General features: G+C 43.5%; 2 protein-coding genes, 1 long non-coding RNA gene, 1 other non-coding gene and 3 pseudogenes across 6 annotated transcripts in view; 2 read left to right on the top strand and 5 right to left on the bottom strand.

Moving 5' to 3' along the window:
* The first annotated feature begins 11,689 nt into the window (after positions 1 to 11,689).
* ARSB (arylsulfatase B) lies at positions 11,690 to 152,533 on the top strand. Its single transcript, XM_045848041.1, has 8 exons — positions 11,690 to 12,610; positions 32,176 to 32,362; positions 37,308 to 37,498; positions 45,849 to 46,056; positions 87,461 to 87,704; positions 100,028 to 100,098; positions 149,034 to 149,156; positions 149,928 to 152,533. The coding sequence occupies exons 1-8, from the start codon at positions 11,891 to 11,893 to the stop codon at positions 150,191 to 150,193; spliced, it is 2,010 nt and encodes a 669-aa protein (XP_045703997.1). The 5' UTR covers positions 11,690 to 11,890; the 3' UTR covers positions 150,194 to 152,533.
* On the bottom strand, positions 51,818 to 52,510 carry LOC123824893 (annotated as a pseudogene).
* Positions 84,013 to 109,856, bottom strand: LOC123824715. The gene is made up of 3 exons (XR_006786740.1): positions 109,773 to 109,856; positions 98,530 to 98,605; positions 84,013 to 84,537 (listed from the first exon to the last, which is right to left on the bottom strand). It is a non-coding gene; the product is annotated as an uncharacterized LOC123824715 (long non-coding RNA).
* On the bottom strand, positions 91,633 to 91,739 carry LOC123825072. Its single transcript, XR_006786838.1, has one exon. It is a non-coding gene; the product is annotated as a U6 spliceosomal RNA (small nuclear RNA).
* An 81,989-nt stretch (positions 152,534 to 234,522) lies between the features above and the next one.
* Positions 234,523 to 235,494, bottom strand: LOC123824860 (annotated as a pseudogene).
* A 17,693-nt stretch (positions 235,495 to 253,187) lies between these two features.
* LOC123824809 lies at positions 253,188 to 257,010 on the bottom strand (annotated as a pseudogene).
* Positions 257,011 to 257,142: 132 nt separating this feature from the next.
* LHFPL2 (LHFPL tetraspan subfamily member 2) overlaps positions 257,143 to 288,358 on the top strand; it is a 145,933-nt gene continuing 114,717 nt past the window's right edge. For 2 of the 3 annotated variants that reach the window (XR_006786737.1, XM_045847991.1), the window contains exons 1-2: positions 257,143 to 257,542; positions 269,672 to 269,752. The gene's annotated coding sequence lies outside the window, so the exon portion shown is untranslated. Of the gene's footprint in view, positions 257,605 to 269,671; positions 269,753 to 288,358 lie in introns of all 3 variants that reach the window. The other variant, XM_045847990.1, reaches the window with a different exon arrangement.

The following is a 288,358-nucleotide window of genomic DNA, read 5'->3' on the forward strand; positions in this document are numbered from 1 at the left end:
ATTTACTATCTCTGGATTCCTCTTCTGTAAAAGAGACTCTTCCAGGTTCTTTCTTTTCTCTTTCTCTTTTTCCCCCTGATGCTATAATAACAAGAAGCAATGTACAGCATTGAATTCATGTCATGCAGTTAATATAGCACTAAAACAGATGAATAAAAGAATAGAATGTTTAGATGAATATTAAACATGTAAATAAATCCTACCCACAGCATATTTAAAAAGTTTGTCCTGCTTTCCTTTAGAAGTTGCCCTCATTCCTTCTTTTGTATGTTAGGTGCTGTTAGGTCTTGTGGGTCACCCCAGCACCCCACTTCCACCTGGCCAGTGGTGCTGGCCTGCGTACCAGCTTTGGCATCAGCCAATCCAGAGGCTGACCAATGACCTACACACAACTTGGCTATGGAAAGATGACCCAAGTTCACCAGACTTTCTCCCATGGTAATTTGAACTGTGAACCATCAGAGAGTAAACTGACCAGTCCTGAAAGCTGGAAATGAAAGGGTGTGCAGAAAGAGAGGCCTCGATGAAGCCTTGGGGCACGGAGAGCTCCTGACAAGGAGAGCAGCCCTGAGGGGAGGGGAGCGAAAGACCATTTCTTGAAGCTCTCTACTCCTGATGGCCTTTCACCAGTTCTTGGGTGAGAGCTTTGCCTCAAAAGAGCCTATTAAAACCAGTAGCTTCTGGAAAGTGAACCATATACGGTAGGTACTCAGGCCTCAAAGGAATAAGCCCAGGATTAGGGTCAGCTGTGAACAGCCAACAACCAGCATGCCTGACGGTACCCTAGTGATACGCAGGAGCCAAGTCTACAGCTTAAAAAACGTTCTCAAGAATATGATGGTGAATGATGAACACTTTCTTCTAGAGCTTGGAAAGCTCCTTGGAACCGCAAAAGCACTCTCCAGTCAATACATCATCAAAACATCTGTGGGCGTTATGTCGCTAACGGTCACATCCTAACTAATCTGTCTTTATCCTTTTCTACCAATAGGAAAGGTGACAGAAAAAAGTTTTTAAAGGAAGCTGTGTGAGACGTTAATTAGCAGAAAGATTAGATTCTGAGGTTTTAGTAAGAGGACTTTGTGTATATTTGAATTGAACAAAAAGAAAAGTTGGCATTGTTGGGAAACAGCAGCCATGAAAGGAAGAAAGCTTCAGTTACACAAATAGCATCCTTTAGCCAAGGTCTCAAAAAATCAGAGGACCAAAAGTTAATTATACTCTCTTCTGATGAATCTTCATGTAAAAATAAAAATGATCATCCTGCTTTTATTTATCTCTTTGCCATTAGAGAATCTTTAGAATAGGCCAGTTGTTTATAGATGCCACATTATGGATTAGAAAAGGGAAACATTACTTAATTATATTTTACCCAAGTATGAGTGTGTAAGTATTAGCATGTCATGAAGCATAGAGGTGGCAAGGTGGTACAAAGGCTGCTGGTCTGAAAGCCAGATAACTTGCTTTTCCCAGCTCTGCCACCAACCAAGCACAAACTTCATACTCATGTACTAAAGCCTTTCCTGCACTTAAAATTCTATGAGTAGTTACTTTCCTTAGTGAAGTATTATTTGTCTGCACAAGTTCATTGAGTACTTGCTACAGGCCAGGCACTGGAAAAGCAATGAATAGACATGGTCCCTGCCTTTATGGAGTTTACAAAGTAGAGAAGTCAAACATTTAAAACAACAACAAGCAATGTATTTATTTAGAGAGGTGTCATACAAGCTAAGGGGAGAGAACATTTTGAGAAGGAGAGGCTGGTAAACAGTGTCAAAAGATAAAAGATGTCAAGGCTGACCAGTGCCCCTTGGGTTAAGCAGCAAGCATCACTGATATCATTGGCATGAACTATTTCAGATGCTAGTGGGGGCAAAGCCCGGTTGCACTGAAGAATGAGGAGGAAGGAAGTGAGGGGTTAAAGATAGGGCACATAGAGTGTCACCATCCAGGAGCAGCTTCCTAATTATGATAAGTTATAAAGGGTATCAGAAAGCATCTAGCTGCAAGTAAGAAAATACCCCATTAACAGCAGTTTATGCAAGTGTTTATTTTATTAAATCACATAGCAAGAACTCTAGAGGTAGTCTCAATGGCACCACTAAGTATCTCAGTTCCTTTTTTCCCACTCTGAAATCCTCCTCCCCTAAAACACTTCTTTAGTATAACTGTTTTGTTGTTGGCAATTGTTGATATTTTGTCATCTACCTATCTGTTTCAAATCAGCACATTTATGTTACTTACCTTCATACACATTGTACATATTCTACATGGAAATTAGTTTAAAGAACCACAGGAATATTGTGATAGTTTTGCATGGTAACAGATATTTACTAGACTTAGTGTAGTGATTACATTTTCAGGCATATAAATGTCAAATTATTATATTGTACACCTGAAACTAATAAAATATTGTATACAAACTATACTTAAAAAGAAATAACCCCTAATTATACCATAGGCCCATAATACTCATAGACTCAGCTACATGCATTCGATTTTAAGTGAGTTCTGCAGTGCTGGAATCATTCAAGTTTCTTCAGGCACATCTGGGTCTTCAAAATCCACGGAACCAGTTATCCTACATTTAAACAGTAGATTGGAAATAAACAAGGACAGCAGAGTGACTGTAGAAGTCAGTTTCAAAGAAGCAGAAGTTCAGTTTCTTCAATTCTGTCATTCTATGTGATCTCTTAGAAATTCCATTTATGTTTATTGTTTATAATACATTATGAGACAGAGAGCAAATTGGAGGTATAATATTGTGTTCAGTAAGTATAAATTTTAATTCATACATGAACCTTACTGATTTTGAATAATATCTTTAAAATTCAAATTTCTTTTTTAAATTGTTAATTGTGTTAAAACCAAAGGAAAAACTAAGGAAATAAAATGCTTCACATAGGCATCAGTGTATAATTTAGTAATTACCTAAGTTGTAACTTTGCAGTAACTTAGTGGACAAATTTTTTACATAAAATATTATTGTATCAAACTCAAAGGAACAGCATGCAGAAATTGTGGACAAGGCAATTAACTAGAAAAATCTAAGGAAATAGTCATTTGTTCAGAAAAAGCAATCAAATTTCAAAGAATGCCAGGAGACACAACAAAAGATGCTGGTCTTACACTGCGAGGAGAAACCAGCAGAGCAGTATTTGCACGCCTTAAGCTTTTTCACCAACAATTGGGCACTTGTTTTAAAGCAAGAGATTAAATGATGTCAACATTTGTTATTCACGCATTTTCTATGACCTTAGAAGATGAAAAAAAACTTCAGAAGTATTTAACATAGAGAACAGGAATATGATGAATTTTGTGATAAGAATATCTTAGAGGAAAATTTTTAACTAAGAGATATTTGAAACTTATTGTGATTGTGCCCAAAGGAACACAGACACAGAGAGCACCGCAGTTTCTGGAACTCGTGGTTGAAGGACATTTTTATGAGTCTCTGCCAAACTTAACATTATGTTTAAGTTTTTTTTTCTAATTATTTGTATATTTGTTGGTTATGTAAATTAAGAAGACTTGGAAATTAAAAGCTTCAAAAATGTTCTCTAATCAACTATGTACAAAGATAACTTTGCAGGTTAGAAGGGATTAGCAAGAATTACTCAAAGTCATGAAAAGCAGGGACCTATAGCCAAGGTTGCTCTGCCCAGCAAAGATATCGTTTAGAATCAAAGGGCAGATCAAGGGCTTCCCAGACGAGGAAAAACTGAAGTAGTTCATCATCACCAAACCCTGATTATATGAAATGTTAAAAGGACTTATTTAAGGAAAAGAAGATCAAAACTATGAAGAATAAAATGACAAAAAATACAAATCTATCAACAATTGAATCTGAAAAACAAACAAAGCAGACAAGAACAGAGACAGAATCATGGATACAGAGAGCATTTTGATGGTTTCCAGATGCGGGGGAATGGGTGAAGAGGTGAGGGGATTCAGAAGTACAAAAAGGTAGTTACAGAATATCCATGGGGATGTAAAGCACAATATAGGAAACGGAATAGCCAAAGAACTTATATGCATGGCCCATGGACATGAACAATGTCGGGGTGATTTGCTGAAAGAATGGGGCTTGCTGGGTGCAGGGCAGGTAAAAGGGGGAAAATCAGGACAACTATAATAGCATAATCAATAAAATATAATTTTTAAAAAACCTGGCTTCTTCACTCACATGTATGGCACCTCACCAAGGATGATGACGGTAACAGCTGGGACTGGCAGAGTTTCTCTCTCCATGGTGCCTTTCCATGTGACTAACTTTCCCGTGGACAAAGGAGGGAACTTAGCATGGAGAACGAGTAAGGGATGCCCTGAGGGGGCTACCAAGGTGATACTTGGACCATACACGGAGGAGCTGCCAGTGGAAGCTACAACCACAGAGGAGATACAACCATCATGCTAGAGATGCTACCTAGTGTCTCCCAGTGGCTAAACCTAACTGGAGCCAAATAGGTGAAGAAGCCTGGGACATATAGTTTGTAGGGTTTGGCCCCACCTGTGATACAGAGCAGAGCAGAGGAAGATCATGAAATGGATCACATAGCAATAGACAGTGAGTGTTGTACAACACCAGCGTAAGTTCAGCCCTGGCCAAAGGCATCTGGTCCAGAGATGCAAACGTGGCTACTAGGATGGAGGGAGGTCACAGGATGGGCTAATACACTTAGAAGAACTACTTACATTGTTACTCTTTAAAAACATACTGTATTATAATATGCAATGTAGTATTATTTAGGTTCAAAGAGGGAACTTGTAAATATTTAAAATGTTTTTATATGTGGATAGGCTATCTCTGGAAGAGTAACACTAGTATTTCTGGTAGGGGTTGAGACTTTTCACTGTATTAACATAAAAAAAATTATGTACATGTTTCACTTTTTACAATATACATATGGAAAAAATACACTAAAATTCCAAAAAATTTAAAAAAATAATAAAATAATAATAATCTGTCTTCTGGTAAAAATAAAATATCTTGTAGCTTCTTACCTTCTCAGTCATTCAGAATGACTTTTTTAATGCAGTGCTTACACTGGTTTGAGGTGTTTGATCAGGACTGAAGAGAGTTGGCTTAGAACTGCTCAAGAAATTGGTGCACGATGGAAAAAGTTCAGTACAGGAAACAGAAATGAAATTCAGTTGCTATAATAAATATTGTGTGAACACTAAGCCTTAGGCTGTGTTAAAAGTAGGAAAAGGAAAGAAAAAATGATACAAAATGCAATACCAACATCCTGTTTCTTCACCGGTTGACTTGGTGGGTACACATTGTGTTCACTTTTTGAGAGTCTATTGGCTGACGCACAAAAAAATGCTATGCTAAAATCTTTGTATATGAATGGTACTATTTGGCACCCTACTCGAACCTGTTGGCTTTAAGGAGGTAGAAGGTGATAAGCAATGGGCGGAATATGAGGGTCAAAGGAGCTTCAGTTTGAGTTGGCTAAAGCTGTTCTTTATAGAGAATATCCATCTCAGAAAGTTGGAGAATATTAGAGCTAAAAAAATCTTTCCCCTTTTTAAAATCTGACACTTTTCTCCTAAAATATACACATACACTAACACAAAACAAAACCAACACTACACTGAAGATGCTGCTTACAGAGAAGAACCTTCCTGTGTGCCTGGAGCCCTGATGACTGTTAATGCCGTGACAGTCATTAGCACTGGTAGTAGTTAGTGGATAGGACTTACTCATGTGACTACTGGCGACTAGAAGGAGGGTAAAGGAACCTTAAGAACACTTATCTGTAGGTCCAGTATATGGTCTCACAGGCCTTCAAGAAGGGCCTCTCCCACTGCCTCACTTAGATATGGTAGAAACAAATCCATGCCAGATCCAGTTTCCAAAATCTAAATGTATTGTGAAAATGATTTAATAGCTGACATCTAAAGTAACACAGTTTGGATATTCTTTCTGATGTTCAAGTCTCTCTCCTTCTGAAGTATTCAGGGTAGTAAATGGGGCAATGAGTAACTCTAACCACAATTTAGCACATTTAGTTAGTGAACTTCAGGTTTTCTCTCTAAGATCTCTTGTCATTCTTATCTCTACCCCAACGGTTAAACATTTAGAAATAAAGTGTTTAAAATGGCTTAGCCTTTTTGTGTAATATTTATCATATTCAAAGGCACTGAAACAAAAACAGAGAAGCCTTGAAACACAGGTATACTGACTTCTGAGCAAAATTTATAGCCAGTCAACACCAGGCCAAGAGCCAAGGACTTTGCAAACTGGAGAAACCAAAAGGCAAACGCATCCATGTGATTCTCTTAGTGCGTGGCCTTTGGGTTTTACAAACATGTTCACTGTGGGATATTCATTCTTGGCTCTCTGTTCTCACTTATAATGCATTTTACTTTATATTTAAATGCAAATTATATTGCTGATATTATTAATAAAATACTATTAAATAGATAATATATTTAGACTTTAAAATTTAGAAGGCATAAAGGATATATGGTGAAAAGTTAGTTTCTTTCCTATACCTGTCCTCAGTTAACCAGTCTACCTAGGGACAACCCATATTATCCTTTCTTCTGTATCCTCCTTAAGATGCTCTATAAATATTTAAGCATTTCTCTCAATACATGAATATAGATATACAAGTTCTGTCTGGAAAAAGTCCAGTCACTATTAATATAATGAGAATGGTTTACACAACATCGATGTAACCTGGCAGCCACAGAGAGTGGACTGGAAGCAGCCCAGGTTTGGTACCCTGTGACTTCTGGCTTTTCCTCAAACTAAAATCACCTTTGAAAGGGAAGAGATTTCAGACCATCGATGAGATTCAGGAAAATATAACCGGGCAGCTGATGGCAAGTCCCAGAAAGGATTTGCAGAGTGTTTTGAACAGTGGAAGAGATGCTGGAAGAACTGTGTGAGGTCCCAAGGTGCCTACTTTGAAGGGGACTGAGGCATCATTGTCCTACGTAAAATATTTCTTGTATCTTCTTCAATAAATGTCTCTACTTTTCATAGTACATGGCTGGATGCTTTCTGGACAGACTTTTGAATATGCACATGGATACGTATATTTTTAAGCAAATGAAAACATACCAAGCATAATGTCCTGTTCCCAACTTTTAAAATTTAATATCTCAGAGATTATTCCATATCATCCTTTTAATTGATTGCTTAATATCCCATAATTAATTTGACCAGGCCCTATTTGTATTTTTCTGATAAAAATAAGGCTAAAATGAGTATCTTGGTGTATATGGTATTTCTTGCATTGAGTATATCTGAATGATAAATTCATACAATTGGAATTGCTGGGTTAAACTGTATGTACATTTTGACATACATGCAAAATTGTTCTCCTTAAAGGCTGTGTCAAATTTCACTTCTGTGATTAATATATGAGACGGTTGGTTTCTTTACACCTTACCCAAAGCAGTGAGTTATAACCAGTATGTGTGGTATATTATTGAAATTTCAATTTGTATTTCTCCTTTTGAGTGAGATTGAATATCTATTCATGTATTTAATGACCACTTATATTTCATTTTCTGTAAACTATTATGTCCCTAAATTTTGCCCATTTGAGCATTAGATTGTTGGTTTTTTTCCCTACTGACTTTAGGAGCTCAGAGATTTTAACTATGGGTTAAACAGGGTTTGTGTGGGTTAGAATACAAACCAAGTAATTATGTATAAGATCCTTTCCATGTAAAAAAAATATATCCCAAGTTCCAAGCACAATTAATTTTTATATCTAATGGTGAATTGGAAGCTGACTTGATTTCAGTCCTATTTTTTGCATCTTCAAACTGATTGGAATGGTTTTCTCTGGTATGATTATGCACTGGGAAAACCCTAAAATAAAATCAGTGATTAAACTAACCTGAACAGTAAAATAATTCAGTACTTGGAGAAATATGAATTACCATGCAGAAATCAGTAGCCTTCATTTCCGCAAAAAATAACCTGTTAAAAGACAGAAGGATAGAAAAACCCCATTTCAATAGCAACAGCAAAGATAAAATACTCCCTGGCTGGCGTAGCTCAGTGGATTGAGCGCGGGCTGCGAACCAAAGTGTCGCAGGTTTGATTCCCAGTCAGGGTACATGCCTGGGTTGCAGGCTATGACCCCCAGCAACTGCACATTGATGTTTCTCTCTCTCTCTCTCTCTATCTCCCTCCCCTCCCTCTCTAAAAATGAATAAATAAAATATTTTAAAAAAAGATAAAATACTTAGGAATAAATTTAACAAGACACAAAACTGACATGAGCAAAATTTTAAAGCACTATTAAAAGATACAAAAGTAGACCTTAATAAATGAATGTTGACATTTGTTTCTATTTTATTTATTTAAAAAAGATTTTACTTATTTATTTTTAGAGAGAGGAGAAGGGAAGGAGAAAGAGAAACATCCATGTGTGGTTGCCTCTCATGCGTCCATCCCCCTTTGGGGAACTGGCTCACAACCCAGGCATGTGCCCTGACTGGGAATCAAACCAGTGATCCTTTGATTCACAGCCCATGATCAATCCACTGAGCTACACTAGCCAGGCAAGATCTGTTTTTAGATAGGACAATCTAGTATCATAAAGATTTCAGTTGTCCCTAAATTAATTTATAAATGTAATATAATTCCAAGAAAAATGCCAACTAACTTTTTTTTATGGGACTGAACATGTTGATATTAAATTTCATATAAAAAAATAAATATATAGGAAAAGCCAGGAAAACATTAAGGATGAAAAGCTATAAGGAGTCACCATCCTTATTTACCTTAAAACACCTGGTAAAGCCTGTAACTGGAACAGTATGTACTGGGGCATGAACCCACAGGTGGGGCAGTGGAACAGAGCAGAAAGCCCAGAAATAGACCCAAGTATATATGGAACTTAAGCATATGATAGAGGTGACATCTCATATCACTAGAGCAAAGATGGACTTCTTTATTCTCCTTGTGAGTGGTGCTGAGACAACTGCATAGTCATCAGGAAAGAGATAAAATTGGATCCATATCTCATATATGCACAGAAATAAGTGCCAATGGATGAGGGGTCTAAGTGTGCAAACTGAAACCATACAAGTACTAGAAGAAAACATCACTGAATTTAACTTTAACTTTGGTGTAAGGAAAGTCTATGACTCAAGTCCAGATGCCACATAAGAAAATATCGATAAATTTGACTATATAAAAAAATTAACTTTGGTATGTTGAAAAATACCGTAACAAAATATTTGGCAATTGACAAACTGGGAGGAAATATTTGTGAAATATATTACAGTTAGGTAATATCTCTAATATATAAAGATCTCTTAAAAGTTCAGGGGGAAATATACCAAAAGCTCAATAAAAAATGACAATTTACAAAAATGATGTAAGAATGGCCCACTGGCATATGAAAAGATGCTTCACTTTACTTATAATAACAGAAATTTAATAACAAAAACAAACTATCGAGATACAGCATTTCTCATATCAGTTGGCAAAAATGTAAAAATACGGTACTTTTTTAATAGCTGGATAGTGAAAATTTGTACAACCCCATACACCTACGGAAAGGGGGTAACAGAACTAAATGTACTATGAACTGCTTTTTCTTTCTGTAGGTATCAGTATGTGTGTGTGTGTGTGTGTGTCCCTATACATACATCTAGCTCCTATCTTTGGTGAGAGAGCCTAGAAGCAATGACAGCCCAGTAGCAATGAGCACACCTGGAGCACAAATCTTGGTTTCTACATGCCACACTCCACTAAAAGGAATCAGGGTTCCTTGGAAAAATGTCTGATTTCTCCGAGATAAACCTAGAATATTTTGTTGTACTAGAAAGTAAGTTACGTGCTCCAAGGTTAACAAGGACATGCAGAAAGGATAGAAGAGCCAGAATGAAGAGGCTCGCACTGCCCAAATTAGAGGAGATTTGAGCACTGAAATAATTATAGCAAAGTATTATAACTTACTGATTAAAACAAGAATCCATGAGTTCATAGTGATATTAATGAATAAATGGGGGAGAAGGGAAAGTTATTTATAGCACTATAAAAAGGCAACTAATAAATATATTAGGAATGACTGAATCACAAAACCACCATTTGGCAACCATCCTAATAATTTATTGAAGCAAGAAGCATCAGTGGATGCTAAAACTAATAGGCATAAGTTTTAGGAATAATAGAATATATACTTTTCTAAAAGTATCTCCTCAAAAAACACTTGTTCATGATGAGGGAAAAGTAGTAACTTTACAGTGGAGAAATGGCACCTGAGTGAAGTGTTCAAATCATAGAGCACATCAACATCACGTGCCTCTTAACATGTAGCATTGAAAAGATACAGCATCACTCTAGTGATATTTCTGCACAAACCATAACCTGAGTCTAATCATTAGGTAACATCAAACTCCAACTGAGAGAGTTTATAATTAGTTTGCCATGCATACTAGAGTGTTCCACAAATAGATGAAAAATAGAATTGACTTTTTTAAGTTAACTAATTTGCACACTTCCAGAGCACTGTTTGCATAAGCTTCTATTTGAAAATGAAGGACATGAGAAAGCTCACTGCAAGCAGAGCTAGTTTCAGAAGCAGTTGGTCAAGTTGTTCCTGTTGATTAGCAGCCATACTTTGGGCAATTTGATTTTTATCAGGAAGCGTAGGGAGGAACAGTTACAGGACAGAAGGACATGCAAGGGCCATGGTTAAAACTTCTCAGTTCGATGTGGTCTGTTAAAAGGTCTTCACATGAAATTTTCAAGTCCTAATATAATGAAAGTCAAACAGCTCTTTATTCTTTTTTAATTTAAAGTTGTATTTCAAAATGTTCCTGCTGAATTTCATTGATTTCACCAGAGATGAAAAGTGGTTGTAATATAATCTACTTCATGCAAAGAAAGAATTATATGCATGTAAGAGGAAAATATTCCATGTGTTGTTAAACGGTAATTTTCAAAAAAAGATAAAATCATGACCCATATACAGATATAAAAATGAATGTTATATTTAACTAATTAATGAGGAAACTGGTATAGTGTTAAACTAGTTCAAAGGATAATCCAAAGAACAGACTAGGAATATTAAATGTGCAAATAGAGGCAAAAACTTTTTCCATGGTGGTGGGGGCGAGGGTGGGGGTAGGTATCATTCCACTGGATAAAATTCATTTGCATAGGTATAAAACAAAGTTTCCGTTGCTATCAATTATCTACAACTTATAAAGTAAAATAACTCACATGGAATCAGATTTATTAAACCTCAAAGGATGCAGTGCCTAATTTTTTTTACCCTACAACTCTTATCATACATGGAGTAGGCAGAAAGTCGTGGGCGGCAATGGGAATACGCTGGTCAGAAGGCTTACTTCCCAATTCAATGATCATGTGGCTAAAGGAATTTTTCCTTCCATTTACAGATTATTTCAAGCAAATTAGATACTATAGTTCTTTGGTTCACCACTTGATTGTCAGGGAGCCAGCTCTGACAGGGCTCTCTTGTGGACAAGCTAAGGAGCTACTCCAGTGCCCACACAGCACCCCAAACAACTCCAGGGAAGTCTAAGTGAAACTGCACTTTTCAACAGGGCACCATGCAGTCGGAGTGTGTATTGGGTTCCCTGTTTGGGAAGTGGCTTCACAGGTGTACACTATTCATGAATAGGCTCTGAAACATCATTTAGACTTCTGCGTCTTCGTCCTCCCACCCTCACGAGGCTGGACTCGTGCTAGAAATGATTGTCCCACTACCTTTAAAACATCATAGCTCAGGATCTGGAGACAGAACTGAGTTTGGATTAGGCTCAACCAACTACCAACAAATTTGTTTATTCTGGGGAAAAAAAGGGGGGAGCATTCATTATAATTCCTAGCTGCCAGTGTTGTTGCGAGATTTACAGAGATGAGGGGTAAAAAAGAGAAATGAGGGCTGTGAAAACGCTTTGGAAACTTGAGAACAAATCTCCTCTGACAGAATGCCACACCACAAAATTCACAGCTGGAAAGGTACGAGACCTTTGCTCCTATGAAGCATCAATGTTGTTTCCACTGAGCCAGCGGACCGCGCTCGGACAGAGCAGCTGGAGCCGGCAGCAGCCGCCGCAAGAGCCCGGTCGCTGGCTCCTCCCCCGCCTCACCGGTTCGCGCAGGGGAAGAGCCGGCGGGGGCTGCGGTGCCGGCCTCTCCAGCCCGCGCCCGCTGGGGGTGAAGTCCCGGGGCGGGGCAGGCCCCGGCCGCCCAGTTCCTGATTCTATAAGCGGTGCCCCGGGCTGCTGGCGCCACAAGCGCGGGGGGCGTGCGCGGCGAAGGATGGGCCCGCGCGGCGCGCCGACCTTGCCCCGAGGCCCCGGCCCGCGGCAGCCGCTCCTGCCCGCCTTCCTCCGGCTGTGGCGGCGGCTGCTGCTGCTGCTACCGCTGCTGCCGCCGCCGGGCGCGAGCGCCGGAGCCGGAGCCGGCCGGCCGCCCCACCTCGTCTTCGTGCTGGCGGACGACCTGGGCTGGAACGACGTGGGCTTCCACGGCTCCCGCATCCGCACGCCGCGCCTGGACGCCCTGGCGGCCGGCGGGGTGCTCCTGCAAAACTACTACACGCAGCCGCTCTGCACGCCCTCGCGCAGCCAGCTGCTCACCGGCCGCTACCAGGTACGCGGCGCCCCCGGCGGCCGCCCGCGCCCCTCTCCACCTCCGGCCGCGCCGCTCCGGCCCGGCCCAGCTCGCGAGCCTCCTGGAAGTCGGTCGGGACGCCGGGGCGAACCGGGCTGAGGTCCCCGAACCAGGTGCGAGCGACGCGGCTTCTCGCTCCGGCGGCGCGGTCTCCGCGACTGCCTCTGCGCATGCCCGGCTCCCAGATGGCCCGCTACCCCCAGCGCCCCGCCCCTAGGGTGGTTTTTCTGTCTTTCGTTTTCTGAACCTCTGGGGTCTGGAGAGGATTCTGGGGAATGCTGGGTGCTAGGCCCTGCGAGCTGGCGGGCGGGAGCGTCGGAACGGACTCGGCGGGGCGGTCCTGGAGTGGGAGGATGGAGACGGGGCTGGCCGGGCGCCCAGGGCTGCTGCCGTGAGAGGCGGGGAGCCGCGAGACTTGGCGGGGGTGGGGGCGGGGGGGCGTAAAGTGAAGAGTGCCCTGGGCATACGGCTCTGGTCCCCTGTGAACCCAGCCCGTCGTGGCCTAGGACAGTCCGATCAAAGAGTAAAGTAATTTTTCCAAGTTTTTGCATCCCTGCAGTGAAACCTACACAGGTCGATTTTTCTTGGGCTGCTGACATTCCTTTCAGATTTAACCTGTATTCGACTCCTCTGAGCATCTTCATTGTCTCTGAAAGCTTCTCTTTAAAACTTCTTTGTGGTTAATAGAAAAAATATATACTTGTAAAGAGTGTGCATATGTGTGAAATAACTGGGAATATGGAGAACGTTTGCATAGGCTTTACTGCTTTTAAAGGTAATTCCCTAAAACAACCCGTGAGGTAGCAGTTATTTTTAATCCCCTTTTATAAATCAGAAAACAAACCTGTAGAGGTCGAATGATGTGTTAAGAATCACACAGCTAGAAGGCAGCGGAGCTAAGTTGATTCCTTTCCTGCACCCACTAGGCATCTCAGGCCTCTTATTCTTAATCTGAATTAGATAGACACTTTCATAAGATCCTGATGTGATTATGACTATATTAAATACAGTAAGTGGGAACCTTCTGAGATCACATGCATACCCTTAAATATGCATATGTACTGTCTATTTAACAAGCATATCTTATGCCCTGCTTGTGCGAGTCACGGAATATTCTTGAACCTCGCCCTCCCAAATCTGTGTTCCTGAAGCCTTTCAGATCAACCCTACCTCATGTCCTGAGCTCAAGAGAAGGGAGGTGTTCAGTTGTAATGAAGATTTCCACAGTGGTCTGAAGACTTCTAGAAACAGAAATGGGAGTTGTACAACAGTCTGAGAAATGGCTGTAGTCAAGTTTTGCAATGGAGATAAAGGATGGTTCCTTTCACCACTAGCCCTAAGTACTTGCTACATTCTAACTTCGGCTGCTCAGTATAATCAGGAATATACTTTGATGCAAATCTTACCCTGCACACTTTGTAGGACTAAAGGAGCATTCTAGTAAAGAAGAAGGGAAACGAGGAAAGGCGTCAGCCCACAACGTTCCGCATTTGCTCTGAAGCTAGGGAACTGAACTCAAATTGCAGAAGAATGGGAGGTGGGGAGGCATTCCTTTCTCTAACTTCCTCCCTTCAGACAGACTTGGCCAGGAAACCAAATACTGCACTTCAAAAACTTGCTCATGTAATTGGCTGCTTTTGTCCCTCAACATCCTCTCCTCCAGTCAGGAACATTTCTTCTTGGGGAAAAAAAACTCAAAACAAAACAAAAACTTGAATATTTAGAGCACCCTGTAGCTAAGAAGTGAAGACGGGGTAGAAGCTGGATGTTCCAAAACAGCTGAGAGATCACTCAGCGTAGCAGGCTAGACTCCCCACACATTTTGATAGACTTTTCTGTTTTATTCTGATAGAGTTCATGAGGCCCAGTTAGAAATTACCTTGGGTTAGAAGTATCCTCTTTTAAAGGAGTCATTATTTCTCAAAGAGTGAAGACGCCTCATTGCTCTCAGATAGTACATACTGTACTATCTGAGCACTTGGTACTAAGCACTTGGATACATTCTCACAGCAACCTGATGATGTAGGAATTGCTATTATCAGTACTGTTTGGTAACAGGGAAACTGAAGCTGGAAGAGGTTAAGAAACTTGCCCAAAATCACAGGGCAAGTAAGTGGTAGACCAGGATCTGAACTGGGCAGTGTGGCTGCACAACCACTATATCACATTGCCTACTCAGAATTATTAAATATATTAGCTGAGTGATCAATTATTTTTAGATATTTAGGTTGTTCCTCAACATCTCAATTTAAAAAATTATCCAATCACATTTCAGGTTAGGAATTGACTATGATAAATGTAAAATGGAAATATGGAAAAAAGGCTTTAATTCTGAAACAAAGCATGTGTTCTGTATAATTTTAGACAATAAAATGAAGAAATTTGTTTCTTTTAAAATTAGATATGTGAAAGAACTACATACTTAATAGCCTATCTGTGAATTTAGCAAGCATGCTTTAATATTTACAGACCCCCTTCTCATAACCATTTAACTTTAGAGTAGAAAAGAAAAGCATGAAATGATAAGCAAGCCTAGACTGACTGATGTAACTTTATATTTCCCAGAGGTACTGAGTTTAGTATTTTAGTTTATTTAAGCATTTAGTTCATCGGACCAGCTAATAATGATGAGATGCGGGTTTCATTCTTTGCCATGACAGTCTTCAGGCTCTGCCCTTGCTAGACAACACTTTCCACTTCTGGAAAGTATGGGAATTGTGCTGAACTCTGAGGCCCTGTAGCTCTAAATTTCTTTGACTCTGAGGCTCCTGTTTTTCCTTAAAGCAAATGTCTGGTTGGTAAATCAACATTATTATACTCACTAACCCCACCTACTGGTAGAAAGAGAGATTAACCTTGCCCAACACTGCCTTACAGGGTGCAAGAGCTGCTTGTTCTGCTGCTAAAAACTTGTTCAAACAAAAATGTGAGTTCAACCTTTTCTATTGAGATATACAATTGTTTAGAGTCCTCATATATGAACCTTTTAAAATATGCATGCTCTGCTGAAAGAAATGCATAGAGATTGGGAAAAAGGGGAAAGGGAGACTGACCAGCAGATGAGGTAAGAAAGTTACCCAGTTTCAGAACTAGAAAATTCAGGTCTCTGTACACTTAGGCTAGTGTCCTTCCCACAGCCCTATAAGGCTCATCCATTCATTATTTTTAAAACCTCTTTAAAATGTATATTTTATTTCTTTTTGGAATAGAAAATACATTCACACAATTAAAACTAAAAAGTTACAAAAGGGCCTACAGTGAAAATCTCTTTCCATATACACATATACACAATTTCTCTTCCTTAGGTATCCAGTTGCCCATCTTTTGCAGGCAAACAATGCTATCTGAATTATGTATGCAGTATTTTATTAAATACAAGAAAATAGGCACTCTTCACACTGCTTTGAACCTTGTTTTTTTTTAAAACTTTCACTTTGAAATAAGTCCATATTTTTATTTAAGAAGCATTCTCAAATTCCATGGCCATATAATAGTTTGTTAAATGGATATCATAATTTATTTAACCAGTCACATCATGATGGGCATCCGGGTTGTTTCCAGCCTTTCGATACATCAAAGAATGCTGAAGTCAATAAATATGTTACTTTGCACATGTTTGAATACATCTGTAGGATAAATTTTTTAAAAGAATTCTGGTCAATGCATTTGTAATTTTGATAAATGTAGCCAAATTTCAATTCAGTAGGTTGTATCATTCTACATTCCTACCAGCAATATCTGAAATTGCTTAATGTTCCATATTCTTTTTTAAAAATTATATTTCACATACCATAAAATTAACCATTTTAAGTGTATAATTCATTGTTTTTTTGTATATCCACAAAGTTGTGCAATCATCACCACTCCTACTTCTGGAACCTTTCCAGCAACCCGAAAAGGAACCCCATAACCTTTAGCAGTCAGTTCCTGCCCCATCTTCCCCTGGCCCCGGCAAATGCTAATCTGCTTTTCATCTTTATGGATTTGCCTCTTCTGGACACATATGGAATCATACAGTAGGTGTTCTTTCATCCGTACCATGGCATGTATCATTCATTCCCTTTTATGGCCAAATAATATTCCACTGTATGGATATACAAGCATGTTATTTTTCCATTCATCAGTTGATGGACATTGGAGTGTTCTACTTTTTTGGTGATTATGAATATGCTGCTGTGAACATCTGTGTACAAGTTTTGTATGAACATATCTATTTCTTTCAGTTTTCTTGGGTATATATCTAATAGTGGAATGCTAGATCATGTTGTAACCGGAAAAGACACCGGCGCTCAGGCTGCCTGTCACTATCAAATCCAATAAGCAATGACAGTGATTGAATCTTTTATAGGCGCTTTATTCAGATAGCCGGTGATCCGAGAAGATGGCGGGTTCATACCCTAACCAGCCATCTTCCCCTTTCTTTCCTGGTCAGATCTTTTATAAGGGGGTTGGGGGAGGACCAACAGGAGTCAGCGAATGCCTTGAAATTCAACAGTTGTCTCCAAGGGGGAGGGGTAGTCCCTGCTTCTTCCTGGTACAGATGTCCAGGCGGTAATCTCTAACCAGTACCCCAGGAGGTCAGCTGCTTTTTCTTAGGCACCAGGATGGGCCTTATCTGTAGTTTCTGAAACAAAAGCTTAACATACACATTACTTGCTAGATTTATGGCTATTTACCTTAAGCTAAAATTTTCCAAGTCTTAAGCCCCCTATCAATGTGGCAACTCTGTGTTTAACTTTTTGAGGAGCTTCCAAACTGTTTCCATAGCAGCTGCACCGTTTCACATTCCCACCAACAGTGTGTGTGGGTTTGCAATGTGTGTGGGTTTGTATCCTTGTCAACACTTACTGTCTTTTTTATGATAGCCTTCTAGTCAGCCCAGTGGGTGTGAAGTGGCATTTCATTGTGCTTTTGATTTGCATTTCCATGATGACTGATGACATTAACTATCTTTTTTATGTCTTATTGGTCATTTGTATGTTTCTTTGGAGAAATCCCCACTCATATCCTCTATGTCCTTTTTAATTGGGTTGCTGTCTTTTTATTGTTGAGTTGTAAGAGTTCCCTGTATATTCTGGATATTTGACCTTTCCCAGATATGTAATTTACAATTATTTTCTTCTGTGGGTTGTCTTTTTATTTTCAAGATGGTGTAGTTTTATATATTAAAGTTTTAAATTTTGATGTGTTTCAGCTTATTTACTTTGCTTTGGTTGTGCTTTTGGTGTCGTATCTAAAAAACACACTGTCCGATTCAAGATTGCCAAGACCTCTGTGTTTTCTCCTAAGAGTGTTGTAGTTTCAGCTCTTCCATGTAGGTCCTTGATCCATTTTTAAAATTTTTTGTATATTTTTTGAAGTGTTTTGGATGCACATGGATGTCCAGTTGTCCCAGCACTATTTGCTGAAATGACTTGTTTCCCCATTGAATGGTCTTTGTACCCTTGTCAAAAATCGGTTGACCATAGATATATGGGTTTATGTCTGTGTTCACAATTCTGTTCTGTTGTCTCTAGGATTGTCCTTATGTCAATACCATGCTGTCTTGATACTGTAGCTTTGTGATAGGTTTTAGAATCAGAAAGTGTGAATTTTCCAATTTTGTTCTTTTTCGAGATTGTTTTAGCTATTCTGTGCCTCTTATATTTCCATATCAATTTTAGGATCAAACTTGTTCATTTCTTGATGCGGATCCTGACTCGTAGGGTCCACGTCATTATGGATGAAATATAAGACAAATTCACACTGACTACCGAGTCCTGTGGAGGAAAAGGAAGGGCATGGCTAAGGGGAGCAAAAACCTTGGCCTTTTATTGTGTTACTGGGCACATTACAAGAAGGTCCTCATTAACTATGCACAGACTTGCTTTAGGTGGTTACCTTACACAGAAAATAAAGGAGAGGATGCTGGTGATCACATCACAGATGAGGGATATTTGCAAATGAAAAGGCAAAAGTAGTTGAACTGGTTACACTCATCCTTGGAAGGTTTAGCATGGTTTTTAGGAAGTTGCTTTGCATTAAATGTCCTCAATTTAGGGTGATGGAGTTTCAGCAAAAAGCAAGACTCTTAGCAGCCTAGGTACATTGCAGGCCTGATTCCCCACAAAAAAACCTATCCATGGGCATGGGTCCTGTGCATCTCCCAGTGGGAGCTGGGCCCATGCCATGCAGAGTGGCCTCTCACAATTTCTGATTTTGATAGGGATTGATCTATAAGCTCATTTGAGGAATATTATTACCTTAACAATATAAGCCTTCCTACCTGTGAATATGAGATGTCTTTCTATTTAGGCCTTTTACAATTTCTCTCAAAAATATTTTTTAGTTTTAAGCCTACAAGTCTTGCACTTTGGTTACACCTATTTCTAAGTTTTTGTTCTTTTTGATCTGTTGTAAATTGTTTTCTTAATTCTATTTTTGAATGTTCATTGTTAGTGTATAGAAATGCAACTGACATATATTGATCTATATTCTGCCTGGAACTTTGCAGAACTTATTAGTTCTAATAGTGCGTTTGTGTATTTATACATGCTCTGTATGATTTTCTCTATACAAGATCCTGTCATCTGCAAGTAGAAATAGTTTTACTTCTTCCTTACCAGTCTGAACATCTTTTATTTCATTTTCTTGCCTAATTGCTTTGAGTAGAATCTTCAGGACATTGTTGAATAGAAGTGGCAAGAGTGGACATCCTTTTCTTAGTTCTGAGTTTAGAGGGAAGGCTTTCCGTCTATCACCATTAAGTATAATGCATGCATTAATTCATTCTTTCGTTCACCAAACTTTTATCGAGCAACTATTTGTTCTGGGCATTGTGCTATATACTCTGGATCTCCTGGTGCTTATTGTCTGGTGGGGGTGAAGCTATGGGAAGAAGTTATCAACAGGGGGTATAATAAACAAAACCAATTAAAGTAAATTCAAATGACATGGCAACAAATATGGGGAAGAAAATAAAGCAGGTAAAGTAATAGTGACTCAGAAAGGTATTTCCAAGAAGGTGATATTGGCAGAGGCCTGAATGAACAGTTAACCATGGAAAGATCCTGGGAAACAGGGTTTGACAGTGTGGGAGGGATTTCCAAAGTGAAGGCTGTGAGGGTGGAGAGAGCTTCTCTGAGTGGCGGGAGGGCCACTGTGGCTGAGTGAGGGAGGGCATGAAAAGCAAGCTCAGAGAGGGAGACCCCTGTACCTAATACTGCCTGCTCATGGTAACATATTTAAACTTGCTTCAGTTTTCCTGATAATGTTACATTGAAGGCTACTATTTACTAAAGAATGTTTCTAATCTAACAGTGTTCCAAAGAAATATATTTTAAGGAGGGACCACAGTAAAGTGCCATGTGGCATTCTTCGTATGCATGTAATTCCAGTTAGAATTAAATTTTGATTGCTGGGGGAAGGGGGATATAAGAGGACTAAATGGTAATGGAAAAATACAATAAAAACTTATTTTAAAAAGAATTAAACTTTATATTTTTCCTTTTTAAAAAGGTAAGCTTATTTTTAAAATAATGAAATATATTCAAGTTTCAAATATAAAATATTTTAAGAGAGATATATGTTTTAAAAAAATCTTTTCACCCTCTTCCCTGGCCCTCCTTCCTATCTTCGGGTTTCTGTAGCCTGTTTTCTTGTATCCTTTGGATGCATGTTGTGCATATGATGAAATAGATTTTATATTTACTTTCCCCTTGTTTAAAGTCTCAAGATAAAAAATATTAGCTTAAACTCCTGAAGGGGGATAGGACACACTTAGAACAAGTAGCAAATAAGACCTAGAAATCGAGTGCACAGTATAGTGAATATAGTCAACACTATTGTGTTACAATCAACCTGCTTAGAGACTAGAACTTAATGATTCCAACTGCGAAAAAGAAAGGATCATTATGTAATATGCTAGAGGTGTTAATTATCACTGCATTGGCACTCATATAATGTTTAAATGTATCAAGTTAATATGTGATACATCTTAAGTTTACACAATGTTTTATGTCAAATACATTTCAACAAAATAACATATATAATAAAGATGTTTATAAAAGTGGCTAAGTAAATAATTTTTTAGCTTTTCTAATAGAATTTGTATACTTCTTTTAGTGTAAGTAGAAGACTTGAAAATACTAAATTTCCATATTCCTACAAATTAATTTTATTCAATACAAAATATACATTATACTTCCTTGCTGCTGGTACACAGTTAAGTGTGGGTGGTTGTTCTCAGGTCCGACTTCACTAGATGGCCCTGTTTGTTTGTCTGTGACCTAGAGGAGCCCTGCGTGTTGAACAACTAAGGGAATGAACGAGTGTGCCAAGTGCTTTAACCCCCGAGCACCTCCTGGAGGAGCTGGCTCTCTTAGCTGCATAGGGCTGACAAGTCATTTCTCATGCCCTTGTGTCCTTTGTGAGAAATGAAAAGATTAAAGGGTAACAAAAGTGGTAGGCCTTAGTGGAAACACTTCCTTCTGGGAAAAGAGCAAAGTAACTTTGGTCCTCACCTGGGAACACTCTTACCTTGGGAACTGAGGGGACCGTTCCACCAGAACTCTATGAACCTTGGCAGAGAATAGAAGCAATGAAAGATGACTCCAAGGTTTCATTCTTAAGGGACCCAAGCCACATTTCTCTTAATCTCATCGATAAACAGATAAGACACTTTCATAGCTTTTCACTCACCCCTGAAGCAGAACCTTGGACAGAAAATATAGGAAGGAGGCTGTGCATGAGCATTGTGGGTAATTTTTTACTTTTGCTTCAACTTTGCTTTAAGAATGTGAGCAGGTAGGACCCAGGGCTGCAAATAGAATAGGGCGCTGCCCACTGTGGCTTGGCAAGGAGACGTTCTGCTTGTGGATGCCGCATCTCCCTGCTTCCTCTCCTCATTGTCCTCCCTGTCTGGCCTGCCCATTCTTTATCACCCATCCACGTGCTTGCCTGTCAGTGGACTCCTGCCCCTGGTCCGCTCTCCCCTGGACTCTTAAGATTAGAAAAGAGTAAAAAGAGGAGTGAATTGCTGGAAGAAATGGGTGGAGTGCTTAGGGAAGGATGCATGTCATGAGTTGGGAATGTTCACAGGACCCCCGGCAGAGGCAGCCGAGGAGTGAGAGATAAGAGGAGCGTGAAGTCCTCTGAAGGGGAGCACACGTTAGTCTTTTTATTCTTAGCCTTCAACCCGGACTCTTTAGGAGTAGGAGCAAAGGGTGCGCTAGGTCCACAGAACAAGCAAGCTGGCTACTCACTGAAGCACACCCGGGTTCCAGAGCAGGGGCCTGTGAGGATGGCCTGCTCTGGTCGGTCTTCTGTCTTCCCGAAGACGAGTGTCCATCCTAAGCCTAGCCAGAGCCAAGAAGCATTCTCAGAAGGGAAGGGTCATCTGGAGACCTTCTTCTATTAAGTACTGAAGATATTTTAAAGACACAATTCCATATTTTACATATTTTACTTCCCAGGTAATTGGAAACGAAGAAGTAAATAAGTTTGGGGCTAAGTGGAATATGACCCATGGATTTAGTGTATATTTTTTGGTTGATTTTTTAAGTTTGTTATTTTAAGAATCACTCTGAGCATAAGCTGTCACTGTCTGTTAACTCTCTTTGTTTTTGCTTCCTTAATCATATCACTTTACTAAAAACTATTTTCCTCCCTTTTCATTTCGGGCTTGTGGCTGGATTCGTAGTTTAAACAGAGGAAGGCACTGCAATGGTTTCTCCCTTGTTTATTCTCTCCACAAACAACATCCCTTTGTGAGTTCAGTCAGAGATTTACACTCTTTGCTAATCAACACTGAAATAAATAGACCCTTAAAACTGTCAGTGACACCAGCCAGTTCCGCAGCCTGAGCTCTGGAAGACAAGGCCAGATGGCCAAGCCAGGCCCCTAGCACTCATAATGTGTGTTCTGTAGCTCTTGGCTTCCGAGCATGGCCAGCTGACTGCTTTTTAGAAGGCTTAAGGGGGGAGGGAGCAGATTCTCCACCATCCATTTGTTCTGTAGGGCATCTTCAGGAATAAACCTAAGTGGCACGAGTGGCACTTGACTGTGGTTAAAACCTATAGCATCCTGGCCAAGGCACAGGCTGGATGTTCTGGCTCCTGGCTGGCTCCCAGCATGTTCTGTGATTATGTTCCGGTCATGAAGCTTCCCTCTACGGTCTCTGATGTGAAAAGTGGAGGGACAGAGCTGCCCATCTTCCTGAATTTTCAAGCAGGAGGTGTTGCAGAAACACACAGGTGCAAGGAGGGCATGAGTTCAACTTGCACAGGTGAGGCTGACAGGTCAGAACTTTTGTTCTGTTCTACTGGATGTTACCTCTCAACACTGTGGAGGTGAGGGGAGAAATGGCATTCATTGCTGTGAGTGTAGCAGTGGTTCGCCTGGTCCCTGGGAGGGTTTATTGTAAGTTTAGCTGAAATACTGTGCTCTAAGCTTCCAAATGGGTAATTAATCAATGGACTGCCTGGACTTCTGAAAAAGGGATTATAAGAGGTTCTGACGTGGAAACTGCCCCATCTCCTTCCCTCCCCATCTAAGAAATCAGGTCCAGGAGATTGGTTCTTCTCCTCTAAGCTCATGAGACTACACTGTTAGTATCTTTTAGATCTGCAGAGGATATGATAACTCTCATGATCAAATGACTTTTTATGTGCAACAGAACCTGTAAACAAGGATTTCTCATTATTTATCTCACAGAAAGAACCAAGAGACCAGCCAGGTCCTTCACTGAATTTGCAGACCCCTTGCCTTTGCAGAGGGAATCCTTGATGGTCAAACAAAATTTTAGGAGATGCTGTTTTTTGAGAGAGGATTTGGTTTAATGAAGAAGAGACAGTTATCCACGTTGGAGAGAGAGAGTAACCTCTCTGGACTTACATGTATTTTCTCTGGGACCCTCTACATTTATACATACTCTCGTTGAAGATGCATGTTAGAATGGAACTGTTTAGATGCTGTCGCCTTTACAAGGGGAGGCTTATTTTTTTTCTTTTGATTGTCTGTCGGTGCCCTGTTGTCACCCTACCCCACGAAGCATCGTGTGGCTCATAATTCTGTGCTAAAGTGCTGGGTTGAAACCAGCTCAGCATTTGCCTGTTTACTGCTTCTCTGCACATTACAGCCTCCTTACCTCAAATAGTGTTTGAGCAGACCAAAAAACATGTTTTTTGGATGTCATCCAGAGTTTAGCTTCCACTCCCCAGTAATGCCATAAAAATGCTTTGTCAAATAAATTCTCAGGAACTGAAAAGAACAAATTCCCTGCCCCATATGATTGCAGATAATAGAAGCAGGCTTCAGCTGACCACCTGGCTTGGTGCCCATGGCCTTGGAAAACCAGATCGCACAGCATCCCTTGGTGGTGCTACAGAGCGGGCAGACTCAGTTCTCTGCCTGTGATGGATGAGCCTTCCGTCTGAGAAATTTGCACACAGCATTTATCTCCACCGGGTCTTTTGAATTCCATAAAACATTATCTTTCCTTATCCTGCTCTGTTGCCAATTGGTATATATTATAAAGTTTTTGAACCCAGGATTAATTTTCTATTGATAAACTTCTGGCGTTAACCATAGACAGACAGCATCCTTCTATGATTTGGGAGGTGGTGGGGTGTGTATGTTGAGAGAAATGCTTTCCTTTCCTGGCCTGGATATTGTAATAGCTTATCATTCACAATCCCGACAGGAAAGAGATGGCATATTCAAATTAAAATAATTTAGGGAGGTTTTATTTACACAGGGACTATATAAAAGGTGTGAATGTGTTAGGGAACCCGAGGGATAATGGAGCTGTTAGTACCCCTAGACCAGAAGGAAGGAAGGAAAGGGAACTCACCCGGACCTACAGGGAGGGAGAGTCATGTAGAGAGGGCCGCCTTCAGAATGGCCTGCATCAGAGACAGCCTGACAGCCTGAGGCGGCCACTCATCTCTCTCTTCCCTCCAATTTCCTGTCATCCCCAGTGCCTGGACCCAGTGCCAAGCCAGGGGGCAAAGGGGTCTTTTGATTTGGTCTCCACCGGTCAGATTCCCAGGGTGGAGAGGACGGAAGCAGAGGATGGATTTGGAGGCCAAATAGGAGGCATCTGGCACATTCCCCGAAGTGGGTGCCCAGTGACGTCTAGAAGAGGCATAAAGCCTCACTAGAAGACTTAAACTGGTTTTTATTTCTAAACAGCTTTTTGAGGTATGATTAACATACAATAAGCTACACATTTAAAGCATACAACAGGACAAAATTTGATACGTATATACCTGTGAAACTACCACCACAACTGAGATAGCAAACATATCCATCACTGTCAAAATAAACCCACTTTGCCTTAACATTTAAGATAATTCCACAGGTTCTTTCAGGAGGGTGTGGGAAGATATTGTGAAGTCAAGCAATAGCACCTCTAGTTTTGGAAAGACACCAGGAAAAATGAAGTTCATGACAATGTCAGAACTCATAAGAATTCTCATAGGAATGCTATTTAATAGTAACTTATGATAAATTAAAGGGAAAAAATACTGTGAGTTTGAAAGGTTTTTTTTTTTTTTTTTTGGCTGTCTCTATGTTGTATCTGTTTATTGCCATGTATCTGAAACAAAACAAGACAAAGATGTGTGCATGTGTCTGGTGGGAGTGGTCAGCACTGAATCTGAGAAGAGCAGAGATGCCAGCAGGCAGTAGTCCCAGCAGAACTCGAGATCCAGAGTTGTAGTATATGTATCTGAAGTTCATGTGCACCACGACACACTCCTGGGGCAGGCCAGGTCTCACATGCATGTCCTCTATGATGCCACCCCAGCTCCTTAGGAAAGCATGTTGAGATACAGGTGAGAGGGAGTGATATGTTGTTGATAACATTGCTTACAGTTTTTTACCATGGCAATTGCTGTGAGTTCAGTATGTGCTTGGTGATAGAACCAGGATGAGCTTTATGCTGGTTTGCTTTAATAAAAGCAAGCAAATCATTTGCAGTCACATTTAAAAAATTCTTTTATTGGTAATTGCTTGCTACTCACCTGACAGCTGATGGAGATGCCAGTGTCACAGGCCTGGTTGAAAACTGGCTCTGTCAACCTTCATTGTCCCCAGAGCCCCTCTGTTCTAGAGAAATCAGGAGTGCCCAGTGCTAGGGACAGCTGGCACCCAGTGCAGACAGAGCTGAACGTGAGACCTCAGCCCCACTTCATACAAAGAACATCTCTCTGACTAAGCCAGGGCAAGGGGAGGAGCTGTGAAGTTTTAGGGAAGGGAGAGGCTGGGCAGGCAAGGAGGGAAGCCCCTGGGGACCCCCCACTTTGTGCCCAGCAGGGGGGTCCAATGGTAGCCATCAGCACAGGAGCTGTGATAAGGGCCACACTGACTTCACTGGGCTTTGAACTTGTGAGGCAAGTTCAGGTCTCCAAGCCTTTGTATTTTTTTATTTCTTATGCCTGTATTGCCCTTGCCTGAGATTTTTGGAAGGCTGTCTCTCACTCTGTTCAGAATACTGCTCAAGTATCTCCTCCTCAGAGAGCTTTCTTTTGACATTCAATGTGAAGAATCGCTTCTGTCACGATCTCCCTCCCACTTTATCATCCTCGTGGCAGTGATCACTGTCAGATGTTGTAGTGTCAGTTCTCAGCCTTTCCAGTTTGAGGTTTTAGGGCCAATGCATGTGCTTAGAAATTATTGAGGACCCCAAAGAGCTTATAAGTTATTATACCTTTCAAAATTTACCATATCAAAAATTATGTGTTAACATAAATAACTTAAGAAAGATTATTTTCCAAAACAAAAGAATTACATGACAACAGTGACATTGTTGATATTTCTATACTTGTCTTCTATTCTTGGAAGACAGCTAGGTAGTCCCATCTGCTTCTGCGTTCAGGCTGTTACAATATATTGTTTGGTTAAAAGTTGATGAAGAATATCTGGCCTCACCAGATATGCTGTTGGAAAAAGGAGGGTTATTTTATAGCCTTTTTATATAATTTTGGATATTCTAATTTAATGTTATACCAAGATTCAACAAGTGATCATATCTTAAAGGCTAGTTGTTGCGTAGTCCTTGCACTACATACCTGGACATACCTGTGTGAGCCATTCCCAACCTGTGGGACGGAGGGTCGCTTTCTTTTTTAAGGAAAAGTTGGTCACTGTCTTTAGAAATTAATGGTTTACATAAAGTTGAATAAGAAATGCAAATAATCATTTTCATTATACTATTGAATAACCCTTTAAAAAGTCACCAAATCTTAGCCCTGGCGTAGTTCAGTGGATTGAGCATGGGCTATGAACCAAAGTGTCGCAGGTTCGATTCCCAGTCAGGGTACATGCCTGGGTTGCAGGCCATGACCCCCAGCAACTGCACATTGATGTTTCTCTCTCTCTCTATCTTCCTTCCTTCCCTCTCTCTCTAAAAAAAAAAAAAGATGTTCCTGCAATTAAAAAAAAGTCACCAAATCTTGAAAGATTATAGAAGCTCCTTTTTAAAAATATTAAATTTGTCTTTATTCCTTTTTAAAAAAATATGCATTACATTCAATATTATTTTGTATTGGTTTCAGGTGTACAGCATAGTGGTTAGACAATCACATAATTTACAAAGTGTTCCCCCCAAAATGTCCAGTAACCCCTGGTGCCATGCATAGTTATTGCAATATTGTTGCCTATACTGCCTGTGTTGTACTTCACATCCCTGGGACTGTTTTGTGACTGTTACTCCTTACTTCTGAATCCCTTCACCTGTCTTTCACCCTGTCTCCCAGCCCCTCTTCCCTGTTCTCAGTATCTGTGCGTCTGCTTCAGTTTTGTTTATTTTGTCCTTTAGATTCTGTATATAAGTGAGATCATATGGTATTTGTCTTTCTCTGACTTACTTCATTTAACGTCATACCCTCTAGGTCTATTCATGCTTTTGTAAGATTTCATTCTTTTTTGTGGTGGAGTAATGGTCCATTGTGTACATGTACCACCACTTTTTTACCCACTCGTCCATTGATGGGCACTTGGATTGCTTTCCTGTCTTGGCTGTTGTAAGTAGTGCTGCAGTGAAAATAGTGTTCTTTCAAATTAGTGTTTCTGGTTTCTTTGGACATAGAGTATACCAAAAAGTGAAATCGTTGGGTCATAAGGCAGTTTCATTTTTTATTTTTTTAAATATATTTTATTGATTATACTATTACAGTTGTCCCATTTTTCCCCTTTATTCCCCTCTACTCTGCACGCCCCCTCCTACCTACCTCCCCTCCTTAGTTCATGTCCGTGGGTGGTACATATAAGTTCTTTGGCTTCTACATTTCCTATACTATTCTTAACCTCCCCCTGTCTATTTTGTACCTACCATTTTTTCTTCTTATTCCCTGTACTTTTCCCCTGCTTCACCCCATTCCCCTTCCCCCTTGCCACTGATAACCCTCCATGTGATCTCCGTTTCTATGGTTCTGTTCCTGTTCTAGTTGTTTTCTTAGTTGTTTTTTGTTTTTTTAGGTTCGGTTGTTGATAGTTGTGAGTTTGTTGTCATTTTAATATTCATAGTTTTGATCTCCTTTCTTTTTAGATAAGTCCCTTTAACATTTCATATAATAAAGCCTTGATGATGATGAACTCCTTTAACTTGACCTTATCTAGGAAGCACTTTATCTGCCCTTCCATTCTAAACGATAGCTTTGCTGAATAGAGTCATCTTAGATGTCGGTCCTTGCCTTTCATGACTTGGAATACTTCTTTCCAGTCCCTTCTTGCCTGCAAGGTTTCTGTTGAGAAATCAGCTGACAGATTTCTGGGCACTCCTTTGTAGGTAACTGTCTCCTTTTCTCTTGCTGCTTTTAAGATTCTCTCCTTATCTTTAACCTTGGGTAATGTAATTATGATGTGCCTTGGTGTGTTCCTCCTTGGGTCCAACTTCTTTGGGACTCTCTGAGCTTCCTGGACTTCTTGGAAGTCTGTTTCCTTTGCCAGATTAGGGAAGTTTTCCTTCATTATTTTTTCAAATAAGTTTTCCATTTCTTGCTGTTCCTCTTCTCCTTCTGGCATCTCTATGATTTGGATATTGGAACATTTAAAGATGTCCTGGAGGTTCCTAAGCCTCTCCTCACTTTTCTGAATTCTTGTTTCTTCATTCTGTTCCTGAATGTTTATTTTTTTCCTTCTATTCCAAACTGTTGATGTGAGTCCCGGTTTCTTTCCCTTCACCTTTGGTTCCCTGTGCATTTTCCTTTAATTTACTTTTCATGGCCTTCATTCTTTCCTCTATTTTGCAACCATACTTACCCATTTCTGTGAGCATCCTGATTACCAGTGTTTTGAACTGTGCATCTGATAGGTTGGCTATCTCTTCATTGCTTAGTTGTATTTTTTCTGAAGTTTTATCTGTTCTTTTATTTGGGACTTTTTTTTTGTCTTGGGTGCCTGTTGCGTCATAAGGGGTGGGGCAACCCATGTTGCTGCGTTGTGGCGTTGTATGTGGGAGAGGGGTCTGAGAGGGAACAGTACTGCTTGCTCAGTTCTCTGCCAGCTTTCAGTCACTTCCCCTGCTACCCACAAACAAATTGGGCCCTTCTGGTGCTGATTCCCAGGTGGGTGGGCTTGTGTGCGTTTTAGGACTCTGTGGGTCTCTCCAACAAACTCCTGTGAGGCTGGAGTTTCTCCTGCTGCCTCAACCCCCACAGGTGTTTTCAGTCAGTGGTTTGAGGCTTTATTTCCCTGTGCTGGAACTCCGGGTTGCATGGTCTGTCTCACTCCCCACTTGTTCCTCCTGGTTTATCCACACACAAATGTGGGACCGCCAGGTCTGCCAGCTGCCACCTCACCTGGTCCTCCAGCTACCACCTTGCCGTGAGCCCTGTCCACCTTGGCTGCCCATCTCCGCTCCTCCTACCGGTCTGGATGAGTGTTTCTTCTTTAACTCCTTGGTTATTGGACTTCCATACAGTTTAATTTTCTGTCAGTTCTAGCCATATTTTCTTTTTAAGTTTGTTGTTGTCCTTCCTTTGGGTGTGCGAGAAGGCACAGTGTATCTACTTACACTTCCATCTTGGCTGGAAGTTTCCCCATTTTTAATTTTTTGAGAAATCTCTTTACTGTTTTCTGTAGTAGCTGCACCAGGCTGCATTCCCACGTACAGTGCACAGGGGTTCCCTTTCCTCCACATCCTCAATGCTTGTTGTTTGTTGATTTATTGATGGTAAGTGTGAGGTGATATCTCATTGTGGTTTTAATTTGCATTTCTTTGATGATTAGTGACACTGAGCATCTTTTCATATGTCTGTTGGTCATCTGTATGTCCTCTTTGGAGAAGTGTCTGTATAGGTCCTCAGCCCATTTTTAAATTGGATTGCTTGTTTTTTTTGGTGTTGAGGTGTATGAGTTTTTCATAAATTTTGGCTATTTGTCCCTTATCAGATGTGTCATTGGTGAAAATATTCTTCCCTTCAGTAGGTTGTCTTTTCATTTTGTTGATGGTTTCCTTTGCTGTGCAAAAACTTTTTCGTTTGGTGTAGTCCCATTTGTTTATTTTTTCTTTTGTTTGCCTTTCTCAAATATATTAGAAAAAATATTGCTAAGTGAGATGTCAGAGATTTTACTGCCTATGTTTTTTTCTAGGAGTTTTATGGTTTGAGTCTTACATTTGTCTTTAATCCATTTTGAGTTTATTTTTCTATGTGATGTAAGAAGTTGGTTTAGTTTCATTCTTTTGCATGTATCTGCCCCATTTTCCCAACACTATTTATTGAATAGACTGTCTTTACTCCCTTTGATATTCTTGCCTCATTTGTCAAACATTAATTGCTGTTGGTTTATTTCTAAACTCTGCATTCTGTTACATTGATCTGTGTCTCTTTTTATGCCAGAGCCACACTGTTTTGATTATTATAGCCTTGTAGTATAGTTTGAATTCAGGTAGTGTGATACCTCCAACTTTGTTCTTTTTTCTGAAGATTGGTGTGGCTATTTGGAGTCCTTTATGGTTCATTTAAATTTTGGATTGTTCTAGTTCTGTGAAATACACTTGGTGTTTTGGTTGGATTTGAGGTGAATGTATAGATTACTTTGGGTAGTATTGACATCTCAGTGATGTTAGTTCTTCCCATTCATGTGCACAGTACATGCTTTGATGTATTTGTATATTCTTCAATTTCTTTCTTCAGTGTTGTATAATTTTTTTAGTACAGGTGTTTTATCTCCTTGGTTAAATTTATTCCTAGGTGTTTTATTATTTTTATGCAACTGTAAAGGGGATTGTTTTTGTTAGTTTCCCTTTCTAATAGTTCATTATTGTTTTATTAAAGTGCAACCAATGTCTGAATATTTATTTTATATCCTGCTACTTTACTAAATTCATTAATCAGTTCCAGTAGTTCTCTCTCTATAGTATCATGTCATCTTCAAATAATGACAGTTTTATTTCCTCCATTTCAATTTGGATGCTTTTTTTCCCTTCTACTTGTTTGATTGCTGTGGGTACGAATTCCAGCACTATGTTGAATAAGAGAGGTGAAAATGGACATTCCTGTCTTGTTCCTGGTTTTCATGGAAACATTTAGTTTTTCCCTGTTGAGTATGATATTAGCTGTGGGTTTGTCATATATGATCTTTATCATGTTGAGGTATATTCTCTCTATTCCCACTTTGCTGAGAGGTTTTGTAAGTGGGGACTGAATTTTGTCAATGCTTTTACTGTATGTATTGATACAATTACATGATTTTTATCCTTCATCTTGCTTATGTGATGTATTATGTTAATTGATTTGCAGATATTGTAACAACATTGCATCCCAGGAATAAATCTCATTTGATTGTGGCATATGATTTTTTTAATGTATTGCTGAATTTGATTTGCTAGTATTTTGTTGAGGATTTTTGCATCTATGTTCATCAGGGATATTGGCCTTTAATTTTCTTTCTTTGTCATGTCCTTATCTGGTTTTGGAATTAGGATAACATTGGCTTCATAAAATGAGCTTGGGAGACTATTCTCCTCTTGAATTTCTTGGAATAGTTTGAGATAGGCATTAAGTGTTATGTGAATGTTTAGTACAATTCACCTGTGAAGCTATCTGGTCCCTGACTTTGTTCGTTGGAGTTTTTTGATTATTGCATTGATTTTATTGGTTGTAATTGGTCTGTTCAGATTTTCTGTTTCTTTTTGATTCGGCTTCAGAAGTTTATATGTTTCTGTAGAAGCTCCTTTTAATCAAACACTGACTTCTCACGTGCACAGAAATTGGAATAGTTTTTTCTTGATAGAGCCACACCTCTTATGATGACTACTGTTTTGCAGTAGGAGATGGAAACTTAATGGCTTCTAACATAACATCTTAGTAAATATTTCTCGACAATATCTGATGTTTGTTAGAGTGCTCTAATTCTTTTTTTCCCAAATCCTGTTTATGTCTATTAACTTAATTGAATAAGTGAGTAAAGTGCTTTCAAAAGTAGCCTTAAGCCAGTACAGGAATAGAGTTAAACGTTCCTGTACTACCCATATGTCCAGTAAGTTAGGCTGCTACTTTATCTGCTCATTGAATATGCTTCAACATCATAATTCATAATTTTATGTTTATCTTTTTAAGATCCGCACAGGTTTACAGCACCAGATAATCTGGGCCTGTCAGCCCAGCTGCGTTCCTCTGGATGAAAAACTGCTGCCCCAGCTCCTGAAAGAAGCAGGCTACACTACCCACATGGTCGGAAAATGGCACCTGGGAATGTACCGGAAAGAATGCCTTCCAACCCGCCGAGGATTCGATACCTACTTTGGTAATGGAAATGCACATGTTCCTTTAACAACTCAGACTGATGGCACCCGTCTCATAAAACACACCCAAGTGTCATCAGATGAAATACTATAACTGGAAACTTGAGCACAGAGCGAGTCAGTCAGCAGCACTGCGGGGCCACTGTCTGATGCCACCTCCATAAGCGTGCCTCGTGGTGGGCAGGACCCTGCGGAGGCAGTTACCTTTGCCAGGTGCTGCATGCCGCCGTGGAGCCTTTGGGGAACGTGTACCCTTACCTCTGAGACCATTGTGCTCTTACAGAGCCTTATTACCAAAAAGGGATAGAGAGAGATTTTTAAAAAAGAATTCCACTCAATACAAGAATATTTCCTTCACCAAGGTATGGAATATTTTTGTCTCTCCATGAGCTGTGCTCCAAAGTTTTGTTTTCTCTTTTCATAAAGATGATAGAGAGGACTCTTTTCTATTGGCATTCTTCTTCCCTTCTCTGATATCTATTTTTGAAATCACTAGATTGGGGAAGATAGACCTGAAAAATGAAGTGGGGGAGAAAGTACAAAAGGTAATATGAAGGCTAATAAAAATTATAAGTATTTTATGGGCTTGATAGCCCTATAGAAGCTAATGTGAAACGTGATGTTTGTTTTATTTTATATTTTTTCTGAACAGGTTTCATAACACAGAGGGCATGGGGCTCAGTCCTTCTTGGCTGCTGCCTTCCTCATGGCTGCAAGGTCATTCCTCAGCTCCTCTCCCTTCCTCTTGGCCTGGGTGTGTGTCCCCACCCTTTTCTTGATGAACTTCAGGGCCCTCTTGTCCCTAGAGACCTTGAGCAGCTCCATGGTGTGCCGTTCGTAGGGGACAAAGCCACACACCTCTCGGATCATCTCCCGCACGAACTTGGCATGATTGTGAGGCGCCCTCGGGGTGGCTGTGCCTCGGCTTGCTAACGTTCTGTGTCATTTTGTGGCCCTTGATGGGGCCCAGGCCCTGGGGTAGTGGAGAGCCACGGCTGCCGCTTCCCAGTGGTGGCCGCGGCGGGAGGGCCTAACGTCTGTTTTAAAACGTGCCTTCCTTACGCCTGTTATGAGCTGTGTCTTAAATAACAGCCTATTTGTTTTGACAATGGCTATATATCTTTGTCAAGTTCTTTTTCATATTGTACTTTCTATCTCACTATTTTGCTGCCTACCTCCCTTTTTATATCTTCATTTATTTTCAACTTGCCATATCCAAAAAGGAATACATACTCAACATAAAACATTTACAAATAAATACAATAAAAATGAAGATGACTAGAAAAAAGATGGAATAGTTGCTAGATACCAAATATAAAAACCCACTGCATGGTTGTAGGTGGGCTTCACATTCAACTCTGAGATTTGAGATTTTTTGTGTCCAAAACAAAAGAAAAAAAGGGTAAGTCTATAGGAGTCACATTCTTTATAAGATAAATGGAAACCAGATGTTCAGGAAGAGGAAAGCATTTTCTGGCTCTTAGACCTGAGAGAAATTCCTCCTTTGGGAGAAGGTAGGGTGGAGAGCATCCTGAATAAAATGATGGTTTTCTTGCAGATGTTCCTTGAGATATTTTCTTTTATTCAAGCTAGGGCCAGAGCACCAAAGTGGGTCTCAGTGAAAGTGATTCCATGGGGCCCAAACCATGCAGTCAGAGCACGTAGCTCTGTAGCACTCGTTGGATCCAGGGTTCAAGTTGAAATGTGAGGACATCAGACATGAGACCACGTGTGCCCTGCTCCATCCAGGTTCTCTGGCAGACTTCACTAGTCAATCATGGCTTTCTCTCTCTTTAAATTTTTTACTGATTTTAGAGAGAGAAGAAGAAAGAAAAAAGCATGGACTTGTTGTTCCACTTATTTATGCATTCATTGGTTGCTCCCCATGTGTCCCCTGACTGGGATTGAACCTATAACCTTGGTGTATTGGGACAACATTCTAACCAACTGAGATACCTGGCCAGGGCCTCTCTTGACGACCCTGGATATATCCTGAGTATCCTTACATAGCTACTAAAAATCAGGCTTGGATGTAAGACCTCTGTTATTTTGAAAATTTTAAAAGAAAAAACAGTTTGTACATCCTTTGAAAAATTTCAGTGAGGTCTTTGTTAAAATATAGGTTAGTACCTATAGTATGGAAGAGGAAAATCTATGGATATTTATTTGAAAATTTTGTATTAAAAGCCAAGTTATATGAGATCTGTCCAGAAAAATTCCAGCCATTGTTAATGTGACAAGAATGGTTTGCACGTCATCGATGTAACCTGGCAGCCAAGGAGAGTGGACTGGAATGCGCATGTGTGAACAATGGCGACTTCACTGTTCTAGTCAGTAGGGTGGCAGATGCTACTGTGTGAGCATGTGTACGGTGTCGTTGTCACATTCAAAATAAGCAAGTAGAGCAACAAATCTGCATCAGATTTTGCCTTAAGTATAAACATTCTTCCACCAACTATTCAGCTGATTCAGAAGGCCGAGCAGTGGGCAACTGGTGATGGGCAGCATCATCACAACAACACACTCACTCATGCAGCATGTCTCGTGCAGAGTTTTTTGGTGAGATATCAAATCAGCCAGGTGACTCGGCCCCCTACAGCCAAGATTGGCACCCTGTGACTTCTGGCTTTTTCCTTTGAAAGGGAAGAGATTTCAGACCATCAATGAGATTCACGAAAATATGACAGAGCAGCTTATGGCTATTGGGAGAACTGTGTGAGGTCCCAAGGTGCGTTCTTTGAAGGGGACTGAGACGTCATTGTCCTATGTACAGTGTTTCTTGGATTTTCTTCAATAAATATCTCTTATTTTTCATATCACATGGTTGGATACCTCCTGGACAGACCTGGTATATTTAAAAATTCAGTTGGACAGGAAATAGAAATGCTGTCCTTTCATCAATATTACAAAGCCTAGCCAGGGCTTAGATGAGCAGACAGATACCTGGCCTTCACACAGAGTGGAGACTTGCAGATGAGGAAGGTGTGATGATATGCAGCTGCTGTCACTGTCAGGTCTCAGATGCTCTGCTAAAAAGCAGGCAGGTGATTGTGCGGCTGCCTGCAGACCTCCGTGAATACACTACAATGATTAAATTGTACACTTTAAATGGGAGGTTTCTATGGTATGTGGATTATAGCTCAATAATGCTGTTAAATAGAGCAGCCAGAGATTTAGCTGTTCAAAAAGTATTTTCTCATTTTTCCGCAGTTTTCTGTAGGGTGCCCTTTTCTTTAGGTTCAGCACGTAACTTCACATTCGTGAATCACCGCTATCAGAAGAGTTCTGTGTGATTGTCATGTGGGTACTTGGTGTCAGTGTGGTCAAGTACGTGAATAAATAGTGCTGTTTAAGGAATCCTTCCATATATGATCTCTTTTTAGTATTTGTAGTTCATATCTCTTTCAATCAGGTATATCCTTTGCATATTTTCTCCTAAATGATAAAAAACAGTTTATGTATACAGATAACTCACCAGAAGTGAGTTTCTCAGGCTCTAATACCCAGTTTTAGTAAAATCCCCAAATAGAAGCCCTGTGTCATGACCCCTCGAAGTACCCGTATAAGAGCTGACATTATTTTTGTGGATACATTTCTTTCTCTAGTACATATTAGTTAGCAGACACATTGGATTTCCCTTTCTGTTATATATGTAGGAGAAAAATTGCCATTTAAAACGTTATCTTAAAACCAAGGTGTTCATTGGTCTTAAGAACTTTGAATTTAGTGAATCTTAGAAAAGGGAGAAATCAATTTAAAATGAATTGATTTATTGTGTAAACTGTGTAAGGCTTTTCATTGTGAGTACAGGACATTCAAACTGGGGGAAGGGCTGTGCCAGTTTTATCATCCTCATTTTAAGGTTAATAAGTAGTATTTGTCAGGAGATAGCTCCGAGTGCAGCACAGCTTATTTCTTTTTAATAGCTTTATCAAGGTGTAATTCACATGCCATACAATTCAACCAGTTAAAGTGGACAACTCAGTGATTTTTAATACAGTCACAGGGTTGTGCCGCCATCATCACAATTGTAGGGCATTTCCGTCACAGCCCAACAGAAACCCCATCCCCCTTAGCAGTCGCTCCCTCTTTTCCCCGCCAGCCCTAGGCAACCACTAACCTGCTTTTTGTCTCGAATAGATTTGCCTATTCTGATCGTTTCATATACATAGAATTATACAATATGCAGCACGACTTATTTTAATATTTTAGGAAAATATGAAACATTTGCAGAAACAACTATTTGTTGAGAAAACCCATCTCCTACCATGGTTAGGTCTGAACTGTGGGATAGGCAGTTAATGCCATTTAAATTTGGGGTGAAATTGAGATCACCATAGGTAGAAAAATCTAATCTTTGCAGTGCATGTTTTATTGTTTTGTTCTGTTATGCCTAGAAATTGTCTGTCTGGAAAGGTTTGCGTCTTTCACCAGTGGGTGTCAGCATCTGACTAAAGATGACTCCTCCTAGAGCCATTTCTGTAAATAACCTTGAAGCCAGTGTTCCAAGGTCAATGTAAACACGGTTTGATTCCTGCATTCATTTATGTGATCACCTCAGAATAAAAACTTGTAACAAATCACATTAACCACATGCCATTTTAGCTTTAAAAGATTAAGGTATTATCACTTTTACTAAATTTGAACCTGATTTTTAAAAAATGTATTTACTTGGAATCACCCACTTTGAGAGTTCCATGACAGAGCTTATGTGCTGAAGACTGGAGTGAGGAGTGCATTTGAATTTTTTTTTCCTTACAATAACACTTCAATGGCATCTGCCAGCAAATATAGAGACATTAAGAAATGGTGCTCTGATTAACCTTGTCATCTGATTAGCCTTGTCATGGGTAATCAATTGCATTAGGCAATTAAATGCTGAAACATGAGTTTGTTTAACAAGTTTTATGCCATGCTGACTACTCTCATCTCCCATTCTTGTTACAGGCTATCTCCTGGGCAGTGAAGATTACTATTCCCATGAGCGCTGCACATTTATCAACGCTCTGAATGTCACACGATGTGCTCTTGATTTTCGAGATGGCGAGGAAGTTGCAACAGGCTATGAAAATATATATTCAACAAACATTTTTACCCAAAGAGCTACAGACCTCATAGCTAACCATCCACCAGAGAAGGTGAGTCCTGCTTCTTTATTGATACCAACAGAGTGTGAAGAGAGCATCTCTTCAGATGAGCGTAGGAAGAGGCCACTGTCATCCAGGGGAAAATCCAGTACACTCTAGGGAGAGAGCTTTGGACATGGCGAACTGTGCAGTGATTGCTGCAGGGAGGGAGTGTAAGGGGACTAAGTGGAGATGGAAAAACACACAATATGGATTAAATAAAAAGCAATTTTAGAGTATACCAGAGTCAGCCCGGGAAGCTTGTTAAACAAGGAAATCCCTGGAGCCCACCTTGATCTCTTCCGTCTGAGGGAGATCCATACGTCAGCATTTCCAAGAAACTCCTCAAGGGCGATTCTGATTGAAGTGGTCCCTAGATTACACTTCGAGAAAAACTGTGTCTCTAGTGTTTTAGTACAAATATAGTTTTATTATTTGGTGTAATATGTGCATGTGCTGTAAGTAATTAGTAAATTGACATTTTTTAAATGATAGATTTAGTTACGGTTTTCTTACGGCAGACTTTCTGTCGAGAGCTCCATAAGCTTCAGGTGCAGGGCGAGCCCTCTGACTTGGTGCTCCTCCCTCACCTTCGAGGTAACGCTAGCTCTTCTGGACATTTTGCATCCCCTAATTTTAAAATCTGCTGGTCAGTTTCTACAAAAAATAATGCCTAGTTGGATTTAGCTTTCTGTACACCTGGGAAGAAAGGACGTCTTGGGGAGAACAGATGTCCTAAGAATGTTGAGACTTCCCGTCCGTAGATGGGGCATACCGATGAGCCTGTTTTTCACACTTACTGACCTGGAGTCGCTGTGTGTGTCATACGCTGCCATCTTTTGCCTCATCTCTAGGTGAAAATAGAAGAGTTTGAATGGCCTTTGACATTTTTTTTGTTAACCTAGAGTTAACCTCATGAGCTCCAGTTTAAGCAGAATTCTCTGAATTTAGCTTATAAATGCCTTTAAAATTGGGTCAGATATTTATGTTATCAGATACCAGGCTCAAAATATGGTTCCACTAAGAATGCGTTAGCATACCCATGAGGTTAGTCCTTCAACAGGACCTTGACCTAGCAAATTATGGAACGTGCTGGTTCTTCTCATTTCCTGCCCTTGGTCTCTGTGACAATTACTGAAGGTCCTCAGTGCAGATCCCAGTTTGGATTCCAGTTTATGTCCCAGGTAGATGTGGCACCTGGCTGCTGACTGCCTTTGTGACGTGGTTTCTTTGTGGCTGTCTTTCCTACCTCTACCTCTGACCAGCGCTGGGAGTTTTCCCTGGTATCCGTTCTCAGCTTTGCCCCAATTGTAGCTTTTCATCACTCTTACATACTGATGCCGTGGCTCTGCCCTGCCTGTTGCTGTGAAACATGGAGGAAATTGGACCATTCTCTCAAATATGTCAACATACACAGATTTTAAGTCTAGAGCTACACCAGTATTCATACAGTTGAAAAGGTAACTGCTAGGTAATGGGCTTAAATTTTCAGTTTCTTTCTGTATGCTTGGGATTTTGTGATACAGCTAAAAACCCAAAAGACAAGATAAGGTCTTAACGAACCTATGGTCCTTGTCTTGTCCTTTGAGGTAGGTACCACTTTACAGATAAACAAACTGGCTTAGTGAAGTTAAGTAGTAACTTGTTCAAGGTCGCAGAGCTATTGAGACTCAGAGTCAGATTTTAAACCCACGCTGTTTGACTCTGGAGCTCAGTGCACTCCCGACTCACAGTTCCTGGCCAAGACCAGAGGTCATTAGGCCCCAGGTACGAGTCATCCTGACAGTGTATGGGGTCATCTGGAAAGCCTGTTAGAGATACCAGTTCCAAAAGCTGTGATTTATCCATCTGGGGTGGGACATCGTCGTTGGTATTTAATTACCCCCCTGCCCCCACCTCCCACCAGCGAGTCTGATGCGCAGCCACTATTGACTCCCCGCAAACACGGATTGGAAGCAGAAGCCAACGGCCTTTTTTTACAGGTTCACAGTATAATCCTGTAACTGCAATATGCCTACAATAAAAATTAGTTCCCATTAAGGAACAATAGAGTATTCTCTCACAGTGCCCTAACATTAAGTGGATAAGAGGAAGCAGCTGGGGTGAAATAGTTCTTTGTGGGTGGTCTGCCTTAACTGGTATAGTGTGTGTGGAAAGCATAGGAACTGAGGAAGATTGTTGGCCCTGGAGCTCACAAGGCACCCAAACTAGGGTTACTAGTGTTTGGTGCTGCTGAGGTAACATGGAAATTGCCAGATGAGAGGGTGGCCATTTTCCTACAGTGTCTGAAATATTCTGAAGCAGTATCTAGCATTCCCAGCATCCTCAAAGTAAAGTTTCAATCATAGACATAATTGAATGAAATCGTCAATATAGCCAAGTAGTATCCCAGAAAGTTTGTTTAAAATAGCAGGTGCAGATGTTTACATTTTCAGTTCTCAGTAAAGCAATGTGTCACCCTAGTTCCAGAAGCTGCTCTTATCATTTTAAAGTTTTTCTTGGGGGGGAGGCCTTTTTTTAGATTGAATTTATTGGGGTGACTTGGTTAATAAAATTATACAGGTTTCAGATGTGTGTTTCTGTAACACATCATCTATATATTGTACTGTGTGTTCAGCCTCCCAAGTCAAGTCTCCCTCCATCACTGTTTATCCCCCGCTACCCTCTTCTCCCCCAACCCTGAATCTTACTCTGTGCTGATTTCTGAAGTGCTGTGTGTCTACACTGTAACATAGGCAACTTGTTCTAGGATGAAAATCATTAAAGAAATTCACACGAATCCACCTAAGTTAAGTTAATCCAGCTAAGTTAAAAGGTATCCCTATTTTAAAGAGCACTTGAAGGGGGGGGAAGCATATGGCGCTATTTTGCCACAGAAATGCAGTTGGTGCTACACTGGGGAGGGTCTGCTGATAACCAGTGCACATGTGTTGGGAAGCAGTGTCCTTTCTCTCTTTCTACAAGACAATTCCCTTAGTACTGACACTACAGTGTGAAAGTGACATATTCTTAAAATACCTTTTGGTAAAAATAGCGCCCCCCCCCCAACACTTTGCAGAATAAAAATAATTGTTTCCTCACACATCTGATCTACTAGAAGCTTCTTAAAGCAAATGCAAATGTCTTGTGGTAGAGCCTTACTTTCCCTGATACAATTTGGAAAGGAATGTCTTAATTTGGAAGTCAAAGATAGAGTAACAGTTTAAAAACATAGCATATGCTTTTTAAACTCATTCTTTAAGTTAGGAAAAGATACTAAAGAAATGAAAATAAGATTGTCTTCCTTACTGAGATTAATTCCTTAGCATGGTGAGGATATTTAGAGTACAATAATAGACATAAGGAAAGGAAATGAACCCCTAGCTTCTTATTAACATGCTAATAACTTTTAAGTAATAATGTCATACTTTTTATGTAATATTTAAACACTTGGTTATGGTTCGTATCTAGGATTCACCTATCTAGTCCTAAGAAACCTGGAAGGGTGCAGTCAGCAATAGTGTGAAGGGGGAAGCTGTAACTGGGTTGGTCAGGGCACGGTCCTGGGCCCAAGAAAGAGCAAGGGAGAGATCAGGGTGCAGCATAAACTTGGAGATCAGTGAAGATTGGGTTGGGTCCAGGACTTAAGTGTTTTGAGTCAGAATGTCAGTAAGGTCAGCATGTGCCCTCAGGTCTCCAAAGGCCAAGGCATGATGGGGTTAGACCTCAAGTCCATAGACAGTGAAGCAATAATAGACTCACCCCCAGGATGGTGGCTGCTTGATTTGGGCCAGCAGAGGCCCTGGCTGGCAGGTGAGGGCAAGTCCACTGGGAGGGCCTCAGGACTGTGGGTGGGGTCCTGGATGTGGTTGGAGACCCTTAGAGCCCTAGTTAATTGTTTTTCCATCGGGCCACCATATAGTACTAAGAACAGTACTCTATTAAAATTTTTTAAACTTAAAAACAGTATAGAAATGCCTCCCATTTAGCACTGTTGGGCAATGAGTTGTTTCATGAATAAAATTCACCTTGTGAATGCTGAAACTTTATTCTTACCACATTGAATAGAAATACTCTAAACTGTGTTGCATTGGTCCTGACCTCCTTAAATGGGCTGCTACACTATACATCATTCTGCCTCCTGGGGACCAAAGCTGTGCTGGGTCAGGTAAGGCTGTTTGCCCTACATGAAGTGAGCTTAGGTTACTGCTAATGAAACGGGAGGAAGAAGACTTGCTTTGTTCAAGGAATATGTTACTTAGCCACACTTGTAAGTTATTAGGGTATGGTTGTCAAGAGTGCGAAGCCTGTGATGACCTGAGACAGTCACGAGACAGGCTGGGCCGCGTCCGTAGAGGTGGTTTTCACTTCCTCTTCTCAGTTACGCTCCTTCTCAGCAGCCTGACCCTGGGAAGGTGGGCCGTTGTTGTAGTTCCATCATTTTAACCCCTCAAAAAGTGACAGCCTTGCCCTTAGCCACTAAGGAATAATGATTGGAAAGATTTTCAGGAAACTTTTTGCTCTGTTTAACGAAGTGATTAGGATAATTTCTATACTGAATGTGGATAAGGCCCTCTAGTGATGGTCCCAGAATCATCATGTGTTTCCCTGGCACAGCTGTAAGAACTCCTCCCGCCTCTCCCCGGCCATCGCCTCTAGGAGTCACTTGCCGGCTGGGACCAACCGGCCCTCTTCCCCTTTCTGTCCTTCACCCACCACGTGGGTTCCCGTGTTGCCAGTAATGGCTTGGATGAGTGCATCTTTTAAGCATTGAGGTTCCTTCCTCATTCCTCCACCCCTGCCCGCTGTAGGAAACCCAGACCAGAGGCACAAGCTCTCGTGTTGTAAGGGTCAGGCCGCTTACCTAAGTAAGGAAAGACGCTCAGATGGACCAGTGGGGAGACTAGAAAAATGGAGAGCTTTTGAGAGTGAGGTCTCTGATTCTCATACTCCAGCTGTTTGTTTCCAGATGGGGTATGGGATTGTCAGAAGTTCTGATTTTTCAAGAAAATTAAAACAAGACAAAACAAAACAGATTTTTTTTGTGATGAGTCGCGGGGACTCCCTTCACCAGGGTCTGGAGGACACAGGAGTTTCCGTGCAAGTCGTGGCTGGGGCAGGAAGTGAATGTGGAGGGGGAGCAGCGGCAGAGCTAACACAGTGTCAGGGCTTTTATTTTGGCCTGTGGGGTTGGAACTTGGAACGTTTTCCCCCAGAAATAATGTGCAGATGAAGCACAGGTTCTACATTATCATGGTTTTCATCCCATCACCTACTTCTTTAGTAAAATGGGTTTTAAAGAGATGACTTTGATATTCAACAGCTATTTCTATTTAACATTTTGATTTTGGGGAGGAAGTGTTTCTAACTGCCAAAGATCTGAACTACAAATAACCTTCTGGGTGCCTCTTTGAGTTCTATACATGAATGCTCCATACTCTATCCCAGCGATGTAGTATAGATAATTCCAAACAATTTATGAGCAATGGAGAATGGAATATGAGATCCCCATCCCCAGTCTTTCTTTTTCTCATCCATTTATAAGGTTTAAATGACTCAAATACTTTAACAGAATTATATATTTATTCTTGGATTGAACTAGTTGGCTTTTTGAGGCATTTCAGCTCATTACAGAATTCTGTAGAAGCATGAGGAAGACGGTGCCTTCAGAAAGGTTCATCAGAGGGAGAGGCGGACCTGGAACACCACTCACAGTAAATGCTGTGAATTGGCGGAGGTAGCACGGAACCAGTGTGGCACACTCCCTCATTTCCAGGGATTAAACTGGCCTTGCATTTGGTCCTAGATCAAAACTAACAAAGCATAGTATTCACTTGTGTTCTCATAAAAATACCAAAACTCTCTAACCCTCTCCTAAAAGGTGTGAATTTTTTTTCCAGATAAAGTGAAAAGTTTAAGCATCTGTTGGTACATATCCATACTATAGTAGTGGGGTTTTCCAATAGGAAATCGCTCTGCATTCAGTATGAACTCAGGCAAGTCATGTAACCTTTCTAAGCCTCAGTTACCTTGTCTGTAAAATGAATGTAACATAGAGTGGTTTTGAGTATCTAATGAAGTGGAATACATGAACTTTATAGTATCTAGCACATAGACATTTAATATACAGTTGTTATGGTTGATATTATAGTTACTTGTTTGGATCAGAGCCTTCTTGGCCATTTTAGAATTCAAGCTTTTATTTTTAATCTTTTATCTTGTGTCTTTTGTTACATTTTTAACATCTTTATTGAGGCATAATTTCCATACCAAAAAATTCAGCTATACTTAAATATACAATTCAACAATCACTCCAGAGTTATGCAACTTTCACAGCCTAAGTTGAAAACATTTTCATCACCACAAAAACAAACTTTGCACCCATTAGCAGTCACTCACTATTCTTTTCCCCAGCTCCCTGCAGCTCCAGGCAACCACTGACCTGTGTCTGTATCCAGTTATTGGCCTCTCTGGACATTTTATATAAATGGAGTCATACTGTATGTGGTCTTTTGTGACTGGCTTCTTTTACTTGCAGGAGGTTTTCAAGGTTCATCTCTATTGTACATATGTTAGTACTTCAGTCCTTATTTATAGCTGATACTATTTCTTCTATTGTTGTATATTACTGAAAACACACGATTTTGTTTACCTGTTATTAACTGGTGGGCATTTGGGTTGTTTCTACTTTTTGACTATAATGAATAATGTTGCTATGAACATTCATGTACACATTTTTGGGTGGACGTAAGTTTTCATTTTCCAGGAACTGAAACACTGGGCCATATGGTAACTGTATGTTAAACAATTTCAGGAACTGCCAAATTGTTTTGTAAACTGGCTGCACCATTTTATCTTTATTCTCAGCCACACTTGTTATTTTCCGGGTTTTGTATTCTAACCTCCTAGAAGGTGTGAAGTGGTATCTCAGAATGGTTTTGATTTGCGTTTCCTTAATGACTAGTGATGTTGAGCATCTTTTCGTGTGCTTTGGCCATTTGTACATCTTCTTTGGAAAAATGTGTAGTCAAATTCTTTTCCCATTTTGTAACTGAGCTAATTGTCCTTTATTATGGAGTCATAAGAGTTCTTTAAATGTTCTTGATACAAATCCCTTATCAGATATATGATTTACAAATATTTTAACCCATTTTGTGAGTTATCTTGATATTACTTTCGTTAACTGATAAATCTGGACCTCTGTATACTTAACACATTGTATGCGGGAAACATATTTATAGGTTTTACGTTGACTGGTAGTAGAGCGCGGGACAGTATTAATATGTTTTTTATAGACTAGCAGTAGAATGCGGGTAACCTATAAATACGTTTATTTTTATACTTTTTTATTGCTCTAAAGGGATGCTAACATGCAGATACACGAATTCCAAAGGACAAAATTTGGGTCTCTAACACATACACTGGTGAATTATGTATGTACTTCCGGGTATAATGGTAATCTATTCAACTGCGTAGAGTCATCCCTTCACACAGTTCTCTGCCTCGCCACGCATTCAGTGCGACTCTAGCAATCGGAAAGGGTGCACACTTCACAAAATCTTTGTAATTTTGATCAAAGTGACATTATTTCCAGAGACATGAGCCAATTTGATGATGAAAGTGATGAAGAATTGTGTGTTGATCATTTATCGGATCTTTCATGTGATAGTGATATTGAAGATCATTCAGAATTGGAAAGTGACAGTGAAAGCGACAGTGAAGATATCCCCCACCTATAAATTTTACTCGCAGAACTATATCTTCAAGTTCTGATGAAAGTGAAGACAAATGGTCCTCGACTGATGAACCTCAGTGCTTGAAGATTATCAATGGATATGCATAAACATGTGACTACGAAAATTATCAGTACCGGCCAAAAAAAAAATTGCTCAAAAGCAATGTTGGGTTTGCACAGCACACAAAAAACGAAGTGAAACAAGTTACATGTGTAAACATTGTGAGATTCACCTTCACAGGGGAAAGTGTTTTAATGATTATCACACAAAAAAACACTACTAAAACTTCATTCTTTCTTTTTTTACATTCTTGTTTTACATATTGCACTTTTTTCAAAATATTTTCAATAAATCAGAATTTTTACATATTTTATTACTTCTATTTCAATTTCCAGTAAGTTTTCCAGTATTTGTTTAAAATTTAAGAAAAATAATTCAGTATACATTTTATAGTAAATCACAAAAAGTTTTATTGAAAAAAATATGTAAAACTAAAGTTATTGTAATTTTACTGAACGTTGCCATTTGCGCAAAAAATTAGCAAAAGTGGCCCGAGCCACCTGTTAGCACGCAATAAAAACTACCCACAAACAATGTGTTAATGCTCCCATGCCCTCTTGACTGATTTGCACACACTCTCTTTCCAGCCTCTGTTTCTCTACCTCGCTCTGCAGTCTGTCCACGAGCCCCTCCAGGTGCCCGAGGAATACCTGAAACCGTATGACTTTATCCGAGATAAGAACAGGCATCATTATGCAGGGATGGTGTCCCTTATGGATGAAGCAGTGGGAAATGTCACCGCAGCCTTAAGAAGCCGTGGGCTCTGGAACAACACAGTGTTCATCTTCTCCACAGGTAAGTCTGTCAATAAGAAAATCATCTCTTGGCAAAGCTTAGGACATGGTGTTCGATAAGTGGAATGAAGACGGATTGGAGCACTTAGCAGTTCCTTATTAAAATAGATGCTAACTGCCGGAGTGGAGCCATGATCATAATGCAGAGAAGGATGTGTCTAAGGAAAAAGAATTATGGGTTTCCCCACCTTCCTTCAAATATTGGGATATTCTTGGAGCATGCTTGAAAACAAGTGCTTTCTGAGAAAGTACGAGTGGGCATCACTCGTACGCAGGGCAGCTGGGCAGTGAATCCTCGGACTGGCTTGTTTTCAGCCATGTGGACGGCCAGGCTCTGTCAATAGGACTGTTGCTGACTACGGGGCGGTGCAGGGGTCTCTGTATCAGTGCAGAGAGACAGATTGTAACATTGTGAAGACGGACAAGAAGTGGAGCCATTTAAATCTAGGCTGGTGTCTCCAAGTATGGATTTTTTAATATTAAAATTTTATGACAATCCAAGTTATCTATGTTGATTGTGGGGGAAAAAAGAAATTTTATGAAAATCATTTTTATTATGGCGATGTCATTCTGGCTTGTAATCTGTTATCTATGTGATCCCCACCCTGCTCCCCTCATTAGACACAGTTTTCTGTAATTGCCTGACAGTGTGCTTCCGGTGTAGATCTTGGTGCCTTCATTATGTTGAGTACTCAGAGAGCGCTTTCTGCCTGAAAACGCAGATCCTTTTTCATGGGGAATTTTCTTATACTATTTATATCAGAGTTGTGTGGCCCTCCATCCCACCTTTCTCCTAGCCTGCTTTTATAAATCACCTATTATGTGGATGTTGGATTAATCCTCTAGTTTTGTCGTTTTCTTACTCTCCCAATTTTTTAAAATTTTGCTTCTATTTGGGGAGTTTTCTTATTTTTGTTTTGTAACTATTCTATTGCATTCATTGCAAGTACAATTGTTTTTAATTATCAAATATTCTTTCTTGTTTTCCAGTAATCCTTTTTTTGTGAAGTTTTGTTTTCACTTAATGGCTGTAACAATGTATTTCTCCAAAGCCTGTGCTCTTAGTCATTGTGTGTGTGTGTGTGTGTGTGTGTGTGTGTGTACATACCTGTATTTTTAAGTTTGCTGTTACCCCCAACATTGTCTTTCTTCCTTCTAAGGTTATTTGTATCTCTGTTTTGGGCTGCCTTTCATGAAGGAGGCTTTCTCAGATTTCTAGTGTTGCTTGGCTAAAACCTGAAAATTTAACGGGGGACACCATGATGAGGTCGAGGTTTGTAATCTGGTGAGTTTTACCGGAAAGTGACTGTGTAAGGAGTGCAAAGTGGCATGTTTAGGGATTAATCTGGTTAGTCTACTCAGAGGGTTGTTTTGCTTTTAATCAGGCATGCTTATTGAATCTAGCATTTATTGTGTGCTTGCTACGAGCAGGACGTAGTTCTAAGAGCTTTGCATGAATTAGTTCAGTTAACCCTCCCAGTAGTGCTCCTGCAGGTGTGAGAACTGAAGCATAAAGAGGCCAAGTTAATCTGCCCAAGGTCACACAGCCAGGCAGAACCAGGCGTCACCCTTTCTGGCTCCATTGCAGTCTCCTGCCTCTGAGGTGATGCAAATGATGATCTGGGTGCTCTTAACAGACCTCACGGTAGAGCAGAACTCTCTCCACGGTGTGCTGCAGTGCTGAGCTATCCAGGAGTCTGGCAGGGCCAGCCAGGGGCCGCTCCGAGCGGCCTCGTGCGGCAGCTTCAGTGCTGTACATGCACTCCGATTTTCTAAATGCGCCCTGTTGTGAAAAGGGTTGCTAGAAGATAACATTTGTCTTTCCCCCCAACTTACTCTTCAGAGAAGAGGGAGACATCTTATACACAAGTCCTTACAGGATCTCTCATATCTGAGAGTCTTTCTCAATTGGCTTTATTTTGAACAGCCTGCTAAAGCACATTGATCAGTGTTGGTATTGAAAGCTTATGGAGATCACTCACTAAAAAATTCTTAAAAAAGATACCAAGAAATTTAATACTGATTTAGTAATTTTTCCTGGGAAGTGATCTCACAATCGTAAGAATTGGAAGTGATGAGTTTATGAAACAAGTCTGTGTCGTAGAGACAGCAGTGACACAATTTAGAGGTAACTGATTTTCTGGAACACAGGTATGCAGTGCGCAAGCGGATCACACATAGACGGAAAGGTGCTCCGACAGAAGCGAGGATGGCAGCTCTGGGACACTGTGAAAAGTCTCACAGTGGCCCCTGTGACAGCAGCTATTGATATAAAGTAGGCATGGGATGAGATGGAATAAAGTTTTCTTGTGATGTGTGAAAATGGGGGGAAAAGCTATGTTTTAGGATCTTTTATTATAGGATTTCAAATATGTACACATAACTATTTTAAATAGACATTTCACTATTTCATAAATATTTTTATTATATTTATTCAAGTCAGCAAAAGTAGTTTTGGGTGCTTTTTACTAGGAAAATGGGGATTACCTTATAATAAGGTTGTCTCATTCTGACACTATGATTTATTAATAGATATATTAATCTTGGACCATCTTTGCTTGTTGGGCTAAATCCAACTTGATCATATATATGCATTTTTATTATTCTGCTTAATTCAATTTGCTAGAGATTTATTTAGGATTTTGGTATTCATTCAGAAGTGAAAAGTAGGGTTGGTGGCTTTTTTTCTCTCTGTCCGGTTTTGTTGTCTTGGTTATGCTCACATAATAAAATAGTTTGGGCCCTGGCCAGTGTGTCTCAGGTGGTTGGAGCATTGTCCCATACACCAAAAGGTTGTGGGTTCAATTCCCACACATGCCTAGGTGGTGGGTTTGGTCCGTTGGGACCATAAAACAGGCTACCAGTCGACGTTTCTCTCTCACATTGATGTTCCTCTCCCTGTCTCTCCCTGTCTTCCCCTCTCCCTAAAATCAGTGAGCGTGTCCTTGGGTGAGGATAAAAAAAATAGTTTGGATGGTTTTTCCATTTTTTTCTATGCTCTGGAACAGTTTACAGATTGTTTGAAAGATCTTTCTGGTTAAGCTGGTCCCTGAAACCTTTTCTTGAGGCTTTTTTCTTTTAATTATCTCCATAGTTTAGATGTTTTGCTGAATTATATCTAGGTGTGGGTCTTTAAAATATTTTAAAATTAATTTTGCCTGAAATGTAGTGAGCCCTTTGATCTGCCTGCTGAGATTATTTTTCACTCCAGGAAGTTTGCCTTGTTCATATTTTAGTTTATTGCTTTTGTTCTGCCTGATTTATTTCTCAAAAATATCTTTAATTAGTAGGTTGAATCACTGACTCAGCATTTCTCTTGTCGTTTTCAGCCTTCTGTCCTTTTTCTCAGTCTTCTGGAGCTCCTCTGCATTACCAGTTAGACGTTTTTGCGATTTTAATTCTGCTCTTTGACATCTCCGATGTAGGTTATTACTGATTTTGCTTTCAGTTTCTTTGCAATCCTGTGTTTGCCTCAATCAGTTCTCTTTTCTTCTGAGGTTGTTAGTAATAAAAATGGCCACTGTCTAAGAAATACTCACTCCATGCCCAGGCCCGGTGCTCATGCTTTGCCTGTACTTTCTCTTTACTGGGCATGCCGTACGGGTTAAAGCTCAGTGTAACCTTGTGAAATGGGTTTCTTTATCCCCATTTTATCAATGAAGAAATCAAAATTAAAGAGGTTAAGTGATTTTCCTAAGGCCACTGCCATGGTCTGAATGTTTTTGGTCACCCCAGATTCACATGTTGGAATGCTGACATCCAATGTGAGGTGTTAGAAGGTGGGGCCTTTGGGAGGTGCTACGTCTGAGGGTGGAGCGCTCATGAATAAGGTATTTTTATCAGAGACCCCAGAGAGATGCCTGGCACTGCCACCCCCCTTCCACATGAAGACACAGCAAGAAGGCATTGACTATGAACCAGGAAGAGGTCCTCACTGAAGGGCAACCATGCTGGTCTTGATCTTGGACTTCCCACCCTCTAGAGCTATGAGAACTGTTCTGCTGTTTGTAAGCTAACCAGCCTGTGGTAGTTTGCTATATAGCAGCCCAAATGGACCGGGAGCACCACTCACGAACAGATGGAAGAGCCAGAATTCAAACCCAGATCTTGACGTCATACCCACTAATCCTAAGCAATCCTAAGTTTGCTTTTCATCTTCTTTCCCTTTTCCCATTGTCCTTTTTGTCTACTTTTGGCTTTATTCACTTCCATTCATAGAACTAATGTTTCCCGGAATAGAACTTTCCTACAATCTTTATTTCTATAATAAATCATTACCAGCTATATATGGTTACTCTAAATATAGCAGTGAAGGATCCGTCCACACAGTGTGCCTGGTCATCTCTTGGCCTGTGGTCACTGGTCCCTGGTTCATCCCTTCTCAGAGCTACAGTTCGAGGTCAGGTTGGGGCACACCACTCACTCAGTTCCCAATGGGCTGTGGGCACTGCGTCTCCCGTACTCTGCTGAACTGGATGACCTGCTTTTGGCTCTTTTGGCTCCGTGGCTCTCCGACACGCTAAAACAGCCCCAGCGTGCACTGCTGCCAGACTCGTCCTATTTCCATACCCTCGGCGCTCTGCTTCCAGGGTTACTTCCCCAGACACAGTGTGCCACCCTGTCAGACTTCTGTCGTCTGTGTTTTTTCTGGGAGTTGTGATCTCCACCCGCACGTAGGAAGTTGAAGAAGTGATGCTTCTCTGGTCATGTCAGAAATCAGCATGTCCCTGCCGGGCTGCCTCCCTGCCTCTGTTCACGTCGGGGGTGACTCTGTGTCAGGCAGGCGGGGAAGGCCAGCCCTTGTGTCCTAGCCCAGCTTCTCTAGCCTTACAGCACATGGACATTTCTCCAAGATTCTGGCATCGCAGGTTTGTCTGTCAGCCTTGGTTTCTCACCTTGAGGTGAGCTCTCATCTTCTTCTGTGTCTTTGTTATTTTTGCAGGGTGTTAGTTAAGAGAGGAGGCACTTAGTCACTGTTATTAAGATGCCATTTTAACCTGAGTTCCTGTCACCATGGCCGGTCTTTATGGTTGCTAAACTTCAGGAATCATTAAAGAACTCTGACCCTGAGTAAAATGAGCTCAAATTACAGCCAGCTCTTGAGCAACTAAATCATGAATTAAAACTAGGAACACTGATTCTAAAACCTTGAAAACAGAGATTGATCTCAAAGTCGTTATGCCGCTGTTACAGGCACACCTCGTTTCATTGTGCTGCGCTGATGTTACATTTTTTTACAAATGGAATGACAGATCCTCCACCAGCGAAAAGATAACGGCTCACTACCACGGTACTCACTTCGTGGCGGTGGTCTGAAACCGACCCTGCATGTCTCCCAGGTCTGCCTGGAATGGAGTATACATTTATATGAACTCTTATCAGAATAACCACCGTCCTTACATGTAGATGAGAGTTAGAGTTTGCCTGTAACGAGAAACTTAATTTGCAGTTCTTCCTCTGGAGACTCTTTCTGTGTTTGCCGACAATTTATTTGCCTGAAGGAGAATTTAATAATGTGCTGTAATGGTGTTATTAGCACCCAAGGAAACAGGAGCTGGGTCTGGCTGATCATAAAGCAGCAATTTATTTTTCCTAGTTTTCTCACTTCACGTAACACTGCTCTTCTTCGTAAGCATAAAAACACTGGATGCATCCAAACTAATAAACGCTGGATCTACCACTATAGAAAACCCTGAGACAAACTAGCTTCTCAGTATCATGCTTCTATTTAGTGGGAAGGAGAGGCAAAGTATTTTCTTTTCTTTTTTTTTTTGGCAGAATTTTAAGGTTTTATTAACACAAATACAATGTGCACACAATCTGTCTATTCATTTTCTTCACTGCGCAGCCTGGCGTTGGGACTGGTGGCTCTCATGGCCAGCGGGGCTGCTCCGTCCTCAGTGGCTTTGCGGTTCTTCGAGGAAACATTGTGAGCAATCCCAGCACAGTAGGGTTTGTTGCACATCAGCAGCACTTCAAGCTCCTTGACGCTGTGGACCAGGAACTTCCCAAAGCCAGTGGACAGCATGCGCTTTGTTTTCTTGTTGCTCCCGTACCAGTGCTGGGCATCAAGGTCTGCCCCTTGAATCTTCTGCGCACCCTATTGTCAGTGCCTCCGGGTTTCTGCAGTTCCGCTTAATTTTGTCATAACAGTCAGACTCATGCCGAATGAACTTCTTGGTCCTCTTTTTTACAATCTTGGGTTTCATGAGGGGTCTGAGGGCTGCCCTGGTGCCGAGTAAGAGATGCCTACCTCCATAGGCAGCGCTGAGGAAGAGAGAGGAAGCACAAAGCATTTTCTTTAGGTACAAATGTTTGGGGAAGCTGAGTTTCAAAAAGTCTCCTTTTTTGATGAGGGAGTGCCATGAGGCTTCTCCTTCCTTGTCATCATCGCTGAGGCACATAAGGGGGTTTATCTCAGGATGCCACCTGGGGACCACCCGCACATGCCACATGCTCACTTTGTGGCAGTGGGTCTGAGACCAAACCTGCAGTGTCTCCAAGGTCTGCCTGTAATATGGAGTATACATTTATATGAACTCTTACTAGAATAACCACTGTTCTTACATTTAGATGAGAGTTAGAGTTTGACTGTAATGAGAAACTTAATTTGCAGTTCTTCCTCTGGAGACTCTTTCTGTGTTTGTTGACAATCTAAATGTATAGATGCCCTTTCTGAGGTGATGGATGCACAACATTGTGAATGAGCTGAATGTCACTGAACTGCACACTTTAAAATCAGTAATTTTGTGTTAGTAAGTGTCTCGGCTCTGTCACAGACATCCTGAATCAGAAATGCTGGGGTCGGAGCTCAGGAATCTCAGTCAAAAGAATCCAGGTGATTCTTTTGTACACAGAAATTTGAGAACCTGTGATCTAAGGTGACTTATTTAAACCTAGGGAATATACCTCACAAGGAATGTATGTATATATGTTTTATATAGAAATAATTATTTAAACAGTTTGTGTGTATATATATATATATATATATATTATACATATATAGGATTACACACACACAGCCCCATATATAATATATATTTGCCAGAAACTAACTAGGATTGAAGTTCAGTCTCTCCTAGGTAGTTTTCTCTTTCTAGGTAAGTGCATCCGTTTCTAGAATCAGACTCTAAAAAAGCAAGTAAGAAAAATTCCAGTTTATACTGTGCTTTCTATGCTTTTACTGTATATAAATTACAACCTCAATAGAGTAATGTCGCTCTGCCTCTTTTCAGGTAGGGAAATGTGTGATTATTACTCCTGTTAACAAAGATTGTTTGTCTTGTTGTGAACATAATACTCTGTTCTAACACAAAGGTTGCCCTTCTCATTTCCTCTCTGATAGGATATGATCAGAGTTCAAATCCCAGCTTTCCTGCCCATTAGTTATGTAGATTCTAGCCTCAGTTTCCTTATATATTAGATACAGGTTGACCAATCTTTCATTCATTCACAGTCTTTCACTGCAGAGAGGAGGATAAATAAGACATAGTCCCAGCCCTTAGAAAGCTCATAGTCTAGTGAAGCAGACAAGCAAATGCTTTATTACGAGGTAGTGGAAGAGTGTTTGGACACAGGCCAGGGTGCTGGTGTACATAGCAGGAGCACCTACCAGAGCCCGAGGGTTTGGGGAGCCTTTCTGAGAGTTAATGGCTGGGAATAAGATGGTCAGATAAATGGTGCGAAGGTGGGGAGGGGATTGGACAGCATTCTCTGCTGTGAGAGACGATGGTGAACAAGGGCAGAGCCGGTCATGTGGGCAGGTCATGTGGGAAGTTCAGCAGGGCTGGAGCCCAGAGTGAAAGGTGGGGAATGGCGAGTTGTGAGGCTGGAGCACCTGACCTAAGAGCTGGCTCAGAAGAGAAGGAATCGGAAGGTCCTCTGAAGGCAGCAAGGAAGTCCTGAAAGGTTTTAAGTAGGATCAGATTTTCACTCTAGGATTGTTGTGGAGGGTGATTGGAGGCAGGCTGACTTTTTAGGAGGCGAGGGTGGGAAAGAGGGGTAGGAGGGGCTGAATAAAGGTGGAGAGAAAACTGAGGGAGACAAAAGGACAGATTTAGGAAATGCATAGGAGAGCAAGGACCAGTTGATCTCCAGGAGTTTCTCTTAGTAGGAGAGTTGACGGTGGTGTAACTCTGTGCTTTCAGAACTTCCATCAGTGGTGGTAATAGCCTTTGGCAGAACCCTTCCCTCTGTTGGCAGTAGAGTGGGTACGTGTGTAGAGAGCTGGAAAGGGTGCATAGCTCACGGCCACAGTGCCCATAGAGTCCGCAGAACAGGAGGTCTGCGGTGCATTTAGACAGGTGCAGGGGTCCCCCACAGTGCTGGGAAATGTGCAGAAATGGTTTTGGTTGTAACAGGGTCTTGTGGGTGAAACCATTTTGAGGACAGGCACCTGCAATGCTCAGGCCAGCCATGCACAATGGAGACATGTCCTGCCCCAGAGGGTCAGCTGTCCACCATCAAGGATCACTGACTGAACCCTGTTCAATAGCACATTTTTGCTGAAACCAATAGAGGCATTTATTACAGAGCCTAAACTTTTACTATCGATTATCTGAGCTCTCACGGAATTATATGCAGAGTACTATCTTAAACAGCAATACAGAATCTTAACTAATTCCTCTAAATCTTATGTCCCTTTCTCCCTTATATATAGAATTCCCTTAAAAACTGGTCCTGGGGAACTTCTTGGTTTTAAATGTATGCATGCAATTGGCAGACTTATTAAAATATTATAGAAATTTGGTGCCAAAAGCAAAGTAACCTGACTGCTGGCAAACCAGTCTCACTAGGTTCTTCAAACACTTACATGAATTTCTACAAAGACAGGGAAGACCTGTTAAGGCAATGAATCATATAATGTGTCCACCGTCTTTCTCTTTGCAATTGTGCCTTCGTTTAACATATCGACCGTGGAGGGAAATGACAACATGTAGCTCAAAACTATGAGATGTTTTTTCCTAGTCACGAGTCAATCCAGTTCTCCCCTTTAATGTTTCTATGTCAATGTCCATGCTGATAGCATGTTGGATCACTTTAAAATTGTATTAGTAGTAGGTGGTAATGCATTACAGGTTTGTTGATTCTTTCATTGAAAAATAATAATCAGTACATTTTAAAGGTCCCCAGAACGGTCTTGCATTTGTATTCTATTCATCTAACCATTGAATCCAAAATCCCAATCTAAGGCAAATATCCTTCTCATTCCCTCAATGTTTTATTATATTGCTTATTGCTTGCGTGCTATAATATACCGTATTTTTGATGTCATGACAATTTCAGCATGAGAAGCATGAAATAATCTTTATTTTCACATTTCTATAAGACATGGTCTCTCCCTGAGTTCATAGTTGGCCTGTGAGTTTATAAATGGCCTCTCCTGAGTTCATAATTAACAGAAGATACATATTGAACTGAGCATATTTATCGATCAAATTGCAGGATGCTTTCTAATTTGCAGGGCGGGGGAGGGTTTGCTTTCTCCTCTTGTTTTGCATTCCATTTTAAAGGTCACATTTAAGATGGATCCATATCTTATATTGTACATTCCTCTCAGAACTCATTGGAGCCAAAACTCTCTGTGAAAGCAAGAGGAATGTTAGGTTGGACAGGCTGCTCCGGAGGGTGGAGGAAGAGAAAAGTGGAATCTGTTCAGAAATAATCCTACGGTCAGAGCCAGAGGCGGGGCTGAGGTAAAGCTGGGCAGCCGTAAGCTGTAGGTGCAGATGCGTGGTGGGCAGCTGGAGGATGAAAAGGAACTTCATGGCCTAGGAATTACTAGTTTAGGAATTGGCAAAAAGTAGATTGTATTTCATGGTTTTTGGTCCTGAATTTTTAAAATCAATGTCATTAATGATAGATGGAAGATACAAATTTAAGTTTCAAAGGAGACACTAATTATCCTCTGAAAACAAAAGCTGTGTATTGTTTATATTCATATCTTCAAAAATGTAAAAATAAGGATTTACTCTGTAGTAGTTTTTTCAAGGAAACACGCAAAAAAGGAGGGCTAAATTTTAGCTACGAAAGAACCCAAACAGTCTAATTCTCCCCAAATTTACCCTCCACACGTGGGGTTCTCTTGAGGCAGTGGTGACTGCTGTGCATATGTGGGGAATATATTTGAAGCAAGGCATTTGCTCAAAAATTAGAGTTCCAGGGCTAGCTTTTGCTGGCTTTAAGTCCCAAATTCCTCTCTGCTTTGGGTTTCTACAACAATTACTGTGGTTTTCTGACTTGATCTGAGGCCCTTGCTTCGCCAGCCAAGGAGAGACTGCTGGCTGCTTCCTTCCCAGGAGTCTGTGGAGACTTGCTGTCCATGGAGGGCCTGGGAATGAGTGCCCGAGTGCTCTCTGGGCGACAGGCCTGCTGGGTTTGGCCTCGAACTGGCTGCCTCTCCTTTGCTTTCAAAAGCATGAGGTTCCCCCCATCCCTAACCCCCTGCCCTGGCCAGGCCTAAAAACAATCATGAAAATACATTTGAAAAAAATCCCCTTGCTTCTCTTGCTGACTTTGGCAGTTAGGTACAAAGCACCAGCACAATGTTGTGTACCGGAATCCTGCCTTCCAGGCTTGTCTCCTCCTTACAGAGCGGTCCTGAACCGTGTGGGGCCCTTTTCTCATGTTTTCTTAATGAGAAAATGTTTCAGAGATCATTGGCACCACATGTTTCTTCCTTTCCTGGGGTTTTCGCTCTTAACCAACTGCAATCTCTATGATCTTTTTTGTATTTTTCTCTCACAGTATGAGCCACTTCTAATCAGCCCCTCCTAGGATGACTGTTTCAAGCACAGTGATTTTTTTTAAATAATTCCCATCCCAGAGTGCTTTCTTATTTGTGTGGATTTTTTAAAAATAAGAATTATTTCAAAAAATTTAACAAACATTAAAAATGGCATCTACCACTGTGGAGACTACCAGACTACCCAAAAAAATGTATCTGTGTCCTTAAAATGGCCTGTGGCCTAGTGATATATTGTTATATACATAGACATACACAAATGAATCAAAAGTGTAAAAGTAGTGAGGGGGAGAGGAGAAGGGAGGGCTGTGTTTGGATGAGAATGCTGGCTTTACGGTCTGTGTAAAACCCCACTTTGGTGTTAGGTTTGATGTTAGAAGTTCCCTCTCAAATCCAAAGGTAATAGAGCAGACTGATCGGTGAGACCCATTGGAAACCCAGGCCCCCCAAGTGCCCTGTGCACAGGACATACGGCTCACATCTGTGAGTCCCTGAAGGGAATGGCATCGTCAGTGTCTGTGGTGGGTTTTGCTCATCCAGATGTCCCCAGGTGAGGTCATCTGACCAGGTGAGATAATCATTTTTCTTCTTAGTAACAGGAATTAGTGAATATGTGTGATAACTCTATGTTTTATTTATGACAGTGTACTGGTTCTGGGGAGACCCAAAGCTAAATAAGATAAGGTCTTAAAGAATACCTCATGTAGTGGTCCTGGCCTTTAGTCAGTGTGAGGCAGAAGTCTCAGGTTCCCCTGGGAGTCGTGGAGGGGGCCAGGCTGGTGTGCAGTTTGGAGACATTCTTTCCCATGCCTAGGGCTCTGACGCATCCCCTAGATGAGAATGACTTGAGTGTCATCCTCTGACCTCCAGGCTGAAAATCACTTAGTGTAAGAAGTGCTACTGAAGGCAGCGTGAATGGTCGAAAAGATCGAAAAGATGGAGAACAGCTAGTCCAGCACAGTGTCTAGCATAGAACTCAGGATGTGTTTGCAGGTGGAGGAGTGCGTATGCACTCTAGATATGGCAGCACACCTCCACAGGTGGTGATTGGAGGCCAGGTGGGTGGGGGCCCTCAGGGGAGGCTTCCTGGGAGGAGACGGGATAGAAATTAAACTGTGCTTGAATGACTGGTAAGTTATCAGCAGGTTATTGGAAAGACAGGGCAGGACATTTTGGGCTTGGAGGGTCATCTTAGCAAATATGCAGGAAGAGAGAAGCAGAGCTGTGTTCTGGGCATGGTGACGAGACCAGTCCAGCCTTCCCCTCATTGTTCAAAGGGACACACCCCTCAGTACAACAGGACTCATCCTCCTGGAATGCTAATCAACTTTGCTTGGATGGAACAAACAAGGGCAAATTAAGAAACAGAATACAGTTGATTTCATGGATTTTTTTAAAGTTCAAAATCTCAGGTTTTCACTCCTTTTTGATCCTTTGATGGAAGAATTTAAAATTCTTTAAAGAAGATTAACTCCATTCACAAAAACAGACCACTAATTCTGACTCAGAGCTTGGGGCAGAGCTGTGGTTTCCCCCTGAGTGCCTACTCAGGGAGGGACAAGGAGTCCAGTGCATGGGCACATGCTAAGGAGTTCACTCATGAACTCAGCTCTTATGTTTTTAAAGATTTTATTTTATTTTTAGAGAGAGGGAAAGGGAAGGAGAAAGAGGGGGGAGAAACATCAACGTGTGGTTGCTTTTCATGCAACCCCTACTGGGGGACCAGCCTGCAACCCAGGCATGTGCCCTGACTGAGAATCGAACTGGTGACCCCTTGGTTCACAGGCCCGTGCTCAGTCCACTGAGCCACACCAGCCAGGGCAAGTTCACTCAGTATTCAGAGGACCAAATACCCGCTGGAGGCCCAGGCTCTTTGACACTGCGCTTATGCTGGCTGGTAAATCTGAATAGTGGTTAGTGTGACTTCCCTTAAAGAGTGTGCCCCTGTCTCACACAACAGACATGAAGGACTTCTGTGCTCAGGTCTGGGCTGTGGGGTCTGCACTCCTGCCTGGTGGCCTTGGCCTCCCAGGATGATGGGATGACAGGTCTTCAGAAGCATTTCCTGGGTCTTCAGTTTCCTTTCCTTTTCATCCTGCTGGTCTTAATTGCTGATTTTCTATCTCAGCTTCTCCAGCCCCGCTTGCTCCCCATCCTCCCCAGGCCCTTGCCCCATGCTGTTCCTTTATCTTGAGCACATTTGGGTTGTGAATCATTGGGAAATTTAGATCACAGGTTCTGTTGGTCCTAGGCAAAGGCTAAATCTTCCTCTTCAAAGCTGTACTCGGCTGTTCCCAGCTTTGAGAAAAGACCACGTGCAGCCTCTCCAAGCTAGAGTGGCATCCGAGGCCCACGAGAGGCCAAACTGTTGGCAGATGGAAGAGCCTCTAGACCTTTTTTTACCATTTCTATTTTAATTTTCATCGTTTCTGGCAAGTGTCAGATTCACTTCCTAATAAAGTTTTTCGTTATAAGACCAAGACTTGCCCCGTGTTATAGTTAATTTTCTTATACCATGGTCATCTACTCACAAGTTAAAGGAATTAAGAAAATGCCAAGAAAAACTCAGCTCCTCCAGTACTAAATAGTGCATGGGCCTTCATCATTCTGGAGAGGAAAGGACCTCGATCTTTGTTGTCCACGGTGACTTTTGAGCATTTGAACTGTGGCTAGTTCGGATTGAGATTTGTTATAAGTGTAAAATACTGAATTTCAAAGACGTGGTATGAAAAAAAGATTATAAAAGAGGATCTCAATAATTTGTATATTGATTTTATGTTGAAATGGTAATATTTTTGTTACATTGGGTTGAATACACTATATTGAGATTAATCTTAACTCTTTAGTTTTTAAAAATGCAGCCAGCAGAATATTTTATGTGACGCATGTGGCTCAGATTGTATTTCTCTTGGACAGTGCTGCTCTAGATTGTGGCTTCACGATGCAACAATCTGTACCTCTTGCGAGGTGCCCGGCGAGTGTTGATTGAAGATTTGCTTTCTTAATGATCAGGGTGAGATGGGAATAACACATAGTGTACTGGGAGGCTATACGAGACAAGAGCTATATGTTTCTCATGCTTCCCTGGAGGCATGAGTGGTGAGGCCGTTTTGCTTAGCAGGCTCATAAACTGGCTTGGAAGATAATTCCAAGAACAGTTTGGATCATTGACAGTATCACTGAAATAAGGATATTCTGTCCCAGTGACTTCATTGAAAGATAATTCATTTGGTTGCATAAGTCTAAAATTTGAATGTTAAAAAAAAAAAAGAAGAAAAGAAAGGAGGGAGTCTCATTACTTGAAGTCCATACCTCTAGCATGGAGAAAGGCACTTGGACAAGAACTGTGGTCTTATGTATTGGTTCTTTATAAATGCAAATGCAACATGGTGAAGGCACAGGAGGAAAGAAAGCCCAAAATATTTTACCTGTTTGCTATGATGTGTTAGCACTCTCTCCTCAGTACCAGAAGAAATGCTGTCACAACATATACCATAGGATTATGGGGTCCCGGATCAATTTATTAAATACCTTATTGTATAATGTATTTTCTTTGAAATTTCTATCATTAGTACTCCTACAGGTTGAAGATACTTTATAGGCTACTGTATCCATTTTCAGCAATCTTTTTGTTTTTTAAGATTATAAAATCTTTTGGGGAGGTTAGAGGGGGACAAGTTCACTATTAGTGAAGTATTTCTCCAGGAAATAAACATGACCTTTTCCAAAAAAGAAAGCTGTTTTGTTTTGTTTTGTTTTTTTAATTTAAAATTAAGAGTAATTTGAGGTTTTCAGCAGGATTAAGAGGATTTCCCATCTGCTCCCTGCCCCACACGTGCAGAGCCTCCCCACATCCACACACCCAACAGGGGCTGTTGTTTTTTAAGGTCTTTAAACAAATAGCGTTTGTTGTAGGAATTCTTGGTCTTCTGATCCTCTGGGGTAGATGAGAAATAATTATCACCTTTTTGTAAATAGGGAGATAATCACAGAGAGGTTATTTGTTGAAAAGCACAGGTGACCCGTAACAGAAATTCTTGGGAATTTTAGCTCCTTTATTTTCTGTTCCAGCTACTGCATTCATAGGGTCACGCAGCTGTGTCAGTGCCACCGTGTCTTTGCTCACCACAGAACACGCTCTTCTGGAAAGTTAGGAGGTGTGTCTCATTTTCAGGTGCACTTTTTAAAATTAAATTCTACACTATGCTTTGTTTAATAATATAGTTATTTGAAAGATGCTTAGAAAGTTAAGGGCGGTAAATCAAATTCTCGATCTTGGTATTTTCCTTTCCTCCCAATAGTAATAAAAAGGGTTTCAGCATTCTTGCTTCTGGGAGGCTAAGTGGCTGTGAAGCTGTGAGACCTTCACTATCACATCCCCGCTGCTTTATTTGTCAGCTTATACTCCTGCGGAATTTCATCCGTCTTACTGCTGTGTGTGACTAAAAACCAAGGCACTTCTTTCCTCTGCAGGAGTTTATTTACTTTTTCTCTTAGAGGGCTGTCCCTTTGTTGGTAATATTTTCTCCAGTCCTGAAGCTCTAATTGAGTTTGGAGCTTCAGAAGATCGCTTGTTGCACTGAATGCAGAGATGGTGGTCCTGCAGATTAGTGCCCAGTCTGTGGAACCTGCTGGGAACTGTACATGAGAAGGACGGGATCAGAAGGTGCTCCCAGTCTCGGGGTTCAGCAGGAAGCAGGCACAAACAGCCTCTTCCTGGGAGACACCCACCGGTCAGCCAGCATTTGCTTCCTTAATTAAGCAGTCAGGACTTGAAGAACATGTGGAACCTGGAGAGTATGGTTGCCAGTGCAAAAGTAATGGGCACATATGTGTACAGTGTGTGAAGAGTAAGAAGGAAGAAACCACACTTTGGAAAAGAGTGGTTTTAAATGTTGGTATTTCAGGACAATGCTTCGCTTTTAAAGTTGCATGCTGTTATCTCGACTCCAATTCAGTGCCCCCCCTGAGTGCGTCTGCTCTCCCCCCACCACCCCATGCCCTGTTTCACTCTCCTTGGCATCCAGGACACATCACTCATCCTAGCAACTTAGTAATGGACCCAGATTTCATCCTCACTCAAAGAACACTCCAGAAGTTGTTGTTACATTTTACCTTCAAAGGTCTGCCCAAATCAGATGTCTGATGTAGCAATGCAATATGCCACAAAAGGGTCCAACTTCAGTCAGTGTAGAATTTCCTGGACAATCAACTACTCGACATGTGGGGAGGGGGGAGGGGGGAGGGGGGAGAGGGAAGGAAGCCAGGTCTGGGAAAAGCCAGGAGTAGGGGACTGAGCTCCAGAAGGTTGACAAAGAGCATGGTTTGTAATGGCCCAGGAGACATGGCAAGTTTGAGACCCATCTTGGAGAAACAGGGTAGCAGACAGTTGATGCAGAGCAGGGCCATGTAATCAGACAAATCTGTGTTAAGACCCTCATTCTACCACTCACTAACTGAGTGACTTTGGTCAGTTACTTTTCTGAGCATCGGTGTTCTTATCTGCAAAATGGGGATAAAGCTTACTCACGGGACTATTATGAGAAGTAAATAAGATAACTTACATGAAGCACCTGATACCAGGCCTGGTCTAAGGTAGGAATTTAATAATTTCAGCTATCAATATTACTGTCCTATGTGGGCTTTCTCATTTTGCACTGCTTGGTGAGGATGCTGCAGCAGTCATCCCTGGGCAGTGTGTTGCACACACATGCATCCATGTTTAGGTTCCAGAGATCCACATTGAAGCAGGACCCCATTCAGCCATGCTACACTGGCAGAGCCCAGCGCCCCCTGGAGAAGAAGTTCATAAGGGTGGGGAAGGCCACTGGGACCTTGGTGCTGAGGACCTGGAATGCACATTTGGAAACCAGGTGGAAGCCCACACACAACACTGCAGCTGGGGGAGGGTGGGAGTGGGGTTATGAGGAAAGCCCTCAACATCCAGGGCTTGAGCAGAGCTGAACTATACATTGAGGGCCTCAGAATCTGCAAATGGGCAGGTTGGGGCAGGCAGGAGCTCTTGGCCCAATTGTCGATTTCTGTCTTTAAATAGTCCTGAAGTTCTTAAAACCACTGAATGAAAACACTCTGGCTTTAAGCCTTTCTCAGAATGTGAAGCGGGTGTGTTATTCTCCATTTTTCAGATGAAGATACGGGCTTAAGGGGCAAGTGAGTGATCCATAGTTAAAAGCAAAGCCACAGTCGCACCCTTTGGCTCTAGTCTCATTTGGGAACCACACTTGTTAAGACACACTTATCAGTGTCTATACCAAGGATTTCCCCAGGTGGACAGAGCTGGGAAGAATATTGAAAGCAGGGAGATAATTTTTAAAAGAGACGGTGGCTGTCGTCATTACCCCTGTACATCACAGCAGATCCTCACAGCCCCACATCTCGCACCAGCTGCTGTTCTGGTGACAAGTTCAGAGCCGGCTTTGGTCAGCTTCTCCCAGGGCGACCAGAGTGTCACCCTGAGCCCACATGTGCATCACCCAGATGTGCTGGCAGTTGCAGCCTGGTGGGCCACCCTAACTCACTGGGAGCCATTGGATAAGTGTGTTCTCTATATGTTCCCCAGAGTGACAGCTCTGAGATGAATCTCCTCAGATTTCTCAAAGGGTGCCAGTGAGATGGAGCAGCTTGATAACACATCTGTGTGTGGCTTTTTCCTCCTTCCCCATTCAGCAACCCCAGCCTCTCTCTCCTGCTCACTGGGACCACTTCCAAAATAAACTACCTGCATGCAAACTTCTGCTTTTGGCCCAGGCAGAGACAGTGTCAGAAGCGTTTACTCGTAGCCCCATGTTCATACTGACTTCTATTGTCTTCACCAAGTCATAGCGTGTTAGAGCTAGAAAGACTACGAGCCTCATACTATACCAGGAGCTCAAGCTCCAAAGAGGTGAAGTTACTTTCTACTTTCACACAGCTAGGTTGAGGCAGATTTGGGTATAGGAACCCATTCAGTTTTGTTTTGTTTTTTTGACTAATGATCTTTCCTTTAAAACTGTTGCTCATTCTGTCCCTTACTGATTATGTGCTGGCTCTCAAGCCACTTGGGCTTCCAGTAGAAGAGAATTAGTGATGACAAAATCAGGCCGAGGACACGCTGATGATGCTTGGTTCCTAGATATCTGAGGGGCCATAGAATGTTGAATTTCCTGAGGTTGAGTTTGCCCAGCTGAGTGCAATGAAAAAAGAGAAGGGTAAGTGGGTATGTTTAAAGGAAATATTATAGTGACATGGGCCATGGAATTTGAGCTGGCTAAGGAGGGAAATTGGGACTTGGTGAAGGGTTGTTAAAATATGGTAAAAGGGTGGTATGAAAGGATTGTATATCCTAAGGATGGTTAGAGAATTATTAAAGTGAGGTTCTAGACCAATGCTGTCCAATAGAATTTTAATACAAGCCACAAATGTGAGCTACATATGTAATTTTCAATGGCCACATTTTTTAAAAATTAAAAAGAACATGAAATTAATTTTAGTAATAAATTTATTCAACCCAGTATATAAAAAATATTGTCATTTCAACAAGTACTCAATGCAAAAAGTTATCAGTGAGATACTTTACAATCTTTTAAAAATATATATACTTAATCTGTTGCATATTCTATACTTGTAGCACATCTCAGTGCAGACTAGCTACATTTCAAATGCTCAATAGCCACATTTGCCCACTGGCTCCTCCCCTCCCCCCCCCCACCTGTAAGAACAACAAGAAAGATTTCCTCTCTTAGCAACTTTCATGTACATAATACTATATTGTTAACGATAGTCACCATGCTGTACTTTAGGGGCCCAGAACTTACACATCTTATACCTGGAAGTTTGCACTCTTAGCTCATGATGGCCCACATTTTCCTTACCCCCAGCACACACCCATCCCCCAGGCAGCCACCAGTCCACTCGATTACAATGAGTTGTTTTGGGATTCTTGAGTGAGATTGCGCAGTATTTGCCTCTGTCTGACTTACTTCACTTAGTATAATGCTCTAGAGATTTATCCACGTTTTTGCAAGTGGCAGAATGTCCTTTTTTCATGGCTAAATAATATTCCTCTGTGTGTGTGTGTGTGTGTGTGTGTGTGTGTGTGTGTGTGTGTGTTGTGTGTCTGATCTTCTTTATCCATTTATCCATCAGTGGACACTGGTTGTTTCCATGTCTTGACTATTGTAAATAATGCTCCGGTGACCCTGGAGGGTGGGTACAGGTATCTCTTCAAGATAATGACTGAATTTTCTTTGGATATACACCCAGAAGTAGGATTCCAGGATCATATGGTAGCTCTATTTTTAATTTTTTGAGCAGCCTTCATACTGTTTTTCTATAGTGGCTACACCAATTTACACCCCCACCAACAGTGTACAGGGGTTCCCTTTTCTCCATGTCATTGGCAGCATTTATCTGTTGCCTTTTTGTTGAAAGCCATTCCCACAGGTGTGAGGTGATTTTCAGTGTGATTTTGGTGTGCTTTTTCCCATGATTAGTGATGCTGAGCACCTTTTCATGTACCTGTCGGTCATTTGTATGCCTGTTTCAGAAACATCCCTGTTCAGGTCTGTTGCCAATTTTTTAGTTGGCTTGTTTGGGTTTTTTAAAAATTTTTGTTTGTTTGTTCTTTGCTATTGAGTTGTATGAGTTCCTTACATATTTTGGATATTAACTGTTTATCATATGTGTGGCTTGCTAATACTTCTTTTCATTCTATAGGTTGCCTTTTCATTTTTTTTTTGATGGTTTCTTTTGCTGTGCAGAAGCTTTGCTAGTTTTGTTTGATGTAGTATTGGTATTTGTTTTTGTTACATTGTTTGATGTAGTTTTTTGGTTTGTGTTTGTGTTTGATGTGGCCCTACTTGTTTATTTTTGTATTTCTGGTTATGCCTTTGGTATCATATCTAAAAAATCATCGCCAAGACCCATGTCAAGGAACTTTTTCTGTATCTTTTATTCTATGTGTGTACATTTAAATCTTTAATTCATTTTTTTGCATATATCTATCCACTTTTCTGAACTTTTTATCTGTGACTTGGCCTACTTCATGATACTCAAAGTAAATTAAAACTATTTTTAAAAGCCTGGTCCCCTTCGTGATTTTGGCTGGCGGGAAAAGGACTGGCGAGGGAGTTCTGCCCCGCTGCCCGGGAAACGTTCTCGGAGGCTCCCCCGACTCACCTGAGTCCTGGCCCCGCACGCTCAGCGTGCTCTGGTGACCATGGCAGGTGCTTTTAAGTGGTCAAAATGATACATTGATTCTTCTTTCTAATGCCTTGAATTTTTTTTCAGGAAAGCTGCTTTAAAAATAACTTCTGATTACATGTGTGGTTTTCATCAAGAAATGGGACGGACAGTGGTATTGTGAATTGATCCCAAAAGAAAAATTTTCCTCTAAAACGTACCTGATCAGATAGTTGGAGAAGCTCCCATCTGAACTCTGCTCTGTATTACGAGCTGAAAGCATACCTTCTCCATGGCCCTGTGGCGTCGGGTGGTCTAGCTGAGAGCAGTGCTGCCGTCGCAATTACATGGATCAGTGCAGTGCTTCCTGCCCCGCCCTAGGTTTGGTAAACCTGAAACCATCCTAGCAAATATGTTTATTTGCTTTCCCCCTGAAATGTGCTGCCCCCTTTTACCTCCTGCAGATAAAAATTGACAGGCCCTTTTGCTGCTAGCCAAAAACAGTGATAGGAACCAGGTGGAAGATACAGCTTTTAAAATGTAGTTTTAATTCAGTTTTTGAGTCCCATGAAGTAGGTTAAGTCCCGGGCAAGCTGTGGGCCTCACCAGATCACCCCATGACCTCACTTCCCCTCTGGCAAACCTTTCTGGGTGCAGTATGGCGATGTCACTGGAGTATCAAGACCAGCTTGCTGGAGAGAAGCGCCCTGATAGCTGCTAAGGCTGCTAGACGGCGTCTCTGCAGTCCCCCTTCTCTCTCTTTACTTGTCTTCACATCCACATGGTCTTCGTGCACTGCAGTAATGCCATCACCAACCTCACAGCAGCCTCTTTGCTGTCGGAAGTGAAGGCCTGGAGGTGAGGCCACTCACTAGAAGCATAGTGCTAGAGTTGACGGAAGCCTGCATTGGCTCCTCAGCCTCTTAAAATGGACACTTTGAATGAAACGACTGGAGTCGCCAAAATGATAGTTGACCTCACTGTTGTGTATTGAGGTGTCTATTTTAGATTCTCTCAATTACCTCCTTTTTTCTATCTTTTTAGTTATTATTGCCATTGCAGTCAAATCTTTCTTGCCCTCATCATTTTCATGTCCATCTCTAAGCCACCATCTGATATTCGGCGGGTCCCATTATGGAGGTTCAGACACTCTCTTCTACGGGGCAGAGCACCTTCCAGGCAGGCTCACAATCTTCTCTGCGTTTGTTTCCAAATAACCTTCTGGGTCCCCACGTGATTCCTCCGCCTCCAGGAGAACAACTGATCCAGAGCCTGCACCCAGGGGCTCAGCATTGTAAGAATTCCTCCTTTGCCCCATATTTTTCATCTGTTAGTCAAGGACAGTTTCCCCTTCGGAAAATAATGACTTTTGTAATTCTTTTATAACTTAATCCTCCCAGAAGGTAAGAGCTAGCCGCTTTCGCTTTGTGCGACTGCTTTGACTATTTTACATCGATTCAGTGCCCGTTGGTGTTGCTCATTTTCCACTCTCACTGCTCAGCCGCACTTGACCAGCGGTGACGCAGAAGAACAACAGAAAAGATACAGAGTGAAGCTGGTTGACTTGACTGTGTCAGCTATTGAATCTGACTCCAGAGCAGTGGTTTTCCAAGTATGGTCTTAGGAGCAGCAGCAGCGTCACCACCACCTGGGGACTTGTTAGAAACTCAAGTTCTTGGACCCTGTTCTGGACAGGCGCTCTGGAGGTGGGGCCCAGCCATCTGTGCACTAACAAGCCTTCTAGGGGTTCTGATATGCGCTATTGTTCTAGAGCTGCTCCAGAAAGATTTCATGTTCTCAGCTAGTTGCATTGTTTTTTATCTAAGTGTGCTCAGATATTTCTGAAGGAATCATTGTCCAAACTTACGTGCTCTGGAAAGAGGAAGGATAGTGCATTTCCAAAGGGGATATTTCCCTGCCTTCCTATCTTTTTATCCTTTAGAAGTCTTTATATTTTCTGCTTTTAGGGAACCTGTCTACATCTCTACCTATTTGTACCCTGAAATCTTAAGTTCTGTTATCATGGAAGATTTAATAATCAATGTTATTTAAATGATCTGTTGTGACATGTGATACAGCAAAAGTGACTAATGAAACGTGTATTTAATTTCTTCTTTTTCATTTGTTTATTATTTATTGAACCTTCCAGATGGCATTCTTTTTTTTTTTACGAACATAGACAAGGATTATTTTTTAAAGTTATGCAACTTTATGCAAATCTGTTTGTTCTGTAATAGACCCAAAGATTGCTCTTGTCAGAGGGAAATTTTTACTAAGTTGAGTGCGCTCTGGAAGAAGGTGTGAGCATGAAAAAGTGATGGAGAAGAGGATCCGGGCATCCGGTCCTCAGTGAGGACACCGCTGCAGAGAGTAGCAGAAGTAGACCCCGGAGTCCCAGGCACCTGGCTTCCTATTTGGTATTCTCTGTGCACAACACCGCTGCCTTTAGGATTATTACACAGTTTACCTAATTGGTTGGATTTTTGTCAAGAGCTCTATCCAAGTAGGGTTTGTTTTTTAAATATATAAAGCATTTGCAACTTCTTTCCAGGGCAACAGATAGCTTCGTTTAACTCTCCCAAGCCCTCTCACCTCTGTCAGGTTGCACCAGGAAATTCGAGGGCTAGCCAGAGGCCCCCAAAGAGTTAAACAGACAACCAGCCTGCAGACTGGAAGAAATTGATGTCAAAAACAGATGTTTCTCTGCAGGCCTTGCTGGATTCGTAAGTCAGGATAAAGCCAGCATGTATGCATGTACGTTAAAAAAAAATTTTTTTTTTAAAGTCTTGGCCCAGGTTGTGGAGAAATAAAATATCTCTCATCTGCAATTCCTCTCCAGTCCTTGCTGCATGGGAGCTCCTCGGAGGGCTCCCTGGAGACTGGTGGCCCTGACACTTGGGCCACTGAGGAAGAACGCCCTCTGATCCCTTCTTTTCATTGTTGGTGTTCCGGCTGAGCTGCCCGCACAGACCTTGCCCCTTTTCATTGGCCGCAGGGATTGTTATTGGAGCGGCTGACAGCTGTCTGCCAGGCCGTCTGAAACTGCCTTCCTGTGCTCTCTGCCGCCGCTCAGCTTCACAGCACTATTGTTCCTGTTGAGCCTTTTTCTTAAAATCTTTCCCAGCTGTATCCTGATATGGTAAACCACTTAAATTAGCTCCAGATTGTTCTGTTTATTTTGTGTTAGATAAGCGACAAAATACAGTCCCAGCAGCCGGCCAGGAAGAGGGGAGAAGTTGGGGGTGGGGATCAGGGGACACAGCAAGGTCTTTCACAAAAGATAGTGTTCCCAGGCAGAACCGTGAAGTGCAATCATGGGTTCTGTGTTTTACATGTGACCCCTGGGCACACCTCATTCCAGAAAATAAAGTCAAGCAAGACCCCAGCATCCAGTCACACTGGGGGAAGCTAAGTTTCCGTTATGGGAAATAGACACAGTATCTCTGTCAGGTTGGCTGCTGTGTCAGCTATCCTGTGCTATGCTTATGCCTGGGTTGCAACAGGCTTCCCTTTTTTCACATTGTTTAAAGTCGTTCTTCCATACCCAGTGCAATGCATGGTAGCTCGTAGGCTCAAAGCTGGCTGAAGTTCACCGGTGTCCCTAAATGTTCAGCGCTTGAAAATGATCTCTTCCCTGCTGTCATTTAAAGCTAGAAACCCAAAGACATTGAGTCACAGCATAGGCATTTTCCACACAGCTGCACGTGAAAATTCACAATGGACTTGGCCCCTGTTTGCTTATGTGGGCCGTCTGTGCAACTGCTCTGCCCTCCTTTGGGGTTGCCTGCTCACAGGGCCTCTCCAGGCAAGGCCTCTCTGAATACTTAGCAGAAAAAAATACATTCAGATAGAATAGATACTGTCCTAGAATGAAGATACTGCCTTTGTGATTGTAGGAATCCATCCAAATAAAATATGAAAAATAAACTTCCGAATGCTTTAACTCAGCTGAAGCATACAAACAATGCCAGCAACCAGCTGAGTTACAACAATTATTGAGAATTTTGTCTGGGGTAATTCAAGACTTCCCAGGAAGGATCCCCTGTCGCACGTTAGCCTGACTGACCTGGCTCCCAGTCCTCACTCTGACCCAAGTCCTCGGACCCTTTCTATCAGAGGGACAGAAGAGGAGTCGGTAGAAGACCAGGGTCAGGAGTAATAAAATGCCCTTAGAAACCTCCTTCGGTCTCCTTTGGGGGGAAACCAACTCAACTTGTAATCAAAGGGGCACAAAACCCACTTTGGAAGAATCATTGCCCCAGGGAGCCCCTTTTCCCTCTGGTGGAATGTGCCTTTTCCTCTCCGTCAAGGTCTGGCATACAGCTGAGTGGTCTTTGTGTCACTTTCTCTGATTCCCCAGTTGTCATCTCCCTTTTCTTTCTCTGTATCCTTTTTAGTCTTCGTTGTGGAGAGTCTTGTACTTCCCCCAGGGTCCAGGCTTTCCACGGCTGCCATGGCCCTTGAGAGCAGGGACCATATACTGAGCTTCTGTTGTCCCCCCCCCCCGACCCCCCCGCCCCCGACAGTGCTGATGGCAGTCACGGGCACCTAGCAGGTGCTCAAGGCCTTTCAAATAGTTTTCTTCTTTCATTCCTACCATGTGAGATGTCATTGATTCTGCTTCTGTATTGACTCAGGAGAAGGTAAAAACACCAGCAGGAATAGCGAAGACCAGGCATTGGCCGTTGTCATTACACTCAGGAGTCCACCCCTCTGGTGCTGGGCAGGATGGAGGAGGCCACCCAGCGCTGCATTTCTCATGGATTCCAACTAAAAACTCAGGACAATACAGAAAACAATGACCTAGGGCACCTGAAGAGTAAACAGGAGCAGCCAAATGGGGATGGGAGTGATGGCAAACCGTTGTCATCCCTCACACCAGGGGTCAGTGTTACCGCGTTTTCTCACCTGTCTCAGGGCTTGGACCCGAGGACTGGTGTAGCTAGAGAACTGCGCAGCAGGCCTCGGCTGCAACGTCTCCACGAGAAACTCCTGGCTTCTAACCAGAGGTTTGGATGGGGGGGTCCTTTTCTCGAGAATATAGAGGACTTCCCATTTCTTCTGTTTCTTTTTTCTTTTATTTTCTTTCTTTTCTTTTTGTCTTTTCTCTCCCCAAGGCCAGTCCCAATTGAGGATTTGCATTGCATTGGTAGGAGGGTTTGGCCACCTAAAACCCCTAAAGAAGATTCTCTCTCATTAGAAGACCAGGCCAAAGGAGCCCCTTTTGTCCAAAGAGTGCGGGAGAATCCCATTATTTTATCTCTTCTCTTTTGCTCCCAAAGGCAGTCTCAGTTGTATAGAAGTGCATGATAGAATAGGAGGCTGAGAGAAACTTAGTGTTATGCCCAGAGACACCAGGGAAAGGGAGCCCCAAGGACTAGAGGGCATTGGGGGGAATCTCAGAGAAGAGAGAGCTGGGTTCCGTGTAAGAACTGACGTGAGTCCCGTACTTACCTCCCAGGGGTGCATGTGCCGCACACCCCGGAGGGGCAACTCGACTGCAGCACAAACCACTGCCCAAGTTTCAGGCTGACGCTTAAGTGGTGCACATACTGGGCAAACCCAAACAGCGTAGCAAAGGCTTTAGAAACTAAACTGACATTAGCACTCGGTCCACAGAGGGTGAGTCAAAACTCGTAAACTGGATCCCACTGGGCTGATCATAGCCATTCTCCATAAGATAAAGTTGAACACTTTTTAAATTGATGGGAAAATAGAACTTCTCAGAAGAGAAATAGGGGGAAAAATAACAAAATTGAATTTTAGAACTGAAAAATACAGTATCTAAAGTTAAAAATTTATTCTGTGGTCTCGGTATCAGAATGAGGATGATAAAGGGACAGGGTCAGTGAACCTTAACGTAGACCAGTAGACATCACACAGTCTGAAAGGCAGAGAGGAACCAAGAGGGGAAAATCGAGCTGAGAGCAGGAAGAACCTATGAACGATTACCAAGAGATCTAACATTTATGTCATTAGAGCCCCAGAAGGGGAGGAGAAATATTAGTGTAGGAGAAAGATATATGAAGGAATAATATCTGAAAACTTCACCGATTGGTGAAAGATACATGTGTAGATTCAAGAAGCCCCGTAAAATCCCATCAAGATAAATCTAAAGAAAACTATGCTCACTTTGTAGTCAAACCACTGAAAACCAAAGATGACAAAAAACTATCCTGAAAGCAGCAGTCCCAGTCGTGGGGATCTGCCCAAGAGGAATGAAAACACGTTTACATATGCAGGTCTATACCCACATGTCTATAGCAGCTTTACAGTTAGCTGCTAAAAACTAGAGAAAATAAACCCTCAAATGTCCTTGAACTAGTGAAAGGGTCAATGAAACTGGTGCAGTGCTGCAGTGGACCACTGCTCAGCAATGAACGAACTGTGGGTACACACATTACAGTTCATGGATCTCAAATGCATTACGCTGGATGAAAGAAGCCAGACTCAAAAGCTTACACACTTTATGGTTCTTTTTGTATGACATTCCGGAAAAGGCAGAACTTACCAGTGGTTGCCAGGAGGTAAGGCTGGGGTGGAGGACTACAAAGGGGCAGCACAAGGGTGTGATTCTGGGGTGATGAAGTTATTCCATATCTGGATTGTGACTTTTTATATGGCTCTATTTGTCAAAATTCATAGAACTGCAACCCAAGACAAGTGAATTTTACTGTATGTAAATCAGAAAATAAAAGAAATCGCTAGCACACCATTGATACATGGTAGGGTTAATATAATATTCGTGACCGACTACATGAAGTATGGAAAAGATTTATATAATCTCCTAAGTATTTTGAAGTCATTTTCCACTTGATTCCATATTTAAACTTGCAGGAAGCCAAAAATGGAATAAACAACGAAGCAGTCTCCTTGTGTACATACAAAAGGTTTAAAAAAAAAAGAATGTTGTGCCTCACATGCTGGGCAGATGTTTTCGAGGGTCAGCTTACAACAAAGGGCCTTGATGAAAAATTGAGGTATAAAAGTAGGGGTCTGCACACGAAAGAGAGACACATTGATTCCAGAAAGGTTCAACTGTTGCGAAAAGAAGCCAAGTGAATTTGATGGACTGGTGAAAACGAGAACAAAAAATCTGACATGTCCTGGAAGCTCTGGGTTTTGAGCGTTCATTCAGGTGGAATTTGGAATGCCCTGTCTGGAAGAGTCACATCTGTCGTCCTGAGGGCGTCCTCACCTGTGCTCCGAGAGGTGTGTGAGGCCGCCGGCTGGGATTGTGGCTATCAGGCAGGCGGTGCTCAGCCATGTGACTCCAAGGAGAGATAACCCTAAACCCACCACCTCCCGTCCAGAGGACAGAAAGTACACAGTGGATGTTTAATTGCAGTGAGATCCCACCAGCTGACCAAGCTGTACTTCCTCCCGCTGCTTAATTCTGCTTTTGAAGTGTTATCATCACTCAGTGTCCTCTTATCTGCTTAGGGCTCTTATCAGTTTTTATACACAAATGTATTTTCCAGAGGCTGTTGGTTTGAGAAAGCTTTGCCTATCCCTGAGTCACAGAGATAGTGTCTTAGGTTTTTCTGTAAAGATATTCTCATGTTTTTCTAGAAAGATACTCTCTTCTGTTGTTCTTTGATCCATCTTTATTTTTCTAGTACAGTTTTGTTTTGTTAAGATATAATTCACATTACCATAAAATTCGCCCTTTTAAAGTGTGCAGTTCAGTGGTTTTTACTATATTCACAAAGCTACCCAGTCATCACCATTATCTGATTTTTACCACCTCCCTCCCCAAATGCTGTGTCCATTAGCATTCCCCGCTCCTCCCAGGCCCTGGCAACCATTGATCTACTTTCAGTGACTGTAGATTTGCCTCTTCTAGACATTTCATGTAGGTGGAGTAACACAGTGTGTGGCATTTTGTGACTGGCTTCTTTCATGTAGCACCATGTTTTCAGGGTTTATTCATATTGTAGCATGTGTCAGTACTTCAGTCCTTTTTATTGTGGGATATTTCTTATATTGCTACTGAAAACCTACCACATTTTTTAAAAATCCATTCACCAATTAATGGGCAATGAATATTTCCACTTTTCAGACTGTTATAAATAATGCTGCTGTGAATATATGGGTTTTTCTAAGTCTTATTAAATTATTTATTTTGCTATTTTTTTAAATCCTTCCATGAGGATACATTTATTGAGTTGGGAAGGGAGCGGGGAGGGGGAAAGAGGGAGAGACTTTGATTTGAGAGTCTCGCACACGCACCTCAATTGGGGACCGAACCCACAGCCTAGACATGTGCCCTGACTGGGAATCGAACCTGAGACTTTCAGGTGTACAGGACGATGCTCTAGTTAACTGAGCCACACCAGCCATGGCTCATATATAAGTTTTTATGTAGACATGTTTGTATTTCTCTAGACTACATACCCAGGAGTGGTATTTCTGCATATATACTAACTCTACTCACATATAACTCACACTAACTCACATATACTAATATATGTGGTGACTCTTTCTGAGGAACTGTCCAACTGTTTCCGAAGGAGCTACACCCTGTTACATTCCCACCAGCAGTGCATATGGGTCCCAGTTTCTCCACATCTTCTCCAGCACTGGTCATTGTCTTTTTGTGATAGCCATCCCAATGAGTGTGAAGTGGTAGCTCTTTGTGGCTTTGATTTGCATTCCCTTGATGACTAATGATATTAAACTAGTTTTCATGTGCCTAATGGCCATTTGTATATCTTCTTTGGAGAAATATCTATTCAAATCCTTTGCCTATATTTTAATTGTTTTCTTTTTACTATTGTGTTATAATATGATCTGTCTTTAATTAGTTTTTGTATATATTGTTAAACAAGCATTGGTCAAGGTTCTTTTCCCCACCCTGGTAGATAATCCAATTACTCCAGAATCATTTGTTGCAAAACCTTTTTTTAACTGTGCTGAATATTGCATGATCACTTAAATATGGTTCTTTAAGTAGGCTCCCTATTCCAGTGCCTTGCTGTCTTGAAAGCTTTACAGTAGGTCGTTGAGTTGTATAGTATAATTCCCTGAACTTTGTTATTCGGTCTGCAGATTGTTAGCAGTCCTAGGATAAACTTGATCATTGTGATGGTGGTGGGCAAAATGAAGTCCCCTTTCCTTTCCTAAAGCTGTTCCTGTCCTAACACCCTGAACCTGTGAATATTTGTTAATGTTATATTATATTTTGATGGTGATCAGTAATCTTTGATGTTACTCTTGTGATCATTTGGGGACACGACACATATAAGATGTGAACTTAATCGGTAAGTATTACATATGTTCTGACTGCACCACCAGTCGGCTCTTCTCTCTTCTCTCTCTCTCCCCTCGGCCTCCCTATTCCCTGACACAAAACAGTATGGAAATTAGGACAATTAGTTACCCTACAAGTGGCCTTTAAGTTGTTCACGTGAAAAGAAGAGTCTCACATCTTTTACTTTTAATCAAACACTAGATGTTATTGAGCTGAGTGAGGAAGGCATGTCAAAAGCCAAGATAAGCCAAAAAGCCAGGCCTCTTGCACCAGACAGTGAGCTAGGTTTTGAATGCAAAGGAAAAGTTCTTGAAGGCAATTAAAGGTGCTGCTCCAGTGAACATACTGGAAAGAAAGCAAAACAGCCTTATTGCTGATATGGAGAAAGTTTAATGATCTGGACGGAAGATCAAACCGGTGACAACGTTCCCTTAAACCAAAGCCTAATACAGAGTGAGGCATTAACTCTCTTCAATTCTGTGAAGGCTGGGAGAGGTGAGGAACCTGCAGAAGGAAAGATTGAAGCTAGCGGAGGATTTGTTCATGAGCTTTAAGGAAAGAAGCTGTCGCCACCCCATAAAAGTGCAAGATGGAGCAGCAAGTGCTGTTGTAGAAGCTGCAGCAAATTATCTGGAAGATCTAGCTAAGATAATTAATGAAGGTGGCCACGCTAAACAACAGATTAGCAATGTAGATGAAACACTCTTCCATTGGAAGATGCCATCCAGCACTTTCACAGCTAGAGAGGAGAAGTAGGTGCCTGGCTTCAAAGCTTCAAAGGACGGGCTGACTCTCTTGTTAGTGGCTAATGCAGCTGTTAGTTTAAGTGTAGCCAGTGCTTATCTATCATTCTGAAAGTCCTGGGGCCCTTAAGAATTATGCTAAATCTACTCTGCATGTGCTCCATAACTGGAACAACAAAGCCTGGATAAGAGCACATCTGTTCACTGAATATTTTAAGCACACCATTGAGACTTGTTGCTCAGAAAAAAAAAAAGTCCTTTCAAAATATTAGTGCTCATTGACAATGCACCTAGTCACCAAGAGCTCCAGTGGAAGATGTACAAGGAGATTAATGTTGCTTTCATGCCTGCTAACACAACATCCATTCTGCAGCCCATGGATCAAAGGGTAATTTCAACTTTCAAGTCTTATTATTTAAGAAATACATTTTGCAAGGCTAGAGCCATCATAGTTGGTGATTCTTCTGATGATTCTGAGCAAAGTAAATTGAAAACCTTCTAGAAAGTAGTCACCATTCTAGATGCCTGTATAGGAAAAGATCAAAATATCAGTATTAACAAGAGTTTGGAAGAAGGTGATTCCAGCCCTCATGGATGACTGAGGGGCTCAGGACTTCAGTGGAGGAAGCAACTGCAGATGGGGAAATAACAAGAGATCTGGAATCAGAAGTGGAGCCTGTCGGTGTGACTGAACTGCCACAGTCTCATGATTTCACAGATGAGGAGCTGCTTCTTAGGGGTGAGCAAAGAAAGTGATTTCTTGAACTAGTATCTACTTTTGGTGAAGACTGTTGAATGACAACAAAGGATGCAGACTATTACATAAATTTATTTGATAAAGCAACTGCAGGAGTTGAGAGGCTTGACTTCAATTTTGAAAGACCTCCTGCAGGTACAATTCTGTAGAACAGTGTCCTGTGCTACAGAGAAACTGTTCCTGAAAGGAAGAGGTAGCTGATGAGGCAGACTTCATTTTAAGAGACTGCCACAGCCACCCCAGCTTTCAGCCACCACCACCCTGATCACGCAGCAGCCATCAACGTTGCGGCGAGACCCGTTACTGGCCTAAGGTCATCACTCACTGTAGATGGTTAGCACTTTTTAGCAACAAAGTATTTTTAATGAAGACTTGTGCATTGTTTTCTTCCTAATGCTATTGCACACTTAATAGACAGTATAGTGTAAGCATAATTTTTATATGCACTGAGAATCCAAAAATTTCACGTGACTTGCTTTATTGCAATATTTGCTTTGTTGAGGTTGTTTGGACCTGAACCTGCAGTGAGGTGTCCCTGTAATTGCTTTTATATAAGAAGGTAAAACTCTGTGAATGAGTCCACAAGTGAGGTACATATTACCACATCAACAATAAAAACAATCACAACAATAAAAATGGGTTCATCTTCTGTTCCACCTGCAAAGAAACCTCAATTATTATATCCATCAAGCATAGAACATCCTGCCAAAATGCTCACACACATCGATCACAGACTTCAGTCCTCAAACTGAGACGTCCAAGATGTGTAACTTGCTTCTTTTTCCTCCTGTAGCTGGATTCGGTACTGCTGGGGTCTCAGTTCTGCTGGGTGGGGGAAGCCTGGCTGCAGTCCAACTGTTCAGGTCATCTTGATTCAAGGCCTCTTTGTTTCGTCCCAAAGCACTGGAGCTGAGGGGAGCACATGGTCTGTCGTCATCACCCTACTCACGCTCCGGTCACCCACCTAGGTCTTGCTGCAGCCTCCTTGCCTGCAGATACTTGGACCATCTTTTGCCACATCCAAGGAAAACCACTCATCAGTGGGACTGCCACCTCTTCCACACTGTGGTGTGAGGGCCACTGGGCCTGCAGTCACTGTCACCTGCTGCTGCCATACCACACTGGGCACAGGGACATGCAGGGAGCCTTGCTGTCCCTGGGAGGATGAAGCACAGGTTATTTCCATCCTTGGGTCCCCAGATCCATTGTTCCCTCCAGCCTGGGATGCAGTCCTGGGGACAGGGCCTGGGTGCCTTAAGGTCACAACCTGTCTGCTTACTCTGTCTAGCTCTCTCTCTTCCCTAACCGGTTCTGAATGTTTAAGCTAAACTTATTAGCTTAATGGTCTGCTGACATCCCTTCCCTGAGGCCATCCCCCATTGTTCTAACCTCATAGGGTGACCTGGAATTACCAGGAATGAGAGAAGCCCTGACTTGCCGTTTCAAAACACCATTCCAGTGGAGCTATAAAACACAGGAGGCAGGTTGCTTGACCTGTAAATAATGATCTGTTTTTAGTGTACAGGCTTAACTCTATGCTGGGACAGTAAAAGCTTTTGTATGCTTGTAGCTGTGACCTCTGCTAGAAGATGACAGGTGAAGGTGGTCACATTTTATTGATGTAAAGAGGATCGGGGTCATAAATACTGACTATAAACCTTTTTCTAGGTCTAAGCAAACTATCCTTAACTATACCACTAGCCTCTCACTGCCTTAATGATACAGGGGCATCATTTTAATTTTTTAGTTATTGTATTATGCTTCATACAGTGGTGTCCTTAATATACATCAGTGTAGGTCACCTAATGTTGTTGGAAAAACAGGTACATACATTTTTAGTTTGTGGTCTACTTTTAAATTTTGTATTTTGTTATTCATATTCTTTTCCCTTACTCTTAGGACGGTCTCTACAGAGACCATGTCCAGCAGTGTGCCCTTCTGATTGGCAGATTCCAGCCTGCTATGAAATGAGGAAGCCAGTCACCATACATTTTATGAGAATCTTGTCCGAGACTAAGTGGGCCCCACATCAGGATCTAATTGCAGAGACTTGGTGACGCCTGATGGGGTCAAGGGCATTTGTTTTGATTTGTTTGACCGTTGGGTCTTGTTTTAGATCCTGGTTCATGGCTGTTCAGGAGATACAGTTTCCCGGATATTGGGCCTCTCTCTCTCTCTCTCAGCATTGTGGAAATGCCTCCATTTAACCTCTGGCCTCTCGCTAGGCACAGAGACCAGGCTGTTCCCCCATGGTCTCTTCTTCCCCAGCCGCCTCCGCTCCCAAGAGCTGGCACTGTCTTCCCCTGTGTGGATGTCTGGGGCCACCAGGTTTCTTCAAATCTCACTGTGCTCCCTGATCAGAAGGGGGACTGTCTCCCCATGTGGTCAGGAGACCCGGAGTCCACAGACTCAGTTTGATTTACTTCAGCTTTGGAACGAGTGTCATCTGGGCATCCAAAGCAAATCTTTTTTTTCTACCTTTGTTAACTATGCATGCAGTGTTTAAATTCTTTTAACAAATGTCTTAATATTTAGGTGTATTGAGTTATGTTTGCCTTTGTCATTACATGTTACCCTGTTGTTCTTCAAAGAGGATCACGCTGATCAATATTCTCGTGAGGTTTTTTCATCTCTCCAACTGTAGTTGGACACCCAGACACCCGGAGAGCCTCTACCATTGAGTAAATGTCAGGGAGGGCTCTGGGGAAACCAAACTGGCTGTGTACTCAGTTTGGTTTATTGATTTTTCTGAGTAACCCTAAAAGGTTATCTTACCATAAAGTAGAAATCCAATAAAATGTTTCTGCTTTAAGGGTAAATTCAAAACATTTAACTTGTATATTTGGAAACGTAAAGGTATATTAAAGTAGTTGTCGCTTGCCCGAATAGAATCCATGAGCTTTCGCTAGTTTAATTCTCTAAAAAATCATTGAACTCAATCCCCATCTTTCTCACCATACAAGTACTTGGAATGCTTGTTATTTTCAATACACAGTTCTGCTTTCTCCTGTCTCTTGATGGTATTTTCACTTCCCTCCTGCCATCCTTTATCCTGACAGACTCTAAAGTGCCTCTGTGATACCTTTTCCATCTATCACTTCTTGATTGACATTCCCGACAGCTGAACAGCTGTCTGGTAGAAATTATCTGGCCACCTTCAAGGGGTGGGAGATCCGGAAGGGGGGCCAAATTGTGACTAAACCATGATACTCCCTCAGGGTATCGAATAATTTTAGTTTGTTCTGAAATTCATAACTTTATTAGTAAAAAAAGTTAGACATTCTTTCAAGATCAAATTGCAGGGAAAACAAAGAGGGCTTTAATTATAAAAAAGGACAAACATACATGTATTTTTGTTGGTCCTAAATACTCCAAACACAGGGCTTCCGTGGTACTTGTTGTGGGTTCTAGAATATCAGATCAAACCTGGCATTGCCCTGTCTCCTAAGTGAGAGTAGCTCACAACACACTCTGTTTACCTCACAACTTTCATTTCAGGATCTCCGAGATCGGTGACCACCTGTGCTTCGAATTGGAGAAAAAAGTTCAGTTGTTTGCCTACTGATACATAGTAAATTAGGACAGTTTTCCAGTTCCCAGTTCAATTTTTACTTTCAGAAACCAAATGTTTTCAGCTGTTGGACAGATTTTTGAGTCTTTTTATCCCTAATAAACAGTACAGGAAAGCTAAAGCCCCATTGGTATCTCACTATAACCAATGACAATGGCCCCATTAAAATGAGGAACTCTTTTACTACAACCCTACGTAATCTTTCTCTTTTTAATCTCCATTCATTCCTGATTTTTGCCTTTCCCTGCATTCATCTTCCTTATCTTCAGCTCTCTTGGTGGCTCCGTCAGTTACTGGGGGCCTGGCTGCCAGCTTCACTCCACCAGAGCCCCAGCCCCAGCGCCAGCGCAGCAGTGCTGCTCCCCACGCTGGTGCCTTCTGTTGGGACGTAAAGTCTGATTAGTGTCAGCCTGGGCGTTGGGGGTCAGAGCCTTTATCTGTCCCGAATGCTGAAAACCATTTAAAACCTCTTCAAATATTCAAATGAATGTCTGAATACAGATACTGCTTTTGACATTTAATTTGAATCACAGGCTCTGGCTTTTGAACTCTTTCTTTGATAACTGGTGTATTTTACTGAAACTCATGGAAACATAGAGGAGTCGCCCTGGCTGTGCCCCAGGAATAACAACAACACCCCTCACAATTCATTTCTCGACTCTCATGAAATTACCTACAGAGAAGAGAATGCTACCAAGGAGGGCTCTCTGCTTAGAATACTTACTCTATGAAGCATGGTGCTTTAGAGTGTGGCTGCGATACCTACCTACATCTGGTATGTGTTTCATAAACACCCAGATAGGCTGCTGTTTTGCTCCACACACTTGGATGTTGCTGCTGGTGGTGATTATCACTAGTACAAATGGCTAACATTTGTTGAACACTCCTCCTGTGCCAGGCACTACACTAGAGTGAGTATGGTTTTTATCCTTGTTTTTCAAAAACGGAAACTTAGAGTAAGTAACCTTCCCAAACTCACAACACTGATTTTATTTTCTTAATCTTCACCCAGGGACATTTTTCATTGCTTTTAGAGAGAGAGGGAGGGAAAGTGAAACATCCATGGGAGAGAGAAACATAGATCCGTTGCCTTCTCCTGTGCATTCCAACCAGGGACTGTACCCACAACCCGGGTACATAACCTGACTGGGAATTGAACCCGTGACCCTTTGGTTCATAGGACAATGTTCCAACCTACTGAGCCATACTGGTCAGGGCCCAAACTCACAGCATTATCCTTACCCCTTGCATACATGTCAGTGAAATTAGAAATGTGGCAAAATGTAGAGAAAAATAATGAAAATCATAAAACAGCTAGAAATTTTTTTATATGTAGCCATTTAGCTTAAGTTTTCCTAAAGTTCTAACAACAGTGCTCTTGAAGTATAGTTAATTTAACGTATTTAATTAAAAAGAAGCCTCGACACAGAATGTCCCGTCAACTAATATATAATTGAACAAGGCCCTGAGCCTCCTGTCCCTGTGCTGGGCACCTGCCTCTCTGATGGTGTTCGGCTCTGTCCTGTCATTCTGGTGGCAGCTCCTCGTAGAGGCCCAGTTACCATCTACCATGAATGGGGAGATCTTGCCTCTTTTTCTACCCTTGCCATGAGACAGGGAGCCCTGCCTGTCTTGTTTGCTGCCAGCTAGCGTGGCCCCGGGTATACAGCAGGTGCTCCAGAAAGACTTGTTAGAGGGGTGAGTGAGAATTCTCTCCCAGGCCAGGACCGGTGCTTCCTCGGATGCTCTTGAACAACCCCTTTGACGTCATTGCAACTGACCAGGTGCCAGATTGGACAAACAATTCTGGTATTTGCTTAAATTCTCACAGGGTTCCAAGCATTCCCCACTTGCCATTATCCTATAAAATAAGGAGCATCTGTGTGCAGACTGACTTCCTAAAAGTCAAGGTCACGAAGTGGCTGGATGAAAAGCTCAGTAAAAACTGTGCAGTAACCTGTTAATTTTTAGTGTCTTCAATCTTTATTTGTAGAGACCTTTTCTCCATCCATTTATTTGTTCCTCTCAAATTTTTGAGCTTTCTCTTTCTCTTTCTCTGTGCTAGGTCCTGGGAATGCATTGTTCTCCCCCTTGAGAGGCAGAGGTAGAGGGGAAGACAAACTTGTGAACAACTGATTAATACACAGAGATAAGTGTGGTAAGTGTAGATAAGATACCAAGATAAGTGGGATAGATAAGTGTGTATGTAGAAAGTGCAGTGGAAGTACAGAGGAGAGAGAAAGACTGGGGGAGTAAGTGAAAAGTTCACCAAAGATGTGACATTTAACCTGGGACTCAAAATTTACATGTGGCAGGAAAGAAGGGGAAGAGCATATTAGGCAAAGGACCGAACGTGTACAAGGACCAAATCCTCATGAACCTTCTATAACCACAGGGAGAAGTTAGTTCTGCATTAAGCACAGGGCACTTTTTATGGGGAAGGGCAGGAGTTGATGCTGTAAGAGTAGGTTGGTCAGATGTGAAGGATTCTCTGTGTTGGGCAGAAGTTTGAACTTTTTCCTGCTTGGAAAGCAGTCAGAGGTCTTTAAGCACGAGTGTGCCTCTGACAGTAACCTGCAGTAGTCTGTAAGTTACCTCCGGAGGCCAGGTGAGGGGGTGTCAGACACGTGGCAGTGGTCTGTCTGGTTCAGAAACCCATTGAAAAGGTACACTTGGCAGAAATGAATGCACATTAAATCAGAAATGGTTGTATGTAGAACAACAGGGAAAGAGAACATCAGGCTGTAAATCGCGTATCTGGGTATTTTCTCCAAAACCTTTTCATAGGAGAAGATTGAATTAACTTAACCCTTTACATGAACTACTAAGACACATGTTAACTCTCCAATTTACATTTTAGTCATTTAAAAAAATTAGTCTAAAAGAAGCAACCATCATCAACAGGTCCTTTTTTATGGACAAAGAGGCTTCTTGGCATTCGAAATCGTGTCTATGCATCTGTGACACTCACACTGGTGGCCTCCCATCCAGAAGGAAGGCCAGGCCCTGGTGTAGGATTGCTGGAATGTTCCTTGCTTTTCCTCCCATGACCCCCAAGTCAGAGTGAGGAGGGTGCCTTGGGTGAGCCCAAGTTAAAAGATCCCTGGGGGCGATGGGATGGAGATGGATGTTGATGGTTTGGGGCAGCCTGCCACAGCCAAGCCGCAACATCACGTTGCCTGGGAGTAGTCCTAAAAACTGACGTCGTCACGGTTCCACCTCCGTTTTTATCAGCTGGATGTGGATGAGGCTTCCTTGTCATACACTTAATGCTTTTGCTCAGGTCTTTGGCTAACCGATGTTTTTCCATGACTTTTTGACAGTTATTTTTATTCAATAATGAATTATAAAGTGAGATTTACCATCTGTAAATGACAACATTTGTTTTATTTTGACATTTCTTTTCTGGACAGCAAAGATTTTATAATTAGCTTTTCCCTCTGCCAAAAACATTGCTGAAAAACCATTTCCCTGAAAAAAAATGTTTCATAGTTTCCTTTACTCGTTGGAGTCTTCTTATTTGGATTTGGAAGTTTTTCTGTAAGTCAGTCAGGAAATGAAACAAGAAAAGTTCCTTTTGAAAATTAATTCTTAACAAGAACGAAAATTAACTTTTGCCCAAAGAAAATTGAGAAGGAAATGAAAATAAACATGTTTGAAATGATGGTGGTTCCATTATCTTTTAAAATTTTTTTATTGAGGTAAAATTGGCATATAACAATATATAAGTTGGTCCATATTACATATAATTGGTGCATAACATTATGTAAGTTTCATTGTAATTCAACATCTGTATGCACTGCAGAGTCATCACCACCAAAGACTTTTATGCAATACAACTGACCCCTTTTAATTTATGGCAGATTTAAGTGAGCATTATAGGAAAACCCCCTTTTCTACCTTTTTTCAAATGAGCTTATTTGCTTCTTGCTGTCACTCTGATCAGTCTCATGTCCGACTCCTTGAGACACAGGGGAGACTGTGCTGGAACTGATGAACTGCACCCTCTTCATCAGCTGTTCAAAGGCCTGAGTCTGTGGTGGCTTCTGCTCCTTTCCTGGTAGGTGGCAGCCGTCCGCCCTGTGCTGCCTGTGGAGATACGACACCCCACCTCCTTCCTGAACAGTTGAATTGCCCTCCTCATGGAGCCACGTCTGCAGTTGGCTCTGAGACGGGGGAGTCCCACAGAAAAAGTGGCAGGTGTGTCCGTTACCAGCGCTTTCTCTTTGCAGTGCTGTCGGAAAAGGGGGAGGACGCCACGTCAATAACTGACCATAGAATGGCTTATCGTTGCTAATGGCAAAAACATCACCCTGAGCTAATGGGAAAAACAGCCATTCTCACTGCATTAGTGCCCTCCCCTAGTGCAATGAGGAAACACCTTCCAGCTCCTACAGTAGCAGCAGCGGCCAAATTCTCTTTACAGACTGGAGTGTTTTCCTCTCTAAGTCATACCTGAAGGGCTGCTCCTAGAATCAGATCCCAAACGCAGCTACCCTTTCCCCATCATCTCCACTCTTATTTCCACCCCCATCATCATCCAGCAGTTTCATATCGAGCACTAACAAATATGTGCAACTGAGAGCCATTTTATAATATCTCAAATATTTAAAACGGAGGCATCCGGCATCTTCTACAACCAGTGAGTCAGTATCGTTTATCACAGTCCAAGTGACAGAGCAAAATAATAGTGCTGTCTCGGCCATTCTTGTTCTCACAGGTAGAGTGTAGCGTTTCTTTCCAGTGTATTCTTGTGATTCAACATGAACAGCACCTTCTTTTAAACTGAAATGGTGGCTGTGGGTGACATGCCCTGAGAAGTAAAAGGAACATGGAGGCATTCCTCTGTCTAAAGACAGTGTGCCTTCTTTTGAAAATGCAGGTGGGTACATGTGGAGTAGAACGTGTATTTAATACACTGGCTTAGGTGACTCTTTGGGCCTTGGGTTTTTGTCAAGAAGAGATGTGAGGTTTAAGGAGAGGTTCTTGAAAGTCCGTGATAGCAAATAAGATGGATTGTCATCCACCTGTGTATTGAAAAATTGGCACCTTCCTCTAATCCCTCCCCTTCACGAAGCAGAGAACTGAGACCTGGTTTGCTAAGGGCTTTAATCAGAAGCCTCCTTGGCAGTAGATCCTTGAATTTCTTACCCTCCAACAACAAAGGTGTTTTTCTTCTACGGGGAATTTTCACCTTGCAGAGCCCCCCTTGTGCTACATCATCGGAAGGGCACACTCTGTGCTGAGGTTGACTGTGCTCGTGGTTTTCATGGGGGAGTGAAGATCTCTGTGGCCTGTGGGTACAAACCCACGCTCCCAATGTCAGGGGTGCAACTCTCTGGGAGCAGAAGCCGCCTGGAGAGTCATACAGACCTTGTTTGAATCCCAGATTTGCCACTTCCTGGCTTGTCCTTTCCTTTTCTTTTTCTTTTTATGTTTTATTTTATTTTGTTGTTCAATTACAGTTGTCCCCATTTCCCCCCCACCATTACTCTCTCCTACCCTACTTACCCCCCACCTCCCACTGTCCTTTTCACATTTCTTTTTCCTTTAAGGCAATGGTTGTAACATTAGACTGTTGGGGTTGTCATAAATATTAGCTACCATTTATTTAGTGCTTAGGTTGTGCCAGGTACCCAACTAGGGATCATTCCTTGGCTATGATGATAAATGGTGTCATTTGAGTCTCACCATAATACACAAGGTAGCAGTTATTTTATTTATCTATTTTTAGAGAGAAGGGAAGGGAAGGAAAAAGAGAGGGATAGAAACCATCAGTGTGTGGTTGCCTCTCACATGCCACCCCCACGGGGGACCTGGCCCACAACCCAGCCATGTGCCCTGACTGGGAATTGAACCAGTGACCCTTTGGTTCATGCGCTGGTGCTCAGTCCACTGAACCACACCAGCCAGGGCTCAATTATTGTCTCCACATTATAGATAAAGATACTGAGGCAGCCAATTGCCTTGCATCACACAGGTAGTGTGTCAGGCTCCACATTCTGCGAGAGATAATATGAAATTAAAGGGGTGCCTGGTGCATAGTAGGTGATTGCTTAACACATATTCTCTTTCCTTCCATGGGTATCCTGTGGCTTTGACAGATCTTAATTTTTGTGTTAGATTTTTATATGTATAAGGCCCTGTAGAGCAGGTCTGTATTACTGCCCTCATGTGGTTCATTTGGGTAACAGTGGTTTTTAACAATTGTTTAGTTATAAGTATAATATATGTGCAAATAAGTGTTGTTTAAAATATGTCTCTAAAGTCACCTAAGTGTGTGGATACTTTTGAAGATAATACGATTCTACAACCTCACTGCATAAGAAATATCACTTTTTACCTTCTATGGTCCAATTTAATTTCTGACTCTGAGCCCTAAGCAGCTGGTAGGATACTTAACTTCAGTTACTGCTGTAACTTCTCCGCTGGCTTCACCAGTGTCCTCCATTTCTTCGGTTTGCTTGGAAGGAAACCCTTCTCCTCCCTGGCACAGCACACCATGAAGCTTTTGGTCTTGCCATCACCCTTTCGGGAAGGGAGGAGGTTTTCTTACAATTATTTTTTCCATCTGACTGTTCTGTTTACAGAGACATTTAGCCCACTGAAGAAATCTTCAACTTTCACACTTAAGAAAGAGTTCAAATCACCAGAGAGTAGAATGTTAGTTCAATGACCAGTTTAAATGTCAGAAAATGTTTCCAGGAGGAAAATAAAAGGGTCCATTGTCCCCACCTGTCAGGAGCTTTAAGTCACTAAGTAAAACTCCCTCAGAAGTTTCCGTGTGCCAGAATGTCCCAGCTTACCTGGATTCATACTCTTCTGTTCCACCAAATGCATTGTACACATTCATTTGAAGCTTCATGCATCAGTTAGCACAGGGCTCCATCCCAAGCAGTTACCCACAGGGGATGGCTGCTTTCCAGGGGCTCTGTCCACAGAGGCCTGGTTGGTCTCCTGTCGGATCTATGCCACGCTGCAGTCTGGTTACGTCTGTGTGGGGGAGGGTGCTTTCGGGTGGGAACAGGGTAGTTGGTACAGGAGAGGGTTAGGAGGAATTACCTTCTTCAGTCCTTAAGCACCATTTAATAAGAATGTATATAGAAGTCTTCCATTCTTAAGTATTGTCCTAATGCCACCACCTAATTGTATTTCAGATAACGGAGGGCAGACGTTGGCCGGGGGCAATAACTGGCCCCTTCGAGGGAGAAAGTGGACCCTGTGGGAAGGCGGCGTCCGCGGCGTCGGCTTCGTGGCCAGCCCCTTGCTGAAGCAGAAGGGCGTGAAGAGCCGGGAGCTCATCCATATTTCCGACTGGCTGCCCACCCTCGTGAAGCTGGCCGGGGGGAGCACAAACGGCACCAAGCCTCTGGACGGCTTCGACGTGTGGAAAACCGTCAGGTGCCCATGCATCTTCCTCTCCTCCCAGGGCAGAACTCTAGGGCAGCTTGCTCAGCTGAGTGAGGGGGACAGCTGTCGTGTTAAAATGGTAGTTCAGCTTCCAGCTAAATGATTTTTTAAAGAAATGCTTTTAGGGATATTGTAGATTTTTTTTCAGGTTTTTGAACTGTAGATCTCTTTAAGTCTAGTCTAAAAGATGTGAACTTACAGGGGGAAAAAGGTACCTAAATATATGCACAAAAATTTAGATAGAATTTATTTTTATGATATTAGGAATTGATTACACTTTTTTCCCTATGCGATTGTGTTACTTGTTAGTAAGTCAGTCCCAACTCCTGGCAACTCCATGGATGAGGGATGTCCACAATGTCTTGTCGTCAGCAGCCTGATGCTTCTTTGGTAGAATCAGTCCATCTTATGTTTAATCTGCCTCTTCTCCTGCTGCCTTGTATTTCTTTTTACCGGCATTGTTATCTTTTCCAAAGACCTCTGTCTTATGATGGACCCAGAGTAGAGTAGCTTCCGTTTTGTCCTTTTTTTTTTTCCAGCTTCGTTTCAGGTTTAATTTGCTCTAGGACCACTTGTTATCTTTCTAGCAGTCCAGGAAATCTGTAGAGCTCTCCCCCAAATTCCAAACAAATCGTTTTTTTTTTCGATCAGCCTTCTTCACTGTCCAACTTTTGCACCTGTAGTAGTACTTGGGAGTACACTGGTGTAGATATTCTTAGCCTTGGTCTCTAATGACATATCTTTGCTCTTGATGATCTTCCCTAATTCTTCCATTGCTGCCCTTCTGAGTCTCAGCCTTCTCTTGATTTCACAATCAAGAAGCTCACTTTGCCAAATGAGGGTGCGATTGAGTTGAGAACTAGTGGAATTCATTTGAATAATTTCCTCTGTCCCAAACTTACTGAGTTTGTTATCTTTGAACCAAGTCACTGACGTTCATCCACATCACCAAATTTTGGATTGTAAGTCCAAATGTCAATCTTAAGGTTATCTTGGATCAGAAGTAACCTTTAAGAGTTTGGCAGTAGTTTGCTTCTGCCTGCAGAAAAATTGGAAAAAGTTTGGCCCCCTTAATTCCAGATTTGCCTAGTCTTTCTTCGGTGTCAGAAGAGCTGAACTCACAGTGGCCGACCTCTTACCAAACAGGTGCCCTCCTTTCTTGAACAGCATACATGATGTTGACTGCAGGGCCTCACTGAAAATGTATGGCAAAAACCATTATCCAAGTGTGTTAAACCATGAAAAAGTACACATTCCTTTTCTACTTTAAAAAAAGTAAAATTGCTGCGCAAAGTATAATCCAGCATTTTAAGACTTTCCTCTGGAAATCCAGCAAGCTGCCCTTAGTGAAGAGCTGCTCTCATTCTGCTCCCCTTTCTTGATAAAAAATATCCTGAAAAAGTGACTTAGCCCTCCCCCCCGGTGAAGCTGGTGCCTCTCTCAGGACGAGGCAAGCCTTCGTTCAGTATTGGAGGCAGCACATTGGGCGCCCACGCCCGCTGAGACAGAAAGTGGTCAGTCACATTGGCATCTGGAGCTTCTTTTCCGAAGCAGCAAAAACAAGAGGACAGCCAAGTGCCAGAGACACTTGATCTGTGCCCTGAGTTCTGCAACTTTTTCCAGTCAGATATTTGCTCGGAAATACCATTTTCAAGAGGATGGTCGTTTTTGAAAATTTCAAAATGGTCTCATGAAATAGGAATGCCAGTAATGGAAGAAAAACAGAGTCGGCTGTGCTGAGAGCATCGGAAGTTTCACTGGCTGCCTAGTTATCAATTCCTCTTAGACCTGCTCTAAAATATTAAAGTGTCAGGAGAATGTCGGCACCTCTGGCATTGCTGACATTATTTGCAATAGAAGCTCCTTTAGCTGCTTCGGTTTTCCTTCTGTTCCAAGCCACTGACCGTGTTTGTCCTTTACAGGGGACATGACTTCCCAAGCTCTTTCCAGTCTGAAATGAACCTTTTGCTTTTCAACTTGAAAGGCGGCCAGCCTATAGGTTGTTTCAACACCTTTCACAGGATTCATACTTTGTAATGCTGCCTTTTTTTTTTACATATTTTCTGTTTAATTAAACTTACCAATGAAAGCAGAGCCCCTAATCATAATGGTAAGAGGACTTTTGTCCCCTCATCAATGGGAAACTGTTCTAGGTGATATAATGTGACTGCGGTGGCAATGAAATACTTTCTGATGATGTGAGATACATTCAAAACCTAATGTGATGTTGTAAAAACTTCTTCCTCCCATGGATTCAGCTTCAAGAAGAGAGGTAAAGGGAAAAAAGAATGTCCAGTGAAGCAGAACGGTCAATGAGCCAAAGGCTAAGAACCTCCGAACTAAAATGGTATTTTATTCCAAATATTACCAAGACAACCAGACTGATTATTGGGTAATTATTATTGATACTGATTTATTAATATTATTGAATAATATTTCCTCTGTAGTGGAAATTTTGTGGCCCCACATTGAGTCCTTACCAGCCCGGGGATCTGCCTTGGTGCCGGTGTTGAGCCCACTGACGGAGCCGCTCTTGCAGTGTGTTAGCGCCTCGCTGTTGCCGTGGTTGTGTTTGAAGTGTGCGTTTAAATACTTGGTGGAAATACTCTCCACCTCTGCCCAGTGTATTTCCTTTACCAAATTTTGCCGCAGATACATCTGATCAGTGATGAACTAAATACTCTTTAAGGAACCTTTTGCAACTGTCTTTCTGTGCAGTTTTCTCTTCTCTGGCACTCTGTCCTGTAAACTTTAGCTCCCTTGGTCTCTCTGGGTGCTCATCTCTGTCCATCTCTTCAACTGAGGCTGTGCTTCCGTTCCCTTCCCTGTATGGGGCTCGGGCATCTCTCAAGATTGGAAGCCAGGACAGTGATAAGACTCACTTCCTTTGTTTGCTGTCAGGGATCACTGTCCTTTGCCTGATATCCAGTGTTTTTGAAAACTGTTGTTTTATATATTCTGTCTGTTTTTCTTTGGACTTTTTTAAGTAGGGGGTAAGTCCTTCTGCCTGTTACTCAGTCTTGGCTGGAAGCAGAAGTACCCAAAGAAAATTTTATTGTGTCTTTATTTTCCTGATCAATATTTTCCTGCTTATTTTCTAATTTCAAGTGTTTGATAATTCATCCTCGCATTATATTTCAGTGTTCTGAATATATTATGTATTACAAATACCTGTATGTATAAATGTATACATATATACCTATATGTTTAATTACCTTTAATATTACCAACACCCCTTTTATTACATATCTTTCTCACTCTTCAGTTCCTAATTTTAGTTAATATTTTGATTGGTTGGTTAATATTTTAAAGTAATTTTCAGTAAAAGTACATAAATGGTGAGTTCTTTTCATCTTTGCATGTGAAAAAAAATTTATTACCCCCAAACAAATATTTTGACAAGGAATTCTTGTCACATCTTTTCTTCTCAGCATTCTATAGATTTTGCTTCATTGTCTTTTTTTTTTTTAGAAATGGCACTTTGTAATTTTTACCTTTTTAAAAAATTTAAATTATTTTGTTGTTCAATTACAATTGTCTGTATTTTCCCCTCACCCTTCCCCCCAAACCCCTCCAAACCCACCTCCTTCCCTTGCTTCCACCCTCCCCCTTGGTTTTGTCCATGTGTCCTTTATAGTAGTTCCTGAAAACCCTTCTCCCCACTGTCCCCTCCCCGCCAGCTATTGTTAGATTGTTCTTAATTTCAATGACTCTGGTTGTGTTTTGTTTGCTTTTTTCTTTTGTTGATTATGTTCCAGTTAAAGGTGAGATAGCATGGTATTTGTGCCTCACCACCTGGCTTATTTCACATAGCATAATGCTCTCCAGTTCCATCCATGCTCTCCCAAAGGGTATAAGGTCCTTCTTTCTCTCTGCTGCACGTAGTATCCATTATGTGAATGTACTACAGTTTCTTGAAAAAAATATGGAATGCTTCACAAATTTGCATGTCATCCTTGCTCAGGGGTCATGCTAATCTTCTCTTTATCATTCCAATTTTAGTGCATGTGCTGCCGAAGTGAACACTTCATTGTCTTTTGATAAGTACTATTACAACAAAGTGTAACAGTTTTACCTACAAATAGGAGAATTTTTTCCTTTATTCTTTTCTTTTTTCTTTTCATTTTATCTATATGAGAAGATGAATACTGTATGCCTTAAACTTATACAGTGATGCATGTCAATTATTTCTTAGTAAAATAAAAAATTTTAATCCTTAAAACCTTAAAAAAATTTGAGATTGCAGTCTTGCTCTCTGACAAGGTAGAATTTTCACCCAAATTATATTGGTAAGTATAATGATAGGAATGGTGCAAATGGTGATTTCCTTTCTTTGACCCATGTATTTAAAAGTATGTTGCTTAATTTCCAAATATTTCAGATTTTCTCTAATGATATTGTTGATTTCTAGTTTAATTCAGTTTGGTCAGGGAACATACTTCTTATTTCAGTTCTTTTAAATTTGAGCCTTGGGCTCACATTTGGTCTTTCTTGGTGTCTGCCATGTGGATTTGAAAAAAAGAATGTGTATTCTGTACTTGTTAGGTACCGTGTTAGATTTTTCTTTATGATCCAGTCAGAAAATACTTTCTTTTAGTAGATGAGTTTATATCTGTTGCCCTGGCTGGTACTTTTATTCTTAGCTTTGTCATATTGTTTTGTGTTGTATTTACTTTTATCTTTGACCTTTTATTTGTTCTTTTAATATTTAGAATGATTTATATTTTATTCTAGTGTTCACCATTGTACTAATATCTTTATATAATTCTCTAAGTCTTTTTCTTTTGTTTTAAAAATGTAAGTTCTACATATGGTTTGTTAGCTTTAAATGGCATCTTTGACTATAAGAAAATCAACTAGTTTATTCACCTTTATCCTTTCTCTCGCCCTTACCTGCCAGTTTTACTTTGGCAGGCCATGCAAACTGTTCTTCTCTCCTTATCCGTAATTTTGTTTTAGTCTCAGATCTACAGTGTGTTACATGCTAACCTTTTGCCCATTTCTAAAGTGTTCTTAATTACCTCTTAGTTGGAGGAATTCATTCTTTAGTAGATTTCTCAGGATTCTTAGAATTGTTGCATGCCTATTAAAATGTTTTATACAACCTTGAGAATTAAAAATCAGTTCAACCAATACCAAGTCCTTGTCCCGTACTGTCTTTCCTTGACTTTCTTGAACGTGCCGTCCCACTCTCACTGGCTGTGTGTGCTGCTTTTGACAGATTTAACGTCAATCTCATGTTCTTTTGCAAGTGACTTGGTCCTTTAGTCTGGAGGCCTAGAAGATTTTTATTATCACTATTGTTATTATTTAAAGTCTAAGATTTTACTAGATATGCCTCAGAGGTAACCCTACTGGGTCAGTATTCACAGATACACAATGCATTCCTTTCATCTATACATTGGGGTCTCTTATTTCAGAAATTTTTGAATTATAGTTTTAAATATTCCATTGTTTTGTGTTTCTTCTTTAGGGACTTCAGTTATAGGTGTTATTGAATCCAATTGACATGTCTTTTGTTTTTATCAGTTTCTCTCTGATTCTTTTTACTTTTTAATTTTCATTTTTAATTATCCTCTTTCCTTTCATCTTTATTATCTATTTGCTTTCATATACTTTCAGTTGTATAAAGTATCCCTTCACGTCTGAGGTTTTGTATTTGCTTTCAGTTTCTTTCCTTAGTTCAGTGTCTGATTTCTAAATTTTTGATTCATGTTATTTTTTATATTAGCATTTCTGATTCAATTATATTAAATCTTGTTGAAATATCATGTTACAGTTTTCTTCTGCTTTTGTCCCCATAGTAGGGGGAGTGTTCTGAGTTGCCAAATGTTTTCAATTCTCACTTACTACTTTCTTAACTCCTATGGTAACTTGCCTAGAGGCTGACTTTTTCTGTTTTCTGTTTATATTTACATATGTTAGCTTTTCCCAGATTCACAATAGCAGGTGATCTGGAGGGTGGGAGCTGGATAGTTCATTTCATTTCTTAGTTCAAGGGCACCTTTTGTTGCTATGGTGAAGTACAGTTTCTTTAACAAGTGCTGCTCCTTTCGGTTTGTCTGTCTTATAATTCTGTGATACTGTGTTGTCTCAGGAGGACCATGACCTGCTGCCTCTTCCTCCTTTCCCTTTACCATCCGCCTTCCAAAAGACACTTGCTAGTCAACTGCTCCTCTCAGAATTGGCGCCTGCCCGAGACGGCCACCCTGATCCTGCACTTTCCACGTCACTTCCATTCAACTCCCCAGTAGCCAGCTGTTTGATCTACCAGGTATCAGGCGTGTTCATCATCATCCGAGGGGTTATTTTACCAGACATGATCGGGCCTCTTCCCCGCTTGCACTCCTCGCTCTCCTTTGCACAGTCCCAGCCTGACCCTGTGGGGTGGGCACCAGCACTGCCCTTTCAGGTCTCAGGTGGTTATTTCCTCACATCCACCCCGGGTTTAAATATATTCTGTCTCCTGATCATGTTGTAGGCTTGGGTGTTGGGAGATTTTACTGTCTTTCCTTTTCAATATGGTCTTTTTCCCCCCCCTAGAGGAATGTGTGGAGAGATTCAAATTTAGATGGCCATCAGCATTCTATAGAAATCTGGAAACTCACATGTTCTTGGGCTCTTGCTCTAGTTTAAGAAAAACAGCACTAGAAACTGTACATGAAGCTTTATAAGTATGATTAATGAAATAAAGATGCTAGGGAACTCCAACTGTTAGAGATGGGGAGAGACCCAAGTCAAGAGGCCCTCTTCCCTGCCTCGGTTCTTGTCTTGCTCACAAGACATGAATTCAAGCAGGAGAAGAACACATAGAGTGGAAATGAGACAGCAAGTTTCTTTATGAAACACATGAGCACAAAGCTGCACGCAGGCCCCCAGCGAGTCTAAATTGCCATGTGTAGAGAAAATGAAGTTGTTAGTAAGTTTGTTCTATGTACTTGAGCTGAGGCTACAAGTGGGTACTTAGCTCATCTAAGCATGCTGACTATTGGGGTTGATGGGTTATATACCTTAGTCAGCTTCTAGGTTCCCCCTTTTTCTCCCACTTCTAAATCTTGGGAATGGGTACAGCTACAAAGTCTTTCTTTCTCAATTAGTATAGACTCTGTCTTGGTGAAATTGTTACAGAGGCCCCCTTTCCCAGCATAGGACCCCTTCTTCCCTCTGTGTAATCCCTGCTTGTGATGTTCAGATCACTTGGCAGTCTGAGTAAGTTTGTCACAGAAGCCCCTTTCCTCGGCACAGGCTCAAGGACTCTCCCCTCCTGTAGGCACCCGTTTTGTTTGCAGTGCTCAGGACACCCTGTATTCTTGTCAAACCGGGCTCAGGACAGCTGAGTTAATTGGTGAGACATGTTTTCCTTTTGCATCTAGCCTCCTGTTTTAAGTTTGTTTTTTTTTTTTTAATTATAATGATGAGGGCCCTTCCTTTATTTCTCCTCTGGCCACTCTTTCCTAGCTGCTACCTAACACAAGTGGTAGCTCTGCCTTCAAAGACTGCCAAGAGACTATATGTGTTTCTAAGTTAGAGTGTTTAAAGAATGATGTGGGTTTGGTTTTTTTTTGTTTTTGTTTTTGATTCCCTACTTTACCATTTTTGACAAAAAAGCTTCTACCCTATGCCCCTAGTATGTAGTGCTCTGCGGGCTGTTTTAGATTTTTTTTGTAGTTAGGTGCTGCGTTCTAGGATGCTATGGGTCTTGTGTGTTTCTTCTGTTTACTCCCATGTAGCATGGCGTTTGCTGCCTGGATGGGCACAGGGAAGGACGCTGCTGGGGCTGCGGGAGGAAGGGCAGGAGGGCCTAGCTGTGAAGGTGGCCAATGGGAAGTCATTGCCTGTTTTTTATGCTGCTGCCCCTGAGTCATCCAGCTAAAGGCAGACAGAATGGATCCATCTTTTCCTACGTGCTTTGGGATCAGGTTCTGGCTCTTAGGTAGAATCCGAGAATGTGTTGTTGATCTCTTTAGCACTGGCATTCGTCGAAGTTCCCTCGGGACTTCAGCGTCTGGTCTTCTCTTTATTTTCCAACACTCTTGCCAGTTTTCATCGCTTTGTAATTCTTCATGAGTTTTATAATGGAAATTGGAATGAAGGCGTATTAGGCCCTGCTGGTTTACCTAGAGACTAACTCAGAAGTCCTACCAATTATTTTACAGTAATGAATAGGAAAAGATTATATTAAGGGCATGATTCCATTATTTTTTATATTACTTATTTCTTAAGTAGCCTACTTAAGAAATTTAATAAGATTCTTCAATAAAAATGCACATGAAAAAATTCCCTCCTCATATATCAAATGAATTTCTTCTTCAAGTGTAGTCAAGACTTGATCATTTCCATGCCTAGACTCTTTATTTGTGGTGATGTTTGCATGTTAAAATGGCTTTTCAAGGTGCGTGGGATTTGCAGAAATGCAGTATCACCCACACCCACATAACAAAGAACATAAGTACTATAAGGGACTTATTTCACTATAATAATGGTTAAGAATGTGAACTTTATGGTTAGATATAGTTCAAATCCCATCTTATCTATTTATTTTTTATGATCTTGGGAAAGTTACTTCCCATCTGTGAGCATTAGTTTCTTCATGTGTAAAATGTGCTAGTAGTGGTACCTGCTGTATAGGCACCTACGTGAGGATTTAGGGAAAAGACTATGTATAAAAAAAACACTTAGCCTGAAGGAAGGTGATCACAATGATGAAGATGCTTTCTAAGGGTTAACAGGTTTCTAAAAATTTGATACTGCCTTACGGGGTGTGTCCTTCTATGACAGATGGTCAGCAACTAGTGGGCAAAGAAATATGGAATGTAATAGCATTTCATTTATTTATGGGGAATGTTTTACCACCCCACCCTTCAGCTAGTTGGAAAATGAAAGTCAAAAACTGGAAACTCTATTTATAAATGGACAGTGCTGTGATCTCAGTGTCTGAAACTGTAGACTTTTAGAAAATATTTATAGCATATTGGAAACTAGTCCCTGATCAGTTTCTCCTTGCTCTGTTGTTTTTAATTAATCCAGAATATATGAAATTTGAGGTAAATTAAAATTGAATACTGAAATGTATCAGTCTTTAGGACAAGAGAATAGAGAAAAACAGCTCTTAATAGAGGTATTTGAATAGCGGTGTTTGTTAATTGGGCCTTAATAATAAGCTAAATGAGTGGAAATATAAGACATTCAAGGAGATGCTGAGGCCGTGTTTACATTCCACTGAGGAGACAATCAAGCACAGGGGTTAGGAGTGGGGAATCTGCCTGAGTTGCAGACCCAATTCTATCACCTGCTTCACCATGTGATCTCGTAACTCATTAAGTGCAGTGTGCCAAGGCTGTGTCTGTATCATAGTGTCAAGAATTAAATGAGATAATACATGTAAAGCATTGAAAATGCTACACAGTATATCATAAATACTCTGTAAATGCTAGCCACTGTTATTCTAACTAGCCTAGCCCAACCCCCCACAGTAACTCCAGTTTGATTGTAATGGACGTGCATGAAACATGCCCGTTTCACTGGTGTACAGGTCGGTCTCTGTCATTAAGTGGTCAGTGTGAACTGACTGCCTTAGCCAGTAATGTATGCTGGGCTGGAGGTGAGCACTGTGCAGCAAAGGTCTTTGGAAAGCCTGATAGGTGCCTACCTTACAGGAGCTAATAATCAGAGAGCTCTCCTTAGTTTCTGCCAACCTGGAGCACAAACAGTTGCCATAATAAAAACACCCGTTACCTTGAGTCACCTAAAAACAAGGAACCTGTGTGATTATTGAAAAATCACGTACTGTAAACATCACCAGTCGTTTTTCAGAGATTTACCTTTAACTAAGGAATCAAGAGCCTTGTGAAGATAGTGTTGCTTATACAGCTAAAATGAGCCATGTGCCTAAACCGAAAAATAAGGAAAATTCTTAGATAACAGATTACAATACGTCTTTTTTATATGCAGCTCATACTGAGTAGACTGTGTGATGTGTGACCCAACTGTATTTGACTCTGATACTTTTCTAAAAAGGGACTCTCATATGTATCATAACCTGTCTTAGAAATTTAAAGTTATAGCTACATCAACGTATTTCATAAGGAGAACTCTTGCCAGCAAGAAGAATGGATAGGGATCTTAATGTCCATTGTATCTACATACTATGCTTGTATCTGCATCTCAGGTTCTAGTCTTGTATAATTTTTTCATGTCTGCAGAGTCAGAATCCGCATTTTGCAGTGAACAATGTTGTTTTTAAGTGAGCAGCTTACTCAGCACTTAAGACACCCCAGACTGTGCTAAGTGCTTTACATACGTTGCCTCATTTAATTCTCATAGCAACCCTGTAAAGTCAGTCTGTCCTTTGATCTACATTCTGCTAGTGAGAAAAACAAGGCTCAAGTTTGTGTGGCCTGTAATTTGTGGAGTTGAGCTGCAAGCTCTGAAAGGCTGTTAGTGCTATTTTGCATTTGGAAAAGTGAGACCTTCAGAATTGGCCAGAAGACCAGAAACTATTGAAGCAATTGACACTGCCCACTTTCTAGTACTTTGGTTGTATGGAAATGAGACTTTGGAATAATGTACAAAAGAATAATGAAATACCACAATATTTGTAGTATTATATATAAGTTCATATAGAAACATATAGAAGATAGAAGCTAACATATGTTGTAATGTAGCAATAATCAATCCCATAAACATTTTATGAGTTTGATGAGGCCACAATTTATTCTGTAAGATTGTGGTGATCACACAGTTGACATGCTAAAAATGGTGTTATAAATGTATAAAAACAAATTTTTAAAAATCCAACCCACTTTGGTATACATACCTTTGAGGGAAAAATGGTATCATATGCTAAAACTTTTGTTCTGCAAATGATGCCATCAGGAAAGCAAAGAGACAACCTGTAGAATTAAAGAAAATATTAACAAATTCTACATCTAATAAAGGGACTCGCATCCAGAAGAAAAACAAAATGATGGTAGCAGTTGAAGTTTTTTGTTTTGTTTTTAACTAATTTAATTTTGTCTTAACATTTCCTTATGTGGCAAATACAAGGTTGCCAATCACAATCCAGATTTTTTTTTTTTTTTTAAATTTTATGGTCCTTGGAATCCCAAACTGCTGCTGTAGACAGCTGGCTGTGAGTTTGGTGTACGGGTACACTGAGCCACCTGAGAGCATAGCCTCTTGGTCACAGCAGGAACCTGAACAGGTTATTCAGGCATGTATAAATCCCAAGGGGTTTTTGTTTATTTGTTTGTTTTTAAGGATTTTATTTATTTACTTTCAGAGAGAGGGGAAGAGAGAGAGAGAGAGAGAGGGAGAGAAATCTCAGTATGTGGTTGCCTCTCACATGTCCCCTACTGGGATCTGGCCCACAACCCAGGCATGCGCCCTGACTGGGAATTGAACTAGTGACCCTTTGGTTCTCAGGCTGGCACTCAATCCACTGAGCCACACCAGACAGAACTAATCCCCAGAGTTTTAACAGTTCTTGACTACCTTCTATTGGATTATCGAGTTGTCCACTGTTCTCTCCCAGTGATTGAGATTGTGTCTAGCGCCTTCCATAAGGCCTGGTTTATAGTAGCAAAATGACCTGGGTATTTCATGCACACCCCACATACATCTGATGGTGGCTCTGCTCCCAGTTTTTTCAGAGCACTATTTTGAGAGTCACACAACCCCTTATTTGGCCAATAACCTACTCTGTGCCTTCCTCATCTATAACATGAGAGGATTGGACTAAAGGACCAAGTTTTTTTCAGCACTCTTATAGGTTGTGATTGTATTTGCATATACCCTTTTTTTAAATGTTAAAGAGGTACATATATTTCACATGCATTTGTATTAAATGAGTTCCCTGCATGTTGCCAGTCCAGATATGGAAAACAGTAGTTTTTCTCTCAGAGGCTTATATTCAGAGGCATGTTGCATCTGCAGTACCGACGCTGCCAGCTTGGCAGATGCTTGTCTTCATTTCACTGTGAGGATTCCGTGTGCAGTCTACACAGGGTGTCTTGAGTTCTCATTTCACTGCTGTTCAAATACAGCCTCATTGTCTATTGCAGAAGGTCACATTTAAAAATGTGCTTGACATTGAAGCTCTTGTGTAAATGTTCAGTCATTATTATATTATAGATAAATGATGACTTCTTGAAGATAGAGGCACCAGCCAAAGAGTTTGGGGATATCTGAATTCATGACAAAGTTGTTAACTGGCATGTTTGTTATTTCCTACAAGTATAAGAGTAGGAAGTATTAAAATTGTCCATACTCATTTGAGAGAGGAAATTAATGTTGCCTAAAAAATTCTTTTCTAGTGAAGGAAGCCCATCCCCCAGAACGGAACTGCTGCACAACATCGACCCCAACTTCGTGGACATTTCTCCATGTGAGTACCTCGTGCACTGCTGCTAAGCTGCATCTGCGTGGCTCGCAGTTTTATTAGTGAGTGTGTCTCTGGCCTTGCTTTCTCTTTTCCACTTTAGTTTTCTATAAAGGTAGACGGTTCTCCATGGCACCTGTTGTCCCACACTCATTGTGGCTTTGGTGCTGCAGAGGCTGAATTCTCTTCTCAGCTCTGCAACTTACTGACTGTATGACCTGTAAGCCTTGCCCCTTTCTGTGCTTCAGCTCTCCCATCTGTGAAAGGAGAACCCGTCAACCTCAAAGGCTCCTTTTCACTATGAATGTCATGTTGTTGCTATGCTGTTCTTACCTGAGAGTTCCAGGCTTCTTCCAGAAAACTCAAGGTCAAATAAGCCATCATATCATCTGAGCAAGCCAGCCAGGTGCTGCCCAGCACCTGCTGCATCTCACGGGCATGGATTACTGAGCAATTGTGGAATTATCTTAGCATGATTCTGTCTACTGCCTAAATTAACCCATAGGTAGCTCTTAATTCTTCAGGGAAAGAGGCCATTGAATGCTGTCACCTCCCAACAGGTTGTGGTAGTCCTGTATAATAGCATCTCGGGGCCTTCAGTTTTGAGCTTGGAAAGCATGACCTATTACACCCTCTGCCCCGGTTCCATCATAATGCCCCATCTCAACACTGTCCTCAGAAAATAGTGCTCTCACATTTCCTTCCTTCACTTGGGTGCTCACATCGCCTCCCTTCTAATCAGAGTGCTGCCCCTTTGTTCAGGCTCTCCTTGCTTTTCTGTCCTCTCCAGTCTGTGCTAAAACCCACCACGAGGTTTCCTCACTCACAGAATGACCCCTCAGTAATTCTGAACGTCTCACCGGGCAGTCGCTGCCCAGCTCACCTCGCCAGCCACTCTCCAGGCTGCTTGCCATCTTCTCGCCCTACTAGACACTTGCCATTTCCAAGCATGCAGATCATCATACTTATGTTTGGTTATGTGTTTCCCTTTGCCTGAAACACCTTTCCCTGCCTCTCCACAATTTTCCCGCATCCCTTAAAACCCTGTCCAAATGTCCCATCTCATCCCTATGAATGTTTTCCAGAAGCCCCAGAGGACGTGGTCACTCCTTCCTCTGTGCACCCCTCCTAGGCATCTCTGCATAGCCTTCATCAGACTCTGCAGTGTGTGCCTTCATGTCCCCCTAAGCTAAGGGCTCCTGGAAGTCAGAATCTGTGTCTTACTGACCTCTCATCCTCATAAGTCAACACAAAGGCGCGCCCTTAGTAGGCACGCAGTAATGATTACTTGATGACTGAGTGGCGGAGAGTTGGGATGGAATAAAGACCAAAGTGGAAGCATTAGACTTAGAAAGGAAAAGGCCTTGAGACAGGTAGGAATGGTTACATTATGGAGAAATTTCTGTTTCTTCTGGAGCTTACTAGTGTGAATGAGAGAGGCAAAGGAGGTTATATGTCCAGCATGGCAGCCACTAGCCACATGTGGCAATTGAACACTTGAAATGTAGCTAATTGGGGATCAAAATGTGCTGTAAATGTAAAATACACATCAGATTTTGAAGGCTTAGTGTGAAAAAGTAAAATATTTCATGATACATATTACTACTTGCTGAAATGGCATACTTTGGGTATGTTGAGTTCAATATATTATTAATGTGAATTTTACTCATCTCTTTTTCTTTTGTAATGTGGCTAATAGAAGAATTTTAATTACTTGTGTGCTTCTAATGGTCTAGAAGGATTATTCTAGAAGGTGTAGGAAATGATTTGGTCAACTGCATAATAGTTACTGTGAGGCTACGGCATCCTCGGTTGTTGGATTCTTCCCTGCCCCAGCACATCTGAGAGCTATGGCACAGCCCACTCTGTGACTGCATCCTCAGAGCAGTGATTCTTCATATCACTGGGCCGTCATATCAGGGTCTCTCAGGGTGCCCAGAGGGAAATGGGGAAGGCAGGAGTGGTTGTGAAAGCTTCTGAGTAATTTAATGCACTGCATGTACTCCGTATAAGATCCAGCATTGTGCTAAATGTGCTGCCCACATTGTAATGACTGTGAACTGTTCTTACCCATTAAATCCCATCTATAAACAAAAAGCCTTAAGCCCCCTTCACTCACTAAGATATGTTTTGTCTTGACACCAGAAACGGGAGCTTTTGAGCTCTTCTCCTGTGTCACCTGGCCACAGCACCACTCGCTGTGATCTTCGCTGTCTTCCCTGCAGTGTCCCTAGCTCGTGTGAAGTTCACAAAGACATGGAAGTCAACACAGTCAGCTCAGCTTTGCCCCCCAGCCACCCATACCCTGCGAGGTCTTGAGCGAGTCCCTTCACTTTGCTTGGAGTCAGTTTCCCACACATGAAATGATGGACAAAGACCCTTTACTGCTGTCCCAAATTCATGGAGGGTATCTTGCCTTCTGCTCACCTCCCCCCACCCCTTGCAGCCCGCTCCGGGCCTTCCCTGCCAGCTTGGGACTCTTGCTCTGACTTCTGTGTGTAGTGAGGGACAGTGTCGGTTCCTGACGTTGACATAGAACTGTGCTCACTGTTTGTCCATAGAAGCAGGGCAGCATTCTGTACTGTCCGTGCCTGCAGGCCGCTAAGTGCCGCCTCTTAGTCATACATGGGCGGCACTGTGGGCCTTTCCTTCCAGTTTTCTTATTCATTTCAATCCACCATGCAGCAGCTGGAGAAAGGAGTGTTATTTGGGCGGGGCGGGGGAGCTGCTCCTTTACTGGGTGATGGTACAAGCCCGTTTCCTTTTCTGTGCAATTAATTCGTAGGGAAAAGTCTGCAAATCCTATTTATAGAATCTGTTTTTGAATATGTTCTAGAGACTTCTGTGGAATGAAATTAGAGAGCAGCCAGTCCAGGATGTAAATTAAGGATTGGCGATTGAGGCACTGTTATCACAGAAACACGTCTTTGCCTTCTAACTCCAGCACTTCCCAGATGAGGTGTGCTTACCTACAGCAGACAAGGGTAGTGCTCCACCTACACATCCCCAAAAGCCACTGCATCGGTTTCCTCATCTGTGAAGACTGATTAAATATGTCTACATTCCCTTCCAGCTTCAACAATCGGAGTATCGCTGTATAAGTAGGACCTTAAATGAGCAAAGCTGCTTCCTCAGTTCCTCTCCTTCGCGCCCTGCTGGAAAGGGTGCCCTCGCTAATAAGCAGTGAGGCAGCCAAAGGCATAGTCGTAACTGGTGAATGCAAGTGAAAATGTTAGAAGCACTGAGGGCGCAAGAGTGATTTGAAGTGTTGTATCATTTTGTTACTACTATATCCTGCCCACCTTTCCAGTCCCTATTCTAAAATATCACGACATCAATCAAGTTTTCCATCTGCTCTTTTTTTGGTTGGTCTTGTTGGGTATGGTGGCTTAGTGCCTCCTCCTGTTGTGAATCATAGGACTAGACATCAGATGTTTCCTAGGGAATCCCTGCCTTCCCTCGAAGTAGTTCCACGTCCCCTCACCGCCTTGCCTCTTGGGTTCAGCAGCCACAGCCCCTCCTACTATACTTTTATTCTGAGAGTACAGGGCAGCCCAGACGCTCTTCTTACAGGGTTTTCATGGCCACGTACCCTCGCTAGGTTGTGTACCATCTGTCCTCTTTTTCCTCGCCAGTAAAAGCAATAGAAATGTATGTGTTCACCACAAAGAAAAGAATGCGATTTGATGGCATTTTAGGGACATTAAAGTTCCATTTTTTATAGAATATGTTGACCTTTTCGAAAGAATACTGTTTTAATTACTGATGTCTAATATATCCATAGTGCATTGGCCATACTTTATGTTAATGGTCGCATAGACAAACTGTAAAAACCACGAACAAAATGAACCCCAAATAGGGTAGGGCAGTAATTGGGTTCCCCAGACCTCCTTGAGAGACAGATGTGTTCCTAGACCCACGGCCTCTGGGTTCAGCCCGTCCTGACTTCCCCTGTGAGTCCAGAGCACCGCCTCTTGCTGCTGTTCTCTCGGGGACCCTGCCTCCCTGGCACGTTCTCTTCCATCGCTTCATTGGTCATTGGCCCTCTCAGAGCCCCTAATCTGGCCCCACTTTTATCTCCCTGGCCTCGGCTCCCATGGCCAGCGTCACACGCGTGGGCTGCGACTGCTTTCCTGTGTGCTTTGAGGACACTGTTTATTCATCTTCGGAGGCTTTGTTCGGACATAACCTTTGGGCTCTGTCCAGATAGTACTTTTTTCTCTTTCCCCCTTCCTCAGACTAGATCGTAAGGATTATTTACTCCCCCATGTCTTTAAAATATTTCTTTCTAGCAGGCAGACCTAGACTCAGTGTCTCTCTCCAGCAGCACAGAGTGGGCCGTGAAGGAAACCTGAGAGAGGGCCCGAGGGAACGGGATGGTGCCATTGAAGCTGATTTATGGGGAAGCCTGGAAACACCCAGAGCCATGGGGAGCACCCCCATCCCGAGTCAGGCCCAGATCCTGCAGGTGTGAGTTTCACCTGGAGACACACTCCACACTCTGTACCTTTCCTGGGTTCTAGCTAGCATGCCCCCGACCAGGAGGAAAAATTATTTCAAAAGCATTACATCAACCTACAGGCTCCAGACTTGATCGGGCTGCTCTGAGGTAATGACCCCACTCTGCCTACGCCCACAACCCACCTTGGCAGTCAGATGTGTCATTCCCTGCACCGTTGGCATTCTCACAGACCTCTGACTGTAACGTACACACATATACCTGACACACATGCACACGCTTAAGGCACTCGTTCTGCTGATAGGGCTTGATTACAGATGAAGGGCACTGACAGATGTTAGCATTTTCCGTACCACCAAAAGCCAAGTCTTCAAAGTGATTCTGTCCAGCTTTGTTACTATTTCACTGAAAGGGCCTCCTCTCTTTAAAGGTTATAATGAGATGTTATTTCTGCTCATGATTACAGGGCAAAGGAGCACTCGTCCCTCCCTCTCCTCTCTCACACGCTCATTTTCTGCAGTAAAATTGCCAAATCTATACTCGAGATCCAAGAGTCATCCAGGTTTGGATGCTTGGAGCTGCTCCCTGTTTCCTCTTTAGAGAAACATTCAAACCTATTTCCTGACATTAGGTTGCCTTTTCCAAGATAATTTATTCAGTAGGTGCTGTCTGCCCACGACATGCCAGGAACTGTTGTAGGTTCTACGGATCAGTCAGGCTTTAAGTTTTGGTAAAACTGGCCTGGAAGAGGGCACAGACACAGCCGCTCACTCCCCCGCCAGCTGTGTGTGGGTTCTGACCTCTGACAGCTGCGTGCAGACTCTTCCTTAGCCTGCCTCCTGCAACCTCCGTCATTCAGCTGAAACAGCCCCTCACCACCATTGCAGTGCCCTCCTTCAGTCACCAGCATCTTCCTTTGCATCTCTGATCCTTGTTTAGGACCCAAGTCACATTCCTACTTCTCCATGAAGTCTCCTTGATCCCTCCAAACTTGAGTCCCTTGAGTTTCTCTGGAGCATCCTAGGACACAGAGCTCTTGCCGCCTCATACTGCAATTATGTATATCCGTGTGTCTTCCGCACCCAGAGCCATAAGCTCCAAGGAGGGCAAGATTTCATCTGTACAACTCTCTTGATGCCTTATGTATCAGAGAATTTATACATGCTGAAAGAATGCATGCTCATAAATCAGTCATTTTAGTAGGTTATCATCTGCTGATTAAATTAGAATAAATCTAGCAAGAGTAATAACGTCACACATTATTTTCAAAGCACTTTCATTTTTTCTGGGCATATTTGAGAAGTAGCAACTACAGAGGCAACTTTCTACCTCTCAGCCTGAAATGAGGTATTAAACAGAATAAAAAAGGTTAGGTGGGATGCATGAGGCACACTGGCTCTCAGTGATATGATTGCTCATCACTGCATAAGATCCCAGAAGGCAGAGGGCACCCTGCATTCAGTTCATCCGTCCTCATAATCCAAAAGGAAAAACTGAGGCATCAGTCGCAAACAGCTAGTAAGGAGTGGAGCTGGAACTCAGGCTCTCCAGGTTTCAGCCTCATGTGTAAGTCACATATTTCTCATTTCAGTGGTCTCTCTGCTTTCTGTTCTAAGCTAGTTTAGTGGGAAAGGTCACCCAGATCTTAGTTACAGCCATGTCACTCAAATAATGGCACGGTGACCAAACACTGTACACTTGAACGAGCTGGAAGAATGGGTCTAGTAGTGACACTAGCCTTGTAGTTTCACGTATCTAGATGATAGCAGCTTCTGTTTGGGGTTTTTTTTCTCCACCAGAGCTTTTTGGAAAAAATTATTTTTAATTGAGATACAGTATTATATTAGTTTTAAGTGTACAGCATACGGACACCACATTTGTATACTTTCTGAAATGACCACAATAAGTCTAGTAACCATCTGTCCCCACACGCAGTTATGATGACGTTATTGATTCTGTTCCTTGTGCTGTATATTACATCCCCATGACTTAGCAGCTTCTGTTTGTAAAGCTGGTTATGGAAGCCCGTAGGTGCCTTGTAGTAATTACATTTGAGGTTGGTGGCGGAACAAAGGAGCAAGGGGTGGGGTAGGGCAGTGTGGCTTCATGGAACATGCTGAGTTCTCGGGTTTCAGAAAGCCCTGGGCCTGAATTCCAGCTTTGACTTCTTTCCTGCGAGCCTGTGAATAAGCTGAGTTCTGTATTTCGTCACCCACAAATTGAGGGTGGTTGCAGCTATCTCCCATAAATGCGTCCAGTTAACAGCGATTGTGTTCTGGCCGTCGGGATGGGAACGGGGGTGTCTGTACTTTTGACTTTCTGGATTTCTGCAGTGTTAATTTTTAGTCGTGAGAGCATGTGACTTTCCCCCAGCTTGGAGGGTTCTTCTGAGACTGGACTGTTGTAACGCTGCTGGGTTCTCAGTGAGCAGGAGCTGGGACTGTCCTGGAGTTCCTGCTCCCGGTGTCCACCTGTCCCGGGTCAGAGAAGCACACATGTGACCAAGTTTCTCCTCAGCCGTCAGCCCTGAAATCCTGACTGCCTGCATGACAGTTCCTTCTCTTCATGACACAGGGGAGCTCGTTTGACAGCTTGTCACAAAGTGAGCGGAGTTTTGTGTCTTCTCCAGCTGCCGATGCTTGTCTTTAGCAGCTCACCAGGCCCTCCTCGGTGTGGGTTGGTGCCTGCCCTCAACTACCGAGCCCGAACACAGATAACTCTGCTCCTTTTTAATTTTCAAAGACTCGTATTCTGCCTCTTTCACTTTGGGGAGCACTAAAGTGTGTTTGGAAATGTGGCTTTTCTGATGCCGAAGGCAGTCCCTCAAGCCCCATAGCCCGTCCACTCCACTTCACAGAATGCATCTCAAGTAACATACATCAAACCTTCACTGTTAACACTTGGCGCTAGCGTACTGGCTTTCATCCTGGGAAAATAAATAAACCAAACCAAGCCCACAGCACTTTAAAAACACTAATTAATCCTCGCCACAGACCTAGGCTATACAGAAATGGCAGATCCCACTGCCCCAACTTTATGATTGGAGAAATGAGGGCAAGCACTTTTTTAAGGCTTCCCAGGGCCAGATAACAGAGGCCGCCGCAAGGGGTTTGGGCTGGCCCTGCTTGTGCGAGGAGGGCGCCCGGCCAGGGCCAGCTGCCTCCTGAGTTCTCTTCTGCACAGCGCCACGGGGTTACTTGCCCAGAACCCCATTTACACCTCAGCTTCCTGCCCCAGGGTCACAGTGATGCCATGTTCTTCTGTTTCCAACTGACCACTTATTTATTTGCTTGCTTTTGTTTAATTCTGGTAGAGCCTAGAATTTTAGCCATAGCTTCCAGGAGTAGCTTGGTAATTCTAGTTGGTTAAAAGGTCTGTGCTGATTTTGACACTCAACACAGACCACCCTCCACATAGTCCCGTTCAGACCCAGCAGCTGTGCCCTCCCCACAGGGGAGCTCTGTTGCAGCCCTTCAAGGCCGGTCAGGCCCATGGTATTGGCACAAATGGAATAATATTCACGGAGCAGCTGGGATGTCTGACATGCCTTTATTCACAGGTGGGCGAGCCACGCATGCTGCAAGCTGCGTGTCTGTCTGCATGTGTCTGTGTGGCACATGCCATGGCCCTTGCCCCCCAGCGTGGCACCCATCATAGCACCTGTCCCCTTGCGTGTCTCTCATCATCATTACCCCCAGCAGGGAGTCCCTACCTGTTTAAGTACTAGAGGGAAACAAAGCCAGAGAACTGCCAGAACAGTACATAACATGACATAATTCTGCGTGTAGGAGCTGATTTCACGTTATGGGAACAGTTTATCAGACCCAGTCTTAAGGCTGTGAGAACACTGGTTATCAGGTCCCTCCAAGGCTGTGGGAACACTGCTTCCCTTCATTACTCAGACACGGGGGTGAGGAAGCCAGATTGCCTCCACTTACCCCACAGGGGCCCACTTCACACCCAGGTTTCCCCAGACTCCCTCCTTTCTCTCAGTCTACACCAGACATCTTCCTGCCTCAGCTCCCGAATCCTGACAGTCTGTAAGGATAAATGTGGACAGCTTTCTTGAAAGAGTAAACCATAAAATTCTGGAAAAACATAAAACCTCAATAGATTTTATGGGACATATCCAATGAAATTAAAATGGAGTAATTTCACTTTCTAAATATTTACTAATCTGGTCAGATTTTTTAAGGGGCGATGGGGTACTTATGTATAAGGCTGAGATAAAATTTTTAAAAACACTTCTGAGAAGCAGGCTGTAGAAAGCTGAGTATATGGTCTACCCCAGGTAAGCCATTAGGTACACTGTTAGTAACAGGCATTTATAGACTGAGGTCTGTGACCTCTGGCAGCAAATGTAGGGACTGAATATATGTCCCTTGCTTCTTAAGGGTCTTTTTAATCAGAGGGAAAAATATATGCCCAGGAAACGATATTAACACAGTTATAAAATACACAGTTAAAGTAACAGTTATAAAATAAAATAGCAAGAAATGATAAGCAATATAAATCGAATATATAGGGTGGGGCAGAAAAAGGTTTACAGTTGTTCATATGGAAAATAATATAATTAATAATAAGAATATGAGAATAAACTGTGTTTTACATACTCACAATTGTAAACCTACTTTTGCCCCACCCTGAATAAGCACTAAGGAGAGGTAAATAATGAGAGGCATTTGGGGTGGTAAGACAGAATTCCTCAAAAAGTATAGTTTTAAGTTTGTCTAGTACTTCAACAACTTTGGTTTTATCTTTTCTTGATTTCTTATGAATGAACAAAAATAGTATTTGACACTTTATTAATTTTCCCTGAATGCTGGTACAGATTACAATGAGTTTAATGACTTAAAGCAACGGGAATTTATCACACAGTCCTGTAGGCTAAAAGACTGACATGGGTCTCACAGGACAAAAATCCAGAGTGTCAGCAGGGCAGGCTCCGGAAGAGAATCCATTCCCTTGCCTTTTCCCGCCACAGCAAGCTGCCCACCTCTGTCGGCCCATGGCCTCCTTCCTCCATTCAAAGCCAGCAGTGGGAGGTTGAGTCCTCAGAGCACTTCAGTACAGCTGCCTGCCTTCCTCCTCCTTCTCTGACCTCCTCCACACCAAAAGCCTTGTATGATTATATACATTAAGCCCACCTGGATAATCCAGGATTACCTCTGCCTGTCAAGGACAGCTAATTAACCTTAATTCCCCTTTGCTTGTAACTTACGTTTACAGGTTCTGGGGTTAGGACATGGGCATCTTTGGGGGCCTTTATTCTGTCTTCCACAGACACCTCTCTGTTTCACTAAACTTTATGAAAAATACAAAGAGTAGTTTATAGCCTAGTTGGAGAGAAGAACAAAAACATACAAAAAGTTAAAAGAAAACCAGATAACAGCTCAAGGCAACAGTGGTAGAGACATTACAAGTTGTACTTGATCAATTGCCAGATCATTTCCATGGAGTCTGATAGAGAGCTGGCTTGAGAGTGAAGGAGGGCGAAACCGCACAGGCCAGTTTATGAAGGGAAGGGAGCCTCGCTCTGGAGCTGGAATGGAGTTCCTGCGATGGAAAAGGCCATCCGCCTGGAGACAGAGAACAGTGTGAGTGAAAGGTGTGTGTATGTGTGAGCCCTTTCCAGGGTCATAGGGAAGACGGGGAAAGAGAAGATGGGAAAGATAAATTAGATTGTATGCCAGATTGAGATTAGATTTGATCTTGCTTGCAAAGAGAAGTTTCCCGTTTGTTTTTTGTACGTACAAGTAATGCATTGAATGGGGAGGGTGTAAAAATTTTTAAAAAATGCAGAAAAGCTCAGAGACAAAGCAGGAATCACTCTAATCCCACTATCCTGCTCCTTGCCCCCAGGAAACATTGTTAATATTTTGGTGTACTTTTTATTTTCTCTCTTCACTCACTAACACCACACTTATTTACATAGATTCTTACAGAATTCAGATCATACAACATATTATTTCATTACTTATTTTTAGCATAATTAAGTATAGAAACTTTTTATCTTTAAAATCGGTGTGTAACAATGTCATTAATGGCAGCACGTCATGGCAGTCTGGGACCTATATCTGACCTAACCTGTGGGAATACTTGACCATTGCTCTATTTTTGCATTTGTTAAGATATTTCAGTTTTTCACTAATATAAATAAAACTGTAGTGACCATCCAATAATTTGAGAGGATGATGTCTAAAACAAAATACCTGGGTCAAAGGGCATAAATAATTTGAAGATCCTTTGATATGTGTGGCCCAGTTGCTTCTCTGAAATACTGTGAGTTGCTAGATCTACCATTACTACAAAGGAGTGCTTATTTCTTGGAATCTTGGCTAAAGGGTATATTAGCATTTTTTAAAACATGTCTCAGTTTTGTAAATAAAGTACTGTTTTAATTTTATTTCTTTAATCATAGTGCTGAGGCTAGGCTTATTTTTCATGTTTATCGAATATTTGGGGGCCACAATTGTAGTTTGTCTTTTCCTCGTGTTAAGAAAAAAGAGTTCTCTTATCAACTGATAAGACCTTTTTATATGGAAAATATTCATCTTTGTAACAAATTTTTAAAATGTTATTTTATGGTATCTTAAAAATTTTTTAATTAAAATTTTTTATTTCATAGAATTCTCTCATTTTGTTTAAAATTTTTAAAAAATTCTTTATTCTGCCCTGGCGGGTGTGATTCAGTGGATTGAGTGCCAGCCTGAAAACCAAAGGGTCACTGGTTTGATTCCCAGTCAGAGCACGTGCCTGGGTTATAGGCCATGTCCCCGGGGGCGGGGGGGGGCACACAAGAGGCAGCCACACATTGATGTTTCTCTCCCTCGCTTTCTCCCTCCCTTCCCCTCTCTCTAAAAATAAATAAAATCTTAAAAAATAATAAAAATTCTTAGAATCTGAGTTCAGATACTCACTTGTATTTTATTTTGGTCCTACAAAGGTTTAATCTTTTATATTTGGCTCCTTAAAAAATGTGTTAGGTATAATAAAATTAATGTAAAGTAGGTTTACAGTTTTAAAACAGCAAAGTCAATATTGTAATGCCCAGCATCTTGGGAAAAAGTTTAGATTTCAATTGAATTTGCATTGAATCTATAGATCAGTTTGAATAGTGTTGTCATTTTTAACAATGTCAAGTCTTTCTGTTCACGAAAGCTGTATTTTTCTTTGATGTAACCTTCTCTAATGGCCTCCGGTAAAATATTACATTTATGAGTACTCTTCTAGTAACTGTCAAGAGTACACTATATATTGTTATCTAGTCACGACACTCCCAGAGGAGTCCCCAGAACTCTTCATCTTGTGCTCGGAAGTTGGTTCTTTTTGACCACCATCTCCCATTTCTCCTGCCCCCGTGTCCTGGCAGTCATCATTACTCTCTGTTGTGAATTCAGTTATATATGTGGTATCAGTAATATTTCGTTAATACTTTCAGCATCATGTATGAATTATTCAGTATTGTTCACTCCCTTGGTCTTAGGTCACAAAAAGTAGGGACAAAGACTTGCATGTAGTCAGATACTTGTGAAGCAATCTCAGGGTACAGGAATAAGGAACACATTTAATTTTATATAAATTTCTTATAGATTTCACTGCTTACTTTTTTATTATAACTAATTTTATCTCAAGATAGAAATTTTCTTTTGATTTTGTTTTTTTGGGTTAGTTTGGGACCAACACTATTCAAACTGATCTAAAGATGAATTATTTTGGGGTCTCATCTCTGCAGGCTTGTTAGAATAATCTCAGATATAAAAGCAGGAGGTCTAGCTTACAGAAGACGTATAGAATGAGTTCCCTGGTGCGATAGCCTGTGGATGAGGAGGAGTGGTCTGGTGCAGTGGGCTGTCCAAATAAAGGGAAATAGTCTCTCGGTGGTCTCTTTGTGTTTGATGGAGTCATGGACATGGAGCCAGTTTTATGGTCTCTCCTCCTGAGCCCGGACTGTGTTCCAGGTACGCAGGTGACTGTGCTCAGTTCCTTTCCTGGCACTGCTGTACCCCCGGGATTAGAGTGGACACCCTGCAAGCAATCTGTCTAGTGTGCTGGAGAGACTCTCGGGCTTTCTGGCATAGGCGACTCCCAATACTCTTGACCCACAGTAGTGAAAGAGTTTCTCACATGGAGGCTTTCTTTTGGCCCTGTGACCTGTCCTGATTTCCAAATTAGGATTGTTTGCAAAAGTCTGCAAGTATATTTCTTACTTATTTCCTGGATACCATACTATTTTTCTCAGGAAAGGGACTGTCAGTCAGCTTGAGCACTTCCCTTTAAAATGTGAGTGGTGTTAGGTACCTGTGCTAGTTTCCCTCTTTCCTAAATGTTTCCACTTAGGATACATACACGATTAAATAAGGGACTTGAGAGATATCCCATGAAGAGAAATAGAGAAGGTAATGTTGACAGTGCTGTGTTCTAGGTACCATCTGGGCACCATGCTGCCACGGGCTGTTCCCCATCCCTGCGCTACTTTCTTTACAGTGCATGCCACCCTCTGACATAAGTACATTTTAAATATTCACTTGTTTATCAGTGTCCTCTCCCACTGGAATATAAGCTCCATGCGAGCAGGCTTTTTGTCTCTTGTGTTTGTTACTATATCCCAGCCTCTAGAACTGTGGCACAACAAAAAGCAGTTGCTGAATAAATGTCCTTTATTTAAATAAAAATTTAAACAGAGAAAGACTTTAACAAGTTGTTCAAAAAGTAATTAGATATTGGAGGTGCTTGAATTGCAACAGCTAATATTTGTTTATTAAATAAGACAGAAAACTTAGATTTTGCTTAACTGATGGCAAGTTTAAGAGATTTAAATAGACTTGAGTCTGGCACTAGCATAATTTCTGTGACTTAAACAGGAAGTCATGATTATTTTGACTACAGACAAAAATTCATTTCAGAGCCATATCATTTTGTAAATACTCCTTCCAGCAAATAATTTGGGGCATATCTGAGTTTCAGCTCCTTTTTCTAGAGAGAAAATAAGAATAAAAGAGGAAGGAGAGAAACTCAACTCAAGTACTGGCCACTCTTAGAAACTTTTGCTGGAGATACAAGAATTATTTATAATATATGTATTTCATTTAGAAAGTTGAGGGTTGGTATTTTGATTATTTCTTGGCAAGTTAGAATATAATACCTAATTTCTAATTGTTAATTAATGTTCAAAATTTTTAATGTTAGAGACTGAAAAAAATCTAAACCTTTCCTTTGTTCTAATTTTACCGTTTTTCAAATTTATATGAGGTCATTTTTTCTGAAGCATTTATCCAGCTTTGTGCTCAAATGAATATACATTCTTTTAAAAAGAAAATATTGACAGTGGAAACCAAATTAGAGAAGGATGGAAAGAGGAGATGCACATAAATCACCAGACACTTGGAAGGGCATGTAAGCAAATCTCCGAATGGCATGTTTTTCATAATTTTATATTTTCCCTTTTAAAAGTCACTTTCCAAATTGTTAATGGTTTGGCAGCTCCAAGGATGACATCAACCCTTCCATCGTGCAGTATCTGCTTTCTTTTAGATAACTTGATGGCACTTTATCAAGTTTTGGTGATTAAGTTGAATTAAAAAAAAATACTAGGTTTAAGTTTAAATTACCCTAACTGCTAAGCCAAACACATTTCTGACCCTCAGCATGCTTTTGAGCACTCCTGAAAACTTGTATTATCCAGAGGCTGCTTTATTTCTAGAAGCAGAGGTAAGCAAGTGAGAGAAAAACACACATACTTTAAAGTTACCACCTTCTTTTCTCTACCTTAACCTGGCCCCAGATCAAGAGGTAATGATCTTGGTATTCTTTTCTCCCTTCAGAACATCACAGACAGTCACCTGCACTGTAGTCTGTCTCCGCAGATTCTGACCATCAAGTCAATAAGGTGGTGATGAAAAGATAATACTGGAAACGAGGCTGTTAGGAAGAAGAAAGCAGTCTGTGCACAGTACTAACAGTTTTCCTGCATCACCTAGGAGCTCACCTATGACCACCATGTAAAATCGCTTCCATGTTAAAGGTGTGGTGTGTTACCCTTCCTCTAAACCAGTGCTTCTCAGACTTGAACGAGCATCTAGATGACTAATTCAGTAGACTAGGGTGGGGCCTGAATTTATTTCTAGCAAGCTCCCAAGTGGTACTGATGCTCTTAGTTCTCTGAACACACTTTGAGTACCCAGCCCATAGTCTAAAATGGTCTTTCACCCAATTTGAAGTTCCAGATTCATAATTTAAAATATCTGTATGAATACTTGATTTAAGACTAATTAAATATTTTTATGAGATATGCAATTAAAGGCAGATGTGAGATCTTAAATTTCAGAACTATTTCATGTGTTTATAATACCTGCCCCCCACCCCTGAGTTCCTATTTAGGCTAGTTGGATAGTGATTTACATTATCTTTCTCCTTTTCCAAATGCCAGATTGTTTCCTGCTCCTAAAGTGATCTGGCATTTGAAGAAAACAATTCAAAATACATTCAAGCCAGCAAGGCATGAAGGTTTTAGAGCTCATCTCAAAAACTTGGCTCCTTTTTCCTTTTGTTCCTGATGTTATCATTCTGTCAGTATTCAGAAAAAAAGCCCAAACGTCCACAAATAGCAGTGAACTGAACATCTGCCACCCAGGAAGTAGTTCCCAAGTCAAGAATGAGGTAGGCAACTTCTACCCAAATTTTTTGACACCTTGTTGGGCTGTGGGTTCTGACTCCTCTCAAGTACTTTTTTTGAATCTTTGCCAAGTACTGGGAATGGGTATAGAAGAACTCTGACGATCAATCCCCCAGAGAGAATAAGTAGAGGGACTCGGTGACTAACAGTGCTACTTCTGTGTGGAAAGGAGGGAAATTCCCCATACTCATGGCTGTGGAAATGGCTGAGAAGTTATCTGGTGTTGGATTTGACTTCCATGCATCCACTTGGCAGGTCAAAGCAGCAGCAGTGGGCCTGGTAGTCAGTCATCATCTTTGAGGGACACGGAGCATCCTTCCCCAGAGTCATCATGTGAGCTTGCCTTGTATCCTGGACTCAGGAAGGTTTTCTCAGCTCTAAACAACTAAAGGTGTAGCCCTGGCTGGTGTGGCTCAGTGGTTTGAGTGCTGGCCTGCGAACCAAAGGGTTGCTGGTTTGATTCCCAGTCAGGGCATGTGTGTGGGTTGCGGGCCAGGTCCCCAGTAGGGGGCACATGAGAGGCAACCACACATTGATGTTTCTCTCCTCTTTCTCCCTCCCTTCCCCCCTGTCTAAAATAAATAAATAAAACTTTTAAAAATTTTATTACAAAAAAATAAAGGTGTAAACATATCTACAAATTCAGAGAATCTGAAAAATAGATCTAATCACTTACTACATTCAGAGGGGAAGTGGTAAGATTTTATGTTCCTATTATATCGCAAAGAAGAAAACCTATTACTTTTCCCCCCCCCATGAAATGGTGCCTTTGTTTGGAACGTTGTAAGGGGACCCCGTGCAGGTTTCCTTTCAAGTATTTAAAGACTGGAAACAAAACATTATATGTGATATTTAAGTGGGGAAAAAATGGCAATACAAAATTTTATAATCTGCATCATCTCAATTGTATAGAAAATATAAGCATCAAAATAGAATTAAAAAGAATAAACCAAATGTTATGATGGCCCATTAGCTTTGAAGAGTGAGTGTGTAGATCCTTCTTGTTATCTTTTTTATTCTGTCCAGGATAGGTCAGTTTGTATTATTTTCACATTAAAAAATAGACCAAAAAACAGAAAGGAAACAAAGCAGTGTGTGATCGGGCTAAAAGCCCCCAGCCGGTACCCCTCCCACCACATGCGTCAACATCTCCGTTCAGGGACTTGGGCCTGCAGTTAATTGTGTGATGTGTTTACGTGGTGTAGATCTGCGCACTGCCTCCGCGACAGGAATAAATTAGAGTGTCTTGGTAAAGACCAAACTCATCAATTTTTCCAAAATCTGTATTTGATTAATTCTACAAAGGTCCAGGTCAAAGTTATTCCTCAAACCTTATTATTTTAATAAAGAAGCCCAAAGTTTCCACGTTTGTCAGGAAATTCATTATCACTGTAAAATAGCAAAAGGTCACAAAATGTCTCCTTCCACAATCAAACAGCATATAAGAAAAATTTCTTTTTCTCAACAATTCATTATCCCAGCAGAACCAAGAGAAACCCCTGACATTTGAGATTCCTTTGCTTCAGGGGAAATAAATGTTCCATAGATCATGGAGAACAGTGACAAACAAATTAATGAAAAACAAACACACTCCTACAGTATATACGCAGCCACGCCAGACCAAACACCAGGCAGAGTCAGCTTCTATCCCTGGTTCTCTCCGGCCCTGGGGAGTGACGCTTCCATCATGGCATCAGCACGTTAGATACAGGAAGCTGTACCCACTCCCAAGAAATACAAATTAAAGAAAAATGCCGTGGAAAAACAGAGAGAAATTCTACCATTTTATGCATACTTAACTGCAGTGGGAAAGTCACGGCTGGCAAAGCATTGTTGCAATCTTGAGCTAATAAGCGGAAGCATTCTAGAAATTAGTCACCCCTCTCCTCCTCATCATGCTTTATCCAGAGTTGCCACAACTGAATGTAGCTCGGCTTTCCCACATCCTAAAAATTCCTTCCTTTAATTCTGCCTTGTTCTGGCCGCCTTCCTTCATCTCTAAACTTGGTCAAGGATAATTTACATGTGCTTTCTCCACACCAAGCACATTTTCATTTTCATTTTTTAAAAACACCAACAGTACAAATAAAGACAAAACTCACTGTAACTCCCAGCCCCAGTGCCCTCCCCAGAAATGCCAGTCACCGTGCTATCCTTCCAGACACTGTAGATATATGTACTTAGATGTGAAATATGGATTTGTGCAGTTGTGTGTATATAAAATAGTTTTCTGTATACAAATGGAATGATATAAAAAGTGCTTAGTTACAACATGTTTCAAATACTCAAACATCTGCCTTGGAGATCTTTCTAGGTCAGAACATACAGAACAGAGCTTCTCAACCAGGGACTGTTTTGTTCCCGCCTCCTTCCCGCCCCAGGGACATTTGGCGATTCTGGAGACATTTTCGGTGGCCGCAAGCTGGGTGGTAGTGCTACAGGCATCTGCAGATAGAGGCGAGGGATGCTGCCAAACCTCTCACAATGCACAGGACAGAGAAGTATCCACCCAATGTCAATAATGCAGAGGCTGAGAAACCCCAACATGGATCTACTGTATTAACTGCTGCATAGTGTCCTGTGCTAATTTTGCCAGTCATGTAACAATGTACATTTAGGTAAAATTTTAAAAACCTATTTATTTGTGTCCATCAGTGATTGTTTTTTCTGGTACTTTTCACCCAACTGCAATCTGTCTTCTTCCGCACACATCCCCTAGGTGACCAGTGGCCTCCTAATTTCCGAATCCTTGGCTGTTTTTCAGGATGAAGCAGCTTGGCCTTTCCGTGATGTTCGTCACTGCCCATCACCCCTAGAAGCACTAGGCCCCCTGCCCCAAGGCCCTGCCCTTACCATGCTACTCCCGCTGGCCCTGTTTAGTCTCCGTGGCTGGCCAACCACCATGCCCTGCGCAGTTGCCGTCCTGCAGGCACCGTGCGGGCACTGGGGATGTGAGGGTGGACTGCGGAAGGCCCCTGCGCTGGAGGCCCTCTGATCTAGAGACCTGCGCACAGACAAGCTGAGCCAGGCGATGCTTGCCCCAGGCAGGGTGTTTGCGGTCTGCCAAGTGATTGAATAAATGATTAGATATAGTGGAAGAGATTCTAAAGGACAATAGAAAATGTTTTTTGTTCATGGTTCAGAATTTATTGCATATTTTATCTTCTTGACTACTTTTCCCACAACATACATTTAAAAAAATAAATCAAGTAAAATGCTTTCCTCACATTTTCCCACCACCATCCTTTTTTTCTGCTTTGAAACAGCAACTGCATTGTTCCACGTTTGCTCTACAGGGAACGTGCTCAGCCTGGGCCAAGGAAGGGAAAAGAGCAAGTTATCGAAGAAGCAGCCCTGCTCGCTGCTGGCTCAGGGGTGGGAAGCCAGGTTGGCTCTTCCCCCTCTCCATCTGGAACTTTCATCCCCGTCCCTTCCCCCTTTTTCTCAACCTCCTGGGGTTGTGGGACCATCCCCTTCCTGGGGGACCCCAGGAGTGAATTGAGCTGCAGCTGTTCCTTGACCTCTGTTTCCCTGGATCAAGGGGTCTTCAATCCCTACCTGAAACCTGACAGTAAAGGAAATCTCAACTGTAAATTCAACTCAAAGCTCAGACTGGAGTCCTAAAACACGTAGGCAGTCTCTAGAGAGACACAAATGTGAATGGTGGAGGGCCCCTGCTCCCAAGGAGCTGATGGGGCTGGAGAGGGGAGCACACACACAAACAACTACTTGCAATGCAGAGCAAAATAAACCTAGCCCTAGAAAGAGGGCTGAACAGAATTGCTTAAGGAAAAAGGGGGGATCAAGCAGGGCATTTGAAAATCATTTCCCCTGCCTCTGAAAAGTTAAGAGCAGCTATCTTTGAAGGAATCTTTTTATTTAAACACGAAGAAAGTGGGATTTCTGAAAGGAAAAATAAACTGTTAGAAGAGCTGGGTTCTAGAGCACTGTTCTGCTGAGCACCACGTAGCAGCTTGGGTAAGGCCCCAGGCCCTACACAGGAGAGTTACTATCTTACATACTGATCTCAGATATTGGTCTCCATAAAAGCTTCGAGGATTGCGGCTATCTTAGTCCCAAATGCTCAGGTCTGAGCAGCTGTGGTTGTATGTCAGAGGGTCTTAATTTGGCTCATTTCTGTTCGAGTTTCTTTTACACAAGACAAATTATCTAATTCTTAAAGGCATACCTACTGATTGCTCCAGATCTGTGTGCAGATGCTCTGCAGGGCCTATGTTTATGTTTCTAATTGCTTGCATTGATGCTGGGTGGGGTCCTGGGAGCATGAGGGATCTAGCTCAAGTATAGAGGCGTTTACCATAAACCGCAAGCCCTGATAGACAAGGGCAGAAAGAAAATGTAACAGATGTGTGGGATTGAGGAGGGCAGCACAAATGGGGAGAGAAGGCAGCAGCTGGTTGAATGGGTCGTTGAACAAGGACAACAATAATAATAACTATGGCTGTTGTTTATTTTTGGTCTACTAATGCCCATTTTTTATCTCTCCAAGTACAGAGCTGATTGAACTTGGGTTGGGAGGCAAGTGAAGTATTGCCACAGACATTCCCAGAGGGCTGCTGTATTCATTTCCTATTGCCATATAACAAATTACTACAAACTTTGCAGCTTAAAACAACACCCATTTATCATCTGACAGTTTCAGATGTCGAAAGTCTAGGCAGGCTCAACTGGGTTCTCCACGGAGGGTTTCACAGGCTGTAGTCAAGAGTTGCTCAGGGAGGAATCTGCTTCAGCTTCTTCCAGGTTGTTGGCAGAATTCAGTTGCTTATGGTTGTAGGACTGAGATTCCTGTTCCCCCCATACAGACTGCCCCCAGCTTCTAGAGGCTGTTCTGCGGTCCTTGCCCTGTGGCCCCCTTTACCTCCAAGTCAAGAAGAACCTTCTCTTGTTGAATTTGTCATGTCTAGAATCTCTCAGACTTTTTTGTTATGAGCCAAAGAAAACTCAGTTTTTAAAAGACTTGTGATTGGGTTGGACTGCCCAGATAATCTCTTTATCTTGAAGTCACTGATTAGATCTGCCACTTAGGCACAAACTCACAGAAGTTACACTTAGGGGCAAAGGTTATGAAGCTGAGAATTTGGTCAACAACAGCTGTCCAGGGTGTGGTTCCATCTGACCTTGAAATGACAGCTGGGGATCCAGGGCCCAGCCCAGAAAACTGTGACTGAAGGTGGGGCTGAGGGGGAATGGAGAGTGGCACTCAGAAAGGGAGAGTTCTCCAGGAGCCAAACAGAGAAGGACTTCTGGAGGCAGAGTCTGATGACTGAGCTGAGAAATTAGGCTTTTGTCATCAATAAGCATTTTGTTGAGAAGCTTCTTACTAGACCCCATAAGGAATAATGAGGGAGAACATGGCATCTGGCCCTCTGGGAGTTCACCCTCTAGCAAGATTATAAGACATTTCCTAGACTGGTGATGCCATCCTTATCAAATTTGCACTCTGACAAATTTATGTATCTTTAGGAAAATAATTTTTATGTCTTTTATAGACTGTGCTGAGAACCTATTCCCATTGCAGCTACTAGTCAACTTTCTGATGAAGAGGATAACTCAGGCCCAAGAAACAAGGACTTCAGAGCCCAGGCTATGGGTCCGAAAGGCCCCCTCAAGGCCCCAGGGGGACTTCAGCAGAAATGGCCACAAAGGCAGGGACCCAGAGCCTCACATGGTAGGAAGTGTGCCTTCATGGAGAAGGAGGGGCCCCCAGGAGGCCTCCTTGCTCAGATCAACCATAAACCACCAAACACGGATCCTTCCTCATAGTATTTCAAAACCTCTGCAGAGGTGAGAATTCCTCAGTCTCGCTTAGAGTCTAAAGTTCTTTATTTTACCTTTTCCCAAAATATAAGTCCTTTCCCTTAGTTACCCTTTGTGGGAATAAAAAGCAAGCCTTTCACATTTGTCTTACAATAATAAGTCACATGCAGCTTTCTTCTGATCCTTCAAATGAAAAATGTTTGGACCTTTCATTATTACTCAATAGTATCTGAACCTGATGGGGGAAAAGAGTAAAGTCGGAAAAAAATAGAGATCTGGAAAAGCCATCTTCAGACAAACAGGGCAAGGATGGTAGGCTCAGATGCTCTCTTCCCCCGGTTGACAGGCTGCCATGCATAGTTTTGCAGGTTGCTCACTGCACAAGGGCACGGCCTGCCCTCCGTGTGCCAAGTCATGCTTCCTGGCACAGGAGTGTCATCTTCTTGAATAAGGCATCTGCAAACCAGTGGGGACCCTGCTCTCTGAGGTCTGCTCTCCCCTTATCTTGAACCTGAGTCATTGTGAAATGTATGCAAAGCAATCAATCTCACCCTGACCAGTGTGGCTCAGTTAGTTGGGCGTTGCCCCGCAGAGTGAGGGATCACCAGTTGGATTCCCAGTCAGGGAACATGTCTGAGTTATGGGTTCATTCCCTAGTTGGGGCATGTTCGAGAGGCAGCTGATTGATGTCTCTCTCTCACACTGATGTTTCTTTCCCTTTCTTTTCTCCCTTCCCCTCTCTCTAAAAATAAATAAAATCCTTTTAAAAATTAAAAAGAAGAAAATCTCTTAGATAAAATGCAGGGAAGGAGCAATAGAGACAAGAAGGAAAGCCAAGGGAAGAGTTCTTTGGCCGATGGGGAAGGATGGGGAGAGGAGGTGGCCGTGTGACTTCGTAGTTAGGAGTTTTGGGCAGATGGTCTGCCCTACTCATCAACCATGCGACTGGAGAACAAGCATTCTCTTACTTGAGCAACAATTAAAGACATTTTTAAAATAATAATAATAGCATTTCACATACACTAAACATAAGATTATTGCCCTGTGATTCAACTTATAGACATAAGATTAAGCCTAACACCATTAATTTTATACATGGTTTTCTGTTTGATTTTAATGTTAGTAATTTGGTTTGGTTTGGGGATTTTTGTGTTCCTTTATATATTCAAGAAACACTTCTTGATACTGATTATGTTCATAGTGCTTCCCTATTTCGTATCTATAGTGCTTGTATATAATGGTCCTCAGTCTTGAGAGTGCCTACAAACTACCTCAGCAGCATCTTTAAAATGCTGCTTCCTGGGCCTTCCCTCCATATAGCTTCTCTGGTTATAGGATCTCTGAATATATTTTGATCAAAGAACCAGGCAGCTTTTAAGATTCAAGGCCTACACTTTGAGGAAGGTTGCTATAGGGATAGAAAGCGTATAACTCAAGAGTTCCTTGTCCTCAAAGAGCTTATAAATGAGTCAGGGAAATAAAACGGGGATGTATTCCAAAACAACTAATAAGTACATAACAGTGGATGCCAAATAGCTAAGTGAGTAAGAGAGGAAATAAAGAACATGGAGAAAGGAAGAATATGCCCAAATACAGTTCTCAGAGGGTTTCAGAAAAGAAATTGGATTTTATCTGGGCCTTTAAAGGAAGGAAGAGGACACCAGGTGGTGGAAACATAGTGATAATGGCACTGTGGTCTTCTGTGGTGGTAGACGCTCAGAGCCACTTAGGGGACACTGAATCGTGTCTCTTCATCATTTCATTGATGATCCCTCCAGAACCACAACCTTCTTCTTCCTTGTTAGGCTGCTTTCAAGAACGTTTCATAAGAGATTGCACATGTACACAGAAAGACAGATTAATCACAGTTGAACTATATGCACCGAGTTATGTGTAATTTCAACCTGATTTGTTTAAGTGTCTATACTGTTGAAAAACTATATAGACTCCAAATGGCATCTGATTATTAAATTCAGATGCCAGAGCCTTTCATGAGCAATGAATGTTTTGGCTCTGTATATTTTCCGCATACTTTTTTGCTCTGTATATTTTCTTTCAAAAGTGGGAGGTCTGCGGACATCTCGAACTATACTGCCAATCAGTGAAATTGAGGAAGTGGTCACGGAATTATGTATGAAAACTCTGTATCCACCTTTTGCACTGCAGAGCCTTTGTTTATTCATACAACCCAAATTTGGAGCTCATTTTTTTTAAGTGGATTACTATCTAAGTGTTTTTGTTGGAGAGCATTTGATACTTGTGTTTTATAATTCTGTTTTCTCACTCAAGCAGTTTTGAACATCAGAATACAGTTTCAGAAAATATATTTGGTGAAGAAAATAAAGAGAACTTTCTTTTACTGTTACTCTCAATAAACACAAAATGAGGAAAGTACAGATTTGTGTAGTACTGCATGATTCTGTGATTTAGAGTACAAATCACTGCTGTGATGTTTTTAAGTAATAAATGCTGTGTGGCTTCAGGTGGAGACTGTATTTAAAGTTTCAATTGAACGTAAGTGGAAAGGCTATCAGTGAAAATGTATTTGCTTTTTTCTCCTGTGTACACTCATAATTTACAAAGTTTTGCATCACCATTGTCATTTGCATTCATGTGTGCCCAAGACAGTTCTGAGCCCTCCATGCTGCATCTGTGCTGCTGCATCTAGTGTGTGAGAGAGTGTCTGTACATATTTGAACCGAACGTCCCTGTGACTTTGTTTCTGTAATGGGATCATATGAAACATTTGGACTTATCTAATCATAGTAGCATTCATTTCTACCAAATTGATATTGACTGTTGTATTGCCATTCTCAATCTATTACACATATGATTTTTACATATAGATCAAATTTGAAGGTTCCTCGAACAGCATTCCCAGCCTGGTTTCAGATCGGTCACTCAGTGAGGAGTTCATCCTCTCTGTCTCCTCTCCTGCCTGCTGTAAACACTCTTCTCTGAGGCCAGGTGGGTGCCCTCCAGGACACTGGGCCTCCCTTCCAGGCCCAGTGCCTGTGCTCTTGTTTGTGCTCCTCTGTGTGCCTCCCACGACCCAGCAGACCGCCAGCACTGGGCTGCTGCTCTGTAAAGACTGGCCTGCCTTCCAGTGGGGCAGCCTTCGAGCACTTTTGCGTTTCCAAATTGATTTGTTCATGTTCCCAGTATGCGGTCACATATGCAGATGACCCTGGTGTACTCTTCCCTGATTACAAAGAGGTGGCGCTTCTTCTAATCACTTACACAGTTACGTGGATCTGAATTCACATCTTCCACAATGGCACTTGGCCGGAAACTCTGGATATTTAATCGCTGGTTCAGAGTTAGTTCAGTTGGCAGATAGCCTTAAAAATTGTGGATGAGATGTGAACATACCATTGTTTTCCATCTGCATTAATAATTAGTATTTTCCAGATATTAAGTCCCTGATTTTTATGTTGAGTTTTTAAGGATATAGTGTGGTCAAAATTCTGTATTCATTGCCTCGCACAGTACATAGTTCCTCAGATAACTATGTAATTCCAAGTGTCGATACACCCAAAAGAGAGTTTGCTTTTCCCTCTCACACATCTGTTTTGCTTTATGTAAGAGAAATTTCTCATGCCAGAATGGCTTTCAGTGGATATAGGCAATCTGCTTTATGTTGAGCCTCTGCAGTTCACAGATGCAAATGTTTAAAAAAGCAGTGAGGTTAACATGGTTATTTCTTCATCTGAAACGTCCCCAGTCACTACTTTTGTTCTTTTTTTTTAATTGTATTGTGTTATAAATCCATTGTGTATAATCCTTATGGCCTTGACTCATGATTCTTATATCAAAACTGAATTAACTCTTTAGTGGGCTCCCAGGATGAATTTCTGGGTCCTATAGTTTATATTGCTGGTTTGATTGTGTCCTCTTGATAGAACTGTCATTCTCAGGGAAGGAGTGAGGGACGCAGTTTTACCACCCAGAGCAGAACCCCACTAACCAAAAGAACAGCCCCTCAAAAAAAGGTCTAGCCTATCGATGTGTGCCCTCAACGATTTAATCAACAAATATTTCCAAGCACTCACTGTTTTACTCCGCTAGAAAACGTGGCCGAGGCAAAGGTAACATATGGATGCTTACCTCAGAAAAGTGGCCAGTCCAGTCGGATGCACAGGACCCAGACTGTCAATAGGATGGCGGTGTGTGTGAGTGTCAGACCGCACTTCTGGCACTGCCCTCCGGCTGCCCCCACAAAACCGAGGGCCCTCAGCCTATCACACCTGCAGCTCCAGGCATTATTTTCAAATTCTGTGTTTAGTCTGACACTTTAAAACAGAATTTTCCACAGAAATTTTCCTAAATTTTCTTGTATTTCTAAGTTGTTTTGTTGTGCAAAGCCTTCTACATAGCAAGAAGTTTATGTTAACCACGCTACGTCAAAGACTCAAGGCCTTTGAGTCTTGGGAGAAGTCCAACCACAGTTATATTCTGATACAGCTGAACGTGGGAGTCAGCACTTGGAAGTTCCTGAGACTCCCAGAGCACAGGAAAGCCAAGCACAGATCCTTGTTGAAGATGCTTAACTAATGTCGTTCCTAGTGGCGCTCACTGTTTGCAGGAGAAGGCTGTATATTTTCTAAAAACGTGACCTAAATAAAAACCTAAAAGTCATTCTCTAGGTTCATGATTAGAGGTGCAGCTCTGCTGGGGTTTAGAATTAGAACTGCATAGTGTGCACCCCAGAAAATGAGCTCCTGTGGCAAAAATAGGCAAAGTCTACCCCCCTGCCAAACTGATGTCAGCAGAAATCTCGTCTGCTTTCTGAAATGGAATGTAAGTTTCCAAATTCTCTCCACAGTCTCTTTCCAAAGCAAATGAGAAACAAATAACGCACAGGCACCAGCTTCATTTTTCCATTCAAAGCAGGAAGAGTTTTCAACATGCTGCTTTCCCCTGTCCTTTTGCAACTGAGTTGTCCCTGGAACACTTGTACCAGTGGCACTAGAAATTCATGGGATCTGCATGCTGGCTTTGGCAAACATTTAATCACTCCCATTGTCTTTCCTGCCTTGTTCTGATTCCCTGTGTAGCAGTCTCTGTTTGTATCTGTCCCCAAAAGAGAAATGATGTCCTCTGAGCACCTGAAGAAAAGACAGATTAACATTCTGCCTTGGTAGGTAAATCCAAGGGGCAAGCCAGGTTTGCAGGCGACAGGAAGTTTGAGAAGTGGGTAGAGATTAGGAGAGCTGAGTTTGCTAAGGGTAAACTGGGGAGCAACACCTTTTCTTCTGGGACAACAGATGGGCCACTGTCTCCTGGATCAAGGGGTCCATGGGGTGCTCACCATGCTGAGCCACCAGACCAAGGTTGATGGGGAGGGCCCATGGCCCCTGCTTTTACGTCTTTACCTCTGCCATCATTCAGCTGCCAGTTGCTCTCTGACACCATCCCCACCTCCATCAAGAATCACAGGGCCAGGCAAGTGGGCGTGCAGCTTAAGAAGTGCGTCAGTGGGATGTGGTTCAGGGCCAGGCCTGCAGGCCTTCTGTGGGAAAAGCCAGCAGGCCTGGCCCAGGTCTATCGGGCAGGTTGCCAGGATGTGGTTGTCAGAGCAGGAGCACAGGGGTTAAAGCCCACAGGCGGTGGGTGTGGCCAAACACCACAGACCTAACAGCTGCAGAGTTGCATCTTCTGGTCCCAGCTGAATGGCAAGAAGTGCTGCACACTCTGGGAGCTGAGCCAAACCTGATGGCCCTTACCTTCCTCCCTGAACACGCTCCAGAGTGATCTGTCTCCTAGCTTGTTCCTCATTCCTCCAGCTACTCCATGGGACTGGCCCTTGGTGTAGACGTAGGAGAGAGTCACCCATGCATGATACGTGTGAAAAGGTCTGTCACCAGATGCTTCTCTGCTAACTGGAGGTGGGCCTGAAGTCCTCTCCATAGGAGTTGCTTGCCTGCTCAGCCTCCCTCAGGGAGCACCCAGCACCTGCTTCTGTAGAGAGCTGGACTTGAGTTCACACTGCAGAGGCCCTGCCCAGGCCAAGAGGTCCGGCCCCATTTCCTGACCTTCCCCACCTCACCCCCTAGTGATCTAGTTCAAAAGTAGCCTTCCTTGATGAGGCCTTCCCAGTGAGCACAACCATTGCCTTTCTGGGCGGAATTAATCAGGCTCTTACTGCTTCTCACTCGGTGAACACTGACGCCTGGGTTCCAAAGCTCTGGAAGACAGGGAGGGGCCCAGGCATCTGTTCACCCATGTCTGTATCCCCTCCCAGCACAGGGCCTGGAATATAGCCTGTGATCTACACATGTCCGTACTGCAAATCTGGTGCCTTAGATAGACGCCTTTAGCACTCATTGACATGTTAGCTCTGCTAGTTGAGAAAGTCAAAAGCAGGGCGAAGACTATAGTTAACATTTATTGATGCCTTTTTGTGTGCTGCCCCACCTCACTCCACACCCAGCAGAGCGCTAGCCGAGACACCACTGGCCTGAACAGGAGGTCTGAGGGGGGCATCCTGCTCCCTCCAGGGACACTGCAAACAGGGCAGAGGCATCAGCTGAGGACTGGGCTGTCCTGAAGGCTGGAGTGAGTTTGGTCCCTTGTGGCCCTCACGAGTATTTGGCTTTCTAAAGCCATCTGTGGCTCCAGAAATCAGCGAAATGCTCTCCTAGGAATGTTTCTCTGTCCCGGGAGTTGTAGATGCAGCATGAAATGATCTCACACCCCCCAGCTCAGGATGTGCTCTTCCAAAGAGCTGCACCCTAGGACGTTGTCCTCCGAGCCTCCCAGAAAAGCATCTCGGCCATGTGGAGGCAGACATCTGAACGCTAACTGGATGTCGAAGCCCATTTAGGCTGCCTTTACAAAATACCACAGTCTGGATAGATTATAAACAACAGAAATTTATTTCTCACAGTTCTGGAGGCTGGGAAGTCCAAGTTCAAGATACCAGTGTGGGCACAGCCTGGTGAGGGTTCACTTCCTGGTTCATAGCCAGTGCCTTCCCTGGAGCCTCTTTTATGAAGCACTAATTCTATTCACGAAGGCTCTACTCTCATGACTGAAGCACCTCCGAAAGGCCTCCTAGCACTCTCAGCTTTGCTGGTTTGGGTTTCAGTATGTGAATGGGGCAGTGCACAGACATTCAGAGTGTAGCACTGGGTATGTGGAGCTCTTAGGGAATTAGTGTTAATGCTCTAGGGAATATTGCTCAGCTTCCTCATTAAATTTCTATTAATGTGATGATACAGTAGTATTATAATTGTGGTTTTTCTTTAGAGAATCCTTTTGTTTTAGAGATATATACTGAAATATTTATGGGTGAAATGTTATAGTGGCTGGGATTTACTTTGAAACAATGTGGGGAGAAGGGAAAGGCAGCGAAAAATGGAAGATTGTCCATAATTGTTGGAGTTGGGAGTTGGATAATTTGGTGTTTATTATGCTCTTCAGTCTACTTTGGTGCATGCTTGAAATTTTTCATAGTAAGGTGTTATTTTAAGGGTGTGGGAAAGAAGGTGGGAATAAGGTTATTTTGTTCTTATCCCCTCTGTTCTTAGATTTGCTTTATGATATCCCTTTGCCTCGCTCAAATTCACCTCTGAGGATCTCCTAGTTAGGGAAGACACCCAAATTGTTGGCATCTTCACACCTCTACAACTTCTTAAAGGACTTTCCCTTCAGGTTTCTCAAATATGTTTAAAGGGCTTTGAGAACATGCTCCTCCTCTTACTGCCTCAGAGAGGGTGGGGACGGCATGAAGTCCTGGAAGAACAGGTCTGCACTCTGAACTCTGGCTTAGGCTCCCCAGTGAGGAGCCACTGCCTCCTCGATGGCAGGTTATAAGAGAAACACTGTGCCTATATCCCAGGAGCTGGCACGAGCACAGTGTAAAAGAAAGATACAGCCCTGGTGCAGTGGCTCGGTTGGAGCATCGTCCTCTATACCAAAAGGTTATGGGTATGATTCTTGATCAGGACACATACCTAGGTCCGGGCGCTTATAAAGGGAGGCAACCCATCCATGCATCGATGTTCTCTCTCGCGTTGATGTGCCTCTCTCTCCCCCTCTCTCCCTCGCTCCCTCCTTCCCTCCTTTCCTCACTGGAGGATACGTTTATTGATTTTAGAGAGAGAGAGAAAGGGAAGAAGGAAAGAAAGTTAAGTAAGTTGCCTAAAGATCCCTCTTCCCTCCCCTCTTCTCTCTCTCTCTAAAATCAATAAACATCCTCCAGTGAGGGAGGGAGGGAGGGAGGGAGGGAGGGAGAGAGGGAAAGAGAGAGGGAAAGAGGGAAAAAAGGAAGGAGAGGAGGGAGGGAGGAGGGAAGGAAGGAAGGAGAAAGAGGGAGGGAGGAAGAAAAAATAAAGGAAAAGAAAGAAAAGAAAAAAGAGGAAAGGAGGGGAGGGGAGGGGAGAGAAGAGAGAAAGGGAAGAAGGAAAGAAAGTTAAGTAAGTTGTCTAAAGCTGCATGGCTAGAAAGTGGCAGTACTGGGGTCCCAGTTTCCTTTATGGGTCTTCCTGCCTCTTCAGTGCCTCCTGTGTGCCAGCGGAGAAGGGCCATTCTCTTGAGGTGCTGCTTGCAGGGTTCCGCACTGCAGCAAGTACCCAGGCATCAAGTCTGGCTGTGAACGTGTGCCAGAGCCTGGTGCACTGTCAATATAACCAAAAAGTTTAAATTTGCTTCCAGTAGACCTTCCAGTGGTCATTCCAGCTCACCCAGCCATTTTCCCAATCAGGAGACACAGACCATGTATTTATCCTCACAAATTATCATCCCCTCTCTTTCGTGCTTGCTTTTTAGTCAAGGTCAGAGAGAACCAGAAAAATCTACTAAAATGAATGAGTTTTGCTTTCTCAGAAACAGTTCTTACTGCCATGGAAAGCCGAGGAAAAGTTTGCATTAGCCTCTTCCTTCTGCAGGAGTGAGGGAGTGATAGAAGGAAAATAATTAGAAATAAAAGTAATGAATACAAACAAAAGGACATTTTTCTTTCTAATAACCTCACTTTGTCCTTTTTTCTAATTTTAATAAGTCTTTATTCTATACCTATATAAAATCACTGATTAGAATGTGCATTCTAATAATGTAATATTAGCTGCCTGTGGGCTTTGCTGGCTTAATTCTGCTCTGACATACTACTATTTCAGATTCTGGCCACAGGTAAGTGGCAAATGCAGAAAATCACTCAATATATAGGTAAACTTGGTGTGATTATAGGATTAAGTCTTTTGCTTGTTACATGATTCAGCAATTATTTGTTTGTTTGTTTTAATTGATTTTAGAGAGAGAGAGGAAGGTGGGGAGAGAGAGACAGAAACATCCATTTGTTGTCCCACTTACTCATGCATTCATTGGTTGGTTCTTGTATGTGCCCTGACCAGAGATTGAACCCACAACCTGGGCGTATTGGGACAGCGCTCTAACCAACTGAGCTATCTGGCCAAGACAGCTTTGGTGTTTTTAACTGTCCCTTTGCAATGGGAATTATAATTTGTCCCGGGTCTCTCTCTCACTCTCCAGTGTGCATTCCTTTGAGTGAGCCGATGAAGAACTTACTGTTTCTAAGAAACTGCGGAACATGTATAAAGGGCCCATGGACAAAGACAACGGAGGTGGGAAGAGGATTGAATCTGGGAGGTGTGGATGGGTAGGTCAGGGGAGGGTAATGGGGGAAAAACGGGGACAACTGTAATTGAACAACAATTAAAAAATATTTTTTAAAAAGAAACTTGTTCTCACAAAATGATGCAAGCTGGTGCTGAGACTCTACCAAAGGTCTGTGGTCCTTGGAGTCAGGAATGTTGCAGAGAAAAATCATTCACTGAAAAACTATTTATGGCGCTCCTACTGAGCTAAGCACTAAGTAGTTTAAAAGGAACTCAGTGGTATTGTCTCTGCCCTGAAGCGGCGCTGACTTTATAAGAGACTGGACACAGCCCTGTGAGGACACACAACACCGGGCAGCATTGTCCCGAATCCCAAAGAGCGTGCCGGGCTGCTGTCCAGGAGCAGAGAGACTTGTGAGCAAACTGGGAGATGGAGGACAGGCAGACAACTAACCAACCCCGCTGGGGAAGGGAAGGGCCAGTCCCTACCTGGCCATCAGCATCTGTGAAAGTAGGAACACTTTTGTTTCTGCCCCAGCGTCCCCTCTGAAAGCATTTGGGTAATTACAGCTTCCATTTCTGCCTTTGGTTGCTCGTTTTAGTGTATTAAGTATCTACTGTGTCAAGATATTTTCCCCTGATCCCTCTGAGCTCTTGCCCTTTTTTCCCCAGTGGCTGTTTCACGCCTGCTCGATAAGTCAAAATAGTTCCGTGGTTTCCATTTCTCCTGTGTCACATGAAAACTAGGCAGTTCCCAACCTTCCTCGCCTATCTAACTTTTTCCCTTAAGAGAAACTTTTGTGATTACCTCGACCAAGTCTTCTCACCTCAGCAATAGGTGGGTTTGGAGGGAGTGTCAAGGTAAGGAAAGGAATGAATTAGTTTTGATGAAAAAAATTCACTCTGACCTAGACAGAAACACTCTTTTCCGTTTCACTCCACATTTTGGTTACATCTGTGTGAGAGCAGTTTCTAACCCTGAGAGATAATCTCTCCTCTGGTATTTCTGTTGCTTTTTGTAGGAGTCTAACTCTGCATGTGTCTTATGTGAGCTCCTTGAAACTAAATGGCTTTTTTTTTTCTATTCTCAAAACATGAAAGGCAAAAGACCCTTAGAGCCATTCGGGTACTCTGCTCATACCCTTGACTCACCAGGACGGCCAGGAGCCCTGCGTAGTTCTGCCTGGTGTCCTCGGGTGAGAGAACAAGGGCACTGAAACAGGGGACAGGCCCTTCACTAGACCAAGACCTCCTTGCCTGCAGGGAATGGCACTCAAGCCCAATACCCAGCATATAGTAAGTGCACAATAAATAATCATCTAATGGAATAAAACCACTTCCTGGTATGGCAGCAGGTACAGAGTAAATACTCAATAAATACTTGCTGAAATAACAGAAATCCCTATATTCCATAGGGAAGAGTTCCAGTGCTCACAGAGCTTGCATCATTGAACCTCTGCAAGGCCTTTAGGTTGGATAACATAGGAAAGCAGCCACTGGCAGGGAGGAGGATGGCTGCTCCAAGTTCTCCAGCCGAGGAGACCAGCATTGTTCTGTGGGAACTTGGACGTTCTGACCTCACGGAAGTTTGCAGGAGTGGGGTGTGGGGGTGCAAACCCAGGGCTCTCTCTGTTCCCTTTGGCGTTCTTACAGAAGCAGACAGTTTGTGTGCCAGGCCTCAGCTTTGGCGGCTAGAACAGTCCAGCAATTATCTCCTGATCAAGGGAGGCCGGGATGTGTGTGGAAATCACTTTTTAGTAGGAAATATTTCTGTTGGAGAAGCCCATAAGCTGCTGGCTTTCTCTCAAGTATTCAAAGGATACCAAAAGATGGACAGGCTAATTTAATCATACTAATACAAAACGTGTCCCCAGTGCAGAGGGAAGTTTCTTATGATGAATGGTCCCTTTCGGAGCTGGAGCTCCCATTCCAGTGCGTGAGTGACAACACCCCGTGAGAGCAGACGAGTCGGGGAGGGGAGCAAAAATGCTTCTGTTCAGGCCCCAGGATGTGTGCTGTTTGTTTTTCTGGGAAGGTTCTTTATCTCGTGCAGGCAAGTGTTTCAATCTTAGGAGAGCAAACACAGCCAAATAAGGACCTAAATGTCCCTTCCTCATGCTTTCCAACAGCCCTCCTCCTCTTTGACCACTCGGAACAGTGGAGTGAAGACCTGGAGTTAAGATCTTAGAAAATATCAGTTCATTTAAGTCTACCACATGAACATCATGAGATGCCCTGAGATCTAGCAGTAGTACCACAGGTTTATCCTGGCCACAAATTTAAAGTTATATCCTTTCTCAGTATTATTGCAAACAAAAGAGTCCACAAATGTTTTTTTTAGAATGGCCTGATACGGAGCTGGATACCTGACCAAGCAACTCCCAGCGTGGACACCAACTGGCTGCTGGGTCAGGGAAATTTTATCTCCTCACCTGTGCAAAGGGCAGATCAGATAACCTGATGTCTAAGGCCCCTCACTAGTTCCAGCTTCCTTCATTCTATAGTAATTATCTCCTTAATTTTTCAAGCATCTTTTGTTTGGGGGTATGCGATCGAGAAGTGTATGTTTCCCACATTTGGGTTGTGTCTCAGCCTGCTGTGTCTCCACCTGTCCTTATTTAGATCACTGTAAAATGTACCCATGACCTTGGAGCTCCAGTTCATCAACTTATTCAGTAATGTTTATCAGATGCCTAGGCACTGAGTGAATGGTGCACCAGGGAGCAAAACAGTCATGATTCTGCCCTTTTGTGGATCTCATATTTTTATAGGGGACATATTAAATAAAGAAAGAAATATACAACTGCAGGTTGTAATATGGGTTATAAAAGATCAATGGGGGTTGACTTAGTTTTATTAGGGAGGCCAAAAAAGGCAGCTCTGAGTTTGATCTGAGACCCGGAAGAGGAGTTGGCCAAGCAAAGAGTTGTAGAAAGTGCCCTGAATAGAGAGAAGAGCAGATGCAAAGAACCTGTGGCAAGGAAGGGCCACACTGACAGGCAGAGCTTAGTGCGTCCAAAGGACTGAGGGAAACCAGTGTGGCTGGACGCACTGGGTGAGGGGAGTGGCATGCGATGAGATAGAGGGGTGGATTCACTAAGGTAAAACACTGGCTGCTGGAACACACTGAAACCATGAGTCATCCAAACAAGAGACGTTTCCCATGCACATCAAGGACAAAATGGGTACTCCTGAGCCTCAGACAGCTCTCGTGCAAGCAGGTGTAAGGGACTGCAGCTTCTTCCACCTTGTGGCTCTGCCATTTTTAACGAGCTGCCGAGACTGGTGTGCTTGTCTGCATGGATGGTTGTGCACAAGAAGGTTTTCTGGGCCCAGGCCTGCCTGGGAGTCGTGCTCGCACTTCATTTACATTCCATCGGCATGTACCCGACTGCAAGGGAGGCCACCAAACATGGTGGGACTGTGATCCCAGAAAGGAGACAGAGCAGATGGTGTAGCCCCACGGGCCGTGTCTCATAGTGTAGGCTTCGTTCCTGTGCACTGAGGCGAGTGCAGGGGTGGGCGCCCGAGGTAAACCTGTCATCACATTGAAGCCCGCACGTCCGATTGCTCCTGTCACACAGTTAGTCTGAACCTACTTCAGCACGCCCTCAGAAAGCAGCATCTCCCCCTAGCGCTGTCTCTTCTTTCAGTGATGTCCTTTCAGACCAGAGTCCTTTTCTCCTGCTCTGTTGGTCACCCAGACTTCCTTTCTACCTCCCAGGCCTGGCCCGTCTGGGTGCTCGCCCAGCAAGGCTCTATGGCTTCTTCCTGCTCTGATGCAGAATGCTGATGTACACATGCACAATGTGGAACTTCCTCTCCTAGTGACAGTCATTCTTGGCTGCAGTGTTTTTGCAGTGTCGCATCACCTGGGAAGCTTAATAATTACATCATAGTGGGCATGGGGATGAATCTTTCTGAAATGTGCTCAAAAAAAGTTATTGGTTTGCAATTACCTACAGAAAAAAGTTCTAACTTCTATAGTTAGGGGGAACTGATTCAACTAATCCTTCCCAAACTGTCTTACCCTGTCCCCCTCCAGCCCGTCAGGGTGCCCAGTGACCCTCCAGAGTCAAAACAGACTTGAGTTCCTGTCTCATACTGTTCCCCTCTGCCTGGGACATCACCTCCCTGCCCATTGCCTCTCTGAAGCCTGCAGACCCGTCTGTGCCAGTCCTCACCCCCAGTCTCACCTTCCCTGGAAGCCTGCCTTCACCACACGAGCCAGAAATAAGCTTTCTGTCCCTGGAGTTCTGTAATACTCCCTGAAGTTCTTTGCACAATGGCTTGCAGACCTAAGTGCTCAAGAAGTGCTTAAATTATTTAAATTATGTCTTACCACTCATTTGGCATTTGCCATGTGTTGCCTTATTTTTTTCCTTAAATGTATCCTTCCAACTCATTCTAAACATGGTGAGTAGAGATACTTTTACTGCATCTAAAACTTGGCACATCTATAAAAAAAATTAATTAATGCTTTTCTATAATTCCTGTGATACACAGTTCCTTCAACAAAAGAAATGTTTAAAACATTCCTGCTGATGCCTTGTTGCTGTTTTAATGTATGCTTCCTTCTAAAATGCAAAGCCTTAGTCAGTTAAAGGAGGGGAACTTTTTGCTGGGAATTCCAGCCCCAAAGAGAGACCTTTGGGTGAAATACCGGGTGGGGAGTAGAGATGGCCAGTGACTGTCCAGCCCTCTGGAGGGTTTGTCGTGGAGTGTTCACTTACGAGTACTCCGCTTTCCTGTTTACAGTGCTCCTGTCTCAAAAAAGCGATTGCAAGGCATAGGGGTGTTGCCCTGGCTGGTGAGGGGTTCTGTCTTTTTAATTTTCCATGTTGCGAAGATTTTTCATACGACAAACTGTACTAGAACCAGGAGAGAGCACCAGAGCAAATGACCATATTTTCTGAATTGACCCCGGGCCTGAGGGGATTTGACTGCCTGAACCTCTGTGGAGTACCAGCCTCCAGCAGCATGAGCCCCTGATGTGATGGGCAGTAGGCTCTCCATTCCGTTTCCTAATCTGCCTGAAGATTCTCGACACTCTTATTCGAGTCAGATGAAAAATTCAGTTCTGGGTTTTTCCCCCGATCTTAATTGATTTTTACGCAGGTCTCAGAAGTGAGGTTTGTCTGTACACATCATTCCCTGCTGTGAAAATGAACAATACTGTCAGGGGAAAGAGAAGAAGTCGGTAGTGATCCTCGAATTCAGTCGAGCTGAGTTGCTCCCACCTACTCAGGGCTTCAGAACGAGGGCAGTGTGACTGGTAGGGGGAGAGGGTCTCTCTGGTCCGGGTTGGCCAGTGCGGATTCAGATGCCGCTCTGCCTGTGGGTCATCTCACATATGTGTGTGAGGTGCCTAACGGCCAGCATTCCCCAGGAAGCGCTTTGGGGCTTATGGACATGACAGTTCACAAAGGATCTTTAGAGGGAGGACTGACCGAAGCTTCAGGGTCTCAGGCTGGCCGGCCGTTGGACCCCATAAGCAAGCCACCAGACTCAAATCAGTATCTCTAAATTCATGAACATTTAAGGCGGGTACTCTGCAACCGAACTTCTCGAGTTGATCTGAAGAATCGGTGGCACCTCTTTAAAGGCCCCATCATTGGTGACCATCTCAGGTGTGTTTTCAGCTTTCCTTGGAAAGGGAGATTATGCTCTGAATCCTGGGTTATGTGAGACCCCGATCGGCTAGAAATAGAAAACATCCCTAGTTTCAGCTGTGCTGCTGCCAAGAAGTAGGGTAGGCTAGAAAGAGTTGTCTCAAATTTTTGCTTTTTTATCTTTGGCAAGAAGCACCTAGTAGCCCTCACTTCAGTGATTACAGGGTTTGTGTAACGTGCTGGGGTTTGAGCCACAGAATCACAGTGTGGCGGAGGGCTGTCCTTGGCAGCGCACTGGGCAGCTTTAGTTCTCTGCACTGAAATTGTGGCCACTGCTGCCCCAGTGTGAGCTCCCGGGGCCTGGAAGGACGGCACCACCACACTGCCAAGAGAGGCCAGGCCCGCCTGACAGCCAGCCCGGGCTGCTTCCACGGGCAGAGCCCCCTTTCCAAATTAAATTAGCATTATTTCATCCTTATCCAGAAACGTGCTCAGAGCCTAGTCACGTCTTTCCTGCGCACAGGAACATGAGCTGTACTACACAGGAGGAGTGTGGCCTTCAGCGCGGCATTTTGGACCGTGGGGCTTTGAGAAAGCTGGGATTTTGCTAAATGCCATGTTGCGGGTGGGGGAGCCTTTCTCCTTTCATCCCTAGCCAGAGAACAGACGACTCAGCCTGGCTCATGTTCATCATCTTAATCACAGGCTGAAGATGAATATTTTTGGTTAGTTTCTCTTTTTTTATATACACAAGTGTCCATTTATAGCGATTTGCTGACGGACTCTACCAATTACTTGAAAAACTTGTATTTAGAGAGAGACAAACTAAAAATGTGAATTCAAAGGATAGCCGTAGTTCTGCATTAGATTAGCGTGCTGTGGGGCAGGACCAGAATGGAAACGGTGGTTGGCACATGAACAGTGATGTCAGAACTGGAAATGATCATCTGTTTTCACTTTAATTGGGAGGATGATTAGAGAAAATACGTACTCTTCTAACTGTCTTTGTTATTGCAAGCTCATTGGGCCCTCGTTCGTGTTTATTGTGGGCATTACACGTAACGAGCCCAGTGATTGCTGTCTCCACAGTCTTTCTTCACTGGCATCCTATCTGCCACATCCAGGGCTCTCCTTCCCTGCTCACTCACAATTTCCCTCTCTCTGACAGTAACCATTTCTCCATGGAATATTTCCTGTGGCTGCTGAAGCATTCTTCTAGTCCAACTCCTCCTCGGTATTGAGAGGCCCCTTCCCCTCTGCTTTGCTCTTCATCTCCGTTTGTATGGTTCTACCACTTGAGCTACAACAGGAAGATGTGGAGATGAGGCTCGCAGCTTGGAGGGCCAGGATGAGCCAGTCCACGTGGCACACCAGAGAGGAGCTCCTGTGGAAGCTGTCTGTCTGGTGGGTGTCAGACGGTCAGGATTTCTCTTCCTCCTGCCCCTGCTCCTCACCTGGGCACAGGGCTGGAAGAAGGCAGGGTGACTCATAGGGGCACGGAAATGTGGTGAAGTTAGAAGGACACCTAAACCACGAAAAGGAGGAGGTTCCCATAGGGAGGAAACACATTCAAGGAGACACTGCCCACTCCCTGGATCATTCTGTCAAGCTTCATTTACCTGTCACAGTCAGCCTGTCCTTGAGGTCCCAGGTCAGTGGGCACTGCCCTCCGGGATCTTCCCAGGCACTTTGCGCATTTTACTCACTCAGCCACAAATAGTATTTTTCTACTATTTTAGAATTTATGAAGTTTTCACAAATTATCTTATTATCGCCAGGTGGACTCTGGTTTAATCATTTTGAAGGTTTAATATATAGCACCTAGAATAATCAGTAAAAGAAGTATGTGTTTAATAGGCAAATGAATAATATAAAAATATTTATTCAAGGTACAATTTGAACCAAAGCATGAGAAGACCTTTCTTCAACCCATTTCAGATACAAGTGGATTAATTTACCAGGAGAGTCAAGAGTTGAGGATTCACTGACTCCTTGGTTGGGTCAGACATTAACCAGCTGTTGAAGGTCCCTGTAACACAGGCCCATTCTCTGAATACTTATTATGCACAATTCAGTAATGATTAACATTTGAACTCCATCTAGGCTGAGCAAACCACATCAAAGCTCTTTTTTCACTAGGACTTTTAAAATCCCAACTATGGACTGAATGAGTAGGTGTCAGAGAAACTGACTTTGTAAACTAAAAATCATAAACTTAGGTTCACTTGAAATATGTCATGTGGACTGCATGTATAAAAATTACGGGCACTTTTATTTTTCCCTTGTAGGTAGTAAATAGCATCTGTAATATTCCTCCTCACCTTTTTCTGATTAGCTTTATGTCTGGCATATTTTCCTCGATACTCCTGTTTCGGGTTGTAAGGATTTCACCAACAAGAGACAGGATTTTAAATAAGGAGTACAGGTGTAACAGAAAACTTGCAGCAGTCAAGTTTAAATCCAGAGATAAGGGGCAGGATGAATTTAGGGGGGATTTTGAGTGGTGTCAGGCCTCCCTATTTCCCCTCCTCCACAGCTCGTACAGCAGAGCTGTGCCAGGCCCGAGGGGTGGGAGTGACCCTGTCAGGCAAAAGGCCTGTGGGCCACTGTAACCCAGAATCACAAGCCAGCTCCGCTACGCCCTGTGCTGACGTGCTCCCCGGGCCCACAGGCCCCCTCACTCTCCACACCTGTGCCCACACGGGTGCCTCCAGTGGAGTGCGCTGGCCACTGTCTGTCACCCTGAGATGCATGGAGCCTGAGCGGTCCTCTGGGGACTGCCAATGATGAACCAAGGTGGACAGTGGACAGCTCTGCTTTAAGCTGTTTTATATGGGCAGCTACATAAAGTTTATTTGCAAGAAGGAGCTATGGCAAGACCATTGCAAGCACAATAGGTGCTTCTGCTAAAAATAGTGATTTCAGGTCACTGAAGGTGACAGAAGGCCAAGCAGCCCATGTGAGGCCAGAGAAGCCCAGGGCTGAGGTGTGCTGGGCTCAGGAAGACAGAGTCAAGTATGAAGGTGACTGTGGGGGTCAGGTGGTCCCAATGTACAACCGTAATTGGGAATCCCTGTTCTATTTCACTTAACTTGCACAATTTTGGCCAGACCTGTGGTTTAGCATATAGAATTTAAGTGTTATCGCTACATTTTTCACATTATTTTTATTCATTTGTTTTTAAACTACTTTGTTAAGGTATGATTGACATACAAAGAGCTGTCAATCATATTTACAAAGAGCTGTACATATTTAATGTATACAACTTAATGATTTTGAGATAAACATACATCCATGAAACTCATGACAACCTATGCTATAAACATATCCATCTCCTCCCAAAGTTTCTTCCTGCCCCCTTTGTTTATTTGTGTGTGTGTGTGTGTGTGTGTGATGAGAACACTTCACCAGTTTTTAAGTACATGATACAGTATTGTTAACTGTGTACACCAGGCTGTCCAGTAGGTCTTTGGGACTTACACATCTCATGTGACGGAGACTGCATACCCTTTGACTAATACCTCTACATTTCCTCAGTCTGTCTTACCCATAGTTTTCTGATACCATCTCCTTCCCTTGGCAGCTGGTTCAGATCTCATGGTCATTACAGAGTTGGGCTGTTGATCACACCTTGACTTAGATGGCTACCAATCAAGATTTCTTTCAGTTGGTCAGTCAGTTTTGTCTGTGTGTCCAATCCTCTAGCAGCTGCTGTGGGAATCAAGAGACCTGTAACCAGGGTTTTCACACTTAGAGTGCACAGCATGCTCACCCCCAAAGGGTCTTCTTTCATTCTCACAGTCACCCTGTAAAGTAGGCATTATTTTTACCCCCACTTTATATACAAGGAAGCAGGAATTCAGAGTGGCTCAATAACATAATGAGGTAACAGAAAGATCAGGCACTGGCTTGTGTGGCTCAGTGAATTGAGTGCCAGCCTACGAACCAAAGGGTCACCAGTTCAATTCCCAGTCAGGGTGCATGCCTGGTTGCAGGCCAGGTCCCCAGTGGGGGCCATGTAAGAGACAACCACACATTGATGTTTCTCTCCCTCTCTTTCTCCCTCCCTTCCCTTCTTTCTAAAAATAAATAAATATATTTTTTAAAATAATAAATGCATTCTACAACCTATGAAAATGCACTTTGGTTTCTCTGAGTTCCTTTCCAGAACTTGAGTCACAGCACGGGGAGTGCTGCTGCTGATCCCTAACAGTTCTCTAATCCCAGCTTTCCAGTCCACAGAGCCATACATATGGCTACTGAGGTTTTTTTCATCTTTGAAAATTAAGCAAAGAGGGTCAGTGAAACATCAGCTTCAGAGTGTGGGAGTTCTAGCCAGTGTTTTTTGGAAACTATTTTTAGAGAAAACTTCTATTTTTAGATTCCAAATGATTTTCAAAAACAAGAATCAAGACAACACGTTTGCCTCTGGGTATGCGAGTCCTCACCACACAGTGAGATGAGAGGTAGCCATGGCTTGAACCCACAGGTTGGGCCATGTAAAACCCTGAGCAGAATGGAGATTTGATCCACATGAGCCCAGGTGCGTCCAGCCAGATGTAGCCCGAATGCACTGTGATCTGGAGCGGGGGAGTTGTGTACAGGCAGTCAGCAGTGGGGCTCAGACAAGCTGGCACAGTAAAGGTCCTAGTGACTTGTCCTAGCCAAGTGGCTCAGTTGGTTGAAGCATCATCCCCTACACCAAAGGGTTTCAGGTTCAATTCCCGGTTAGGACACATTCGTAGGTTGTGGGTTCTATTCCCCATCAGGGTGCAGATGGGAGACAGCTGATCAATGTTTCTCTCATATCATTGTTTCTTTCTCTTTCTTTCTCTCTCTCTCTATCTCTCTCCCTCTCACCCCCTACCCCTTCGCCCCCTCCCTCTCTCTCTAAAATCAATAAAACATGTCCTCAGATGAGGATTTAAAACAAAATTTTATTTTTAAAAAATCTAGTGACTTGAACTTCACTTTGAATTGGTGTCCTTTTGTTGGATTGAGCCATGAAGAAATGGTCCACCCATCAAATGTTTAGTGTAAATAAACCCTGAAACATACTGACTCACATAATAAACCAACAAACAAACTACTTTCAAGAACTTATAACTTAAATGCAGAAGTTGAAGGTAATTGTGCTAATTAAACCAAAGGCTTACCTATTCATTTTTAAAAAACATGCATAGCCCTGATTGGTGTGGCTTAGTGTGTTGGGCATCATCCCACAAAGTGAAAGGTCACTGGTTTGATCCCCAGTCAGGACACATTGCCCGGGTTGCAGGTTCGGTCCTGCTCGGGGTGCTACAGAAAGCAACCGGTCCATTTTTCTCTCACATCAATGTTTCCCTCCCTCTCATACTCCCTCCCTTCCCTTCTCTCTTAAAACACAACAAACAAACAAAACATATGTGACAGGATTCCATTTTAGGAAATACCTTGACAACCAAACGTCTGGAAAAGCTGCAGGGTTTTCTTCACTGAGCCCGAGGGCGTGAATTGTGGTGTAAGTGAACAGGCGTGTGCCATTAGAGTGTGAAGATGGCCTCTTACTAGCAGGAAGAATAGGATGGGTCATCAGAGGTAGAATAAAATTTTTAAACTAATCTTTGTAAATTATAAAAGTGATAAAAAACAAAGAGGGCTCCGTGGAAATGAATGGCAAGCCACTCAACGGAGCAGAAAAGGGACTAAACCCCGAAAGTGGCAAACTGAAGCCTCTACCATTGAAGCCTTTTCCCCTTGCCCTGTTCGACACTGGAACGCGGATGGGGGAGCAAATAGAGGGCGTCTCCAAAGCCAGACCGAAGAGGTGGTTTGTTTTGTTTTCTGGGGTGTTTTTTTTTTTGCAGATATAATCATTGCTTCTGCCTACTTTTCTCCCTTTTGTAAGATCTTGAGTAGGAGGAAAAACCTATATTGTACTGATAATAGCTAGCATTTAGTGACAGTTATTGGCAGGCATTATGACCTAGTTCATAGAGCTATTGTAAGGATTAAATGAGTTAACGTATTTAGAACACTTAACAGTGTATTATATTTGTAAGCAGGTGGTAAGTGCTTACAAGTATTAGCTGTTATCGTTAATGTTGACCAGAGTCTCCTGATATATCAGACCCTCTGCTAAGTGCTCTGAGTGCCTTATCTCATTGGTGTTCTTACGCTAATTTTATAGGTGGTAAATTGAGGCATAAGAAAGTTGCCCAAGATTACACAATTGGTAATAATAACACTTATTGTACACTTAATATATACTGGGCATAGTAGTAATACATTTTCATTATGCCATCACATTTAGGTCACACAACAATCCTGTTAAAGAGACGATATCAATCCTAATTTTACAGATGAGGAAACCTGGGCCCACAGAAGGCAGCTAATGCCTACGTTCACACAGCCAGTGAACAAGAGAGCTAAAATTCGAACCCAAGCCACGTGGCTCCAAAAGTGCATGCTCTGCACTGCTGTATACTATGGCCTTCTGGTAGAGGGGGAGGTGGTCCTTCACATCAGTCCCACAGCCCTGTCCTCGTCCCCATCTCTCACGGTGTCTTCCTTCACAGTCACAGCATTGGCTCTTTCTGAGCCCGTTCCCCAGCCACGCCCAACTTGTTCCACTTGAGCAAGATTCCAGGGTGGAAGAACCCAGACCCTGCGCTGGTGCTCGGGACTCCTCGCCACCCTCCCTCATTTTCTTTAGGCACAAAAAGTTTGTTTCCTATGAAGTGACCTCTTCTTATTTGCAAGTCAGGTAACACGTTCATTTTATTTAAGCTTTGTGCAGTTAAATCTCAAGGATTATACACCAAAATGTAAACAGCAGCTAATAAATTTACAGACAATTTTAATTTTCCTATTCATCTTTTTTGTATGTTTTCCAGTGTATATACAATAAACAAAGTACATAGGAAAATTAATACATTTTATAAAACAGTCATAGACTGTATTAGACAGTATTTCCAGAGAGTCAGAGGATGCATTGTACAGGCAAGAAACGTGTTGAACAGCAGATCAGATGTGTCCTCAGGCCTTTTTCAGCCCCGTCCCCAGTTGGTGACTCCATCACCTATGACTGATTAGTGTCTTTCCAATTATATTTTAGTCACAGAGCTTTTTTCAAACAAAAATGTAGAGAAATACCATGTATTTAGCAAATACTACAGATTCTTCCTTAAGGGTTAAACATGCCGACTGAAGTGGGGATGGGGCGCCAGGACCCACCCACGAACTCGCTGTCCCATCCACAGGGCTCTCCCCAGGTGTGTCCAGAACCAGTTCTGGTCTGGAAAACACTGTTCTCCACCGAAACCATTGCCCCACCTCCTTCCGGACATCGGACCTCCTACAGATTTCCAGAGGTTGTTCAGATCAGGAACTCTGAAAGTTCACTAAGTGTTCTGTGAGATGCTGATTTCTTTTTTCATTTGCCCTAAAATTTTCTGATCTCCCTTTTCATATCCAAAACCAATACCCATGACTAAGCCATCTTTTAACTGGTTAGTAATGTCTGGCCAGAAAGCCTGTTGTCTTAGAGGTAGCTTCCAGCTCAGAAGAAAAGAGAAAGATTTATTTGTTTATGCTTCCATCCAAACTCCCTACTTTTTCCCCCCAAATGTTACCAAATGCATTTCCATTTTTTTCATTCATCAAGCTGATGGATGGAATGTTGGATACATGTGATTCATGGTTTTGAAACTCTCTGCTCTCTTGACTTCTGTGATGTCATGTTCAACTGCTCTTCTTCCTCATATTATTCTCCTCTTCTCCGCCTCATTTGCTAACAGGTTTTTCTTTCTTTTTTTGGCATTTAGTGCTGTGTCTCTGGGCCACTGATTTTTTCTTGCTTCAGTCTCCAGACAGCTAATCCATTTCCAGGGTTCATCATAGATGGTGCTTGAATCCGACTGTACTTCAGTCTCTCACACAGGTCCAGTGCTTTAGCTGCAATACGTAGTAGATGTTTCCACCTTAAACTCATGTTAATTCTTTGAAGTCAGTATGCCTAACTTCAGAATCACATTAGCACCTCTATTTCCTGTTGCAACATCTCCATTCTGCCAGCAGCAACCCTATTCTCCCAGTCACCACACCTGAAACCTTGAACTTTTATTATTTTATTTACAACTTTTAGTCCCTAAGTATCCCTAAATATTGGATTTTACATTCAAAACTTCTCTTAGGTGTCTCTTTGCTTATTACTGTATTCGGCCATGTATAATGGGCACCCTCATTTTGGGTCCAGGTTTTCAGGGAAAAAAATCTTCATTTTAATTTTTCAATTCAGTTTTTTTATTTGTTTACATTTTGAAACAAAACCAATTATCATAGCCCATGGTATTATTTTTGCATATGGATATCATTTATTGCTTTCTAGAGTTATACTTTTAATGCAGACACATAAATAAAAGAATTAAAAACATTTATTTAGATACAAAATTAGTACTACCCATGTATAATGCTCATCCTTATTTTTCCCTCAAAAATTTGGACAAGAAAGTATACATTATATATGGCAAAACACGGTGCTTTGTGTCATAGAATTTCAGAACACAAAGCTTTCTTACCACACAGTTGTTCATCAATAAATATTTCTTAAATATCTATCTAGTCCAACTATATCAGAGAAATTCTGAAAGCTTGTTAACAATCTGAGAAATCTCTGCCTCTTATCTCTCATCTTGATAGTCCATTTCCTACACTGTTAACAATGAAAACACCAATTGAAGTTAGGGTAGCGGTCACGTCAGAGAAAGGAGGGTAGTAACTGGAGGCTGCTGGTGTGGGTTTCTGAAGTCCTAGGAATGTTCTCTTTCTTGAGTGGACTGGTGTTTACAAGGGAGAATCTACTGTTCACCAAGTGTGATTTGTGCTCATTTCCCTATGAGTGTTATTTTAAATATTTTTAAAGCAACCTTTGGATTGACACAGAAAAAGAAAGATACTGTTGCTGATCAAATGATTGTTTAAAAAAGCTATAGATTCCCTCTAAAAGTTTTAGCTAGGCAGATAATTTTAAATCTGAAAGTATCAGGTAGAGGATGTGGAGAAATGGGGACACTACTGGTAGGAGGGCCAGTGAGTACGTGTTATAAAGTTGGCAGTGTGTGCACCTCGCAGCCGGGCAGACACATACCCAGGGGAGCTCCTGTGCGTGTACACAAGGAGCTGTAAGCAGTGTGTTACATAAAATTAAAGCAACCTGAGAGCCATCAACAGGATAAAAAATGTGTTTTTTATATGGTGAAATTCTGAACAGTTACATATATATATATATATATATACACTTAGAATCCCAGAGGTCTAAAAATACTGTCATGAATGAAAACAAATGCAGAATATGTAAAGCATAACATACACATACTTTTAAAAGTATAAAACAGTACTATACATTATTCCTTAGCACATACGAGGTCTCTGGAAAAAGTTCAACCATTTTTAATATAACAAGAATGCTTTGCATGACATCAGTATAACCTGGCAGCCAAGGAGAGTGGACTGGAGAGTGGACTGGAATGTGCATGTGTGAACAATGAAGACTTCACTGTACACTAGTCAGTGGGGGCAGTAGACGCATTAGGTGAGCATGTGTACTGTGTGGCTGTCGCATTCAAAATGACTAAGTGAGTAGAGCAATGAATCTGCATCCAACTTTGCTTTAAGCTTGAACATTCCTCTGTGGAAACTATTCAGATGAGGCAGAAGGCCACAGTTATAAGCAACTGGTGATTGGCAGCTTCATCACAACAATGTGCCCACTCATGCATCACATCTCATGGAGAGTTTTTTGGCAAAACAAATCACCCAGGTGATTCAGCCCCCTCTACAGCCCAGATTTGGTGCCCTGTGACTTCTGGCTTTTCCCAAAAGTAAAATCACCTTTAAAAGGGAAGAGATTTCATACCCATCGATGAGATTCAGGAAATATGGCATGGGAGCTGAGAGTGATTGGGAGAACTGTGTGAGGTCCCAAGGTGTCCACTGTGAATGGGACTGGGGTATCATTGTCCCATGTACAATGTTTCTTGTATCTTTTTGAATAAATGTCTCTATTTTTCATAATATATGGCTGGATACCTTCTGGACAGACCTCATATGTACAAGGGGGGGTCCCAAAAAACACCAGAATTATCTTCTGGAGGGCAGGCCCCTTGTAGTATCAGGCTTCCCCCACTAGGTGAGTGTTCTAGGAACCCGTCTGTATCAGTGTGCCAGCTGGCATTGTTGTGAGAGACTGCATTGGGCTTCAGTGAATTTTTTTTTTGAAGAGTCTTTCAGTGCATTTGCCCATTTTCTGAGGGGTGATTTACAAGTGCACCTGCCCAGACTGCACTGCATGTGCAGCAGTTTTTGACTAAAAACGTCAAGAGTGCCATGCCCCACCATCCCTATTCACCTGATCTCACCCCAAGCAATGCTTTTTGTTTCCCTTGATGGAAAAAAATCCACAAAGGTAAGCATTTTGCCAATGTGGAAGAGATGAAACAAAAAATGGCAGAAGCACTAAAAGGCATCAAAATCAACAAGTTCAAAACTGTTTTAGGCCATGGAAAAAACTTCTCGATAGATGTACCACATCAAACGGAGAGCACTTTGAAGGTGTCTGAAGTTTAAACATGTAAGAATAAATATGCAGTGTTTTATAAATAAACTCCAGTGTTTTTGGGTCCCCCGCTCACATGTTAACGTATTTTTAAATGGCCGAAAGAGACACTGTGCTCTGCCGTCATGAGGCAGTAGCCGCTGGGGAGCGGGCGAAGGGACTGGGACTGAGAATGGGGACGAGGGAGCCTGTCATTTCATCTTCATTGTCCTGTTTCTTTAATTTAAAAAAAAAGCAAATATGACAAAATGTTAACAGCTGTTCATTCTGGGTGGTAGCTCACAGGGTGTCAGTTGTAGGATTCCTTGTAATTTTCCCGTTGTTTAATTTCTGAAAGTGAAAAATATTATTGAGATAACATCTTTCATCATTTAGTCTTATTTATTGTTTGGGTATTTTATGTTCCTGTCTGTTTTAAGAAAAAAAATGTATATAAATAAAAGTATAGTGAGATAGCTAAATTTCCTCGGTTTTCATGTTCACAAAGCAGCCTTGTTTTATTTAACGTGCTTCGGTATGTGAATGTGGCCTTCATACAGACGTGTGATGAGGGCTCGCAGCCCCACCACGGTCTGGACATGAAGAACGCACTTCCTGCGACAGACATCCTCTGGCACCTCGGCCACCAGAAGCCTCCTTTGTATTGGATCCAAAATAGCCAGAAGCAAACAGAGTAACAAGTCAAAAAGATTTCCTCTTTGGTGCTAAATGACTTGTTGGTATGTGATTGTTAAGACTGGAGGTCTGAAACCACCAACAGTAATTGGCTCGGTCTCCAGTGTGTCTGCAGGGTCATTTCCAGGAGACTTGACGTAAGAATGGGGCCCTGCCCTTTCCAGCATGGACAGTGCTTCCTGCACTGAACCCTGAGCAGCGCAGAAGTCCCGCTCTGGCAGGGAGGAGGGCACTCTCAAAGTCCTCAAAGATGGGACAGTGGATGGGTGGACCAACCACTGTGGTGAAGTGTGCACTTTTACAGACACCTTGCAAACTATGGCTCTTAGTCATTGGGTGGGTAGTCTGGCTGACTTCAGAAGTGCCCGCAACATGATTGCTGTGACTTAAAACAGACTGAATATGATAGAGTTGGGCCCTGAGTTGAGGCTTTTAAACAGACAGGAAGGAGTGAGGTGGGGGGCATCCATACCTTGCCCTCCAGTGTCTTCAACTCTAGTAAAGCTCAGGTCTCTCTGGACCTTACTCCTCCTCCCGACAAGCAGGTGAAGGAGGGATTTATCCAGAACAAGGAGCTAAGCTTGCTCGATTCACACCCTCGTATCTGTTGAGATCTGCAGCCAGCACGCCCCCCCAGGCTCTACAGAAGCACTCAGTCTGCCCTTGAGCTGTGCATTCTGAGAGAGCCTGGTGCGCGTCCAGCTAGGTCAGTGATGGGCAGCTCAGTCTTTCTAAGGCAAGTTCAGTTATGAGCAAGTCCTCTCTATCACAGATCTGAAACTGTGTTCTCTCCAATCAAGTTTATCAGTAACAAAGGCAATTTTCATCTTCGTCTGTCTATCCTCTAACTTTGAATTGGTCCCAAACTCAAAAGGGGAACAGGGGACAGGTATTAATGATTCTCCTTAAAAAACCTGATTGATCAATTAATATAAGACCTCAAGATGATAAATGAATGTCATCCACGATACGAGCCAGTAATTTGTGTACCACATTTATTCTTACACCCATAATTATCCTATCTGAATGGTTAACTGAGCACCGCTCAATTACTTTTGGATTTCACACCTGTGGTTACAAAAATGAATATATGTACTATTTATCATGGCATGCTTGACCTCTCAGAGCTGGAGATGGACTCCATTAAAATGTGCATTTTATAGAGCATTATATTCTCTATATAGTTATAAGTATACACAGAAAATGTATTTAATTCAGTCATTTAACAGCAAAAGCAAAACACACAAAAACTACCCACCATGCTTTAGCAGAGCACTGTTCTCCATATGGCCAGCTGTGCACTGGCGGAACGCACTGATTTTAAGGATGAGTTAGTATTCTGAGCTCTTCGGGATTTCCTTTATATTTGTGGTGGTTTATGACTGGTGTTTAATGTAACTATGGCTCTGTTTATACTTAATAGAAGATCCATTTCTATGGCAGGATACACATTTGCACTCCAGTGTTGAATAAAAGCTACTGTTCTGCAAGAAGGAAATAAAATGTTGATTTATAATGTCACATTCCAAGAACAGTGATCTAATTCTCCCAAACTGTTTTTTCCCAGGTCCTGGGAACGGCACAGCTCCAGCAAAGGGTGACTCTTCTCTTCCAGAATATTCAGCCTTCAACACGTCTGTCCATGCTGCAATTAGATACAGAAACTGGAAACTCCTCACGGGCTACCCAGGTAGAGCGCTCAGCACTTCCCCAACTGTGACAGCTGCCTTTTGCAAAAGATAACTCTGGGGCTGCTGAATGGAACAGCTGAATAAGGAAGAGGGAGGAGTGGCGTGATCTACTAAACCTGACCCCCTCCCACAAAATTGAGACTTAGCTGCAGGAGGAGTAAAAGGAAGAAATGCTAGTCTCAGCTTCATGGAAGCCTAAGGATTTCGGATATGTGTGGCACCACACATATCCGAAAAAAGGGGAATCTCTGAAAGCTGCACACATCCTCAACCAGTGCTGTGGCTGGGGGAGGGGGCTGCCTCCCCCCGAGCACATTCTCTAAGAGGGACGTCTGTTAAATACTTTTCAGATGTGGCGTGATGGTTAAGGTTATGGTGCAGTTACTCAGTGTTGATAATGAGGACAGTCTTGGCAGTTGTGGCAAGGCTACTCTTCATTGTTTTGGACTGTGCCACATGTTACAAGACATTTTAGCATCCCTGGCCCCTGACCACCAAATGCCAGTAGCACCCCCCCCCACACACACACACACACACACTCACACATACATGCATTCACATTCCTGGATGCCCCTGGTGGTGAGGCGGTGAGACCTGTCTCATTAAAGCACTGGAAGTCAGAGTCTTAGATCTAAACACAGCATCAAGGGCCCCATCTTTTTTGTGGGTCCACACCCATGCCCCTTCTCAGCTTTGTCCCCTGGGCTCATTTCTCAAAATTAGAAATTGCCTCCATGTCTCTCCCCACTGAACTCTTGTTTCTTTGCCAGGCTGTGGTCACTGGTTCCCTCCACCGTCTCAATACAATGTTTCCGAGATACCCGCATCGGACCCACCGAACAAGACCCTGTGGCTCTTTGACATTGAGAAGGACCCAGAAGAAAGGCATGACCTGTCAAGGGAATACCCCCACGTCGTCAAGCATCTCCTCTCCCGGCTCCAGTTCTACCACAAACACTCAGTGCCCGTGTACTTCCCGGACCAGGACCCCCGCTGCGATCCGAAGGGCACTGGGGCTTGGGGCCCCTGGATGTAGGGTTTGGGGCAGCCTCGGGTTGGGGCTGGGAAACCTTTCTGTGGCAGGCGGGACTTTAGACCTTTACTCATGTGACTCTCATCTCACTTGTTCTCCCAACCTGGGTTCACCTGTCCCCTCCCTTGCTCCTAAACCACAATGACATGTCTCATGTCAACGCCTAGTGCACTTAAGAAGCTGATAAAATCTGGAGCACTCCCACGGTTGGCTGGGGGGAGGTGTCTAAAGGAGAGGGTGATTGGGTTCATCCCCTTTTCCGGAGCCGGAGCCGTGGGACGGCCGGGAACTTGATCTGGAGTAGGAAGTTACAGAGTCCTGGAGGCTGGAGCAGCTGGCTCCTTTTGCCTCACAAGTCAGATGTTAGGTTTCCCTGTGCCAATAGCCAGCTTTTATTGGAGTGATTCACGTTTCTTGTAACAAATGAAGGGAGCAGACAATTGTTAATGGTTCTCTCGGTCAGGGGCTCTCCCTGTCTGAGGATCGTGGTCAGGCGTTCCCTGCGAATAGCCCGCCCTGGTCAGCCCTCGCTCACCCACCTCATCACTCATCCCGTCAGGGAGCATGAGGCCCGTTTCACTGTCAAGGCCAGTATGGCAACAAGCCTGCTCCTTGGTTCTGGTTTTTACAGTAAAGAACTGTGTTTTTATCCCCAAGTTTCCCCCCAGCCATTGCTCATTTTGTCTAGACTTCCCGCTACCCCCAGCTCTCCTGGGGTTTTTTCCCTTTTGACTCAGGCGTCCTGTGCCTAAGAAGCTTCTTTGCTTCTCCACTCTGAGCACCACTAGTATTTGGAACTCTGAACCCTGCCTTCCTTTTGTCTCTGAACCTAAGTGACAGCCCTGCTGGGAGAAGGTGGCTGGCTGGCTCCATGAGCATGCTCCTGGTAGACACGGAGAGGCCTGGGCGGGGGAGGCTTGGGTCTGTGTCATCTGTCTGGTCAGGATATTTCTAGTTACGTGGGGTTTGTTATCATGACTGTGGCTTTGTCTCGTAATGTAGTGAGAGTCACACTGGTCTTCTCCAGCACTGAGGAAAAACGCCAGGAAAAGATGCTGTGTTTCTGAGATGATGGACATGGGCAGCTTGACGAGGAAATGGCCCTGTTTGGGAACCCGGGCCGTGGTAAAGCCAGGAAGGACACCCACGTTCCTCTCCCCCTCTCAGTGTCAATGCTCTCACTGAGGTGCTGGGGTGGGGGAAAGAGGGTGCACAGTGTGACCTGCCAGCCCTTCCCAGTCCCACTGACGCCCTATTCACAGGGATCGGTCTACGTTAGCTTTGAAAAGTGTGACTCAGAGGAATGTGTGTAAAAACCATACTCCTGTTTGCATTAGCTCCACCGTTTCACTCGCTGCTTACCACCAGTGCCTGGTACATCACAGAAGGCACTCAGTTCACTTTTTAAAAAACAAATGAATGGACACGTGAGCAAATGAGAAAGTCTCACACTGCGAGCTGAATACAGGGAGAATATAAATGTCTTCCAGCCGTTGTTCTTCTATTCTCACGCTGCCTTCCCGGGGCAGGAGCACGGTCCTCGTATCTGGGCAGGCGCAGGACACGCCACAGTGAAGTCACGGTGTCCACTGGCGGCGGGGGGGAGGAATATGCCACCAAAGGGACTCTTCTTTTGCCAGTAATCCTCAGTTCAACCTATTCTTCGTAGGACACTATACCCTAAAACCACCAAATAATATGCTACAGCTCCTGCTATGGCCATCCATCAGTTGAGTAGCTGTGTTTTCCGGTCACTGCTGACTTGGATTGCGTTAAAATACAGTGGCCGGAAGGGAACGGTGCTAGACCTGGGTACACGTTACCATCCCGCACCTCACTCCTGGGTGGGCAGACAGCCGGCCAGACGCTGTTGCCTCCCACTCCCAAGCCTGTGGCAGATGTATGAACTAACTGAGCCCACATGTTCCTTCTGGATCCATCTAACCCATTAATACTGCAGACCAGAGGCCATGAGCAGGGACACCTCTTTGCTCTCCCTGCCGAGCCCCCGGCAGCCCTCCCTGGTTCTGGCGCCCGCACTGCTGTGGCCATTGTGCCTGTTCCTCACTCAGTGGGCTTAGGTTTCAAAGACTAGTTTTCTGTAAAACGTTTATCTGAGATTTTGTTTTACCTGTAATAGAACACATCTTGTTAGATTTTCTTTCTCTGTGCCAGAATGTGGACAGATTCATAGGTTGTCATGAGCAGTATTAATGTTATTTCTTTCTGAATCTGTTTACCTTTGAAGGCGGGATCTGCTTATGTAATTGTTTTTTCTTTGTTACTTCATGGTTGTCCCCCAAGTGGGGGACAAAAATAATTAAATGTATCTTTTAGAATGTGTCAGCTGTGTGTGGGGGGTCTCCACCTGGGCGATGAAGAGTTTCTGGCGTGAGGTAGAGGTGACGGTCCCACGGCGTCGTGATGAGCAATATCTCTGAATTGTACTCTTTAAAATGGCTAAAATGATGAATTTTAAGTTACATAGATTTTATCAAAATTTTTTAAATGTATTGGCCCATTTTTATTATCTTCCCCAGTCATCTCTTAAACTTTAAAATCTATTTTTGCCCAAGAGAATAGCCATGGCTTGTGTAGACTGGTTCATTGTCAGGCCGGTGAAAGACTGGCCTGCCCACCTGGTGACTGCCCTTAGCAGTTGCTGCAAGCAGGTGTGCTCAGTCGGTGTCCAGGCGGCCCCCACCCCTCTTTCACCTTTGCTCCAGTGCCGCTGCCGTAGGAGCCAGCCCCCAGAGGGAACAAAGCGCAGGAGGATGGGGTGACTCAGCTGCCCTGGGCCTGGCCCCAGAGCTTGGTGCCCGGCAGGAGAGGTGATTCACCTGTGTCATTGATCCTTGAGGTTAAGGTATTTTATTTAATGATCCTTATCATTCTTCTAACAATAGAGATAATAATATCTCTGTAACAATTTCTAAAAATACAGACAACTACAAAAGAAAATTAAACCATTCATAAGCCACCCACCTAGAGATAGCCACCATAAACTTTCTTTAAAACCCCTTTAAGAGAATAATGAAGTGGTTCACTTCCCAGACTGGTTTTTTTTTTTTTTTAGATTTTGTTTCTTTTTAGAGAGAGGGGAAGGGAAGGAGAAAGTGAGGGAGAGAAACATTGATGTGCAAGAGATACATCAATCAGTTGCTACTTGCATGCCCCGACCTGGCCCGCCCCCCAAGCTTGTGCCCTGACTGGGAATCAAACCAGTGACCTTTCCTTTCGCAGGCTGAACCACCCCAGCCTCCCACTCTGCCCAGCTGAGTCCTCAATTTAGACTTGGATGGTAGATAAATAAAGGTCACCTCTTCTGGGAACCATCATTTTAACCCCACTGACGAAGGGTAGATGTCCCCAGGGTTTTTACTCCACGGGGCCGTGATTTCACACACTCACACACACATTCTCTCCCTCTCCTCCCGCCCTCCCTCTTCTCCATGGGCCTCAGAAGTGGGCTTGGAGCTGAGGAGCCAGCTTGCAAGTAATGCAGCCAGTAAGTAGGCCCCTGCCTCTTGTCCACACCAGGGTCTTGCAGAGCAGGGAGGAGTAAACACACACACTCCTCCCCTCCTCAGGTAAACAGGACCTACTGTGCTTTTATTTATATTAAATAAATCAAAGCTGGAACTTGTCCTCTCTGCCGTTGTTCTGTAGCCAGAATCACACTGTGCAGTGGAGGCAAGGGCAGCTGTGGCAGCGGTGGCGGTGGGGGCGGGTGCACAGGCAGCCCTGCCCCGGGAGGCTCACCCGCCAGGGGGCCCAGCAGGCAGGAGGTCCAGGCACAGGATGGAGGGGAGGTGGAAGGGGCTCCCGAGTCAGAGGAAATCCAGCCTAAAGATCCGCAAAGGAATTTATTTGCTTTAATTTTTGCTTTATATTTTACACCCCTGAGACTAGTGAGTTCTTTCTGTAAAAACTATTCTTAAAGCCTTTGATTAGAAGACACTCTGATTCTGGGAGGGAAGCAGCTGTACGGTGTGGAAATGTTACTTGGGGCTTCACAGTAAAGCAGGTGGGTTTTCTTGGTTCTCCAGCCCATGCTTGATGCGATTGCTTGGGTTTACTGCGTGCAGGTGTTGGGAATATGTGGGCCCCGTATCCAGGAGGGCTCCAGGCCAAGCAGAAGGGCCCCTCTCTGAAGCACCTGCACGCGTTCTGCCACTCTGGCCCGCAGGTCCTTCCTCCCCGCAAAGTCTGGTTGGGCTTCCCCAGCAGCCAGGGCCAGGAAGACGCCCCAGCACCCCCACAGGTCCTCGGGCCCACGCGGACCTCCATGGCTCACAGAGGCCCTGCCACTGCCGGGAGCCTTCACACGGTGCTTTTCCTGAAATTTACCTTCTTTACTAGAATAAGTAATTTTAAGTCACGCTGTTTTATCACCATGGTGAAAGGGAAACTACTGTCATTGGTAATCATAAAAATACACACAGTGAATCCAAATTGCTCCTAAATTTGAGCTAAGAACTGTTCCTGACCTGGAAGGAAAGGAGGAGTTGAAGAAGAAGTAAACTTTTTCACTGGTTTATTCTCACCAGTGCAGGGCTGTGTCTGGGTGATGCTGGTGTGGAGGAGGTAAGGAAGCTCCCTCGGAGCAGGCACACCGGCTTCATTCGGTGCCTGTGTGCGCTGGGCAGCGCCTCGCGGTGGCTGCTAGCTGGACTCGGGGACGTGCTTCTGTCCCCTCCATGGGCCATTTCCTCTAAGAACCACAGCCGCACTTCTCGAAGTTTGTTTTGCTCGAGTGCCTGCAGTCCTCAAAGCCTGGGACACACTCAAAATGTGTTCATTGTATACACACAAGAGGAGACCAGTGTGCACGCACCCTCTGCAGCACAGTGGGGAAATAGCCGGGGACCCCACCGAAGGAAGAAGCCCAGAATGTCAACAAACAAGTTGGTGGCCATGCAACATACAGAGAAGTGCTTTGAAGAAGTAAACACCAAGAGGAGGAAGAGACAACATGGAACTTTCTTGAGTTAAGAAGGTCCCTGACCCTTAAATTCTGGGATTGTAATCTGTGGTCCCCTAGATCATATGCTCTCCCGGGAGACTTTAGGTCATGGATGCTTAGAAGTCGCTTATACTCTTTTGCCTCATCAGCCAGCACATTCCCCCTAGGTGCCCACGTGGGCCTCATCTGGCCCAAATTCACCACAGCCTCTTTGGATATTGTGAATGAGCCCATCAGCTATGCCATATCTTGCTAACTACAGGGATAAGGCAAGGGCCCTTCAAAGAGGACATGCTGTACGCCAGACACCATTTAACTTTTGTAATGGCTACTGAGCTCTTCACAGTCGTATTTAATCGTTAGGTAAATGGTTCTCACGTTTGAGAAATTCTGTTGCATGAAGTCATGTAGCCAGGAGAGCTGGAAATGGAGCCCAGATTGCTCTTAAAAAGCCCCGTCTCTCCTGCGCTCTCCTGCAACCTCCAGTGCTGGGCTTCCTCTCTTCCCTTTGTCTTGCACCTTTAAGAACAGAGGATAATTTGTAGGAAGTCCTGTTCTCACAGTTTGGACGGGGGAGCCTCCCGTGCCTCCTGTGACCATCAACCAGGCGGGGGGCGGGGGGCAGGGAAGCCAGTGAGGAGACAAGTGCAACAGCCTAACCGAGCAGTACCACCTAAAGAGGTAGGGAAATAGAATAAAGAGCTAATTGGGGGCTTAGAAATTTTAAAAAAGCAATTGAAAGTCGTTGGAATTGCTCAGTCTGAAAAGGGTCTTTGTTAATGTTTTTTTATGAATTTCATAGGAAAATCGCCTGCCCACATCCAGGTCACAGAGGCGGTGACCACCTGCGCCCCCATCCCCGTGAACACACAGGCAAGCCCGACCGCAGGTCTGGAGGAGGAGGGGCGAGGTTTGCAGGTGGGTCCTTAAAGCTCCCTGCAGCTCCTCAGGATGGTGCTGCTCTCGAAATTTAGTGTCTTGTTCTATAACAAATCGGCACCAACCTGTCTTTCATCTTTAGTTACAATTAGTTACCATCTTGCAAAATTCTGGAGCAGGCCTACTAGATACCCTGACTGTTCTCATTCATACAAAGTCAACAGAACCTCACTCACCTTCTGTGTTTAAGGCTCTGAAATGAAGAGTAACAAACACTTCAGATACCTAGGAGACTCCTTACAGTTCTGTTTGTAATGATTTCTCTCCAGGGGTTCAGATGAAAAAAGGTAATGCAGAGGTTAGCATGTATATGTGCACTTTTTTAATAAGGAATAATCTTTGTGAGGGTCTCCCCTCGAAGAACAAATAATGACTATGTTTAGGTTCAGAGAGTGGTGTCCTATAAAAGTTTCCATAGTTAGAGAGCTCTGTATTTGTTAATGGGACCTGGTTAGAGAAATGCTTTGATTTTTATAGTTAAACATTGTTGCCTTAAGTAAAAAAAAGTGAAGTGGCTGAGCCCTAGGAATTATGCCCACAACTCCTCTTACTGGTTGGGAAGGAAAGACGGCTAACACACAGTCTGGGATCCGGGGGTCAGGGGTGGTTCCTCCTGAAGTCAGGACCCCGGCTGGTGCTGTGGGGGGCTGCACTGCTCTGGGCCTCTGCTGGTTTTTAGACTCAGTCACCCCGGTGATGACCCCTCTGCAAACCCAAGGTCTAGCTATCCATCCCCAGTGAGAAGAAACACCATCTCGGGACCGGGATGGCAGAAAGAAGTGAGCAGTTGGTGCCATTGGCCTCCCTTCTTCTGTCACTAAGGCTTTATACCATCAGAGAACTAGAACTTGACTTCCTTTTATCAGTATATATTGTTATACAGTTTTGCTCATTGATAGGCTTTAAAATGTTACATTATTTTGTATTCCTTTTGGTGCCAGGAGATTGAAGTTTTCCATGCATTTATTGGCCCCTACAGCTCTTCTTGGAGTGGACCAATCAGTCCCATCCCCCTCTGCAATCTTGCAGGCGTCTAGCAGGAGCCCCAGCTGCTGAGGGTAGTGCGGGAAAAGCCCAGCTTTTGTTTGGACTTAAACATCCTCTCAGCTGGGGCAGCCAGTCCTCCCTTCCAGGAGGTGCTTTTTGAATGGTTAATTGTCTCTGCTTTAACCATCTTTGGAACTGTGTCAGAAAGCAGGGAAAAGTAAAGAGATGGAGAAGGTTAAGGTCCTTTTCCTCTCTTATGGACAGAGCCAAACTGAGACTTGTGAGCTCTCTGGGAAGGCTAACAGTTCAGCACTCCTTCAAGGTGGTGTTCCTGTTTTACTGGAATATTAGCATTGGGCTAGGAGCCCTGGGGGAGGGGTGGGGGAGCCTGGACGGCGAAAGCAGCTGCCCGGTCACTCCCCTGTGGTCCCAAACTTAGCAGGTCTGGCCCCAGCTGGCACTGAGGCACACCCCACTTGGCCAAGCAAGAGCCCTGCAGGTAAGTGACTCACCCTCCTTAGAGGCAGTTTAATAACCACTTGCTTCTTACCTTGGGGTGATCTGACCTCCACAGGCCATGTCCTACTCCTCCCCGCCGGGGAGAGGAGTGAGGATGGCTGCAGCTGCCCCTCCCTGGTGACAGTGCTGTCGTGACCCTGGGCCCTTACTGCCTGACCCTCTGACAGAACCCCTTCAGGCTCCTTCCTTTTGAACCCCCTCAGAAGGAGGTCATGGCTTCTATAAATAACTGACTGTAACTGACCACTTTCACTCAACTGTTAGCCTTTCCTTTTCCACTATGAATAATCCCAGTGCCTTTCATCTGACTTCCTGCCTGTCTTCCAGCCTGTCTGCCAGCACTCTCACAGTTTCAGGCTTTAACACAGGCTAGTCCCTTTGCATAGTTCCCTTCTCTTCTCTTCACTGGACTAGTTCACCCTTCAGGTCCAAACTGGAAGGTGCCCTCCCTGAGAAGGTTTCCCTAACCCTGAACTGGAATACCCTTCCTGACTCGTACATCTCTTCTGAGAGCAGAGACCACACCGTCTTGTTATTCGTGTACAAATGGCCGTCTTCCCCACCAAACGGAAGTCTGACGTCTGGTTTGTTTAATGGATATCTCTGTCTCATAGAACAGGGCTTGGCACTTAAACAATACTTGTTGGAGAAATATTCCATTTGTTGAATTCAAAGAACCACCTTCTGATTTCAAGATGACAGCTGAGTCCCTGATTTCCAAGTCTGGCCCTTGTTCCCACCCCTTCCATCCTGCCTGCAGACCCTGGTGATCCGCCACCACGGCAGCCCCGCCCTGCCGCCTGCTGGGGAGCAGGTGTCCTAGAGCTGGGCTATCTTCAAAGGGCTTCGTCTGTGTCAGCTGGAAGGGCCTCAGCGCCTTCGTGCAGTCTGGGTGAGCGTTACACTCTCCAGACTCCTCAGGCCGGTTGTGTTTGCCCTGGGATCTCCTCCAAGGTATCAGCTGATGGCTGCATACACTTTTCATGGCCTCAGATTTGCACAGACTCAGACTTCTCCCCCTTCACCTCCCAATCCTTTCCCAAGATTCCCTCCATTCACTTGTTCAACTTTTGTACAAATGCTTCTCCATGTGCGACTTTTCCTGCAGAAAACTGGCTTCTTGCCTTACGCTTCGTGCTGAGCTACGTCTTGCAAGTGCCAAGGACAAGCTGCAAGGGGCGGACAGCATGTTTCCTGATACTCATTAATTATGGATTCATATTTACTGGGGCTTTTCTCCTGCCACAGAATGGAAGTGGGTGTTCGTGGGATTCTGGTGCAGATACAATGGAGATAAACTAGGAGTTGCATTAGTTTCCTTAAGGAAAGTGGAATTGGAAATTTTTTTTAATTGAATTTATTGGGGTGACACTGTTTAGCAAAATTATACAGATTTCAGGTGCACAGTTCCACAGCACATCATCTGTACACTGTACTGTGTCTTCACCTCCCCAAGCTGGGTCTCTGTCCATCTCCATCGGTCTCCCCATACCCTCCTCCACTCCCCGCTCCCCCCGCCCAGCAATCACCACACTATCGTCCATGAGTTTTTCCCTTTTTTCTTTTTTGCTCAATCTCTCCACCCTTCAGTGCCCCCCAACCCCAACAGCTCTCAACTGGCTATCTATGAGCCTGTCTCTGTTTGATTGTTAGTTCATTATGTTCATTAGATTCCACATATAAGTGAGATCATATGGTATTTGTCTTTCTCTGACTGGCTTATTTAGCATGGTGCTGTCTAGGTCCATCCATGCTGTCACAAAGGGTAAGATTTCTTTCCTTTTTATGGCCGAGTAGCATTCAATTGTATAAATGCACACCACAGCTTTTTTACCCACTCATCTACTGATGGACACTTGGTCTGCTTCCGTATCTTTGCAATGGTAAATAACACTGCAGTGAACATATGGGGCGCTTATGTTCTTTCAAGTTAGTGTTTTATGGTTTCTTTGGATGTATTCCTAGAAGTAGGATCACTGGGTCACACAGTACTATTTTTAACTTTTTGAAGAAACTCCATATTGCCTCCACAGTGGCTGTACCAGTCTGCATTCCCACCAACAGTGCACAGAGGTTCCCTTTTCTCCACATCCTCACCAGCACTTGTTTGTTGATTTATTGATGATAGGAATTCTGACAGATGTGAGAAGATATCTCATTGTGGTTTTAATTGTCATTTTTCTGATGATTACTGATGTTGAGCATCTTTCCCTATGTCTGTTGGTCATCTCTTCAGGACCTTTGCCCATTTTTAATTGGATTTGGGGGGGGTATTGAGTTTTATAAGTTCTTTATGAACTTTGGATATTAACTCCTTATCAGGTGTATCATTGGCAAATATGTTCTCCCATTCAGTGGGTTGTCTTTTCATTTTATTGATGGTATCTTTGCTGTGCAAAAACTTTTCAGTGTGCTGGAGTCCCATTTGATTATTTTTTCTTTTGTTCCCCTTGCCCAAGCAGATATATCAGAAAACATATTGCTACAAGAAATGTCCTAGATTTTACTGCCTATGTTTTCTTCTAGGATTTGTGTGGTTGCAAGTCTAACATGGAAGTCTTTAATCCATTTTCAGTTCATCTGTGTGTATAATGTAAGGAGGTGGTCTAGTTTCATTTTTTTGTACATATATTTCCAATTTTCCCAGCACCATTTCTTGAATAGACCATCTTTATCCTATTGTATATTCTTGCCTCTTTTGTCAAATATTAACTAACCATCGAGGCCATTTTCCTTCCTGTCTCATTGCTCCCTTCCCAGTTCAGGACACGCTTATGAAAAGGACTGGAGGTTGCTTCTTTCTTTCCTCAGTGTCACCGAGAGTGGGGCATGGCCTCACATCATAACAGGGCATTAGGTGGGACGTTCTGCTTCTATAGGCAGGGGACTCAGAAGGACTTGGTGATGCTGGCGGAGCCTCCATCTGAAGAGGGCAAGTGCTGGGTTAGAGGTGGTAGGTCGAGGAGGAGGTCATTTCTGGAAATGCTTGCCTAGAGGAGATTGATTTTGCAAAATGACTCAAAGCCTGGCAAGTCCTTGATGCTAAGTAGTCTGCCATCTTATAAAGGTATTTGTAGTATTTGTAGTCCCCTTAAAGTGCAGGACCAAATAGCTGTCTTGCAGGTGAGAACAGTTGCTGTGCCATGTCAGGGCGTAGCCTGCCCACATGGTCCCAGAGTCCAACTGGTCTTGGTGCCTGCCCCATCCTCCCTTTCAGACTATGGGGGAAGAAGAAACTTCCCTTTACCCTCAAAGTTCTTTTGGTTGGTATAATAATCAAATAAGCATGAGACAGACTCTGGTTTCTCTTCAGATCATATACATCTTTCGCCTTTTACAAATAAACATGAAACAGATTAGCAAGAGAAAATGGCCAAATTTAATGACCAAATGTAATGACTACATGACATACACATGTATTGGAACCCTGCATATATGAGAGAGTCAGCGGCCCCACATATTGTATATGAGAGGTGCAGAGGAAATGAGGTGTATATGACATTCTGAGCTAAGGATCACCTTGGGGCTTCAGAGGGGAGTAAGGTCATTGCAGAATGATAAAAAGGAAAGCAAAAGTTTGCCCTGCCCTATAGATAGGTCAAAAAAAGGTTATCTCTGATAACCTCTTATTATGGGGCAAGGTCCCTAATTCAAGTTCTTCTAGGTAGTTAAGGAGGAAGGGGACAGGCATTTCTCTTGAGCCCTTAGGCCCTTGCTTACCTTTGGCTCAAAACAATCCACATACCATGAAGGCACATTTTGGGGTGACTTGTTCTGAACCCCTGTGAGGCCCTTCCAATCCCTTCCCAGCTCCATGACTCAGCATAAGCCCCCTCTGTCCCAGGTCATCCTCGCCTCCCATGAACTCTCTGCCAGTCCCTTCCAGTCCTTCCCTCCCTCTCAGCTGAGAAGCAGCTAGGGTACAACTCCCTCCTGGGTGCTGGCGAGGCTCCTGGTTATCTCAGGTCTCAGTATCTAAGCCCTGAAGTTATGAGAGGGCATGGCGAAGGTAATGTTGTTATAACACCATGGTGACTGAGGAACTTACCTACCACCCATAAATGTGTCCATATGCAAATGCCTCAATTCCAATTAAACCAGTCTTCTACCTAGCCAGCCACCACATCCTCCGCATTGGCGATCCTCCAGCTGATTTTCCAGTGATGCACATGTGCAGAAGTAAGATGCAAATCAGACGCCCTTTCATGAAGTGGGCAGTCAGGTTGGAGAACTACTCCCTCCTGGGTAAACCACTACAAGGAAGGAGCAGGCAGAACGGAGCCCCTAAGGAGGGGAGAGAGGAAATCGACAGGAACACTGACACAGCAGGCTCTTCAAAGGCAGGTGATTTGAATATCAAAGGTGGGAGAGAGGCCCTCCGGAAACCGATGAAACTCTTGAATATTTTTGCAAAGAGATTCTTCTTTATCTTCTTGTCCTTGATGTAAAATGAAGGAAGACATACTGTGCTGTCATGATTTTTGTCAAACAGCTAGTGCCAAAAATACCCACGCATTCTTTTTTGTTAGTCTAAGCATACACAGCATCTATATTTTAAATAGATAAAATGTATGTTTTATGATTTTTAGTTTCATTTGAGGATAAAGTTCCAACCAAACCCCTTTAAGGCATTTCAGATAAGGTTAGCAGGGGCAGCAATGTGAGGCTGATGGCAGGTCTAAGAAAGGAGAAAGAATGTTTTCAGACCAGCTGACAGGATGTGGAAAGTAACGTTTCCTGTTGCCTAAGGCTTCCACAATGGAGTCAGTGTGTGATGAGGTGTTGCGCGTGGGTCACCGGCCAGCAGTGACCACGGAACGCTGTGGATGGCTCGACGATAAACACGCGAGAGAAAACACATGCACAGAGACAAACTAGTTTCTGTGGAGAAGTAGGGACGAAATGGCCACCCCTTCTAGTGAGGAGTGCGCTGATTTACCGTCCGTACCTGCTTTTATTAGGCTCATTTTGCATAATAATTCAGGTAAATAATAATTCATAAAAATTCATTAGGGGGAAGTAAGGAACTATAGAAAACAAAGAACTCTGCCGGTCTATTGAGTTGGGGGTCAAAGAGCTGTAAGACTGAGGAACAAACTAACTTCCTCCTAAGACCCTTCTCATTCAACTGAGAGCATTCTAAACAAAGAAGGTTTCACAGTAATTTACATGTTCTTTCTTAGGCCTGATCACCCCGGGGAATCCGCACCTCTCAGTACCGAGCTGCACCACCCTGTCATTGTTTCAGGCTTAGGTAGAGCAAGGGAACTAAGGCAACTGGGAGACAAGGAGGTTTTTTTCCCAGATGCTGAGAACTCAGGCTATGTCAAAGCCGAGGAGCGAGGGTCCATCACCCCCCTTTTGCTGCAGCCCCCCAAGTCCTTCTTTTGGGGGGCCTCCCAAAGTGATCGTGCCTGTCTTAGGTCGTTTCCCCCTGTGGGGAATCTTACCCGTCTTTGGCTAACCGACCAAGCTTTTGGGGGTTCAGTCATAAATAAAGCAGCAGAAGCAGCATTCCTGCCAGGAAGATAAGCTTTTGTCTCCTTGCTGGCTTACAGTTCCAAGGGCGTTCCCTTAGCCTTAGCTAGGTGGGGGTTTCAGCTTCTGATACCAGTCAGGGCAGTTCCCAACAATGAGGACCCCCACATTCTAATGAGAGGTGCTAAAGAAATCCCATAGGATGGGAAGGAAAGGCTAGCGGTACCCGAGAGTTCTTTGAAGGGAGTTTGTAAAAGGGGCAAGATTTGCTTTTTCCTTCCTTCCCATGGGGAAGGGATCCAGTGACCCAAAGCAAGAAAAGAGGGGGCCAAGAGAACCTCCAGCCTGCGGGGGGAGGGTCTTGCAAGAAGGGCAGACAAATTGGCCTCTCAACAAGCTGGCCTCTCATTTTGTAGATTGCGGCTTCTATTTCAGACTGCGCAGGGCTACTACCAGAGCAGAGAATGCCACACATCCTGGGAGAGCTTGCCATGGCTCTCCTGGATTTGGGGTAGAGGGGGTGCGGCGCGAAGACTGGCACATGGCTCTCAGGGGGTTCTGAAAGCAAGATGCTGACTGAAGCTGGGTGGCCGGGGAAGGGTGGGGATGGCAACTGGGATAGTAAGATGCATCTCTGCCATTTGAAAGGCTGTGGGCGAGTACATTCCCATGGGCCAGTGTTGGCCAGCCGACTACCTTCTGGGGCAGGGGGTCCCAGCAGAGCAAGACCAGATCAGCTGGAGAGTGCATCATCCTGGTGCAGCATGGGAAGAACTCATAGTGGGAACAGGGGAGGAGATCTCAAGAGTGACATTAATAAGCCATTCAAAGACTCCAGACACTCAGTCAAAAGCCACGAACCACACGTGTTGAGCATAATGGCCTCTGTCCATTTGCTCTCATCTTTCCTCCTCTGCTCAGTATTAGAGGGTCCTGAGGAAGGCTGGAGGGTTGGGGCGGGGGGAGGGGTGGGGAGTGGAGAAGGCAAATCAAGAATGGAAGAATAAGCTATGCCCCTTTCCCCTCTGAAGGTTCTTAACCCCTAGGTCAGCCCTGAGCTGGATGGAGGGAAGAAACTTTAAATTGGATATGAGGTTCAAGTTTGGGTTTAGAGTGGAGCTTTTAATACCCCCAAAATGTACTGTTCTGATATCTGAAAGTGTCGAGGTTTTGAGATCCACCTGAAGAAATCACTGAAGAGCAAGAAAGGAGAGTCAGACAGAACTCATTTGAAGACAGTGGTAAAAGAAAGAAACTAAATGGAATCTTACCAAGCTAAGTTTGCTCAATAAACTGGTGACACATGTTTGAGAAAGATTAATATTGCAGTTTGCAACAGGAGAGAGATTCCACCTCACACGTGCACTTGCTGTGGGACTTCCATACCCGAGGCAGAGCTCCTGCTCTCGGAGAATGCACAGCCCGGTGGGAAAGCCGGGGCAGCAGTGAGCGCCTGCAGCACATGCTGGGAAAGTGCAGGGCACCGTGCGGAGGGAGCGGAAGGCCACCAGCCCCTTCTTGGGGGCCTCATTGAAGACTTTCAATGAGGTGACATTTTGGCTATGTTTGTATGGAAAATTAAGACCTGACCAGACCAAAGGAGAGGTAGGAGGTAGGGAAAGACAGAAGGGGAAAGGGCCAAAGAAAGGAGGAAACTGGGGAGTGTTGAAGAATGGACTTTTAAGGGTATTGACCGTATAAGTAGATATGAGTCGGTGGGTCAGGAGCCCTGACTGTGTGCTCAGGATGGTAATTTGGCGCCAACCCCCACGTGCAGAATTTGGAGCTCTGTGGGCAGATGAGATCTCTTAGGACAAGGGCATATACAGGGGTGGGCAAAAGTAGGTTTACAGTTGTTCGTGTGGGAAATGATAACATAATTAATAGATAATAATACAAGAATAAACTCTGTTTTATGAACTCACGAAGGTAAACCTACTTTTGCCCACTGCACAGAGAAGACAGAGGCTGCGGATACAAGCTGGTGAGATCAGGAAGCATCTGAGAATGCCCGTGCCTAGGCCTCCTACACCTAAACCTGGTGCTAGGACTCTGAGGCTGGTGAGCTGATACGGACTGTAGCCGGGCAGAGGAAGCCCCCCAGGAAGGAGGAACCCTAGCCCTGGTGCACTGGGGGTCACTAACGGAGCCAGATGGACTCTCCGGCCTGCAGGAAGCAGATCTAACTCTCAGACCCAACAGACTCGGTGGCCACCTGTCTTCTTAAGCCCAGATGCAAGTCCTGGCTCTGTCTTATCCTTTTTATGGAAAGGCAGGGTAAACTGTAGAAAAAGCAGGCAAAAACTGATAAGGAAACGAAGCGGGGTTTGTTCTGGTGCCTGTGGCATTGCTGATGGCAACTGCTCCGGAGGACCTGTGTTTCCCTGCCGCAGAGGGTGGAGGGCCCGGCTGACTCACCACACCAGAGGCCTGGGGAGATAAGAACCCCAAAGGAGGTTCCAAGAGGAAGAAAGCACCAACTCCAAACTCTTTGGCTCAAAAAAGGGCTTTGACTGTGAACTACATGGCAACCAGTTTCCCCGTAAGAGTTACAGAACCATCAGTGCCCCGAGAACAGGGGTGTCAAACTCATTGTCACTGTTGCCACCTAGTAAAAACAAGGTGGAGGTCTGGATTCAGCCTGCAGGCCATGTGCTTGCCACCTGTGCCCTAGAAGACACGAGGGATTCCCCATGTTGGAGGAAGAAAAATGAACAGCAGCTGGAAAGGTGAGAGAAACCGCAGAAGAGTGTGTTCCTGTAGAAGCTGAGGGAAGAGTTTAGGAAGTTGGTTGAGAGAAGAACAAAACTGCCCACTGGATATGGTGGGAGGTGGTCACTGGTCACCTTGCCAAAACCATTTCCAGTGCAGTGATGGATTCAGGAACCAGGCTGCATGTGCTCGGATGTGAACGTGACATAAGCAACTGGAGGGAGCGCGTAGAGATGGCCCGTTCCAGAAGGCTGACGACTGAAAAGACAACAGTGTGAGAAACAAGAACTAGGTGTAGGGGTATAAGGGCATGAGAGAAGGTTTTTCTCTTTTCTTTATGTCAGGAGAACTTTAGAGCATGTTTGAATCATGACGGGAAGAGGCCGGGAAAGGTCGAAGAGGTGAATGATGCGCAACTGAATGGAACGAGAACTCAGACAGCAGGAAGGGGTGGAACTTGAAGGGCACGGTGCTGCACAGGGATGGGGATTCTCCTTGGGCAAGAAGAGAACAGTTTCGCCAAGCTGGGGAGGGAGCAGAGACATAGCAGTGGATGGAGATAGGTGGTGATGGTGGGGCAGAAAGGTTGAAGTTAGTTTGTTGTCCTCGTGGGTAATAAGGATGATGAATAACCTAAAAGCATTTTACAGTTGCAACATATTTGCATAAATATTTCATCGAATCCTCAAATCAAGTAAGCACATCCTCTGGTCTGTTCCAAACCTGGGCGCGCCCCCCAGGTTCTCCTTATTCCTGGCCACCCTGAGTGCGTGCTTCCCCTTCCTGCAGCCCCACACACCTGGAACCCGCACTGATCTTCCCTCATCCATCGGCCCAGGCCAGCGCCCTACTGGGTGCCGCTGCCACTGAGGGGACCCAAACAAGAGTGGGCTCTTTTCTACCTTGTCACTGTGCCGCCAACTTCCCTGACATCCAGTGGCAACCGGCTCCAACATGGCTGGCCAGTGTTCCTGTCCTGGCCTGTCACAAAAAAGGACATTGACCAAAGCCACATCTGTGTCAGATGCATGGTGTCCCCTCTCGGCTACCACCAAGGAATATCCCCTAACGAAGTGGGGGTGTAACTTGACATAATTTGGGTTGTGGACACCGGGCCAGTTATCCACTTGGGTTTCTTAGAGTCACTTGGTACCTGAAGGAACCGGGGCGGTGGCCAGGCTCCGTGCGTCTCCTCGATTCCAGCTGGAACTGGCCCCGTGGTCTTTCCCCCAGACCCTTTTGTCCTCAGGTGGCACCAGGGCGACACATCTCTTGAAATCTCTTGCCAATTGCTTTGTGAGATGATGGAGGGGAGAAGGGCAGGCTTGTGTCTGTAAAAAGTGTGACAGGCAGAAAATCGCACTGGATCAAGGAAGCAAACCTGTGACTATCCAGTCGGGAGACGTCGGCTTTCGTGCAAGCCAGTTTTGACGCCAATTCCTGAAAGGGGAATTTTGAAAACGCTTTGAGCAATAATGGTATCATTTGACTAAAACATTTTTCTCAAGACCAACATTTATTTGGGTTATGCATTCTAATGTGTTTGTTTAAAAGGTTCATTACTTTATGGTCTTAGCTTACACAGTCCTTCCAGCAGTGCTCTGTGAGAACAAAAGATACTTCTTTCAGTGCGGATCCAGCAGCCGACTTTGTGCCAAGTATCTTTAAACTTTCCAGTCCAAAAGAATATTGAGGCTTTTGACATTGTGGATCAACAGTGTGGTTAAAGGTCAGAGGTTTGAAAAATTCGACTCAGTTTCGCTTAGACTTGTCCGTTTAAGAGGCAGCCCTTGTTGGCCCCAGAGTGAAGGTGAGACCGCTAAGGCCAAGAGGGCAGCTGTTTCCCGGGCACTGTGCTTCAACTGAACCAAACAGACTCACCGCGTGTCGGACGAGCAGTAAAGTACAAACCAGCACATCACTTCTGCTCAAGGTCACTGTCCTGACTGCTCAGGACAGTACTCCAGGAAACCGTCCTGGCCTCTCCCCATAATCTCCCATCTTTCTTTCATTTTCCATCTGTTTCTGGGGCCACTGCAGTGGGTTTTTTGTCCTTGTTCCAGGCTCCATGTGAAGTGCACTGGACCCTGAACTGAGCTCCTCTGGCCTTGACCCGTGGTGAGCCCCAGACATGATGGACACATTCCCTCTGGCTCCTTGCTCTGCGCTGTTGCAGGAAACATGTCTCAGCTCGCCCACCCCTGACGCCCAGCCAGTAACTGCTAGTCTGTGACTCCTGCGTGGACCACAGGGCCACATGCAACACGTGGGTTGTGGCCAGCAGTGAACAAAATATGTCCTTCCAAAAACATTGGAAGGTTGCTTTAAAAAAAAAACAAAAAAAAAAACTGTCTCCCCAAAGAAGCCCTTCTGAATGCCTTGGTGCTGCTGGAGATGTTCCTTGTAGCTGACTTTTGCAGTAAAAGCACGGGCTTATTTTACATGTTCTAGGCTCCTACTGGACGAGAGTCATCGCCGTGTATCAGGGGCTTCTCCCCTGGTTCTGCTTCTCTCTGCTCACTGGAAGCCCTCCCCGGCTGCAGGGCCCATCTGGACAGGCGGAGGAAAGCCAGACATGATCATAGCTCTGGAGGGCTTTACTCCCCTTAATTTTGGAATAAAAGAAAAACATTCAGGGTAACAACACAGCTATGTTGTCAGGGTGATTGTTTGGCTTCTGCATAAGTCTTGGTCTCATAGGAGATGGAGAGGTAAAGCCTTGGTTTAAAAAAAAATATGTATCTTTTCCTTTCTGTGAATACAGAAAGCATACCAGCTGAAAACATAGCAGCTGAGTCGGCAGAGTTTTTGCCTGGCCCCAGTGGAGGTGTTTATGGTATCAAAGAAAGTTTCCCAAGAGGCATTTCAGCTTGGGTGTCCTGTGAATGAACTGGAAGAACGGAATGGATAGGGCCTGGGTGGAGATGGGCTTTCTGGACTTTCACTGTCCACTCGGAACCAGGGCCCTCTGTGGAAAATGGGGAGGTTTGTTTGGGAGGTGGGCCTGGAGCATTGGAAGGAACCTTGCACTTTGATATGCCCTGGATTGGAGAACAATTTTCTTGGCCCTTAGCCTTGGGGCTAAGCATGAAGCTTGGGGTGAGCATGAAGACTGGGCTGACATTTTAGAGAAGGTTCCTGGGGACAATAAGCTTCTCTACAATTATGATGATAATCATCCAAAACATAAAGCCATAGTGGCTCAGGCAGCCCTACCCTGACAGCACAGAGTTAGCAGAAGTGTTTTTGCTTACAGCTTCATTGAGCAAGGCTCTTCACTAGGGTGCTTTTATTCTATGGATATTTCCTTTACAGAATAAATATGGAGTGATCCACAAACTTTCCCACCCTTGCTCCAAAATATGTTTAAAAGACTAAAGCTCATTAAGCTGTTTGGCCTCGGAGACCAGTTACATTCCCATCTAACACGTGTAACATCCTTATTCGTCTCCATCCAGGTCGCTGCGCACACACGCACTGAGACCCGTGGAGGAGGGCGGTGTTTCAGGCTGGTGTGCAGAGGCCTGAGATGTGGTCCTTGCTCTCGGGAAGCTTCGTGAAGGAGACATTGTGTGAAGCGTTAGTGAACAATTTAGGACAAGATGGTAAGTGCCAAAAGAGGAAGGATGGAAAGGCCTGGAGAAACGAAGAGACAGTGAAGGACATGAGATGCACCAGGCTTCCTATGTTTACAGGGATATTGAATCTGTCTCCAGGAGAAAGATCTTGGAAGTTACAGGAAGAAAAAATTTGAGTTCATCCACAAAAAGAAAGAACCTAGGGAGACTGCTGGAGGCATGCAAGTGGAGATCTGTTAGGGATGCTCTTAGAAGGATTTCAAAAGGATTTTCTACATTGAATAAATGAAACGACCCCTACAAAACAGTGACTGGAGTGGGCCTGTGAAACAGGACTAGCATAAACCCAGCCTGAACCTCCCAGGGGAGCGGAAGCTGAGCTGGGCCTCAAAGGAGCAAAGGCCTCAGGACCGGCGGTCTCTCCCCTCCTTTGTGTTTCTGCACCAGGAGGTCCCTGGGATCTGGTCCCTGGGAGAGCCCAGCCTACAGCAGAGCAGTCTCTGTGGCCACAGAAGCCGGGACACAGAGCTAAGGGCCCAAGATGCATGCGTTCACCATATACTTAAGGTTTGCACAATTCACCAATGTACAATTTACCTTTTTAAAAAAACTGGATCATGATATGCAGTTTAAAATGTACTAATATCTGCAACTTACTTTAAATGCATTTTTAAGAACCGATGGATTGTTGTACATATACACAAGGAAACACTACTCAGCCATAGAAAAGAATGAAATCTTACCTTTTGCAACAGCCTGGATGGACTTAGAGTTTATTATGCTAAGTGAAATAAGTCAGACAGAGGAAGACAAATACCATATGGTTTCATGATTTGTGGAATCTAAAGAACAAAATGAACAAAATGCAAACAGCCTCAGAGACACAGAGAACAGACTGCTGGTTATCAGAAGGGAGGAGGGTTGGGGAATGGGTAAAAAGGTGAGGGGATTAAGATGTACAAATTGGTAGTTACAGAGTAGCCATGGGGAAGTAAATTATAGGGAGTACAGTCAACAATATCATAATAACCATGTATGGGGCCAGGTGGGTACTTGAAACATTGGGGGACCACTCTGTAAAGTACATGATTGTCTCACCACTATGCTGTACACCTGAAACGGATACAGAATACTACTGAGTGTAAACTGTAATTGAAATTTTTTTAAATAAAAAAAAACCCAGATTGATGGGTAAATAAGAGATAAATAGATATGCAGTAAAACATAGCAAAATGCTAATTGTAGAATATAGGTGGTAGGTACACAGGTGTTCACTGTATAACTTTCAACTTTTCTGTATGTTTGAAGTTTTTTATAATAAAATGTTGGAGGGAAAAACATCCATGTGGCTGTATAGAACAGAGCAAATGGCTTTCAGCTTTCACAGACTTGGAGCACCAGGGATTGTACTAATTTGGGTTTATTGAGTTCTCACTGCTCACTAAGCCCTTATGTGTACTGTATCATTTACTGTCCCAACCACCTGTGAAGTGAGTACCCAGCATCCACACTCTGCAGATAGGACAGCTGAGGCACAGAGAGTGTGAAACACCTGCCCAGAGCCACACAGCTGTGTCAGACTGAGGACTGGAACCCAGGTCTGACAGACACCAGATCCCAGGGCCAGCACACTTGGGCCGCAGATGTGCGGATCTGGTGCGGTGCCTTGAGTTGGCTGAAAGCTTGACGTTTGGGGGAAAGTAGGAGGGGCGCCTGCGCTCTGGCCCCGCCCTCATCCTCTAATTGGTTTCAGATGAGCTCGGTTCTTTAATCTTTAATTGTTAGTGGACACCCAGAGAGCATGCCACCTGGGAGTTTCATCCTGGTTTCATCTTTTTTTTTTTAAACAAGAAGTTTATTGAAACAAGAAGATACTTTGATTTTAAAGGAAAACTATCTAGTATTCATTCCTTTGAGAGTGATTCATCCCCATTGAAAGACAGGTTGTCTTTCATGTAACAGCTACATACAAAAAAGTTACCATAAAAGTGTCCTTGGTTTTACAATGGCAAGTGAAAAACACTAAAATTCTATAATCAAAGAAGGAATGCAAGGATTTTTTATGTTGTTGTTGTTTAACAGTAAGAGCAAAATAACTTCCTGGAATATAAAGATAAGAGCTGAATGAGCACACCACGAATGGAGAAAGAAGGTACAGTAAGTTCTCACTTAACATTATCGACAGGTTGTTGGAACTGAGGTGAAACAGTGTATAACAAAGTTCTACCATAGGCCCATTATATAAACAAGAATCAAGTTCCCATGGCATCTTATCAACATTATAACAAAATGACATTATTTGAGGACCTGCTATATTTTCACAGAGCCAATAATTTTCCCTATTCCATCTCCATATGGTGTCCGCTAAAACATACTATTGGCTATTTAGTTTTTTTTAAATCCACCATATTTGAGCACATGCACCAGTTACTTTATGTACAGAAAGGGGAAGGGGAAAATGAAAGCATAGAGAAACTATACTGTAAGACTCAGGATGTGGCGGGTAGAAATTGGGGTTTTCTAACTGAGTCTGTACTCTTGGTCTATTGGAACAGACTCCTGGGGTAAGGTAGAACGGCCCCTTCTCGGTAGACACTGCTGGAACACATCAGCTGTATCTTCATCCTCCATTGCTACCTGTGCAGGTGCCTCTGCTTCAATGATCTGCTGCCCATCAAATTGAAATCAGATCCGCCTCACTGACAAACCTTGTCATTTACAGCAGGCTTCTGTTAGCTTACTAGGTGGTATAAAATGCCTCTTATTCTTAAACTGCACCACAGAACCAGCCTGCCCCGCCACCTTCAAATTAATGTCACCATTGTTCTCAGTGGTGACTCCTTCCTTGAGCTTTTTGTCAGCCGTGGTGAGCGCCGAGTCTCCTCAGCTTCACAGAAGAGGCACTGAGCCCCACTGAGTCAGCTTCATCTCATTTTGCCTCCTATTGTCCCCATGGAGCTGCTTCCAGTCGTTTGTTGGATATGTGAAGCATGGCAACACTCCCAAATCAGGTCTTTAATGTTGTTTTCAGCTGCCTGGGTGTTCTCCCAGTTTGGAAAAAAAAATCACCAAAAACCAAATATTTAGCCCCAGGAAGGTAGCTCAGGTGGTTACAGCATCCTCCTGATACACCAAGGTTGTGGGTTCGATTGCTGGTCAGGACACATAAAGGAGTTAACCTATGAATGCATGAACAAATGGAACAACAAACCCGTATTTCTCTCTCTCTCTCTCTCTCTCAAATCAATAAAAAGGGGAAAGGAAAAGAAATCAAATATTCTGCCCCCTCCTTTTTCACTGTGAAGACACCAAATATTTCTTGATTGAGGTACAGAGCCTTTCACGGTGTCCTCAGGGAGCTGGCCATCAGAATTGGGGTTCTCGGGCGGGTCTGGGAGCCCGGCACAGCCCAGGTGGAGGTGGCCTCTGGGGCTGACTGGAGAGCATCAGGCTGGGGACGTTTGCGTCACACAGCTCTCTGACGGCCCTGTGCTAGCCCCTGCGAGGCCATCTGTTCAGCCCTCAGATTAAGCTTGTTTGAGTTTCTATTGTTAGAAGGAAGGCAGAGGCTACTTCCAAAATGAGAAAAAAGGCATAAAAACCCAATGGGATGGCTTCTTCACCCTCACGCAGCCAAAGCCCTCTGAGCCCACTGCTGCCCTTGAATAGACAGCAGGAAAAAATGACTTTGAAACCCAGAGCCGGGGTAGGGAAGGAATTCTTCGAGGGTAGATCCCTGGGTCTTCTCTGAGTTGGCCCCCGATATCCCCAAGGTCAGGCTGTCAGGCTGTCAGGCTGTCAGGAAGCCGCTGCCTGGTGTGAGTGCCCTGCGGGGCTCTGAGCCCAGGGCTTCCAGCCAGGATCGCTGTTCTGATTTCACTGGGGATATGTTCAGTGTTTAGGCTTTGCTAGACCGCAGGACTCTGGGACAGTGGCGGGGAGAGGGTTGTGCTGCAGGGACTGAACGCCAGCCTCCCTGTTACCGACCCGGACTGTCCCAGTGTCTTCCCACCACTTTCCATGGAAGGCCCAGAGCTGTTCCCAGCCCCTGGGGCCTTCAAAGCCAAAGTAATGTGGGGTCAGACGGTGAAGGGTTTATACATGGTGGAAGGAATATTAGAGATGATCACATCCAATTCTTGCTCTCTCTTTAAATTCTGGTAAAATAGACATAACATCAAAGTTATTATTTTAACCATTTCAAGTGCACAATTCAGTCACATTGAGTTCATTCACAATGTTGTATAATCATCACTACCATCCGTTTTCAGAACTTGTTCCTCATCTCACACAGAAACTCTGTACCCACCGAACACACAACCCTCTCGAACGATGAAGAAATCAAAGAGGAAAGAGGTGGGGCCCACGTCATGTGGCTAGGACAAAGATCAACAATCTTGGCATCAAGAGCTCTGTTTGCTACACCAGCTGATTCTTAAGAAGTGATCAAAATAAACATACTGTCTTGGGAGCAACACCTTTGGAAGGATGATGGCAAAGAAGAGTGGGTCTAGAAACAGCAGGCAGGATGACAAGGGACCTGGGGCCTGTGTCCCTTATAGGTGGAAGGAACTGGTGATGGGCATTCGGGACAGTTATGGGTGTGGTCTTCAAAGGCTTTAAAATGTAGTTTTGGAAAATAGACTCAACCCACCTGCCTTGCAAAGGCAGGACCAGGATGAGGGGATGTGCACAGCGGCAAGGCCATTTCTGTGGGGAACATCAAAGAATTCTTTTTTAAAATTGTATTTTTGTCAGAGTAATACATGCAAGTAGTTTTGAAAGTCAAACATAAGGATAACAAAATTTAGCAGTTCAAATTTAGCATTACAAGTGTAGTAGTTTATAAAGTGTGTGATTGTTTCATCACTATGCTGTACACCTGAAACTAATACAAAATAACATGGAAGGTAAACTATAATTGACAAATAAAAGTTTTTAAAAATTTAGTGGTTCCCTATCCACTCTCCTTACCTCCCCATCTCAGGAACTGCTCCTCACAAGCAGCCAGTTCCATTTCCTTTAGGTTTTTTATCCTGTTTTACTTCTTGTATTTCAAAATAATATGCTTGACTGCTACTGATTGTTTTAACGTATCTGTTGATATACTGTTTTCATAAACAAAGATTTTTCTTCTTTTTTTTAAAGATTTTTCTTCTATATGCCTCTTACCTCTTCTTTTTGTCTCCACCCTCTCAACAATTATATAATTTTTGGAGGTAAGTTAATATTCAATGTTTACATTATGATGATAAAATATGGTCAGATTACCTAGCTTATATAATGAACCTGCTTATGTTTCCTTTTTTTCTTTTTTTAAAAGATTTTACTTATTTATTTTTAGAGAGGAAGGGAGGGAGAAAGAGAGGAAGAGAAACATCCAATGTGTGGTTGCCTCTCGCATGTCCCCTACGAGAGACCTGGCCCACAACCCAGGTATGTGCCCTGACTGGGAATCGAACTGCCGACCCTTTGGTTCACAGGCCCATGCTCAGTCCACTGAGCCACACCAGCCAGGGCTGTTTCTTTCTTAAATAATGTTTTACTCTTTCATTTTTCTGGACTAAGGAATTGCCTTAGTTTTTAAATGTCTTTATTTTTCATATACCTATTGCTATTTTTTTCTAAATGCTCCATAAATTTTTTATTGAAGTATATTTACCATACAATATTATATTTGTTTTAGATGTATAATATAGTGATTTGACATTTAAGTACCTTACAAAATGATCACCATGTTAAGTCTAATAACCATCTGTCACCATACAAAGTTATCATAGTATGATTGATTATATTCCCTATGCTGTGCATTACACCCCCATGACACTTATTTTGTATCTGGAAGTGTGTAACTCCTAATCCACTTCACCTGTTTCACCCAAACCCCTGGTCCTCTCCCCTCTGGAAACCATGAGTCTGTTCTCTGATTTAAGAGTGTGTTTCTGTCTTGTTTTTGGTTGGTTGGTTTGTTTTTCTTAGATTCTACATGTAAGTTCAATCATATGGTATTTATCTTTCTCTGACTTATTTTACTAAGCACAATGCCCTCTAGATCCATTCATGTTGTCACAAATGGAAAAATTTCATCGTTTTTTTGTGGCTAATAGTTCGTTGTATGTGTATACCACATCTTCTCTAACCTATTCTCTATTGAGGGACACTCAGGTTGCTCCCATATCTTGGCTACTGTAAATAACGCTGCAGTGAACATGGGGGTGCATACTCATATATCTTTTTGATCTAGTTTTTTTTGTTTCCTTTGGATAAATATACAGAAGTCAAATTGCTGGGTCATATGGTAGTTCTATTTTTAATTTTTTCAAGGAACATCTATACCATTTTCTATAGTGTTCGCACCAGTCTGCAATCCTACCAACAGTGCTCAGGGGTTCCCTTTCTCCACATCCTCACCAATGCTTGTTATTTGTTGACTTTTTGATAATAGAGATTCTGACAAGTGTGAGGTGATAATCTCATAGTTTTCAAAGAGCTTTTTAATACCTCGGCAGCAGACAATGAGCTCCTGACCTCTGGCGGTGTGGAGCAGAGCCTGGGTGACCACCAGTGCTGGTGGGATGTGGAGGGATTTACACAGCCGAGAAAGCATCCTTTCTAACTCTGAGACCCCTCACAGGGCGGGTGGGGGATGGTGTCTGAGGCTCAGGACCCACCACCTGACCTAGCACAGCTCACACACTCCTGGGCTAGAGTCCCAAAACAGGGAGTGGGAAGGTGCTCCCAGTTTAAGTGGACGAGGCAGCTGGGGCAGTGTAGGGGACCAGTTTGTTTCAGTCTGGCAAATGTGACTCAACTCTGCATGGAAAACCTACAGAAGCGAAGTGGTGGGCAGGAGCCAGACCTTCAAACCAAGTTTTCCCATGGGACTCAGGCCTAGAAAATGCATACAGACTGTTATGGCTTGCTCTTGCTAAAACTCCATCACCTGGTCTAAAACAACAAATGTGTATTATCTATCTTCAAGGTAATTTCCAAGGCCTGTGTGAATTTTCCCAAGGACAGAGCTAATCAGCTTGCTGCCTTTCCCTTCTGCATGTTATTTTCATTTCCTTGATTTATACCTAAAATGTAGACAATAATATTCTATGTAACAGATGATAAATCCTTCTTTGATATAAAACCCGAGAAAAGCAATCAAAGCTTATCTAGGCACGGGTCGGCGCACTCTCCCGTTGACAGAGTAGCCGTGCCGTCCCCTTTTTCTCCACAGGATTGCTGTCTCCTGTGCATTTATTCTCGTCTTCAGTCACAACAGGTGGACTCTGCTGGCCAGAGTCCGCCACAGGGGCAGTGCCCAGAGTGGTCGGGCTGTGCGTTCTCCCAGCTGCAGGTCATGCTCTATACTGAACTCATGTACTTGGTTGTGCCCTGGAGCTTTTCGAACACGAAATAATGAATAAAACACACAGAGTACAACACACAAGGTAAGGATGACTATTAGGTGCTTTTAAAGAAATGTTTTTGGTTATGTTTTGTGTGTGTGTGTGTCTGTGTGTGTGTGTGTGTACATGGTCAATGTAAAATTTTTGTTTACTATGAGTTTAATTTTTTTAAATTAAAAGTTTAAAAGCAAGCCCTGGCTGACGTAGCTCAGTGGATTGAGCGCGGGCTGCAAACCAAAGCATCGCAGGTTCGATTCCCAGTCAGGGCACATGCCTGGGTTGCAGGCCACGGCCCCCAGCAACCGCACATTGATGTTTCTCTCTCTTTCTTCCCCCCTTCTCTCTCTAAAAATAAATGAATAAAACCTTTAAAAATTTATTTTAAAAAGATTATTAGACAATAATACACTCATACCTTAAAAAAAGTTTAACAGCCACTATATAATGCAAAGCATGGAACAGAAATGTCTAGAGTCTTAGAACTGTGTCACAAATTGTTAGAAAGGTCATGTGCCAGAAGAGACAGATGGCAGTCCCTGCCAGGCTGGGCAGCTCCGACCTCTTGCTTTCCTGTGAAGTTCATGTCTGTGGCCAGCAGTTGTGCCCAGAGGGCAACCAAGTGCACTGATGTGGCTGGGAGCAGCCAAAAACCTCTGCACACCTGGGGAGCAGACAGAGTGGCATACCCGACTTTGTGTTAGAGACTCCCTTCACACTGAGGCTCCACGGTGAAAATGAATTTTGATCCTCAGAGAGTAACCTGGAGGAAACCCTAGAGAGAAAACTAAGAGTACGTGTAGCCAGCCCTCTCTTCCACTCCTCACATAGAGCACAGATACCCACACCAGGTGTTTCACTTCTTCATCCCTTAAGTCAGGGGCTGTGGTTGTCCTGGGACAGGACTGTGTGCACAGACTCTGGTCAGCCTCACCTGGGGCCGCTAATTAAAAGAGCTGCTAAGGAGTTCTAGAGAGGGTGCGAATGAGCAGACAAGTCTCAGAGTGCACACCGCAGAGGCTGTCTATAATGAGGCCAAAGAAAATTAGGTGTAACACACATACACACAGAGTTTATAAAACTTAGGAGCACTGTTGCCAGTTCTGTGGTGAATTCTTTCTACAATGCATGGCAGTATAATGGGTCTGTTTTTGTCTGTCCAACATCCCTTCCTGATTCTGACATCAGCATCCACCTTCCTCTGCCCCTGGTGGATAACTGTTCCTGTCCTGTCACCCAGTCCATGAGGTTCCAGTCAGACTGCCAATCACAGTGTCTTGCCCCATCCTCCTGGCTCCAGTGACTGGTCTATGGAGAAGGCAACTGACCTGTGCTGGGCCACTCAGGGTCTTTCCCTAGGACTTATAAACATTAAAGCAGTATGTAAGAACTCAGTGTTGCCTACACGGTTGCTAAGCTTGTGAGCTGTATATTGGAGCTGTTTTTGGCCCTGTTTTCCTCCAGCCATGTAGATGGAGACTCCTAGAAGAGTGAGAGAACAAGAAATCCGATGACGGCCATGCCACTTTGGCCAGTTCTATTTCTATTTGGTTTCCCTACCCCGTTATGTGACTGGGCAAGCAGGGGGCTGTGTATGGTGGTGGTGAGGGTGTTGTTTGTTGCTTAAGCTACTGTGAGCTGGATTTTGTCATTTACACCTGGGAGAGTTGCTTCAGCATAGGTACAACATGTTGGATACAGGATTTAAAGGGAAGACTCGTGTTCAAAGCCTAGAGCTGATTCTCATTAACAGTGTTTTAGATATTTAACTTATCCAAACTTCAATTTCTTCGTCTCTACAGTGAACAAGGTGTTTGTGAGGCTTAAGTGGTCCAATTGTGTGTAAGTGCTTTGGATAATAATAAAATGTTGTCTAAATGTTAAAGATGCGTAAGTACTAATCCAAGCAGCCTTCCCCTAAAAGGAGTCGAGGCGAGAGTCCGAGTCTCCCTCGAAATCCTCCCAGTCCATCCGCTCTAGCCGAAGGCACTGCTGTCCTGACCTCTGTCATCACAGATGGTCATAAAACCCAGGTTCGAATCCTGATGCTGCTCATCTCTAACAGTGTGGTGTTAAGTGGATTCCCTGACTACTCTGAGTTGCAGTTTTATCATCAGTAAAATGGGGTTACTTTAAAAAACCCAACTTGCCCTGGGAGATTGTTACCGAGCATTCTAGGGTAACATAAGCTTCCTAATGAAGATCCTTAAAACATGGTTCGCTAAGGAACAAGTGGTTTATTTCTGTCATGAAGCCATCCAGGACAGATGCTCTGGGTGGGTGGCTGGCTTAGGCACTAAGTTTAATAGCAAATTACAGATTTTAAGACCATTATAACTCAACCAGTGGAGAAGGGGAAAAGGGCATGAAGGATGAAACTCCCTGAAAGGCTCCAGCTTGAAGGTAGCACGCTGTTGCTCCTATTCCTTTGGTGCGCACATGACCTCACCTGGCTTAGAGGAAGCTGGGAAATGTAGTCCCAGACTGGATAGCCAAGCTACAACTCTTGAGTCCAGCTACAACTCTTGCCAGGGAAGAGGGGACAGACAGATTGTGGTGGAGAGCTGCTGCACAAGTAGATAAGATAATGCATCCATTCCCTGACACAGGTAGTACTCAAATGTTAGCCGTTTCATCATTAGTAATTCTCTCGCGCAATAGGACTTAGGAAAGAAAGCTTTTCCTCAAACTACGCCACAAAATGATTCTTTCTAGGAAAAATGTACTGATCTCATGTTCATCTTCTGCCAGCTCCCTTTGGCAGCTGGGAGCACATCTCTCAGCCCCTTTCCTCTAAGAGCCTTCATTCCTCGGCCCCAGAGAGCTTCTAAAATACTCCCTAATGAGAATCTTGAAAGACAAGCCAGGGAGAAAGTCCAGTTTCATCTGCTCGAGTGCCGCACTTACTTAGGGGATGAACTGAGAATAGAAAACAATTAAAAGATGACACATGAATGTTAGACTCGCTACATTTTCCAGCCTTGTTTTGGCCACACTACGAACACATGCAGACCAGTGTGGGGACCCTGAGAGTCTATTTCTTATTAACTCTGGCACTGACTGCCTCCTATTCTGCTGGCAGACTCGTGGGGGCAGGGGTGTGTGGTGGGCGCCTGGGTGTAAGAGGATAGCTGAGATTAATGGGTGGTAGCCCTTCTGAAGCCATAAGTAATGCAGGCCTGAGTCCCATTAGCCATGAAAGTTTGCAGTAGGAAACTAATGAAGTCTTTAATTATGAAGTCCTAGCTATTTAGTCTTCCAAAGAAAGAGGGTTCCTAATAAATAGCCTGGCTGAGGCCATCAGCAGGGGTGGGCTGTGTCGGGCCGCTGGTCCAGTGTGAGTTTGAGAGACCACCCACAGGCCGCATGGCTTGTTCATGACCTCAGCCGATGGGCTGCCAAGGAAACAAATTCCCCACTGCACTTTTCCCAGCCTCCAGTCCCACCCTCTGGCCCTCCCACACAGGGGGAGGAATTAGGACTCAGCTAAGGAAAGCCCACTTGCCCTTAGCTCATCCACAGACATTACCTGGCTCCTTAGCAACTTGTTTTGAGTACCTCTGTGAGTAATTAATTTGCAGGTCCACCTATTATCTGTGACTAGAACATGATCTCTTCCACCCTGCTTGTTACATTTTCAGTAACTCGGTTACACTTGCTGGGACCACGTACAAGCATTGCTTGGAAAGGAAAAGGAAAAGCAGTAGGAATGACTCTCTCTCCTACATGGAATAGAAAGAAAGCTGGGGGAACCAAGAAGTACTTCTGCACTCTTACAAGAGTGGGTGCAGGCTGGAGATGTTTGGCTGGGAGCACAGGGCAGGACTGGGGGGTAAAGGAAGGACAACTGAAGGCCAAGTCCACAGACACTGTGAAGTGCACTGTGAATCCTCCTGGTCACTTGGGCTCAAATTCTTGTACTGAAAGAACCAGAAAACAGAGGCTGGATTGGCTTTCATTTATTTATTTCTAGCCTGACTGTATTAGAAGATGAGCTGTTTTCTTCCTCACTTTACTTGTCTAGAGATTTTACAGGGAACTCAGTTAATTGCCTTGTTCCTGACAAGGTTCAGATCCCACATCCAAGAGGCTGCTTCTAGAGGCGGCCACATGTTTCGGTCACCTCAGTGTCCCCTTTCTAATGATTGAAGAGAACCAGTGTCACATTGGAGCAGGTAAACAGGAGAATGCCTTGCCTTCTGAAAACTAAGAGCCAGATAGAACCCACCATGGATTTCCCAGAGAAGTACCAAAACTGAGAGGAAACCTGCACCAGAAGTGTGCAAAACCTCTTGTGTGGTATCCGTGGAAACTGGAAGAAACAAAGGTAACAGGCAGCCTTACTTCAGCCTGTGGAGCCAGGCCCAGGGTGAGTCAGAGCTAATAAAAAGTGCTCTGTAATGTCCCTGCACAAACTGTTAAGATCCATGCAAGCGGTTTCACTTCGGCCTGGAGCTCCAGAATCCATTCAGATGGTGACTAATTGCAGGAAAGATCCTGGGAAATAGATCAGGAACAGAAAGTGGTTTGTGTCAGTGTGATCATTAACATTTCATCAGAAGCTGGACGTGGCCAGCTACCTTTGCTGGCATTTTCTGAGAGCCAGTTCTAAAAAGCGGTTCCCAGTCTGCCCCACCATGAGCTCTCCTCGAAGTCCCAGGTAATATTTTGAGACAACACTGCACAACGATGGGTCAGGAAGAAGTAGAGCAAATCAGATGGTGGGCTGGGACCTTTTCAGGTGGCTATGTGGAAATAAAAACAGCTGAAAGGGTTCAGGCATAAGATAGCTGGTGAAAGTCAGAAGTCTTAGCCACAGTGTGTATGGTCGACTTCTGTCTCTGGTTCAGGAAGGAATAGTGTACAAGCAAATCATACATTTTCATGCCAATCAGGTCTTACAAATTAGTAAGTTTAAAACTTGGATTTGAAATATTTCCCCATAGTTCCAGAGCCACAGCTCCTATGTTCAAGGTGTCATGTTAGGTGACAGGTTCCGGAGCCTTCTATCCACCCAGTCCGTGCTGAGGACAGCGTCTCCTGGGGTCCTTGCAGCTCAGCACCTAAGTCCACCTAAGGTCTGCTTTCATGCTGCTGTGATTGTCTTTCTACATTCGTATCCCCTGCTAGGCAGTAAGCTCAGTGCTGGGTACTCAATAAGTGTTCTGTGAATCCGGAACAAATGAATAGTGCTTATCTTTCCAGCTCTTCCATGGAAACCTACATATTTCAACAGGAAAAAAATAAAACCCCAACTCTTACTTTTCATAAATGATTTCTGTTGTTCTCTTCTTCCACTCTGATAAAGAGTGAACCTTACACATGTGACCATTCCTAACAGTGCTATAGATTCTCAGGGCTCTGCTGGAAAATGCATTTTGACTTCTATCCAGCAGCTCAGCACATTCAAACCATGTTCATCCTGCTTCTGTGCCCTTTCTGCCTCCCCACCTGCTCTGGCTAGGGTTCCTTCCGGTTCTTCTCTTTCATACCAGCCCGTGCACTTCTAGAGGTCACAGCAGAAAGAAAGCCACTTACTCACATTCATAGGCACATGTTTGTATCCTGGGGAACATTCCTTAAGCAGTGGATTTGTATCCTGGGAACTGCCTCTCTCTCTCTCTCTCTCTCTCTCTCTCTCTCTCTCTCTCTCTCTCTCTCTCTCTCTCTCTCTGTGTGTGTGTGTGTGTGTGTGTGTGTGTGTGTGTGTGTGTGTGTCTCACTATTTCTTAGGTATTAAAAAGAAGAAAAATAAAAAGACAATTTTGCATTTTTATGTTTCTCCTGTAAGAAAATCATTGAGAATGCTCAGCTCTCAGTCTAACTCTTACAGTTAGTCAGAAAGAAGCAGTTATTCCCATCCACTTTGAGAGCATCTACTTCTTTTTATTTTTTTAACACTATTTCCTTTGTGTATTCCTCGGCATTGCTCTTGCCATCTTGCATTATGCAAACACATGTCTTTCCATCCGAGTTGCCTTTAGCTCAGGAAAGCTTTCACCCTGGCAGTCTGGATTGTGGAGACTTTTATTTATTTAACTGTCAGCTGACGTCGCTGGCAGCTGGACTGAGTTGGGTCAGGGATGGCAGAGGGATAAGCAAGTAAATAGAATGGATAAGAATAAAGACTAGTCTGCCTTGAAGGCAACATCTATCCCATTTATATTTTTGTGAAAAATATTTACATAGCCAAAATCAAATAAATAATAATATTTAACTGGATGTGCGGTAAATATTTGGGAGGGTAGGGTGTGGGGAGAAGGGATACATGGGAAGGGAGGCATGGGAAGGTTTTTAAAGAGTTAAATCTAAAGTCAACCATGTCCAATATTTCAAAATAAAAACTTTTCCCATTTTAATATATTTCATACATTTCATGCCATCCAAAATATTTTCTAATTTCCATTGTGATTTCTACTTTGACTTAGGGGTTATTCAGAGGCATATTTCTTAAGTTTTACATATACAGGGTTTTCTAGCGTATTTTTGTTACTGTTTTCAACTGTGCTGTGGCCAGAGAGCCCGTGCTGTGTGACTTCAGTCCTGGAAGTTCGCTGAGACTTGCTTTACGACACGTCATGTGATCAATTTTTCCACACATGCCTCAGAATAACACACACCCTGCAGCTGTCGCAGGCTCCACGCCATCTACCAGGCTACTTCTCAGCCACGTTGCTGAAGTTTCCCGTGTCCTCACTGATTTTGCTTGCTTGTCCTGTTAGTTACAAAGTAAGTTTATAAAGAAAAAGCCTCTCACTAAAATATCTTTGCCTATTTTTCCATCTAGTTCTGTCATTTTTTGCTTTACATTATTTTGAAGTTATATTTTCTAAGTGGATACCGATTTAGAATCGTCCTGTCTTCCTAGTATGACACACATTTAATCATGATTGGGTCCCTCTTCACAGATATAGTTTCCTGTGTCCGATATTACTGTACCTACACCCACGTTTTCCACTGGTGTTTGTATTACATCTCTTTATCCATCTTTTTACTTTCAACATTTTGGTATTCCCAGAGATATAAATAATTCTTATAAACATGGGTTTTTTTTAGTTTAATCTTTGACTTTGTATCATTTCATTATACGTAATTCCTGCTAGATTCGGGTTTATAATCTCATTAAGTAATTTATCGTCTCTCTGACTTAACCTGCATTCTTATTTTCTCTTTATTTTTATTTTGAGTTTTTAAAATTATTATTATTTCATTTTTTTCTGCTAGCTTGGCAGTTGTATCCTCCTTTGCATACAGATAATAAATACATTCTTCACAAGTCTAATTTGATTGTTTTTATCCTCTTCCTGAACAAAGTGAGGATCTTAGAGTACTTTAACTCCATTGACTCTCCCTGCCCTTATATCCCATGGAGGTTGTGGGTTCTAACTCTTATCATTGTTTGATATGTCAATATTCAGTTAAACCAACCTTTTTAATTTTTTCTGATTTCTTCTTGCCTCCTCAGGCTTTTGTCTGGACTCTTTCCTTCTGCCTGATCCTTTAGTTAAGGCTGCTAGTAACAAATCCTATCAATTTTTGTTTACCTAAAGATGTATTTCCCATTCATTCTAATATTTTTGCAGTCATTTCTCAGCACTGTAGATGTAACATCCCACAGTCTTTAGTTCTACATTGTTTTTGTTAGTCAATTGTTGGCACCGTTTGTGTTCCGTTGAATGCTGTTGATATTACAATCAGGATCTGTGTAAGGTTTTTCTCTTTTTCGTCTTCAGTTTTAGAAGTTTTACTGTAATGTAATTAGATGTGGTTTTATCTTTTCTTATTTAATAATTTTAGATGGGAAAGATTTGTTGAATATGTGGCTTAATATCTTCCATCAGTTTTTGGAAACTTTTCATCATTATTTCATCAGATATTACTTTTGCTTCATTCTCTCTTTCTCAAGTCTGTGATTTTTTTTCTAACCTCTTTTACTTATTCTTTCTCATGTATTGTCCATTAATCTATCTCTTTGTGCCTCAGTCTGAATTGCGAACTGTGACCTGCCTGCCACTTTACCAGTTCTCTCTCTGTACGCGCCAGACCCGTGTTGAAGCCACACACTGAGGTCTGAGTTATCTTTTCCAGTTGTAAAACGTTCCTTTGTCTTTTTCATGTAGTTTCTAGCTCTTGCCAACACTACCAGTTTTTCATTTATCTCCTTGAACATAATAAACATTTCCATATGAGACTTTTGAAATTCTTAAGGCTAAAGCCCCTGTGGGTCTGTTTATGTAATTGGTTGTTTCTGGTTCTGTTTGTCTGTCTGTTTCCATGTGGCCTTATATCCTCACATACCTGGTTATTTTTACTGTGTGCCCGATGTTGTATTTGCAACTTTGTAGAACTAACTTTAGGTCTGTCGGGTTATTTTCCTCCAGGGAGGAGCACCACCAATTTGCACGACTTCAGTGCAAGCTTAGAGTGAGGCTTTTGGAAGTCTAGTTTACCCTCATCCTAGAGTGATCCCTTTGGGGTCTCAGCTTACATTTCACCAGAGGCTCCCTGGGCGCCCTAGCCCAGCATGGCTCTCCAAGGGGCCCTTTAGCCTCTCAGACATTTCCCTCAGAGCTGGCGAAGGTCCCCAGCAGAAAAACATCACGCTCTATCTCCCCAGGCCGCTATTCTTCAGCCTGGGAATTCTTTACTATCTTGATAGCTCACAGATGCTTTCAAGCAGGTGTTTTTGATATTTTGTCCCACTCTTCTGATTTCCCTAGGAAAGCTGACTGGTTTAAATTGACCAGAGCATCATTACTAGAATCTCAGTAATTTTAAAAATGTATGGAATCTACTTAATGGCATCACATCATTACATCACTGGGATAAAAAAATGTCTACCTCAGTTCCAGGGTGATTTATTCAGTTTCTATATAAATATTAGAGTATAAATAATATTTTCCCTATATTAGAATCAAGGAAGAAAATTTCTGAAATTTCAATAACAATTTTGAAGTTTCTAGTTTTTTTCCCTTATGCTATCAAGTAAATCAATATAAGACCTCTTGCCATTTATAGTCTTCAACTGCAATTTTTAACTTATTTTGGATATTATCACAGTGCAGAAAAATATATTAATGTAGAATTTCATGCATTTTGGATTGGCCTTGAAAATTCTTTAGGGAAAGCCTGAAAACATTTTTGCCCTTGAAAAACTCAGTCTTCAAATTTTTTTTCCTTCTAAATGTCTAAGATTTATCTACCTTCCCATAGAGTTTTTAGCACCAATTGCTATCTTATTCCAGGATTCCAGGGAAGCCTCTCTTTAAAGGAGCCAGCATCATGGTCATGAGGCAGCAGTAAAGGCAGAATTCAATAAAACAAACCAATAAACAAAAGCAGGCCATGATGTCAGTGAAATCATCCTGACATTAGCATGTGTTGGAGCCTCTGAGTCTCTTGGGATTGACTGATTCCTGAGCTCAGCATCGTGTCAAAGCACATTAAAGAGTGTTTTTCACTTGATATGTTTTCCAATGAAATAATCTTATATACTATGCTTCCTTATAACTGCACCTTTAAAATTGTATTATATAGGGTTTGCTCTAAAAAAAACTTAATCAGTTTATGTAGATTGGAGGATTTGGACTTGACAAGTTTGCCCCCTGTGATCCTTTCTGAGGCACGCACACCAGAAGATGCTCTCAGGGAGATCCCCTTCTGTCACTGCAGGTGCCTTTCCTTAGAAGAATGAGTGACGATTGTATCTTCCCGAGTGAACTCTCGGTGGAGTTATAGCAGAACCATCCCTAGCAAAAATACTAGCTGGCTACAGATCTAATTAAGAATTCTCAACTAGAATTTGCTTATTGAAGTTGCTTATTCATCTGATTTATAATATGAGTACCTTATTTATTTATGAGTACCTCCTGTGTACCAGCCTTGGGAGCAGAGCAATAAAAATCATACTTGGTCCTTGCTTCCTGGGACTTAGGTTTTAGTGGAGAAAACATGATAAAAGTACATGACAGATAAGCAAGAGAATTGCAAGTTGTGCTGTGTAATCAAGAAAATAAGCAGGATGATGGAACAGAGAGAACAGGCTGGAGAGGCCACTTTAGATAACAGGGAAGGGAGAGTCTGAATAAATCACCCTGGGCCTGAGGCGAGAGAATAGGCCAGCCACACAGAGATCTGGGGGAAAGAGTTCCAGGCAGAGGAAACAGCCAGTGGTAAAGGGTTTGGTATAGTCGAGGACCAGAAAGGAGGCCTCACCAGACTATAGAGAGAACAAGAAGAATGACTGGTTGGAAAGGTGAACAGGAATCAGTTTTTTAGGGACTTAGAGACCTTGGTAAAAGTTGTATGTGAATCTAACTGTAAATAAATATTTTTTAAATAAATCTGATTAGAGTGACTAAGTTATCCTCCCTACAAGGCCGAAGAAGTTTATCAGGATTGATCTCTCATAAACCGTAGGGAATTATGCCCAGTCACTGAACCCAAAGTCGGGACCTCAGCACATGGACCTCGGCTGTGTTCATCACCAAGCGATCATAACGGTACCCGGCCAGTCCTTTCCTCGGCGCCTCTCATCAAGTCCGGATAAAAGAATGCATGTGAAAATTCTTGTTACATGAACAATTGCACAAATACAAGGTGGTACTCTTTTGGTTTTTGGTGCACTCCCTCTTCTGTAAGATCTTTCAAAGAAAGTTCAGAGGGTTAAAAAGTCATCTGGACATCACCTCCTGGGTAAAGCAGGGAAGACCGTGCCCACCTACGTGGTTGTAGGAAGGGGCAAGTGAGGCTGCCTGTGTGAATGGGCCATGCTGAATGCTCCCACCACCACCCCAGGCCGCAGCCGCCTTCTCCCAGGAGGCATGGCTCAGTACCTCACACTGTGCCACCACTAGTCCCCGCTCCAAAACTTACCTGTCCTGTGGCCCATGTTCTCATGATTCTTTCCTGTAAGGTGAAGAAGGATGCATTTATGATGTTTCCATCAAGTTATACCAACCAGGTAAAATGGACTGATTTCCAGAAGGCCTAAGTGACAACTTTAATTTGAGAGTTATCGGAAGTCATCTTACTGCAGAAATCACCAGAAAGCTAGATATATGTAATTCTGGATTTTTTTTGGACGCCCCAAATCACATCAAGTGCACAGCTGCTGATTCTGCCTGTAGGTAGTATTGGCTGTCCCCAGAACGTCAGACAAAACCAATACAATAGATGGTCATGGTTAGTGCATCTTCCCTCCCACTTGGGTCTTAACACCCAATTCCAGGCCAGATCTCCCTGATTTATCTGCTCCTTTAACACTCCACATGCCTAACCCAACATTTTGAGCATTTTCTTCCTTTCTCACCAGGAACCTATAGCTAAGTTGGCCATACATCCCAGGATAGTTCTGGTTTTTACCTCTTTTTCTGGTATGATTATTAATATATTTACCCCACTTCCAAATGTGTGCTAATTTGAAAAATGAGTTTCATGCAGACTCCACCTGTGGCTGAATGAGCAGGGCCAGAAGTCAGACCAAGGGAAAGAGCAGGGAGAAGCAGAGCTACCAAGGCACAAAGCTAGGAAGGTGCTGGTGGTCGCTCCTACAGCCCATTCTCCAACCCCTGGGCCCAGCTGGCACTTGCTAGAGTTGTAGGTGCTGTGGATGAGGCAGGTTCACAGGAAAGGCATCTGATGAGCAAACTGAAAGTAAGAGATGCACAGAAATTAGAGGTGAAAGGATGGGAAAGGAAATGAAGGGATATCTTGGAGTGCAGCAAAAGGTTGCACATGCCCTGTGAGCGTGTGGGATGCATTTTGTTGCTTGGGTTTCATCTCCATTCCCAGGGGATGAGCGGAGTGCACAATGTTGGACTCTGGGCTGATTCCCTTTGCTCCCTACCACCCGAGTGTTCCTGCCAAGGACCATAGAGAACTCCCCCTACCAGGCAGGTTGTCTGGAACAAGAGGCAGGACCAGGGGCTGGTCCCATTGGTCACTCGGTGACCTTGACAAAGTTACTTTTGCTTTGTGATTTTTAAATTATTTTTTATTGAATGTTTTGGGTGACATTGGTTTTAAAATTAAATAGGTTTCAGGTATACGATTCTACAATGCATCACCCATATATTGTACTGGGTTTACCACCACAGTTATTTTCACTTCACTGGGCAAGAGTTTCATCTGCAAAGTAAAGAGAGCTAAATCGGATGGTCTCTAAGGCAGTAGTTCAATGTATTTATTTGTGTATTGCTTAAAGAATTCGAAGAACTTTCTCTCTTATACAGTGTTATGTTGCTTAAAATGTCTCTTCAACAAAAGATATAACACATTTAAAACTTAGTTATATCGTACTTTAAAAACGTATGCAAATACTGCCATTTTGTATTCACCATCATCATTTTACAACTGCATCAACGTGTTGCTCTTTAACACAAGGAAATGTGACGTCATTCTCTTGCTGCTTTGAACTCATTTCATTCTACTTCCCCTGAAGAACTTTACTCCTGATATATCTGTATACTTAAAAGTCTTTTTTTAATGACTCTATTACACTTCAATGCAGTGAAAGTATGTAAACAAATTGAAACTTTTTGATCAAAGAGCTCTAAGGGGAAAAAAACTTTAGATGCGGTTGTCACTATGATTGCTTTGACCAGCTATAATCATTAAACATAAAGTAATTTTATTGGAAATGTATCTCTTAATAAGAGATGGATTAGGGCTGCTTGGGTTTTTGAGCAACTTCAGTTATTTATGGCTGAGTGTAATTTATCACATCAATTTTGTTCCCTTTTTTTGGTTTTAAAAATGTCAGTGCTGAGGAATGTTATTTATATAAATAAGCAGATGGTGATGGAAGGAGTTTTCTTATGGCAATGTCACTCGTTCCTTTGAAGTCCTGAGTTATACATAAAAATGGCCTTTATCAAAAATAACTTTTAATGTGCTGTCAGCTAACCACTCAACAGGTCCTCTTTTGATTTTTTTGAACTCGGAAACTAATTTTTTTGCAAGAATTAGCCTTGCAAAAGGATTTATTTCCCAACCTTTAAAGTTGTTCTCTTTCTCAAAACCAATGCCAATATTTTTAATTGTTTCTTCATTTGGCCTCCCAGGGGTCTTTCCCCCTGGGGGCAACAGCCAGAATGAAGTGTAGGCCAGGTGAGAGCCGTGCCTGCCTTAGCTCAGCTCAGAGAAGGAAGGCTGGGAGAGAAGAAGCCAGAAACCAGAATTAGCCTGGCGGTGCTTTCCCCGCCACATGAGTGTTAGGGAGGAGCACTTGTATTCATTGCGTAGGTAGAAACGGATTCCCTGAACCTCCTAACCTGTGTGTGCCCACTCTGGAAGAAACGCTTCCTGACCCTCGGGACTCTGGTCCTCACTTTGAAGATCCAGCTCCCCTATCTGAAAGTCCAGACAGTGTTAAGTTAAAGCAAAAACACCTGCTAGAAACTTCCTTTTTTAAAGTGAGCTATATATTTGTATTTTTGATTAGGTAGTACATTCAGCTGGTATAAAAGTAAGAAGCATTGAAGGGTGTACAGGGAACCTTCCCCCTCCCACTCCTGGCTCTCAGCCATCACTTCCCTTCTCCAGGCAACCAGGTGAGGTTTCTTGTGTAATGTGCCAAGGTAATATGTGCACATTCATACAGCCATGAACAGACCTTCTTTTCTTCCTCCTCTTTCGTAATTGTCAGTGTACTCTGCACACTGCTTTGTGTCTTGTGTTATTGTTTTGTTTAGGAATTACACTGGAGATGTTTTTCATCTCATCATATAAAGAATGCCTTCACTCTTTCTTGTCCTGAACAGTATTCCATTGAATGGAATTCCAAGTACATCCAAGTACTTGGATGTGCACTGGTACATCCAAGGAGGACGTACCAATTCAATCTGCCACCAGCAAGGTACAAGAGTGCCTATATTAGTTATCTAGAAAGTCTGCAACTCTTACTGCCTAACAAGTCACCCAAAACGTGGTGGCTTCACACAACAACAATCACTTTTTATCTTTCACTGTGGGTCCCAATGAGGGCAGACTTGGCTGTGTTGTTCTGATGTGGGCTCTCTCAGGAAGTTGCACTCCGATAGTGGCTGGGGCTGGAGTCCTTTTAAACACTTTCTCAGTTACGTGTCTGATGCAGGATTGCAAAGAGCTGGAATCACCAGGGGATGGAATGACTGGGACCACCCAGGCATCTCTTTCTAGCCTGCTGGCATCAAGGTAGCCAGACTTCCTTGGAAGTAAGAAGCAAGAGAGGTGCCCAGGGCACACAGTTTAAGGAGGGACTTCTTTAAGGCTGACCCTGCACATGCATGGCCCTGCTAGTGAGTGCTTCTTGTATTTTGAGCCCTCTACCTGTCTTGCCTCACTGTGGTTCCAGGCCTGCTTATACATCATGCAGTATCCCCTCCCAGCTTCATTCTTTAGAAAAGTTACAAGCCCACCCAGAAGCAAGGGGAGGGACACAGAGGAAGGCATTCCAACTTGCTGGAAATTGTGTCAGACACACCGTAAAAAAAGCTTTGTACCTTTCCAATCAGATGAGTGAAACATGGCTTTCTATTTGTTTTTTTAAAAATAAACTTCTTTCTGAACATAACTAAATTGTAATTTTATTTTATTTATTTTAATTTATGTTTAATTATATTATATTTATTATTCTATTACAGTTGTCCCAATTTTCCCCCCTGTGTCCCCCCTTCACCCACTGTGCCCCACTCCCTCAGGCGATCCCCACACCATTGTTCATGTCCATGGGTTGTTGTATAAGTCCTTTGGCTGCTCCATTCCCTGTACTGTAATTCACATCTCTATGGCTATTCTGTACCTACCTATTTGTACTTCTTAGTTCCCTCACCTCTTCATCCATTCCCCGCTCCATCCCTCCCATCTGGAAAACATCAAAATTCTCTCCATATCCATGATTCTATCTCTGTTCTTCTTTTTTCTTAGTTTGTTTTTTAGATTCAATTGTTGATGGATATTTGTTTATTGCCATTTTATTGCTCATAGTTTTGAGTTTCTTTTTCTTAAAAAAGTTCCTTTAACATTTCATATAATAATGGTTTGGTGATGATGAACTACTTTAAATTTTCCTTGTCTGGGAAGCTCTTTTTCTGCCCTTTGATTCCAAGCGATAGCCTTGCTGAGCAGAGCAACCTTGGTTGTAGGTCCCTGCTTTTCATGCCTTTGAATATTTCTTACCAATTTGTTCTAGTGTGCCCAAGTTTCTTTTGAGAAATCAGGTGACAGTCTTATGGGAATTCCCCTAGAGGTAACTAATTGCTTTTCTCTTGCCACTTTTAAGATTCTCTCTTTAATCTTTAGCATTTTGATTATGATGTGTCTTAGAGTGGGCCTCTTTGCATCCATCTTGTTTGGGACTCCCTGTGCTTCCTGGGCTTGCATGTCTATTTCTTTCTCCAAATTAAGGAAGTTTTCTTTCATTTTTTTCCCAAAATATTTCCAATTTCTTGCTCTCCTCCTTCTGGCACCACTATGATGCGAGTGTTGGAATGCTTGAAATTGTCCCAGAGGCTGCTTATTCTACCCTCAGTTTGGGGTTTTTGGGTTTTTTGTTTTTGTTTTTGCATTCTTTTTTCTTTTTGTTGTTCTGATTTTTTTTTTTGCTTCCTTATGTTCCAAATCATTGATTTGATTTTCAGCTTCATCCACTCTACTATTGTTTGCTTGTAAGTTGTTCTTTATTTCAATTAGGGTATCCTTTGTTTCTGTGTGGGTAGTTTTTATGCTGTTGAGGTCCTCACCAAATTCCTTGTGCATCCTTTTAACCAGTGTTTTGAACTCTTCATCTGATAGGTTGCTTATCTTCATTTTGTTTCACTCTTTTTCTGGAGTTTTGATATGTTCTTTCATTTAGGCCATGCTTCTTTGTCTCTTCATTTTGTCAGCCTTCCTGAATTTGTTTCTAAGTATTAGGTAGAGCTGCTTTGACTCTGTTTTTTGGTAGTGTGGCCTAATGTAATAGGTGTCCTGTAGGGTCCAGTGGCACAGCCTCCCTTATCACCCAAGCTGGGTACTTGAAGTATACCCTTCATGTGGGCTGAATATACCCTCCTTTTGTAGTTGAGCTTTGCTTGCTGTTGGCAGCTTAATGGGAGAAATTTGCTCAGGTGAGTCAGCTGCAAGGACTGGCTGTGACCACTGATCACCAACCTCTGCCCTCAGTGGAAGATCAGCTGTGCAGGGACAGGGTAGTGGTGCTCCAGCGTGGTCTGTAGCTGTTCATTGGGTGCATAGGCCCTGGGGTTTCCCAGGTGGTACAGGCCAAGGTCAGCCCCCACCTGTGTTTCACCCAGGGTCACCCTGCCTGGTGTATGAAGCGATCTGCAGATGGTTGCTACTTGTAATGGGCTTGGAGATTCCTAGGCAAAGACAAGTTATGAATCTAGGCTGGTTGCTGCTAGTGTCAGGCCTGTGGCCACTTAGCAAGAGGTACTGGTGGTGGCATCTCACTGAGGCCAGCTGTTACTTGTTTGATAGAATTTAGGAAGTTATGAAGCATGAGCCAAGGCCAGTCATTCATATGGAAAAGTAGCTTGAGTGGGCCAGTAGGTTGGATGGTCAGGGGATCTCCAGGGCAGGGCAAACAGAATTAGCCATGGGTTGGTGGAGTCTCAGATATAGTACCAGCCTGCTAGTTCTGTGACTCTGTTGGGGGAAGGTTCAGAAAAGGGACAATGATCTCTGGCTGCAGTTCTGTCCCCAAGCTCTCACCTTCATGCTAGACACTTATCTTGCTCCCTGTGTGCCACTGGTCCCTTTCAAGCTGCTACCCCAATTCTGGAGCTTAGAGGGAATGAGTCTGAGTAAGTCCATCTATGGGTTCTTTAAGAGGAACTGCTGGGACCACTGACTCAATTCCCATGGGTTTTTGCATCTAGAAGTTATGGAGACTTATCTTCCTGGCACTGGAACCCTGGGTTGTGGGGCCTGTGTGGGGCTGGGACTCCTTGCCTGAGATACCCTCCCAAATTTTTATCCACCACACGTGGACGTGGGACCAGCCCATTCCTTTTCTCCCCCTTCCTACCAGTCTGGATGGATGTAGTTTCTTTCATTCCATAGTTGTCAGACTTCCATTCAACTTGATTTCTAACAGCTCTGAGTGATACTTGTTCTATATTTTAGTTGTAATTTTGATGTGGTTGTGCAAGGAGGCAAGCCATGTTTACTTACGCTGCCATCTTGTCCAGAAGTCCTGAATTATACTTTTAAATTTGCATTGCTCTTACTATGAGTGAAGCAAATATCTATTGAGTGTTCACTTTCTCCTTGACTAACTGCCTGTATAGCCTTTGCCCATTTTTCTATTGGTTAAATCAATGTGTGTGGAGATGAGGGACAAAGAAAAAGCAAATTAGTCTTTTGTCTGTGATGTAAGTTGTAAACATTTTCTTTCAGTTTATTGTTAACGTTTTGACTGCTTATCATGGATTTTTCATAGGGAAAATAATTTTGTATAAATTTCTCTTTTAGTCTTCTAGATTTCTTCATTTGGTCATACTTGAAAAAGCCTTTCTTACCCTAAAATTGTAAATTTTTCTTCTACTGTGTGTATGTGTTTACCTTGTTTTATTTTTACATTTTTACTTTTCATTCATTTAGTATATTTACTTTAAGATATGAGATATTGATTCAAATGCCTTTTTTTCCAATGACCGTCTAGTTGAGTTGAAATATTACCAATAGCTTCTCAAATTTCTGCAGTCTATATGTCTTCTGACCTGCCCTATTCATGTGGAACTTTATGTGATAGGTCCACACTGCTTTAAGTGTTCTGGCTGTGCAATGTATTTCAGTACCTGGTAGGGCCTCCTCTCCTTGTCATTCTCATAATTTATTAGGATATTGGCTTTAGGGTTTTTTCCATGAAAACAATTTTTTAAAGTTAATTGCAGGGTGATATTACCAGTCATGAAATGTGATTAGGTTGAGTTGGCCTCACTGGAATTTTGGGGATTTTCTGCAGATAAAAGAAGGAGATAGGAGATAAGCCTGCCTCTGAGAAAGCAGACTGGCACTCAGAGGAATGAATGTCCATCTCAAATCTGCTGACCATTCTGTAGCCTTGATCCAAACTATGATGATACTTAAACAGAAATGACCCAAAGGGGTGAAGATTAATTGGCGGGGGGGAGGGGGGGGGGTGAAAAACCCTAACTTTTTTATAAGATCATTTTTCTGTAGTCATTTTAGTATGCCAAATCTCTCAGAGTAATTGACTCTTTTCCCAGTGATTAGGAATCATGCATAATTTCTGATTGTTCTTCTGTGGTACCATTTGAGTATAATTCGCTGAAAAGCAAATTTTTCTTAAAAGCATGGTGAGGGAGTGGGGGATAGGATTTAGTCATTAGGGGTTTTACTCACAAATATTGTGCTAGGCTTTTTCATATTTTTCAACAAACCAATGCATCTAATGAAAATCTTTTAGAACCGCATTTTTGTTACTTTTCCATTCCAGTGTCAGGATTGTAAACACACACATTTCTTTGTTCTGACTAATGTGCAACAATATTAAAAGCATAGGACTTGGCTCTCATTGAATTTCTTCTACTGAAGGCATCAAAGGCATTTTGCTATTGTTCCTTTCCCATTCTCCTGGGACACGGGGGGTCCTGCAGAGTCTCCTGAGGTATGCACTTGCCAAATGCCTTGGATTTGCAAGAGCTTTTGCTATTATTGTTTAATAATGGGCCTGAGGATTTCATGATTTTTATCAAGGGAGAAACCAAAGCTCAAAAGTGCAAGTAAAGCCTGAATAAAAAGCCAGTGGAGACGGAAAATGTGCGAACCCGGTATTGAGCTGTGGCTCTGAAAAGATGTGTCCAAGTCTTAACCCCCGTACTTGTGAACGTGACCTCATTTAGAAATAGGGTCTTTTAAAAAGCTATTTTTTAATTGAGATATAATTTGCATATAACATTGTATAAGTTTAAAATGCACAATAATTTACATATATCATTATATAAGTTTAATTTGCCCAATGTGTTGATTTGATACATTGATGCATTGCAATATGATTACTATCATAACTTTATCTAATACCTCTATCACATCACATAATTATCATTTCTTTTTTGTGGTGGGAATACTTAAGATCTAGTCCCTTAGCAATTGTGAAGTACATAATTCAGTTTTTGACTTCTGGAATATAGGGTCTTTACTGCTGTAGTTCAGGTTCTCGAGATGAGACCGTTCTGCATTTAGAGTGGGCCCCACATCCAGGGACTGGTAGGCTTATCAGAGAAAGGTGAGGGAGCCTGGATACACAGAGACACGGAGGAGGAGACGGAGTGGAGGTGGAGAGAGACTAGAGTGGTGTGTTTAACAATGCCAAGAATGCTAAGGATGGCCTGGCAGAGACCAACAACAGCTTGGAAACAGGCATGGAATGGATTCTCTTCCTGAGCCTCCAGAAGGAACCAGCCATGCTGACACCTTGATTTCAGACTTCTAGTGCGTAGAATCGCATAAATTTCTGTTGTTTTAAGCCACCCAGGCTGCAGTAGTCTGTTATTGGCAAATATGTATATGGGAGCCACAGGAAACTAATACAAACCCCTTTGCCCATCAAGAGAGGCTGAGCTGAACAGCTTCTGTTCAAGTTCAGCAAAACTGTGAACTAGAAGAAATACCAGACTTCAGCAGCCCCTCCCATCCCACAGTCCCCCTTGTGTCCTGAGCTTGGCACCCCGGTGCCCACTCTGCAGCTCCTCCTCAGATCTCTCCTTTGTGATTTACCCTCCAAGTTCCAAAAGCATCCTCTACAAACACTCCCCCATGTCCAAAGCCCCACTGGTGATCAGCTCACAACAGCTTACAAACTTGCCCACAGCATGGTAGAGACCAGTACTGTGGGGTATTTACCCTCTCAGGAATATTCTTATTTATAAGGCTGTTGGAAAGGGTTTACCACAAGGGAATTCTATGTACTGATGGAATCCCTGGAATGGCACAGGTGGGGTAGATGATTGTGCAGGGGCTTTTCTCCCATCCCCCAGCCTCCCTGCCTTCTCCCCTGGGGCCTTCCCACAGACCCTGGCTTCTGTGGCTTCATTAGAGCAGAGGAAGGGCCCCACCAACTCCATCTGCAGAGCTGCCCTTTCCAGACCCAGCACCCTGCAGTGAGCAGGGGCGGGGTTGGGCAAAGCAGATTGTCCTAGAGATTAAGGTTTATGGGGATGTGTGGAGAAGCTGCTTTGAAGGAAGAGAGATTTCCATTGAGGGTAAGAATAGGCAGAATTAGCTATGTAATTTTCAGGGCCTGGAGCAAATGATAATGTGAGGTTCCTGGTTCAAACTTACTAAGAATTTCTGGGTTGGTGACGGCAGAGCATTAAGCCATGCGCTGTGCCACCACATAGGCTGCACAGCCATAGAGCTGGCCCTGTGGGGCGTGGGGGTGGGTTACGAAGAGTTTTGACTCAGAACAGAAGGCCGTGTTACCTTGGATCATTAACTTTGATTGTCTATTTGTGGACTTGAGCTCATTCCAGAAATCTGTGTGGCACAAACAAGAGCTTCCACCATAGAAAACTCGGGCTGGCAAGGGCCCCTTAAGGAGGTGATGTGACAGTTGTTTGAGAGAGTTTGTGTAGGAGAAAAAAAAAGGAAACAGAAAAAATGATCAGATATTTAAAATTTCTCCACGAGGAGGGCTCCTGCCAGCCAGAGGAGCTCTGTTTTTTGGGCTCCAAAGTCGTCATGCCTCCGAAGGCGCAGGAGCTACATGACTCTGCATGAGCGAAGGGGTAGGAGGGTCCGGATGGGGAGTTTGGGGTGAGGGAGAAGGTTTGGATGCTGATACAGATGGGGCTATGGGGGAGGGTGCAAAGGGAAAGATTTGGGGGGCAAAGAGACGAGTCCAGGAGACTTTTCTACCTGAAATTCTGTGTGTGGTGATATAACCTCCAACTCCATAGCCCACCCCTCCCCCAGCAAGTCTTCAGTAAAAGAATGATTTCTCAGGAACCTGTGGAGTGAGCTTTCTGGGAGTGGATGAAGAGAAGTGTTTAGTCAAGGGTAAGAAGGAGCACAGGATTGGGGGTGGGACCTGGTGTGCCGTAGCCGTGTTGAAATGGACAGGAGGTAAGCTTCCCCAGAATGGACTGACAGGAAGGGAGTTTTTGAGCTTAGCAGCCTCAGGAAAATCAGGATAAAAACTGTTCTGCCTTGTCATTTAGTCCCTGAGCTCGGGAAAATCATGAGGTGGGGGAATAAAAGGTAGGCACAGTCTGGTTGGGGTGGGTCTGGTTCAGAGGAAGGTCTGCAGAACTGAAGGCTGTTTAGCTCTAGGGGCCAGAAAAGGAGTCTGGGAAGAGTGTTGAAGCCTCAGGCTCCAGCAGGAAAGGCGTGGATAGCCCGCTGGCTCAAGTCACGCACTTTATGCTCCTCCTGCCTGGACCACTGTGGGCTTTAACCGTGACCAGATTCAAAATTACCACCCTGTTACATTACCTCTGGCTCCTGGCGATGTTGCTGATGAGTATAACTTGCATTATATTTCTAGTCAGTGCACACTAGTGATTGACATTTTAGTCTAGAAAGTACTATCTCTATAGATCTGTAGCTGGTGAGATGTGAGTATGGCTGGTTGAACTCACTTGTGATCAGACTGGCCTGCAGCTAGAGTGTACGCCCCGGTAACCTGCGGTGCTGGAAGGGGACACAGCACGTTGCCTCCTTCCAGCTGCACACAGAAAGAAGTTCGTATTTGTCCTCAGTAAATGCCCAACAATGTCTCACCTAAATAGGCTTTACAGATGTAACGCCTCAAGATACAATGTGTCCCGTAAAAACCCTGAGACTGTTCCCACTAACGTTGTTCAATAAACTACATAAACTACACTGGTAGGAATGAAGCGGGGAACATGGTTGACGTTTGGCATTCTTGTGTAGGGTGGGGAAAGGTATTTCCGGTTACCTGGCTCACCTCTGAGGTCACGTGTCCGAGAAACACCACCATTTCTTACCACTCTTTCAAACTGAAACCGTAGCTGACCTCAGCCCTGGGGATATTCCCAGGCACAGCACACTTACACATGACAAAGCAAAAATCAGACATTCACCCCTAGCCCATGGTTTCGCCTGCAGTGCTCAGGCATAGAATTAACTCAGGTGTGCAATCTAAAGCTATCACTTCAAGTCTGTATGTGCCTTGGTCTCTGCTTATGGAACTGCTCCTTGTGTTCATTCAAGCAGACCTAAAAATATTAATATTATGAACTACTACAATGTCATTTGGTAAACAAGTTTTTTTTAAGTATTGTTTTCTTATGCCACAAAAATATAGTAATACCTGATTTTAGACCTCTGTATTGTAAGTTGGGCTTGTGTGTGGCCTTTGATCCCTGAAAAGGGTATTTGATGGTTTAAAGTGATTTTCTTTTTCCTCCTTTAACATTTGTTATCTCTCCATTCCAACCCCCCACCCTCCCCTCACCCCCCCCCCACCAAGAGAAAGCCTGCTGGAGGCCAGTGGTCTCATTCCATTGTTGAAAGGATTGAGTGAGATCATCCACTTGGGGATTCCAGCCATCGAGTCAAATGTTTGGGTTTGTTTTGTTTGGTAGATGAAAAAGCCCAAATTGGCCGTCTCCCAGTCCGTTCTACATACCACCGTGTGAAAGCTAAGACCAAGGGTCCTCCCAAGGAACAACAGAAAATGGGTAATTCTGTGAGCTAAGAAGCCAAAAGTTCTCTATCACTTCCCACAAAAGCTGTTCAAAATCTAACGGGTTTGCTTGTCCATAGTCTCCAGAAGCAGCGGGGAAAAAGAGCAACTGCAGCTGCAAAGTTCATTGACTCCATTCATTTGTTCATTCATTCATTCATTCCAGCAAACATTTACTGAGCACCTACTATGTGCCAGACACTGTTTTGAGCCCTGTGGCTGCAATTGTAATCAAGATGTTGATATGGAGGTAGAAGTTTGGAACACCCCTAAATCCTAACATATAGATAAAAGGTTAACCCTGGAGAGAGATATAGAGTCATAGAACCTTATGACAAGGACACTGTTATCTACCCTCCATCCCACTACAAGTGAATGTGGCCAATGGCACAAAATTCACCTTTCAAATAAGACTGTTCTTCCTGCCCTGGCCAGGTGGCTCAGTGAGTTGGGATACCATCCAGTGCACCAAAAAGCTGTGGGTTCAGTCCCTGGTTGGGGCATGTACAGGAGGCAACCAATCGATATTTTTCTCTCACATTTCTCTCTCTCTCTCTCGCTCTCTCTCTCTCTCTCCCTCTCTCTCTCCCCTTCACTCGCGCCCCTTCACTCCCTCCTTCCTTCCTTCCCTCCCTCCCTCCCTCCCTCCCTTTCCCTTCCCCCTTCCTTCCTTCTTCTCTCTCTAAAATCATTAAACATATTCTCAGGTGAGGTTTAAAAAGAAAAAAGACTGTTCTCCCGTCCATCCTGGCCTTGTGCCCGAGCACTACCAGAACCATTGTGCTCCTTCTCCATGGTCGCCCTGCCAAAGTCAGAAGGCAGCTGCCACGCTGCTGTAATTCTTCACACTAAATACAGGGAAAGGGTATGGAAGATGGCTGAGACGGAGACCACACTAAAGTGCAGAAATGCCTGTGCTTTTCCAGAAATTGCTGGTGTGTGTGTGTGTCCACCAGAAGTCTTTTTGAATGAGACTGTGGAGGTCCTGTTAGGAATTCATTCATCCAGAGAGAGGAGTAAGACTGAGGTGGCCAGCTGGCCCAGTCACCAGGCCTTGATCCTTCAAGAAAGGGGCGCAGACCTGATCAGAGCCCTGGGTCCCAAAGCAGACAAACATCCTCTTGTTTGTCTGGAATAGAAAAGGAGACAAAAGGTTGATGTTTTTCCTTTCTGGGAGGTAGTAATATGGGCGACTTTAATACTGTCTTTATACTTTTTTATATTTTTCACATTTTCTACAGTGACTCTATAAAACTTATTAATAGAGTAACATTTTTAAAAAATAATCCAGAAACTGACTTTATACAGTGATTGAATTACCTGCTCCTTCCCCTGTACAATGAAGGTCCATCAGTTTCTAAGTAGACAACATTCTGTTAATATTATCAGTTGGTATTAGCCATATGCATTATAGAAGATGCTGTTAATATTAGCGAAGATGCATTCTAGAATCCCTCCATGTTGCCTGTCATCTGTTGTGCTAGCCCTCTCTCCCCCACATGTGTGAAAGAAAGCACCCGGCACCAGGCCCATAAAGACCCTTTAAAACGCCTTCATGACTCTCTTTAAACAAACAGCACAAATTTTCAGTAGCATATGTATAGTTTGAAAAAATAAAAGTAACCGGAATTCATTTTCCCCAAAGGATTGCAAAGAATCTCTCAGAGGAGGCTAGAGACTAGGGCATTAGGGTAAAATTTCTAGAGCGGTTAAGCACTGCTTCTTAACATACAATCACATTCAACTCTAATTGCTTTTCAGAAGTTTAAGAGCCTTATAAAACTGATCAAAGACGTTCACACACATTGGAATTACTATCTAGACAACATGGCTTGGAGTTATAGGACTTAGGGAAATAGTAACTCTGAATTACATTTTGTGACCACTGATTACTTAGTGCATGGATAAGAGTTCCAGTAAGCATCTTAATGTTTTCGAAACTATGAATTCCGTTTTTCCTTAACCCTGTTAGTTGGGTGGTAATCAGATTTTGTTCCTTTCTAACAGGATGGAAATTACACAAACATGCTGTTTTCAATTTCATTAATGGTGTTAAGGATACAGGCTGAAAATGTTCACACTAAACTGGTTTTAAGGCTGGTTCCCTTGAGATTGTGTTTCCAGATGGGCCCTCGGGTGGGATGGTCTCCGTGGAGACCAGTGGCACTGAGGAGTTCAATGGAATGGGGTTAGAAGTAAACTGGACGCACTGACAGCTCATTGACAGGCTTTGATCTGGAAAGTGTTCTTTAATGCAACTGAAATAAATATTTAAAGCCACAGATGAGAGGGGAGGATTAAAAGAAATAAAATGATTGCCCAAGACTTGTGATTTTTATGGTCCAGTTTTTTTCTTCCCCAAACTCTTATTTAGTCTTATATAATGCTAGCTCCTTCACAGTTGCTACAGAAATTACTGATTTAAATGACACATAGACGTGACTCTCTTGTTCCCAGAAGGAGGTATACCTACACTGGGGATTGCTCTCATTCAGAAGAAAGGTAAGTTTAAAGAAACAAAAACTTGGAAAAGTAGGCTCTTTAGGCTTTTTGATAGAGTGTTTGGAATCCTCTAAAATTAACTTTAAATGAACCCTGTATTGCAGCCTAGCTTGTAATCTAATAGTTCACCCAAACATGCATTTAAAGTCAAACTTCTACTGTTAGACACAAATTCTTCTGTGTGTTTCACGGGTGTTCTTGTTAGAGGCATAATTTAGTGTTCAAAAGCTCAGACTCTGGAACCAGACAACCTAGGTTCGAATCCCAGCTTCACTACTTAGTTGTCATGTGATCTTGAATGAATCACTTAATCTTTCTGGGCTTTATTTCCCCACATCTGTAAAGAAATATTGACCATAGTTACCACATACAATTGATGTTAGGATTAAAAGAGTTCATATATAGACCTCCAGTCAAGATGGAAGCATAGGTAGACACACTTTGCCTCCTCACACAACTATAGGAAGAATTACAACCAGATCTCAAAGCTAATAACACTCAGAATCATCAGAAAATATAGCTGTATGGGAGTCTAACAATCTAGGATTTAAAGAAGACACATTCATCCAGACGGATAGGAGGGGTGGAGTCATGGAGACAGGCGGAAAGGTGGAAACCACAGTGGCAGTGGCAGTGACACCAACAGAATGAATACCTTGGGAGTGAGCGATCCTAGCCCCAGGTCAGACCACATAGCCTATCAGCACCAGGAAGATAGATCCCCACTACCTCTGGGTGTAAAAACCAGTGGGGGTTGGGGTGGCAGAAGAAACAGCTGCTGAATTTTCTCTGCTTAATGGGCCAACACAGTCTTAGCATGCAGGCAAACCCACCCACTCTGGGATTCACCAGGGAAGCAGCTGGAAGGGTGCCAGTCACACACAGGAAGGATGTAAGTGACTGGAAAGGGGGTCAACAAACTGCCAGAAGCCAGGCAGCAGCATTGCCCCCTCTCTGAGCCCTCCCACACAGCCACAAAGTGGTGAAGCATGTTGTCCCATGCTGGCAATTACATAAGGCTCCGCCCCACACAATTTACAAGTTCCTTTTCTACATAGTCCATGCTACTAAGACAAGGAATAAAAGTAGCTCTACCTAATACACAGAAACAAACACAGGGAGGCTGCTAAATTGAGGAGACAAAGAAATAGGGCCTAAATGAAAGAACAGAATAAAATCTCAGAGAAAGAACTAAGCAAAATAGAAACAGCCAACCTATCAGAGGCAGCCTTCAAAACACTGGTCACTGGATGATCAGAGAACTCCTTGAGTACAGCAAGGAAAAAAAAAAAGAAAAAGAAATAAAGGTTACACTAAGTGAAATAAAGAAAAATCCAAAAGAAACCAACAGAGAAGGGAAGGAAGCTGGGATTCAAACCAACAATTTGGAACATAAGGAAGAGATAAAACATTCAACCAGAACAAAAAGAAGAAACAAGAATTCAAAAAAAACAAGGATAGGTTTAGGAGCCTCTGGTACATCTCCAAACTTGCCAACATGCCAATCGTAGGGATGCCAGAAGGAGAAGAGGAAGAGCAAGAAATTGAAAATTTATTTGAAAAAATAATGAAGGAAAACTTCCCTAAATTGGAGAAGGAAATAGACACACAAGCCCAGGAAACACAGAGAGTCCCAAACATCTTGGACCCAAAGAGGACCACACCAAGACACATCATAATTAAAATGCCAAAGGTTAAAGATAAAGAGAGGATCTTAAAAGCAGCAAGAGAAAAGCAGAGACTTACCAACAAAGGAGTTCCCATAAGACTGTCAGCTGATATCTTAAAAGAAACTTTGCAGGCAAGAAGGGACTGGCAAGAAGTATTCAAAGTGATGAAAAGCAAGGATTTACAACCTAGATTACTCTGTCCAGCAAAGCTATCATTTAGAATGGAAGGGCAGATAAAGTGCTTCCTGGACAAGGTAAAGCTAAAGGAGTTCACCATCACCAAGCCATTACTACAGGAAGTGTTAAAGGAACTCATTTAAGAAAAAGAAGGTAAAAAAAAAGAAAAAAGAAAAAGAAGGTCAAAACCATAAGCATTAAAAAGCAACAAATTCAGAACTATCAACAACTGAATCTTAAAAAAACAAAACAAAACAAAACTAAGCAAACAACCAGAACAGGAACAGAATCATAGATATGGAGATGATTTGGAGGGCTATCAGCTGAGAGGAGGAAGGGGGAGAATGGGGAAAAGGTACAGGGATTAAGAAGCATAATTGGTAGGGACAAAATAGATGGGGGAGGGGGGATTAAGAACAGTATAGGAAATAGAGAAGCCAAAGAACTTACATGCATGACCCATGGACATGAACTAAGGTGGGGAGGATTGGTGGCAAGAGGGGTACCGGGCAGAAAGGGGCAAAGGGGAAAAATATTGGCAGAACTGTAATAGAATAATCAATAAAACATACTTAAAATAAAAATAAAAATAAAAATAAAAGAGTTAATATACATAAAGCATAGGGAATAGTGCTTAGCATATAGTAAATACCACATAAAAAATCCTCTCCATTTTGAGGGGGATCTAACCCTCTCTCTCTTGCTACAATGTATAAGAAAATAAGAATAACCACTATTATTACTCGGGCTATTATTATTGTGACCTAAAGGAATGAATATTCTAAAAAATTCTAATTTATCATCAAACAGAAAATCTTCCTTGGGAGAGAATGCAACTCCATATTTTAAAATCATAATGGTACGTATGTGTGTGTGTGGGGGGGGGTACATTTTCAGATGTGACAGATGTTTCTTTTTAAAAGGGGCATTTCATAATTCTCTAGATGGGAAAAAGGCAAATGTATCAGCTTTTTTTCAAGATAGTACAGCCATGAACCTAAATGAGATTTTAATGTAAACCTTATATAGGAATAACAGCACTTCCTGTAATATTATATCATCCTCCAGTTCACTTCAGCATCCTGTTTATCTTCTTTCCTGCAGCTGTTTGTTGGGTGTCGGCGCTGGGAAATCACCTGCTAACAATACCCACGCGGCCTTCCTGATCCGGACACCATTCTCCCCTATGAGATGACCTTATTTTTCATTTGTTTTGTATTCATTCTCTCTCTTTCTCTCTCTCTCTGGTGCACTCTTCCTTCCAAATTTTAATTTCCTTCAACTCCTCCTGGAATTCTAGCAAGAGTCTTTCTTTTCTCTTTCATTCCCTTCAGTAGTGACTTGGCATTTCCTACTTGTGGGTTCCACTTCCCCGAATTCCAGCCCTCTGCACCTCTTTGGAAGGCCTTTCATTTTTCCTTTCCAGGTCATCTGTGCAAATCGTTAAAGCGAGAGGGTTAGTATTAATGACTGGTCAACTCCATGAATGCGGCGGCCTCCCCTTTGTAAAAGTTTACTTTTCTGGTTCAGTGTCTTTTACTGCAGAGCTTGTTAAGACCCTTTACTGCTTTAAGAAGTTGCCTCCTGGAATCTTAAGATTTCCTGTTTGTATACAGGGCCAGGCCCTGCCGAACTCTCGAACTCTCGGTGGTGCGGGCAGCTCCTGAACTCTGCCAAAGGGCTCCGAGCGGGCCCTGAGAAGAGCTGCCATGGGGATTTAAAAGCACGTGTCTGCTTAGCTGCCACAGCTCTGCTGGAAACTGTGAGAAAGCAGCCAGCTAGAGCTGGGGTTACATGCGGTGCTGCCAGTGTGGCGGTCTGCACCAACGTCAGGGGTCTGGCAGGGCTGCCGTGAGCCTGAAGGGGTCTTGGTGCTAAAAGAGGAAAAGGCACTTTCTTCTAGGTCTCCAGGCTGAATGGATAAGAACCAAGAACTGAGCCCCCATAATCATGGCTACCAGACAGAGGGTTGTCTTATCTCCTGCCCATACAAATAGTATTTACAGGAAATCTGAACATCCCCAAACCCCCATCAGGGTCCACAGGGGCTAGAATGGACCGTAATGTGTGACATCAGTCACAGACTTGAGCAGTTTTGCAGAGGCCCAAAGATTTCTGCCCCACTCCACCCCTGCTGAGTTTCTAAGCCCTACCCTGTATCCAACCTCCCTCTCCTTTAACCTCTTCCCTACTTGGGGGGTGGGGTATTTCCGGCAGAATTAATCACTGGAAGCTGCTTTATGATGCAAAAATCTCAACAGGAGTCCTTGAGAGGGGCCAGGACAAACCTAGCAGGCCCCTTGCTACAGGGCTGGCCCCCAGGGTGTCAAGTTTCTGGGTCGGGAAGAACTGGAGGAGGTGCTGGCCCCTATGGCCCCGAAACAGCAAACCCTTCAGCAGTCCAGCCCAGGCGTGATCTCACGGTTGGCGGAGGAACACAAGGGAAGGAGTGGAACCGTGCAAGCTGTGCGACCCTGTTTGTGAGATGTTCTAATGACCTGTTGGCCACAGTAAGTCACATAGCCAAGCCCGATTCAAGGAATGGGACACAGACCATCTCTTCAGTGAGAGGAACTATAGGGTCACATGGCAAAGGATGGTGGCTGCAGGGAATGTTGCAAATACCACCCTTATCCTGGTCCTAACTGATGTTAAGCTCTCTTCACAGGGAAGCGGACCCCGATGGTGGCAGCCCCAATATAGCGATGGGTTACAGCCAAGGAAGGAAAGTCTTTGTGCCCATGACTGAGAGGAAGATCTCTTTGTTGGATTGTTTGTTACAAAAAGTGTTTACCACAAAATTGTTTTTCTTTGTTTATATATATATTTTAGGCAAGTACTGGGGGATAATTCTCCATGGGTCTCTCCTGTTTCTTCATGTCTTGTGAGCAGAGGCACTAATTGTCATTTGTTCCTAATTATATTTTCAAGTATGTTTGTATAGAAAATAGCCTTGGAAGACAGACAGAGTGGCTTCCTGAGGGGCAGAGGGTAAAGGGCACATGTCTTCCTCCAGAGGGAAAATCAGGCAGACTTCTTTACTGTTCATTATAAAATATCCAAGTTCCCTCAAGCTGGTGGTTTATCAATTGCGATGCAAAGCCACAGTACGTGCACATTCCCTGTGTCCCTCAGTATTGCCCCCGTGGGATTTGGGGTGGGGGTGGGGAGGTGGGGGCAAGGCGGATAATGGAGTTCATGCTGCTTGCTGTGCTGTGAGGAGCAAAATTATTTGTCTCTGACCCAGGAGTCTCATGTTTTCTGCCAACATCTATTAAACTATGGAAACTAACTTGTAAGTTTGCAATTAGGGCAAAAATCTCAGGCTCCTCATGACTCTCAACAAGTCCCAGCAGGCGGTCCACGTGTCTTGCTCCAAGGAACACCGTGCTCCATTTGCCATTGCCATCGATTCCCCCGCCCCCACCCGACTGGGCGAAGCTGCCTGACTGCTGCCCTGGCCTTGCTGCCCGCTGTGGCAATTCTGTCCTTTGCTCTGAGGATTAACTGCCACCATCTAGTCTCTGTCATTTCCGAATTCAGTCATTTCCACTGATACCAGGGAGCCCAATCCCATGACAATATCTCCTGTGCTTGGTCCCTACTAAAGATAGCCACCATCGAAGTTCTCTATGCTGGTGTCTCCCTCACCTGCACCCCTTGTTGCCTTAGTGAAGGGAACATTCCCTCTGCCTTCCTGAGGAATACTGTAAGTTGGTGGCTCCCATGGTCTTGTATGATAAGTCTATTCTAACGTCTCCACTTATGTGAGCCTTCTGACCCTTCATTAACACTATATAAAGGCAATTCTAGCATTTGTACTTCATTTCCTGTGGTTCTTGTTTGGTCCTAAAGGAGCTGTCCCAGCAGTATATTATTAGGACTTGTCCTAGGTGTTCTGTTTCTGATGGGCAAAGTGTGGGAGAGGGTTCTCCTACATCAATAAATTCTTTCCCATCCAGCTTCATGTTCTGCTCTTTACAACAATCATCTCCCCTCCCCCACCTAATTCTTTTAAGATCCACATGCTCATGTGATCCTTGGTTCCTACTGGTGCATATTAACCAAGTCCCACAGTGTCTCCTTCTTGGAGGAGACCTCATCTTTGTTGTGGTCTGGAGACGACAGAGAGGCAGGGTGACCCCGAGGAATGCAGACATCCATGGGGCTGTAGCCGAGTCTCCAGGCGGGGGGGAGCCTGCTCTCCAGCAGGGGGCTGGTTCAGAGGAACATGAGTGTTCCTGTTTCTCAGGCTCATCAGCCATGTATTCCCAAACCGAGTTTCAGGCCTTGCCCCATTTCTTACTCTGACTGTGACAGAAGAGATCTGTGGAAGCTGTGAGTTAATTTCCTTTGCAGACCCAGGGCCAATTTTGAGCACGTTCCACCCTGCCACTGCCGGAGGCCTTCTGGCTTCCACATCATACCTTCAGCTGATAGTTAGCCAACCAGAATCATTTGCTTTTCAACACTTCCAGAGAGTTAAAATCAACCCAGCTCCCCAATCTTTGTAACTTCCATTACCCCCACTTCCACTTCCAACCAGTGTCACACCTTCTACCTGCCACCTGTGCAGGGAGAGGCTTAATAACGGTGATTCTGCACACGCCCAGGGTTATCCCCACCACACTTGCAAACTGCATCCTGAGAGCCCACTCTTTAGGACCCCTGCTGCTAACTTGCTTAGCCTTGGTCCTCTTAAAAGCAGAATCTGAGGTTTGGGTCAGCTGGTTTCTTTGGAGTGACCCCAAGGAACAGGAGTGGGAAACCAGGGGAATAAAACTGGAAAGGAGCGAACGCCAATGGAAGAATGTCATGCAAACCAACATTGGCCTTGTCCCACTCCTATTAAGATGGACTATTATACATTCTCTGTTCCTTAAATGTTTCGACAAGTATGTCCTTTTGGGGTAATTTTGAATTTTTATTTTTAATGAGGTTGTAATCCTCTTCTCATGTTTTAAAACTATTATTCTGCTTGTGATTTTGTTTTTGTTTTTTTTCAGTTCTTTGCTCATTTAGTTACTAAGGTCTGGGATTTTTTTTTAATCTTCAAATAAACATCTTTATATTCATTCTTATATATTACTCGTGGCCTGTAGGGTTTCAGTTTCAAAAGGTAGTCTTTTCACAACTGTAGCATACTGTGTCTTATTTTAAAAACTTTATTTTACCTGTTTATTCTTCCAGTCCAGCTAACAAAGTCATATGATCATCTTCTGCACAGAAAAACAACTATTTGATATTTCAATGATCTCTGCTGAATTGTGTACATTTATTCTGGAAAAAGCTAACTACACTGACGTTTCCTCCTCCCATGCACAGTCGTGATATTTGAGTCATTCAAATATCATGACTCATGTCATTCAAAACAGTTTGAGTTCAAAACTACTTGATACAGTTTCAAACAGGTAAGTCATGTTCGTGGGACAAAAGTCAAAGTTACAGAAGGGCAGGGAGCAAAGAGTGAGTCTCCATTCCACCCACCCAGCGCCGCTAATCGTGTACTTCTACAGGGTAAACTGTGGAATTACAAGTGTGTACATGTATGTAGTCTACACATACTACTGTGTACCTCGACTTTTTTCACTTAAAATGTATTTTAGACACTGATCCTAATTAGTGTGCATACAGCTGTCTTGTTTTTTTTTTTTTTGATACCTACATTGTTTTCCATTGACTGAATATAATAACATTTCTTTAACCAGCTCCCCATTGACAGGCATTTAGGTTTTCAGTCTTTTCCTATTATAAATTATGAAAAACAGCCTTACATATTTTATTCCACACATGTGCAGGAGTAGCCACACATTAGATTCCTAAGAGGGAAATTTCTGGATCTAGGGATTTGTGCAATTATAATTTGGATAGGTATTTTCCAAATTGCCTTCCAGACAGTTGAACAAACCTACAGGACCCCCACCGATAGGAGAGCACCTGTTTCTCCAGAGCCCCTACTAAGGTTTTTCATCTTTGCCAATTGAAAAAGTGAGAACAAGCCCTGGCTGGCATAGCTCAGTGGATTGAGCGCGGGCTGCATACCAAAGTGTCGCAGGTTCGATTCCCAGTCAGGGTACATGCCTGGGTTACAGGCCATGACCCCCAGCAACTGCACATTGATGTTTCTCTCTCTTTCTCTATCTCCGTCCCTTCCCTCTCCAAAAATAAATAAGTAAATAAAAAAAAAGAAAAAGTGAGAACAATATTTTATTAGTTTTAATTTGCCTTTCTTATTTATAAATGGGTGATCATGGGTTCTCAATCTTTTTCTTAATGATTTGTAGGTGCTTTTACACAGTAAAGAATTTGACTCTTTTGCTTGTAATTTAAATAGGGTAAATACCATTTGCCCCCAGTTCGTCTTTTTTTCTTTTTCCCTTTGCTTGTACATAGGGGTGGCCATGCAGAAGTGTTTTCTTTCCATGTAGGTCTAGTTTGCCAACCTTCTTTTTTATGGTTTCAAAGACTTGTGTTATACTTAGGCCTGCTATAGTCCCGAATTACAAAGAAACAAAAACCTTCTTACTACATTTATTCTAGTAATTATATAATTCTTTTATGTCTTTTAATTACTTATAATATTACTTTATCTTTGTTTGGATGACTACCCAGGTGCTCCAATATCATTTCTAAGTTAAGCAATTTTTCTCTGCTGATTTGAAATGCAAACTGACTCTATATATGCTAAATTTCTGTTTGTATTTGGGTCTATTTATGGACCTTCAGGTTTGTTTCGTTGAACTTTATAACTATTCTTGGGTCAATACCATACCATTTTGCTTATTATATTTTGATAGCATGTTTTGTTATCCAACAAGGCTCATGCCCTCATCACTCTTCTTTCAGAAAATAGTAAGCTACTTTATTTTTCATTTAATCATGATGCTGGGCCCATACCTAAAGGAGGGTTCTGACTCTCCACCCTAGCTCGTCTATTCTTCCCAGGCCCCAGTCCTGAGTCAGGATCTCTGTGCCCTCATTCCCTGCGCACATTTGGAAGATGCTTTACTGAAATATGAGCCCCTCTTATCCACCCCTCCTTTGGCAGGGGCTTCCCTAAAGACCTCCTCCAGTAGTGCTTCCTAGAGGGATACACCCTCCCCTGGCCCAGACACAGGGCTCGAAGTACTTCCCTTGTTCAAGTTCTCAGAATAAGTTCTGAGGTTTGATGTTTTTCTCCAACTAATGTCAAATAGCAGGCCTGTAATTTTCCTAAATTTAAGAGTATTTTCCCCTGGCTTCCTGGCTGGCTCAGGCTTGTGAAAATATTCTCCATTTCAACCTCAGTTCCTCTAACATTGTGCAAGACAGTGTGTGGCAAAGCCTTAGAATATAAAACGCTTCTGACATTTTCACTCTCCAACTTGCCAATTTTTCATTGGATTCTTTTCCTTTTTATAAAGACAAATTAGAAAGCAATCACTCCATAACCTTTGGCTTTGTTATTTTTTTATCCTTTGTGCTACCCAGTCCTATTTCCTTGTCCATCATTCTTTTCTATTGATTTTGGATAGTTTGGTGTTTGCCTTTGTGCTTTGCAAAGAGGGCCATTGATTTTGAATAGATTTAGAAATGCTGGGAGACTTTAGTGACATAGCCAGTCTTAGTATTGCTACTAAAGGCATTAGACATCGTCTTGCAAGTGAGGTTATTGACTCAGCCTGTGATTTTGAAAGTAAAGGCTGCTGACAGCTGGCTGTTGGCAAGACTTTTATAGTCATCATCTTTGTGTGCATGACAACAAGAGGGAGAAGTGACCTGCTGAATGTGCTACTGAACCACTGATGGCAAATGTATCTTCGATTTCAACTGTAGAATGTAGGACATGGTGTAACGGAGAGAAAACTTTCAATGGAGAATCATGAGACCTGTATATGATCTTGGCGTTCTCTGGCTATGTGAAATTCCTCACCAGGCTGTGGAGAGAAAGGCTGCTGAATAACTCATAAACAGAAGGTGTAGCACAGAGGCTATTCTATAATGTCCCTAAATGACAGTGTGTTTAGTGAAGGCCTCCTTATGTTATCTTTACTTCTCACAAATCATTCCCTGGATCCTTCCTTACCCAGCCTCTGGAGTACAGCATACGAGAAATTAGTGGCCAAAGGGCAAGCAGTGGAAAAGAGCAAAGGAAAAAAATTGTCATCTTCAGGCTGGAGGACTAGGTGCTACTCAGTTGAAAACTGCCTATAAATATACAGGAAGGAGGAGGATGTAGGGTGAGTTCAGCCAGCTGCCAGGCCCCATGATCATAAGAAACCTTTGCCCAGGGAGCTGTCTAAGGTGTTTGCTGCTGGCTCATCCGGATCCTGCCAGGCTGACCTGCCCAGTGTCCCCTGTCACTAAGGTCATTTCAGTCAGTGGCTCTGCCTCTGGAGAAGCAAGGAACTGTTTCTCCATATAGAGTATTTACACAGTAGGCAGTTACACAAATGTGAGTAGAGCAAGGACTGTGGGCCAGGTACAGAAGGTCAGCAGGGCTGGGAGCCCCAGGTGCCCAGCAATGGGCAAAGCCAGGAAAACAAGAACCACATCCCCAAGGTAACCTTTTCTCCCCAAGCATATCACTAGTCATGCAGTTTGGACCCCCTGGCCTTTCATAATGCTGGTCATGTTGCTAGTTATGCAGGTTAGAGCCCCATAGAGGGGGACAAACAGGGAGACTGGAGAATAGACCTTAAGCATTAAGCTCCCAGGACATGAGGCTCTGACTGCATTACACACATCTAGACCTCGGTTGTGTTTTAGCTCCAGGCCCAGAAAAGCAGCAAAACCAGAAAAGTGAGGCCATGGCTGACATTAGGACTTTGACTATGTCTCCCTGCCCTGGCACTGACCAATCAGTAGAGACCATGACCTTGAAAAGACACATCTGAAAGCTGATGACTATTTTACTGGGATCCTCCCCTGAGACCTGCAGGTAAATAATCTCAAGACAAAGGACCTAGTGCAGCTCTTTCTATGGAGCATGCCAGTGGAGCCAGTGGAGCATCCACCACCCAGGCAGGTTTTCCTTGCATCTCTCTTTCTCCTAAGCCCCAGCACCCTGTCTTTTGCTCCCGTGACTTGTTTTCTAAGCCCATGTCTTCTATGGCTCACTTCTGCCTCTGTGACTTCCTAAACAAACTTTTGCTTGTATTTGAGTCTTGGCTCTGAATTCTCTGTTAGCCAGAACTCAAGTGCAGAGGTTGCTAAATCGGGTCCATTCTGACTCCATCCATCTAATAGGTGGTACTGGTTGACCACCAACACTTAGGGACTCATGTGCTAAAGTATGATGATGCATCCAAGCTGGGTGGCTCAGTGGGTTGGAGCATCAACCTGTACACCAAAAAGGTTGCAGGTTTGACCCCTAGGTGGGGGCACAGTTGGGGCATGAATGGCAGGCAAACAGTTGATGTTTTTCTCTCACATCAATATCTCTCTCTCTTTCTCTCATTCTCTCCCTTTCCCTTCCTCCCTCCCTCCCTCCCTCCCTTCTTCTCTGTAAAATCAATAAGCATATCCTTGAGGGAGGATTATAAGTGAATGAATGAATGAATCAATCAATCAATCAACCAATGCTCCAAGGTGAAAAGAATATATCAAAATAAGAAATGCACCTGCCCTTTGACTCAGCAATTCCTAGGTGGAAACTTGAGAGAGCATTCATTTGAAAAGTGGATTTTTCAGTTGCTTGGGCTGTGGTACAGATTATGTTTCCTTGAAATCAATACACCCTAAGATTTTCGTGAAAGAAGTAATTTTAAGGGGTACTGAGGAAAGAGCTCACATGTATGGTGAGGGGTAAAGAAATAGGTGGCTGAAGAGTGACAGCTGGGATTGTGACTCACAGGCTTGGGAGCTGATTCACCTGCCAGTCAAGCAAGACTCCGTCAGGGACAAACCTTCCCAGGGAGAATGAAGAAATGTTTCAGGAATACTCACCCATTTCACCCTAGGCTGAGTCACCCTTGGTTCATTCAGATTCATTCATGCCTTTTATCTCGCTGGAAATTCAGGGTAAGCAGGAGTCTTGTGTCCAACTAGAAGCCACAAATCTTTTTAAGGTCATTTTATTCTTGATTTTCATCTAATGGGTCATTCTCACATTAGTGAGTCACTGTATCCCAGGCTGGCCTTCTAGCCACCTTTGCCTCTTCCCTAACCAGATGGGCCCTGGCTCCCCACCAATCCCAGCAGTGGGTGAGGGTGGGGGTGGGGGGTGGAGCAGAGTGGGCATTCTCTCTACTGTGGGTGAGCATGCGCACAGGTGGCTGAGCAGAGACTCTGCTCACACCACACCCCGTTCATCTGACCCAGCGGTCCCTCCCCATTGGTGAGGTGACTCACATTTGCTCTTGGCGGAGTAGCTGGCATCCCATAATCTTATAACATTCATTTCAATTTGTTATCTTCCACAATATTTATCTCACCCAATATTTGAAGTGAAAGCCTAGGAAATGTGTCATCCTGGGTGTGAACTCATTTCAGGGAAGAAAAACCCCAGACAACTTTAATCTGATAAAGGATACCTAACAAATTCCAACTGAGAGTGGAAAAGTACATAACGAAATATTACCCAGCAGTGAAACTAATGAACTACAGCTACGCAACAAAATGGGTGTCTTAGAGACAATGTTGAGTGAAGAACATAATTTCCGGTCTATATGCTACAATCCCTGTTTATGAGTTATTCTGCAGCCTTTCTCTCCACAACCTGGTGAGGAATTCCACCAGCCAAGACCACATCCCCCCAAAAGTAACTATCCAAATACTGTATATAATAGTATAGCAATTTTATAAAAATAAAATCTAGCTGCCCTGGCTGGGTGACTGTTTGTCAGAACATCACCCCACACACTGAGAGGTTGCAGGTTAGATCTCCAGCTGGGGTGTGTATGGAAGGCAATCAATCGATACATAGCTCTCAAAAAAAAATCAATAAACATATCCTCAGGTGAGGATTAAAAAGAATAAATAAAGGATAAAATCTAGCTAAATGAACTAGATAGCTATTTTAGTAGTTTGCATGTGTGAAACACTATGTATGTGTATTCATTTCCTGTGGCTGCTGTAACAAATTCACACAAGGTGCTGGCAGGGCTGTGCTTCCTCCCGAGGGTCCAGGGAAGAATTCATCCTTCGCTTCTTCCAGCTCTTTGTGGCTGCCGCACTGCTTGGCCTCCACACCGCCCGCCTCCTGCCAGTGTCTGCCCACATTCTCACACTGCTTCCTCCTCTCCTATTGCTCTCTGCCTCCATTGTATTAAGGACTTGTGGTTGGATTTGCAGCCCACCTGGATGGTCCAAGACAACCCCCACATCTCAAGATCTCTACCTTAATCACACTTGCAAACTCTTTGCTGTATCAAGTAACTTGCACAGGCTCCAGGGATTAGGATATCTCAGGGGGTCCATTCTTCAGCCTCCCCCTGGGCCAGATAAACACTAAACTCAGGATCAGCGGAGCTGGGACAGGCTCTTACAGCCTTGCCAGAGCTGATTCCGCACGCCTCTTCCCAGGTCCACGTTCAGTGACTTCACGTTGGTAGCTTGAAATCAGTCATGTGGGAGCACTTATTCCACAGGAACAAACAAACATTATAAATCAGAGCTTCCCCCCCCCCACCCCAGAGAACTGGTTTGCACTTCTGGGGGGATGGTCACTCTCTCAGTTGGTTTGGGTAACGCTCTAAGTTTTCTGAACTGGGTAGTATACTAATAGATGTTTGCTTATTTTTTTAAAAGAACTTTACATTTTATTTTTCAATTACATTTTACATATTTATCTAATTATGATTTGACCTTAAACAGATATATTAGGTCTGTCTGGAAAAATTCCAGACATTGTTAACAAAACGAGAACAGTTTACACGACATTGATGTGACCTGGCAGCCAAGGAGAGTGGACTGGAAGGTGTATCTGTGAACAATGACGACTTCACTGTACTAGTCAATGGGGGCAGTAGACGCCCCTGAGTGAGCATGCGTACTGTGTGACCATCACATTCTAAATGACTGAGTAGAGCAACGAATCTGCATCAAATTTTGTGCTAATCTTGAACATTCCTCTGTGGAAATTCTTTAGATGATTCAGAAGGCTTTTGGGGACGATACAACGACTGCAGCACAAATAAAAGTGTGGCAGGGATGCTCCAAAGGTGGTTGAGAATCTGTTGAAAGTGATCCGTGTTCTGGAAGGCCTGCAATAAGCAGGACACCTGAGAATGTTGAACATGTACAGGGTGCAATCAACAAAGATTGGTGAGCCACAGTGAGAGAACTAGAAGCTGATCTGGGGATTCCAAAAACTGTGTCTGAGATTCTGACGCAGGATCTTGGCCTGAAACACGCTGTGGCAAAATTCATTCTATGGCTTCTGCTAACATTGTGCTGCAGTAGCTAATGATTCAAACTGCTACCAATGAACCAGATTTCCTCAAAAAGATCATAACTTTGATGGAGACTGAGGCGTCAACTGTCCTGTGTAAAATGTTTCTTGTACCTTGTATCTTCTTCAATAAATGTCTCTATTTTTCATATTACATGACTGGACACTTACTGGACAGACCTCTACATGTGTGTGTATACACACCACACCTTCCATACAGAATGTTGAAATTTTTTTATTTGAAGAGAAAAAACAGAAGGCAGCAGGAAGTTTCTGATTTTCAAAAAAGAAAAAAGACAATACCAACTGCTGGTGAGAATGTGGAGATATTAAGTCTTTCATACATTGCTAGTAGGAATGTCAAATGGTACAACCATTCTGGAAAGTAGTATGGGGATTTCTTATAAAACTAACATACTCTTATTGTACAACCCAGGAATTACACTCCTGGGAATTTATCCCAGAAACATGCAAATGTATGTCCACACAAAACCTAGGCATAATGTTCCTATTGCTTTGTTGGCAATACCTAACAACTGGAAACAACCAAAATGTCCTTCCTCCAACAGGTTACTGGATAAACATGCTGTTGCATTTAATTATTGATACATGCGAAGACTTGAATGAAACTCAAAGGCATTATGCTGAGTGAAGAAAGCCAATCCATGTATTGTGTGACTCCTTTTATATTATAATTTCAAAATGACAAAATGATAGATACGGAAAACATATTCGTGATTGCTGGGGATGAGGGATGGTGGGGGGAAGAGGGGAGGTTAGTGTAACTATAAACGGAGAAAGAGGGAGACTTTTGTGGTGATGGAATACATCGCATCTTGATTTTGCAGTGGTTTGGTGAATCTGGGCATGTGATAAAATGGAATAGAACTATGTACACACATAGTATCAATGTACTTCTCAAGGCTCTGATATTATACTACAGTTGCCTACAATGTAAGTAACCATTGAGGAAAACTGGGTAAAAGGTACATGGGACCTCTCTGCAACTTTTTATGAACCTACAGGTTAATCCACAAAACTAAATAAAGATAAAAGAAATGTAAAATTTCAAAAGAAAAAATAAGTGAAAAGCTATGATTGTCTTTTATACCTTCTCCCCTTACTGGTCACCCGCATCCCCCACAAACTCAACACAAAACCTAACTTCTGTGCTAATATCTCCTTTGGTTTTCTCCAAATTACTCTTCAAAATAGGGTAAGTTCCAAATCAAAGCACCACAATGGTTCAGCATTGTCGCCGAGTGCCCTGCCTCCCTGTGTAAGCTGTTTCTTCTGAGAGCCGTCATTTAAGATGCCTCTCACTTGCTTCTCCCTGACTGCTGTGTTTATATAACCTCTGCCTGGCTCTCTTCACCACACCTTATCTTGAGCAAGCATCCCCCTAATCTCCCTGTGACAATCTGTTCATCAGTAAGAGGAGCCAACACAGGGTTCCTTCCTTATCCTGATCTGTTGGAACTTTCCTCTTCTGCAATCTGCTTTTAAATCTCAGTCCAAGCCTACCTTGCTGAACTTGATCACAGATACTGACCACTGAACTGTGGGTTAAAACTACTTTCTGATGATAGCAGTCCACTGAATTGTATGTATCTTCTTTCTGTTTTATTATCATCTTTGTATTTTCTCTAGCCAGCTGGTCAATAATATCTTTGTTTTTCTTTTCTCTTCCAACAAGTGAAGTCCAGCCAGAATCAATAACATCCCCTAACAGGCCAGAAAATTCCAACTCTGATGAACCAGGGGGTAGAGTTAACGGGAGGGGGGGGTGGACTTACCAATCACAGATGCTCGGGGTATAACATGCAGAGCCACAGACTCTCAGTGAAGGGGCCTTGCAGGCCTCACACTAGCTTGGGGAAGCAGCCGGGGATGAGGGCAATTTCAGCTGACACTTCCCACCGTTCCTCCCTGGGTATTTCTGCAGGTTCCTCCCGGGAACCATTGCCTGCGCATGAGTTTTCCATGTCCTGCCTGTGAGTTTTCTTTCTCTTCCCCACCCCTTCTTCTGTAAGTTCATTTACTTTTTAATCTATATGCACAGATTTAAAGTCAAACTGTATCACGAGCCCTGTGAAGGGAAACAGGGCTCCTCTACCACCACTTCAGCTGCATTCCCAGAGGCCACACTTTTCAGCTCTTTCATGGGTTTCTCCTGCTCTTTGCCCCACTTCCACTGCCATTACAGAAATGTCGACTTCAGACACAGCAATGCTACCTGCTGACCTTCTAACTGGTGGTAGGATGGGGATTTAGCTTTCACTGCCATGCCTGCTTCGCCCTCCCTCAAGAGAGTAGCACAACTTTTAAAAATTAAATCGATATTTAGTTTTTATATTTTTATGTTCCCAGCCAAGCAAAGTAATGTGGGGTGATCATATTTCTTGCCTGTTACAACTTTTGTCTTATTTATAATTATTTGAATTTGCTTTTCTTCAGCCTTGCACATACATAGTCCTGTGCCACACGGTGGTGTTTGGTCAATGAAGAACTGCATGTACGCTGGTGGTCCCAGGAGGTGGAATAGGGCTGGAGAATTCTGTTGCCCAGTGGGGTCGCAGCCATCCGACATCGGGGCACGTGAATTCTCGCATGTCTGCGGTGATGCTGGTGAAATCAAACCAGCACTGCCAGCTGTATAAACGTCCAGCACATACAATTATGCACAGCATGTACTGCTCAATAACGACAATAAACCACTGTTGCTAGTTTATGTATTTACTATACTATTCTTTTATCATTTTTAGAGGGTACTCTTTCTACTTATGAAAGAAGAAGTTTGCTGTAAACAGCCTCCTACATTGCATGTTTACTGCATCTCTTGGTTGCTTCATTTTTTCTTGCGCTTGATTTAATCTCGTGTTGCTTTGTGCAGTAACTCGCTGTGCAGGCTTGTCGCCTAGCAGCAACAGGCTGTATCAGATAGGACAGCCTAGGGGTGCAGTAGGCCAGGCCATCCAGGTGTGGGTCAGTGCCCTCTATGATGTTCACCCGAGGACGAAATCACCAAACAATATATTTCTCAGAATATACCATTGTGATAAGCAACATTATCCTTGTTCCTGAATCTTTTTAGACTCTCCTACAGAACAGTAAAATTCCACTTAAAACAATTTTCCCACGTCTTTAAGTCTATCAGCTTGTGTAATCAATTTTTATTGTTCGTTCATTTTAACCTGGAGGTTACCTTCTGGGAGACTGAAGGCTTTCACTTCTAATCTGTGCTGGTTGCTCCTCAGGCCTGCGGAACAGCCATCATTCCAGAACTTCGCTTTCCTTCTCTCCTACGTTAGGCCCTGTGCAGTGGCATCTGTGAGGAGGAAACGGCATGACAGAGTTAGGAGTGCAAAAGATTCGTTGAGGAGTGGTGCCCGTGCAAGAAGGGGAGAACAGGACTGGACAAGACCGAGGTCAGCCTGCTGCACACCTGACGGCAGCCCTTCCAGCCCATGGGCGTGCAGCGCAGATGGTACTCCTCTGGGAGGTCCCATAATGGTAGAGACAACCAGGTCCTCTTACCATCGCTTTGCTCAGTTGTTGACGGAGGGCCGCCCCAAGGAAAACATGACCTTGGCTCAGAAGCTGAGGCCTGTCCTGGAGGAGTTGCCAGCTAGAGGCTGTCAGCTGTAACAACGCTCCTCTCAGGTGAACACCATGTCACTTCCTAAAGGGGATCCGAGCATCTTATTTCCAGGGCCACGCAGATCTTGTTGTCCGAACCCGTCCTTCTCTTTCTTGTTTTACTCCCTTTTTGGTAGAACATATTCTCAGTAACTCCTTAGACAGGACACTCAGAATATAAAGTTCTTAAGACCTAGGATGTCTTAAAATGTCATTATTCTAGCTCATCCTTGACAGTTAGCCTGGGTATAGAATTCCACATCCCTTTGATGTATCATTTTGATGGTACTGCTCTTTGTCTTTAGATTCTGGTGCTGCTGTTGATGCCTCTGTTGCCGTTCTGTTTCCCACTCCTTATATTCTCATGTTCCCCCCATTTTTTCCTCTCTCTGAAAACTTTTCAAGTCTGTATTCCCAGTGTAATTCCCATCACAATGTAAAATTATATGCCTTGGTGAACATTTTTTATTCATGGGGGGGCACACAATAGGCATGTTCATGTTCAGTTGGGGGAATTGTGTCATTGTAAACTGAGGAATTTCTTATATTACCTATATGATCATTTTTTCACTCAATTTTTTCTGTTCCTTCAAACTCTACTAATCAGTTGTAGAACTTTCTGGATTGACTCTCTTTTGTTGATCTTTTCTTCCTATTGCCTATTTTTTAATCTTTTTCCATCAACTCTTTGAAAGAGAATTTATCTTCTAATCTTTTCATTGAATTTTTAATTTTCACTGTATTGGCTTAAATTTCAAAGGTAATTTTTTCTATTCTCTAATTGTTCCTTCATAATTTGCAGTTCTTGTTTCATAGACCAAATACCATCTCCCATTTCTCTGAGGGTGTTAGAGTTGGGTTTTGTTTTTTTTTTTTAATTCTGTTCTCTGTATTATCTTGATTTTTCTCAAGTTTTTTTTTTCCTTGTATGTTTTGTTCTCTTATAGGTTGGAGGTTTTCCTCAAATATCTGGTGACCCTTAGTTGTCTGGTCAGATTTAGGAGTGAGATATTATAAAGAAAGAGCATTGAAAGGTATACAGGTGGGTTTGTTAAGTGGTAGGCTCTGCTCTAGGGAGACCAAGAGATAAACTGGCCTTTAAAAAGATCAGAGTCTGGAGAACGTTTCTCTGGGATCTTTAAGTTTCTTACAGAGAAGAAGAATCCAGTCTTATCTCTTTGTGCTACAATCCTGGCTGTGTTTCTGAAATAGGAGGGAAAAGGGCTGAGGGACTCTCTATCTAGGACATAGATTCTTACTCAGCTTCCCTGTTTTCAATAGGTCATCTCCCTCCCACCCTCCCCTAAGATCTACGATGTTATGATATCCTAGAACGGGGAGCTCCTTGTGTTCAGATTTTCCAGAGAACTAACACATGATTCCAAAACTGGGGGGAGGGAAGTGCAGGAGGTCATTGCTTGCTGGATGGAGGAAGGGAAAAGATGTGGGGTTTTTCGTTCTCTTTATGCAACTTTCATCCAGCCCTCAGTTTTCATTTCCATCATTAACCTACATCTTCCATAACATCTAACACTTCAGTTCCTGAGACTTTCCAGGGTTCTGTCCTGTGAATTTGTTTGCTTCTCACTCACTGGTGCCTCTGTCTGCAATACTTAGATTCCAGCTTTCTCGGCTCTGCTGTATCAGTGACTGTCCCTGCATCCTCTACTTCCAAAAGGTTTATACCTCAAAGCGGCTGTCATCTCCTTTTCTTTGGACTCTGTGTGTGTGTATTTACAGCACTCTTCTGGACAGAAGGAATATAAATGCATATTTTTGATGTACTGTGTTTAATTGAAAATGTCTGGCATGAACTTCTAGTGAGGTTACAGGAAAACCATGCTTTATTCCAATTCATACAGATATTTGAGCATCCTTATCACATATTTAGGGAAAATTGAAGTTCCAGTTTCTATTTTCAGTAGGTATCCCAGCGTCCTATGACTCTCTGAAAGGACTCCTTCCTTAATTGTCCTGGAGGTAGCACAGCGCTCTCTACGCCATGTGCGTGTTCATCAAGACTCCAGTTCAGTTATTTTACTGGCTGTTTGGGAATGTCTTCTGCCATCAGTTTGTTTTGTGATTCATGTTCCCGGCTTTGGTATTAAGGGTGGGAGAGCAGTGAGCATTGTGTAATGTCATAACTTCCCTGTAAAAATCCAAATCATAACCCTTCAGAATTTTATACTCAGAGCCTAAGGGTTGGCTGCCCAGAGAAAGTAAATGTTTTCACTAAAAGCAAAAGAGCAATTGTTTTGCAAGCACAAAGCTGTGTTGTCTACCCCTCCTAAGAGCCATAAAATTGTTCAGGGTGAAAGGACTTCAAAAGTTGTCCAGTCCAACCACTCATGCAGTGCCTAGAGTGCCTCCCCCTGCCCCCGCCCCCATTATGCCCTCTTCCCCCAAAAGGAGGGTTGAGACACCACTTGAGCACTTCTGGTGTTTACTGCACCTTAGGCAATTTCTTCGCTCTTCAGAGTGTTAACTGTTCTTACTTTTGTCATCTACAGCTTATTTGGCAGCAATAATGGGCCCAGCTCTCTTCTAAGAGCTTTACAAACATCTCATTTAATCCTCATCACAGCCCTGGAAGTGTTATTATTCCCATTTTGCAATTCAGAAAACTCAGAGAGGTTACCTGCTTGCCCAAGACCCCATGGCTAGTAGATGGCAAGGCCAGCAGGTGAACAGGGCCCATCTAGCTGTAACTTTTTGCCTTTTCTATTCTTTCTTTTGTCAGCCCCCTACCCCCTTCTCTATAGCCTCCACCCACTGGGGCTATTTCTGTCTCTTGAGAGCAGAGCGATAAAGCCAAACCTCTCTTCCACTTGAGCAATCTTCAGCTATTTCAAGATACTTATCTGGTGTCCTTTCCACTGGAGGCTAAAGCTTTCTTGAGAGAGAGAGAGAGAGAGAGAGAGAGAGAGAGAGGCGGGGGGAGAGAGGGAGGGAGGGAGGAATATCAATATCTGTTTTAGAGATATTAGGTATAATTCCCCCTTCAGTTTCTAAGTTCTTTTCTTTCTTGTGGCACTTCAGGACCACTGGTCCAGCTTCACAGGGGGGCACACACTGGATCTTTTCCATGTGTGGTTAGAAGCTGGTGCCCACATAACAGCTTTGCTTCTGCCCCAAACCCACCTTTGTGAAGGGCCATGATGAGCCTGCATAAGCTGGGGACATCTAGTATGTAAGCCTCTGAAGCTGCCCCACACTTAATGGAGTTCCTTCAGGAGACCAGCCGAGTCCTGGGCAGAATTAATTGCTTAATAAAAGGGTTCTTAAGTAAACTTTGTTGTGTGCCATTAAAGGAACTTCAAATGATAAAATTCACATTGAGCAAATGCCCCTATTAAACCCACTATATAGTCTGGGTCCTTGTTTGCAGATAGGTTATTTTACTGTCCTGTTCCCCAAATTTGCCTCATCACAATCCCACAGGGAGCTTATTTAAACTGTCCTGGACCTCACCCCAGACCTCCGAAGTCAGAGTCTGCAGGGGTTCGGGGTGGTCCTGCAGGTTTAATAAACATCTCCAAGGGATTCTCATCATCACTCAAGTCTAGAAAACAGCTTTTTAAAAAGTATATTTTCTTGATTATGCTATTATACTTGTCCCGTTTTTCTCCCCTTTATCTCCTTCTGCCCTGCACCCTACTTCCCTCCAGCATTCCTCCCCTTAGTTCATGTCTGTGTGTCACACATGTAAGTTCTGTGGTTTCTCCATTTCCCACACTATTCTTAACCTCCCCCTGCCTATTTTGTAATAGACACACACAACAAAGTCTATTTAAGAACCCTTTTATGAAGCAGTTAATTCTGCCCAGGATGCAGCTGGTCTCCTGAAGGAACTCCATTAAGTGCAGGGCAGCTTCAGAGGCTGACATACTAGACGTTCCCAGCTTAAGCAGGCTCATCATGGCCCTTCACAAAGGTGGGTTTGGGGCAGAAGCAGAGCTGTTCTATGGGCACCAACTTCTAACTACAATTTATGCTTTTTATTCCCTGTACCTTTCCCCTCATTTTCCCTCCTCCCCTTCTCTGCTGATAACCCTCCATGTGATCTCCATTTTTATGATTCTGTTCCTGTTCTAGTTGTTTGCTTAGTTTGTTTTTTTAGGTTCAGTTGTTGATAGTTGTGAGTTTGTTGTCATTTTACTGTTCATAGTTTTGACCTTTTTCTTTTTCTTAGATAAGTTTCTTTAACATTTCATATAATAAGGGCTTAGTGATGACGAACTCTTTTAACTTGACCTTTTCTGGAAAGAACTTTATCTGCCCTTCCTACATGATAGCTTTGCTGGATAGAGTAATCTTGGATGTAGGTCCTTGCCTTTCATGACTTTGCATACTTCTTTCCAGCCCCTTCTTGTCTGCAAGGTTCCTTTTCAGAAATCAGCTGATAACCTTATGGGAACTCCTTTGTAGGTAACTGTCTCCTTTTCTCTTGCTGCTTTTAAGATTCTCTCTTTATCTTTTATTTTGGCTAGTGTAATTATGATGTGCCTTGATGCATGCTTCCTTGGGTCCAACTTCTTTGGGACTCTCTGAGCTTCCTGGACTTCCTGGAAGTCTACTTCCTTTGCCAGATTGGGGAAGTTCTACTTCATTATGTTTTCAAATAAGTTTTCCATTTCTTGCTGTTCCTCTTCTCCTTCTGGCACCCCTATGATTCGGATGTTGGAATGTTTAAAGTTGTCCCAGAGGTTCCCAAGTCTCTCCTCATTTTTTAAAATTCTGGTTTCTTCATTCTGTTCCAGTCAAATGTTTATTTCTTCTTTCTGTTCCAAATTGTTGACTTGAGTACATTCAAGGACCCCATGGGTCTCTCTAATGAACTCTCCTGTGAGACAGGGAGTTTCTCCCACCACCATAATCCCCAAAGGTTTTTACAGCCAGAGGTTTTGAGGCTTTAGTTTCCTGCCCTGGAACCCTGGGTTGCACAGTCTGTCTCACTCCCCAGTTGTTCCTCTTGCTTATCCTCAGGCTAATGTGTGACTGCCTGGTCCGCCAGCCACTGCCTCACTTTACTACACATCGTCTCCATGCCAGCTGCCTGTCTCCGCCCATCCTACCAGTCTGAATGAATGTTTCTTTAACTTCTTGGTTGTCTGACTTCCACACAGTTTGATTTTCTGTCAGTTCTTGTTTTTTGTTTTTAAATTTGTTGCTGTCCTTTTGGTTGTGTGAGGAAGCAAAAATATATCTACCTATGCCTCCATCTTGGCTGGAAGTCCTGGGAAACAGTTTTGAGGAGTTCATTCCCTGAAATTCCATTCCTTTTCTTTACAAATTGGAGGGGAAACAGCTGAATCAAGATAATGATGGTTAACTTTATGTGTCAGTTCGGCTGGGCCATGGTGCCCACATATGTGCTCTAATATTATTCTGGTTGTTCCTGTGAGGGAGTTTTTAGAGGATGAGATTAACATTTAAATCAGTGGACTTTTAGTAAAGCAGATTGTCCACAATGTGGCTGGGCCTCATCCCACATTAGGCCTGAATAGAACCAAAAAGCTGCCCTCCCCGAGCAAGAGTGAATTCTTCAGCAAACTGCCTTCAGCTACAACATTGGCTGTTCCCTGAGTGATGGGACAGTGTTTGAGAAGAAGAGGAGTAGACAGTTACAGTATTTTCTGAAGGGATGAGGGGAGTTGAAAGGTAACTACTACTGTATGAGCAAATGAAGCAGTGTGACAGCCACGCAGTGTGACCTTGCCCTCACAATAGCTCCTAGTCAAATATTTTGGGAAAGTGGCAGGGCAGAAGCTCAAGCCCATTTCAAGACTTTGTTTGTAAGTCAGGCTACCTGAGTTATAGCTGACATACAGTGAAACTCACCATTTTAAGTAGAATATTGGATGAGTTCTGATGAATGTATGAACTCATGAAATACTACAACGATAAACATACAGAGTATTTCCAAATCTCAAACATTCCCTGAACCCTTTTTAGTCACTACCCTCTGCCGCCCCCAGCTTCCTCCCCCCTGTTTTGTCATTATGAATGGAGTCATGTGACACAAAGCTTTTTTCAGCATAATGCTCTTATAATTCATCTGATGCTGTTGCTTCTATCAGTAGATTTTTCTTTCTATTGCTGAGTAGTATTCCACCACATGGGTGTACTCCAGTTTACCCATTCACCAGTTCATAGACATTTGGGTTGTTCCCAGTTTGGGACTCTTATGAATAATGCTGCTATGAATATTCCCATTCAGACCTTGCTGCAGACAAGTGTTTTTATTTCTCTTGAGTTAATACCTGGAGTGGGATGACTGCTTCACACACTAAGTCTTATAAGAAACCGACCAGCTATTTTTTAAAGTGACAGGACCATTTTGCATTCATACCAGCAGTGTAGTACAATGTAACTTTTCTGACAAAGACAATTCACTGTAGACAGAAATATGAACACATTTATTTTGTGTCATCAGCAGGGACAGAAAATGAGCTTTGTTGAAGGCACTGCTTAAGAGTGCTGGACCTGGAGTCAAAGTGAGTTAGGTGCATTACTGGACCCAACAGTATCGCTTCTCTAGTTCTGGAAAAGTCTCTAGATCTCTCCAAGCCTAATTTCCCTAACTGAAGTACAGAGATAATGCTTTCTCCCTGCCTGGGGAGGTTGTGAGGATTAAATCAGACAAAACCTATAAAGCACTTAATGCAGAACCCGGTACATCATAAATAATATAAATTACTCTTATTATTCTAATTACCTTCTTTGAAATAATAGCATTTGTTGCAGTAGGGTTTAACCATATCAGAACATGTACAACAGATTTTACTTCTCTGGGATTTCTTTGTGACAATAATTTACAATTCAGGGAAGCCACAGGGAGCTGAAAAGCATGTTTTGTCTTTGAAAGGAGATATTTGTAGTTATTTGGAACAAACAACCAGGATGTCTTTTTATGGCCTCTCTAAACTTTTTGGCCTCAGTTTTCTAGTCTGTGAAACAGGAGTTATAATTCTTGTCCTGCCTCTCTCACAGGTTTGATATGAAGATTGAAGAAAGTACTCAACATTATAAACTGTAAAGTATTACAAAAATAGTCACTACCATGAAAGTTTTAGAAGAAAACTTTCATGAGAAAAGATTTAGTTTGAAATTATTAGATAACTGTGTTCTTTAAAATTTTTCCCTTTTTCTAATGTTACATAGTAAAAATAAACTGATAGTTGGGGAAAATGGCAAGAAAATGCAGTTAACATCGAAGGTGTAAGAAACTGCCACCAAAGAGGCCAAGCTACCAGACAGGCCCAAACCAGCACCCAGGGTGCCTTCGGTGTGAAGGGCGCACATGCCCCTTTCTGGCCCGGCAGCAGGTGAACAAGCGGAATTCCCCACAGCGTTTCAGTAGCCAGAGGAGAATGGTTTGTCTCTCTGTGCATCCAAACGCCTGTGTTCAGTTGCTTACTGAGATGACACCTGAGTTTCAACATGCTGCTCAAGCTCCCTTTTGGGAGCCTATTAACGGCAGGAGAAAAGCTGTCTCACAATGCCATTTTGTCAGCACCAGGAGAGTTCTAATAGAAATGGGAACTCTTTAACTCCCCGTTGGAACCATGTGGGGAAACAGCATACACAGTGCAGAACTGCATTTGGGAACAGAAAGGTTGTGTGTGTTTGGAATGGAGTAGAATTAATTGGGCCTTTTATAGTTTATGAGCACTGCCAGGCAGTCAGCCTGAGCTTCCAGGTCATGTTCTCTTCCTCAGGGCCCGGATCTTCAGGGTTTGGGCCTCCCTTGTGGAGGAAGCCCGATTCCACCTCAACCACCCGGCCAGAAGGGGAGGTAGAGGAGGGAGGCTTTGTCACATCTGCCCCCCGCCCACCTAATGTAGTCAATGTGAACTCCCAAATGTAGACACTTTGCATTTCTTCTTTAATGAGTTGCTTCTCTGCTAAACAAAGTCAGAGCACTTACCATAAATTTTTTTAAAACTCAGAAATAAATGAATTAAATTGTATTTTTAATTTGCTAGTGAATACAGGTTTTAACCCATTATTTTAACATATGTTTTTGGTGTGAACATTCTGACTATCTAGACTGAAATTACTGTGCATGGCCAGATACACAGGACACCTGGGTTGCTCACAACTTGGCCTGAGGTGCCACACTCCAGAACCGCACCTCACGACGGTCAGGTGCACGAACCCGGCCGTGCTTCTCATGACAGTTTTGTAGGAAGTATTCCACACATATTTCTTTAATTTTACAAATGAGAACACTGAGGCCCAGAAGGAGAAATAACTTACCCAACATTTCACAGCTGGTAAGCAGGAGAAAATATTAAAAATTCAGGGCCTCTACTAGAAAAGAAAACTATGAAAGTTACAGGGTTAGGGGGTTTTGCCCCAGATTATATTAACCAGCTTTGTATCTAATTTAGCAATTTCATTCCAGCAGTGTTATGTATGAATTTCCTTAGAGCCAGCTTTATCATTTGTCAGTTTCCTTAGTAATGAGTTTAATAAAACTTTGACATGTAAAAAAAAAAAGAAAGAAACTTCAGGTCCTGCTATGTCTGCTGCACGGCTTCTGCCAGACAACAGATGAGCACTCCTGGAGAACTGAGGACACGAAGCCTCCTACTTGGGTCTGTGACTTCAAAGAAAATTGTGGGAATGCTTCCATTGTTCTTCAAGGAAATCAACTGCAAAATTGGGGCATGCATTTCAAATATCACTAATTTCCTTAATAACTTGACATAGGTCTGCAATCCCCAAATTTCTTAATATATTTATAGTTTATTTATTCAAAGTTATTTATAGCATATTTCTTAGGATAATAAGCACCTTAAATTTATTACCAGCTGTGCCATTCAGTGTTGCTCTTAGATACACCTAAACCATTGCTCAAACTTCAATGTGTATTCCCCATTTTTAGGGTTCTTAATGTTGGGGTGCACATTCTTTATCTATACTTTCAACACTTCATAAAATTTGCCGTTATCTTCCTGCTAAAATGTGAACACTGAATTTCTGAGTCTCTCCCCATAAACAAGCCTCTTCACTGCAGAGCTGACCTGGAACACTTCACAGATGAAGGGGAAGACAAAGCCCACACTCCCTGGCCCTTTCACAGGCCGCCCTCTCGGTGGACATTGTCCCCCACCCCACTGCCCTGCAGAGCTGCCGTTAGGATGCCTGATCCTCCCTCTTTTCACTCAAGAAACTGATAACCAAGAGGATGTCAGCCTCTTTCCTGGCCTTCAGTTAAATACACCACACTGTTAATAGGCCAAAATATATCCTACCTTTCTGATGAATGCTAACATCTTAGTCTGAAAAAGCTGCTACGTTACAAAAAAAAAAATTCTGACCAGAATCAAGCAGAGGATGTAGGAGAGTTAGAAAATGACCACTTTATTTGGGGGTTCTGTGGAGCACAGTGGAGTGGGCCATTGAAATACCTGCAGGTCCCTGGGTGGGACCCAAACCTAGTGAACGAAGCTCTTGGGGAGGAACCCCGGAAACTTTGATTTAACTGGGCTCCCCAGGAGATTCTGATGCAAGTGGTCAGTCAAACTGTTCTCTCCTAGAAAGGTGCAGTGCTGCAGACTGGAAGCTCCAGTGTTTCGTGACACCTTACCTGTGATGCAAAATCCTACTTAAACGTAGGAGCAATCTAAGCAAGCCAATAAAATTCACATAAGCTGTCACAAAAGCAAAAACAAAACACTATGAGCAAAAATAAATAAATAAATAAATAAATAAGATTTAAACCTAAAACATAAATGAACTAGACTTAAACCTTAAAAAAAAAAAGGTGAGCAATATTGGAGACTCTTCTTTTTCTGAATAGTCTAAAACATAGACGAACCCCAAACAAACAAAAACTCCCGCCCATCTAATCAAATACACACTGCCTGAAAGAATAGCAGTAGCTGTTCTGTCTGCTTGTTCGTGATTTGGGGAAAGCATTTTTGTTCTCCATGAAGTAGTAGAAAGAGATGATCTGATTAGAGATCAGTGGGCGCCTCCTCTTCGGGCCCTCTAGAAAACCTTTGGGCTTTGACCTGCCTGAGAACTGTTTAGATGTCCACATGCACAATCAGATAATCTCCCAAATGCCTTTCCCCTGGTCTAACTCGATTCAGATAACTGTGTTTGTGAGAAACCCTCAGAGAAAACATTCAGGCCAAATGATCTCATGCCTGGATTTTGTAAAACAATATGTGCACAAGACCAGAATTTACGTGATCACCGAATATGTGCCATTCCCAAATCCAGCGCCAGGATATTCTTCAACCATGTGGCTTCTTCACCACATCTGAGTCACTTCTTAGGCCTGGGTCCAGGACAGCCTGCAGACCCCTGGCCACCACACAGGCCACATGAGGAAGCAGTTCTGGAATATTTCTAGGAATGGCGTCTTTTAAAGTTATTTTACACTTATCTCACCCATTTTGCTATCCCAGATGGTTTTTAAAGGAGGGCCAGCAGAGCTGAAAGCGATGTTTTATTTTTCCTCCAAATAATTTAAATTTTCTATTGTGTCCAACTGAGAGAAAAATCAAAGATGTGCTGTGGCGATAATGCCTGACAATCCCTGGGGATATTGGACTGGTCTCTTGGGGCAAAATTCTGAGATCTACTTGCTGTTTGGGGGGATTAGGTGCCTTTGCACCCCCATTTGAGGGAATATATGAAGGATTAAGACTTCTTTTCCAGAGAGATTGAAGACGTAGGAAAAGTTGTTCTGAGTTGAACCTGTGACCACAAACAATTGATAGGGGCACTTCCGAGCGCTTGAGTTTAGTAGATTACATTATTGCGGTTGAAAAGCTTTGACATTATCTTCCCGGTTGTCACTTCTGGAAGGGCTGCCCTCTGCGTGGTAGATATGACCCACACGTGTATTTTTCTATTGAGAAGTCAGAGAGAGTTACTCTGTGCTCTGGTCTGGAGACAAGGCTGCTGTTTTCAGACAGCCTTACTCAGAAAAGCATCCTGGAGGCTGGTCTGGGCTCCCCAGAAAAAAGCACATCCAATCTGGGGACCACAGCATGACACCTGGTAGCCCAAATTACCCTCCATGTTGCCTGCCCAAATACTTCTTTTGGCTTTATTATATGATCTGAAATCTCACCATTGCAAATTCATTCAGTTGATAGTTCTCTTTAAGAGAATGAGCTTGGGGCCCAGAATGCTCTTCCAGTAGCCCTTGTTACCTCACTAAGCTGGTCCTATAAAAATTAGGTGACACTTCTTGCAGAAAGCGTTTCCACTTAGGGACACAGGGCCTGCTGTGGGGCCTCCTGGTTTAGGGCTGTGTTGCTACTTCCTGTTTGTGGTTAGTGTTCTGTACCAGACTCCGTGAAGGTAGGAACTGTGTCTTGTTTGTGGCTGTAGCCCCACTGGGCCTGGTACATAGTATTTACTCCATACCTTCAGTCGAATGAGCCCCAGCATTTTGAACTGTAAAATGGGGATGACAGTGGTAATGGTGCCCTTCTCGGGATGTCTGTGAGCCTGAGGTGAGGCACCTGTGAGCTGAGGTGCCAAAATGTTGGTCGACTATAAAGAACTATACAAACAAAAGTCATTATAATAACTTGTTGGGAGGCAGGAGAGAAGTCCCAGGGGGGCCACCACAAGCCTCACCATCTTGAATATTTTTCTGGGGCCAGTTCTACGTGATTAAATTTAGAAGTCACTACCCATAGGACTTTGCTCTGCCTTTGTACCAAGATTCTTTGCCCTGTGTACACCTGGGAGAGGTGTTCCCAAAGTTCACTTTTTCATAGAATAAATAACCAGATGTTGGAAAATTAGACACTAATTCTTGCAGAATCTGGTTAAAAACTAGTTTGGTAGATAACTGTAGTAAATATGAAGGTTAAGAGCTTAAGGCAAAAGGAAACAAAAATATACTTGTTGCCTATCTAGACCATGATAGAGTGGGAGACTGGAGCAAATTACAGAGAAGACACCAATTGTTTCTTGTTCTCTCCTATCCCCTCCTTAGAGAATTCGCCTCCCCTCCTAACTTCTGTTCACAGCTGTTTGAACAGGGTTGGAAAGCCACAGTTCAAGACTTCTCACCCTAGAGAAGTAAAGCCAATGCCATTGGGATAGTCAAGTTCGAACAGAGACACTGAGACAGAGTCTACCTTGGTAATATTAACAGGAAGCCCATGTTGGGCTTGAGCTGAAGCCCCAGCGCACACCCAAACAAAGGCAGCCGGACAAGGTACCTTGGCCTTGACCTGATGTTTCACCAGGCCCGTCTACTTGTCAGGTTCAACTCTTAGAAAGGATGCTTCATTTAAAAGGTAGTTAAAATGCAGTGGGAATGAAGAGGATTAGAAAGTAACACACCCATATTTAAACAAGATGGAAGAAAATAGAAAAATTAATGGTGCTTACTTATGGTAGAACCAAAAGAGGTTTTTGCAGATTCTGGGAGGACTTCCCAGGTTCATTCAAGTTCTTTAGAGACTCATGGTGCTGGTTCCTTATATTTGTCAAGTTGGTACGAAAAATACATCGCCTGAGGTAATGAATGGTGGAAATGGAGGTTAAAAAGAGAAAGGATTCCTGTGCAAGACTGAAACTGAGGAGGTGAAGAAAGCGGTGAGGAAGGAACAGAGGAAAGGTTATGACCCAAGCTTGTCATCTGCGGCATTCAGTCTGGCTGCTCTCTGGAGTCAGTGGGAAGAAGGACTTTGATGGAGCTGGGGGAACAGAGATGGCTACGACCAGCTGACCCATGTACAGTTTCCTAAGTCGTATTTATGACTGGGTTTTGCCTATTTAGAGATAGGATTTGTCTTTGAAAGGTGGGGGTCACAGGAAATCTAGATTGCTGTCACACTATAAGCATAAAACACCATGCTGTACATATAAAGCTTGATTATGATGTGTCTTTACATTTCAAGACTCCCAGAGGCCTCTGCTCTATGATTGTGTTTTTATTGTTTCTTTTTTTTTTTAATATTTTATTTATTTATTTTTAGAGAGGGAAGGGAGGGAGATAGAGAGAGAGAGAGAGAGAGAGAGAGAAACATCAATGTGCGGTTGCTGGGGGTTTTGGCCTGCAACCCAGGCATGTACCCTGGCTGGGAATCGAAGTGTTTTTATTGTTTCTGCCGATAGAGCTTCAAAGGTCCTCCTCTCGTGTTCTTAAGGCCCTAGAATCCTTATTTGTACTTGTGCTTTCTTCTCCTTTGCTTGTCCAAATCATCTGTTCTTTTTTCAAATATTATATATTTTTTCACTTTTGCTTTGTTTTTCTACCAACCTCCGGTTTGCTTTTTAGAAAGTTTCCTTTTAGGTTTTTTTCCATTTTTAAAAATAGGTGGTCCCCCGACACCTGCAACCAGAGAGGAAGTGGGTGCCCATCTTCCCAGGGTGCCTGCTGTGCTCGCTGAGGTGCAGGCTCCGCTCCCGTGCAGGCCCACATCTTAGGGTGACATGAAGAATTTGAAAGACTGTATTACCCTAAGGCCATTTGCAAAGTGTTCATTCTGTAAGTACAAAGTTGAAGTGAATTTCAATGTCAGCTTATCTCAGATTCCCATTTGTTGTTCATTTAAATGATAAATACACTCAATTTATTGCTCTAATCTTGTACAAGCTGAACTTGGGATCTGCCCGAACACTTCTGGTCCTTGTCCAAGTGCACACAGTTTCCAGTGATTGTCTCCTCATAGCTCTTTGCTGTGATCCAAGGTTCTTCTTTACTTGCCAAACCATATATTATATGGGGAGATTGGTGGTGCTGGTGGTTTTCTTTTTGGCTACTTCTTTACTTTCAAAAATAAAAAATAAGCTATGCAGTACTGTCAAGCAGTAGGTCATTGAATCTCTCCATCCTTTCTTTAGTCAAATGCTCAACCAGGCACAATGCTTGATCGGGGGGACATGGCAAGGACAATCATAGAAATGATGACAATGACCGGTTCTCATGGTGCTCACAGTCCTGCACAGGAATCATAAAAAGAGGTTTCAATAGCTTCAGGCGTAACCCCTAGAGGGCCAGTTTGATATCAACCTCAAAAAAGAAGATTGAGTTATTCAGAGCTTGAATTTTGTTATATCTTCCTGTGCATCATTCTTTTTTTTTTTTTTTGAAATTAAAGAAAAAATGTATTGAAGGTCTGAAAAACAATTCCTAAAAGATTGGCTTTTCCAGAAAACTGTAGCTACAAAAGGCATTGCATCTATCATGTTAAAACATGCATTAAATACAAATACAAAAACCATGAATAAGCCACTACTCTTCCACAATCTCAGGGAAGATAAAATGCTTATGGAACAATGTGGGTGACTTGCAAAGGATACATTCTTTACTTTAAGCACCAATAAAAAAATAAAAGGAGCACCAATGGGGGAGTGTGATCAGTTACATACACTGGCTTGAACCTTTGGCACAGGACCGGAGTATCTGTCATATAGCATTAACACATATTACAAAAGTGCGTATCATCAAAGGAAGAGAACCACCAGCATTCAAAAGCAACTTTGTCGACTAGGCAATAGAACACTCTACAGTATGCCTCTTCGTTGTCCATCAATACACTGTAAGCAACTTTAAAATGATAAAAAAAAAAAAAGAAAAGAAAGAAAAAGGGAGCTGTAACCCTTTTTATGGTCTCTGTTTAAGATCAAACAGAAAATAAACATCAAGTCAGTTATACACTAACACTTTCAATGTACACCATGTGTGCAAGAGGAGGACTAAGGACAGGAATGTGTCACAGAGATCCACATCAGGCAGAAGTGAGCACCTACACGGCTTTCCAGTGGTACTCAGGAATCCTGCTTCATAATCGCTGGCATTAAACAAAGTTGCAGGATTCTTTGCCAGATACTTTAGGAAATCATGAAGAGAATTCAGTAATAAAGCAAGGCTAGTCTCATCCAGAGGTGTGCAGGCCAGTATTGCTCCGATTCGTACAAATGATCTCTGCAGATGTGGTGCTCCATGCCCCTGGGACATGGGTACATCAGGGTGGTCCTCAAGGATCTCAGCAAACTGCGGCCTCTCGAATCTGTAGAGTAGCTGAGTGCCCAGCATCACGTTGAAGTACTCCTTTATCCCTGCCACAACTTCACTGATAGCGTAGTACTCCTTATTACCTGTGTTTCCTAGAGATTTCTTGTAATTTGCATAATCCTCCAGAATGGAATCCACATTCTTCATGGCAGGAAGATAAAAGAGCTGTTTCTGCCGGATAATGAGGTCCCAGTCATCCACTAGCCAGGGTTTCAGTTCTTTAGGAATCTCCACTTTGACTTCAACTCTGTTCATGAATGTTTCCCCGTTTTCAACAGTGGGGTCTACTCGAGCTCTCTTCTTGCAAGGAGGCTGAGGTGCCTCACTGGTCCTGCTGCCGTCTCCATTTCCAGGCATTTTCTGTTTGTTCTTTTTTGTTTTCACTCCAGCGTTTTTCTGTTGTGCATCTACTGTCTGCTTTCTGGGGGCAGCCCCTCATCTTCCCCTCTGTATACTGCTCCTGACTGGCTCTTTGACGTTCTCACTGTGTCTGCAGATTAGTGTTCACGTATTTGAGTACTCTGCTTTCCGAGACCCATTCACCCCAGTTTTCATTCCAGCCACTGTAATGTATAAAGTGTTTCACTTGTTTGTCCTTTATGGTCACCTTTACACAGTTTGCTTCATAAAGAAGAGGCCCATGGAAGCTCAGCACTTGCTCTTCCTCCTGGAATTTAAGCTTCAGGTCCTGCTTTGGCACCATTTATAGAGATTTGCCGCCACCTCCTTTTTTTCTCACCACCCCGACTACCGCCCCCCACTCTCCAGTGCACCCAGCTCCAAGTCAGACGCCATGGGCCGCACTAGTTCTACGTCCTGGGCACCTCCTGCACATCATTCTTGACATCATTGTTATATTTAAGACCATTTCTTCTTATGCTTAGCAATGATGAAGACCTTTTGCTCAGTATCTCCTAATGAGAACCCTACATATATTTTAGTACAGTAGCAATTGTGCTGCCCTTTTCTGTTTTTTAAAGTCCATCATTTATCTCTTTTTAAAAATGTATTTTATGATTATGCTATTACAGTGTCCCATTTTTTCCATCATTTATCTCTTGAAGGTCTTATTTGTCAGGTGCTCCTGCAGAGCTCATTGATACTGTCAAGCATCTAACTTGTCCCTAAGTGTTCTCCTTGACCCGAGAGAGAATAGCACATTAGGGCACATCTGAACGATAGTGAACAGCACTTGAAAGAGCTATTTTTAATTTTCTGGGGGAGAAGATTATGTTCTGTAAGTAACACATGTGTTCTCTTTTGGACAATGCATTTGCTCAGTTGGGCCAGTAGGTTAAAGGAGCTAAAAAGCTCCAACAAATATTTGTCATTGGCAACTAGCACAGCCCCAGATCACGCTAGGTTTGGTGTGGCATCTGAAGGAAGTCCAGGGCCTGACCTCATATAAACAAAAGGTGTCGTTACCAGGAGCAGTGCTGTCGTTACAGTCCTGTGTCCTGAAAGGCCTTCGTTGAGAGTGATGACCGACTCTCTGTGTGAGCACTGAGGCACACCTGCAGTCCTGTGTCTTAGCCTCCGGGCTCTGTGTGGACGCTCCCATCCCGTCACATCTGGAGGAAGCCTTCCAGTACATGCCATAAAACTCGTGCTTCTACCTGGTCACACAGCTGCTCCACAGGCCAGAAATCCCTGTTTTCCTCAAGAATTCCTTACACACTCTCTGGGCTGCCAGATTCTCAATCCAATTGGACAGTAAGCCCTACATTTCTTCCCTTGTTGTATCTCATTACAGTGGTCTCTTCCTTCTTTCTCTTCTAACGTCTTTACCTGCACTTCTGTGAAAACTAACTACCTCTCCATAGACATGATTAGACAATGAGAACCTTGGGAGATAAAACAGCAGACTCGCTTTCACGATTGCCTTCTGGAGGACATGCAAACAAAACAATGGGACAAACACTGCCCATCCCTCTGGGGCAGGACTTTACGTAATGTCTAGTTTTAGCTTCACCTGCAATTTGCAAAAGAGACCAGGACCAAAACTTTTGGACACAGGGAAGCAGTGCACCTCTGCAAGTCTGAGGAAAGAGCTAAATCTAGGCAGAAATAGCTGCACATCCCTTAGAACACAGCCCCCACCCCCCCACCTCCCCCATCCCCAAAAACACCAGCACCAGCGATGGCTCCCCACTGTGTTAAGTGTAGAAACTTAACTTCCGAGCTGCCTTTCAAGCCCTAATATCTACCAGACTAATTAGCCTGTTTCTTGCCTGTCCTCCACAAAATGAAAGCTCTCTGCTTTCCTGCCTTTCCTCTTTGGCTTCAGCTGTTTCCTGCATCTGAAACGCCTGCCTTCTTCTCTCTGCCTGGCCAGCCCTCAGCACTGCTCACCTGACTCAGTTACCCATGATGCTTTAAAAAAAAGAAAAAGAATTCGGCAATGAGGACCCACTACAAACCTGGGTATCACATCTCTGACAGGAGAACCCAACTCATATTGTTCTTTAAAATGCATTGGGAACCACTGGTCTGCTTAATCCTTTCATGCTGAATTCAAATCCCACTTCTGGGAAGCCTTTCCTGGCCATGCCAGGGAAGAAAGTCCTCCCTGTTTGCCATTATGAGGGCACTCAATGGCACCTGACACCCAAAGCTTTCCCCACAGCTCTGTGTTAGCTGGGAAGCTCTTAGGCTATAAAGCCACCTTCTATCCTCAGGCCACTAGCATGATGCCTTGCCCACAGTAAACTTTTTTTTCAATTCTCATCTGAGGATATATTCACTAATTCCAGAGAGAGGGGGAGAGAGAGGGAGAGAGAGATACATCAACATGAAAGAAACATCAATTGGCTGCCTCCTGTCTGTGCCCCAACCAGGGACCAAACCTGCTACCCAGGCACGTGCCCTGACTGGGGATCAAACCTGCAATCTTTGGTCTGTGGGACAATGCTCCAACCAACTGAGCCACACCAGACACGGCCCTTAGAAACCTTTGTAAATATTTACTGATTGTTGGCCCCAGACTGGAGGGGCAGGTGTGACCAAAAATAGATACAGAGCATGTGAGGGGAGAAAACTGATGCTGGGACCCAAGGCAGGGTGTGGGGGTACCAGAAACTTCTACAGCAAAGGGAAGCTGTGTGGGGGCAAGGCGGAATTGCAGAGAAGTTTGGTCCGGTCCAGATGAGTGGACAACAGGGTCCTCAGAGTGGGGGACAGGTGGAGTGAAGGACCGTGAAGATGCAGAGGGGCTATAAGCTGCATTTCAGGGCCTTGCGGACACAGCTCTCAACTGGAGAGAGGCTGACCTCTGACCCAGGCATTGAGTTATCTGACCCAGATAGCTCAAGTCCTCAGGGGCCCAAAGGAATAGAAGGAGAGGTCCTAGACTTGGATAGGGGGCCGGAAGTAAGGTGAAATGCAGAAAAGGGGCTTCTCCAAGATGCAGTTGGAGGAGGAATCCAGAGTTTGAGGGGGAGGAAGCATGCCTGCCTCAGAGAGACAGACAAACTTCTCGAGTCAAGTTTCAATCATTCATGAGCTACTTGAGTACCGGACTTACATATTAATTGTTCCTTTTATTCCCTTACCTAATCCCCGAGTAGGTGGTCCCTTTAAAACGGCTGCGTGTGCACGCTGTGCAGTGAACTGGGCAGAGAGGGAGTGACTGCCTGGCTGGCCGGGACCCTGTCTGCTGGGAACTGCCTGTTCTCCCACCTAATGGAGGACTTGCCTGGGCCAGGCCAGCCTGGCAGGAGCCTTTGAAAAGTCACCCAAAGAAAACTCTACAAAAGAGCCTTCTGTTTGGGAACAGGCCTGGGGTGCCTGTTTCATCACCAGGCTTCCATTTCTGTGATTCCGCCAGTGATAGATATTTTTTAAACGGAGGAGCCAGATCTTCCTGATAACACAGTCATGGGAACGTCCCCACCCTACCACAGCTGGAAAGGTCCTCCAGCCAGAATGCTGGGTGAGAAACAAATGAAGAAAACTCAAGCAGTCTGCTGGCCCAGGCGTCCTCTCATCTGAATGGGTGCGTGTCCCCATAGTGGGGACTCGGAGGTCTCTCCGCCCAGTGCTCCATGAGCCCTACGAAGGAAACCACCCAAATGCCAGTGTGTGTGCCTCCCTCAGACCAGGAGCCTGAGACAGAAGAGCCCTCTCCTGCACGCCCCAGGTGTTACAAACCGATTTGTATTGGAGAACTGACTTTGGAGGGGAGGAAACCACAGCACTGAAAGGTGAAACAAGGCATCTGCTGACATTTGGGGGCAAGTTGAAAATAGGGGCTTCTATCCCAGGGCTGTGTGATTCTCATTAATACTAATGATACCAGCCAACAGGTATTGAGCATTTATTATCTGCCAAGCATTGTGTCTTTCCTTTATTTTTATTGGATACAAGTGACATATAGCATTGTATAACTTTAAGGTGTACTTGTTGATTTGATGCATTTATATATTGTAATGTGATTACCACCATAGTGTCAGCTAATACTTCTATTACCCTACCTAATTATACTTTCTTTTTTGTGGAGGGAACAATTAAGATCTGGTCTCTTAGCAGCTTAGGAGTTTATAATGCAGTCTTATGGCCTAAAATCACGACGCTGTGCATCAGACCTCCAGGAGGTACTGGCTGGGAGTCTGTGCCCTCCACATCTCCCCAGCAACCCTGGCCCCAAGTGCTGCATGTGAGCCCACCCGCAACAGACCTACAAGGTGACGTTACTGTTCTCATTTTCCTCCTTTTACTTATGAGTAAACTGAAGTATAAATAGATGAAATGACTTGTCTGACATCACAGTACTACCTGGCACTACCTGGCATGGCTGGGCTTGAACCTAGATGCAGGGTCTGGGTGCTTTACCTTGGGTGTACTGGGTCTCCCTATGCTTCTTGGCCCGCACTGGCCTTCTCAGGCTGGTGGCAGAAGGCACCATCAAGTAGCAACGCAGGACACATGGCGTAATGGGAGATGGAAGTGCATCCAGAATGATTACCGAAGTAGCCGGCGTCCTAGCAGAGATGTATGAAACCGTGAGGACTCCCTGGTAGAATGTGCGGGTGTAGAATCAGGCCTTGCTTAGAGGCAGGAGATGTACAAATGGAGCAGACAGAACTTTTTACTGACATGAGGAAATGCTTAGCGCGTGGTGTTTAGTGAAAAAAGCTAAAGAGCTACCTACAGTACGATCTCAATGATACAGAAAGATGCATAAAATGATCAACAGTATTTTTTAAAGGATTTAAATTTTTTTTTTAATTCAAGCAACAACAAAGAGAAATCTTTCCACTGGTGTACGTTCTTCCTAGTTCAGGGTAGTTCAGTAAGGGTTTTTGAGCCTGTACGCGGCCAGCGGCTCAGTGACCCAGGCATCTCCGCCTTGCCCTGAGAAGCCTTCGTGCTGGTGCTGCTGGCAGGGCTGTGAAGTCTTGGCTCCACCCCCACCCCCATCCTGGCTGGGAAAGCAGCCCTAACCTAGCCTGGCTGGGCACATTCGGAAGTAGGCGGGGTTTATACTGTGCGCTCCCTGCCGTCTCCTTTCTGCCGCCTGCTGCTATCACTCAGCCAAATCCTCAGCATAGAGACAAAAAGTACATCTCTCCCTGTTACTCAACGTAAAATGCTCCTTACAGCTGAACAACGTCATGGCTAATTATCAACTAACAACCTTGGATAGAATTATCCTTTTCCATTTTATAGAAATTGAATCAGCATTGTGTATATACAAAGAAAAAAGACTTACCACTTTTCAATCTCAATCATTCTTTTTCTTCTTCCTCTTCCTCTTGCAAGATAAACCAGTGAATTTTAAAATAGTGGAACATAAATTCATGGATTTGACTTCATATTATACATTACAGCTAACCTCTTTAAAAAGTACCATTTGTGGAGTTTGGGTGTTGTATGAAATAATATTCACAATTGTGTAGAAAGCCTGTTAAAATCTACTCTTTTTTCCCGTTTCTTATTTGTGTGAGGATGGATTTCTTTTATATGCTCAGCTAAACAACACTGCAGCTACTTGAACACAAAAGCAAATATGAGCGTCCAACTTTCTTCTAAATCATATGAGGAGATTTACAAAAATATAAAACAATGTCACTCTTCTCACTAATTACTTTTTTCCATCCTCACCCAAAGACATTTTCATTTGCTTTTTTAGAGACAGAGAGAGGGAGGGAGAGAGAGAAACATTGATACAAGGGAAGCATCAGTTGGCTGCCTTTGTGCAAATCCAGACCAGGTCATCTGCACCCTGACTGGGGATCATACACGTCCGGACTGAGGGTAGCATGCGCAGGTGTGAATTAACCTGCAACCCAGGTATGTGCCCTGACCAGGAATCCAACACCCAACCTGTGGGTTGCGAGAGGATGCTTCAACCACGGCGCCACACCCACCAGGGCTCACTAATTACTTCGTGGTTTGGAAAAATATACTTTTAAAATTTGAGATAAAATTCACATAACATAAAATTTATCATTTTAACTTTTTTAAGTTTACAATTTCGTGGCTTCCAGTGCATTCACAAGGGTCTGCAACCATCACCACTGATTTTAACACGGTCATTACCCTTCAAAGAATCCCTGTGCCCATGAGCAGTTGCTCACCATTTCCCCTGCTCCAGCCTCCGGTGACCACTCATCTGCTCTCTGCACCCCCAGATTCACCTTTTCTCATTGTCTCATGTAAACAGGCCCACACAGTATGTGGCTTTGGTTTCTGGCTTCTTTCACTTAGCATAAAAATGCTTTCAACGTCTGTCTGCAGAGTAGCATGTATCAGTACTTCTTTCTTTTGGGGGGCTTCATAGTTTTCTGTTGAATGGATGCACCACATCTGGCTGGGCATTTTCTTTGTTTCCACTTTTGGACTATGGAAAAAGTTGCTATAAACACCCATGTACGAGATTTTTGTTGCCCACCTGTTTTCAGTTCTCTTGGGCATACACATAGGAGCAGAACTGTTTTTGTCGCGTTTTAACCATATGTTTAACTTGTCGAGAAACTGCCAAACTGTTTTCTGAAGCAACTGTATCATTTTACAGTCCCACCAGCAATGTATGAGGGTTCCAGTTTCTCCTCATCCCTGCCAATGCTTGTTGTTTTCCCTTTTGTTTTTTTAAAAATATATTTTATTGGTTATGTTATTACAGTTGTTCCAATTTTCCCCTTTTCCCCCTTTTTCCAGTACCCTCCTTCCTTCTAATATCCTCCCCCCACCCCTTGTGTATGTCCACAGGTCGTGCTTCTAAGTTCTTTGTCTTCTCCATTTCCTATACTATTTTTGACAGAATTGGTATTTTGTACCTAACAAGTATGCTTCTTAATCCCTGCACCATTTTCCCCATTCTCCCTTTCCCCCTCCCAGCTGATAACCTTCAAAATTCTGTTCCTGTTCTGCTTGTTTGCTTAGTTTGTTTTTTTTAGATTCAGTTGTTGATAGTTCTGAATTTGTTGTCCTTTTAATGTCCATAGCTTTGATCTTTTTCTTTTTCTTAAGTAAGTTCCTTTAACATTTCACATAATGATGACTTGGTGATGATGAACTCCTTTAGTTTTACCTTGGCTAGGAAGCACTTTATCTGCCCTTCCATTCTAAATGAGAGCTTTGCTGGACAGAGTCATCTTGGATGTAGCTCCTTGCTTTTCATGGCTTTGAATACTACTTGCCAGGCCTTTCTTGCCTGAAAAGTTTCTTTTGAGAAGTCAGCTGACAGTCTTATGGGAAATTTTTTGTAGGTAAGTCTCTGCTTTTTCTCTTGCCACTTTTAAGATTCTCTCTTTATCTTTAACCTTTGGCATTTTAATTATGATGTGTCTTGGTATGTTCCTCTTTGGGTCCAACTTGTTTGGGATTCTGTGTGCTTCCTGGGCTTGTGTGTCTATTTCCTTTTCCAAATTAGGAAAGTTTTCTTCAGTTATTTTTTTAAATAAGTTTTCAATTGCTTACTCTTCCTCTTCTCCTTCTGGCACCCCTATGATTTGGATGTTGGTATGATTAAAGTTGTCCCAGAGGTTCCCAAGTCTATCCTCATTTTTTAAAAATTCTTTTTTCTTACTGCTGTTCTGATTGAATGCTTTTTCCCTCCTTGTGTTCCAAATCATTGATTTAATTTTTGGCTTTGTCCTCTCCACTCTTCGTTGCCTGTAGATTTTTCTTTATCTCACTTAGTGAAACCTTCATTTCTTCTCTTCTGGTTTTTTTTGTTTTTGTTTTTGTTTTTTTTTTTGTCCTCAGTGAGTTCTTTGAGCATCCTGATCACCAGTGTTTTGAACTCTGCATCTGATAGGTTTGTTATCTCTGTTTTATTTAGTTCTTTTTCTGGGATTTTGTTCTGTTCTTTCATTAGGGCCATATTTCTTTGTCTCCTCAGTTCAGCAGCCTCCCTGTGTTCATTTCTGTGTATTAGGTAGAGCTGCTTTGGCTCTCTGTATTAGAAAAAGCACCTGTAAATTGTGTGGGGTGGGGCCTTAGGTAATTTCCAGGGCATGGCAACCCTTCATGGCTTTGTGGCTCTGTGTGGGGGGAGGGCTCAGAGAGGGGACAGTGCCACTACCTTGCTCTGAAGGTTTGACTGGCACTTGCCCCTTTTCCAGTTATTTCACTCACTTCTGTCTGTGACTGGCATCCTTCCATCTGTTGTCCTGGTGGTGAATTCCAGAGTGGGTAAGTTTGCATATGTTCTAAGTCTATAAGGGTCCTTTAAATGGACTCTCTTGAAAATCTGGCAGTTTCTTATGCTGCCCCTACCCCCACTGGTTTTTATAGCCAGCAGTTATGGGGATCTATCTTCCTGGTGCACGAACCCTGTGTTGTGTGGTCTGGCTTGGGGCTGGGATCGCTAGCTCCCAAGGAATCCCTCCTGAGTTTTATTCACCACACGTGAATGTGGGACCGGCCTTTCCACCACTGCTGCCACCTCTCCAAGCCACACAACATCTCCGTGCCTCTCCTTCTGTCTCCACAACTCCACCCCTCCTACCTGTCTGGATGAATATAGCTTTTTAAAATCCTTGGTTGTTGGGCTTCCATACAGCTCTATTTTCTGACAGTTCTGGTTGTTATTTGTTTTGAGATATAGTTGTAATTCTCTCTGTGGTTGTGTGAGTAAGTAAAGCATGCCAGTAATGCTTCCATCTTGACCCAAGTCTATTTTCCCTTTTGTTTTTATTATAGTCATCTTAGTTGATGTACAGTGGTATCTCATTATATTTTTATTTGCATTTTCATAATGACTAATGATGTTGAGTATCTTTTAATATGCTTATTGGTCATTTGTATATCCTCTTTGGAGAATGTCTCTTCAGATTCTTTGCCCATTTTTAATTGGGTTGTTTGTCTTTTTGTTATTGAGTTATAAGAACTCTTTATGTTCTGAATACTGGACTCCTATCAGATATATAGTTTGCAAACATTTTTCCTATTCTGTGGGCCATCCTTTCTACTTTCTTGATAGTGTCCTTCAATGCACAAAATTTTTAAATTTTAATGAACTGTAGTTTGTCTATTTTTCTTTTGTTTCTTTTGAGTGCTATATATCTAAGAATCCACTGCCAAATACAAGCTTATGAAGATTTATTCCCATGTTTTCTTTTAAGAATTTTATAGTTTTAGCTCTTACATTTATGTCTTTAATCTATTTTGAATTCATTAATCTACATGGTGGGAGGTAAGTGTCCAACTTACCCTCCACTGGAGAGTTTCCTATAAATCGGTCATGACATATCGATTGAGGAGTATCAGATAACTTCCTGCTAGGCAAATTATTTCATCATGAGTTTATCTCAATGGGAGTTATATTCTAACATAAATTCTCTCAAGATATAAGTAAAATGAAACCTGGAAGTGAATCTTTTTTTTTTTTTAAAGATTTTATTTATTTATTTTTAGAGAGGGAAGGGGGGAGGGAGAGAGAGAGACAGACAGACACAGACAGACAGACATCAATGTGCAGTTGCTGGGGGTTATGGCCTGCAACCCAGGAATGTACCCTGGCTGGGAATCGAACCTGGGACACTTTAGTTCCCAGCCCGAGCTCAATCCACTGAGCTACGCCAGCCAGGGCGGAAGTGAATCTTTTAAAAACATTTCCTTACTATCCAACTGCCACACAGATTGTTTGGTTAGGTTACCTTATTAGGAAAAATGGCCAACAATTAAATCAGGGGCCTGCGTAAGGCTCGGACAAGAAACTGTGAGACAAGTAACCAGCATTTGGTGCTCTCACTCCACCACCACCCGAAAGGGCCTGTGATAATAACTGAACTATCACGGCTACTTTGCAAAATGCTATAAACTATTGCTGGTAATTTCCCTTAAGACCTGTGAGATTTAGGGTTTAAAAATATATAATAAAACTAAAGCCAATAAAATTCAATTTATGCATACGAACAACCATTACTAAATGGCTTTTTTGCAATGTGGAGAAATGAATACATTTTCTCAAGATGATTTCATGCTAGCTCCTTGAAGAACACAGTAAATGCACAAATAGTCTCTGAAATTAAAATGTTAACAGGTTGCTGGCACTGCTACCTTCAGGCACTGGCACATTTCCTTTGCTTACAGTGTCATGAGCTTGAGAGCTTTGGGAAGTGTTCTGGGCTGAGAGAAAGAGAAGCTAGCTTCTGGACCACAGCCAGTTTCAGACAAAGAGCAAGAAAGATTTAACAATTTGTATTGTATGTTTGAAATGTTTCTCCTGAATTCCTTTTGTGTTATCAGTAGGTATGGTAGTTGTTTTTTCTTTTGAGGTCTCTGAGGTTAAAATGCACTCTAAAGAATTGTTTATTTTTGAACACGCATATCACATTGTCTTTCATCCTATGCTGAAGTGGCTGTTTTCAATCAGGTCAAAGAAAGTTCAGGTTTCTAAGGGAACTTCGCACTGACAGGATCCCACTTTAGAAGTCACAGAGATGGTGTCTGACATCAGCTTTATTTTTAGGACATGTTTACCGATTATTTTTTCCCATGTTAATTTTGATCCCATCAGCAATCAATAAATGCATTAAGAGTTGCATGGAAACCTTATTTTGATTTGAAAATCAATAATTCCATTAGGATCTGAGGGCCTTATCTAGTTTACAAAGTTATGAAGCTTTCCAAAGTAGTATGCTGTCTAACTGCAAAAGAATAACTCAGAAGAAGGTAAAATTTCCTTTTATTTGTTATTAAGTTGTTGAAGTAGCTAACAAAGGGATGCCTACCAGGAATACTGATTCAAATCGCTGGTGCATTTTACATGTCCTCATAGTAAGTGACAATGATATTTGATTCCACCTGACCTGGATAAATTTTTAAAGAGAGGCTCCCAGCCTCCATCAGCACCTGCATCATGCAGTCCTTTCCAAAGCCTGTTTAAGCTGACATTTTTCATTTGGCTGGAAAGCATTCAGGATGCCAGGATTTATGAGCACTAATGTTGGTGTAGTTTGAGTGATTGTGATAGAAGTTGGCACCTTTTGTTTTCTAAAGTCCTGTCCTTGGCTTGGATAACAAGGAAGGTATAACTGACCCCAACTCCACAATCTTGTGGCAAAAGGCAGGTTTTGGCACTGGTTTTCATAGTGTCCAGGAGGCAGCTCTGTGGCCTATGGCCCTTTCCACTCACCTGAGGGACGGTCACCATGCCCCAACAGGAGTCCAGCCCCTTGTCCCATGTTCACTCACTGCCTCTGTGGCTGGCACAGCCTGCCATGCATTACCTAGCCTAGAAAACTGGGGGTCCCTTTGGATGTCCTTTCCTTCCCTGACCACCCTGTTGGTGCTGCAAGCCAACCACCACCAGCAGTCAAGGTCCTCCTCCCCATGCTCCTGGGAGACAGCTCTCTCCATTCCGGGTCTTGCTCTCACCCAGTTCTTTTCCTTGCATAGTAGCCAGAGCAATCTTTCTAAAGAGCTGATCATCCCTGAAATTTAAAACCTTCATTGGCTTCCTAGGGACCTCAGATGAAACTTCATGGGACCTTTGGGAGTCCCACTATTATCTACCCCCACCCGCAGTCAATCCTTCTCACCTCTCACTTTCCTCTTCGTGTGTTGCACTGTATGCTCTCGTGTGCTTCTGGGGCCTCTGTGTGTACAGTCTCTTTTGTCTGAGTGAGCTGTTTCCTGCCTTGTGCCTTGGGAATTCTCACCTGTCCTTGAAGACAATGTCATGCCTCCCAGAGAACCTTCTCCCACATCTTTTCCTTCCACTCCTAGTTTTCGGTGCTGACAGGCTCTGGTGGTGCCTTCTCTTATCTTCGGCCCAGTGCTTTTACCTGGATCCTTCTCTCCAAAGCCTGGGTGCCTGCAGAGGACTGGGACAGGCAAACTTCATGTCCCTAAGCTTAGTGCAGTGCTAGCATTGTGGGTTAGATGAATACAACGTATTACAGCTACTTACTTAACTCTGGCCCCACTGACAATCACGATATGCATTGATATTCAGCGAACTACATCCCATTCCCTAGATTTTTAGGCCTTTGGAGTATGGAGTCCATGCCAGTCGTCTTTCCATTCCTCGTACACGACAAATGTTTACCAAAAATATTCCTGGTTGTTGACAACGCAACCATTTCTCCTATCATGTTCTTTCTTTTTTAAAATTGAGATATATTTCACATGCCATAAAATCCACTCATTTCAAGTATACATTTCAGTGGTTTTAGTATACAAGAGTGAATAACCATCACCACAGTCTAATTTTAGAATATTCCTGTCACTCCCAAAAGGAAATCGTGCCCATTATCTGTCTCTCCTGACTTCCCCCTCCCCCCAAACTCCACTCCAGCCCTAGGCAGTTGGGAATCTATTTTCTGTTTTTAGAGGTTTGCATACTTTAGACATTTTTATAAACGGAATCATACATACAACATACAGTTTTTTGGTGCTGGCTTCTTTCACTTAGCATAACATTTAAAAGTTCCAATGTTACAGCACAAATCAGTACTTTATTTTTATGGCTTTTTAGTCATTATATGAACATACATGAATAATAAAATAAATATATATGCCACTTTTTGCTTGTGTATTCATCAGTCGGTGGGTATATGAGTTTTCACTGTTGGGCCATTTTGAAGAATACTGCTTAAACATTTGTGTGTGGGTTTTTGTGTAGATGGCTTTCTATTTCTCTGCAGCAGACATCAAGAGAGGAATTTCTGGGGCATATGGTAATTCTGTGTTTCACCTTTTGAGAAAATAATAAACTTTCTCAAAGTTGTTGCACCATTTATAGTCTTGTAAGCAATGTATGAAAGTTTCAGTTTCTCTTCATGTTTATCAATACTTGTTATTATCTGTCTTCTTTATTTTTTTCATGCTGGAATGTGTGGTGTGCTTTTCATTTGTATTTCCCTGCTAACTAACGATGTTGAGCATCTTTTCAGGTGCTTATTGATCATCTGAATAATTCTTTGGAAAAAATATCTATTCAGATTCTTTGCCCATTTTTTAGTTGGCTTGTCTTTTTATTATTGACTTATAAGAATTCTTTATATGTTCGGGATATAAGTCCCTTGTCAGGTACGTTTTGCAAATATTTAAACTCATTCTTGGTTTTTCTTTTCCCACTTTATTAGTGCTGTTCCCTTGTCACACAAAGGTTTTCAGTTCTTATGAAGTACAGTCCATGCTTTTTTTTTTTGAGGGGGTTACTTGTGATTTTTGTGTCATATCTAAGAAATTACTGTCTAGCCCAAAGTTTTGAAGATATACTCCTATGTGTTCTTCTACAAGTTTTATACTTTTAGCTCTTACATTTAGGTCTGTGACCCATTTTGAACTAATAATGTTTTGCATGGTGTAAGGTAGGGGTTCACATTAATTGTTTAAATGTACATGTCCACTTGTCTCAGCACCATTTGCTAAAAAGACTATTTTTTCTGCATTGAAATGTCTTGGCACCTTGTTCAATATCAGTTGACTATAAATGTGAGAGTGTATTTCTGGACTCTGAATTTTATTCTGTTGATCTAAATGTCTGTCCTTATGCCTGTACCTCCTTGTTTTGATTCTCATTTTTTTTTAATGTAGGAAAGCAACGCAATTGGCAAATTGGAAGAGTGGTCTTTTTGAACTGGAGAAAATTCTTTTTGCAGGAAAATGGATGTCAAGGAGAGGGAATAAATATTTATTGAGCATCTATAATATGTTGGGCATTATAGCAGTTAGCATGCACCACAATAACAATCTTAAAAGAGTCATCATAACCGCACATGATAGGTAGTATTATCATCATTTAAAGGGGAAAAAACTAAAGTTTGGAAAGGTTCACTGACTTGCCTAAAATCATTTAGAGACTAATGCTGGCAGAAGTGGAATTTGTACGCCGTCTCTAGGAATCCAGAGGCCGTTCCTTACCCTACATCTGGTGGGCACAAACCACACCTGAAGGCAGCAGAGGGACTGAATCCATCAGATGTTTTTCCTTGTGACACTCCAGAAATTAAAGAGGCACTTATATAACTATTTTTATATAACTGTTTTAAGACAGTTGTCTACCAGCAACATTTGACAGAATATTTAAAGAAATCACTTTCAACTCTAAAAACTAGTTTTATGGTTTATTTTAATTTCATGGCTTATATTTTTTCTCATCTAGATGATATAAAAAGTGATTAAATGTTATTTTGTATAACCAGCACAGCACAATGCCATTCTGTTGGGAGAAAAGCTAGAACTAATCTTAATCGTGTAGATTGGCATTGTCCTTAATTCTTGTTTTCATTGAAAACCTTCCCAAAATTGTTCTGACATGAACACAGGTCATAGTTGTCAAATGAGTTCTATGGAAGATAATAAAAGATTTAGAATTGAGAAAGATTTGTGAAGTCAATTGAAGAAATTTTTTTTTATTATTTTTGGTAAAATCTGCTTAAGAAAAGGCTCCTTTATTTTTTTCTCTTCTTAACTGAGGGAACAGAGAATATCCTCTGGGCTCTAGAGTCCAGGTGGAAGTTCTGTTCAGATAATACAGTTTCGGCTGTGGTAGAAACGTAGTTAATTCCACTATCTCTTATTCACTTTGTACCCTCCATGCTCTACAGGGCAAGAGTTTATTGCTGCCCCTCGATGATGGTGCTGCACCCAGAAGTCTATAATGTCCAGTGTTTCTTATGTAAGAATTTCCATGACTCAATTTCTCTTAGAAGTTAGTGCCAGGAAAAAGTTTGCCTAACTTGAAGAACAAGTATGATTCTTTTACCAGATTGTAAGAACTATATTACTCATTGTATGTCATTCTTACCTTGGCTAAATGAATGCTCAGCACTGATAAACCAGGGCCCTGGTGCAAGGATCTCTTACCTTCTTCTGCTATTTTATTTTTTAAATATTTTATTTATTTATTTTTAGAGAGGGGGAAGGGAAGGATGAAGAGAGGGAGAGAAACATCAGTGTGTGGTTGCCTCTTGCACACCCCTCACTGGGGACCTGGCCTGTCACCCAGGCATGTGCCCTGACTGGGAATCGAATTGGCGACCTTTTGGTTTGCAGGCCGGTGCTCAATCCACTGAGCCACACCAGCCAGAGTCTTTTTCTGTTATTTTAAATAACAAGTCACCCCAGAGCCATTTGGAAGTAGGCAGAATAATTAACACTATTCAATATTTTATTATTAATAGAAAATAATGTAGCTTCTAATTCTAGCACTACATGAAAATAGGGTACCTGAGAATTGGTAGTTTCACAAATATATGAGGTTTGTCCAGAAAAAGCTGAGCCATTGTTAATATAATGAGAACGGTTCACACAACATTGATGTAACCTGGCATCCAAGGAAAGTGGACTGGAACACACATGTGTGAACAATGACGACTTCACTCTACTGGTATGGCATTGCATTAAAAATGACTGAGTGAGTAGAGCAACAAATCTGGATCAAATTTTGCATTAAGCTTGAACATTCCTCTGCAGAAACTATTTGGATGATCCAGAAGGCTGCAGCTATGGGCAACTGGTGCTTGGCAGCTTTGTCTTGACAATGCACCTGCTCATGCATCATGTCTAGTGGAGAGTTTTTTGGAAAAACACCAAGTCACCCAGGTGCCTCAGACCTACTACAGTCCAGATTTGGTTCCTTGTGACTTCTGGCTTTTCCCAAAACAAAAATCACCTAAGAGATTTCAGACCGCTGATGAGATTCAGGAAACTATGGCAGGGCAGTTGATGTCGATTGGGAGAACTGTGTGAGGTCCCAATCTGCCTACTTTGAAGGGGACTGAGCCATCATTGTCCTATGTACAATGTTTCCTGTGTCCTGAATGAAGATTCATCAATAAATGTCTCTCTGTTTCCTAGTATACGGCTAGATACCTTTTGGACAGACCTCATACATGCTTGTGCTTCTTGTTTCCAAGAAGAGGACTGGCAGAGGAAGTAAAAAAAAAAGTTCCTTATAGGCAAGGTTTTCAGATTGGAAATTAGATCTCTTTAGTCTGAGACAGATTAGGAACAAGTGTCCTCTTCACAGTGGGGGCAAAAAGGCAGTAGTTTTCTCAAATTCTCATCTTAGCATTGCAATTGAGTCATACTGAGTATTTTCCAAATTTTATCGTAGGTACTGATGAGGGTAATAGTAAAACAACCTTAAGTCTTAGAGATTTTTACAGCAGCACATAATTCATAATAGAAGATATAAAGCTCCTGGAAGCACAAGTCAGGGACTCAACTGCACAGCACTGTTGTTACTAAGGGCTAACGCACACCTTTTCTGAGTGGTTTTACGCCTGTCATGAATACCGTTAAGACAGTTAATCCCCCAAGCTTCTTTGTGTTTTGTATCTCTTCTGAGAAAGTTTTGTAATCCAGGAAAATGTCTGCAGGTGAAGATTTGGAATGAATAAAGATCCAGTGAATTGAATTCTCCAGTTACATGTTATGAGCAGCTAAGACGTTGCAGAATTTGCATGCATTTATAAAGTAACATCACAGTAAAACATGCTCGCTGTATGGAAATTTCCACCTCACTTCAGAGGTAAGCTCATTTGGATGAGGGCTAGAGGTATTTGTTTATGGGAGTGGTGACATAATAGGAGGAAATGAATGGAGCACCTTCTTGGGTTGAGTTTAACCAGAGTCACATGGAGTCTAGTTGTAGAGGTAGGAAAGCACACTACTTTACAAGTTAGTGGCAAATTAAAACTATTGCTTCAGTTATAGAAGAAAGGAAGACCAAGAGGCAGAGACAATGGCTGGAACATAAAAGTGGCGAACAGCCCTCAATTTTTACCAGGCGAGAGCAAATGCCCAAAGTTCTGTGTGCTTATTTCTTTCGTGACTTAGTCAAGGTGTATTTTGAGGGCCATGTTTCTCCTTGGTTCTATTGTCGATGTCGTCCTTCATAGACATGAGAGGAGAAAGGAGCTCATGCCTTTCATATGTGACTTGGTCCCACTGCTCTCCCATTATGTGGTTACTGAGAAACCCTCTGTGCCTACCGGTACTTGTAATGTTTGTTCTCAGTTGCAGGCATTGATCAGATCCTCATTTATCAGATAGCCTGGCACTGTGGTAATGGGATTTCAGTAAAAATGGAGAAATTTCTTTTGTAGTTACAGGCTTCATTTTCCCCCATGACATAAAAACTGCCAGGTGGGAGCAGAAACAGAAACACGGCATCACTGTCTGTGAGAGACCTCAGCCAGGCCCTTCCTGGGGCCCCGAAGACAGCTTCCTTCTCACGGAGATCAGAACACGGGTTTTAACAGACAGGGTCCTTTTGAATCAGTAGAGCCCTTCAAGGTTTTGTGCTCAAAATAGCCATTTCTGAACCCATACTTGTCAAGGAAAATAGAGTCATAATTTTAGATGGCTTCTTTGCACAATTAGGCCCATGGAATAACAAAGCAGAATGAAAATTTTTTTTTAAGATTTTATTTATTTATTTTTAGGGAGAGGGGAAGGGAGGGAGAAAGAGAGGGAGAGAAACATCAGTGTGTGGTTGCCTTTCGCCTGCTCCCTACTGGGGACCTGGCTCACAGCCTAGGCATGTGCCCTCATTGGGAATCGAACCCGCAACCCTTTGATTCGCAGCCCAGCACTCAACCAGTGAGCCACACCAGCCAGGGCTAGAATGATAATTTTAAGAGACTGATTTTTCACAGGACCAAGTTGGTGAATTGCAAATTTGCTAGTTACCCTAAAGAGATTCTCAGTTTAAATCACTTAATTTTTATGTGATTTTTAAAAGACATTGATTTCCAAGTTTGTGTCTAGCACTGAAATTTTATGATTACTGTAATAAGGAAGTATCATCTCTCGAAATGAGGGGTGGTAGTGGTGGATTTGAGAGGTAGGTTTCCATGAAAATGTATAAGCAAATTTAATCAATATTCGGTGTGCTGACAATCATGAAAAATACCAAGTGTGTCTACTATACATACATATTTTATTGTATTTCAATTCCAAGCAGAGTCATACACAGAGTAGGACACCAAGCGTTCCCACTGAAGAACGTGGAGCCCGGTTAATGTAAGTTACCTCGGGAGGATGTAATGCGGAGAGGACTGAGTGATCTGCACGGGCCAGCAAATTCAGAATCACAACATTGTAGCCAGTCCCAGGGTAATTTTACCTTATGACCTATCTTGTGGCTCATAATTATTTTCTTCCAAGGCTTCTTTGTCACTTGACCAAACTTGGCAGGTTCCCTTTAATTTCCCCTTCACTTAGGCCTCATAGTAAGTGTTTCTTGACAATGTGGCTGAAGCAGCATTCGCAATATCCCAAAGTTCCTGTCATTACACTTCTTTCCCCGGGCCTGCCTTTCCGGAGGACACAGCAGGGACTTTCTCCTTGAACTGCAACTTTTAGCCTCTCTCTCCTTCTCTATTTTCCCTCCCCTTCCCATCTCTAACTTCTTGCATCCTAGTACGTGTCATTTATCTACTCTTCAGATCCAAATGATTCTATCTGGGGACAACTTTCTTCGATTTTAGCCCAAATAACAACAGACATGGTTCTGAGAAAACTTTTCCTTTTACTGCTTTTCCATGGTTTATTGACATTATGGCACAACAGAAAGATTCAAATGGCTCCACCTGGTATTTTGAAATTCATCCCAACTGTAGGCTGAGCGACCCGCAGGCTGGACAGACTGCTATAGTCCCTGACCTTCAGCATCTGCTTAGTGTCAGGATCAGCTTCAATGACCTCCTGATCTGGGGCTGAAACCTCAGGCACACAGTTATCTCTCTTCTTCCTGCATCTTGATGAGAATACCTCTCACAGGGCCTTTCTGAGTCTGCTTCATCAGATGTGGACAGAGCCGCCTTGCTTATTGCGGAGCTTCTTGCTGGGGATAATGGTGATCTCCTCACACTTGCACTTTCTGGTGTGGAAGTGGTAGCCCACACGCGTGTCGTGCCTTTCAGGGGTGACCCTGGCCACCTCCTTCACGGTCTTGATATGATCCTGGCCCATCTTGGTGGGTCCCTAGGGAAAGAGCCTGAGAAAACTTTAGTTTTAGATTTCCCAAGTGGTTCTTCTGTGAATTCAATAGCACAAGGTATACATGGGTATAAATTCCTTAATTTACACCCCCCAGTAGGTATTTATTATGTTAGACATTGTGAAAGCTACAAAAACATAAGGCTCAACTCTAGTGCTCAGAGAGATTAGAATGTAGGTGAGGTGTCAATTCAAGTTGCATACATACGAAACGTGTATACCACAAAACAATGCAGATCATCCGTGATGTTCAAGTATGAATCATATGTTCAAGTATCCATATCCATGAGGGTAAACAGTTTTGTATTTCTCTTTGTTCACTGATGCATTGCCAGTGCCTGAACTACCACTGGCGTACACTTAAGTGCTCAATAGATGTATAGAATGAAGTACAGTCTTCTTTAATAAGTCAGAAGTAAGTACAGTCTGCTCTGTTACCAGCATGCTTCTGTAATGAGGGTATATGTAGCAGATTAGCTGATTCATGACTGATAGGTAGCAAAAGGATATTAGTGAATTGGGGTAGTTGTATCGATTCACATGCAGTTGTTCTCAGCACCTCAAATTTTGCATCATCAAGAGCAGCTGCAAGCAAAACACAGAGTAGAATGTGAGTGGTAGAGAGCACACGGTACTATACCTGATGTCCACTCACCCCGTGTTCTTTCTCTTGGATTGGTTTGGCCATGAGCTCTAACTTGGAAGGGCTAATTGGGGCTGGGAAATTCGCTTTTTATTTGTACATTTTGTGCTTATCTTCCTAACTCTGTGCCTTCAAACAACTTTCCTTCCAATCTCCTCATAAATTACATCCATCTTTTTATAAAGCTCACGTCCTATATTTATGTTTGTTGTAATATTTCTTAGGAATTTAATATGGCTCATAAAATCTTGCTGATTTTTTTGGAATGGTTGCTGGGTTTTTTGTTTGTTTGCTTGTGTGTGTATGTGCACGCTGAGGTCCTGTTCTGTGAGTCAAACATCACTGAGCATCTGGGGGAATACAAAGAAATATGAGTCTCAGGTCCTGCCTTCAGATAACTGCAGCCAGGGTGAGGAGACTCTCTCTGTAATGCCTGTATTGGCCGCCAGTAAGTACCTGTTTATATTACTCTGCCACGGCTGCCAAAACAACACACACAGACAAGGTGGCTTGAAGAACAGAAATGTATTTCTTCAGAGTTCTGGAGGCTAGAAGTCCAAGATCAAGGTGTTGGCAGGTTTGGTTTTCCATGAGGCCTCTGCCCGTGGCTTGTAAATGGCCATCTTTTCACTGTGTCCTCACACGGTTTCTCCTCTGTGCGTGAGTGCAACCCTGGTGTCTCTTTAAAAAAAATCTTTTTTGTACTTTTACTTTAAAATGTATATTGAATATACTGGAGTGACATTGGTTAATTAAGTTACGTAGGATTCAGGTATACAATTCTATAATACATCATCTGTATACTGTATTGTGCGTCCACCACTCCAGGAATGGTTGCTGTTTTTGTTAGTGCTGGGGTTGCAACGTTACATAGATTTTGAGTGGTTTGCTCTTAACCCTGTTTTCCCCATAAGCCTTGTTATTTCCAGTGAATGATTTCCAAAATGTGAAGAACACACACATCCTTTTATAGAATAAATGTTGTACTGAAATTTCATTTTCAATAAAGATAAATGGGACTGGGATGTGCGGGAAGATGGAAGAGAGCATTCCAGTCTGGCAAGAGCATCAGAAACTCCCATATGGATACAGCATGGAACCTTCTGGTGGGAGGGGAGGGGAGAGCACCCGGGTCCCAGGAGCCGGTAGGTGCATGGTTTTTAGTAGAAAGGTTTTTAAGTGATTCAGAATTTTGGGTCAAAGAGCTTCTAGAACAGGAAGTGGTCTGCCTGAGCAGAGTTCTAGAACCCTTAACCTGCAGGTTAGTGCAGATGGATGCCAGTGCAAAGAGGGAACCGAAGAGGAGCATTGGAGCCACCACGTCTCTGAACACCGAGGACCAGGAAGGTGGCAGTGGTCTGGAAAAGGAGGGGCAACTGGAAAGAGCCCAGAAGGGAAGAATCGATGTGAGCGGCCGTTGGCAGTGGAGGAGAGAGGCCCCGAGGGACTGACTGCTGGGCTCCGAGGTCAGTCGACTGGATGCAGGTGTCCCGGGCTCCGGGCTCAGAAGTTGGGAACAGGAGGTCAGGGAAAGAAGACAAGAAGGATTTCCTTGGCTAAGTGCCTTTAAGTGTCTCGTCCCGACGTTTAAATTACAACAAGGAATATTGTCACCTTAACTCGTGGCTATTTAATTTTGTGCTCTTTGCTTTCCCGGCGGTGGTGGGGAGTTAGTGAGTTTCCTTTCTCTGCAAGCTTTAACGCCTCAGAAATTCACCCCGAGATCGTAATTCGAGTGCAGGAGAGGGTGTTTCAGAACCCCAAGCAATGCAGCTACAAATATTCCTTGAGACTGTTCTTCCCGAGTTTCCTCACCTAGAGGCTCGCAGGACACGGAAGCGTATGCCTGGAGCCTCCGCTCCCGGAGAGGACGGCGAGGAAGGGGGTCTCTGGGCACCCCCACCCCGCCTTCCCGCTGAGGATTCCCCGGGACCCGCGGACACACGCTCTTCCCGCTGGGGCCCGGGTCTGGGGAACTGCCCCGGGCGCTCCGGGGCCCGCTCTCCGCCGGAGTCCGGCCTCTCACCCCAACACCCACTTGGCAGCTCCCCGCCTCTCTCTGCACTCCTCCAACGGTTTCTGGAAACTGTCCCCGGAGGGACCCGGCGCGGCTCCGGACTCCGGGCGGCGCGGACGCAGGGCGGACGCAGTGACAGGCTCCCAGGCCCCCGGGCCTCCGCCCCTCCCCCCGGGGATCCCCTTTCGCCCACACCCTCCGGGCGGCGCAGGACACTCCCCTCCGGAGGCCGGGCCTCGTCCTCCCACCGCCCCCGCCCCGCCCCGCTCCGGGGGAGACCCGGGCCCGACCCCTCCCCCGGACGCCCGGCCCGAGAGCGGGACACGGGCGGCGATGGTGACTGGGCAGCGGCGCGGGGCCGGGTCCTGGGCGGGGAGGCTCGGCGGCCTCTTTCTTTCTCTGCCCCCGCCCCTCTTCCTCCTCCTCCTCCTCTGAGCCCGGCGGCGGCGGCGGCGGCGGCGGCCCAGGTCGGCGCTTTAGCCTCGCCTGCTCCTCCTCCCCCACCCGTGGACCCTCTCCCCACCTCTCCCTCGCCCCCTCGTCTCGCTGCCTCCTCCCCTCTCCTCCCTCCTCCTTCTTCCCGGAGCGGCCGGCCGGCCGGAGAGAGTGGTGGCTGCAAGGAGGCGTAACGGAAAGCCCCGGCTGGGGAAGGCTGCGCGCTCGGAGACGCGGAGCCGGGGCTGGGTGAGTTGGAGCCGCCGGACCCCGAGCGCCCTGCAGGAGGCAGAGCCCTCATCTCCCTCCAGGTGGGGCGGCGGGGGACCCCCGCGAGGCTTCTGGCAGAACCGTGTCGGCCGGGAGACCCGGTTGCGCGCCCGGCGGCTGGCGCGAGAACTCCGCTCCGGCGACCACGGAGCCCGCGGGGAGGGAAGACGATCGGGCCGGGGAGCTGCAGCGGGACGGGTGTTGGAAGCTGGAAATGGGAGGGAACGGCTGCTTCTGCGCTCACCGCCGCGGCCGCGGGCAGCAGGAGTGGAAAAAAGTTGTGCCTGGAGCAGAGATTTCCCGGGAAGCCGGCGCGACCGGCGGCGACCGCGGAGTGCCTGCTGCGCGCGGGTCCAGGACGCGGCTCGGCGCGCCTGGTACCGCGCCCGGGGAGCCTGGTCTGTGGTGTGTGGGTCACGCCGGCCACAGACGTCAGCTGCTCCTCAGATCTGGGCTGCATTTTTGTGGGCAGCGCAGTGATTTGGGGTGCGGGCTGGGGGGAGGTGGGCGTTGAGAGGGGAAGACCACATCTGGAACGGGTGGGTTGAGCCCATGGGATGGGGCGAAGGGCTGGGGAACACTGTGTGTGTGTGTGTGTGTGTGTGTGTGTGTGTGTGTGTGTGTGTGTGTTTCTGGATGCTTTTAGGCACAAAGGTTTTTTTCCCCCCTCCCTTCCATTCAGCGGTCTAGTGCTTTTTGAACTCAGAAAAGCAAAAGGGTTTTCTACAGTCCCGTTCAACTGTTATTTCGGGAGTGTCCACGATCTATTTCGATGCGAGTAAAGCGGCGTAAAGACGAAGTCTGACCCCCCACCCCCATCCTCGCTCCCATCCCGGGCATTTCCTGAATTTCCCGTTTTCTCTGCTGTGATTGTGTGCGTGCCTGTAGGTTGCTATCAGTGACCCACATGCAAAAGTAGAACTGCTTGAAATCGCAAGGCGGCCCCTATAGACAAGTGTGTGTGGAGCCCCCGGAGAGGTGCGGGCGGGAGGGGGAGGGGCAGGGGGCGCTGGTGGAGCTGGTGGAGCCGGGCCTGGGAGTTTGATCTGAGTAACCGAGTCCGAAGCGACGTTGATCGCCTGAGAGCCCCACCCACGCCAGGTTTAAGCCATGACCAGACGTTAATTTCTTTGGAATTGCCCTTTCCTGATCTTTTCTACTGGCCCTCTTTAAAAACAACTTTTCCTTTTCAAATTTAAGAGATAGAAAACAGATGCTGCTGGGGAGATTAAATGTTTTAACAATAGGGAAAAGAAATAAAACCCTAGATTCTCATTTCTTTTTGCTGCCATCCTGGAATAGACTCGTTATTAATCTGTGTCAGAAATCTGATTCTGATGAAACACTTGCGGGGTTTGAAGTAACATCGTGTAAAACGCCATGTTGTAATAGTATTCCCCCCTCCCCACCCGCAAGTGGTCACGCAGGGAGCAGGTAGTGTGGCTGCTTGTGGCCCGAACCGGTGCAGCTAGCATTTTATGCCAGGAAAGAAGACAGGCGTGTGTTACTAGGGACGATGGGGGTGGGGAGGGAGATCGTTTGTCTTCACAGCGGTTTAATTAGGGAGAATAATTACACTGCAAACGAACATTCCTGAATATAATTTGAATCATGATACATGAACCAGTAATTTGTCTATAGGAAGAAACAAGGATCTTTGTGGATGAGAGTAAAGTGATGCCTTCTGGAAAACTCTATTACTGTTCACACATGTGATGGGGTCAGATCTGACGGCACCTGCCGGCCTGCGGAGATGTGTGGACTGATGAACTAAAGAGAAAGTCCTGCAATATCGTGTTTGGGCAGGGCAGGAAGGAAAAATCCATAGTAGAAGACAGAAAAACAAAATAGAGAAAAGTGCTTGTTTCTTTTTAATGAACAGTGTTTATATATGGCTTCCGAACTTTTTTATTTCAAGAACTGACAAAGTAGGAGATCCGTATTAGGGCACCCAAACTGGGACTGTTGAGTTCGCAGAGGTGTCATTGCCTCAACCTTGGACAAGTTGTTTAATTTCTCTTAGCCTTGGTTTCTGTGTTGTAAAATGGTTGTGATAAGGGTTCAAGTCAAAGAGTCACCTTGAAGATTAACTGATTACTTTTGTATAGGACTTGGGTGCTGTCTTTGGCTAAGTGCTCAGAAGGTGTTAAGGAAGGTTGTCAACTATTTCAAATGCCCAGGAAAAAACAGTGCCGGTCTGAGAGGTGGAATGCAAGGATACCTGATTTTAGCATGAGCAACTGCTGCTTAAGGCAGACCCAGAGTTGAGGCCTGTAGCCATCACGATCTGATCCACACTCAGGGTTGTTCTAGAACTTGCAGGCTGTATCCTTTTGGCTCATTGTTTTTGTTGTTGTTGTTTTGTTTTGTTTTTTAAGATTTTATTTATTTATTTCTAGAGAGAGGGGAAGAGATAGAGAAAGAGAGGGAGAGAAACATCAACGTGTGGTTGCATCTTGCACACCCCCTACTGGGAACATGGCCTGCAACCCAGGCATATGACCTGACTGGGAATCGAACTGGCTACCCTTTGGTTTGCAGGATGGCATACAATCCACTGAGCCACACCAGCCAGGGCTTTTTGGCCCAATCTGGTCAGCCTTTTCTGGGACTCTGGTTCCAAGGAATGTGTAGTGCAGGCTCTTTGTGGATCTGAGGACCAGAGCACAGGTGTGGTTTGCAATTCCAGGCTTCACTATCCCCTTGCAATAGTAAATTCTGAGGTCCAGTTCCCACCAAAGTAAACTCCAGATTGTATTTGAGGAAAGAAAAAATAACTTTCGTGGTGGGTATGGTGAATGCCTCTGTTGGGAATCCTAGAAGCAATGTTTTTACTCAGTGCTTACTCCTCCTAGAAAGATACAAGTAGTAGGTAAATATCTAATCTTTAGAATTTATTTCAAAAACCAACTTTAAATTATCTCTTTAGGTTAATGATTTGTTGCTCAGCTTTTACTAAGGCTGTACCTAAGAACAGAGTAAACAAAAGGCATTCTTAGCAAGATAGCATTTTTTGAGCTGGGGAACTGTGCTGTGTGTTGCCTTTCTAATTTGGGAGGAATGCCTGTTTGTTTGCTCAATTGTCCATCCATTCTTTTATTCTGTCCTTCAGCAAATACCCACAGACCCTCTCCTAAGGGCCTCTGTGGCTCTGTTTTGGCCTCTGATAACAAACACAGCAAGAACCAAGAGCAAGCCTGTCCCCTCACAGAGCACACATTCTATCAATAATTGGTGAAGCAAACCCTGTGTGCAAAGGACCTCTACCACCTTGGAGCCTCCCCTTTTAAATCAGAAGATCGTGCACCTGGAAAGCAGTGGGCTGGGTATACTTCTCTTCCACAAGCCTGTCTGATTAGAGGGAAGTGACCTGGCCAGGGGTGGTGGCAGAGGGCAGTCAGTCCTCTGGGTCCTTCTAGGGGTAAGGGACAGAGGGGAGCCTATTTCTTTCAGTGCTTTACAAAAGTATGCGTCCAGTTCGAGCAGTCTCTGATTAGAACTGCCAGCCAACAGACCATGAGAACAAACAGTAGTTTTACTCAGAGCTGGTCTTCTCAGCCTTAGAAAGACAAAGAAGGAATCAAAGGTCAGATCTTATCATGAGCTTGTGAAACCTAGATTGTGTGCAGGGAAGAGTCTGCTCTGGCATTTTAAATACTTGACTCTTTCTTGCTGTAGAAGGCATGACAGAATAAAGAACAGAAACTTGGTTCCTTATGTGCCTTCAAGGTTTTGTTTCTGTTTTTCACTGGTTTTTAAAATCACAGTAGTGCACGATGCAGTAATAATGCATGTGTTTGGAACCTAGACGGCTTGAAAAGGTTTAAGGTAGCGAGGGCACTGACAGTGGTAGCTGGGACTGCAGGCACAGTTGTAGGCTCAGGGGTGTGCCTTAGGTTGTAGGGTCTTGGGTGCTCAGCTGGGGAGTCTGAGCTTGATTGCAAAAGCTGTTTGGAAGATGGAGAACTTGCAGCAGGTGAACGATGTGATTGCGTTGTGCTTTGGAAAGAACTCAGTGGCTGCGAGGTGGGCCAGGCCACAAGTTGGCCAGGGCGGGGGACAGAAGGTGAGCTGGGAGGCTCTGCAGGAACCTACGTTGAGGGCACTTGGTGTGGGACTGAGGTAGTGGGGCAGATCTGGAGGACTCACCACAATTTCTTGGTCCTCTCCCAGGGGTGGGCACTTAGAAAGAGGGAGTCCAGGGTGACTGGGGTGGGTAACGGTGCCATTCACGAGGTAAGCAGCTGTGGGGAACCTCAGTTCAGGGAGATGGTGAGGAGTAATGAGTTCAGCTGAATGCAAAACTGAACTGTGAGCCTTCCAGAGAGAGAGGCCTAGTGGACTGCGGCTAGGGATGAAAGATAGAATTATTTGTATAGTAGAGACAAGTGGTTGCCTGGTCTGTCGAGATTTACTAAATATTGCTCAGAGTGAGAGTAATCTGTGTCCTTGCAACTGAATTTTTCTCTTTCATCCTTTCAACAGTCCTAAGTAGGGGTAATCAAACCCCTGACCTTGGCCTTAAATGACCAGATTCTTATTGGTGTTATTTTGTAGACTTGGTAAGATCTGTTTATGTTCTTTTGAACTGAGATCATTACAAGGAATGTGCATAGAATGACTCTGAACATATTTAACAGCTAGGATGTAAACTGATAAAATTGATACCCACACAGTTATTTTATGAACAGAATGTTTGTATTCTTCTAAAATTCATGTGTTGAATAAAGCTCTAATCCCAATGTGATGATATATATTTTTTAATCCCTACCTGAGGACATTTTTTCATTGCTTTTAAGTGAGAGTGGAAGGGAGGGAGAGATAGAGGGAGAGAAACATCTGCATGAGAGAAAAATATTTGCCAGCTGCCTTCTCGGTATGTACCCCAACCACGGATGGAACCCACAAACTGGCTCCCCCCACCCAGGTCCCCCAACAGCACCCTGGGTTTATGGGACATCGCTCCAACCCACTGGGCCACACTGGCCAGGGACCCAGTGTGGTGATATTTGAAGGCGGGGCCTTTGGGAAATAATTAGGGCTAGATGAGGGCCTGAGGGTCAGGCCCCCGTGATGGGGTTGGTGTCCTTACGAGATGAGAGATGAGAGGCCAGAGCACTGGCTTTGCGGCTGTGAGAAGGGGGCTGGCCTTCTACAAGACAGAAAGAGGGCCCTCTCCTGGAACTGAATCTGACAGCATGTTGATCTTGAACTTCCCCTTCCAGAACAGTGACAAGTTGATGTTTTTTGTCATCCAGTCTGTAGTGTTTTGTGACAGCAGCCTGAGCTGACCAGTATACAGGTATATACTGTATTTAAGAAAGTGTAGGACGCCCTTCACTTGCTGAGAATGTAAACTAGTTTTGCGTGCATCTACAAAGTGCTGAACATAGCCAAAGAGGTATGTTATCTGCTTGCTTTCTTGTTTAATTGTTTTACCACCAGCTAGGTCAGCAGAAACACCTAACTTTGATCCTGACTTGGCAGGTAAGAAAGGAACACCTCAGTGTATTTTGATTTTTTCTTTATGGGTCTGTTCGGATTTTGACTTAATACCACAGTTAAAGTGGCATTATAGACACTTCTAGAAATTTTAACCAAAATTAAATAAGGCTTCTGAAGTGTTTATTTGGGGTGAACTTTTGAGGTTCCATTTAGGACAGTGAAATTACACTAACTTTAAAAGCTCTTCACATGGTTTCTAAACTAATAGATACTCAACTCTGTAGCCAGTTGCAATCTTTGAATGAAGAGTGTTGAGGGTTTCAGTGGGTTCATAACAAGCAGTGCTCAACACTGACCAAGGTGACATTAGCAGTATAAGCTGTTCTCTTCTTGGGTCTCTACGTACAGAGAATAGTTCAGCAAGGGGTAACTAGGTTGCTCAGCTTTGGGCTGCATAAGGGCAGTACAGTGAGGATTTGTGACTCGGGCTGATGTGTGAAGCTAGGCTGTTTCCATAGTTGGTGTGCAGCCTTGTAAAGCACTCCCTGCTTGTGGAACTAAAAGCATCCTGTTGTGGGTTGAGTCTCTCAGATCCTAAAAGTGCATAGGCTCTCAGGGACCCTGGATTGCTGGTGGGCAGCCGTACACCTATCTGTGGCTCTCAGGTCTTTATCAGCAACTTCTCAACAATATTACTCCAGCTTAGAGAGGGTGATCGGGTTTCTCCTGGTCTCAGTGTGAAGACTCTGCAGGAAGGCAGCCATCTGCAAACCAGAACAGGGGCTCTCACCCAGAACCTCAAGAACTTGTGCCAGGTGGCCTAACTTTTGTCTTCCTGTCCTCGAGGGACAAGGCTTTTCCGCCTTTTTATTTGAAGTTACCATATGGCCTGTGGGGGCTATCACTGTTAATTTGAACTTCATTCATTTGTGGGATAAGTAAGAGTGCAAAGTAGGCCCCAATGAATGCTCATGGAATTGCAGGCACAGTATTTGACTGGTGGATGACCAAACCATTATTCCTTACTGCTGTGGGGGAGACTGCGGGGGCGGGGGCGGGGGTGGGCATCAATCATTGTCAGTCTGTGTGGGAAGCAGTAACGTCTCACCGACGCCTGCCTATGTGGGGTGCTGAGAAAGGAACACTGGTAGCCACAGACAGGCCGGAAGAATGCAGACTAAAATTTTAACTAGTTATCCTGGACTAGTGACTGTTTTCTTATTTTTCTGTTTTTCAGATTTTCGGTAAGTAGCATGTTACTTTTAAAATCAGAACAAAACAGTTAACTTTTTTTTTTTTGTACAAAACTGTATCAGCAGTTTTGGTCACAACACTGTATATCTCCTAACATCTGTGGTACATCCATTATGCAACAAGTCTCTGTCTTTAAAAAGAAATTCAAATTTCTATTTGCATAAACTTACTAATGCTGGAAGGGGGGGACGAGAACCAGAACCGGGTGCGGGGTCCCAAAGCCAGAGTGGGGCAGCTCCTTCTGAACAGCAACAGTGGGGAAGAGCCCACTCTTTGTTGGAGGTGTGCTTTGCACATTTTCATGACAGTGCAGTGTGATTTGAGGTGGGTTTCGCTTCTACATCTAAATGTGGGAACACCTGTTTGATTGATAAGTACTGAATTAAACATGAACTGTACTGACATGTTGGATTGTCTTTTTCATTTAAAAAACTGTTTCCCTGTTTCAGAGAACTGGAAGTGGCAGTGAGATGGGATACACCCCTGTAGCAGCAGCCTCTCTACATGCCTGGAAAACCGGAGGGGCTCTCTTTCCTCTGCTGAGTCTATTGTTCAGCATTTTCTTTCCACACTGAGCTGTGTTGTCAAGGGCACCTGGAGTTCAAGCTTCCTGGGGCAGGCTGCAGTTGGGCTGAGTTTCACATGTTGTTTTGCAGTTGTGAGGCACTGGGCTGGTGGTTTAAGGATGGCCGTAACCGTGTAGACAGCGGCCTTGTTTAATCTTCAGTAAGTGGTGCCCAGCACACGCTGATTCAGGACAAATTAGCCTCTTCAAAATTAAAATTTTTTTTTCTTTTGCCCATAGAGATCAAAATTTTTTTTTGCATTTTATTTGCTTTTTATTTTTTAATTACAGTTGGCATAGAATATTAGTTTCAGGTGTACAACATAGTGATTAGACATTTATATAGCTTACAAAGGAATGAAAATTTCTGAAATTAAAAATAATAGACTGGGTAGTCTGAGACTTCCAAACTTACCAGTAAGCAGTCTTCCTTTTTAAATAAATGACTACTGTTTGTATATGAAATATACACTTAAGCAAAACATGGCTCACAACTTTAAAAACAATCTAAAATCACATCCATTTTTTTAGATGGCTAACTGTCTGTTCCTAGATGATTCTACATAGAGAAGTATGTCTGAGCAGACATTTACTCTGTCATTTGCTCATTCTCATAGTAGTCCTTTCAGGCTTCTTCTGCAGTGGAAACTAGTAATTTACCGACCTAATGACTGATTCTGCGTGGATTCGGGCCGGAATATGTAGCCCAGCGTGCCGGCCTGCACAGGTGACTATAGGTCACTGGTAGATGGGTGTGCTCAAAGTGTCTTGTCTGTTTACGTGCTTTTTCTACCTTGTACTTAGGTCTGTAGTTCTCTTCTTGATTAGAAAAGAAAGGGCAGCATCAAAGGGAGCTAAGTGGATGTGTGGAACGTTTAACTATAATCCACCAGCGAAAAGAACTGCAGCCCTGAAGAGGCTACACTGAGCGTTAAGAACGCAAGTGGTGGTGGTGGGTGGGCGGCAAACTCATAATGGTGGTCTGATCAAGTATGTTCCTGGGGGCTGCAGCTCCCTGTGGTCTGGGAACTAGATTCATGGATGCTGAGAGTATGCTATTTTTTTAAGCAGTTACACAGTCAACATAACTTGCATGGTTGTTTTTTAAAACATTTTTAAATAAGAATTACCATTAGGTTAGATTTCTTTTAATGTATTACATATTTGATTTTTAAAATCTTGACCATGGACTTCCCATTTCTTCTTGTGCAGTTTCAGCTTTCTCATTCTGGCAGGTTGCTCGGCCTGCCCCAATAACGTTGAATTCTGACCCGGTCATCTGTCACGTCAGCCATCCCTCTGGTCTGTGTGCTCTTCCTTGATACTTTCTGCTCATTAGTCATTCAAGTTCTTTGAGTCTTTTACTGGTGCTTCTCTGTTCAGCTTCCCCTTGTCATTCTCTGAGTCCTCATAGTAACCAAGGGTGCACGAGCCTTTGTAGGCAACCACAGGCCAGAGGGTTGGAGTCTGTGCCAAGATACAGGGGAAGCTAATCATTCCCATGACCTTGACCTCATTAACATTGTACTGGAACAAGGGAGCCAGCATTCCATGGTATTGTTTGATTTTGGATTGTCGCTACTGATTTATGGTCCTGGGTGCACTTTCTTGCCTTCTAAGGGGGCGCAGATGTAAGAGCCAGATGAGAATGTAAGAGATGGTCAGTACTTACAGCCTCCTTTTAACTGCCTAAGAGTTGGGCTTTGGATGGTCAGCTGGTCACTGGGCTGTGCTATTGGTGATTTTGCCCCAAGACAAACCAAAGCTGACAAGACGTGAGTACAGAGTGGGAGGGAGGAAGGTCTCTCTGAGCCTGGAGCATAAGTGGGTGCGCTGCTGACCTGGGTGTCCTGCAGGTGGGGGTAAAGTCCCACACTGGCACTCTGCATGCTTTAAAGCAGGGCTCCTCAAACTGGAATGTGCAAAAGGATGACCTGGAATCTTTTTGAAGTGCAGGCTGACTCAGCAAGCCTGGGTGAAGCCTGGGGTTCTGGATTTCTGAGGAGCTCCCCTGACGTCCATGCTGCTGGTCCCGTGGACTGCATGAGTGGCAAGCCTTCCTGTAAAGCTGGGGTGTGAATTAGACTGTGGAAAGGTCATCTGGAGGCTGAAAGCTGACAGGCCGAAAACAGGATGGTGCTTGTGGGGTCCGACATGGAATTGATTGCCTGCTACTTGGGGCCGGTCTCTTTTGGGATGAGGCGGAAGGCTTTCAGTCCTGCCCCTTCCCCTCGGGCCTGTACCAGCCATCGGGAGGGAGTAGCTGTGCAGGGAGGGAGGTGATGGCGGGCTGACCAGGCAGGATACAGTTAAAGGGAGAGGTTTTGTTTTACTAAGTTGTAGTTACATTAATTTCCTCATTACATGTTGATTATATTCCATAATTGTAAATAGATAAAGAAGGCTCTAACTTCCTCCAATTAAGCCTGTTTTTTCTCATACACCCTAGCACTTTGAAGTTATGTGATTACAAAGTTTTAAAAAGTTACCTATTGTTTCATTTGGAGCATTATTTCTCAAACTTGCCTGAGGCTCTGCTGGGGTGCTGGCCAGACCATACATTCTCAGACCCCACCCCTGCAGTCCTGGCTTTGTAGGCCTAGAATGGCTCTGGGAGTCAGTGTTTTTAAACAAAGTATCTAGATGGTTCTTATCAGGCAGGTTTTAGAAGCACTGGGATAGAGAAACATGGGCTTAGAAACACAGCCACCTGGGCCTGTGGCCCTGGCAGGGTGGGGGGACACCCTTCCCGGTTCTCACTTGGCCTCTTGGGTCCTTGGGGGTGAAGGCTGGCTTCCGTCCCGTTGGCTCCACTTCTGTTTTTATCTGGACACATGCTTTTATTCTCACAGAGAGCCTGTTATCTTGCTTGGATGGGACCACATCAGGGAGTCCTCTGTCAGCAGGGTGAGAGGTCAGGTTTCTGAAGTGGTTATTTTTAGGAAGGTTTCACAGACACTGATTATGGAGTGCTCTGGGGCATTCTTGAAAAAACTGGGCTATAAGCTCTGGGCCTCTGTAGAGGTCTTAGGAATGTCTCGAGGCCAACTTTTCTCCCTTTCTCCCCGACTTTAGTTCAGACACTGGGGATAGCGCATGCCCCTTCTCTAAGTAAATGCTGACCGGGAATGAATGAAGGACCCCTCACCCTCCACAGGCAGTTTGGCTCTGATCCGTGTGAACTGACAGTTTGAGGGGCCGACTTTCCACATCACTATATCAATGTTAACCTTCATGTCTGCTGACACAGGGTCCATCCCAGCCCCACCGTAGGGCAGTCGGCCTATGAAGCAGGTGAAGTGGGAAATGGTCAGTGCGATGGGACTGGAGGGTTATAGGAAGGGTTCTTACCTAAAAGGTGGAACTCACTGACTGTTGTTCCTAAAATTCTACCATGGGAGGATTTTGGGTGAAATGTTTTTCTTCAAGCCTCTTATTCAACATGTAAGCATCCATAGTACAGGTAGTATATTAGTCAGTCATACTTTAGTAGGAATAATTTCATAAAATTCTTCTCGAGATCAGCTCACTGAGGGTGTGATTTTGTTGGGGTGTATGGTGCAAGGAGGGCAGGGCTGGGTACTGGGTCACCGAGGGCTACTGGAGGCACCAGGTGTCTGGGGCAGCTCATGAAAAGCCCAGGATACCGGCCTGTGGTGGGGGGGCGGGGGGGGGCGGGGATGGCACTAGGCGGAATTGATTCTCATTCACTTACTGTGTGTGCGTGTGATAGGGACTTGAATATCCTTGATGATGTGTCTGGCATATTTCTATCTAATATGGTCATTTCACATAAACTTGCAGTTGAAATAGAAAGATTTTTATGTGAAAATTAAGGTTAAACACCAAAATTGTACTTGGGATTATGCTGCTCTTTTTAAAGTCTATTTAATTTTTTTAAGATTTTGTTTATTTTTAGGGAGAGGAGAAGGGAGGGAAAAAGAGGGAGGGAAACATCAGTGTGAGAGAGAACACTGATTGGTTGTCTCTCGGATGTGCTCCGACTGGGGACTGAACCCCCAACCCAGGCTTGTCTCCAGACCAGGAATCGAACCGGCAACCCTTCACTTTGCCGGATGACACCCAACACACCCAACCGACTGAGCCACTCTGGTCAGGGCTAGTCTATTTAATTTGGAGAGAGAAGCTCGGGAAATGGTCCTGTTTCTGTACTTGCTTCACATGCGGACTTGGCCAGCAGCAGATACCTGCTCTCCTCCACAGAGAGAGTCTTTTCCCAAGTCATTTTTGAAGAAAAAGACTTTACTCCTCTGAAACCCCATGGCCCTTAGGAAGTGTGCTTTAGTGCATGCTTGCTGTCTCATCCATAAAAAACACTTAAATTTTCCAGGAGTTCTCAGCTTCCTTTGACGTCTCTGGGATCAGCTTGTGCCTCTGCAGAGGCTCCTTGCCCCCTTGTGCTTTCCCCACTTCAGCTCCTGCCAGCTGCGTCACGGTCACGATTAATACCCACGAACTTCTGTGTCTCTGTGGATGGTCAGCTCCCTGAGCCCAGGGAACTTGTCACATCCATGCCACTATCGGCTTGGCATGGTTTCTGTCATAAAGAAGGCTTTGTTAATCATTCTGTGAGGTAGCTATTGCAGGGGAGGAAACTGAGGCACAGGTAGGTCAAAGACTGGCGTAGTCACCCTGCCACTGAGTTATAACACTAGGATTCTCACCTGGGTCTCCGACTCAACCCCTTGGCCACCTAACGCTGGGCAGGTTTCTGCTCTGAGACCGGGGAGCCTGCGGTGTGTGGTCTGCAGGTTTCTCCTGGGACTGTTACCAGACTGGCTGCTCCAGACTCACAAAAATGGCTCATTCTTGTTGTTTTGCAGGTAAACTGGGAAGCAGTCTCTTGAGTTCACAGCTGATCTGCGGCTTTGCCTCTCATTAAAGTGTTCCTTTTCATCATACAGGTAAGGGGTTGGTTCTGGGACCTCCTCACGCTCAGGCTGGCTGTGGGCGAACTCTGGCCACGACGATGCACTCTGACAACCGTCCGAAGTTCTCACTGATGTGAAGGAAAGCCCTTAGATGTCGGGCACCAGTCCTCCTCAAAATGTGTGAATGGTCCCCTGCCCCTGTGGCAAGTGAATGATCGGGCGAAGGTGTTCACGTAGCTGGCTTTCTCCTGGGCCTTGCTGGCCTTCTTACCGCCTCAGGCTCTTGCTTTTTGCTGGGCACCCTTCCGCCTCCATTTTGGTTGGCGCTTTAGAATCCCTTTTCCTCATTTCAGGCCCTGCCCAAATTTCACCTGTTATTGATCAGACTGTCTGTTTCTCTGTTCATGTAACATACTGCACTTGCCATACTGCAAGCTTTAGTTGTAGGTGCTCATCTTTTACTCTGGTCTGTGAGGGGTTTTTTTTGCTACCATCTCCCACCTACCATGGTTGCTGGTGTGGGACAGACTTTCCATAAATGATTGAATGTTACTTAGTGTAAGGGGAAAAAATGCCCTAGTAAACTGCACTATGACACACACAAAAATCTTAATGTATTCCTAAACCAAGGAAGTGATTTGTGGAGTGACTTTTTGGATTAATTACATGGATGTTTGCTCACATTACCACACATAATTGAGAATTTATCATAATATACAGGGGTGGGCAGAAGTAGGTGTACAGCTGTGAGCACTCGAAACACAGTTAATAAAGCTATTGTGATCATCATGACTTGTGGGTATTTTTCCGTACGAACAACTGCACGCCTGCTTTTGCCCACCCTGGAGTATGTCAGCAGGAGTTTAGGTTCTTACTCCTTTTGTAAAGGAGAAGTCAGGCGTCGTCGTGTCATTGTCTTCCTTTGGGTAGTGAGTGACGCTAGGTCTCGGAGCAGTAATGTGTTCAGGGAGAGCCTGCAGCCCTGGGGGAGGCAGCTGTCAGCTAGCCCCTGGGAGCCCTGGTGGGCCCGACGGTTGCACGTGGACCTGCAGGGATGGGCAGCAAAGGTGTAAGCAATAGACTTTCCCAGTTAGCAACCCAGTGGAAGGGGCTTGAGCATGGGTTTTAAAACACAGTTTAGGCTTAAGTAATTTTAATAAAACCCCTTTAAATCAGTGCATTTCTGTTTTCCCCATACTTCTTAGTGCGTTGAGTTCTTTGAGAGGTGAGCTGATTGGCTTGACCCCATTTTGCTTCATCCTGGGGGTTGGGAGTAGCAGCCCCCAGGGTGGTGTTTCATCTGAATGTTGGGCCTGGTCCTTTCAGAAACTGGTGGGTGGCTGGGTTCATGGAGGCTGGGGGCGGGGGTGTACTTAAATCTAACCAAGACCACGCTCACCTAGGAAAGCGTGGTCGACTTTCTGCCTCTGCTTCCTTATCCTGACCTTACATGGACACTGGCTTTTTATTCAGCCTTTCCCATTGCTTTGTTTGGGCGAGTGCAAAGAGAAAGAACTTATCTTTTGGTTTCTGCATGTGCTTTCCACAGCCTAGTAAGGCACCAGCTGACAGGTCCCGTGGAGAAGCAGCGACGTAGCCGCGGCTGCTCCGCCCTGGTGCCGAGCCCAGTTGTGCAGCTGCTTGGAGGCGAGTTCGTGAAAGACAGGGCAGTCCAAGAAATTTGACTCTCAGCTGACCCTGTTCGTGTTCTTCCCCAGGAATTTCCACTCTCCATGGGATCAGTTCGTCTGTCATACTTGAAAAATGAACTAAGAAAATAAATTGCAGTTTAAAAGCCCAGATGTTAAAATATAAGTGTGTTTTAGCTTTTTAGTAGGTTTTGGAATTTGAGGTATTACTCGGTGTTTTGTGTTGCACCATCTGTGCAGAGACCGAAGGCAAGGAGGTGGTTTGTCTGGTGTTCACACTGCCGAGCACAAGGCGGGTGCTTACGAAGTAAAAAGAATTAGCCACTTGTCGGGCTTCCAGGAGAGATGGGATCCTCAGCGCGCCCCTTACTTTAGAATACAGTTCTCATCAGGTTGGAAAACAGTCACCAAGTTACCAAGCTGGTAGCCACACAGTGGCTCTCACACACAGATTACAACTTCTTACAGCTCTCTAGTCAGGTCTGGGCTGCCCCACATCCTCATAGTGAGAAAAGCCAAGAAGTGACGTAGTGCCCGGACTTCCTTAGAGCTCCTGGAGTCTGCGATTTGAACGTCTACTATGGTGCTCTTCCTTCATGCAGTGAAACGCTTACTGTTTCCGGAGATGGGACTGCCAGTGCCTCCGCAGCATAATTCGTGTATCAGGGTGTGTGTGTGTGTGTGTGTGTGAGAAAGAGAGAGTATGTGTGAGATATAGCTGTTTTGGAGCGTTGGCTTAGATCCAAGAACATTGTCCAGCATGGGTCCCTCGTGTCCAGGGTAGACATTTGAGGGCAGTCAGAGCAAAGGCAACTAGTGGATACAGCAGCTGGTCTGCTGGTCTCAGTCTCCAGTGTCATGAACACACTGCGCTCTGGCGATTTGCATTATTGTTGAAATGCCTGAGAACCCAGACTGCGGCTGGTGACACACAGACACACACAGCAAATAAAGGCACATCCCCACTCGGGTGTCTGGTTCTTTCAGGTGAAAGCTTTATTTGTTCTTCTTACAAAAGAAGCAAAGTCTCCAGAACAAGCTTTCGTGTTGCATTGTGAGGCTGCACCCAGGCACTGACATCTCTGGGAAGAGTTTGCTTTTCCGTTTCCAGAGCGAAGTCAGTGCCTCATTTGGGAGCCGCTTTTCACTTTGATCAGGTGGCTTGTGGGCCGTGATTTGCTGGCTGATTTGTCTTATCCACTCTGTTTTGTTGATTTGAAAGAAAACTTTTAAGTCCTTGCTTCCAGGAAATGTTGGTTTTAAATGGAATATCTTAGACTTTTGCTTTACGAAAGGCTTGAAGGTGTTGTTTTGATCAATCTGTTGTCCTCTTTCAGTTAGAAATGACTGTTTCCTGTTTTTTAGCATCTTTTAACAATTATGGACCCGAGTTGGAAGGAAGCCTTTGGATGACTAGTTAATATACGTAACTTTTCCAAATAGGCTAAAGAGAGTGAAAAAACTTCCTCTTCCATTTCTTTTCATGATAAACAAACAATAAATACCCTCTGTTTTAAAAGATTCCTTTTCTCTCTAGAGCATTCCTTATGTGGAGCAGACTCCGAGCCTTCCAGAATTTTGTTCTCCTGGGTTCCTTCTTCAAAGCTGAAGGATGTTGGCTCCCTTTGGACCGACCCATTCATGCTTATCTTTCCCCGTCCTGTGTTTCCTGGTGGGCAGGCCTGGGTGCTCACCTCGCCTGCATTTTATCTGCCTGTCTTGGGTTGCTGCAGAGAAGTCCTTCCACCCTTTTTGGTCGCAATCTGGAAAAGAAAACAAACAGCCTCAGCCCCCCGCCCCCCACCCCACACACACCCCCCAGCGGGCTGCGGAACACAGTTCTCATTCTCCTTGCTCCTGGTTCAAAGTGCACATCATGTTTTATGGGGGTGACCAGCCCCCTAAGGTGCTGGTTTGAGTGGCCCTGGTTTTAGCCTGGTGGACAATTAATCAGTGACCTCCTCCCTCCGCCTTCGCCTTTCTGGCTGAGTTGACATCAATGCTCCAAGTGTGAAGGGGCTGCTGCTCCTTTGAGCACCAGGCAGGGGTGGGGAAACATTTGATCTCGTTCTAAGGGAGGTCTCTGAAGCATGAAGATTGAACTGATTGTGACCCCACCCTGGGGGAAGGAGAAGCGCCCTCGGGGAGCCGGCCTGGAACCAGCCCGGAGGAAGAAGGCGGCAATTACTAATCCCATTGGCCTGAGGGTCTTCAGGGTCTCCTATCATTCAAAAGAGAGAGAACTGGGGTTGAAGGTAATAAAATCGGCCTTAAATTGGAGGAGCAGGAGGTCATTTCATCTAATTTTGTGGTTGTTACCAAGGAATAAAAGGCAGAGGGGATGATTTAATTTGCTCCTTTGAGATCTTTATCACAGCGAGCTGGCCTTTGGGTTGCAGCCTCAGAGGGGCTGGCCATTTCCTTCCGGGGCACCAGGCAAGGCTGGGGAGGCACGCCGATCGTGCAGGGCCCTGGCGTCAGGAGCATGGCCTTTCTCCTGCCCTAGTGGAGAGTTTGTGGCTTAACATGGTTGCTATAGGTCCTGCCACACCCCTCTGCCACTTGCTCAGCAACCTGACATTCACACCGGAAATAAAAAAATCCTCCAGACAAGAGCACTCTTTTAGAGCTGGGGTGGTGTCTTTCATATACAGGGTCTGGCAGGAGTAATGCCTGCTTGAGTGCGGTTGCTAGGGTAATAATGTAGGTGTAATAATTTATAGTCTTAATTTGAACATTTCCCCTAAGATGTCATGTGGTGTGCTTGAGTGTGGCGTATATTGTTCTGTTACAGAATCCCATGCATATGCTTTTGTAGTAAAAGATTTTGTAATAGAGAGGGGGCATTATTTGTGCCGGACCCTGTATTTGCTGCATGATGGTCACCGAATTCCTTTGAGCCGGGCAGAGCAGCGTTCAAAGTGTTACACCGCCCGGTGGGGAGTCAGCGGCATGGTGAGAGCTTGCTTTCTCATGGCTGCGGTTCTGTAGGCAGTGACCATTCATTTCTGCTGCCTCACAAAGTCCTGCTTAGCAGGCAGGGGTTTCCATCTGAGTTTATAGAGAAGGGAGTATAGCCCAGGAGGTTGTGTGACTTGCCTTAGGTCTCCCAGTAGGGAAGGGGGATCTGGGATTCTGTGTCTGCACTGCTGACTTTCAAACTGAGCCCTCAGTGATCGTAATTAGAAGGAACAGAGCAAAGAGGAGGAAGAAGTGAATGACCAAGTGCCCTCCAACAGGAGGGGAGGAAGTGTGTTGAATAGATAACTCTGTACCAGCCAGCAGCTGGCACCCTTCCCCAAAGCAGCTTGGTTTCTTTCTGAAGGGAGCAAAGTGACCAAGGTGGGCAGGGCAAGGGAGGTGGGAGCTGGAGGAGACTGGAGGCGGGTGGATGGAAAGGGCTCTTTTTGTGTCTGAAACAGTCGTAGGCAAAGTGTCAAGTAGCCTCCGGAGGCCTGAGCCTGTGCCTGTGATCAGAAAGGTCGGAGGCCCCGGCCATCTACATCACTGCCTCCTGCTGGTGTTTGTGGGCCCAGCCTGTTCCACACCCATGGTCGTCGGCACTCTGGCTGTCTCACGTCTGAGGGCTTTCTAGTCCAGCTTCTCCCTCTTGACTGTATGCATTTCTGCCCAATATTTGTGAACTTAGCTCTGAAAAAAAAAAAGGAAAACTTATCTTAAGATGTGCTACTAAAATCCTTAACCACCATTAAGTGCATTTCATCATAGCCTTGGTTTGTATAGTGCTTATGAAAATCTATTCCTCCCACCCCCCCCCCAATTGATTCAAGAGCTGATATTTCCCTGTGCAAGTGGATGATGGCAACTCTAGCTGTGTCCCTTTTGGGTGGATGTGGTGCCATGGGAACTCCCAGAAGGTAGATAGAACTCCAGCCAAGTGTTTTCCTGCAATGTTATCCGAGGGGAATGGGGAGGGGGGCGGGGAAGGAGTGTTGGGAGGGGCAGCTTTTCACTTGTTTCGCTAATGCTTCTCCATATCCGGTAGGAAAGTCTCTGCTGCGTTGCAGTACTTGGAGGCGAGAGCCCTCCTGCCTTGGCCACGTGCTGTTCCTTCCCTTCATTACTGGGGCTAATCAGAAGTTGGCTGTACTTCAGTGCCTCTTAAAAGCTTTTCTCTCTAACTGTGTCCAGGAAGTTGAGATGCAGTGTCAGAAATGATGTGAGTTGATGAAGAAGAAATAAACAAACCCAGGCAACATGCGAGGAAGCCTTGGCAACCCTGCTTCTGTTTTTCTGTAGTTTTGATCTGAAGGGACCAGATTTCCTCCATGTGGAAGGAATAGGGCTGTGAGGGCCCCTGTGCCAAGGAGCCTGAGATGGGCATGCCAGGGGCCTGCGAGATCAGGGCTGCACTCGGTGATAAACACTGGGATGAAAACGAGTCGTTTGTGCCTGGCAGGATGGGTATACGTCCCACATCTGCAGCCCGAGCTGTATGGACGTGGAATAAAAATAGCATCTGTTCAGGGAAGTAGAACATTCCAGAATGCTTCAGTCCCCTCTTGGCACCAAAGCAGAGCGGAGAATAGGTGAGCTGGGCGGGACTTGAAAGAGCTTCCTGTCCGAGCCCTTTAATTTCAGTTAATGACACTAAGTGACTTGATTAACACCCCATGAGGTCAGGGACTCTTGTCTATCTTGTTTATTCACCATCATGCCTTTGGTCCCTGGAGTGTATTGGGTGCTTAATATGCACTTGCTGGGTGGGTGAATGATATGAATGAAGATAAGACTTCCTACTCTTAGTCCAGTGCTCTTGGAGATTATTTTTATAGGCTGAAAAGTCTGTAAGAAGTGGTGCCAAGTGGCTTTTACGAAATTGAGGTTTTCTTGGGGTTACACATAGCTTAGGAAATTGAGATGTAGCAAGATTAAACTGATTCCTTAACGTTGTTGGGGAAGACAGACTTTCTCAGGTGTGGGGTGTGGGTGATAATCTGTCTCCGTGGGGCCCCTGGAGTTGGGCAGAGCCTGGGCTGTGGGGAAGTGATGGCCGCAGTTGCTCAGCCTCCCTGGATGAATGAAGGCAACTGTGGAACAGGAGGGCTTGAACTTGCCCCTCTCCCAACGGCTGGGAGCCCAGCTCTCCTTTTGTGGCCCAGTGTCTCCCTTTCAGTGGGACATGCTGCTTGGAGCTCATCAAACAGGCAGTTTGTGTGCAGAAGTGCACGTGTGTGCGCGATGCCATGGGTGTGACTGGAGGGTCAAGAGGGCTCAGTTGTCTGCACCGATAGGTCCCACCAGCTGTGAATCAGGAGCTCTGCTGCTGCCCAGCCTCACTTTGGAAATTGTAGCCCTGCTGTCGGCGGCGTCTGCCAAGCAAACCAAGTCATGCGTGTGCTGTGCTTAGAAAGCCCCGGTGGTCAGCCATGCTGCTGCTTTTAAGCTGGTACGGCCAGGCCTTGCTGTCGGTTTATCTCCCCATTTAACTTCCCAAAAGTTAATTCACAAAAAAGATTTATCATTACAAGGGAGTTTAAAATTTCATAATAGTCATAGGACTTTAATTCAAGATGAAAAGTTGCCAAAGAGAATGTGTAACATCAAGGAATTTTGTTTAAATTCGCAAACACTAACCAAAGAGGTGCCATTGGTTGGTTTCATCCACCCACTCTGGTCCTGGCTGGAGTGGGGGCGGCTGTCACTTTAAATTGACCTTTAGGCTTCACCACATGACTCTGATGTCCAGTGGTGAGTGTGCTTCCTCTGGAACCCTTGGCAACTGACCACTTTCAGGTGGAATTTCTGTGCCACCTTTGGTGGGGGTGGGGCAGCCCATTTCCTTCTGGAAATCCATTCCTCCCAGCAGTCCCATTCACTGGCTCACTTCACTCCTGCTGGTGCGGACTTCGTGCGATGTCTCCTTGCTTCTCTCCAGGAAACACACAGTGGACGTCCAGTCTCCTGGTGGACGTGTGACAAGCTCAAGGCTAACCCTGATTGATGACTACAGAAAGAATCGGCTGTTTATTGGCTTCTGCTCTGTATTAATGATCACAGGGCTTATTGATCTAAGGCAGGCAGGCGTTCTGCAGGCCAGAGGTGTCTCTGACCAGGTCTCCGGAGCAGCAGGAAGAATGATTACCACCGGCCAGATTATTAGAGCTGGAGTAAAAAGACTATACTTAATCTTGCACAGCGGCAGTGACGATTACTTTGTTTTTGGTGAAAATCGGGCCTTGGGAGGTGATTCGTGGTGGTGCCCTCGGGGTCTGGCGCTGGAGCGTCTCACGGGGGCCTTCGCCGCACTGTGTCCTTCTCCACCCGTGAGCCTGTCCTGATGGACGGTTCTAGTGTTGCACTTTGGAAGTGAGTAGTAAATATTGTGCATGAACCCAAAATATTCTTTGTGCAAAGCCATGCAAATAACAAACACATTGACTTTTTAAGAATACATATACGTTGATAAAAAAAACAGCATATTCCGGATAGCTGGTCTCTTGAGTACGTTTACGTGTGGGGAGAACCTGATTACTTTCTTCAGGATTCAGGCATCAGGGAGCTGGGGCTGCCTGGCTCCCCGCCGTGAGCCTGGAGCGTTTATGAAGGGCGGTGCGGAAAGCACACGTTGGAGAGCAGAGTGCTTCACACTGTCTCTTCATGCAGGCATGCGCTTTCTGTTTGTTTACTTACTTTATTGCATACGAAGTTTCAATTCAGTAGTTTTCTTTTTTTAAGCAATCTGGGGGACTAACTACAGTGGCAGGAAAGAATATTAATGGAGATTTATGTAGTAGTGTTCATGTCTACAAAATTAAAAGCTGAAATATAATGGAATTCTGTATTCGGAGGGTTCCAGCTTGCTATAAAAATGTAATATGTTAGAAGATTGGTTCATATTTGTAATTTTCTTATTGTAAAGTGAAGTAGTATATATGTATTCATTAATTATTCCTCAAATAAGGTATAAATCATGCATGTACATTTTTATAGGGAGTAGAAGAGTAAGAATCCAAGTTTGTGGTGATTTTGCAGGCATCTTGCTCCTGTTTTTACAACACCAATCAGAGACGTATTTGATGTGCCCCGGCTGTCTTTCCTGCCATTTATACCTTTGGTATTTTCTCTAGTCGGCGGTCCCCGCCTTTTTGGCACCAGGGACGAGTTTTGTGGAGGACAGTTTTCGCACAGACTGGAGAGGGGGAGGGATGGTTTCGGGATGATTCAAGCGCATTACATTCAAGCTCACCTCCTGCTGTGCGGCCCGGTTCCTAACCGGCCTGGACTGGTACTGGGTTCATGCTCCAGAGGTTGGCAGCCCCTGCTCTAGGTGATGGCCTCACTTGCTGTGCGCTTTCCCCAGAATCAGGATCAAATCCCTGACCATGAGCCCGGTTTAATCACTCCATTTGCAAGGCCAAAACCTGGGGTCTTCACCAGAGGACCACGCTCCTCCTCCAGTGGGGCCAGGCTCCAGGGATGACTCAGTCGTGCCTTCTGGTCCTTCCTGGAGCCCAGTTGCCCTCCTTAACAGGCAGCCAGGCTTACCCTGAATCTAAACAGCTTTTATTGTCTGTGGCCTTAAAAGGTAAATGATTAAACACATAGGACTGGATTTTGTTTGGTGACTGTGCAGCCTGTTTAAGGATTTAACTGATTAACAAACATGAGAGAGCTGTATGTCAGGCTCTTTGGAGAAGAAAGTGTTTGGGAGACAGCCTTTCTCAGCCTCGTGTTGCGGTGGGGAAGACCCAGCCCCTCTCCCCACTCACAAGACCTATGACCTTAGTCAAATCACTCGTCACTCTGCGGCTTAGTTTTCTCCTCTGTGAAATGGGGATAATCATACCCGCTTTGTAGAACTGTTACATGAAGTGACAAAAGACTGTGTGAGGCATACCTGGACTCAGTAAGTGGTAGTTATTGCCACTGTTAAAATGGGAGCAATTTGCTCTTAGGTGTGTCTACCCCTGGCCCGTGCGCTGCGTGCGGCCCAGGCTGGCTATGAATGCGGCCCGACACAGAAATCGTAAATTTACTTAAAACCTCTCTTTTGCTCATCGGTTTTTGTTAGTGTTTGTGTATTTAATGTGTGGCCCAGGACAACTCTTCTTGTTCCAGTGTGGCCCAGAGATGCCAAAAGTTTGGACACCTCTGCAAATAATCCAGTAACTTCTGAAAGTGGCCTGGCTTGTTGCGGGCTCAGCTGAGGGGCTCCAGCATTTTTGTTGCTGTTGCTTTCAGGCATCCCTTTCCATGTCAAAGCTTGCCGCTGACTGAGGTTCCTGTGTGTGCCCTTCCTCTGGAGCAGACAGGCTCTGTACACTGGTGTTTCTCAGGGCTTCCTTCACCTCTAGGATCAAAGGAGTTCTGGAGTGTGTATTTGACATGAGGTAAAAGTAATAGTCACTTAACATTAAATTAGTGCTGTGATCAGATGCACCAGGGAGGCTATGTTTCCTGGGAGCCACGCCTACCAAGTGCAGGCCATTGCTGGTGGTGACCGCTCTGCGGGACAGCTGAGACTCTACCCCTTGGGGGAAAACCTTAGTTGGAAAGGGGGGTGCAAAGCCAAACAGTTGTATGAAAAGTGTTTATGTTTGTCCTGGGAGAGTGGCAACACATCACACACCATTAACGGGCCTGGCCGACGAATAGTGCTTTGCACCAACCCAGCGATGTAATTTATTTCACTGAGGGAATTGTGGTTTTATGTGCCACGTATCAGTGTCATTGAAACCTTGTTTAAAGAGGAAAATAGCAATTAATGTGAGAAATAGGAAATAGCTTTACAAATTTGTGGTGGAAGAGACCCAATAAAAATGACTATTAGGAGTTCCCCAAAGGTGAACATAAGAGTTTATAAATGCTGTTTTCTGTCTGGTGAATTGACAGCCTTTGGTTTGTAAGCATAAACCAGTGTGTGACCGCCGCAAACAGAGCAGGGCGTGCGAGAGGATTCCTGCAGAGTGACGCTGTGGGACACGCAGGCAGGCTTCTGTGCTGTTTTAGGGACAGGTGGCAGAGGCCTGGGGGTGTTGGGTCAGATTAGGCCACTCTGTGTCATTGCCACTATTGTCCTCCTTCTGGGAGAGGAGGGGTAGAAGAGCCTGCAACCAGAGAGCGGCTGTTAATCTGTAACTCCTGCTTGGCTTGTGTCTGCATCTGCGTCGGTGCAGAAACACTTCAGCTCATTGTTTTATGACACAAAAGACCAGAGCACATGGGAGCCACTGAATACTGAATCCTCTAAAGTTTGTTTTTTGGTTGTTTGCCTTTAGTAATACAGATGAGACAGGGCATCTAAATTAAAAGTGATGCTTAATAATTAAGCTAAAGAATGGGTTCATGATGAGAATTATGATTTTCAGACTTTTAGGGCAACTCTTTTTTACAGTGGTATATTTCAGTAGAGCCATAGCATTATGAGCGTTTAATTCATAGAGATTCGACCATACATGCATCATTCGAAAAGAGGGAGATAGAAATAATGTGGAGCTGCCTGACCGTTGACTCCATCACAGTGCGTGCCTTACAGCAGGGTTTTCCAGCCCTGGTCTTACTGACATTTTGCACTGAATAATTCTTTGCTGTGGGGCTGTTTGGTGAATCGTAGGATGTTTAGCAGCATCCTTGGCCTCCTCTGGCTAGATGCCAGTCGAACGCCACTCCCCAAGTTGGGACGATCCAGGTTGCCTCCAGACCTTGCCCCATGTGCTCTGGGGACAGTGCATCTGGGGGAAGGTGATGGGAAGGGCAAGATCCTTTTGGCCTTGAACCACTGCCTTAGTGAGACAGGCACTTTTTAATCTCTTGTTCCCTCAGGTGATCTCAGTTCCAGGTCCCCTTATACACCACCTTGCCTCACTGAATATGAGTAAGTGAATAAAAGAAAATAAAAGCTCTGAGGCATACTGAGCATAAATTGCAAAGGATAACCCAGAGGCAATGAGTTCAAGCTATTAGGGTTTTGCTCCTTAAGGGAGAGCAGTCCTAGCAAAATGTCTCCGAGAAGTTTCTAAAGGCCAGAGCCATATGAAGTGAGTGGTCCATTTACACAGATTCTTGCCTTGTCAGTTCAGAGTTTCTTGGTAATGGTGGGGCTCATGGCCAATCTCTAAACTCCAAGTCTGTTTACTGAGTCTGGGTAATACTTTGGGGCTGTTCCCTTGTTTTGACCAATTTCCTGAAAAGCAGTCACTCAGATTCCTTTTGAAAACCAGTGATTCTGAATATATATATGTTTAAGGCTCAGTGCAAATCACTTTTATCAGAGTGTTTGTGTTATTTTTTATTCACCGTGGGGCTGGTGAGGTTCTGGATTTTCTCCTTGAATCAGGGTAATCTTGTCACCACTCTGACCAGTAGTGTGTGACAGAAAGTGTCATGTGACTTCTGAGGCAAGGTCTTCAAAGGCCATGCAGTTTCCTCCTTGTTCATGGGAACACTGCTCTTCAAGCCCTGAGCTACCATTTAAAAAGTCTACCCTGTGGCCATCAAAGCATGTGCTCCAGTGTCCAGTCTCGGCGGAACCCAACCTCCTAGCCATCCCCACTGACATGAGTGAAGCCATCTTGGACCCTCCTAATGAGCCCACCCACCCACTGAATGCCACCTAATGAAGTCTGCCGTTGCCAGCTGGAGCAGAAGCATCAACCAGCTGCTCTTTGCCCCAATTTCCGACCCACAAAAATGTGAGATACTATAAAAAGTTGTTATTTTCAATGACCCCCATCCCCTGCAAAATGAATCAACCACTTTGTCTAGTGCTCCACCATAAAACCTGTTCTAGAAGCTTCTTGAGAAGCGGTGTGCTGGTTGTCCTGAAGAACCGTTGAGGGCCACCCTGCCCGTTCACGTGCTCTGCCTCACTCTGCTGCCGTGCCTGCCTCCGGCATGGTCTGTAAAACTGTGAACAGATTTTAATTTTAATAGACATTGCTTAATAACAACTAGTAAACAAATAAAGGTGAAATTGCTCTGGTTTAATGCAGAGGTGAGGGTCAAAGTCCTTGCCTTCACCTGGTGCCTTATCCCAGATTATTGCTCTTCCGTCTCCAGGCAACTTTTTGGAGCCTCCCTGAAGTCAACAATTTGAAAGAGATTTTCAGGTATTATCACGAGATTAGGTCAGTGTGTCCTAAATCCAGTGCTGGGGTTGTAGGCACCCTAAAACATGTGTCTCCTGGAAGTGAGCAGCATTAAAGTGCAGGCTGTGACAACTGCATCTTTGGGTGTAGAGATGCATGTCTGTGTGCTTCTGAACAGACAGAATGACTCTCCCTTAAACTGAGCTGATTGGGGAGGGAAAATATATAATATTTGATACAATATACAATAGCCTCTCCCCTTCCCTCCTCCCCTCCCCCACACACACACTCACGAGGACTAAGAGCAATCTTGTGAGTGTGAACGTACTGGCCCTTTTAAGAAAGCCCGGAAATAACATAATGGGCATCACTAGAAGAGAGTTGTGACATTTCAGATTTTGAGGCCTGCATGATGAATTCTCTCAGGAGCCAGCGTTGCTTCAGGAAATTTGGAACTAACAACCCACAGGCAGGGATTGTTTCTCCTTCCTTAGGGCAGGTGGCCTGGGGAGGCTGCCTGATTGCAGATGGGTGCCAACTAACCAACAAGTCGGGGATGTCACTATTAACACTGATGTCAGGGAGAAGAGTCAGACTCATATCAGGAACTGTTGGCTGTAATATTGCAAGGAGAGGCTGCGAGGAACAGCCAGTGAAAATCCGACTTCTTAGGGTGAGCTGTGAGGGTGATCCGCATTCTCTGTCCCTTTTAGCATCCTGTCCTTTGCTCTCTGGGTCATGTCTGTCTGAACACAGACCAGGGGTTAAGGAAGCTCAGCGTCTGTCTGCATGGTTCTGAAATCTGGATGTGACTGTCTTGGAATTCTTGCCAAAATGCTTTTCTGGCTTTGTGATTTTCCTGTAAGATGTTCTCAGGAGCAATTCACAGTCAGAGTGGTTACAAAATTATTCTAGGAAAACTGGTTTGGATTTGCCAAGGAAATGGAGAATGGGGAGAGAAGGACCAGGGAGCAGAACGATGGGGAGTGGGTGAGCAGAGGTGGTGGAGGAGACAGTGCGACTGTTTTGCAAGAGTTCCTGGGTTTCAGAGCATGAGCACCATGGGGCCCTTCAAACCCCACATCCTTGCAACAGCTCTGCGAAGGTAAGGGCGTCACCTTCGCATGGCCTTTCCAGGCGGCACCCCATTAGATGGTGGAGAAGGGAGGGCAGGCTGAGGAAGGAGTGTGGCTGTTCTGTTTCTTGGGTATCCATCAGCTTGACCTTGGTTATTTGTATTTTTAGAACCAAATGAGTGGTTCCCTTGTGTCAGAATGTAGGTTTTTATTAATTATAGCTCTAGGTTTTGAGTCCTGATTTGATATTTTTAAATTTGGGGATAATCCATTCTTTTAGATTAGACTGAGTAAAGGGAAGGGCTTCTCACCATACTTCCATCATGAGAACTGATGTGGACATTGAAGATGGCCTGGCAGGCCCTACATTAATTTGAAATCTGGGGTTTAGAGTTTGTGAAAGAACAGATTAAGGATGCCTACCATATAGGGACTTGTTTTTAGAAAACAGTTTTTTCTATTAGCTGCTGAATCTCCCCCCTCCCCTCCCCTCCCCCTCCCCTCCCTTCCTTTCTTTTTCTCCCTTCCCTTCCCCTCCCTCCCTCCCTCCTTCCCTCCTTCTTTCCTTCCTTCCTTCCTTCCTTCCTTCCTTCCTGATTTCCAACTTGCATTAATGATACTTCTGTTCTTTTTTTCCCTTTATTTTTATTGTTGACACTATTGCAGATGTCCCCATTTGTCCCCGGCTTTGCCCCCCTTCTCTCTGACCACACTGTTGTCTGTGTCCATGGGTTGTGCGTATCTGTTCTCATCCAGCACCCCCCCCCCCCGCCCCGACAGCTGCAGTCTGTCCCATGTATCCATGCCTCTGTTGCTGTTTTGTTCATCATTTTAAAATTTTGGATTGTTTTTAGTCTTAATTACCAGTATGACAATCAGGGTTTGATACAGGAAATCTGGGATGTGTCTTCCCTTTGTCTCTTTCTCTCCCTTTTTCCCTCCCTCCCTCCCTCCCTCCCTCCTTCCCTCCTTTGCTTTCTAACAGGCATTTCTTGTTTAAATGTTCTTGATGTCCTTTGATTCCCTCTTCTGTGTACTCTAATGCTTCTCAATTGGGGCAGGGCTGACTGCTCTCCCCTTCCCCTCCCTCCTCCACAGACCAGAAGTGTTTGGATCTGGGAGGGGGATTATTCTGCCTGAAGGCTTTTAGGGGATAGGGACCCGGAATCCTAAATGCCTGTGTAGGAGTGGCTCCTGAAATGTTAATACTACCCACATTGTAGATACAAGTCAAAGGCTCTTGTGCAATTTATGGTGGAAAAAGAGTCCTGAACCTTGATTTATAAACTGTGACTAACTAAGATAAAATCAGCTAGTAGAGTCAGCTGCATGGTTAAAAGGCCAGGCTGCCTGCTTTTGAAACCAGCTCTAAATATTTACCAGTTGGATGATCTTTGAGAAGTTACTTAAAGTATCTTTGCTACCAGTTGTGTGATCTTTGAGAAGTTAAGGTGTCTTTGCTTCAGTCCCCTCATCTATAAATTGGGATTAATAATACCTCACAGGTTTTCATGAGGATATTATAGTTACTTCTTATAAAATATTCTAAAGGATCTTAAAGCCTTCTCCCTGCACCCAAATCTTTTAGACTTATTTTTAATTTTCCTAAACATGAGTTTATTGATGCTTATATTTTTATATTTACAGAGCCATTATGAGTTATACTACAATTTTAAGTTCAAATATAACAGAACAATTTCTTAGAGACTTATAATAAAATGGATAGAGTCTTGTAATAGAAACTAAGTTTGTGTGTCAGGTATTGTGAAAAATCAGTTGTCGTAGTCTGATTTAGGGCTGCTTTACTAGTTCTAGAGGTGGAGCTAGAAAGTAGATTAAAATGAGTGGGCTTTACCCAGAGGCTCAGAGGCTTTGAGTATTGGTGAGAAAAAGCTGTCTGACTTTTCCCCATCCTGACTCAACAGCCAGTAGCAGGTGGGTAGCGCTGGTCTAGGAGCATTTTGTCCATTGGACCCTTCTTCCTAGGGGCCAGCTAGAAATTGTCCTGATTCTTTGGCAGGGCTCCAGACCAGCCAGGCCAGTGTGCCTGTGGGCATTGAGGGAGACCGGAGCAGATTCAGGGCCAGGCCTGTCCAGGCATATTTTACCCACAAGGACTTTTAAAACTTACAACTTAAAGTGAGCCGCCGCACCCTTTCGCTACTCTATCTGCCAGGAGGACCTTAGGATCCCAGGGGCTCGTGTGGTGGTGCTCACTGGGGAGGAGAGGCTGGGGTGAGCGTGTCTGTCCCAGAGCAATTAGTGGACCGTCCTGCCTGCATTATGAAGGATGCCTCTTTGCTCAGCCTTAATTCGTTAGGGTTACTATCTCCCCAGCTCATTTGGTGCCAGCTTTAAGGGCCCTTTAAATGTAGGACCAAGTGCTGCTATAAAGTGGAGTTCAGTGCCTTCAGTTCAGCCCTGGCACCAGACCTCTGAGCTGTCTCGACTTAAGGGGAGCTGGTTTTGCAGAAGTAATTCTGGGTATTGGGGCAAGGAATGGCAGCCTTCGTGTAGAGGAAATGTGGCATGGGTAAGCAGTTCACTGTGTATTAGTTTACTCTTTCAGCCAAATTATTTTTGTTGCTGTTAAAAATTAATTTTAATAATTGCTTTTGGATCAAGCTGTGAATAATGGAGCCAAGTTTTCATGCCCAATGAACTTTTTATAGGAGACTCTCCTCTCTTTATGGAGTTATTATGAGGAAGATATTTGTAAAGCACTTTAACTGTTTTAACAGAAGGCACTAGATAAACAGTAGTCATATTTTCAGAGTTTTGGGAGAATGATTATGCAGTTCATTCCAGTTCCAAAAGATGCAAATCATATGCCTAACCATTTGCTCTAGTGGCTATTTTCCTATTTTTAATTTCTAAAGAGAAATCTGTCTAAAACACTAGGGTGGTTTTTATATTTCCGTAACATTATTCAACTAGTTTTAAAAAATCTCTTTATTCTGAGAGGAAATGTTTTCACAGTATCAGAGTTGGAATACTGATTAGAGAGTAGGAAGTGCTTCATTGTCAATGAACAGCTAGCTTTGCATTAATTTGTAACAAAATGTCTACCGAAAGCACAGTTCTTACTATAAAAGAACATAGTTTTTTCTTACTGTTCTGTTTTGCCTTTTGGAGGAAAAACTCCAAAAAATAAAAATTGTTATTCTCTGATTTCAGAGAGAAATACACTCCCTAGAAAGGAGCATCTTACAATGTCCTTTGGGTTTTTAAAGAGTGGAGTGCCTACTGTGTGAGTGTGTGTTTTCTAGGAGCTTGCCTGTACCACATGTGGGGAAAATGGAATTAGAAAAAGAGTGTGTTTTTGTGGCCTCAGTGCCTTCTGAGTTTTAATAGTAGATTTTCTTTAAATTTTTTTTTAAGATTTTATTTATTTATTTTTAGAGAGGGAAGGGAGGGAGAAAGAGAGAGAGAGAGAAACATCAATGTGTGGTCGCTGTGGGCCGTGGCCTGCAACCCAGGCATGTGCCCTGACTGGGAATCGAACCTGCAGTGCTTTGGTTTGCAGCCTGCACTCAATCCACTGAGCTACGCCAGCCAGGGCAACAGTAGATTTTCAATAAAACTCCCACACCATCCATTATACACCCAGCAGCTGTCAGGATTGTGAACCATGTATATTAGGCTACATTCACTGCCTGCTTAAAATCTAACCCTGTCCTGTTGCATGTAAGTTAAAGTCCGAATTTCTTGTCTAGACACACTAGGACTGGTGTGATTTGGTCCTTTTGCCTCGCCATCCCCAGCTCATTCTGCTCCAGCCCGTAGGCCTTTCTGGTCCTCAGCCACTGAGCTCCTGTCCCACTCGGGGCCTTCACATGGGGCTGTTTCCACTGAAATGCCCTTGACCCAGTCTCTGGTGTGGTTCCTGGGGCTGAGGGCTCAGCTCAGCACCACTCCTCAGGCTCTGGTGTATCAGTTGTTGAGAAGAGAGGCCAGAAGCCTCACTGGATGGTGATTCTGGTGTCAGATGTTGATTCTTACCCTATCAGGGCGTAGAAACTAAGATGGGACAGAGTTCAAGGTCCAGGCTGACTTCCACTTTGGAAGTCTTTCTTTAGTGCCTTAGCCCACATTGACCCTGCCCTGCTCTGTACCGTCCTTGGAGCCAGACCACACAGTTTACAGCTACCTATCTGCCCCTTGTCCAGCTGACCGTCCACTCCGCTGGCCAGACAGGGACAGCTGTCCCTTGCTTGATAAACATTGCATATTTCATTTGGTTTTAAGAATGAAACATGGTTCGGTTTGGTTCCTAGTGCCTTGGAAAAATATATACCGCCTCTCATTTATTGGATGGCTTGTAGCAACTCACAAATGTTTCTTGGCAATCATTAAGCAATGAAACTTTAACTTAATCTGAGCTTCACTAACGATAATTATTGCCCATGTTTTTGATGGTCGTCATGCACATATACACACTCACAACATTAGATACATGAGATCATATTATAAGGCATCTTTTCAATAAGCTGTGGCAGTCTTTCCATGTCAATCAGTTTAGATGCCTTCTTTTTAATATCTGAAGAATTTGCCATTGTATGAATGTGCTATGATTTACCAATCTCTTATACATGAAATAGTCTCCCTGTTATGAATAAAGCTCCATTACACATCCTTGCACTGCGCTCATCTAATTATCTCATAGGGTAAATGGATTAAAACTACTGAGTCAGAGTGGAACTATTTTAGATTTTCCTACAGCTTGACAAACTACCAGCAGAAAGGTTGAACCATTTTTAATTATCCCATAACAAAAGAAAGCCTCTTGTTGACTTTTGTTAATGTTGTTCTCTAGTATATTTTAAATGATAACATTTCCCAAACTTTTTAGCTACTTTTTTC

This window comes from Phyllostomus hastatus, unplaced genomic scaffold, assembly GCF_019186645.2.
Source record: "Phyllostomus hastatus isolate PE091 unplaced genomic scaffold, TTU_PhHast_1.1 phas_contig_58, whole genome shotgun sequence".
NCBI classification, from domain to species: Eukaryota; Metazoa; Chordata; class Mammalia; order Chiroptera; family Phyllostomidae; genus Phyllostomus; species Phyllostomus hastatus.

Bases quoted from the DNA above. Each gene is read 5' to 3' on its own strand.
- ARSB (XM_045848041.1), top strand. From the start codon at position 11,891: ATGAGGGCTGTGAAAACGCTTTGGAAACTTGAGAACAAATCTCCTCTG. The intron at 46,057-87,460 runs GTAAGTCTGTCA...ATTGTATTTCAG, and splicing joins AGTGTTCATCTTCTCCACAG to ATAACGGAGGGCAGACGTTG. The intron at 100,099-149,033 runs GTGAGTACCTCG...GTTTTTTCCCAG, and splicing joins CTTCGTGGACATTTCTCCAT to GTCCTGGGAACGGCACAGCT.